Source organism: Polypterus senegalus, chromosome 9, assembly GCF_016835505.1.
Source record: "Polypterus senegalus isolate Bchr_013 chromosome 9, ASM1683550v1, whole genome shotgun sequence".
Classification (NCBI taxonomy): domain Eukaryota; kingdom Metazoa; phylum Chordata; class Cladistia; order Polypteriformes; family Polypteridae; genus Polypterus; species Polypterus senegalus.
In genome coordinates, this window is record NC_053162.1 from 75,561,248 (window position 1) to 75,849,605 (window position 288,358).

Here is a 288,358-nt window from a genome sequence, read left to right on the forward strand (position 1 = left end):
CCTCTAATTTAGGGAAAACTCAGTGATTGGTAGCAGGATTGGCACCCCAGCCACGGTAAAAAAAATTCACATTGGTCCATTCCATTCGAACTAGTGTAGTGCTGAGATCATCACCTGTTGCACTGCTGCGCTTGGGACTTAATTTGAGATGCTGAGGTGGTTCATTGTGTGGTGGGCATGGCAACGTGCTGTACCAGTGCATGCTCTCAACCTCTCTCTGAGTGTTTTGACTTGAAGCCAACTCTTTGCACTTTAATAAAAAATTATCACAACAGGTGACTGACAATGATGTGAATTTGACAATTCATGAAACACCAATAACACCAACAGAGTCAATCTGGGGACTTCCAAAGAGAGGTTTTCACTTTGCATTACACATCAGTGATGTTACTCAGTCACACTATGGTTAAGATTACAGTTGTGGGAGGAGCTATCTGACTCAAACCAAGTAAACCAAGCAACAAAATTGTGCAATCCACTTATCTGTTCAGTGGAGGTTTGTGAACCCTCAATGGGGTCCCCCACACGGTTCCTTTCATACATGATGCATGATCTGTGTATAGGAATGGAGGCTCTGCCCATTACCCATGATAATGTAAGTGTGATATGTCGACAAAACCTTACCTTCAAGAGCATACAGTCATATGAAAAAGTTTGGGAACCCCTTTTAGGAATTCGCCAGGCAAATACAGTAGAGCACTTTAAAACACTGCTGAAAACACATTACTTTAACATGGCCTTTTTATAACTTCACTTTAACTTAATACTGATACTCTGTATGTTCAATTCTTCATAATAACTATTCACAGTGGCTCCAAAATCCATACTGACCCCTACTCTCTCTTCTGTTTCTTTTTCCGGTTTCTTTGTGGTGGCGGCCTGCGCCACCACCACCTACTCAAAGCATCATGATGCACCAACATTGATGGACTGAAAGCCAGAAGTCTACGTGACCATCATCATCAGGTCCTTCCATGAAAACCCTAAATACAAAGAGGACTGTTTGACTAATGTTAGGTAGATTGCCCAGAGGGGACTGGGCGGTCTCTTGGTCTGGAACCCCTACAGATTTTATTTTTTTCTCCAGCCTTTGGAGTTTTTTGTTTTTCTGTCCACCCTGGCCATCGGACCTTACTCTTATTCTATGTTAATTAATGTTGACTTATGTTTATTTTTGTGTCTTCTATTTTTCTATTCATTTTGTAAAGCACTTTGAGCTACATTTTTTTGTATGAATATGTGCTATATAAATAAATGTTGATTGATTGATTTTAATTCTTTGGATTTTTCATTATCATTGGCTGAGCTTTCAAAGTAGCAACTTTCTTTTAATATATGACATGCCTTATGGAAACAGTAGTATTTCAGCAGTGACATTAAGTTTATTGGATTAACAGAAAATATGCAACATGCATCATAACAAAATTAGACAGGTGCATAAATTTGGGCACCGCAACAGAGATATGACATCAGTACTTAGTTGAGCCTCCTTTTGTAAATGTAACAGCCTCTAGATGCCTCCTATAGCCTTTGATGAGTATCTGGATTCTGGATGGAGGTATTTTTGACCATTCTTCTATACAAAATCTCTCCATTTCAGTTAAATTTGATGGCTGCTGAGCATGGACAGCCTGCTTCAAATCATCCCATAGATTTTCGATAATATTCAAGTCAGGGGACTGTAACGGCCATTCCAGAACATTGTACTTTCCCTTTGTGTGAATGCCTTGGTAGATTTCGAACGGTGTTTTGGGTCATTGTCTTATTAGAATATCCTACCCCTGCGTAACTTCAACTTTGTGACTGATGCTTGGAATTTGTTGATATTGGGTTGAATTCATCTGACCCTCGACTTTAATAAGGGCCCCAGTTCCTGAACTAGCCACACAGCCCCACAGTATGATGGAACCTCCACCATTTGACAGTAGGTAGCAGGTGTTTTTCTTGGAATGCGGTGTTCTTTTTCCGCCAGGCAAAGCGCTTTTTGTTATGACCAAATAACTCATTTATTGTCTCATCAGTCTGAAGCACTTTGTTCCAAAATGAATCTGGCTTGTCTAAATGAGCATTTGCATACAACAAGCGACTCTGTTTGTGGCATGAGTGCAGAAAGGGCTTCTTTCTCATCACACTGCCATTCAGATGTTCTTTGTGCAAATTGCGCTGAACTGTAGAACAGATGTACAGATACACCATCTGCAGCAAGATGTTCTTGAAGGTCTTTGGAGGTGATCTGTGGGTTGTCTGTAACCATTCTCACAATCCTGCGCATATGCCACTCCTGTATTTTTCCAGACCTGGGTTTAACAGCAACTGTGCCTGTGGCCTTCCATTTCCTGATTTCATTCCTTACAGTTGAAATTGACAGTTTAAACCTCTGAGATAGCTTTTTGTAGCCTTCACCTAAACCATGATACTGAACAATCTTTGTTTTCAGAGTTGCTTTGAGGATCCCATGCTGTCATTCTTTAGAGGAGAGTCAAAGGGAAGTACAACTTGCAGTTGACCAACTTAAATACCTTTTCTCATGATTGGACACACCTGTCTATGAAGTTCAAGGCTTAACGAGCTAATCCAACCAATTTGGCGTTGCAAGTAATCAGTATTAAGCAGTTACATGCATTCAAATCAGCAAAATTACAAGGGTACCCACATTTTTGCACAGCCAGTTTTTCACATTTGATTTAATTTCATACAACTAAATACTGTTTCACTTAAAATCTGTGTTCGGAAAACACCCCAGTAATCAGAATCAGATGATCCTAGGAAAGGAAAGACATACCACTGATATCTTTTTTTGTTGAAAGTAGAGGAAATTATTATGTAGGCTGAGAGGGTTTCCCAAACTTTTTCTTATATATGTATACCCAAGGAAACATTTGATTTATATACAGTATATATATATATATATGTATAAAAAAAAAATCCTGGGAGGGAAAGACGGGAGACGAGATGTTATCTTCACGTTAAGATCACGGAAGACAGTTAAAAGACCCACGAGACAAAAGAGAATGGACACGGAGCGTCTCGCTGGGACCTTAAACATGAGACTTTGTGCCAAGAGATTGACCCAGGACCATCTTGCGGTGACGTACAACATGAGATTCTTGCAAGACATGCCCTACTTACAACCAATATCAAATAAGACCACTGGCAGCAAAACACTCAGTTGTGTGAGTGTAAGGTTTTGAGCACACACAGATCCAAGGCTCTCAGAGCATATAAAGGACAATATGTTATAGATGAAACGTCGCTGAGTAAGAGAAGAAGAAAGAGCAGCTTGAAGAAAAGAGACTCAAAAGCGTTGGAGAGAAAAAATGCAAAAAAGAAAAAGAATAATCAAGGTGCAAATTCAGAAAATAAGGAAAGTAATTATCTGCCCGGAACAAGTGGAATTGAAAAAGAGCACGTCCAATTGGGCTCAGAATTAAAAGACAGAGTAAAAGACAAAGAAGAACTTCATAAGACGTTCACAAACGTTGGTGCTATACACATGCAGAGCTGGTTAGAGATTATGAAAACGGTGGAATTCGAAAGGCTCAAAAAAAAACGGCGCGATACACATGTGGAGAAAGTTAAAGAATATGAAAGTAGGAAAATTAAAAAGTATAAAAAAGAAAGTAAAGATCGCAGTGGTGCAAACAAACGGAAATTACTCGAAAAAGGGAAAATAATCACCACGAACCAGGTGTCATTGAAAAAAAGCAGAACAAAGCGAGGTCAGGAATAAAAGACAGAGTAGAAAACAGTAAACAAGTAAAACGTCATAAAGAGGTTAAAAAACAAGGGGGCCAAACACATGCAGAGTAGGTTAGAGATAATGAAAACTGGAATTAAAAAGACTCAAAAAAAAAAAAAACGTAGGCGCGAAACACATGCAGAGCAAGATACAGAATATGAAAGCAGAAAAAAACGACAGTGACAAAACCAAAAAAGTAAACATCCCATTAGCTCAAAAAACAGAAATTATTACTCGAAGAAATAACAAAAAGGTGACTAGAGATCGAATATATGGACATAGGTGATATGTCAGAAACATGTAAATATTGTAAGGCTTTGAAGTTTAAGTCAGAGAATTTCAAAAACATGGTTTACCTCACATGCATTTACTGGTTACTTTGCAAAAAAAATGATTAACTGCTGATGATGTAGATCGTTTTGTCTGTGCTAAAATTCCAAACAGAGAAACCTATACTGAATTATGGTACAAAATCATTAAACACATGTCTCACTGACCTCATTTAAAAGATTCAGCATATTGGGCTTCCAAAGATTCCAAATATTGTATTTACAGAAGTTCTGAAATAAAAGTGAAGCCAATGAAATAGCAACAATTTAAAGAAAAACAAAATCTTAAAATTGTGTATCCGGAAAACCAAACATGGGGGTTGGCAAGCAAAGTGAGCAGGGGGCAAAGCCCCCTAGTATATATATTTGCAGCTGGATAACCACAAAGGGAGAAAATGAATCACGTATCATAAAGTAGTTTTTATTCCTGAGCTTTCAGCCCCTGCCAGGAGCCTTCATCAGAGGATAATGCTTAGACATACAAGAAGCAAAGGCAATATATAGTAAAATTAGGTGTGGGGGGCAGGCCCGTCGCGACAAGGCAGGCAAACCAAGCAATTGCTTGGGGCCCGAGCTGGCCTGGGGCCCCAAGACGACTGGTTAAGAATAAAATGCAGCGACAAACTGTGTGAGCGCCCCATTGATAGTTAATGCAGTAAAGTGCAATGACACTGTCATCGGGATCCCTCTCAGGGGGGCCCCCCTCGCTGACAGCAGCCAGCCAACCACGCGATCTCTGCTGCCGGCAAAATACAAAACTTCCTCGGCAGTTATGAAGCAGAATTATGCTTCAGGAAGCCAAAAAAGAAAGAAGAGAAAGGAAGAGGAGGATAAGAAAAAACAAGACAGTGGTAAGTAATAAATTACACACATAAAATCTACTTGTCTTGTACAAATGGTGCAATTTTGCAGCAGGTAGGCTAGCAGAAATATGTACAGTATGGCTATGCTGTGGTTTCTTTGCGTGCGTGCGGGGGGCCTCCATGTCCATTTTGCTTGGGGCCCCCAAATTCCTTCAAACTGCCCTGGTGGGGGGTAATGAGGTGGGGGTCTGGAGGAGTATTGGTCGCAAAGTTTTATTTATTATATCATGTTCTTCTTAAGTTTGCATATGCTGAGTTTATATCTAAATGTCTGTTGATGGCGTTTTCGTTTGATAGCCAAGATTCAGCCGGCTCTCTTGCAGTTTTAGTACTGGCCTTAAATCTTACTTGTACATTGTCCCAGTTGAACGTATGTCCGGTTGATTTTGTATGCGTATAGACCAGTGATCGTGAGTCCTTCCTTCTGACAGCGTTGCGATGTTCTTGTATAAGTGTTGTCCTTTCTGGACCTCCAGCTGCAAATATGCAAACCGTATCTCACAGACCTTCGCTTCCATATATATATATATATATATATATATATATATATATATATATATATATATATATATGTGTGTATAATTTGTAATTAATTCATAGCAGAAAATTTCATAACAAAAAATCTTGCTCATTATTGTCATGGGTGAAGTTCACCCATATCTGAGAGTTATCTTTATAGTACCATTTATCGCACGAACCATCACGAGGTATTTTTACAGCAAATATGATTACAATACTCTATGGCATGAAGTCAAAGGTACAAAGTAGTCTGCCAGTTATGTAGCTAAGGAGTTTTTACCCAAAAGTAACTCCTTTTTTAAAAAAAAAAACAATCCATCGTTTGCCCCAGAACCAGTTAGCTGAACTGTCCATAACATCAACTACTGTAAGGTTCTCCCGGAAATGACAGGCAGTTTTTAATCATATTTACTGTAGACTTACCAAAAACTAAAAGACAAATAAATAAAAGACCGTTCGCCTGAACAGCAAGACCTTTTTGTACTATTATCGGTAGCTCAATACGTGCAGCAGTGAGAGTGACCAGTCAGCGCTGCGCCGAAGACATTTCCGGGATCGCTAAAGCCCTCTGTGAATAATACAGGTGAACGAGCCAATGAGACGAGCCCGGAACTCATGATTAATTAATTTACATCCGCGCATCTCATGTATATTAATTAGGAGAATCTGACAGCCTGTGGCGTTCAGTCTGGTGATGGCGTCTAAACAAACCTGAGCGGATTTGTGTTTCTCCTTTTGCTGCCGCTCTTTCACTGGAATTCCTTCACTTGAAATCGACCTCCTTTTAATTTTTGAAGCCTTTTTTCTTTTTTATCTTTGTTGGGGAAAAAAGGACATCGATGTAAATGGAGGAAGGAGAGCGTGCGGCGGGGGCGGCACCGGCCAGTCAGGGAGGCGGAGGAGGCGAAGATAGCGGTTCTCATGCGGGTATTCTGCACGGTCCGGAGCCTAATGAAGTGGGGCTGAAGAAGGGGATCGCCTCTTGGGAACACGGACCACAAGGGTCGCGGTTGACCGGAATCCGTGTGTTGAAGGTAAAAAAAAAAAGACTGAAGTCTTCGCACACAGAAGGTGTAAGGAGGGGTAGAGTTTAGGGTTGAACTAAGCGGAGTGTTTCTCAGGCATGCTTGTTTGAAGGCCGTATGAACTGAAGCCGCCGAAGCAGTACTGCCGTCTCCCTGGCAAGCACCAAAGCATGACAGGCTAGGCACGATTTTTATTGGTCCCAGAAAACACAGTATTCTAGGTTCTGAGTCCACAGGAGACAAATCAGTCGGGTTTTCCAGAGTGCCGCATTATTTGTGATGGCACCCGTTGAACGTTTTCTTCTAAGAGCTGGTCAATCCTTACATAAACTGTACACGTAAATACCGTGTGTTAATTGCGCGCTATGTAATGTATGTGAAATAGCGGTGTATGTGTGTGTGTGACAATTTCCAGACTGTAATATGTAATTTGTGTATACATGCTGCTAAAATAGCGTTTCGCTTTAAGCTGAATGTCTTGGCATCACGTTATAACTGTGTTGTACTCGGAGACTAAGAATCTGAAGGGAACAAACGCAGTATTGATTTAATTCCTTGCTAAATGTTTCGTTACCGTGTTTTCTATTGTATGACTGATTGTAAATGAACGATTTTATAAGACAATAAGGCCTTTGGTCAGCTTATAAGGTGTTTCAACAATTGGTTATTACTTCAAGTCAACCTTACCTAGAGGAGCAGGCGGTCAGAAACACCTTCAGCATGTTTTTCCTTGCTTTCGGCTTTTTTTTGGTGGGGGAGGGACATGCATTTCTGTTCTGTTTCGTCAAACAAAATTGTGTGATCGTATTTATACTTCACCCTTAAGTCAATATTTAATAGACTTCTTTTGGGGGGAAGGGGACAGAAGGAAGAGTTCTGAAGTCATAAAATGACACTGTACTTTGCTGTGCTGTAATGTGCTTTCTGCCTGTGATTTGCTTTGTCAGCAGTTTGACGTTTATTGCCGCCTGCAGATGTTAGTGGTGGGTCATTGTAGAATGTAGTTTTCAAAGTCTCTTATCAGAATTACCTTTCTTGTAAGGGCATATTTCTAAGATCTGTTTACTCAGTAATATCCAGTTTTTGCTTTATACCACTGAGGTGTCGGGTAGATATTTTTCCTCTAAATTACCAAACATGTAATTAATTTCATTCTCATTTTGGACCTGAATTCTTTTAAAGATGGTTAAAAAAACTGTCAAATGATTAATGTCCATTCAATATTCTGTGGATATACATGCCAAATAGAGCTAGGCTTCTCATTTAAATCTCTTTTTTTGTACTTCTTTCTTAGTAGTAGCCAAAGAGGATTACTTCGTAAATAAATACGCTGATTTAAATTTGTGTTTAATTTACAGAGTGTCTTGTTTAGGAACTTTGGGATCTTTTCATCCAAGCCTTCTTCTGCAAATCTGTTAACAGAGGTCTTTTGAGCAGCATGCAGTTAATGTCATTGTCTCGGGTCCATTCACCTACTGCAATTCCCAGTAGCAGTGGTACGGAATTTGAAAACATCCATTCTTTACTCATTTTTGTTTCATTTGACTTCATTTGCATCTTCTTTGCATTCACTATGACCTGTTTCATAATATTTTTGAAGAAAACCATTTAATAAAGAAAAAAAACAAGAAAACAATCTTACACAATACAAAGATTTATTTTGGCAGTATCTTAAATATCTAAATCAACAGTTTCCAGTGCCAGACCTAGCAGCATCAAGCTCAAGGCAGAAGTTGAAGCCGAATGGGACGTCAGGTTATCATCTACACTCACTCATACAGGGTCAGCTTCAAGTTAGCGATTATCTTAAGACATCCTACTTTAGCAAGTGGGAGGAAACTAAGTATCCTGCCAAACACCCTTAAACACAGGTACAATGTGCAGTGGCTTTAAGGCAGGGACCTTGCTGGGTCACTCATGTAAAATCAACCCCAATTTTATTTTTCTAGGCTTTTTTTTGCATTTTAGCAGCAGAAAAAGCAGTTAATGAGGCAGTAAAGTATGAAGTCATTCACGCAGTAGGGAGAATAACTGGATTAAATTTGTCACAAAAAATATATTCTTCATTGATAATGGACGAAATAATTAGTAAATCATTTCCTGATTGATATATAATACACTGTGTGTATATGTATGTATGATATAATATATACCCTGTGTATGACTCTTACAATTAAAATGTCAATTAAAGGATGTTGAAAAACTGACGTTTTCCTGATTATGCAACATAATACAAAATGTAATGTTCACTATTTACAAACTACAGTTATATAAGGCTTGAAACATTAACACAATGTAATGAAATGTATTAATTTATCAAGATGTTTATAAAAATGTGGTGCTGCACAAAATAATCAAGAGTATAATCTTTTACTGTCTAAAGTCTTGCAAACACAAAGAATGCTTATCTCAATGTGGCTGGCAAAAAACAAATGACATTTATGTAATAGTATGTGGAGTTAAATTTATTGGCAAGTAGTCAGAAAGCAGAGAGTACAACTTGGGCAGTCATATAATGAAATGATGGATCTTTAGTCTGCCAGCTGTTATTTTATGTATGACTATTTATTAAACTGCATGTACTTGACAGGGATTCAGTGTCTGATGTGAAGAAGGGGGCTGAATTGGTGTACAGACATTAAACAGTTGGTTAAGATGCAAGAATCTTTTTTAGTTTTAAGTTTTGAAGAAGTGAAAGCCTCTGAATCCCACAGAGATCAGTGATGGAGCTGGTGCTTTTGTGAAATTCTTCTTTGAAAAAATACAAAATACTTACACAAGCTAAATTTAACATAAAGGTGATGCCAGCTGTTAATTTAAAAATCTCTTATCTAATGGTGGTTAGGGTTGCATTTCTGAGAGTTTAAAGAGTACATTGTACTCTATGCTGGTAACACAGTTTCATTATTACTAGCAGTATAGAAGAGAGGCAGAAATACTTTGGGAGTATTAATATCTTGTTTTGGCATTGTTTGGGTATTCATATCCTGTGATAATACTCTTTTATTTTGAATAAAAGAAATTTCTCTCTTTAGTATGAACTTTTAAATACCTAATATTCTGCTTTATTATACATCACAGCAGTTGTACAACATTGTTAAATTTAGTCTGTACACAACATACTTGGATGTTTCATGCTATTCTGCTCATATATTTCAATGGAACGTGACATTTTGTGCATTAGGTTTATTATTTATACAATCCATCCATCCATTCTCCAACCTGCTATATCCTAACTACAGGGTCATGGGGGTCTGCTGGAGCCAATCCCAGCCAACACAGGGCACACACATACACACACACACGCGCACACACCAAGGACAATTTAGGATCGCCAATGCACCTAACCTGCATGTCTTTGGACTGTGGGAGGAAACCCACGCAGACACGGGGACAACATGCAAACTTAATGCAGGGAGGACCCGGGAAGCGAACCCAGGTCTCCTAACTGCGAGGCAGCAGCGCCATGTAGCGTGCCACGTATTTATTCAATCATACGCCCAATTAATTCAATTCAGTGTCATAGCGTGTAGACAACATTAGAGAGGAAGACGAGCTATTGGCATACAGCCCACACTGGCAGTTACTGAGGGCTAACTTGTAACTGACAATTAACAGGCAAGTGTTTAGATGAAGATGGAAATAAAATGCATGCACACTAGAGGAGAGCTAAACTGAAAACAGTTAGTGATCAGGTGTGGGATTCAAACTCAGGACAATGAACCTAACAGTTCCACCCAGATTTTATGAAGGAACTCCTTAGTTCTAAAGTGGACATGGGTGAGTACCTCCAACTCTGACTCTGCCCATCCAGTCTTCTACTGTATAGTTTTAGCACATTGTTTAACACAAGATATTTTTGTTTCTGCGTTATTGCGATAGCAAAATATTGTCGTAGGTGTGCACAAACATTACCTAAAATAAGTGAACAATTTAAGTATTTTGTGTGTCAAGGTGTTGTCGTTTTGGAAGTGATATTTATCTATACTAATAAAAGGCAAAGCCCTCACTCACTCACTCACTCACTCACTCACTCACTCACTCACTCACTCACTCACTCACTCACTCACTCACTCACTCACTCATTCACTCACTCACTCACTGACTCATCACTAATTCTCCAACTTCCCGTGTAGGTAGAAGGCTGAAATTTGGCAGACTCATTCCTTACAGCTTACTTACAAAAGTTGGGCAGGTTTCATTTCAAAATTCTACGCGTAATGGTCATAACTGGAATCTATTTTTCTCCATATACTGTAATGGAGTTGAGCTCGATGGCCGTGGGGGGGCGGAGTTTCGTGTGACATCATCAAGCCTCCCACGTAATCATGTGAACTGACTGTCAACGCAGTGCGTAGAAAACCAGGAAGACCTCCAAAAAGCGCTGAAGAAAACATGCATTATACAATTGAGAAGGCAGCGAAACAATAAGAAGCGAGCGAGTGACACATACAAGCATATTCATGAGTGCTGCTACTTCGGAAACAAAGCACGGTGTAAACCTAAACTTTAAATTAAGTTCATAGAGAGGCTGCCGCTGGCGTTTGTCATGCCCACGACTAATGCGGGATACAAGCTTAATGAGAGGACGCAGGATATAAACGAGAGTTTTGATCACTTTGTAACTAAGTTAAAATTGCTGGTGAAGGGCTGTGCTTATGCAAATTCGAGACTGTGTTTGTGGGGATTGACAGTTAAGGCGGGTGGGGGAGTCACGTCATCATCTCCCCTCCCATTCACCTCATTTCACTCTGAGCTGAGCTCCACAGCTAACGCGGTCTTACGGAAGCAACTTCGTCACGCTGCCACCAAATACTCACAGAAAAATCCACAAGTTAATACACACGCTGTCTCTAGAGTTTCTCCTCACTCAAATGTATTTCTCGCGTCCCCTTTATACCCTCTGATCTCCCATTTCAATTCAGATGCCTTCAATTTCCAGTAAGGCTCTGCTGCGCGATGACAAGTAATAAGTCTCAGGCACAGACCCTACAAAACGATGCCATTGATTTCAGGCAAGATTGCTTTTCTCCTGGACAACTATACATTGCATTCTCAAGAGTGAGCTCACGCAGCTTCGTCATATTACAACCGGAGTGCAGCCAGAAACTTTTAAGTGCTGGGTCTCCGCTAACATTAAATAAAGCCGTGGACATCGCAACATCACACAAGAGAGCAGCTCACGTGAACTGACTGAACGCAGTACGAGTGATCACTTCCAAGCATCAAACCTGTTCAAAAAATGCATTAGACAGTTGACAAGGGGATGGCTTTATATGTCATTCGTTTATGAAAGAGCGGAGAAGCTGTGTAAAGGCTATTTCACAAAAACCAGCGGAGCGTCTTACATGAGCAGGCAGTCAGCTAAAGAAGGGAATCAATAAATATCTATATAATCGTAATAAACGAGCAAAAAATAACATACAAGCCGTGGATTAAATAAAGGAAATGGGTACCTGAACAGTAAAGTAAGTCTCGAATAGCTACACAATAACTATAAGAATCGTAATAAACGAACAATAAAACAGTACAGAACCGCAAAGCAATGGAAAAACGACAGCCTTATATGGCATTCGTTTATAAAGCAGCGGAGAAGCTGTGTGAAGGCAGCTACACAAAAAAACAGCAGAGCGCCTAACTCTGAATGTATTCCTTGCATCACCGTTATACCATCTGATCTCCCATTTCAATTGAAATGCCTCAAATTTCCAGTAAGGCTCTGCTTCGCGATGACAATTAATAAATCTCAGGGACACACCCTACAAAAGGTTGCCATTGATTTGAGGCAACATTGCTTTCCTCCTGGACAAAACTAGACCATTTTGCATTCTCAAAAGTAATATATATATATATATATATATATATATATATATATATATATATATATATATATATATATATATATATATATATATATATATATATATATATATATATATATATATATATATATACATATATATACACACCCCAATCTACATACTGTCAAATAAACGAACCACACACCCTGGCGCTGACGTCCGAGGTTCGATTCCCGAGAGTGGGTGCAGTGCGTGTGTACTGCCTGATGAGCCCAGAATTAGGGTGAAACACGTGCCGCGTACTGTTTGCATTATTTGACAGTAAAACTATTTCAATATATTCAATATATATATATCAGCTTCCCCGATTCATTTTACCCTCGCACCCCCTTGGTTTGAGAAGAAGTATGAAAAAATATGAGGTTAACGCAGAAAAACAGATCACCAATTGAAGCTTTGTGAATAATGGATACTTTATTCGCCATCAATAATTGTTTTGGTAAAGCCATACTCAGTGTAATCCTCCTTCCATGTTGTAATCTTTCCGCGACTAGCCATGATTAAATGAACGGTAAAAAAGTAAGAGCGAAGCGAGGGTGACTTATTCAGGCAGGCAGGCGACAGCTCAATAGCTCGAATTTGGATATACTACAGTAGGTTCTATTTAGTTGCCAGAAATATCTTTGGTAGGAATGGAAGTTGGATTTAGTCTTTAAATTTCTATGGTAAAGAAAAAGTTATGCAATGATGACTAAATTTAACTTACATTCCTACTAAACATATTTCTGTTGACCAAATAAAAATTACTTATATTTAAAATTTAAATAGAACTTGAACAGATACGATAGTTCATAATACCCACGCAGCACTAAGTGCACGTAAGAGCAGGAGTCATCCGTTTTAACAAGCAGCGTATTGCACTGATACGAAATAGCCTGCTAATTTAATTATTTAGGAATGGATAGATAAATTAAGATTTTGTACAAATAATGTTTTTAATTTTTCTTCCTCGATGGATTCTGGCACCCCCCCAGCGACAGCTGCTCGCACCCCAAAGGAGATATATATATATATATAGATAGATAGATATAGATATATAGATTATATAGATAGATATATAGAAATAGATAGATATAGATAGATAGATAGATATAACAACAACAACATTTATGTATATAGCACATTTTCATACAAACAGTAGCTCAAAGTGCTTTACATAATAAAGAATAGAAAAATAAAAGGCACAATAAGAAAACAAAATAAATCAACATTAAATAACATTGAATAAGAGTAAGGTCCAATGGCCAGGGTGGACAGAAAAAACAAAAAAACTCCAGACAGCTGGAGAAAAAAATAAAATCTGTAGGGATTCCAGACCATGAGACTGCCCAGTCCCCTCTGATAGATAGATAGATATATGTGTATGTATATGTGTGTGTAGATATGTAGATATGTATGTATATATATATATATATATATATATATATATATATATATATATATATATATATATATATATATATATATATATATGCCAACAACACTCATGACAATGACAAAACAATTACATTGTCAATCATGTTACGTTATTATTAAAATGTTTTCTTTTCTTTTCATTACTTTTTAACACACTACTTCTCCGTTGCAAGCTGGGTATTTTGCTATATATGTATATGTGTATATGTATATATGTATATGTATATATATATATATATATATGTATATATATATATATATCTATATGTATATATATGCATATATATTATATATATATGTGTGTGTGTGTGTATATGTATATATATGTTTATATGCGTGTGTGTGTGTGTGTATATATATATGTTTATATGCGTGTGTGTGTGTGTATATATATATATATATATACATATATGCCAGCAACACTCATGACAATGACAAAATAATTACATTGTCAATCATGTTACGTTATTATTAAAATGTTTCCTTTTCTTTTTCATTACAGTACTTCTTAAACACACTACTTCTCCGCTGCGAAGTGCGGGTATTTTGGCCTATTTGGCAGATTACATGTTTATGTCTGCGCTGATTCTTTGTGGTGTTTTGCATCTTTATAGCCCATGCACTGCTTTGAGCTAACCTGTTTTGAAATATATTGTATAAAAAAGAAACTGAAATTATATGCCGAAAAAGATAGCTGATATGGGGTTGTGGTGCGGGTGCCTTTTACATTCAGTGCCCTCGATTTGAATCTCAAACTTGGATCTACTCCCTGTTTCTGCATGGGTCTCCCTTTGGATACTCCAGTTTTCCCACCACATGACCAATGACTTGTGTGCAAGGTGAAGAGATAATTCTAAGCTGGCCCAGTTGTTAGTGTTGGTATGCAAATGAGGCAGTTTAGCCCAACCCCCTAAGCGACAGGGGATTGGATTCCATGAGTTGGTAATGCTAATGTGGTGTTAATGCTGCTAATCTAATGAATTATGGCATACTGTAATTAGGTTTGGTTAGATGCTAGTGAAGGTGCAGCACAGAAACACCTTCAAAATACATCTTCAAAATTTTGTAACCATTCTATATACATTTAAATTTGATAATTTTATAGCATCCTAGCCAGCATTAGTTGACTTTGTTTCTGGGGTCTATACTTATGCAAACAAGAAACTTTAGAACATAATAGTGAAAAGAATACATCTATTGGCAGATACTGTAATTTTAGATATATACAAATACTGAAAAGGGTCTCAGCTGATGACATAATATAGCCTGCAGCAGTTGTCTAATAATTAAAGCTGTAGAGTACAGCTTAGTTAATTCTGGAGAGTGTCATCCATCCATTATCCAACCCGCTATATCCTAACTACAGGGTCACGGGGTCTGCTGGAGCCAATCCCAGCCAACACAGGGCGCAAGGCAGGAAACAAACCTCGGGCAGGGCGCCAGCCCAGTGCAGAGTCTGGAGAGTGTTGCAGTTTAATGTGCAGGAAGAACTGCATTTACTACAATTAAATGAGAAACTGTTATCTTGGACTTTTTGTAGTGTGCTGTTTGTTTAAAGAATGACGACTTTAATGGCATGATTAGTTTTTCTGCATTGAACACTGTCAGAACTGTGGTCATTCACCCCTGCATTATTTCAGCATTTATTATTCAGTTGAACCACATCTTGCTCATCCAGTAGCGCTGCTTTGCTTCCAAATTTGATTGTTTGATTGCAATTACCTATGCATTTTAAAAATGTCTTATTCCATTTCAGGTATCTTAATCAATTTCAGGTTTGTGAGGAACCACAGACAGACGCAACACTAAGAGGGAATTTTTAGATTCTGTATTTGTTTTCATTCAGTGCTTTATTCTTTTAGTTTATCTCTGTCCAGTGGAGTGCTGCTGAAAGTGTGTCGAAGTTGTAGCATTAAATATCCAGTTCAGTGAGTGAGGAAACAACAGAATTGAAACATTTATGATTTTAATTCATAATAATTTACAGTTGTGGTTTGGTCAGGCTGAAGGAAATGCAAAAGGATAAAAGCTTTGTAGGTTATGCAAGGCCAGTCTTTTCTGAAAATGCATCTAAATTTCCATTAACTAGGCGAACTTTGAAGCTCTCATACATGAGAATGCTCTCAGTAGAATATGTAAAAACTCTTTACACCATCAGTAATGTTACTTTCCATACATCTCTTTTAATAACCACTTAATCCATTTGTATGTCAAGTGTACACATGGTGTGCAAGGCAGGAAACAGCCTTCCAGGCCAGGGCATTATGCAATAGACTTTCACACAGTCTCGCAAGTGGCCTTTTCAGACTTCTTGATCAACTTAATATGTCCTTAGATTGTGGGAGAGTGAAAAAAAACAGACTATTTGGGAAAAGCCCATAGAGCCATGAGGGGAAGATGCATTCCACACAGACTGTAACAGTGACGGAACTCAGAGACATTTTCCTGGATCTGTGAAGTTACACTTAAGAAGTCTCAGAATAAAACATAAAAAGAGATATTTTTGTGATTCTTCATTGACTTTGCATCAGTTAGCTGCAGGCTTGTACAGTAGCTTTTAGGTTTTATATATTATATTTCCTGAACAGGAGTATCAGCTGATTTTCTTTAAACTTGTGACTCAGAGGAGTATCTTGTTGCTGTGGTGATCTGTGGCTTGTGCCAGAAGAATGTAGAGGTGCGAGTTTTACATTTCTTTTATTAGTTAATTTATCTTGCATTTTCTTTAAAATTTTCATGTCACACTGTGAGATTAAGCCACATTTTTAAATAATGTAAAATCTTAAACAATTGGATTATGTTTTTTTTACATTGAATCTTTCACACATTTCATTCTCAAATTGTCTTTGAAGCTGTAAATGATGTGAACGTGCAGTAACTTCTTCACCCTATATAAACCCAATCCAGGCATCATTAGTAGGATCCTATGAAATCTGGTTTATTTTTAATACAATTCTATATTATTTTTTGTTTTGCCATTTTCTATTTTTTTTTTTTTTTACTTTGCATGTTGTGATTTTCTCCACGTTTACTCTAAAGAAAGTATATCTAGTCAACAGCAATAACTCAAACAACAGTGATATAGAAATTCACATCCTTTTTATTGAATCCTCACAAATTGAATGCACACATAGTAGCAGCCAGAAGTTCAGGGCATAAATTGGAGTTAAATGAATGAACAAATGAATCAAAGCTCTTTTCTAAAGTGAAAAAAATGAATAAGAACTATAAATGAAACAGAAATTTGCATCTTAGAGTATTTACCAGACATAAACCTTCCTTTTAATGCTGCTAAGCAGAGCAGTTTAGTTTAACTTGCTGCTATACACATTTGAATTGTTTCAGTCCCTGACACACAACCCCACTGAAGTCCGTGATTGCTTGCACACCAAGTGACTCTTTTTACTGTGCAGAATGTCTTGTATTATTTGTTAAAGCTCCTGTCATAGTCAGCTGAGATGACTGGGAAGTATATTTAGGCCAATGCTTTCTCTGTAACCCTTGGAAATCCGTCTTGCACCCCAATAATCAGTAAACTCCATGAAGGAAACCCCCTATTTAAGGTACATTGTAGAAATGCTTGAGAAAAGATTTTGCGCTGCTTCATGCAAAGTGCCAGAATGTTCTTGTTCCTTGAATATTACCTTGAATATTACATTCTTAGGTTTTTGGACATTACAGTTCATCACTTCTATATTTTCAACAGTTATGTCCTTGTCACCTACATAACTTTACTGACACACCAATGGTGGATGGCCATCGTGGTATGGTTTCTGGGAAGAATAGTGTTCACTAAATGAAAAAACATGAGCATATTTTCAGATGATTTAAGGACAGATTACTCATAAAGTTTAATATTTTCAGATATGTAGTAATACTTTCCCCCCCAAAGGTCCAAATTCCATGCATTTTTGTGTTATTTCTGAAATCTATGCATTATATAATTATGTCTGTGTTCTCTGTATAGCATAAATCTCTGGACAGTCCATTTAGCACAAGCAAGGCGCCATCCCTGGGCAGGGTGCCAGTCCATCACATTTAAAAGAATTCCATTACAGTGAACATTTTGGTACAGCATTCTGTGTTGCATTGTGTTCAGTTAATTTCAGTGTAACAGCACTTCTGATAATGTTGTATTATATAATATATATTGTTGCACATGCCATTATTTTCCGTGGTTAAATTTGGAAACCATTTTTCTTTTGTTTGTAACTCCGCAATTTCTCATCTTAGCAGTCCATATTTTCAGCCATTGTATAAATAATAGTGAAAAACAGGAAGACTTGTCTGGGATTACAATAACTGCAGATTTCAGCATTTTGCTATTTAAGCTCAGAATAAAATGTACATTTGTTTGCAAATGTATAATAACTAGATGAAATATGTTACCATTCTTATTTTCAAATTTCAAGAGCTCACAAATTTTTAGGAGAAATTATGAGATTAAAAAAAATGATTCTTTTTCATTTATTTTGAGAATTGAACTGAGTACATTCAATGTAAAATACGTTTTAGAACATTGTAGAAACATTGTCCTAGACTTAATAAATCTGTTTATGCACTGGACAAATAATATTGTTAATAGCATTCAATGTGAGAACTTGTTAATATTTAGTGATGTCACAGATACAGATAAACTGTGCAGTTACAGAATTTCTTCTTTGGCACAGCACAGTCAGCTGCCTGGATGTTCAGTTCCGTGTCGGCTATGGTGGTGATGACAGATGCATCTGTGTGTAGATGACAAACCTGGATTTGATCATAGTATTTTAATATCATGTGTCATATATTTCCAAATTCAGAAAGAAACTATATTGCCATCTCTAAACGCTTACTGCTGTCTAAGCAGTTATACATTATATTTAATGGATTGTTGCTTTTTAGACATTTGCATGTTATTTTTGTCTGCTCAGTTCTTGATCAGTGATCAAGATCAAAATGTGAGGCTATTTTAGGATTCTTTTTTTGAAGAAATTTACCTGTAAATGGAAGTTCTAGTAAGTAGCCCCAAATTTGTCAGTTGGTCATGATGAAACCAAAATAAGGGTGAATGGTTGTAACTTATGTTGTGAAAACATCAGAGAAGTAAAAGACGAAAGTAATGTTTCTTTTTTGTGATCAATTTTTTTATTGCTTCAAAAGAAATATAAGAATCAAAAAGCCATAAAAGTAAAAAAAAAAAATCTTCCCCAACCTGAGCCAAGTGTTACATATTATGGGTTAACCCAGTTAGCAAAAAAATAATGTTTAGTTGCAATGATCATAGGACTGCACTAGTAAAAAAAAATCAAAAAAAAAAAGCAATTTACAGAAAGTCTTAAATCACAGCAGTCAGTGAAAGAAGGTTTTGAAGTGATGGTAGAATATTTAAAGAAGCAAAAAAAGATAACAGGTGACATATCTGCATAACAGGCTCGGCAACAGCTGCAAGGTTCTTCCACATTGTTGTGCAGGATGGAGAGTGAGTGGCATGTTAAAGCTGTGCGGCAGTTCAAAAGAAAACATAGCCGATTACCAGTTGAAAAGAATACACTTTCTTGTAAAATTGTATTTTGTAATGGCCATCAACAAAAGCCAAGTCTCTTATAAAAGCAGGAAGTGATCTATGGCAGGAATGTTTTACTCATGGACAATCATGTATAGCATATTCAAGAGTAAGCAGTACTAATGATCTAATAATATCATAATTACTGGTTAGTTGACTAATGCCTTTATCCAAGCTGACTTACAATCTTTGTTACATTTATTTTGTTTATTCCAGTTGGAATCAAAGGCAGGTGAAGTAACTTGCTCATGGTCACACAGTGTCAGCAGCAGGATGTGAACCCACAATCTCAGGGTTTGAAGTCCTAAGTCCAAAGCCTTAACAACAAAAACATACCTTTTATTTATATAGCCACTATGCCACACACCACCCTGCCTGCCAGTAATATTAGCCCTTGGTAAAAAAGAAAAAAGAAAGTTGCACTTAACCATGCACTGTAGGTAGCTAGCCTAAGCCATTCTGAAAGTCCTTTGGTCTTCCAGGTGCAACACTAATTTTATAGTGTGTTGTGAAGTGTGTGCGTAATATGAAGACTGCAGTATCAAAAGTACCTCATATTATATCTGTTTACTTAGCTAATATATTTACAGTAAGTGCTTTGTTTATTAACTGTATTAATGTGTAGTGTCAGATTATACTGTAAAATTCTATATAATTCAATTTAAATGAAGCTCCCTGGCCTTCTTCAAGACAGAATTATTAATTATAATATCTTAGAATAGATAATATTTGGCTAGTACATGTTGAAATGAGAAATTATATATTAGTGCTACACATTTTTTATGTAGAGTATACATTTAAGAAACTGCTAAGATTGTTTCAGACAAAAGCCGGCACATATTTATTGATGGTGTTGGTGTAGTGTGGGAAATAAGTTAAATATTTCTTTTATTCAGGCAATTAAGAACTAGTGCAGATAAACTAGTTCTGTTAAATTTAGAACCTTTTTCCTCTTGTCCTCTGGAGAAACTATATCTTAAGATTGGGACATACAGTCATATGAAAAAGTTTGGGAACCCCTCCTAATTCTTTGGATTTTTGTTATTCATTGGCTGAGCTTTCAAAGTAGCAACTTCCTTTTAATATATGACATAAAATATGCCTTATGGAAAAATTTGGCACCCCAACAGAGATATGACATTATTGGATTAACAGAAAATATTTCAATATGCATCATAACAAAATTAGACAGGTGCATAAATTTGGGCACTGCAACAGAGATATGACATCAATACTTAGTTGAGCCTGTACAACGCCTCCTATAGCCTTTGATGAGTATCTGGATTCTGGATGGAGGTATTTTTGACTATTCTTCCATACAAAATCTCTCCAGTTCAGTTAAATTTGATGGCTGCCGAGCTTTGACAGCCTGCTTCAAATCATCCCATAGATTTTCGATGATATTCAAGTCAGGGGACTGTGACGGCCATTCCAGAACATTGTACTTCTCCCTCTGCATGAATGCCTTTGTAGATTTCGAACTGTGCTTTGGGTCATTGCCTTGTTGGAATATCCAACCCCTGTGTAACGCCAACTTTGTGACTGATGCTTGAACATTATCCTGAAGAATTTGTTGATATTGGGTTGAATTAATCCAACCTTCGACTTTAACAAGGGCCCCAGTCCCTGAACTAGCCCCACAGCATGATGGAACCTCCACCAATTTTGACAGTAGGTAGCAGGTGTTTTTCTTGGAATGCAGTGTACTTCTTCCACCATGCAAAGTGTTTTTTGTTATGACCAAATAACTCAATTTTTGTCTCATCAGTCCAAAGCACTTTGTTCCAAAATGAATCTGGCTTGTCTAAATGAGCATTTGCATACAATAAGCGACTCTGTTTGTGGCATGAGTGCAGAAAGGGCTTCTTTCTCATCACCCTGCCATACAGATGTTCTTTGTGCAAATTGCGCTGAATTGTAGAACGATATACAGATATACCATCTGCAGCAAGATGTTCTTGCAGGTCTTTGGAGGAGATCTGTGGGTTGTCTGTAACCAATTCTCACAATTCTGCGCATATACCGCTCCTGTATTTTTCTTGGCCTGCCTGACCTGGATTTAACAGCAACTGTGCCTGTGGCCTTCCATTTCCTGATTACATTCCTTATAGTTGAAATTGACAGTTTAAACATCTGAGATAGCTTTTTGTAGCCTTCACCTAAACCATGATACTGAATAATCTTTGTTTTCAGATCTTTTGAGAGTTGCTTTGAGGATCCCATGCTGTCATTCTTCAGAGGACAGTCAAAGGGAAGTACAACTTGCAATTGACCACCTTAAATACCTTTTCTCATGATTGGACACACCTGTCTATGAAGTTCAAGGCTTAACGAGCTAATCCAACCAGTTTGGTGTTGCAAGTAATCAGTATTGAGCTGTTACATGCATTCAAATCAGCAAAATTACAAGGGTACTCAAATTTGTGCACAACTAGTATTTCACATTTGACTTAATTTCATACTAAACTAAATACTGCTTCACTAAAAATCTGTGTTCGGAAAACAACCCAGTACTCAGATGTTCCTAGGAAATGAAAGACACTGTTATCTTTTTTGTTGAAAGTAGAGTAAATTATTATGCAAGCTGAGAGGGGTTCCCAAACTTTTTCATATGACTGTAAGTGCTGTGGCCTGCAGAGGGCGCTCCTGCCACCCAAACCCAAAACAGATAAGAAGCTGGACACAAGTTCCACAAACGCGCTTTTATTTTTACTTTGTGGGAATAGCTTTCCTTTGTTTCCCAGCTGCACAGCACACTAAACACTAGAACACGGCACAAAACACACTTTTCTTCTTCCTTTTTCTTTCTCTACCGCTGTGTCTCTCTCTCTCTCTCTTTGCCCCCACTTCTTCTCCAGCAAGCTTTGTCCACCTCCTCCCGACTATGGCTCTTGGAGTAGTGGCGTACGGATCCTTTTATAGAGCACCCGTAAGTACTCCAGGTGCTCGACATCCTTCTTCCGGCAGCACTTCCCCCACACAGGGTCCAGTCATTCCTGCAACACCCCTTTATGGCATCCACGGAACCCAGCTGCACTGCTCCAAACTCCAACTCCCCAGGAAGCTCTGTGGGAGTCCTCTGTGGGGTTGTCCTCTAGCCATTCTGGGGGAGGTAATGTCCTGAATATGCTGTCTCCCCCAGTCCTTCCACTGTATAGCCGGCCGTATGCCACAGTGCAAACATGCAGATATACTTGTCTACTATGTCTCTGTTGTACATCAACCATACCAAAAGCCTTTCCTATCAAAAAAGAGGGGGCAAAAGTACTTATTGCTTAAATAAATGAAAACTGAGTTGATAAACACAAAATGATCTTTAATATCAAAATCATCAGCCAGTTTTGTAAACTAAGGTTACATTCACATTTTAAGCCTCATTGCTTAATTCCGATTTTTTTTTGCTCAGTTCAGATTTGTCTATCTTGATGGTCCACATTCATAAGCACCTGTCTCTAACTATAATTAGGGGGCTTTGCCCCCCGCTCGCTTTGCTCGCCAACCCCTCTCCCAACTGCCAGCGCAAGCATCGTTATGAAGAGGGCCCCGGGCATGAGCTGAGAGCACAGGAAGTGTATCTGCCAAAAGCTTTCCAACAACTGAGAGGTTAGATGACCGTGGTGTTTGAAAATGGTTGTAAGTAGGGCGTGACTTGACCATCTCGCGGGACGTGAAAGTGTCTCTTCAAAAGATCATGTCTCGTCACCTGAAAAAAAGTCTCGTCTCACCTCAAGATTTTTTTTTATAATAGAGAGATATGAACACATCCGTTCTCCCAAACGGCACACATGCGCACATTCATACGTTTGGGTACGAGTCATCAGAGTCACCAACAGAAAAATAACTATTTGTGAGACGACTAGTGGTATTAAAATTGACAAAATGAATGTACTAGTAGCTAGTGTATGCATCAGATTTTTCTCTAGAGGATGGCAAACAGTTGTTGACTGTGCATGATTAGGTCAAGAAGACCAAAAAAACCAAATGGATAGGTTTTGCTGTTGTCGCAACTATTGCTGGCAGTGCTGCACCAAAAGATACAATACAATACAATACAATACAGTTTATTTTTGTATAGCCCAAAATCACACAGGAAGTGCGGCAATGGGCTTTAACAGGCCCTGTCTCTTGACAGCCCCCCAGCCTTGACTCTCTGAAAAGACAAGGAAAAACTCCCAAAAAACCTTGTAGGAAAAATGGAAGAAACCTGGAAAGGCAGTTCAAAGAGAGACCCCTTTCCAGGTAGGTTGGGCGTGCAGTGGGTGTCAAAAAGAAGGGGGTCAATACAATACACAGAACAGAACAAATCCTTAATACAGCATAATAATAAAAATTTTAGAAGTACGGAGCAGAATTTAACAGTAGATGATATCACATAATAAGATTTGGATATTTTTAGAGTCCTGGAGACCTCATCCATCAAGCTGCCTCCCCATTTGGCCATTCCACGGCTGAAACGTTGCTCGAGCCAATCCAATGAAAGGACCCCTTTTTCCCATGATTCCTGTGATCCTCCATCAGGGATGACTTTACCATAGGCAGGCAAACAACTTGGCAGGTGGGCCGTGGCACCAATTGCCACATTTGAGTACCGAGAAAGAAACAGAATAGGTGAGGGTTAGTATTCAAATTATAATTATCATGTTACTTATGTTTTAGTGCTAATGACTAACAACAGAGATGCAGTCTGTACAGTTAATCAGCAGCTCTAGTCAGGATATGCTAAACTGAAGTAGTGAGTCTTCAGCCGGGATTTAAAGGCTGAGACTGAAGGGGCATCTCTTATAGAAGCAGGAAGACCATTCCACAGTTTAGGGGCCCTGTAACTAAAAGCTCGACCTCCCACTGTTATTTTATTAATCCTTGGAATCCTAAGCAGACCGGCATCTTGAGATCTTAATGTGCTCAGGTTTGTAAGTCATGATAAGTTCAGACAAGTAAGCGGACCTTGGCCATTTAATGCTTTATATGTTAAAAGGAGGATTTTGAAATCTGCCCTAAACTTAACTGGGAGCCAGTGTAAGATTTAAGAACTGGAGTTATGTGTTCATATTTTCTTGTTCTTGTAATAATTCTTGCAGCGCATTTTGGATTAACTGGAGGCTGTATAGAGAACAGTTTGAACAGCCAGTGAACACCGCATTGCAGTAGTCAATCCTACTAGAGATAAATGCATGAATTAATTTCTCACAATCCTGTTTATTTAGAAAGCGCCTTAATTTCCTAACATTTTTAAGATGGAAAAACATGTTTTGGACACTTTGTAATATGTGCTTTAAATGACATGCTAGAGTCAAAGATAACTCCTAGATTGCGGGCTGATTCAGTAAAATTAATTGGGATTCCAACTGAGTTAAATGATGACAAAATATTGCTGTGATCAGCGTCATTCCCTCCAACAATTAACATCTCTGTTTTATCTGTATTTAAAGACAAGTAGTTCTCATTCATCCATTCCTTTAATTCACTAACACAACTAATTAAAGACAACATCGGAGAAACTTCATTTGATTTAAATGAAAGGTATAACTGGGTGTCATCTGCATACGAGTGAAAATTAACATTATGTTTCCTAATGAGAGATCCCAGTGGAAGCATGTAAAGTGAAAACAGTAAAGGTCCCAGTACTGAGCCCTGCGGACACCATATTGAACTTCTGTGTATAATGATGGAGTACTGTCAGCACATTTCTGTACATACTGGAATCGATTTGATAAATAAGAACTAAACCAAGCGAGCACGGGGCCTGTAAGCCCAACATCGTTTTCTAGCCTGTGCAGTAAAATAGAATGGTCAATGGTGTCAAATGCTGCACTTAAGTCCAACAACATAATTACAGTGGAGTTTCCTTCATCAGAGGATATCAGAATGTCATTTACAACCCGTGTTAGTGCGTTTCTGTACTATGACCAGTCGAAAGCCAGACTGGAATTTCTCAAATAAATTGTAATGCGTAAGGTGTGACTGAAGCTGACTGGCGACTACTTTTTCTAGTATTTTAGAGAGAAATGGTAAATTTGAAATAGGCCTATAATTATTTAGTATGTGTGGGTCTAGGTCTGACTTTTTAAGTAAAGGTTTAATGACTGACACTTTTAGTGCATCAGGTACGGTGCCATGCAGTAATGAACTATTGATAATGGTTAGAATAGGCGCTGCAAGAACATCCATAGCACTTTTTACTAGTTTTGTAGCTAGTAATTAAAGTTAAGACTTCCTGCTCACTTAGAGGATTAAAATTACTAAAGTGCTGAATGCAATGTGCGGCAGGGTCTGCTAAGCTAGTATTTGGTTTGTACTGTGATGCTGAGATCTGGGATCTTATATTTTTAATTTTCTCATTGAAGAAGTTCATAAAGTCTGTACTGCTAATATCTGTTGGTATTTTGCACTGTTGATCTGAATTCCCATTTGTTAATTTAGCCACTGTTCTAAACAGTACCCGAGGATTTTTATTATTGCTATCTATTAATGTAGAATAGTATTCTGAGCGAGCTTTAAAGAGGGCTTTTTTATATTTATTAACACTCTCTGTCCATGCAATTTGAAAGACATGTAGCTTTGTTGTTCTCCATCTGCTCCAGTTTTCGACACTCTAATTTAAGAGCTTGAGTATTTTCATTAAACCAGGGAGAGTTTCTATGTGCTTTGATCACTTTTGTTTTAAGGGGAGCCACTGTGTCCAGAGCATCTCTCAAGGTCACATTATAATGTGATGTTAGCTGATCTAAATTGTTTTCCACGTTTACATTTGATGTTAACTGATCTAAATGGTTTTCCACAATTACACTCGACTTACTCAAGGTATCTATAAATTTTGAAGCAGAATTACAATCTAGATGTCGCACTGTCTTTGTTTTAATCTGTGAGTGCGTTGGCATGGGCAGAACTAAATCAAATGTAATTAAGAAGTGATCGGAAATAACTACATTTAATGGAGTAATATTTAAATTTTGAATTTCAACTTTGTAAGTTATAATTAAATCTAATGTGTGGTTATGATTATGAGTTGGACCTTTGACAATCTGACAAAATCCTACTGAATTTAACAAATAAGTAAAACATTTGCTAAAAGTGTCAGTTTCCACATCAATGTGTACATTAAAATCCCCCATCAGAACTACGTGATCATAATTTATAGCCAAATCAGATAGAAGGTTGCTAAATTCAGTCATGAACAATGAATATGGCCCTGGTGGTCTGTAGACTAGCACTATAATTGTGTTGGAATCTGTTTTAATATTTAAAATGAATGCCTCAAAGGATGTAAAGTTGCCTAAATTTTTAGAGTGATTTGCATTTTGTTACAATGAATTATTCCAAGGCCTCCTCCTCGACCAGAATCTCTAGACTTATGAAGGAACGAGTATCCATCTGGTGACGCCTCTGCTAGGGGAACAGTGTCACATTTACTAAGCCAGGTTTCAGTAAGAAGACACAGATCAGATTTTGTACTTAATATAACATAATTTACCAAAACAGATTTAGTGCCAAGAGAGCGAATGTTCAATAAACAGCATTTAAAAATGCATGGTTCTTTCTGAACTGGTGATATATTTTTTGTTTTAATTTGAAGTAAATTTCTATTACAGATGCCCCTGGTGTTGGTAAGAGAAAGGAGCCAGCAATGATGGGACTATGACTGATGTCATAGCTGTAGCTGTTCTCTATTGCTATTTTGTTGTGCTGTCAGTGCTAGTTGATGCCTACGTATAGGCAAAAACCACATGACTTCCGAACTGACTGCTGCATTTACTATGTTCCTCAGATCTGTCCCCATCTGATTAATACCTGTTCACCTGATCTGTAGGGCTTACTCCATGGTCCTTTCTATGCCAATGCTGATGTTAGCTCTGCTACAGAAGAGTGAGTGCACAAGCATGACAAACCATTATATTTTTATATTGGTTTTCACTGGGGGTTTTATTGAAAAATAACTCCAGTAAATTCTGACAAGTTTTTTTTTCTCTTAAATGGTTAGGTTCAAGATGTTTTGAGAAAGGCCTTACAACTGTATACAGTGGTAATCTTTGAAAATACTGTACAACTTATAGTGCTAGGCTGTCATGCCTTGCACTTTGTGTCTTAAATATGTAACATGTGTGATAGATGGCCGGCCATTCATCCTGGCCAATACCCCCACACCGCCAGGTGGAGCCCTCCCTGCAGCATGGAGGGGCTCCGAATGCCAGCAGGGAATTATGGACGTTTGAGTTTTCCTTTACAGCCCTGCTGGATACCATGGGGGCTGATAGAAGGCACTGCAGGGAGGAACAGTGACTATTTTCCTTACGCCCCGGAAGTACGTTCGAGTCACATGGACAAGGGGAATGACATGCTTCCGGGGTTAAGAAAAAGAAGAGTTTTGATCTGACCCGGAAGTGCTTCTGACCCGTCACGGATTATAAAAGGACTGTGGCAGCTCCCAGACAGCGAGCTGAGCTGGGTGGAAGGGTGGCAACATGCCTGCGAGCGGTGGATTGTGATTATTGATTTATTATTGATGAGTATAGTGGAGAGGAGGATGCTTTGTGCACTGTTGCATAAGAATAAAGTCATCTTTTGGACTTTTATCTGGTGTCTGGCATCTTGGACAAGGGTTCAAGGGAGCGATAGCACCCCCTATCTGTCACACATGTAACATATTTATTTAACATATGTAACATGAATGATGCATTTAGTGTTTAAAAATCACAAATAGATCCTACATCCAAATTTAATAATTGGCATCTTTGAATTTTAAGAGCAACAAGCCTTTTTTAATTTGAGAAAAGATGTGGAACAACTTAAAATGTGTAATGCTGTGTCATTTTACATATAGTAAAGCTAAGTTTGAGAGATGGGCCTGGGTTTGATTTAATGTATTTCATTATTGCCAGCTGCATTTTGTTAAGCAACAGGTATGTACATTGTATGTACATCATCATCATCAAGCCCTTCCGTGAGAACCCTAAATCCAAAGTGGACTGTTTCATTTATGTTAGGTAGAATGCCCAGAGGGGACTGGGCGGTCTCATGGTCTGGAATCCCTACAGATTTTATTTTTTCTCCAGCCATCTGGAGTTTTTTTTGTTTTTTCTGTCCCCCCTGGCCATTGAACCTTACTCTTATTCTATGTTAATTAATGTTGATTTATTTTGTTTTCTTATTGTGTCTTTTATTTTTCTATTCTTTATTATGAAAAGCACTTTGAGCTACTGTTTGTATGAAAATGTGCTATATAAATAAATGTTGTTGTTGTTGTTGTCTTGAAACAATCTGGAAACTCGGAAGCTTTACTCAAATAAGCCATGATCACCTTTTGTGATTACTGAGTAGGGAGCTATACGGATTAAATGTTGTTCATTGTATCACATAAAAAAAAAAAACTCAGCCACTGTACTTAGTATAAAACTGTCCTTTCTGACCAAGTGTGTTGGTGTTAACACAGTCTTCATGTTTGCCATGGTCTTATTATTATTATTATTATTATTATTTATTATTATATATTGGTTTACTGTATCAAGACAGACGGCACAGTGGTGCAGTGGGTAGCGCTGCTACCTTGCAGTTTGGAGATCCGGGTTCGCTTCCTGGGTCCTCCCTGCGTGGAGTTTGCATGTTCTCCACATGTCGGTGTGGGTTTCCTCTGGGTGCTCTGGTTTCCTCCCACAGTCCAAAGACATGCAGGTTAGGTGCATTGGTGATTCTAAATTGTCCCTAGTGTGTGTGTGTGTGTGTGTGTGTGTTCTGTGGTGAGCTGGCACCCTGCCTTGTGCGCTGTGTTTGCTGGGATTGGCTCCAGCAGACCCCCGTGACCCTGTAGTTAGGATATAGCAGGATGGATGTATCAAGACACTTCAGTTTTAACTAAAAGGCTTGCAATATACTGATTTAAGCTACATTTCACATTAGTTTATTTGCTGTGTCACATCTGAGAAATTTGTGTTGTAAAGTATAGACCATTCACACTGACTATAAATAGTTTTATAGATCCACAAATTTAGTCTTAGGCAATTTGTTATTGATCAGTTGAGAGTGTCATGATGTTTCAGTTTTTACATGAAAATGGTGAATCTTTGATGCCTGATACTTGCAACATTTACCTGTGTGCCATGTCATAAATGGGGAGGAGGGTCTTTGTTGATGTCACTGTCACTACTTTATAACATTTATAGTCAGCTTTACATTAGCTTGGCATTTACAGACAATCCATATTTTAGGTAAAAGCAAACATACTCCACTTTTCAGTTATATTAGATACTTACGTGTGCATTGGGCAGAAGCTTAGAGACAACTGAGGAAGCCTTTGTATGTTCACTGATGCTGTTATCGGCCACTCAATGTACTTGGTTTTTTTTGTTTACTAACTTATTTTGTCAGTTAAGAGACAACAAACTGTATTTTACAGCCTTCCAGATGCAAGGAATACATTTAAGAAGCGACCTGAAATGGCTCCATGGTGTTCCAAGCTAGCATTCGTGTGTCAGTACCATGTCTTGCCTGTATGTTTTTTAAAAGCTACCTTGCGATTTCTTTGTATTCCAATACAAAGTCACTGCAACTAAACTTTCACAATAGTAGGAGAACTGGAATTGCTGTTGTACCCCAGGCAATGAAGTTCACAAAGCATTGTTTCCTTGACAACAACTTTAATCTTAGACACAGGTCGTTTGCAGGTTGTTTGTGTGTATGTTCTCCTGTTTTTTGCTGTTTTCATGTATTTCTCATTTAATTTTGTTGTATAAAAAAACATATACAGCTATGCTTTGTGGCTATGTTAGTTATGAGGTAGTGATGGGTATTCTGTTCTGGTAGTTTGATGTGCCCATAAGGAAATGGAATAGGTATCTCCTGCAATGCAGAATAACGTTAGACATGCATATGACATGCTCTTTAAACAGTGCTACAATCAAATAATGTACAAGGATATGCCCCGCAGGCAAGAAAATAAAACATTAGATGTGGGGTGGAAAAATGTTTTTGTTTCCTTTTTTCATTCATGTTTTTCATTTTGTGTGTTTTCATTCTTTTTACAATGAAAACATAAAACATTCATTTCCATTGCTGTGTTTTTAATCTGTCCGTACACAGTTTTCAATATTTTATATTATATACTACTATTCAAAATTGACATGACTAGAAAACCGAGTTTATCCTATATGAGAGGACATAAAAACTTGACATCACTTCCAGTGTGGTGCTGAAGTGTCACCAGCTACACTCGGGTCCCAATCTAGGAGGTAACACGCTATCAGCACATGCTCCCAACTACTTTACAATCACAAATGCCAATGCAGCAGATTTTTGGAACTTAGGTCAGAAATAATTAAAAGTCAGAGGCAATGTGCAGACAGTTCATTTTATTAGTTCACGGCAATGTTTTTCTCACAAGGCAGACGACTGTATGGCACATAGTACAAATTGTTTTTTAGACTGAAATGCAGACAAATCTAATCAACATTTTTGTATTTGATAAAAAACAGAAATAGTGTATTCAAAATGTAACTGATAATAGTCAATATTTAAATGAAAAAATAAATTAGAGTATTTACTTTGGGGTAGAGGTCTTTGCTGGTGTATATTTTGCTGGCATTGTTTGTTTATATGAAGTGACTTGTCTGTTGAGCAGTGTAGGTGTTTCATTAGCTGATTCTCAGTTTCGGTTTGAAATCAAGTTTAAATTACAGCCTAAAGCACCACCCAACACCTCCCTTGAACACTTCTCCATGAGCAATGTGTAAATTACACCTATAATAGTTTATTATTATATTCAAGAGTAGTAGTTTGGAGTAAAATTAGACGTGATTTTATTATTCTGCACAATGAATACCCAATGGAACATCAGTCGCTATTTTAATAAATAACAATGGTATCATCGTTGTTAATATTGCACATTTTTTAAAATTATGCACAAATCACCTCTTTCTCTTGGCAGGTTTATAGTCTGAAGCTAGAGTTGCTGTGCTAGTGTGTTGATTGTTTTGTGATCACTCTGTTACATCTGTCTTGAGGATGCCATTTATTTAAAAAAGAACCTGATTGCATTTACAAATACTCACTTGATGTAAGTCTCTTGGCATTTCTGTCTTTAAACCAAACATGAGAAATTGTTCATGTCTGAATTAGATGTATGGAGGAAAAGAATGATCAGGTTCTAACAAAATTCACTTATGATGTGAGGTTTTTAAAATCCCCTTTAGGTTTGAAACTGAAGCCACCAATTTTTTGTCTCAGTCTATAATTGAATAAAAATGTGTTTACTTCTGAAAGTTAATTGGTAAAAATGATTAACTATATTCTTCAACATTTCAAGTAAAAAATTTGTAGAACTATAAATTGCACATCTTGTATACAGTATTGTATTTTCTTCAAACAAAATATGCATTGTGTAAACTCGACTAGACAAAACAATAATTCCTATTCTAAATACAGTACATTATATCACATACCTGTTTCAACAAAGAAGGAACATACAGTCATAAGAAAAGTTTGGGAACCCCTTTTAATTCTTTGGATTTTTGTCTATCATTGGCTGAGCTTTCAAAGTAGCAACTTCCTTTTAATATATGACATGCCTTATGGAAACAGTAGTATTTCAGCAGTGACATTAAGTTTACTGGATTAACAGAAAATATGCAATATGCATCATAACAAAATTAGACATGCGCATAAATTTGGGCACCCCAACAGAGATATGACATCAATACTTAGTTGAGCATCCTTTTGCAAATAAAACAGCCTCTAGACGCCTCCTATAGCCTTTGATGAGTATCTGGATTCTGGATGGAGGTATTTTTGACTATTCTTCCATACAAAATCTCTCCAGTTCAGTTAAATATGATGGCTGCCGAGCTTTGACAGCCTACTTCAAATCATCCCATAGATTTCCAATGATATTCAAGTCAGCGGACTGTGACGGCACAGACGGTACTTCTCCCTCTGCATGAATGCCTTTGTAGATTTCGAACTGTGTTTTGGGTCATTGTCTTGTTGGAATATCCAACCCCTGTGTAACTTCAACTTTGTGACTGATACTTGAAAATTATCCTGAAGAATCTGTTGATATTGGGTTGAATTCATCAGACCCTCGACTTTAACAAGGGCCCCAGTCCCTGAACTGGCCACACAGCCCCACAGCATGAAGGAACCTCCACCAAATTTGACAGTAGGTAGCAGGTGTTTTTCTTGGAATGTAGTGTTCTTCTTCCGCCATGCAAAGCGCTTTCTGTTATGACCAAATAACTAAATTTTTGTCTCATCAGTCCAAAGTACTTTGTTCCAAAATGAATCTGGCTTGTCTAAATGAGCATTTGCATACAATAAGCAACTCTGTTTGTGGCGCGAGTGCAGAAAGGGCTTCTTTCTTATCACCCTGCCATACAGATGTTTTTGTGCAAATTGTACTGAATTGTAGAATGATGTACAGATATACCATCTGCAGCAAGATGTTCTTGCAGGTCTTTGGAGATGATCTGTGGGTTGTCTGTAACCATTCTCACAATCCTGTGCATATGCCGCTCCTGTATTTTTCTTGGCCTGCCAGACCTGGGTTTAACAGCAACTGTGACTGTGGCCTTCCATTTCCTGATTACATTCCTTACAGTTGAAACTGACAGATTAAACCTGTGAGATAGCTTTTTGTAGCCTTCCCCTAAACCATGATACTGAACAATCTTTGTTTTCAGATGTTTTGAGAGCTGCTTTAAGGATCCCATGTTGTCACTCTTCAGAGGAGAGTCAAAGGGAAGCACAACTTGCAATTGACCACCTTAAATACCTTTTCTCATGATTGGACACCCCTGTCTATGAAGTTCAAGGCTTAACGAGCTAATCCAACCAATTTGGTGTTGCAAGTAATCAGTATTAAGCAGTTACATTAATTCAAATCAGCAAAATTACAAGGGGATCCAAATATTTGCACAGCCAGTTTTTCACATTTGATTTAATTTCATGCAACTAAATACTGCTTCACTAAAAATCTTTGTTCAGAAAACACCGCAGTACTCAGATGTTCCTAGGAAATGAAAGACATACCACTGTTATCTTTTTTGATGAAAATTTTTTTGATGAGTAAATTATTATGCAGGCTTCCCAAACTTTTTCATATGACTGTGTTTTACCAATTCAGTCACCTTCAAAACCTTAACTTTTGCTCATTTAGCTTCAGATTTACTGAAAGTACTGTTTAAACATTTAGCCAGCTTTCAGCCTATTTTTATTGTCTTCAGAAAACACTTTAAAAGTAGGGTCTCTTAGTATAGTTGCTGAAGGTGGACCTATAGCACTTTTTATGCTTATGAAGAGAATTCTGGTTTAAATAAGGTTGCTATGCATCCAGTTCTTGTTTTATCAACATTTATTTTAGCTTTCAGTGGTAGGATGAACTCTTGTGTGCCAGCAGGGAATCTAAGCATAGCAGCACTAATTGAAAGCTACATATATACATATAGAGGTCTCTTAAACAGCCTTTGAATGTACAGAAAATATCTGTCCAAAGGTTAAGTCTAATGTAATAAAACACCAAAGTCTACCGCATTCAGTAAAGCTACTTATCAGAGATCCTTTAAGATTGCTTACACCTTTTCAATTAAGAGAGTGTTTGTGATGTGTAGAGTTAAATGACATCAATAAAGAAAAAGTAAACTGAACAATTTACAGTTTAATAAATTAGGATTATCCTAGACTTAGGACTTAGAACATACCTTGACAACTGCATTTTGGACTTTCTGTACAGCAAACCCCAACTTGTGCAGACTGGCAAAATTATTTCCTCTACACTAATTGTCAACATAGGCTAGTGTGATAAGCTCTCAGCTGTATTCCTTATTCATAAATCAATCTATCTGTGCTTGTGTGGCCATGTTTCCTGAAAATTTGCTTAAGCAAAGTTTTTTTCACAGTGCCCCATGATGCTTTGTGAGGCCAGCATGACATCACAAAGCTGTAGCAGCCATGTTGGATGGGGATGTTATCACAAATAATCTGAACTTTCACGCGTACATACTGTAAGTGTATTCCACATCAGACTTTATGGCACTGCCTAATCTGCTTAATGCGTGCATGAAAAATAAATGATGTAAGCATGTATGTGTAATGTCACTACCTGATTAGTACTTTAGGTGGATTGTATCCTGCATGTGTTTACAAAAAATATAAAAGGAGTTACATTAGCTGAGCATAATAAGAATATTATGAAAATACTTTGTTGTTTTGTACTACTTAATTACGAAATGTTATGATTCTTGTTATATAGCACTGATTGGGTAGTGGCAGGGACAACCTGTTGAGTATATGATGCTAATCCCTTGCATCATAGGCTCTGTAGGTGTTAGATATTCATAGTGATGGGATAGGAGCTTGGGTGATGCAGAGAGAGATATATAGGACTTGGAGTTCTATGGACTCGGGAGTATTCTTTTATCTTAGGGAAGCACGATGGCTCACAGTTCAGGTCAAATTTTTGGCCACAATAATCAATCAAGCATAGTTGACAGATGCTTCTGTAGCCCACAGAGACACTTTAAGGCCCATTATACCATTATAAAATCCATTCATAACTATTTCAATTTCTCTTTCATCATTGACTTCAGGGAAGTTTGTTAAGTTCGATGAAATTCCAAAACATTTTTGCATTTTTGCCAAACTTAAACCGAGGCAAACTCAGTAGAGTTTGCTCATAACTAATCATAGGCAAAGGAAGCAGAAGCAGACCATGCTTCCATAAGCATCTTGGGGGGCACTGTAGAATCACAATTACTGGCAACTAAAGTAGTGACCACATACCTTGGCTGTAGATCAAAATGACATTTACTTCTTCAGATGTCTGAGGAAATCCAAGATGACTTCGCCAATTCATGCTCATTTGTAGTAAAACATCCTGGCATGACATCTGGGTGCTGGAGAGATACAGAATATCTCCATTCCATCAACATACATAACACATGCTACCACAGAAAGTTAAATAGTAATAATAAAGACTTCCACTATCTTGCATGGTCCATCCATTATCCAACCCACTATATCCTAACCACAGGGTCATGGGGGTCCCAACACAGGGTGCAAGGCAGGAAACAAACCCTGGGCGGGGCGCCAGCCCACCACAGGGCACACACAAACACACACACTGCATAGTCTATTTGCACTATTCTCCATTCTGGAAAATGGTAAAGAATTATTAGTACGCGCACCAGAAGATTCCAAGACAGTTATTATCTGCAAATCATGAGATTATTCAATGACTCATACTGACAGCTGCATGATTCATTCTTGTATGTATGTATCTAGAATCCAGTGTATGATATTCATTGTCTTTTCTTTTTTAGTCTGCTCGGGTCTGTTCTATTGTTGGTATAGTATTACTTTTATTAGTTTTTGGAAGACACGCCTCTCATACTGAACTCAGAGAACTATGTGATCAGAGAATCCAACCTGAAAGGTTCCCATCATAGATACTGTGACACTGACAAGAACAGAAGATAACCTTACTTAGAACAGTATTTGTGAATTCCTGACAAATTCTGAAACAGCTTTAGATCATTCCTAATTAGAACATTTTAGTATTTTTTCATTTTAAGTAAAGTAAGACTTCCTTTTAACATAGAGTTACAGAATTTCAGGTGAATAAGAAGCAAGCAGCCTAGTTATCACATTAGATTTTCTGTGACAGAATGTTATATCCTAAGTTTGTACTGTACATTTAACAGTTCTGTTATGAAATCTGAAATAAATGTGAATCTAAAGAGGTTGGGAGCATGCGCTGAGAGTGCTTTGCCACATCCACCGCACAACAAACCACCTAGATTGGGACCCGAGTGTAGCACAACACTAGAACTGTGTGAGATTTTTTGATGGTGGCTAGAGTGTCAATCCTGCTACAAAGCCCCAAGTTTTCCAGAACAAAGCAATTGCAGGTTAAGGGCTTTGCTCAAAGGTCCAAAGGAGCAGTCACTTATGGCATTTATGTGATTTGAACCAGTAATCGCAGATCCTTAGCCTCAGAACCACCAAAGGGATCAGAAATGACAGGATATCTTTTTCAGTTGATGGGGAGAAGATCCCACTTTTGGTGGACCGACCTATTCAAAGCTAGGTTGAAGCCTGTTCAAAGGTTGATCTGTCTGATTAGCATATGGCTGTCTCTGTTACATCTCGGCTCTCAGATGGCCTGAGTAAAATCAACCAGAATCTTCTAATACATACATTCAAGGTCTGGTGTTGTTAGTTCACCTTATACCCATGACTGATGTAGCCCCTGAACTTGGGCTACATCAGTTCCTCAACAGTTGAGATGATGGACTCAAAGCCAACAGTCACATCTGGAAGTGGTTTGGCATTCCTTGACGTCTTTCCAACACCACACTTTGAGAGAAATAGCTTGAAGCTTCCACTGAAATCCATTGGCTTAGGGTAGAAACAGGAGAAGGTGAGGCTTGTGTTCAAGCTGAGAGAATTGCCTGACCTGCTCACCCAAAGTAATAAAATAGAAGTTCACACAGGACACAAGTGGAAAATGACACAGGTAGTACACTAGAATATTAACTGACTGAAACACCAGGAGATAGTCGGAGTACTGCAACCAGGCAGGGCAGGTCATAGATGGGGAACAGCATTTAAATTGTGGTCAAAAGCCTCAATGAAAGAGACGAAACACCTGGTTATATCTGAGGTCGTGAAGATGGAGATGGTGGGTTACAAAATAAGAGCTGTAAGTCAGCAACAACAAGGGAAATGGACAACTTTTGAAGCTGTGGTCAACAGGACAGTCACGTGGACGGATACTAGATGTGGAGGATGCCCCCCCCACAAGGCTGAGCTTCCTCATCAGGACCACTTATGACACCCTTCCAAATCCTCACAACCTGTACCTCCAGTATGGCTCAGAGGAGATCTGCCAACTCTGCAACTTGTGGAACCTGAGTTTGGAATGTATCCTCTCTAGCTGTATGGCAGCATTACCGTGGTATAGATGGTTTCACAACCAAGTTCTACGTAAGCTAGCTTAAATCCTGTAGGCATAGAGGTCAGAAGCAAACTGGGCCATCACAGTAACATCACAGTGGCTAATTTAGTTTGTCAGGCAAGGGTGCAAGGCCCAGAACTGCAGTACAAGGATGTGGTCCCTCCTGTCAACTGGAGAAGAGTGGACCATGAGGGCTGACCCCAACACTCAGTTGAAGTTCCCGCACGAGATTACCCAACCTCTTTACAGACAGACATGGTGCTTTGATCCACCACTACTAGGATGATCATTATGGCTGAACTGACTGTTCCATAGGAAGATGGGATGGAGGCCGCCTTTGAGAGAAAGAGGGAAAATTATGCAGAACTGTTAGGCCGGAGTTATACTTCACGTGACGCGACGCATGCTGCAGCGGATGCTCCTGCTACGCAAGTGTTGTAGTGTTTATACTTGCGCACGTACTTTACGTAAATCTGGAGGAATCCACCAGGTGGCAGTGCGAGATATTATTGCGGTGAGAACATGTTCGGCTTCTCTGTGTTGTGAATTGTCTAAAACACCTATTAAATTCCGATAACACCTTACCGCAATATCTCTGAAAAGGATTTTTATTGATTAAATCCATAAATCCAGGGATGTATGTGTTCATTCCAGGAGGCATTGGGCACGAGTGAGAAACAGTCCTTTGACGAGGCCTCAGCTCATCGCAAGGTGAATACAAGCACACACATACACTAGCGTCATTTTAGCGGCACCAAATCCCCAAATCTGCATATCTTTGGAAGGAAACCGGAGCACAGTGTGGAATACAAGCAGGAAATACCAGCAACATAACTCCCTGCGAGACAGCAGTGCTATCGCGCCGCCACCGTGACACCCCCATGCGTGTAATTATTCCCCCATGTGTGTATTTATTAACAGTATTCATTATTTAAACAAAATTATATGTAAAATATAACATACACATTTTAATGCATTTCATCATGAAAGTGATATCAAGTATAAATCTAAAGATTCTAAATGTGCAGAGAGTTGGAATATCATACATTTAATTTGTTCTGTTTGGCGATCTATTGCTGCTTTCCGCTGCTGAAGCAAAATGCCGACATACAGATGCATTCGTGGTGCTTTTATATTCAAGCATCGCATATTCCCGATCGTAATGACACGATACATTTTAAAAGTCTCACATACCATCTTTTGTGCCATCTATTTTTTATTGTTTTACTTTACCTGCTGTCAGGTCCAAGAAGCTCGTAGCGATTAAAAACTGGGATGTCGTTTACGACCGTCTGCTTTAGTGATAAAGTAAACTACGAGGTTAAAGTGGACATTTCGAGATTAAAGACGAAACTTCCACTTTAATCACAAAATACATGTTTTCACCGTGTCCTTTATTTTTTTCTCAGTGACTCAAATATAACGCTATACATTATGTTGCTGCTGTTAAGTTGCAAAAATTAAAAAATAAAAAAGACATATATAAATGACACGATACATTTTAAAAGTCTCACATACCATCTTTTGTGCCGTCTATTTTTTTATTTTTTTTTCCAACTTCACATCGGCAACATAATGTATAGCGCTGTATTTGAGCCATACATCAAACAGCAAAGTGCGCACATCGAACCCCGAAGGATCTCCATAGAGGCTTGCTGTCACATGTAGATAGTAAACAGAGACTCTGACGTCACGTTTCCGACTTTTAGCACACCCCCCCGACTTTTGCTGGTACTGCAACTCGCGCACGTGTCGCGTTAATTTCTGAGGACCTGCTCAGAGGACGCGTGAAATGAACGCTGGGAACGTGTGGCAGCCATGATGCCTTTAGCTGTGTGTTCACAAGCAGGTTAGAGGGGTTTCATTTTCCCAGTAGAAGTAGGTTGCAGAGGCTTCACTGGAGCATCATCCCAGAGGTTTGAGAAGTCTCTTTGGCTAACAAGGCACAAACCTGAGGAAGGCCCTCAAAGATCTGGCAAAGGAGGCAGAAAAAGGTAGCTCTGGCTCTGGCTCAGAAGAAAGGATAAATTGCGCATTTTCTCTTGACTTTATGCTGTCTTGTATCCATTGAGGTCAAAAAAACATCACAAATACCAAAATAAAGGTTTGGGGACCGTCCTCATATATTGTCGTACAGACAATAATGAAAAAAATGCGATTATTCAAAGTCTTGAAAGCACAATGAACAACTTTACTGTAACAAAATGGTGGTTATATAGAACAGAAATCAGGTGACAGGAAATGGTTGGCAAAATGGTGACGTGGCGACAGGAACAGGAAACGACCGGAGGTTTGTAGGTGCCGGAAGTGATGTCATCAATGTTGGCCGGAAGTGACATCATCACAGCCATTTTGAAACCCGGAAGTTGTGGGATTATTTCTCTTCTTGTTTTCTGTTGGCAAAAGAGAGTTTAGGTAAGTACCACCCCTTATCTCTCGATGTTTTACACACCTTTAGGCTCTTCGACTGCCTCCTAATCGTACATGTGTGACACCATACACTTTGGATCTTAGAAATCATGTTCTGTATACTGGTAAAGGTGCATTCATGTATTACTTCCAGATGAATACAAGAGTCCTACCCTAGAAAATGGCAGCCCCTGCCTCGGATGAGTAACTGTCTTAAGTTACATAATACAATATACGCGTATTAATTAAACTGCACTGTTTAGTTTCCTGCCATCCTACAGCACGTGTCAATATCAAAGAATACTAATTCACCTTTCTGATTCCTACTTGGACACTCCATCACCTGCACCTGTGATGCTCCAATAGGCAAAATATTCAAAACCATCTGAAAAGTTTTACTTTTTACTTCCGTTTTTTGCATTTTATATCGTATTCTTTTGTTCTATTCAAATGACACGTATTTATTATGTAGTACTACTAAAACCAGTATAATAAATTTTGTTGGTTGGCATGATGGTTTGTATTGCTGCTACAGACTTTTTTGGAGCATAGATTCAGTTCCCAATGTAGTCACTTTTTTGTGGAACATGTGCATTCTCTCCATGTTTGTGGGCATTTTCCCTGGGAACTTCAGTTTTATTTGTTCATATTTCATCTCTGTGTCAACTGTCAGCTGACATTTTTGGAGAACACAGAAAAGATGAATAACCACTAGGCAACTTTTACTTTATATTAATTTGTTATCTATGGTTAATTATATAATTGTAATTCTTATATTACCTTGCTGTGTGTGGTTAATTATTTAATTGTAATTCCTTCCTTTCCTGACACTTGTTTAACTATACACAGTAAATCTAATTAATTCTCTATTTATTTGTCTCCAGACATTAATGGGGTATAACTTTTCCCTTTTCTGCAGTCAAAGGGAACTTGTATCTGGATGCTAATAGCTGTTTTTAAGCTATTCAGTAGTACTTAAAATGTGGGTTTTGCAAAGTTAGTGAAGGGTGAAGCTTCAATACATGGCTGGGTTAGACAGTGCTGTAACAAGACTGGAAGGAGAGGGTGTCTTTTTGTTGCATTACAGCGATGCTTTGTTTGGATTACCATATTTTTACATAAAAGCATATTTTCATTTTACATATTTCAGTATTTTATATACTTACTATATCTGTTTTTAAGATGCATATGTTTCAGGCATCTTATATTTGTCACTGTTCGCCAAAGAATATCTAAATGTAAAAGTGAACCTACAAGCTGAAGGCACATTTGATGAAATGTTTAAGGTGCTGTATGTACTAATGACACATCCAATAGAGAGCTATTTTAAAATTTTGATTTCTGTCCCTCCCCACTCACAGACTATTTTAATGTACTCAAATGAGCAATATTAAGAACGTTAAGAACACCATTTCACAGTATATTTTTTCACAATGATAAAGGTAAATGATATGACTGACCTTTGTGTAATATGTATTTTTCACCACTAATATACAATCGAGTTACAAGACATTTTATAGTTAGCTTAGTCAATGCTGCACTTCTTGAAACTAAATGAAGTTTCCACAGATGAACATGCAGTTAAATTCAGAAATAATCGTTTGGCAGAAATGAACTTCGCTGCAAAACATTCTTGTGGTACAATAAATTAACTTTTCCTAGCCCATATAAATTGCCACTTAGTAACACAATACTCTGAAAAATACAATTTAATATTTTAACACAACTTTGCCCAACGGTTACTTTGCTTCATTACTGATGCTTGTTTTTATGACTTTCCGTGGTTAACTGTTTTTCTTGTTAAGAGGACGAAACAAGTAATGTCGCAGTCTGTTTTATCCTCAGTAATTTTTTTAGCTTACACAGAATGATCTGTTGATATCTGATTCCTGCCATTCCTCTCTTTATTGCTGTAGCCTTGTTGAACGTTGTTTATATCTGATTCTCAACTGACATTACTTTCTCCTAGCAGACTTTAATTTCTGATGAAGAAACAGCAGAACAGGCCAGAAACAATATCCATTACTACTTTAACTAATAAGTAGTATCTAGAAATACAAAGATCTTATACTATGACTTTAAACAAACTGTACATGGAAGTGAATATATGTTGTAATAAAACACAGACACACGTTCACAAAATTTTGAGCCCCGTATACTGCAACAAATAATGCTTAGTCCAATAATATTCTTCAAATCATAAGACAAAAATGGAAGGGGTGGACCAGAAATTAAACATGATGGATGCTGGGAAGTCGTGGTGGCGTATGGGAGTTAGACGTCATCAGTGGGGGACCAGACAGAAGAAAGGAACCCGGAAGTGCTGTTCTTTGTTTTGTCCGGGCCGGCTTATGGCGGCGGCGTTTCATCTTGTCTATGGGAAAAGAGAGAGAGAGAGGTTAGTACACTGCCTTTGTTTCCTGGCAGGGCTTGTCGCAGTGTGCGCCGGGTCCTTAAGCTGCTCCCAAAGCGGTCGTGCGTGACAATATATATAGATATAGATATAGATAGTGTGGAACTGGACCCGGACACAGACAGACAGACAACGGTTTTGCACCAAACACACTCATTTTAATTACAAAGTCACTAGTGCTCAACCCAGTGCCTCCAGCACCAATCCCCCAAAGTCCAGGCCTCACAGTCTTCCGTGCCTTCCTTTCTGGCCGCCTTCACTCCTCTCTCGAGTTCCGTCCTCTTCCAGCCGACTCTTGCTAATAAACGGAAGGAGGCGGCCCCTTTTATCCCAACCTGGATGGGCTTCAGCTGCTTCCCGGCAATCTCTCGCGGACACACCCCCGTGTGGCGGAAGTGCTGGCTGCGCACCTGGAAGCCCTCCGGGTGTCCCCACTCTTCTTCCCCCCAGCCCTTCCTGGTGTGGCGGAAGTGCTGAGGTCCAGGGTTCTTCAGGCTCCGGGGCGCTGCCTGGCGGTGGCCACAGGCCCCTACAGGGTTGGGCTTCCATGCCCTCTACCCATGGCCCCCAACACAACCAGACCGGTCGCCCCCTCGTGGTCTGGAGGAGGCACAAGCCCTCCTCCGGTCCTCCTGGGCATCCCGGCTGGGCTCCACCCCCAGCTGCATGCAACAATAGATAGATAGATTTATATACTAGCTGTATAAACCCATGCTGTAAAAAGCCTAGGGTCCTAGAAACTATTGAAATCGTCAGAAAAAAAATTGAAATGTAAAGCTGTTGGGTAATTGTAAGGAACTACTCTGGGCATCTCTCTCCTAGGAGGTTTCGTTTTGCCAACGTGCTCGCCTCGCCTCTGTATTAGTGGCTAAGCAAGTGACTTTCTTCAGGCCGGACAGACACACACACTTCCACGTGTAAACTTTTATATACAAGGTATATACAGTATACACATGGATTGGTGATTCTAAATTGGCCCTAGTGTGTGCTTGGTTTGTGGGTGTGTTTGTGTGTGTCCTGCGCTGGGTTGGCACCCTGCCCGGGATTGGATTCCTGCCTTGTGCCCCGTTTTGGCTGGGATCGGCTCCAGCAGACCCCCGTGACCCTGTGTTCGGATTCAGCGGGTTGGAAAATGGATGGATGTATAGCATTCAAAAGTTTTTTAAGGATTTAAATACAGCTAAGGCATTTTTAGTGTTGCTAACCATGCTTGCCACAGTATGCTTTTACAGTCATCTTCTGTTCAATTTCTTGCCCATTTTTACCTTTTCTTTTTATTTGACAGATACAGTTTTTTCTTTGAAACTCAACCTCTAAGGCTGGTATATTTGAATCATTTTTTCATTGTTGCAGATAACACTGCCATTTGGCTTGTATTTTGAAGACCTCTTAGGTATTTGTTTCTCAAACTACAGACACTGATGTACTTATCCTCTTATGCAATTGTGCATCTGGGCCTTTCCCTTCCTTTTCTATCCTTTTTAGTTCCAGTTTGCCCTTTCTCCCAATACAGTCATAGACATCTTTGTATGAAATCTTCAGTTTATTGGTAATTTCTCACATTGAATAACCTTCATTCTGCAAAAAAAAGAAGCAGACTGACTTGTTTCTTGAGAGTGCTGTTTCATTTTGGGCCAGGAATGCTAGTACCCTACAACCCAAGAAAAGACAATTTAATGTACATGTTTTGTTGAACAGAATAACAGGTTTCAGCAGTGCTAATGGAATTAAAAACATTTCTCTAATAAGTTATTAACACTGAAACATGAGTAATTAAGTATAAGCTAAAGGAGTTTATCCTTAGAACACTAAAAGAATTGTTGCTGAGGGACTTTGCAGTCATATTTGACAGTAGTAACACTAGTAGTGCCTTGGCTGTATTTTTAAATCAATGTAATGGTTTCTTGATATACAAAGGTGTCCATTTCTGTCAGAAACATCAACATTTTCATGTCTGAGGTTAGCAAAGCAAAAACATAGTTGTAGCAGTATGATTGAATGCAATGTAGTGCTGTGCAGTGCTATTAGTGTTGACCCAAAAGATTATAGCACATTTTTGTCACTATTTTGGTTTCCTTCACTATTCCTGAAAAGAAATATTCACTTTAACCATACTAGAATGGTGACTGTGGTAAGCTTATCCTTTTTATAGACTCCCTTGTGGCCGAGAAGGCCCTTCAACTTGCAGGGAAAACTTGGGGGTTGGTGGCAGGATTGGCACTTTCCTCACTGTAAAAAAAACCTGACACTATTCCACACTATTTCAACTAGTATGGTGCTGAAGTGTCACCCCATTTCACCACTGCCCTCGGGTACTAGTTTGGGATCCTGAGGTGGTTCGTTGTGTGCGGCAACGTGCTGTATCAGTGCCTGCTCCCAACTCCCCTCTCTCTTTTGTGGCTGATCATTTGAATATAGGATGCCAACAAATACTTCTACTGTCTTGATACTGATGCAATCACAGTACCTATTTCTGCTGTTTCTGTCTGTCCTTTTCTTATATGTAGCTTTTTGTTCATCAACTTGGTCTCTTCCCCTATGATTTGCTATGTAGAACATTTAGCTCCATTTAGATTGTATAAGATAGAATAGATGTATAATTATAGATGTATAATTATTGTTGTGACTTTAAGTCAGCACATTAAATTATGCATGTTGTGGAGAATGGCCAGCCGTTTATCCCGGCCAATACCCCCAAGCCGCTAGGTGGAGCCCTCCTTGCAGCATGGAGGCCCCTAGAAGACCAGCAGGGCATCATGGACAATGGAGTTTTTATGCACAGCCCTGCTGGATGCCATGGGGGCCACTAGGGGACGCTGCAGGGAGGAGTAATGGATATTTTCCCTCGCCCGGAAGCACACGTGGACAAGAGGAATGGCGTGCTTCGGGTGAAGAAAAGAACTTGTACCTGACCCGGAAGTGATTGAGAGCCAAATGGACTGGGGATTAGGAACACTTCCGGGTCAGGAGATATAAAAAGACTGTGGGAGCTCCCAGACGGAGAGCTGAGTTGGGAGGCAGGGTGGCTAAACGTCTGGGAGTGGAGGATTGGTTTATTGATTATTGTGTATTTGTGTGTTTGAGTATTGTGGAGAGGAGCGTGCTTTGTGCACATTATTATTATAATAAATAATAATTGGACTTTTTATCTGGTGTCTGACGTGTGGTCTGAGGGTACAGGGAACCCTAAATCTGTCACAATGTGTAAATGCAGTTAGAGCAGGTTTAAGAAATACTTCTGATTGTTTCGATTTCTGATATTTCTGATTGTTCCATGTTGGTAGACTGGGATTTTTTAATTGCATGCACTGTGCAAACTAAAAGAAGTACTGTATAAAGAAATAGTTAAACATAAATTAAAAATGCTTATAGAAAGGATAACGTATTGCATCATTTGAACAAGTTCACCCAGCATTTGGAATTAATGTTTGATTAAAGAAAAAGTTTAGAACTGTAGCTACCATCATCTGGAGATAACAGAAAGAGGTGGAGATATTTATATTTATAACATGGATTTAGAAAACTAGTTGAGACAATCTTAATATACTGTACAGTATGTTAGTCCCTTCATGTACATGTTTCTTATGATTGACAATTTCATTTACTCCACAACAGTTGTTGAATTACAGCATGTACTGAATTCACAAAGTATGATCCAACAGGCTTGTCCAGAGGTCATCCACCATGAGAAAGGATGAACCAGAGGCAGCTTCTCAAAAAGATTTACTATGACAGGGCAACTAAACCATTTTTATGGCCACTTGAATTTTCTTCCTTTAAGAGAAAATTACATCAGGAGTTCCAGAGATTCTAAATAACCATTTTTTGTCTGTTCATTCATTGCTATTCAGCCTTCCTCATGAACATCAGTAACATATATAATCAGAGTATGTTCAGGAAATATAACAAGCATACACAATAAATGAGACATGTGCCTATTCGGTCTAAAATGTTCAATATTTTTGTACCAAGGGATTACCATGCCTAAACTGTTTCTTTTTTTTACCATTCTATCTGCCAGTGCCTTTTGTAATGCTAAGCTTTATATTGCTGTCTTATTGGAGCTATCAGTTAATTTAATTTAACTCCATATGTTTTTTGAAAACAAAACAAATTAAACATCTTCAAATGGTTGACCTTCTCCCTATTTACTGTGAGGTGTAACTCATTTTCAAGTAATCCTTTGTTTGTTTCTTTGAATGCTGTCATTTACTTCATGTCATCTTTTTAACATGCAGTGCCTACTACATTCATAATTCCTGCCTTGCTCACAGGAAGACTTTTAACACCTTAGATGTTAAATTTATACTTTTCTTAAACCTTTGCTTTTCTCATCAGTTTTGAACATATCACAAGTAACAAAAATGGTAAAATCAAACATTCCTATTTTCTTATTAGATATGAGCAGAACATACTGCTTAACAGTTTGATGTTACATTCATAGTTGCACTCAACAAAAATCTAGATATTGGCAAGTTTATAAAAATATACATTTAAACCCAGGTTGTTGAATATGTGAAGTAGTAATGCTAACCACTGCACAACTGTCAGATAAAAGGTGACTAAATTAGTTAGATAACTACTTTCAGCTACTTACTAGCTAGCAGCCTGGCCAAAGTTGAATAACCCAATCCAATGGCAAACCTGGCACACTGGGTCATCCATTCTACTTACTATGCGGAATAAACTAATATTTAGAAGACACGGCAGAGAGTTAAATCGTATTGTGATGGCTTTTAATATCATGATTTTGACAAAATGGAGTAAATTGCCAGGTGATATTTGATACTCCGCCAGGGCTGCCCTTTGTCACCGATTCTGTTCATAACTTTTATGGACATAATTTCTAGGCACAGCCAGGGTGTTGACGGGGTCCGGTTTGGTGCTCAGGATTGGGTCACTGCTTTTTGCAGACGATGTTGTCTCAATCGGTTAGCAGCTTAGTGTGAAGCGGCTGGGATGGGAATCAGCACCTCCAAATCCGAAACCATGGTCCTCAGCCGGAAAACGGTGGAGTGCCCTCTCAGGGTTGGGAGTAGTGGTGGGCGGATCGATCCAAGTATCGATAATATCGATAATAATGTTGGTATTGATATTGATCAATACCATTGAATGGCATCGATAGTTTAGTTTCAATTTTTCTCCTGAATGCACTGCGGCTGTCTAGGTAAGCGCTGCTGCTCTCACGTCTATCACAGCGTGGAGCAGGCTTGGCTCCTCCTCTGTCTTGTGTTTTGATGATGTACCGTCACGTGACTCGGCGGCGCCAGGCAAGCAAACAGGCTCACGTGCACGCACACACACACACAATACGGAGCGTAAGAAATTATAGCAGAGAGAAAGAGAAGTGGTGTGTATTTTCAAGCCGAAGACTAATCAACGGCAAGTTGTATTATTTGTAAAAAGACTGTCAAATACAGTGGTAATACAACTAATTTATACAAGCATATGAGAAATCATTCAAAAGAAAATGCAGAGCTACAGAAACGGAGAGAGGAGGTGATAAATCCAACACAACCTGGCCCCGACAGAAGCAAATCCCCAACCCCGAGGCAGCGGACATTGGCAGAGGCCTTTTAATTTGGCAGAGAATATCCAGGTAGATTATAGTGGTGAAAGTAATATTTTAGTCATCGTCAGCATTAGTTAATTTTAAATTTTCAAAGTGCAAGTGGTTAAAACTCAAAGTATAAATTATGCTAAGACCTTTATATTATGGATGCTAGTGCTAGCATCAGGGTCAAATAAGTAAATAGTTTGGGTTTAAATGACCATTTTTTAAAGTCACCGTGAACAGAACCACGGTTTTAATTCATTATTTTTTCTGTGATTACTGAATCAAAATTAATGTGTTATTTGTATTATCCCATAGATAGAGAGATACTTTATTAATCCCAAGGGGAAATTCACAAAAGTAGTAAAAAGTGTCCAGAGAATGAGTCCACATAAAAGAAAGTGGTAGGAGTTAACAGTGAAATAGAGAAAAATAGAGAAAAAAGGTAGAAAGATAAAGTCATACACGGAGCTGCTGGAAAGGCTGCCACTCGAGTCATATGTCAATTGCCACATGTTATAAAAGTGAATACATTTACTGGAATTGAAACAAATATACTGAATATAATATAGCTCAGATTTGATTGAATATAATTACCCTTTTGTGCTATCTGTGATGAGTACTACTGTATACTTAAACTACAAGGTGTGCTGCACACTTAATTATTTTATTATTTCACTTAGCTGATTCCCCAAGAGCAATGGATATTACGAGGGGCCTTGTAGAAATGATAGTGAAGGACCTGCAACCTCTTTCCATAGTGGAAGATGACGGCTTTAGAAATTTTGTGAGGACACTTGACCCGCAATACAATATTCCAAGTAGAAAATCTTTAATGGAGGGGAAACTAAAAGCTCTTTATGAAGAATGCTGCTCTAAGGTCAGAAAGGAATTGAGTGGTGTGGACAACGTTGTGCTTACAACTGACATGTGGACATCAAGAGCCACAGAGTCATATTTAACAGTCTCATGCTACATCATAGATGAAAACTCGCAAATGCTGGCATATGTGTTAGAAACGTGTTGTGTTCCTGGACAACACACTGTTGACAATATTTGTTCACAGTTAACCAGAATCGTGGAAGAATGGGGCATAACAGAGAAGATTCTGGCTGTTGTAACCGATAATTGCGCCAACATGGTTGGTGCTGTGCGCAAAGCAGGTTGGGCACACTACCCATGTTTTTCACACACTTTGAATTTGGTGGTGAAAGACTCTTTCAAGGCTCACCCTGGCTTGTTTGAGATTCAGCAAAAAGCCAGTGCTATTGTTGCTTTCTTTCACCACAGCACTAAAGCTTCAGACAAGCTCAAAGAAATTCAGAAGCTGCAGAAGTTCCCTGAACACAAACTAATTCAAGCAGTTGAGACAAGGTGGAACTCTGTATTCTACATGTGGGAGAGATTGTCTGAGCAAAAGGAGGCAGTTACCACAGTTCTCAGTCTCCTTGGAAAGAGCTCACTTTGCTTAAGTGAGCAAGAATGGTCTGTCATCAGTCTCTCCATCAATGCACTGAGACCATTTAAGGAAGCAACCAGGGAGATATCAACTGAAAAACATGTTTCACTTTCAAAGGTGATTCCATTGGTGTCACTGCTTTACAGAACCACTGCAACTTCAGAGTGCAAAGGTAGCAAGCTAGCTGCTGAGCTGAGTGCAGTGTCACCATCACGTCAAGGCTATTGAAACATTTTATGGTCTTGCTGTCAGCACCTACCTGGACATTAGATTTAAAAACCTGGGATTCCGTGATTCTGCAAATGTTGAACCTGTAAAAGCTCGACTTGTCACCAAAATGCAGTCAATGAGTCAGACCTCAGCAGCTTCAGCTTTGCCAGCAGCTCTGCCCCAGCCCCTGCAACTACTTCAAGCTCATCTGCAGGGGCTGCTGGATCCCCACCTGCAGCAAAAGGTGGGATATGGACAGAATTCGACGCTGAAGTCCTTGCATCTCAGCAGCATCGGACAACTGGCACTGAAGTCCTAATTGAAATGCACAGGTACTCAGAAGAGAGGCCAATTCCTCGGAATCAGGATCCACTATGTTGGTGGGAAAAAAAATTATCAACATTCCCCTCTTTGAGCAAACATGCCAAGAAGCACCTGTGAGTGGTTGCAACCTCAGTGCCAGCAGAGAGGATTTTTTCAAAGGCAGGACAGTTAATAAGTACCAGGCGAAGTGCAATAAAATCAAAAAATGTGAATATGATACTGTTCCTGAACTAAAATCTTTAATCTGTTCTGCACAGCGGGGTGGAGGGACATTCCTTTGAGCATGTTTACACTTTATTGTATTTTTTATTGTACTTTATTTATTGTTCTCTAATTTTGTGCACTTTATTTAAGAAAATACATTTTGTGCTACTTGTGTTTTATAATAAAATATTTATTTACTTTGCCTAAATTCTGTCCTGGGTTTTAACTAATTAATAAAAAAATCACAAAATACTTAAAGTTAATGAAAATTAATTCAGCTTTAGCAATTTGATGATGCGTCCACCTTAATTATTAAAAAATATCAATATCGGTATCGGAGATACTGCCCCTGTATTTACTTGGTATCAGATCGATACCAAATCTTGTAGTATCGCACACCACTAGTTGGGAGAGAGATCCTGCCCCAAGTGGAGGAGTTCAAGTATCTCGGGGTCTTGTTCACGAGTGAGGGAAGAATGGAGCGTGAGATCGACTGGTGGATCGGTGCGGCGTCCACAGTGATGCGGGCTCTGCATCGGTCTGTCGTTATGAAAAAGGAGCTGAGCCGTAAGGCAAAGCTCTCAATTTGCCAGTCGATCTACGTTCCTAACCTCACCTATGGTCATGAGCTATGGGTAGTGACTGAAAGAACGAGATCGCGAATACAAGCAGCTGAAATGAGTTTCCTTTTCAGGGTGTCTGGGCTTTCCCTTCTATCTATCTATCTATCTATCTATCTATCTATCTATCTATCTATCTATCTATCTATCTATCTATCTATCTATCTATCTATCTATCTATCTATCTATCTATCTATCTATCTATCTATAGGGTGAGAAGCTCAGTCATCCGGGAGGGGCTCAGAGTAGAGACGCTGCTCTTCCGCATCAAGAGGAGTCAGATGAGGTGGCTTGGGCATCTGATCAGGATGCCTCCTGGACGCCTCCCTGGTGAGATGTTCTGGGCACATCCAACCGGGAGGAGGCCCCGGGGAAGACCCAGGACACGCTGGAGGGACTATGTTTCCCGGCTGGCCTGGGAACGCTTTGGGATTCTCCTGGAAGAGCTAGAAGAAGTGGCTGGGGAGAGGGAAGTCTGGGCCTCTCTGCTCAAGCTGCTGCCCCCGTGACCAGACCTCGGATAAGCGGAAGAGGATGGATGGATGGATATTTGTTTAGCCCAAAAATAGTCACACTAGACACATTCATTAGCTAACCTACAAAGTTATGTTTGTGGTAATGTGCAAAAGAAATAGCATGTTCTTTCAGTTTTATCATATCACCAGCAAGGACCATCATATAAACTTTATTTGAAAAATGACATATAGCACATTTACATTGTTGTTATTTTAAACAACACTTTAAACCTTTACAATAGCTTTTAAATATTATAGTCCTGTGCCATGTTAACCGTTACTTGTGATATGTAGAGCTGTATTCACATGCAGTGTAACTCAGGTGTCTCTTTTCAAGTGACCCCACACGATTCAAACATCGTCGAGTCCAACCTGTGCTTCGGTTATGGGAGTGTGCAAATTTGGCCAGTAACTGATTCATTTAACTATAACAAATTATATGCTTCCAGCCATCTACTGATGTACTCAATTAAAAGAAAACAAATGAAAATATATACTATACTTTATATATGTAAGAAAAGCAAAATACAAATTGTTTAAAGATTTTTTGGTCACCTTTACAATGCTGCACTTGGCTGTTATCTTTCCCTGGAGCATTGCAGCCTCTTTGGGTAGAATGCTGGTGTCTTGAAATTTGTTTTTTTTTTTTTTTTTTACTATAATGCATTGAATGTCCTGATAGGCCTCATACTTAGAACTTTTTTCTGTGAGTAATCCACTTTGTTGTGATGGAAACAGGCACAGGGAGCTTAAATGTTGGAATTATTTTGAAGCCTTAGATGAAAACAATGTCTTAGTTGGAGCCAACATATCACTTTCTGCTGTATTAACTCTTTATTACCTTGATTTTAGTACTAGGGTGTTGTACCGTGTTAGCCATTATGAATGTAGAGAAAAGCCAAGCAAAACGACACCTTTTATTGGCTAACTAAAAAGATTACAATATGCAAGGTTTCGGGGCAACTCAGGCCCCTTCTTCAGGCAAGATGTAATCATTAAACATTATGTAATGTTTACATCTTGCCTGAATACATAATGTTTAATGATTCTTTTCTGTAATCTTTTTAGTTAGACCACGTTTTCTCTGCAAATTACTGAACTGTTATCAACACAATATACTAAGGATGGTAACGTCAGTATGTAAAAAATAACTTGTGTAAATGAAAAAGACAAATTCTACAAATTCTGCATCCACAGTACTTCTCCGTATACATTATTAAAGTCAGAAATGTACTTTAAATACACCCGTTCTTGTGTGGCTTATTTAGTCACTAAATTGAACATGAACATTCTATAGTTCTCACATCTTTTATTACTGGACAAATAACTGAGTTGTCACTTCAAATAATTTTAACCTGTTTACTTTCACTCCAGATTGTATTGCCTGTACTCCCTGGAAATGGCTGACTAATCATTACAGTATTCTCAAGTCAGCTTAATCCAGTCCAGGGTCATTGAGGGTTTGAGCAAATTGTAACATCGTTGAGCACAAAGCAGGAGCCATTCTTGGACAGGCCCCACTCCACTGCATGGCCCACTTACTCATAACCACTTTTACATTCAAAGGGAGGGTCAATTAAGAATATTCAGTTAAATTAACAAGAAAGTAAAAGAATAGTCAGGTACCTTGAGTGAGAAAACCTAAAACATTTGGAGAATTTTACACAGACATTGTGCTTTTTGACATTTTAGAAATAATCACATTCTGCAGAACACATTATAGCACTTATTATTCCCAATTCCCCAACTGCACATGACAATTTATTAGATGACTTAGGGATGTTTTAAAGAGTTTAGCAATCTACCATCACTGTCATATAACCATATCAGAAATCATGTGATGAGAATACAGCATACTCTTAAGTTACTTTGTTAAGATCTTTGCATTCGTTCTTTCTTTTGTTTTTCTTCCTTTTAAAATAAACCAGATTAAAAGTATGAAAGGCTAATATAAAGAGGAGAGGAAGAAAAATTAAAAGCAGTGTAAGAAAGAGGAGATGCCTTTTATATAGGTGAACATGAAGCCCACCTATTTTTATATGTAAAATACAGCATATTTGATTTATATTCTCTTATTAAACATTTATATATTTCCAGTGCGAATTTTCTTTTTATCTACTCTACCAGGTTGCCTAAATCTCTGCAAGAAATAGGGTGATGTTCATACTTTTTATCTTTGTTATATGATGTCGAAGATGGCTCCAGACCATGTGGGTTCACGCCTTTTCCAGACCATGTGGGGGCGACCGCCCTGGTGCCTATGGTCACCGCCAGGGGGCGCCCCAATGCCTGTGGAGCCCTGGACCTCAGCACTTCTGCCACACCCGGAAGTGCTGGGGGGAAGAGGAGTAGGGACACCTGGGGTGCTTCCGGGGATGTAGCCGGCACTTCCGCCACACTGGGGAGTGCCAGTGGAAGATTGCCGGGAAGCACCTGGAGCACATCCAGGTGATTATAAAAGGGGCCGCCTCCCTTTATAGGAGGACTTGAGTCGGGTGGAATAGGACAACAACAACAACAACATTTATTTATATAGGTCCGATGGCCAGGGAGGACAGAAAAAACAAAAAAAAAACTCCAGACGACTGGAGAGAAAAAATAAAATCTGCAGGAGTTCCAGGCCACGGGACCGCCCAGTCCCCTCTAGGCATTCTACCTAACATAAATGAAACAGTCCTCTTTTGTATTTAGGGTTCTCTTGGAAGGGCTTGATGATGATGGTCATGCAGATGTCTGGCTTTTAATCCATCAATGTAGGACATCACGGTGCTTTGATTAGGTGGTGATGGTGCAGATCACCACCACAGAAAACCGGAAAAAGAACAGAAGAGAGAGTAAGGGTCTGTACGGATTTTAAAGCCACCATGAATAGTTATTATAATGAATTGAATATGCAGAGTATCAGGATTAAATGAAGGTGAAGTTATCAGAAAGCCATGTTAAAGTAATGTGTTTTTAGCAGTTTTTTAAAGTGCTCCACCGTATCAGCCTGGCAAATTTCTATTGGCAGGCTATTCCAGATTTTAGGTGCATAACAGCAGAAGGCCGCCTCACCACTTCTTTTAAGTTTTGCTCTTGGAATTCTAAGCAGACACTCATTTGAGGATCTAAGGTTACGATTTTGAATATAAGGTGTCTGACACTCCGATATATAGGATGGAGCGAGATTATTTAAGGCTTTATAAACCTTAAGTAATATTTTAAAGTCAATTCTGAATGTCACAGGTAACCAGTGTAGTGACATCAAAACTGGAGAAAATTGCTTGGATTTTCTATTCCTTGTTAGGATTTTAGCAGCTGCATTTTTGCACTCGTTGCAAACGATTTATGTCTTTTTTGGGTAGTCCTGAGAGGAGTGCGTTACAGTAATCTAGTCGACTGAAAACAAAATCGTGAACTAATTTCTCAGCATCTTTTTAAATGATATAAGGTTCTAACTTTTGCTATGTTTCTTAAGTGAAAAAATGTTGTCCTAGTGGTCTGATTAATATGTGATTTAAAATTTAGGTTACAGTCAACAGTTACCCCTAAGTTCTTTACCTCCATCTTGACTTTTCATCCTAATACATCAAGTTTATTTCTAATAATCTCATTGTCTCCATTATCGCCAATCACTAAGATTTCTGTTTTCTCTTTATTTAGCTTGAGAAAATCACCATTCATCCAATTAGAAACACAAGTAAGACATTGTATTAGTGAAACAACGGGGTCATCAGGTGCAATTGATAAATACAGCTGTGTGTCATCAGCATAGCTGTGGTAACTCACGTTGTGCCTCGAGATAATCTGACCTAATGGAAGCATGTAGATTGAAAAGAGCAGTGGACCCAGGATAGAGCCTTGTGGTACACCATATAGAAGACGAGGTCTCTGGAGGAGGCAAGGAAGCGGCCTGAAGAGAAAGTGAGGCACTTTGTGTTGGCCTGGACTTTGGGACTTTTGGGGTTGTGTGGCACTTGTAAATATGTTTAATAAACGTGTGTTGGGTGACATTGACGTGTCCGCCTGTCTGTGTCCGGGCCGGTCTCCACAATGGATTAATTAAAAATGCTTGATAATGCATTCTGTGCTGTCTACAGTTATGTTTTGTTATTTGCTCCTCCCACATGACGACAGTTGCAAAGCATGGATTTTAGTGTTCTTTAGGCTGAAGACACACTCAGAATAACGTTTCCAATGCTGTTTATTTTCTAACCCTGTTCATCCAACTCTCCATACAGCATTTTAGAAAAAAAACACACCCTTTCCCTCAAGATGTCATACATCCAAAAAGACGCAGACCATATTAATCAATACTTGAACATAAAATAATCAACAAAAGCATTATTGGACAATCATATACAACATGGATTTCTTTAGTGAATGTAATTTTTAAGTAAATATGCATACTTTAGGTCTTTGTCACATTTGTTGAAATTACAGAGAAGGCAAAAATGTGCAATTGGTTATAATTTAATTTAAAAATGTAATATTTATACAGCTTTGCATTTAGTGCAGAACTTTTACATTTTTTTACATAGAACATTCTATAATACAACCTTGTAGTTTATAAGAGTGTGGCACAAATTATCCTTATTTCATGGGGTAGCTCTTACAAGCATCTAAACAATATAAACATCTTTCTTATTTATTTCAGTGTGCATCTTGTGTGATAAATAACGCTAATTGATCATTGCTTTGTTAAGATATATGACTTCAGGTCAAGGTTTCTTACATTGTTCTCATTGGTAAGGACCTTTCACTCTCCAGTAGAGTAATTAATTAACTGTGTTAGCTTTAAAATATGTTGTGATGGTGGGTATCAGCTTTCTCTGCATTATGTTTTTGCAGAAACGATCTTCTAAAGCATTGAAAATCCTGATGATGCAGATCTAAAGTATTATTTGATGTTTTCCCCACATTACTTTGCATAAACTGGAAACAAAGAGTTAATTTGTAAATAGGAACCAATTGAATGAAAACCAGTTAAAGTGTTAGCATTATCAGTGCTAAGCATCTTTTGTGGACATTCTAAAAATGACTTATAACCTCTTATTTCTGAGAAAGCTTCTGTATGCAGCATCATCTTTCCTCACACAAGTTTAACATGTTTTCTTTAGTTACAAATTAGCAACACATATAAGCAGGCATTTTCAAAATAATGAAACTACAATCAGGTTGTAGATAAGTCTTTCCTAGCAATGAAAATAATTCAAATGACAAAGTTACTGATTTGTAATGCCAGTCAAAGATCAACTAAACTAAAAATTAATTAACCTTTAGAATTGGACAACTCTGTTAAGGATAACTAGATCTCTAAACTAGTATAACGACTTAAAAATAAAACGTATGTATTGTATTTAGAGTTGATTAGTAAGTATGAAGGTGTTTTACTCCGGGGTAAGTCCTTCAATGTATAGTGTGAAGAACTGTTCAGTGATATATAAATGACTAATCTGTGGTGTCACAATACCATCCTTTCCTTTTATTACATAACACATCAATAGATGTGGAGATAAAGCAAACAAGTGCCAGTCTAACTCATGTTTACATTGGTAAGATTACTTTCATGTACACTGCTGTATTCTGTTGCTTTTTCACATTTCCTGCTGAAACCAAATAGATGTTCCTCCTAAACAGTTGCTTCTATCCTACCCTCTCTGGTACTGTCCCTTTATACTCTTTCAAAGGGCCACTTTAGAGTCAAAGCTGGTGTTGGTCTACAGTTGTACTACAAAAGCAGACAGATGCATATCATTTAGCAATTACCCTCTAAGCACTCCAGATGCAGGCTTGATGCAAAAAGAGAATCATTTTATGAGCTTTACTTCCCACATTCCAACAGCACAACATTCCTGTCTCCAAGAAGGACCAGTATCATTATGATAGTTGCTATTTATTGAAAATGATGATCAGCTATCCCTAGTCTTAAGGGATTTTTTCAGCCAGGTTCTTAATTACTGGAGGCTTAATTAATACAAATAATTATATTCATAATTTCTTACTTCCTAAAATTTCAGTTTTCATCTTTGAGAATGTAGTTTCTAAATTTAAAATTAACTGATGGTATTCAAGATAATCTGTATTTTTTGCTTTCTAAAAGGATTTTTGCAGTCTCAGATTTATGATGATGATGAAACCAAAGTGAGGTTACAATAAAGCAGTTTTTTTTTTCTTAAAAAGAACACCATTTTATTGATTTTAGTGGAGTTCATTTGTTGAATAAATTGGCAACCTATGGAATTGTTTAGTAGAACACCCCTCTACTTTCATCATCAACAACATTGATTTAAATAAAAAAATTTCATTCAGAAGTTTAGCTCAAAGTGTTTGAAAAATAGAAATAGACAAATTACAGAAGAAAGAAAAAAAAACTCTTGATTGTAAATACAAAATTAAAACTCAGTGTGTGATTAGAAAACATACTATGGTCAAATGTCAAAGGAGGAGAGGAAAACAAAAACTCCAGGTGGAGTTTTCAGTTCAGCTCTCTGGGCATTCTAGAGTGCTTACATTTGACAAAGTTATCAATTAATACCTACTATATCATATTGAGGTAACATCTTAATTGTGACATCTTTCCTCATTTTTAACATCGAAGGTGGCTATGGAGTACCCTGGCCAGGTGGCAATGGTGAATGGTGCCACCATAAGATACTGGAAAAATAAAGAGACAGTAATGATTAGTAACTGGAAAAATTAAACAAATAGAACTGTGTAATAGTTGTACTTTATGAAAACAGCCACACTTGCCACTCTGAATAAATACACAATTCTAATGTCAGTGTTGCTGGATTAAATTTAGTCTTGTAGATTTAATGTCATATAAATAAATTATGAAAAGACTAAATAAATAATGTGATCTCAGCAGTTTTTGGAAATGCTTAACAGTACTAGCCTAATGTATGTATTGTAGTAAAATGTTCCAGATATTTGGAGCATTTTTGGAGCCAGTGTTCAAACATACAAGGTTCTAGTTGTAACAATGTGATTATTTGACTCATGTTGTAGCACGGACTTTTTAGTATGTGGCACTGTTAAGGAAGTAAACATAGGCTGTTCAGTAAACAGAGAGTTACAAACATAATGGTAGTGGTCTGAGTTATTTATATACTCACTCTAGAGAATGAACGAGAGTGAAACATGGTGGCAGCGGAGAGATTTTTTTTCTTTTCTCCCTGACCGCGTACGTGTCTTGTTTTAGTGCTTAGCCATGCAGCGCGAAGTTCGCCGGGGGAAAATAAAATAACGTGCTAGTGAAAATACGAATCCTGACCCGCTGATATGAGCCTCGTCACACAAGATAGATGGCACACTTGGACTAAAACCACTGCCGACATTGACGCTGGATTCAAGCAATCTGGGAAAGACATGGGAGGTGTGGAAAGAGGAATTTCAGCTGTATCTGGATCTGACCTTGGCAGAGGCGTCGGAAGGCATGAAAGTAAAACTTTTCTACTACCTGGTAGGAGAAACTGGTAGAGAGTTATGTGAAACCTTACTGGGATCATCAACGGAGGGCAGGACAGTGAAGTTATTAATAGAAGCTTTTGATCAACACTGCAACCCAAAATTGAATGAAACCGTTGAGCGATATCGTTTCTTTATAAGAAATCAAGGAACTGATGAAGGATTCGACAAGTATGTAATGGAACTGAAAATGCTTGCTAGCACATGTAATTTTGGTGACATAAAAGATTCTCTAATACGTGACAGGATTGTGTGCGGCACGAATAGTCCAAATCTGAGAGAGAGATTGTTGAGAGAGGAAAATTTAACTCTGCAAAAATGTGTACAGGTTTGCAGGGCTTCTGAGTTGTCCAGGGAGAACAGCAAAACCATCGAGGGAAAAGTGGTGGAGGAAATTCATGCTTTAAAGCAGGTACAGGCACACAGACCAGGAAAGGATGACCAACGGAAAGCTGTCATTAGCTGTAAATTTTGTGGAAAGACGCACGAAAGAGACAAACGGAAATGTCCAGCTTATGGGAAAACATGTAGGAAATGTGGAAAAGACAATCATTTCGCAACATTGTGCAAAGAAAAGTTGTACACAATTTAATGGAAACTGAGAGTGAGCAATATGAGGATATATGGAGCATCACAACTGAAACTGTGAACAAAGTCACAAAGAGCCAAGATGGGCAGCCGTGTCAACTGTTCGCCGCTATGCTGCTCGAAAACAGCTTAGTCAAATTCCAGTTGGATTGTCGTGCAACGTGTAACATTGTCCCCATAAACTTAGTAAATCCAGATGTTCAAATACAGAAGACAGACCAACTTGTGATGTACAATAAAAGTACACTAAAACCAGTAGGAAAATGCCATCTGAAATTGAGAAATCCATGTAACAAAAAGCTGTACAGACTGGAATTTATGGTCATTGATGCACACTCTGCAGTACCGTTACTAGGAAGCAGAGCAGTCCAGGGCATGAAGCTGGTTGAAGGACAATCTGAGAATATCCTGGTGGTGGATAATGTTATGACAAGGACGGACAGAGAGGACACAGTCGGACTGGACAATGAAACAAATAACAGGAGAGTTCATAGACGTTTTCACAAGAGATGGCTGTCTGCCAGGTCACTATAAGATAGAGATAGATCAGGGGGTGGAGCCAGTGAAACTGACAAAGCGGAGAGTACCAGTTGCAATGATGGGACCACTAAAGGAGGAGCTGAACAATCTCCATGAACGAGGTATAATCACACCAGTAGACCATAGCACTGACTGGATAAGCAGTCTGATTGTTGTGAAGAAACCCAGTGGCAAGTTAAGAATCTGCATAGATCCTAGACCGTTGAACAAGGCTTTAAAAAGGAGCCATTTCCCTCTGCCCACAATTGAGGACATTTTACCTGAGCTGTCAAAAGCAAAAGTATTTATGGTCTGCGATGTAAAGAACGGTTTCTGGCATGTACAATTGGACGATCCATTGAGTTATCTCACCACGTTTGCAACACTCTATGGGAGATACAGGTGGTTGAGAATGCCTATGGAAATAAAACCAGCACCTGAGGTCTTCCAGAGAATGCTGAACCAGGCATTAGAAGGACTTCAAGGTGTACACATAATCGCAGATGATGTGTTGATAACAGGGGAAGTTGAAACACTGGAGATGGCGAGGAAGGACCATAATGAAAAACTGAGATTGTTCTTAGACAGATGCCGAGAGAGAAGCATTAAGCTGAATGTCGACAAATTCAGACTCAGACAAAGTGAAGTGACATACATTGGACATTTGCTCACATCGGAAGGCCTAAAAGTAGATCCAGAGAAAGTACGGGCCATAAAAGAAATGCCAAGACCAACTGATGTGAATGGTGTACAGAGAATTCTGGGCATGGTAAATTATCTGTCCAAGTTTTGCAGACACCTTTCTGATCACTATGAAGTGCTCAGACAGCTGACACACAAGGACAGTTTGTGGGACTGGTCTGAGGTTCATGAACAAGCCTTCAAGAACATAAAAGACCTCATAACCAAGGCACTAGTACTGCGCTACTACAGCCTCAAGGAACAGCTAGTTCTACAATGTGACGCCTCGGAAACAGGCCTTGGTGCAGCATTATTGCAGAGTGGAGAACCTGTTGCTTTTGGAAGCCGTGCACTGTCACTGACTGAACGCGGTTACCCCCAAATAGAAAAAGAGTGCCTAGCCATAGTGTACAGCATGGAGAAATTTCATCAGTGCACATATGGACGAAAAGTGATCATACAGTCTGATCATAAACCTCTTGAGAGTATTGTCAAGAAGCCACTGCTGCATGCATGCACCCAAGAGACTTCAAAGGATGTTAATGAGATTACAGAAATATGATTTCATCATTACATATGTTCCTGGAAAGGAGATGCTGTTGGCAGATGCACTAAGCCGAGCTATCTGGAGGACACCGTACAGGAAGGATCGGTGGAAAAAGAGATCGAAAGTGTGAACATTCAGTACCTCCCAATATCTGAAGAAAGAATAAATGTAATCAGAAGTGAAACGGCAAAAGACGACACACTTCAGACACTAATAAAGACATTTACAGAAGGGTGGCCAACAAACAAAAGAGATATACCAAGTAAAATAGATCACTACTACTCAATCCAGGATGAACTGTCAATACAGGATGGTATTGTGTTCAAAGGGGAAAGAGTTGTGATACCAGACGCTCTCAGGAGTGACAAGATACAACGAGTTCACTCAGCACACCTTGGTATTGAAGGATGTTTGAGGAGAGCAAGGGAATGCCTCTATTGGCCCGGAATGAATGCACAGATAAAGGATACATTGAGAAGTGTGATTTGTGTAGAACACTGGGAGTAAAACAACAGAAAGAATCATTCTGCCCACATGAATTGCCTGAAGACCATGGTCTAAAGTGGGCACAGATCTGTTTGTTTTCAATAACCGTGACTATCTGATCACTGTGGATTATTTTTCAAATTTCTGGGAGGTGGATTACCTGCAAGACACAAAGTCTTCCACTGTGATTAACAAGTTGAAAGCCCATTTTTCCAGGCAAGGTATACCTGACATTGTGTTTTCAGAAAATGGGGCACAATATATGTTAACCAAATTCCAACAGTTCAGTAGACGTTGGGAGTTCCAGCATAAAACATCGTCACCCACTCACCCGCAAAGTAATGGGAAGGCAGAGTCCGCTGTCAAAACAGCAAAACTTCTGATGCAGAGAGCCAAGATGGCAGGACAAGATCCATACCTTGCGATATTAGATCACCGAAACACTCCGTCACAGGGTCTAAATGCAAGCCCCGCTCAGAGACTGCTAAGCAGGATGACACGAACACTACTCCCAACACACAACAATCTGTTGAAGCCAAAAGTAATAGACACAAAACACGGACTGAGACTTAATCAAAGGCGACAAGAAATGTACTACAACAGACACGCGAAAGACATGACCGCACTGACACCAGGTGATCAAGTAAGAGTACAGCCAACACAGTCACAAAAGGTCTGGCAGAAAGCAACAGTTATAGAACCGGTCAACAAACGGTCATACAAGGTTGAACTGGACAGTGGTGGTGTTCTGAGGAGGAACAGAAGGTACCTAAAGCACACTGGCCATCAAAATCTGGTCATAAAACAAGAACAGTGTGCTGAGAACAGCAGATCAAAGGATCACAGTACTCAGCCAATTGGTGACACAAAACATACTGTTACTACCAGATCAGGTCGGATTAGTGCCAGAACACAGTATTTGAAAGACTATGTTACTTAAGTTACATATGGACTGTTAATGTTTTAGTGTGTTCAGACAGTAAATGCGTTCATGTGTGGAGATATGGCGTGAAGTTGCACTAGTAGAGGGAAAAAAAAAAAGGAAGGATGTAACAATGTGATTATTTGACTCATGTTGTAGCACAGACTTTTTAGTATGTGGCACTGTTAAGGAAGAAAACAAGGCTGTTCAGTAAACAGAGAGTTACAAACATAATGGTAGTGGTCTGAGTTATTTATATACTCACTCTAGAGAATGAACAAGAGTGAAACACTAGTTTGGGATGTGTATATGGAAAGGCATTCCAAGGAATTCAAAAAATGATACGTGTTGTGATCCTTATTGACAATTACAAGTATTTTGAAACCAGACACAGGCAGCCAATGTAATGATGCTAATAAAAGTAAAATGCCTTAAGATGTTATCATTTTGGTTTCTTTTCTTAGGGCTTAATTTTTTAGAAGCTGCAGCTGACTTCTAGGTTATCTTTTTGGGTATTCTTGATAGGAATATGTTTCAGTAATTTAATTGGCTTAAAAATAAAAGCATGTGTTAATTTGCCAGCCTCTTGCAATGATATAAAAACTTGTCTATGTTTACTGAATAAAGAACAGTTTTTGTAAAATAACATATGATTTAAAACGTAGCTCTAAATATAAATTAGTGCCTACATTCTTTAATTCAGGCTTGATTTTTCAAAGCTTAAAGACCAACTTTTTTCTCTTACGTCTCTTTACTTTTTTGTACCATTGCCAATAAATACACTTATTGTTTTTTCTTATTTAATTTAAGAAAAATACTGCTCATCCATTTTGTAATGCTAGCAAGAGAATAAGTCAGGGGGTTGAGAGCCTAAAAAATCATCTGATGTTAGAGATGTGCATGGCTGTGTGTCATCAGTGTAGTTATGAGAGTTTACCTCATGTTTAACAATATTCTGACCTAATGGGAGCATGTAAATAAGAGAATAATAAAGGACCTAGAATTAATCCCTGCAGTTCACCACATACAGTATCGTTGCATTTCTGAAATCTAGTCATCAAAACGTACAAAAGGCTTCCTACCTGATATTTGATTGAATCCAGTTTAAATCACAACGAGAAAGGCCAACCCAGTTTCTAAGGAAGGTGATGGTACGATTTCTAGTATGAAATGCAAAACTCTTAGACGGCTAGGTATGATATTTTATTCACATCAATATTTAGCCATAAGTTATTAACTACTTTCATCAGTGCAGTTTCAGTGATATGATTAGATCTAAAACCCAAATGGCAATTACTAAGAATAGATTTTTTATTCAGTAAATCATTTTTGTACTATTATGATTAAAAAAGATAGGTTAAGGATGGCCTGGGCTGTAGAGTCGGTACACACAACCTACGACTCCTCAATTTATGGTACCTTTCACTCTGACTCCAACTCCTCTATTTGTAACTTAACCCAGTATACAGTACCAGTCAAAAGTGTGAGGTCACCCAGAAATGTTCATATTTTTGATAGAAATTGATAGCCTTTTTTCAATTGATTAAAAATATTGCCAATGCATTACTAATATATATGATGGTTGCTTCAAATGACTGATTTTTCTTTGCTCTCCCCACCCCAACCCCCATAACCTATTGTCTATGGGGGAGGAGCAAAAGCTTTAGATTCTTCAAAAATTTTTATCTCCGGTTTTCGAACGAATATTGACATTTTAGGGTCCCCTGATACCAAAAACATTGATATCTCAATGATGGGTGTATGTCTGTCTGTGTGTCACAGTTTCCTGAAGACGGTCTAGCGCTAAAAGGGCTGAACAGAAAAATACCAAATTCGAAACTTGTGTTGATTAGTTTTTGAGCCAAATCATGCAAGAGAAAAAGGCTATCTAGAGGAACACTCAAATACCATATTTCCGCAATTCATTATGAATTCTTCTCATCAATTGCTATCATAATGACCTATTTTTTGATCAGAAAGATCAGCATTGGAGAGGTAAATAATTACAGAAATGTTATAGAATAGATCAGTTAACTTGGTTTTAAGGGTGCAACTACTACTGATGCTCACATCCAAATTTTTTTATTTATTTATTATTCACATATGGCTGCATAGTCTAGTTTTCAGTAGCAATTCCTTTAGTGTTCTAATTGTCAACTCTGTTAGCTTATCTTTAATTAGTCATGTGTTAATGCTAATTGGTTATTAGAGAAGACTTTATATAATAACTGCATTAGTACCACTGAAACCTGGTATCTTGTTCATGTGTGTTACAAAGTACTGGCATTCCTAAAGTTCAGTTCTGGGTTTAAAAATGGCCAAAATAAAACACCTTTCTCAAGAAACATGTCAATCTATTATTTTTTATAGAATGTAGGTTATTACATGTGACAGATTGCCAAGAAACTGGAGATTTCATACAATGATGTCTATTATGGTCTGGACAAAAGAGTGTGAACTGCAACTAACCAGCATAGAAAAAAAGGGGAAGAAACAGATGGACAGCTGCATGCAAGGTTAAGGACATCAGAGTTTGTAGTTTGAGAAATAAATGTCTTACAGTTCTTCAGTTGTCTTCAATAAATACACACCAAATACCAGTGTCATCTGCGACTGAGAAAAAAAAGACTCCAGGATGCTGAGCATAATATACTTTTCCACTCATCTTCTGTCCAATATCTGTATTAACCTTTTCTTTTTATTTACCAGTTTCATATATTGGCTTTTTCTTTGAAACTTTCCAGTCTGTGGTCAGCATCTCTGAATTATGTTTTCCCTGATGCAGATGACACTGGTATATGGCATGTATTTAAGTAAGATGTCAACTGAAGAGCAGTAAGACATTTATTTCTCAAATTACGAATTTTGATGTCCTTGTCCATCTTCACATTTCCCATCTTTTTCTATACTGGTTAGATCCAATTCACCTCCTTCTCTAAAGACTATATAATATACACTTTTGTATGAAATCTTCAGTTTCTTGGCAGTCTGTCATATTGAATAAGCTTCATTCTGCAAAAAAAAACAAACAAATAAATACAATAGAATGAAATGCTTCTTGAAAAAAATGCTTTATTTGGTTTTTGAAACCTAGAGCTGAATTTTAGGAATGCCGATACCCTACAACAAAAGTGATCCGAATAACAGGTTTCAGCAGTGCTAATGCATTTAGAAAGGTCCCTCTAATAACAAATTAGCATTAACACATGACTAATTAAGGATTAGCTTCAGGGAGTTGACTATGAGGATGATAAAGCAATGGTTGCTGCAAATGGAGCTTTGCATCCATATGTGAATAATAAATTACTGCTCCAAATGTCTGATTTTTTTATGTCCATTATGCACACTAGTAATGCCTTTATTTAATGGTATCTAGATAAAAAAGTGTGAATTTTTATCAAAAAAATGGCAATGTATTTATTTTATCATGTTGACAGAAAGCACACAACATACAGATACAAGATGCATTTTATCACTGCCAATGTGAATCACCAGGCTACTTTTTAGCACCCTAACCTGTTCAAAGGCTGTGTAGCAGTGCCCTTGAGGCTTTTTATATTATGAATGAAGCTACAAACATTGAGTAACATTAAATCAAAGACAGGACGGCACGGTGGCGCAGTGGTAGTGCTGCTGCCTCGCAGTTAGGAGACCCGGGTTCGCTTCCCGGGTCCTCCCTGCGTGGAGTTTGCATGTTCTCTCCGTGTCTGCGTGGGTTTCCTCTGGGCACTCCGGTTTCCTCCCACAATCCAAAGACATGCTAGTTAGGTGGATTGGAGATTCTAAATTGGGCTTGGTGTTTGTGTGTGTCCTGCGGTGGGTTGGCACCCTGCCCAGGATTGGTTCCTGCCTTGTGCCCTGTGTTGGCTGGGATTGGCTCCAGCAGACCCCCGTGACCCTGTATTCGGATTCAGCGGGTTGGAAAATGGATGGATGGATAAATCAAAGACAAAACCCAAATTATTGAAAAACCAGTAACAGCGTACTGCACGATAACGTTCAGTGAATACACTTCACTTGAGCATTCATAGTTTTCATCCTCTTTCTCTGTAAGTTTAGCATTCGGTTGGTCAGAGGTTGATGCATTTGCTGCTTCCTGAGCAGCTCTTCTTTTCTCCACCCTAGCGGCCCACTTCCTCTCTTCTTCCAGCGGCATCTTTTCACATTACAACTGATTAAGTCAGTGTTTGTGTTGCAATTACATAGTACATATTCCTTAATTTTTCACCCTGCCCAACACCCAGTCTATGCAGGCATTAAACTATGTTGCCTACAGTCATTACTGACCAAAATTAGGGTCCTGAGACAAAAAAGTGGAGAACCACTGTGTTACTCCAAACTGGCCATTGGCACTTTGAGCTTTGGAGTACCAACAGATAATATATGTGTACTGACACATCCAGAGAGCCTGTGATGTGAGAGATCAGCTATATATACTTGGGGCATGTGTTAGTCATTCATTTCTTGGTCTGCGCTACATAGTGTAGAACATAACGTGCCTAATCCAGTAGTGATGATACAATGTCCAATAAATCTATGCAGAAAAACAAAAAATATTCTCATTATGGTAAAGACATCACACATGGGAAGCACATTGGGCAGCAATATAAAATATGCTTAGAAGATGTGCATTTTAATAGACATGAAAGTTGTGCAGCTCTTTCATCTTAACATTAACATCGCAAAGCATCATGGAACATTGGGAAAAAAAATGTTCATCCAAGCCAGCTGCACAGCAAAAAATCCAGAAATGCAGAAAATGCTTCGTCAAATTTTGCCAATCAACATTATAGATGATGCTTTTTGCTAGTCTTGTAATAAGTTGTCACACTGACCTCATCATGCACTCCTTATTTGAAATTGTGGTGTGTATCCATTAATTCAGCAAGCAAAACGAACATCTGTTGTAGTTCTGTTAGGGGAAAACAAATGAAGATAGTGCAAGAACCTTTTCTACTTGCTGTTTTTTTATATACTCCTCTGTATTGGAACTTTGATGATCACTACCGTGGACTTTGCCTTTTTTGCCTATCCCCAACCTTGTTTCTACTCTGTTGCGCATTTTTGCACCTCCTTAAGAAGCTAAACTGCACTTCAATTAAGACTTTATTCCTAGGATGTTTGTATTCCATACACTGCAACTTCAGCATTAGTTTCTTAATACTTAATACTTAGTTTTATCCTGAAAAGACCCGTGCCTGTTTTAGTCACACTTCATGTTGTCTCCCACTTGCACTGCCTGCTCCCATCACCCAGCACTTATTTGAACCGGAATGAAACGATTTGGAGCTCCAACAAATTGAAGATGAGATTAATAAAAGAGAGGGAGTATGAGACAAAAGAAGGTAAGCCGATAGTGTTCAAACATCTGGCGAGAGTAACTTCAGATTTTTACAATTACAATAAGAAGGTTGATAGAAGTCTTAACCAATGTCTCTGTTTTTGTGCTGTTTTACTTCTTTATTTACATGAAAAGTCAACCAACAACAATCGCCTTTTGAACTGAAAAGAGATTAGGGCACCTGCTTATCTCAGGAAAAATAGTGTCAAGAATATAGGATAAAATATATTATTTCCACTATCCTTTTGTTGTGAGAAATATAGCTTATATTTTCTTAAGGTATGTTTTCTAAAATCTAATTTTTTTTCTTTTCCTCTCACAGTGCATGTATTTGTAAGGTTTTAAGACTTTTGTTTTGTGTTTTTACTCATACCATTTGGAATCCATTTTAACTATATATGTAGGCACTATACTTTTAATGCTTATATAAAAATGCTTCATTTTTGTGCACAATTTCCCACGACAAATTAATGTGCACCATGATTGTGAAAAAGATAACTTCAACTTGAAAAAATCCAAACTTAACCTTTAGTTGTTCATTAATACTGAGTGCACTGTTGATTCCAAGTTTTCATTGAAAAAGCAGATAGGAACAGCATAAAGGATGCAAGTGGACTATTTTAGTTGAGTAATTATTCTATACATTTCAAGCACATTTATTTAGCTAACTCTGGTCTTGAAGTCTAAGTTATATTACAGCTTATATAATACATTATTCCTGAAAAAATGATGCATAAGTTTCATACTTAGTTAACCATTGACACTTAGCAGTAGAGAATAACAGTCTTGCATTTCCTTCACTGTAATTTATAAGTTTGGAAATATCAAACTTAATTGAATTGCTGCATAGTAAATAATTAAATGAATTTCACATTATCCATTTACACTCAGATTTCTGGTACTCCTTTTTTTAATATGTTTTTCTGGGACTGGTATGTCAGCCTGCAGCCTTCAACATATTATTGAACTTGCCCACCAAGTTATTTACATTGCTGCCTGAGTTGAAGTCGTGAATTATTAATAATACTAGAAAAATAAGAGGAAGCTGTTGCATGTTAATAATGCATCCCTCTGTAGTTTTAGTTAAAGGTAGTGGAGTAGCAAATGCATGGAGTGGACAGGATATTCCATCGGACTCCATGCTTAGGGATGCCTCCCAAGTGTCTTTCTTTTTTTCTCATAAATTCCAAAGGTTTCACATTTACCAATCAATGCAGCAAGTGCGTTAATTAGAATTGTTACCAGCAATTTGAAAGCATACAGTTTCAAATTATTAGACCAATGACAGCTCCTATTTCAAGTTATGACAGCAGCTGTCATTGGCCATTTGATTTGAAACAAAACTTCCAGTCACAATCCTTTCCTTGAAACGATGGAGGGAAGCTGGGTAGCCACAGAAGCAACTGGGCAACAAGCCGAGCAGGAAATTCATGTTTATGTATTGCTTCTAATAACTGAAATCGTATATACAAGATACAATAAATTCTGTTTGTATATTTGTACCAGAAATCTCTGTTTTAAGTATGTACAGTTGTTTTTTTTTGTTTTAAGAGAAGTGACTTATTCTCTGAATTTGTAATTACATAGGATTGTCAACAGTGCAATAATACATGCAGTAAATAATGCAAAATAGGCTCAGCCTGCAGAGAAACATTCACAGTTAGGCAGTTGCTGCTAAACATGAAAGTATGATTAAGGATTTCCAATTTCAACACCATCCACATACAGTGTACCCCAAGGGACTACATTTCCCAATGTCCTTTATAGCAGTGTTTCTTAAACTATAGATCGTGACCCAAAATTAGGTCACACATGTTTGTGATGGGTTGCCATATGATCGTGTAATAAAATTAACCAAGTTCATGCAAGCAGAAATTCAGTGTTGAGTGATACACCACCTGCTATATAGTTTACTTCTTATTGCAGCAGGATGTGAAGCAATCCCGTTAACACATCATGTAGAGCAGGGGCTCTGTGGGGCTGAATCGTCCATTGAACCCAACCCCCCCCATTTCAAGACACCATAATGTTTGGGACATAACAATGGTAGGTATATTAAAGCAGTCATATTTTGTTGCATATACCTTGCATGTAATGGCTGCTTGAAGTCTGTGGAACAGACGGATCAATCAAGGAAAAATGTGTTTTTGTACTAAACATTATGGAGGGCACTGTATAAGAACAGGGGAGTGAGGAGGTAATGGCACAGACAAGCTTGTGAGATGAAAGGATTGGGGCACTACATTCAGATATCAAAATAAAAATAACAAGGACCGGGACAAGAATGTGACAATTTTCAGAGTGTTATGAAGGGCGAGTGAATACGTTGGGACTATATAGTGCCATGGCAGTGTTGTACTCCAAGTGGAGTTCAGTGACCATGAACAGCTGGTCAATTTCTCATCGCATGCTCTCTGTTACAGCATACATGGAATCTCATTCTGTATTAGAAGATTTTGTATTATGTTTAATGTGACTGAATGATGAAGAAGTCTTTCTCATCCCACTATTTTTAAAGTGGTTTGATTAATTTCCACCTAATGTTATGTGTTTGTTAGACTATTAAGTACTATAAGAACACCTGAAAATATCAAAAGGTTGAGACAAGTTGTAGACATTCAGCACAATCTCAGTCATCATAGTTAAACATTTCTTACCACTGCAGAAAATACAAATAATGCATGCATTTTAAAGAATAATTTAGGTTTTATTTTCTCACAGTTTATTGGATTTTTAAACAGAAACTGGGAACTAGGGTATATTAAACTATTTACAAAATTGTTTTGAACAAAGCATTGTTAATGGTGGAGATCATTTGAAAAACTTAAAAAACAAATGTTACTTAAGACAAGGTAAATAGACTGCATCAAATAATTAATTAATTTTGGAGCTAATTCAATTCCTTATCTGGCACCATGTTCACATATTTAAGTTAAGTGACCTTTCATGCTATCCTTCAAAAATTCCTTATATCCTTACACTGGACCCCAAGAATTTCTTTCTCTCAACTTTACTAAAGCTTAAACTAAGCATTTCCACTGGCAGTAATATACCTCAGAAATCGATTTCTGTTTTGAATGGTGATAATTGTTTTAGGGTAAAGCTCCTGGTACCCTGTGTGGAGTTTGCATGCTCTCCCCATGTGTATTTGCGTTCCTGCAGACCTCTGGTTTCTTCCCACACTCCAAAGACATGCAAGTTAGGCAAATTGGGGTTGCTAATCCCCTTAGCATTATATTTACCCCCGAAAAAACAATCCAATGTTGTTTAATTTTTTTCAACAGGAAAGATGTTATTATGTGTAACCAAAACTTTAACATTATCTCCATAGGAGATATAGCATACGTGCTTCATATGATATTTTTTTAAACACTCATAGGAATTTTAAGCAGATGTTAAAGGATTTTTTTGTAATATATTTTTTGTTGCTTGTACATGACTTGCACGGTTGGGACTGTCCATTGTGTCATTGTAACCTACTGCACCGTAAGGCTTAGTGACTTCCACATTTTCCCAGACATGGGCATTGACAGTTACTGTACTTTGAACATTGCTTAGTAGGTAGACATCTTTCAACTTGATAGAGATTATTTTGCCTTTTTGCCAGCAGCTACTGCACCATGCTTGCATCTTGGCGTGTTCACGCAACTGGAGTCACCAGGCATACCTTGACGGTTTGGTTGTACAGTGCATCAGGTTTAATTGAAAGTCTCAGACAGTTCAGGTGAGGTATAGAAATTTTCATTCGTTATACAGTAACCTTGGTTAAGCAAAAGGTCTGATAGTGATAGCACTGATGATGTCACCATATTGGCTATACTTGCCAACCTACTTGGTCTCCTACCAGTGTAAAGTATTGAGTTCTAGATGTATCCAGACCTTGCTTCGCACAATAAGTAGAACTTGATCCTGAATCATGCCTGTCTGAATGCAATGTCCTGTATCCATGGGAACTTTTCCATGTAAAGCATGAAACTTTCATCGATATTATGTCACGATCAGAAACATACACATTCTGCGTATTTTTGATGTTCAACTGATGCACATCCAACAGTTTGTACAGATTCAGTGCTGCGTGATTGGCTTTATCATAGGCATTGTTATTATTGTAATGCAGGTATTTCATAATGAGTGAAAAATGACATAACTTGTTGAAAATATGCATCTCAACACCTTGTTTGTGGACCAGTACCATCTCTGTATTGGTTGACACACTATATCTTGCACTATCAGTAGACTGAAAAACACCCACCATTTTCTCATTTTGCTCAGCATAGTGGTTCATTTCAACAACTGTTTTCTCCACCACAATAATCCAGATAATCATGATCAACAGGCATCTTTTGACTGGGGTTACCCTTAAATCAGTATTGTGGAAATAAAGCATTTTCAGTATCAAACATGAACATCACTGAAACGTGCAGGTAGAAATGTGCTAAATAGGTTTCAGTTTCACTGTCCATGTCGTCTGATGATCATTTCACATTATCGTCACTATAGCTTGATTTGCTCAATGTTTCAATTTCATTTTGATTCAAAGACTGTATTTCCTGCTTGCCATTGTGTTTTTGGTGGAAGGCTCCATGACTCTCATAAATATTGATGAGTTACCATAAACTGGCAGAAAGCATAAATATTTTTGATGTTTTGCAGCATATTTCATTCACTAGGTGGCAGCAGTATACTGTCCCAAGATTTTTTTGTGCTTAACAATATAAAGCATACCTTTACACATCGCCCCGAGTATGACTCTGGAATAACTGTGTTTCTGCATAGAATTCTGAGCCAGAGTCACATTCGAGATTAATGCCAAGAAGGCTAAAGTGGCCTGTGTGTGTGTTCTCCATGTGAAAGATTGGCGCCCCATTTAAGTGTTGTCACTGCCCTGTGCATGTTGCTTGCTACGATAGGTTCCAGCTGCCCCCAACCCTGCTCTGAATAAGTGGGTTTGGAAAATAGATGAGCTGATTAATTTTTTTAATAACAGAAAAAAAAAATATTTGTTTTCCATGTTATTTTTGGTAATTTTCAGTAGTATTCCCATAAACAAAGGTCAGCTGTCCAATGAAAGGTTCTCCATCAATGATGAACCAATACCAGCTGTACTGGAGAAGTCAGTCAGAGGCCTCAAACGATGGTACAACATGGAACTTAAAGACACCAAGCAGGTGCAATAACTCAAGCTGGATATAGTCAGTTGCCTCAAAGAAATCAACAACACCTTTCTTCCAGGGAAGCTGAAACTTTGATGCTTTCAATTTGGCCTACTGCCCCAGTTCACCTAGGAATTTAGTATCTATGAAGTCAGTTCATCTTATGCTAACCAGCTGAAGAAACTTGTGAAATCTCAGGTGAGGACGTGGCTTAGGTTTCCGAGATGTCCCAGCAGCGTAGGGCTGTATATGAATGGACCCTCTCATTGCCAATCACTAGCTTAGTGGAGGAATGTAAAAGTGCAAAAGCAAGATTGGAAATGACACTCACAGATTCTCAGGACTTACTTGTAAGAGGCATTTCTCCAGCCCTAGCAACAGGGAAGATATGGTCTCCAGCAGCAGTAGAGGATGCAAAATCTGTCCTCCATCATAGAGAAGTTGTGAGCCATGCCCAGCAAGGCAGTGGAAGCTTTCATCTGAGAGCAAAGAGACCGACCTGGATAAAGGCAACTCCAATGGAACACTGGCACCTGGTGCTGGAGAAGGGAGCCACCAAGAAGCACCAGCTAGGTGTGTCAAAGCTACTGCTCATGCAAAGCAATGCAACTAAATGAGGTGGGATGGTCAGTAGAGGATAAAAATTATGAGCTGTAGTGCGTGGAAGAAAATATGTTGCTCTTCACTATCAGAGCCACATACAGTATGATGTCCAAAAATTCTTTGGGACGATACTGTGGAAGAGGCATATAAATTGAAGAGTTTGTGCTATGCCAGCTTACCATCTGAAGCAGAGGAGGGAGACTGGAATGTAAATGTGTGCCCAGTTGAAGTGGGTTGCAGGGGCTTTGTAGCCGTTTTTACCATAAGGCTCCTGAAGGAAGCAGGTGTCGGAGGGCATGCCCAGAGGAAAGTGATTAAAGCACTTGCCAATTCCAGTGAAAAGAGCAGTCACTGTCTGTGGGTGAAGAGAAAAGCCTCTTTTTGTGCAATTGAGTGACCAGTTAGAATGTTACCATAATAGATACTTGAAGGTGTCCTGTGCTAAAAGGCCGAAACACCTAAAGACATCAGTCACATGGCTGAAATGGTAACAACATCTTATAGTGGTCAGCTCCAAAAACCAACTACCATTTCACTCAATTACAGTGGAGATACTGTACATCAGGGTTTGCAACATCCAGTAAGTACTAAGTAATCATTTATGAAATATGCCTGAAAGGAAACGTTTGCTTTTTTGTTATATACCATTCTGTTTGTATCTTTATGACACTGCTACCATTATAATAATAATCCTTTTCTTGGGACCCAGTATGGCACCAATTTTGTAATTTGGGTCTGCAGATTAAAATGTTTAAGAACTAATGCATTATAGGACAGGGAGCAGTTCCTCGATGGTGATAGACAGAATGCCACATCTCTTGGGGAACCACTGACAAAACGTAAGGAATGATGCAGAACACCTTCCCATACATAGAAACTGAATAACAATCAAAACCGACAAGAATTACATAATTATACAAATAATAAACATAAATAACAATATAAACAAGAACAATGTTCAAAGGGAAGAACATGAACAAAAATGACATAAAAGAGATATTTAAACATAAGCCAGATTAGGACACCTTGCTGAAACATAACAGCTCTTCAAGATGGGGCTTCTACATGACCAAAAATTTGATTAAACATAAACGGCATCAGTAAAATTTACCCGGGAAGTTGGAATGGGACTTGATTAGAATAATTACCTAACAAAGAAATATATAAAACTGATTAAAAATATCTAGATTTGTTTAAATAAATATGGGAATTCTCCAATAGTTCTTGCAAATGCTGGAACAGTGGGATTGTTTTCACCATGGTAGTGGAGTATGAAACTAGATATCTCCATGTTATTTGTAGAATTTGAGACTTACAGTTGTACTCTGAAGCGCACATTACAGTATATGTGTATACAAAAATTCATTTGGAATTTCAAACTTGTCTTTTTATTTTTTTATCTCCTTTTATTAACTATACCCCAAATTTCGTTCAACTGCTTTACATTTTTTTATTGCTGCTTAAATGTGAAATGCAGCACTCGCTTGGAAATAGAATTGTGAATTAGTTTCATCTTCTGCTTTGGCTTCTGCTTCATCTTAAAGAATTGTTATAACTGTTATTTACTTTTTCTTGTGTGCTGTTGAGTATTTTTAAGTTAACCAATACCGGTCCTAAACTAACTTGCTATTAATTTGGACATTTGTATTAAAATGAGTACATAGGCCTTTTCTTTAAACTGTACTTTTTTGAAGTTAAATCCCAAAACATGATTAGTTTAGCCCATTTCAGTATTGTGAGGCAGTGTTTTTAGTTTCACCTATTATATTAATGAATACGATGAATGTTGGATGTAAATAATGACTGTCCTTTTGAAACTTGTACCATGTTTACATTGTAGTAATAAAGTTTTTATATTTAACTCTTAATAAACTTTATTTTTTATAGCTATAGCTACTTTAGAAGTAGTTGAAAAAAATCTGTAATCAATTTTGAGAAAAAGATTTTTGAGCATTAAATTGAAATGTTTTTCTTGGAATTTTGATAAAGTGATTGTTTGATACTCTGTCATTGGTTCGAGCCCGGACGTGACATCACAGGAGCCAGTGCCGGCAAGGTCTCATTTCATAGGCTCAGTCCCGGAAGTGACGTCAAGAGGGCCAGGTGGGCTCTATTCAATAAGGGCATGCACAAAAAAGCGAGCTTCAAAAGGGCTACCTCAATTGAGCGTGGCGAATAAAGGCGTTCGTAGATAATTTAGTTCAAGTGGCTCTGGAATATGTGAAAAGCAACAAAGGTGCAGATCTACTCGTAGTCGAAGGCTACACATTCAGAAAGGAGAAAACTATCAATGGGAAACACATCTGGAAATGCACTGAATATAGGATTGGAAAAAGTTCGTCTCGCTGTCATACCAAAATTGGATGTTTTAATATTCTTGCTTTCGCCTTTTTATACGTTCAATCATTGACATTATCAAATAAATTTTCTGTAATAATTTTGTTGCGTTTGCCTTTATTCACTGCGCCCAATTGAGGTCGCCCTTTTGAAGCTCGCCTTTATTTACGCGCGCCTTTATTCGCTGCGCCCAATTGAGGTCGCCCTTTTGAAGCTCGCCTTTATTTACGCGCCCTTATTGAAGGATATGGGCCAGGCTGAATCTCCCATGAATGGTCTACAGGAAAGGGAGAAAAAGAGTCAGTGCACTCTGCCACATCCCGGTATGATTCGGAACTGCCCTTACTCAAACCCTTTAGCTGCCTCCCATGTGCACACGTGTGACAACTCTTTCTCTCATAGTCTAATGATATATTATCAGATTAATGTAATTAATTTGAGTGTGGAGGTGTATTTATTTAACTCCCTTCAATCTTCATAAGGACTGCAAGTCTAGAAAATGGACACATTGACATTCTTATATATATATGCAAATACTGCATAGTAAATTGTATCTCTTTAGTTTAATTGCTTAAATTTGGCTCATTGGGAAATAATCATAGCATTTTTGCCAGCCAAGGTATCCATTCTTCGTATACAGTAGATTGCATGACAGCTCATTCTCAAATCTGCATAAATCTAATTAAGGGACATGTGGGCTAACACCTATCTTGGTGTGTTGGGCGCAAGGCAGGAAACTGCCCAGGTCAGGGCACCAGTCCATTAAAGGACCTGTTTATACACACCCACATAGACCAGTTTGGAATATCACCAGTTAACCCTAACCAACATGCTTCTGGAGATGTGGGTGGAAAACAGAAGCACCTAGCGGAAAACCCTCATAGACGGAGAGAAACTTAAATATATAAAAAAGTTAATTTTGGATGTAACTGAAGTAAAAAAAAAAAATAAAATCTCCAAAACCACCATATACTGTACAACCAAGTCATGCTTTCAGACTGTCCAGTGACCATGACTATGTATCATGAGTACATGTAGGATATTATGTGATGTAGCTAATAATATAATATGAAGCTGAATCAAAAGAATATAATGGGAATGCAGGACTGCTGTTGCTTGAATGTGGGTTTACTTAAGAGCTGAAATTTTATGGCTCAGCACAAAAATAGTCATTAAGGAAAACATTCTGGCCAGAGCAGCAAAGTAAGTAATTTCCTTACAGCTAGCTACATGCTGGGTGCGCAATGCACTGTATCAGTGTGTGCTCCTAACCTAACCTAGCTACACAGTGTCACCTTCTATGTGGTATTGTGATATAGTGGTTCCTCTGTGTCTGTGTTTTTTTTTTATTTTTCTCCAACCTCTGAAATATGTATATTAGTTTAATTAGTAATTTTATGTTGGTCTGGCATAACTCTGTCGTGTAATACAGTATTTCTCAACCTTTACTGTCTTGTGATCCAGTTTTACCATATTAAGTTTACTGACAACACACAAGCAGTGGATGTGGGTGGTTGATCCCCCTTGGTGTATCAAGTGTGAATGAGCAGGCAGCAATAGTGCCATGTACTATTTTTACTTCATGAAATTATTTAAGTAATTGGTGTAGCAAACCTACTGTACACTGTCTAAGTGTTATTAGGTGATAATATTTTCATTGTTTACCTTTTCTTTGTAGCGCAATATGAAACGGAATGGAAGCCGGTCCTGTGTGACGCGGAAGAGCCGGTTTGGCTCACGGGAACGTGATTGGCTAAAGGAGGACCGACATCGAGGATGCTTATATGTATATCGAAGTGGAGAACCACAACAAACAGTCACCGTTCCATCTTCTTCCACTTCCTCCTCCTCCTCAAACACTTCACAGTCTGACTTGCGACTTGTGCTGTGTACTACTGATAGCACTGTAGCAGAACTTTGTGCACAAAGTGATATTGAAGGATTGTACCTGCAAATGCACGGGGATTTTGTGAGGTAAGATATAAGCTTCAGTCACTTTAATCAGTTTGATCAACTGTAATGCACTTCTGGAATAAATGAGTATATACTACTTCTTCCTTTACATGCTTTCTAAAAGGTACAGATTTTATGCTGTAGGCCTGTTTCACCAAGTAGAAACTGAATTTGATTTTTTATTAAGATTTTTATTAAATCTGTGACTCATCTAGTTTACTTTTCTCTGTGTTCGTCATATGTGTACATTAGATCTGGCTGCCCACAGTTACTATTAAACCAACTGACATCATCTGAATGTTTTTTTTTTTCTTTTCAAGTAATGCAGCTGAATACACAGAAGGCTACCAGGTCTCTAGCACCTGGCTGGGTGCTAAACTGAAGTTAAGATTCTGCAATGTTAAGAGGTTTTTTGTACTTGGGTGTAAGCAATTATTGTGGTGGTTATGAAATTAAAAAAGATTTAGACTTTTTTTAGGTAGCTGTTTAACTTGTGCAGCTTTTTAAAAGTTTTTATTTTTACATTTCTTATAGTAACATGTCAGTTATTCAATGTAGCCAACATCATATTGAATTAAAAACAAAATAAAATTATACTTCACATGCTCATAATAGAGTGGCAGATGTAGGCAGTACTGTCCAATTGCAGCTCTTGAACAGTGGTTAATTTGCTATGTGCAGTGCTTTTAGCGTACAGTGTGCTTGTTATCCTGATGTTTTCATTATTTGTTTTTAGACACTCTGATTTCCTCACGTATTTTAATAATCACTTGCAATTCCAAAATGGACAAGTTTTAACAGGTATCAGTGCACCCTTATCTTTGATAACATCCCTAAGAATATTTAAGATTATTTATATAAAAAATTGAAAAAGGTATGTGTTTAGTAAGGCCTGAATTAACCAGGAGACCGTCTTTACAAGACATAAATATGTGTCATCTTAGCCTGCTCTGTATCTAACACTAATCGCAAAACATACAAAAGTGTTCTTAGAAATAGTTGTTGGTTGCATATAATCAAGATTAAACTCAAATAAATGTTCTTGAAAATATTGTTACAACTAAAAGTTGAAGTTTATTGTTTTTGCTTGAAACTTTCCAACATCAATGACAGAAGACTCTTTGCTACAAGTCCCAGCTTGGAGACCTGAGAGTAATCATTCCTTTTTAGTAATCTTTTATGTTTTATTCAGAGGATGGGAGCTTTTCTTAACTTTACCTTATTTTTCTAGTGAAGCTGATGGTACAGAACCCCAACACTTAAATTTTGTAGTTAGCTTTTCTACATGAAACTGGACAAAATGATTCAAGTTTATGACAGCTTGTTGATACGACTCTCATTCTATCTAAATAATAATTACCATAAAATATCTGCTGAGCAGATTAAGAAGCTGTTACAACAGTGCTTGATCATTTCAATTTACCTACTGTATAAATTGCATTTTATTAAAAATTGTAGATCAGTATTAAACAACCAGGCTAAACAACAATCATTATTCTTTTGACCAAAAGAAAAAGCTATAAAATGGCACACTTTAATTTAGAAAATAATTCAATTAAAAATAGAAACTATCAAATTAAGGCTGATCCTTGTCACTGCCTTTGCTTGCTTGCCACTTCTGTATGTGTTTTCTCTGGTTAACTCCTAGATATCATATATGTGTGTAAGTTATTTTATTTAGTGTTTATGGACTGGCCTGTTGAGTGTGGAGGTCTGTCTGCATGGGATTTCTCTGCGATGTATTAATGTACCTTCCAGGTTTGGTTGCAATGAAAGTCTTAAATCACTTTTGGTCTCCAAGGTTAAGTTTAAGTACTCCTGGCCAAGAAAGCGCTGAACTTAGTACGTTAAAACTTAATTAAACCAGATGTCTATCAACAGACAAAAATGTATGCTTAAAAGATTATTTAAAATGAGAATTTGAAGATTCTGCATGTAAAGGGCTTTCTGGAAGGTACCATGACATTAAAGACCTCTTTTGGGAATCTGTGTATTAACATTTGAGATCCTTATAGAATTTCCCTATAAATTGTGTCTGTGGAATTATGGTATAGTTTGTTCTTTTGTCTTGAGGAAGGATTATGCTGCGTGCAAGTGCTTGCTGGTAATTTTATTTTTGTATTGAATCTGTATTGTTTTTTTACAACAACAAAATTTATATACAGTATCAATACATGTGAAACAATTGACTGAAAAAAGTAACAATTGTGTATTCATTGGAGACTGCATGCAGTACTCTGAGGACTTCCTAAGCTACCACGGCACAAACCTTTAGGAAAAAATCATAACATGCAAGTATTATGTGTAAACTTGCACTGGCACACAGAATACTGGTTCACTGGTGCCATCATGTTTCCATCATGATGCAATTTTTATAGCAAACCCTTTAAATGAATGAGGAGCTTCATGCCTTCATGCCAAATGACCATGCTGTGCAAAAAAAGCATGTCCTCATACCATTGTATTCTGGGTAAGAATTAGATTTTTTTTCTGCCGATCATTGCGCATGTTGGTGTCAAGTGTGCCTTCCATCATATCATCTCTTGCAGGTCTGAACACAGTGATTATTGTTCACCTTGGGAAACCCTTCAAGAAGCAGTAATGCTGGAACTGAATTACATTAAATTGTCATTTTATGATACAATGAGATTCAGTGTGCAACTCCTCCATGAACTAATTTTAATATGAAGTAATACGATAAAAACAATGAAAAAATATACAATATGAAAGCATAAGTACAATATACATGTACATAGAGTGCAGATAGTGCAAATGGTTCATACAGTGGCTCAGGTTGTGCAATATTACAGTTGTAATGCAAGTTTATTATAAGATAATTCTAATTTTACATACAAACTGTTCTACCAGGAGCACTTGATGGACTGATTGAGTATGTATGTCGTTTTTGGGATGAAACTGTTTCTGAGCCTTGAGTTCCATACAGGAAAGGCTCATAAGTGTTTGCCAGATGGGAGAAGTGGAATCCATGCAGATGCTGGTGGCTTTCCTGAGGCAGCATGTGTTATGAGTGTCCTCTAGGGCCGGAAGCCGTATCCTAATATTCCTCTGTGCTCTTAACACAACCCGCTGTAGAGCCTACTGATCGGTTACTGTGCAGCTATGGTACCACACACAGATACAATGAGTTAAAATACTCTCAGTGGTGCAGCGATAGTAGGTCAGCAGCACCTGTCGAGGGAGGCCGGCTTTTTTCAGCATTCCTAAGAAAAATAGCCATTGCTGTGCCTTCTTCAGCTGTGCCATGGTGTTAGCTGTCCAAGAAAGGTCCCTAGATATCTATACCCCAGGAACCTAAAGCTTGACACACACTCCACCCTATCCACATTGATGAAGATTAGGGCATAATTCTCATCATGTAACCTTCTAAAATCAGTGATGAGTCTTCTGTGTGTTGAGGGACAGCCTTGCGGTGTACCCGTCCTCAGGGATATGGTGGAGGAGAGATGAAGGCCCAGCCATACCACCTAATGTCTCTGTGGCAGGAAGCTGAGGATTCATTTACATAGTATAGTATGCAAAGACCCAACTAGTGCAGTTTATGGATGAGCTGGCAGAGGACAAAAGTATTGAAAGCAGAGCTATAGTCTATAAATAGCACCCTTGTGTATGTGCCGTCTTTGTCAAGATGAATCTGGGCTATGTGCAGAGCAAGAGAGATGGCATCCTCTGTAGTTCTTTTTGCTCTGTAAGCAAATTGATATGAGTCTTCCAAACAACTGGTTCAAAAAACTTTGAGGGGAAAGAGAATGTTTTAGTATCAAGTTAGCCAAGAATGTTTCCAAATTGATCATTTTAAAATGCTACTGCTCTCCAGTTTCTCATTCTAAATTATTGTTGCATTTTAATCATGGAAAACCCCACAGCAGGTAAGATGGCCTGCTAATTCCATTGAGTAAAACGCTGTTATACAATGTGTTTACTGCTAGAAGTAAGATTTATTTTCAGTTGAGACATGGGACATACATGCAGATGTACATGGGATGATACAAAAAAGTAGGACTGCTGAACTTGATTGATCAGCCAAATCTTCTGGAACTTTAGTAAGACATTCTTTTATGACAGATTAAAAGGCAGGAACAAAAGATGCTCTAATTAGCTGCAGGAGACTTTCCAGAACAAGCAATCACTGAACAATCTTACTTTTGTCATAGATTCCTAGAACATACATTTGCTACATACATACAGAACAGGAGAAAAATCTAAGGGCACATGATGTTTAGTACGCATCCTGTTAGTTGTTTGTGAACTAAAGCACAATTAATGTACAATTCAGTCCAGCATGGAAGCCTATTATTTAGAGGCAACCTAATCTGCCTTTTTTATCTTTTGCCCATTATGAATATAATGAATACACACATAGCACAAAGTGTTCTCTGATGGACTAAAAATGCTTCCAAGATTGGTTTCTTCTTTATGCTCAGTGCTGTAAAGATATGTTCAGGCATTATACAAGCCTTGAGATGCAAAAAATACAGTTTGAAAAAGTGAATGATTGATAAAGGTACACTGGATTATTTTTATGCATTATACTACAGTAAGCTCATGTATTTTCAAAGTACTTGTGACTGCAATACATTAGTTTTGCATTCTAAATCTCTTACTCTGATCTCAGCACTCGGTCTGCTAACAAGATTTACAAGCAGAATGAAGTGAAGGCTCAATCAAGTGTGAAAAGAACTGGCTAGAAACTCATCTAATGAAAAGAGCCTTGAATCTCAAGAAATACAAAGGCTTGCTCATGTGTAAGCCAACTTAAAAAGAAAAGGAGGACAAGGTTTACTTATTTAAAAATAGCTGACAGTAGTATTGCTTGGTTTATGACAGAATAAATTATTTTCTGACTGTAATTTAAAAAAAACATATCTTTTGAATCTGTTAAAAATGTGACATAAATTATGTCACGGAATTTAAAATTTCCTATAATTGGCATATCAATTGGCAAATCAGAAATATAAATGTTTTTCATTTTGATTTAGAGTAGAAGAGACATTCAAATTATATATTTCTTTATCTTTCGATAAAGAGTTACATCAGTTTTGTGTGATATGGTATTTTTAACAGATGGTGGTACAGTGTCTAGAGCCAAATCTGGCAGGACTCTCTGGTTAAATGTCTTCTTTTTCCATGCACAAGGATTAGAGATATGGAGGCAGTGGTGACATTGGATCTCTTAAAGATTGCCTGTACAATTCCAGACCACTTGACCTGGCACCTGATATTACAACAACAACAACAACAACATTTATTTATATAGCACATTTTCATACAAACAGTAGCTCAAGGTGCTTTACATAATAAAGAATAGAAAAATAAAAGACACAATAAGAAAACAAAATATATCAACATTAATTAACATCGAATAAAAGTAAGGTTCAATGGCCAGGGGGGACAGAAAAAAAAAAAAAATCTGTAGGGATTCCAGACCATGATACCGCCCAGTCCCCTCTGGGCATTCAACCTAACATAAATGAAACAGTCCTCTTTGGATTTAGGGTTCTCACGGAAGGGCTTGATGAAGATGGTCACGTAGACTTCTGCCTTTTAATCCATCCATCATTGTTGGAGCATCATGAAGCTTTGAGTAGGTGGAGGTGGCGCAGGCCACCACCACAAAGAGACCGGAAAAAGAAATAGAAAAGAGAGTAGCGGTCAGTACGGATTTTAGAGCCACCATGAATAGTTATTATGAGGAAATTGAACATATAGAGTATCAGAATTAAGTTAAATTGAAGTTATAGAAAGGCCATGTTAAATAATGTGTTTTCAGCAGTGTTTTAAAGTGCTCTACTGTATCAGCCTGGCGAATTCCTATTGGCAGGCTATTCCAGATTTTAGGTGCATAGCAGCAGAAGGCCGCCTCACCACTTCTTTTAAGTTTAGCTTTTGGAATTCTAAGCAGACACTCATTTGAGGATCTAAGGTTACGATTTGGAATATAAGGTGTCAGACATTCCGATATATAAGATGGGGCGAGATTATTTAAGGCTTTATAAACCATAAGCAGAATTTTAAAGTCAATCCTGAATGACACAGGTAACCAGTGTAGTGACATTAAAACTGGAGAGATGTGCTCGGATTTTCTTTTTCTAGTTAGGATTCTAGCAGCTTCATTCTGCACTCGTTGCAAACGATTTATGTCTTTTTTGGGTAGTCCTGAGAGGAGTGCGTTACAGTAATCTAGTCGACTGAAAACAAACGCGTGAACTAATTTCTCAGCATCTTTCAATGATATAAGAGGTCTAACTTTACTTATGTTTCTTAAGTGAAAAAATTCTGTCCTAATGATCTGATTAATATGCGATTTAAAATTCAGATTACAGTCAACAATTACCCTAAGCTTTTACCTCCGTCTTGACTTTTAATCCTAATGTATCCAGTTTATTTCTAATAGCCTCATTGTATCCATTATTGCCAATCACTAAGATTTCAGTTTTCTCTTTATTTAACTTGAGAAAGTTACTATTCATCCATTCTGAGATACAAGTCAGACATTGTGTTAGTGAATCAATAGAGTCGGAGTCCCACTGTTGGTAGCAGCGCTGGAAGTCTTCAACCGGTATGGTCTTCAGCATGTCCGTTACACTCTTTTGGATGTTTTCTAAAGTCCAGAAATGACGTCCTTTGAGGACACGGACTGAGGTCAGGTGAATAAGGGAGCTGTGGAACCACAGGAATGCCTTTTGAGGTTAAAAATTCTGTTATGGAGAGGGCAGTGTGACATGGGGCGTTGTCATGATGGAGCATCCATTTGTCTGCAATGTCTGGTCTCACGCGAATGACCCTTTTTCTGAGCCTTTCAAGGACGTCTTTATAAAAATTCTCCAAGCTTAACACAAAATTTAATGGCACAACGTTGCTCCAAATTCCGCTGTTCCATTTTGCGTGACGCACAACCAAAACACAACTTCACTAATAGCAGTCACAAAAATCACGTAGTTAACGGAAGGAGTTGAAACTCGCACTGAGCTATGGGAGGGTACTGATACATGTGCTCTATCAAGGACAACAGCGCAGCGTTGCCAGATCGCTTGCAGTGTTGCCAGTCTCATTACTTTTCTGCCACATCTCGTATACAGGTATGAACTAACAGAGGATAAACACAGAGCACAAAACATAAGTCTGTTAGCTTGGTTTTCTTTTCCTCCCTCCCATTAAGGGGACACAAACTGAATTATATTTCCCTTTACTAATTGTGACCTAAAGAATTGGCCAACAAAACTTTCTTCATTCAGAGCTGTGTTTTAAATGCTTTGGTAAGATTAGTGGTGCTTTAGCTTGTTGAATCGATTAAACGTTTCTTAACTTCTAAATGTCTATTGCTTGCTTATTTTAGAATGGCATTGATTCTCTCCACACCTCGTTTGTGCTCACACCTCCTCCTCTCCTTTGAAAGGGTGGTGTTTTTGTTACACACTGGCTGAAGTTGCTATATGACTGTGTGTCAGTAGCAGTGGTAGAATTAATGGAAGGAGCTCTTGTGAATTTTTTTTTTTAATTAGTTCTAGAAGGAGAAAGTTGTTAAAGTTAAAGATTTACCTGTCACGAGTTACTGGTTTCTATTCAAGCAACTCAGACTATCAGAAATATATATTCGCTAAAGGCACATGGGTATTCTTTAGAAATGGCAGCCATTATTGGCTAGGTTTGCCATATGAAACTGGTATTAGGTGTTTTACAATGTGTGTGTAACCTCAAGATGAGGATTAATACTCAATGACTTACTTGTTTTGAAAAAAATGGATGTATTTAGTACATTTTTAGGCTTTGGTTATCTGACCGGGTCCCATGCTTCATTATAAAATGCCAGGAGAGGCTATGTATTTCACTCTACACTAGGGATGTCACAAGAATGGATATTTCAGTACCAGCCTTTTTACAGTATCGGTTGTACTGAGAAAATTCGGTACTGCACTCATACATGACTTCAAGTTGACAAACTACTCTGGAAGGCACAATAATGCATTATAAAAACAGAGTAAGAACTATGTATGAAAATGGCTCACTGTGGTGATGATACAGCACTTCATCAACACATGTTAAAAAGAAAAAGAGTAGATGTCATGTCTGGAAATGCTAAAGAATTTCAGTGCGTGAATGCCAGAATCATATTGGTTATTTAAAAAAAAAAAAGCAGAACACAGAAACAGGCTAGTGTTATTTCCATTTTTTATCTTATTTTGGAATTAGTTCAGAAGCTGATTTGTGTGTGCTTTGGGAGCAAAGTAATATTACTGATCAAATGAGGTGTAATTGTTTAGCTTGTATTGTTGTGCATTTATATCAAGATGAATTATTTTTAAAAAGTGTCTTACACAGCCTTAATAAATGAACAGAGGCTACTCATTCATTTTCTAATTGTAACGAGCACTTCTACAGATCCATCAGTATAAGCATCTGTCCATTTTCTAACCGGCGTATACATTTCAGGGTCATGCTAGGGTGCGACTCACTTCCATTAACAGTTATGCATTTAAGAGTATGGGATGTGGGAGGACTGGCAACACAAACAACAGTTGTAGCAAGGAAATATTGACATCAGATTAAAAAAAGTGACTAGTTGACTTGTGTGCACCAGCAATGACATGAGTTGCTCCATTTGTTAACACCAAAAAAAATATAATTTAGTGCTTCAATGCTTTAAAGGACAAGGCACATCTCCCTATTAGAATAACATGTACTGTGCTGACAGAGATGCCTGATCGCTGAAACACACAGTTAGTAGTATAACAATCAAAACTGAATACTTCATTGATAAACACGAATCTGTAAACACTGAATTTCCGTCATTCATTTGTCCTTTGAAGGCAAATCATACACAAGTATAACTGTCAGTTATGACATTGCAATGACGATCAGTGGTGATTCTATGTCAGTCGCTAAGGATTCTCCAAGGACAAACTCACTCTCCCACTTGGTCGATAGGTGGAGATTCTCCAAAGGTGAAAGATCTGATGATCGTCATGGAATGAGTTTCAGAATCACTAAGAAGGGCAATACTTGGTTGCAAGAAAAAAGTTTAATAAGTTCTGGTGTAACCTGTAAGCGAAAGCATATGTAATATATTTGAATAGTACATTGTAGAATGTAATGCTGTCTCATAACTATACATTTATTGAGTACAGGTAATGACAGCCCAAATAATTTTCATATTCTGGATTTGTACACAGGCATAGGCAACAGCAAACTGTAATCACTCATTCAAGAAACCTTAAAAACATCAAAACAAAGACTTTCAACAGGAGGTCTGAAATAAAAAATTAATGAAATACTGACAAGTTTGATTTCACACAGGAAGCTTTAAAGTTGGGACAAATGTAAAAAAGGAGGGGCAGATTTGGAAAATTAAAGCACCTTGAGTTTCTGACATTTGAAATTTGGATTAATTTGAGTAATGTGTTAATATTACTCTTTAGATGTATTTTTTAACCAGCTTAATGATGCAAATGTTACAAACCTAACAAATTGTTTCACTGATGAACAACACTTTAAAAGCATGTTGTTACAAAAAAAAGCTTTAAAGACTTGGTTTAATTGGAATTCTGGAGTTATCTTGAAATTTGCTAATTTAACAATTCCTTGTTTCAAATTTTATATTTAGTATGGATTTTTAAGCAGGAGTTTTCGGTTACAGGACAGAAGATATCAGATAATAAATATAAAATCTGCACTTCCTAGGATAAATCAGGTAGTACATATTATATCATTCTTTAAAAACCCTCTTCTGAAATCCCCCTAAGACTATAAGCCCCATTTGTTGTTACACTTGGGCTGGGGAGCTCCATTTCTGCCACACATTAAAATTCAATCCTTGCCAGTACTTAAATGATGGTTGGGTAACCACTTAATGGATTCACCAGTAATTTAAAGCTGTTGTTACTGTTAATATTTATATATTTTATATTTTATTACAGAAAAAGGCACAATACTATTCACTTTACTAAATGGATGTACTTTAATTAAAACTCATTGAATGGGATTTCTGTTTTTGCTGTGGTACCGGAAGGTATCAAGTATTGTGCAATTTCACTGATGCTGGTATAGAATACAAAAATTCTGGTATTGTGACATCCCTACTCCACACTATCACTATTCTTCTTCTAGCGATGGGTAATTTAACAATGAAATTGAAGTCTGACCTTTACTTTTGCCTGAAGTACCTCTATGTGAAATCAGCCTTTATGGAGAAACAAGAATTTTTGCTGTAGTTTGGTTTACTTTCGTTCAGGGCACTTTAGGGTTTTCTAGCCAAATGTTTTTACGACTGGAGTTGTTCATTGTGAACCACTGGTTGCAAATGTGATAGGCAATGTTGGTGCAGTCTTGCATTTGTTAGTATTCTGTTTATGGTCCAATTTCTGGAGAGTAATTTAAGTATTTTGATGTTCTGTTACTCAATTTGCCACTTCTGCCGCAATTTTTTCTTGGGCTCCCAATGATAAACTTCCTATAATGTACAACCATTTTACCAAAGACAAACTGTTCAGCTTCTGTCAAACTCAAAGATGCCAAATTTGTTGAAATGAATCTTTGAATCATTCTTGGTATGAAGTAGTTGTAGCACTAGCATCCTGAACATCTGTCATTGCTAGGTTATCTCCTTTATATGACAACCCAAATGTGTGGCCTTGCATGGCATCAATGTCAGGCACAAAAAATAATTTTATTCCCTGATCATGCTTATTTTTTTTTTCTAAACCAATGTTTCCTTAATGGAATTAGAATTTTTTTTCACTTACTACCTTTATACAGGGTGGTCCAGATCTGATTATGCAGATCCAGATCGTCTGGATGACTTTGATTTATGCGGGGACGATTCCAGTTCGGTGCAAAGACGATTCTTCATGTTGTCAGTTCGCACACTTCTCGATGGTCCGGGATTTTTCGGGTGATTTTCTATGTAATAAACTTAATAAGTTATAGCGTATTGAAAATTGCATAATTAGATCTGGACCACCCTATATAATTGGAATACGTTTGATGAATATATGCCTTTTACTACAGTTATTTTTACTGTGACACATTAGTACAAGAATGAAAATGTGAAATGAGAGAAGTATTCATTTAAAAGGAAACTGAAAGCAGGATATTATATAGCTTGACAAGAGCCATCATTTCTCTTTGTTTTTTCCCTTATTTAACAACGGTGTGCTTTTGATTTTGTGTAGAATAATTCAGTATGCAAAACCATGTACTATTGTCCTGAATTATTATAAGATGGTCACTTGTGTTGAGATAAAGATGACATAAACTTGCCAGAGGCAAATCTTTGCCATAAATTTAGTTTATAGCTAAATTGTACATATCCTGTGAGCTACAAATACACCTTGAACTGCTTTCAATGTTTTTGCAATGACATGCTGTTTAATAGCATTTTCACAACATACAGGGCTATTCAAAATGAAAGAGCAGATTTCAGAAATGTATTTCAAACTAACTGTATAAAACAGAAACACATTCTGCACCTCACTGGATAGAGGAAAGTTCAAAGTTTGATCCTACAGTCCTTGAGGTTGCATGCACTAAACATGATCACCATGTGTAGCGCAACAAACATTAAAACAGTAGACCATTTCTTGCCACACATTAGTTAACTGGTCCCTAGTTACTGAATTCAAAGCTTCCTCAATTCGATGTCACAAATTTTGAAGACTAGCGGGCATAGGTGGAACAAACACTCTTTCTTTAATATACCCTCATAGATACAAATCGCAGGGGGTAAGGTCTGGAGACCTGGGAGGCCATAGATGATGAGCAAGATCTTATTGTCCACTTCTTCCAATCCATTGTCCTGGAATGGTGTCGTTCAGGTAACGCCGGACCTCCAAGTGGAAATGCTACTATAATATAAACAAGAAACAGCGCTCGGTGGCATTCACTGGTACTTTTAGGCAGGCTTTTAAACTTTGAACTTTCTTCAATGCAGTGATGTGCAGAATGTGTTTCAGTCTTAGAAAGTTTGTTTGAAAAAAATTTTTGAAATCTGCTCTTTCATTTTAAATAGCCCTGTATTTGTTTAGATTTATGTTACCAGTTTAGAAACTAATGAAAGAGATTCTATAAAATTTTAATTGTCTAAATGTCTGAAAATAATTAAGGCATTTAGATATTTAAACCATAATAACAAATACTTAAAACAGTACTTGTCATTATTACAGATGTAAAAAAAAACAAATCAGTTCAGGGCATTTATGTTGTACAAGGGTACAAAGATGTTGTATGTGAACAAGTAAATAAAATAACAGCATTTTCAAATACTATTAATTCAGCATAGGGTTACTGAGGATGAAGCATGTACTGAGAATATTGGGTTCAAGACAGGAAAAGGTATTAGACATGCTATTAGTTTCCCACATAGCACGTTTTGAGTAGCCTGGTCTGAAAAGACAGTCTATGGATTGAGAATGAAAATCCATGCATTATGACCCTGTAACTTGGAAAGAATATGGAGTCTCAAAACACACAATGACTAGATGTGGGATAAGAAAGCAAGGTGCAGAATTTGTTAGAAAGCTACATTAACTACTCTGCCACAGTGCCACCTAGTAAATAAAATAAAATGTGTAGGAAAGCAGTATATTATTGGCTTCGTGAAAAGAATACCAAGGATAAAATGCTTCTGGAACAGAATTGTAAACTACTAGTGCATTATCAGTTTTATTTATAGTATGTTTGCATTTCTAGCAGTTTTTATGCTTGAATAGAAGTATTAACATTTACCTATTTTGTGTTCATTTTAGGAAGTTAGATAATTCTGAGCGCCCACTACAAATATTTTATGATTACCTGTCTGCCATAGGCTATGAGGAACCAGCGTGCATACAAAAAGAAGCTGCCAATTCTGATTTTAGCTGCATGATCCGCTTCTACAGTGGTAAGTTGTATTTCTATCAGTCAGTTTATATTTTCAGACAATGTTCATTTTGGTGAAGGGAAAATGATACAAATTAATTATTATTAAAACAGAATATCTCTAGGTTGTGGAAAAACAATGAGATTCATCATGAATGTGCAGATGACAAATTTGTAGAAATTGCATGAGGCAATCATATCAACATGGACCAGACTCTCCAAATCTTGTGGAATCCATGCAACAAAGAATTGAGGCTGTTTTGAGATCACAAGGAGGCCTTACCCACTATTAATACAGTGTTCCTAATAATTTGCTCAGTAAATGTGTCTGTGTGTGTATAAATATATATATGTTGTAACGGAATGGCCGGACGCACTAAATTTGCTTCTTTAAGGCACTGCCTCCCCCAAGATGGCAGGTTTCCCTGCAGTGTAGTGGTGCCCCAAAATCCCCGCAGGGCTCCATGGGAAATGGAGTTCGGTATTGCAGCCGATGCTGTGGAAGGAATGATGGGAGACAAGGTTCTCACCTGACCTGGAAGTGGTGGCAGGTCATGTGGATGGAAAATCAGAAGCACTTCCAGGTTGAACAACATATAAAGGACCGCTGTGGACCCAGCCAGGGAGCCTGAGTCGGGAGGAGGTGGACAACGTTTTCTGTGTGGTGTGGAGGAGGAAAAAGAAAAGAAAGAGAATTATTGTGGCTGATTATTTGTTTGCCTGTTTATTTTTGGATGTTGTGGCTAGAAAGCACTGCAGAAGGAAGAAAAAGAAATAAATTAATTCCTAGTGCTTTTATCCTGTGTTCTGCATGTCTGTCGGTTGGGTTGGAGGAGCAACAGTACCCTCTAGTGTCCACAAGATATATATATATATATATATATATATATATATATATATATAGTAATCCCTCGCTATATCGCGCTTTGACTTTCGCGGCTTCACTCTATCGCAGATTTTAAATGTAAGCACATCTAAATATATATCACGGATTTTTCGCTGGTTCGCTGCTTTCTGCGGACAATGGGTCTTTTAATTTATGGTACATGCTTCCTCAGTTTGTTTGCCCAGTTGATTTCATACAAGGGATGCTATTGGCAGATGGCTTAGAAGCTACCCAATCAGAGCATGTATTACATATTAACTAAAACTCAATGATATAAGATATGCTTCCTGCGCGGTGCTTGATTGTTTGCTTCTCTCTACCTCTCTCATTCTCTCTGCCTGACGTAGGGGGTGTGAGAAGAGGGGCTGTTTGCACAGAGGTTGTTTGCTTAGAAGATACGGACGCTCCTCTACAAAATGCCGCATTATTGCGGTGCTTCTGTATACTTAAAAGCACGTATTGATTTTTTGATTGTTTGCTTTTCTTAGCGAGCGCTCTCTCTGACATTCTCTGCTCCTGACGGCGCTCCTTTATGACGGCGCTCATTTGAAGATAAGATATGTTTGCATTCTTTTAATTGTGAGAAAGAACTGTCATCTCTGTCTTGTAATGAAGCACAGTTTAAACGTTTGACTAAAGGTTGTTATTTCATGTCTAGGGAGCTCTAATAATGTTAACAGGTTGGGAGAGTTTATAAGGGCTTAAAATATATAAAAATAACCATACAAACATATGGTTTCTACTTGGCGGATTTTCACCTATCGCGGGGGGGTCTGGAACACAACCCCCGCGATCGAGGAGGGATTACTGTATATATACAGTATATAGGGTGGTCCAGATCTAATTATGCAATTTTCATTACGCTATAACTTAAGTTTATTACATAGAAAATCACCCGAAAAATCCTGGACCATCGAGAAGTGTGCGAACTGATGACATTCATCTTCACGCTGAACTGGAATTGTTCCCGCATAAATCAAAGTCATCCAGATGATCTGGATCGGCATAATTAGATCAGGACCACCTTGTATAACCCTACCCCTAACTTCTAGGGCAACTCTCCTGCAACCACTATTGAAAGGAAAGTTAGTAAAAAAAACAGACAAACCTATGTAATGGATAAATGTACATACCAACTTAACTATTACTGTTACAATGTGATTCAGATGATGCGGCAGTCCTTGTCCTCCTTGACCTGTCCGCTGCCTTTGACACCATTGACCATGAACTATTGCTGATGCGGCTCGAACATCTTGTTGGGATTAAAGGGGCTGCTCTTAACTGGTTCAGGTCATATTTAACTGGTAGACACTTTTCAGTGACCTTAAATTCTTCTTTTTCATCTACTGTTCCTCTTAACTATGGTCTTCCTCAGGGATCCATTTTGGGTCCTATTTTATTCTCTATATACCTTCACCCTATTGGAGCTATTTTTAGGAAATTTAACATTTCTTTTCACTGCTATGCTGATGATATTCAGGTTTATATACCCGTCTGCAACTCTGCAACAAATCAACTCCACAACTGTCCGTCTGAACTAAGATCCTGGATGGCCAATAATTTTCTTGATCTAAATCAAAATAAAACAGAGGTGCTTATAGTGGGTCCACCAGCTAAAGCCCAAATTGGTCTTGGACTTCTCGGCTCTTTCTCTGCCTTTTCCAAACCTCAAATCTGCAATCTTGGTGTTACGTTTGATAGTAACCTCTCTTTTGAGAAACAAGTAAATTCTGTAGTCAAGAGTTGCTTTTTCCAACTTCGTCTATTAGGTAAGATAAAGCCTTTTTTATCTTCTAAAGATCTTGAGAAAGCTACTCATGCTTTTATTTTTTCTCGCCTCGATTATTGCATTTCGCTGTATTCTGGGATTAGCAAATCTCTGATACACAGGTTACAGTTGGTCCAAAATGCTGCTGCTCGCTTTCTGGTTGGGGCAAGGAAGTATAACTCTGTTTCTCCTATTTTAGCTTCTTTACACTGGCTGCCTGTCAGTTTTCGAACTGAATTAAAATCTTGCTGCTAGTTTTTAAATCTTTACATGGGCTTGCTCCTGCCATCCAGAGTGCTTAGATCTTCAGGTCAGTTGTCTCTTGTTGTCCCTCGTACCAAATGTAAAACCAAGGGGGGCAGGGCCTTTCCAGCTGCTGCCCCTCGCCTGTGGAACTCTTTACCTCATCATATTAAGGAGTCGTCTACAATTGAACTGTTCAAAACAAGATTAAAAACTCACTTCTTTTCACTTGCATTCAGTGACCTTCAGTAACACTGATGGTTTTCCTCTTTGTGATCATATAACATTATTTCTGTTTATCATCTATCTTATTTTATGTTCATGTAATTTATGACTATTTATGTTTTATTGTTTATTGTTTTTGTTTTTTTATTTTTCTTTTATTCTATTATTGTAAAGCACTTTGGCCGCAGCATTACTATGTTGTTTTAAATGTGCTATATAAATAAATTGACATTGACATTGACAATGTATTGCCTACCAAGAGATTGATGAGAGCAAAGGCACCATCATACACCATCAAAATGGAATACCGCATTTGAACACCAGTATGCACCTAACCAATTTCGATAAACATTGAGATATACATGCTGAGGTGTGACTGTTAAATGCCTAAATCCAGCATCTCGGGAACAGCTGTTGGTTTGAGGTTTTCACACGTTACAGTCTCTATGGTACATAGTGGATAATGCAATAAACAAAAGCAGATCCACAGTTCTTTCGGCCAAAAACACCTTGTCAATGAAAGATGTCAAAGGAAAATGGCCATATTCAATTTATTGCAAAAGCTGGAAATACTCTAACAGCAGTTCTTTACAACAGTGGTATGTAAAAAGTTCTCTCTGAACACAGATTGCTACCTTAAAGTATGTGGACTCTGCCAGCAGAAGGCCACTTTGAGTTTCATTTTTCTCATCTAACAATAGGAAGGCTACAGTGGGCACATCCCTCCATCTATCCATCCATTTTCTAAACCTCCTTATCCAGAGCAGGGTTGGAGGGAATCTGCAGCCTATCCGAGTAAGCATCAGGTGCAAAGCAGGAATAGTCCCTGGACATGGCGCTAGTCCATCATGATCACCAAATCTAGGTCATTAAAGATTAAAAAAAATGTTGTCTGATCTGGCAAATCTCATTTTTTGCTGCACAGATGCAGATAGTAGTGTTAGAATTTGATATAAATAGCATGAATGTATTAATCCATCCAGCTTTTTGCCTTTATAGCAGCAGTAGAGTAACAGTGAGAGGAGTGCTATGCTTAACACATATTAGGCCTCTTAAACTACAGTATCATTTGAATGCTATATTATCGCCAAGCATTGCTGATAAATGTATTATTTAATGGGTACAGTCTTAAGTTTTTTTTCCAATGGATACTTCCAGCAGGGTAATGCACCTTGTCACAATACACTTGTCATCTTAAGCAGGTTCTATAGACATGACTGTGACCTCAGTTTACCCAAATGCCTAAATAGTCTCCAGATCCCAATATGACAGACAATAGTAGTCTTGTAGCATTATGTGGGAACAAACAAACATCTACATGGACTGCATAATATTATAGGACACACTCTGGACCCCCAGAAGAAGTAGCATCTATCTATCTATCTATCTATCTATCTATCTATCTATCTATCTATCTATCTATCTATCTATCTATCTATCTATCTATCTATCGAGCTTCTGTAAAAAGCCAAATATCCCCCTGGGGACAAATAAAGTTCTATCTATCTATAGACATATGCTACCTGCTAACCATTTTCGATTCTCCTAAAATGAGTAATTGTAAAAATTAATCTTTGATTGTAGAAGAATAGTTTAAGTTAAAAATGTAATGTTGCCTATAGAGAGAATATAAAATTATTGTGAGCTTTAAAATAAAGTATGGAAAGCACAGTGAGATGGAATCATTGTGCTAGAAAGCACTGCCAAGCAAACCTCAATGTGAAACACTGTTTATGTTGTCTTCTTGTTAGAACAGAAAACAGTATCACCTATACAGAGTGTATTCTTTTATTCTCAAAAAACATATTCAATTTAACTTAAATTTTAAGGTAGGCAAAAAATAATAATATGAAATAAAGAATTAAAACATATTATAACAATAATCAAAATATGTAAGTGAAAGTAGTAGTAAGAGGTAAGCAGCAGAGGAACAAAACACTTCACAGGTCTCTGTGCCTCCCTGGGAACAAACATAAATTTGGACAATGTTAATTAAAGTTTGCTGTTTATTTCTCTTTTGAATGTATTATGTCTCCATTTTAAAATAGAGCTAATTTTACCTTCGGGAATTCTGAATAGTGTTTACTCAATATACCTATTTCCAATAAATAATAGAATGAAAAACTGTGATTTTTACATGGTTTGTTCAAGCATTCTGAAATATTTTGGCAGGAAAAAAACATGTATGTTATTTTGCAAAAATGACACATCAACCTTTAGCAAATGTGATTAGAGAAGAGGGCATGCATCTTTGTTGTATATATTTTGCTGGCATTTCATTTTATGTAATCTGCTTCAGTGAGTCATCACTAACTGATACAAACTGTGACCTGATTTTTACCATGTCACTTGGCTAGTCACATGGCTGTTAAAAATGCTCATATAGCTATGAACATTAATTTAAGAATTTATTAGAAACATCCATCCATCCATTATCCAACCTGCTATATCCTAACTACAGGATCATGGCGGTCTGCTGGAGCTAATCCCAGCCAACACAGGGCGCAAGGCAGAAAACAAACCCCGGGCAGGGCACCAGCCCACACACACCAAGCACAATTTAGAATTGCCAATACACCTACCAGGGAGAACATGCAAACTCCACACAGGGAGGACCCGGGAAGCGAACCCGGGTCTCCTAACTGCGAGGCAGCAGTGCTACCCACTGTGCCATTGTGCCACCCTTATTAGAAACAACCATTTACAAATTAAGCGAAAATTTAGTTGCTTCCTTAAAATTAGGACGGTCATATGATTTTTTGCTGAATATTTTCAGTGTAATGAACCAAATTATTAATATTTTTCTTAGAAATGTGCATGTATCTGTATTTATATATATATGCATCATCTGGGAAGAGGCTGACACTTCTGAATATTATAGGGACTGCTTAGTTTCATTAGGTGGTAATAGAGTGTGAAGTATATATTCTGTTTAACAGACTAGGGGGCGATTCTCACTTCACACACCAACACCCATTTTTGGTTTTCCGCATTCACACTTTTTAAGACTTTTTTTTTCTTTGAATTGTTGCTATTTCATTAGTTTCACCTTTATTTCAGAACTTCTGTAAAAACAATATTTGGAATCTTTGGAATCCCAATATGCTGAATCTTTTAAATGAGGTCAGTGAGACATGTGTTTAATGACTTTGTACCATAATTCATGATAAGTTTCTCTGTTTGGATTTTTGGCACAGACAAAATGATCGACATCATCAGCAGTTAATTTTGCAAAGTAACCAATAAATGCATGTGAGGTAAACCACGTTTTTGAAAGTCTCTGACTTAAAACTTCAAAGCCTTACAATATTTACATACTTCTGACATATCACCTATGGCCATATATTCGATCTCTATTTGCCTTTTCGTTATTTCTCAGAGTAATAATTTCTTTGCACTAATGCAGTGTTTGCTTTCTTTGTTTTGACACTCGTTTTTTTCTGCTTTCATATTCCGTATCTTGCTCTGCATGTGTTTCGCACCTACGTTTTTTTTGACTCTTTTGAATTCCAGTTTTCATTATCTCTAACCTGCTCTACATGTGTTTCGCCCCCATGTTTTTTAACCTCCTTATGACGTTTTACTTTGTTTTCTACTCTGTCTTTTATTTCTGACCTCACTTTGTCCTGCTTTTTTTCAATGACGCCTGGTCCATGGTGATTATTTTCCCTTTTTCGAGTAATAATTTCTGTTTGTTTGCGCTACTGCAATCTTTACTTTTTTTTATACTTTCTAATTTTCCTACTTTCATATTCTTTAACTTTCTCCACATGTGTATTGTGCCAACTTTTTTTTTTTGAGCCTTTCGAATTCCACTGCTTTCATAATCTCTAACCTGCTCTGCATGTGTATAGCACCAACGTTTGTAAACGTCTTTATGAAGTTTTACTTTGTCTTTTACTCTGTCTTTTAATTCTGAGCCCGATTGGACGTGCTTTTTTTCAATTCAACTTGTTCTGGGCTGATAATTACTTTCCTTATTCTCTGAATTTGCACCTAGATTATTCTTTTTTTTTTTTTATCTCTCAAACGTTTTTGCGTCTCTTTTGTCCACGCTACTTTCTTCTTCGCTTAGTCGTCTACGTTTCATTTATAACATATTGTCCTTATACGCTTTATATGCACTGAGAGCCCAGGATCTGCATTTGCTGAAACCCTTTATACGACTGAGTGTTTTACAGCCCATGGTCTTATTTGATATTGGTTTTAAGTAGGGCGTATCTTGCAAGAATCTCATTTTCTACGTCCCCGCGAGATGGTCCTGGGTCAATCTCTTGGCACAAAGTCTCATGTTTAAGGTCCCCGCGAGACGCTCCGTGGCCAATCTCTTTTGTCTCACAGGTCTTTTAAGTGTCTTCCATGATCTTCAGGATTTTTTTTTTATAATAGATGATTATCCTTATTAAATATTATGCATTTCAATGTGCTTTTGAAGGAAAAGGCTCAAGAACAGCATCAGGTTGTATTTGGCAGTATAAATATAATTGCAGAGTGGTGTGAAATGCATTTTAATTTGCTTATTTCAGTTTTTATTTGTAATTCAGCAGCATAAAATCATGACTGTATACTACTTTTGTTGAATTATCTTATTGTCACCTTTTACTCTTTCCTTATAGCTTACCTGATATTCAGCCAATATTGAATACATTCTGGTTTTTGGAATTTTTTTTTTTTTATTTTTTAATTTGCTCTAGTCACTTTACATTTTTGCTACAGCAGTCTGATTTTCCAACAAAGGATATTATTTTTGTAGAAATAGTAGTGTATATTTATAGTATTTATCTTTTGTGTAATTCAGGAAAAAGTGAAAGAAATCCAAGGCATTTTTCTCATAATGACTGCTATTTTGAGCCATGCAGTTACATGACAGGTGTGGAAATCAGTCATTGTTAGTTTCCTTATGTGGGGTGCAGCAGAGTTACTTACTTTTATTGATAATGTGCTTTATTAGGTAAACGTTAAAAAGTAAGACTTGCAACTCAGCCCACTTAAAGGAATAATTAAGGATTAGCTGTTTGAATACCGATTTAGCAATTATTTTTGCTAGCTTTGCTCACCATTAAACTAGTAAACTTCTACCTTTACAATATATATGCTCACTGCTGAAAGCATTCTAGTGGCACATCAGGCTGTAAGTGTTGCATTTGTAAGCTTAATCCAACATAAAATTGCAAAACACAAATCTATATATATACTGTTGTAGAGGTTTATGGCATGTTTTTAAATAGGAAGGGGCCAGAATATGAAACATAGTCAATATAAGCAGGCAAAAGTCAAAACCAGAAAGTCCAGCATATTTTCTTCAAACAAGCTGCATCATGTTTGACTTGTTACGGACTGCAAGCCTCTTGTTTTTAGTCCAGTTTGGTCCAGGACTTGCCTTCAAAAACAGTCTGACCAATGTTCAATGATAACGGACTTAGAAATTATTTAATTTAACTGGGATACTTACTTCCTGCTCCATTTAGTCACACAACCAGGCCCATTGAGTAGAAAAACCTTTGCATGAGAATTTTTTGAGATACATATTTTTTAAAATATACATTGTGGAACGGGACCCAGACACAGACAGATGGACATTGTAGTTCACCCAACACACGTTTATTATTTACAATATTTACAGTACGGTTTAGTGCACAAACCCAGTGCCTCCAGCACCGATCCCCCAAAGTCCAGGCCCCCCAGTCCTTTGTGCCTTCCTTTTTGGGCCGCCTCCAGTCCTCTTTCCAGCTTCGTCCTTCTTCCACCTGACTTCCGCCCCCGACTGTTGGGAGGCGGCCCCTGTTATCACGCCCCGGATGGGCTCCAGCTGCTTCCCGGCATTCGTTCACGGACACGCCCCAGTGTGGCGGAAGTGACGGCTGCGCACCCGGAAGCCCTCCGGGTGTCCCCTGTCTTCTTCCCCAGCAAGTGCTGGGCTCCAGGGTTCTTCAGGCACCGGGGCGCATCCTGGCGGTGGCCGCTGCCCCTACAGGGTTGGGCTTCCAAGCCCCCTACCCGAGGCCACCAACAAAACCAGAGCAGTCGCCCCCTCGTGGTCGGGAGGAGGCACCAGCCCTCCTCCGGTCCTCTCGGGCGTCCCGGCTGGGCTCTACCCCCAGTCGCCTGTGACAACATGTACACATACATGCGCAAAGAAATTTGTAAATAAAGATAGATGATAGCTTATTTGTCCTATCAGTGCATATTGTTGATGACAAAGGGAAATATATTAATACACACACCTAGTTCTATAAAAATCGTCATGAACAGTAACATCCAGCCACTGCATGTCTTTGCAGCTTTTTCACTTTGACCCAACATGTTTAGTCAGTCAGTCAGTCATTTTCCAACCCGCTATATCCTAACATGTTTAGTTTAAAATAAAATATTATTGAAGTTGTTAATTTGATTTCCCATTTATAATATTTTAACATTTATTTATGTACATCAAGTTAAATTACTTGTTTCTGTATTATTTTACAGTACAATCGGTTGTAGTATACTGTAAAATCTTCTGCCAATGATTACCTGCGCTATAACTAACGTGTATTTACATGTAAATACTGTACAGACCATTCCATACTGATATTTTAATGTGATACTGCTGTATTGTTTAAAATGTTAGCAGTGGTTGCAAGTTGGGATAAGTCAAATTTAGTTTTGGTCTTTCGCCATTAACATTACTGTAGATTAAAAATTAAAAGTGTAGAGCTTAGTATGGTCCAATCTTTTGAAATGATTTTCTTACATATCATCAGTATATTCATGAGATTCTACCAAGAATCTAGATGAATCAATTATGCATAAAATCTGAGAAAATTGAATTTGACAGGTCATCAGTGGAATTATTGTCCAACAGGCCTTAGTATGGTCTCAACTAAGGTCCAAGTTATTGAAAATTGAAAAGTCACGTCTTTAACAGGTTTGAAGGTTTATGGGTATTGACAATTAGTATAGAATGTTTATTAAGGGTTTTAATTCAGTCATAGCCCCCATTTCTGCCTTAACTAAGAAATCATCTCAAAAATGATGCTAGATACCTGACACCTAAGAAGTCTTTAAAAACTTGAAGTAATTATTTACATGTGTACCAAGCCATTTGATTTGGAAGTGAATGCAGGAAAACTACACTTTTGTTCACTTTTTTAAAATTCATAGTGGCTGAACAGAATTATAATGTATGCTAGGAATAAAACTATTTTTTGAGGAATGGTGTAACCAGTTGGTGGGTGCAAAATATTCCTTTTGTGATCTTAACAGACCATAAAAATTAAATGTATTTGAAAACGCTAAAATAGTTCAGTGCCAGACAGGCAAGACTAACATTGTTCCTCAACAATTTTAATTTTGTACTTTCTTAATTGGTTGGAAATAAGAGTTTAGAAGCAAATGCTCTTTCCTGTCAATTTGCTGACACAGAATCTCCCATTTTTAATAAGAAGTTGTTTCTGTCATGCAAGGACAGTTTGTGAAATGTGTAGCTGGGTGGGACATACTGGATATCCTTATATAGGTTCATGACAGAGTGATTGGATATATGAGAGAAAATTGTTAGAGAGAGTAGAATGAAAAGCATTGTATGCTGTTGTTCTATTTATTGAGCCGATCAATAAAGTAACACTTGGGAGCCTGTAAACGATCATTACATGGTGTCAGAAGTACTTCATGAAGAAGAGAAAGTAAGAACAGGTTGTCAAAGTTTAACCCTGCAGAAAACATCAGCTTCAAACTTCTGGCTGACTGGCCAGCAGGGCACCAAAAATTTATGATGTATAGAATGGCCACAAAATTAAACGAAGAAAATAGAGATGTTCAGGTCATCACACTAATTTATTCAATGCGTAGTGAAGTGAAAGTAACTTTTCATTCATTTACTTTTAAAACAGAGGCTAATAAAAAATTTTATGATGTGCTGTCAAAGTCTAATCAGTTCTTCATCCCAAAAGCAAACATAATTCACAAAAGAGCATATTTTTACCAGTGCAAACACAAGCTCGGTGAGAACACAGACATTTATTAGAGCTTTATACAAACTCACAGAAAATTATCAACTCACACAGAAGAGAAACAAACACAATAAAGAGAGACTTTTTTGTAGGAATTTGCAATGAAAACTTTTGAGAAGGCTACAACTAACAAAACATCTCACCCTTGAGACAGCCGGGTTAGGGTGGTACAGATGATGTGTTGCGTAGAAGACATTACTCAACAAATCTTCCAGCAAGAGAAACAATGGGGCAAATGCACTGCACAGCACAGAAAAAAGACCATGTCACAAAGAGAAAGAGTGCATTAGAAGCCTCGCTGAATTATTTAATTAATTACTGGCATTGCCGATGGCAAGACAAATTATTAATTAACCAAGTTAAATCTCTCCCCATTCCTGCTGTGGTATAGTCAGAAGTGTGTATCATGATATAATTGAAATGATAACAGCTACAGTATATATCACCATAGAATCCATGTTCATATACTTTTCAGATTGAATCCAGTTAAGGTGCTTCTGTTGGCCCAATTTAATAGGTTAATCGGTAGTTTTACTGGGATGTTTCTTTTTATAAGATCATTTTAATCAACTGAAGTACTTTGCAAAATAGTAAAATAAGAAGAACTGAACAAGAAATAAATATATATTGCATATGCCTTTTAATACACTGGGTCCTTAAAAATGTATACAGCATAGACTAAAATAAAAACATGGACAATAAAAAATAAGAATTCAAAGATCTGTTCTTCCCAGTTGTTCTGGTTTCCCATTAAACAAATTAAGTACGCGCAACTGGACTCTAATATTGCCTTCCAAAACATCTTTGTGAAAATAAACAAAAATTAATATAAAAACAAACCAAAGAAAATGTACATCTATATTGACTAATAATATACGTAAGTCTCCACAGTTGTACTGGCGTATTCTACACTGTGTTTGAAGGTCTAATAACAATGATATCCTTAATGGTAGCGTTTTGTCTTGGTAGAGTAATATATTTAGTAATATATTGGTAGAGTAATATATTAAGTAATATATTAGTAATATATTACTCTACTTTCCCCTTTTGTATTATTAATATGTTGCCTTTGTCAGAATGCCTCAAATCACACAGACTTATCACTGTTTATAAGGAATTGTACCATATAAGTTCTCCCCACCTTCTCTTCTACATGTATAACCTCAGGCAATTAGGTATAGTAAAAGAAAAGCAGGAGTTAAAAGCAGGAGTTAAGTTACACTTTAAATAATGTATTAGTGATAATATTCATAAATAATAACAATATTCAAAGTACATTTGAATATTGGCAACTATACAACCTGATAAATGCTGATGTGTAGTTTCTGGCAGCACATAGCTGTAGTTGTAGTTACTTTAAATGTCTCCAGTTAAGTCATCATTTTTGGTCAGCTTTCTTCATAACAGGCCACAAGCCTGTCTCAATATGGCTGCGGAGCTGTGCTCTTTATTGTGTCGTCCTTTTCAGTTTATGGTATGTGAGATGCTCCTTCATTAGATGGTAGAAGTGAGAGAGGTAAAGCAAGCAAAGTTATAGATTTTTTGTCCAACCCCTACAGCCAATAGGGCATCATGGTACTCGAAGGCTTCCTATACAAGCCAATTTCAAACAGCCATACCTCAGACCAATGGGGTATAGAATACCGTCACTCCTGTCCCCAAAACCATTTGTTGAGCTGATATTTGCCAGCTAGGCAGTCTGGCATTTCTTTAGGGGTTGATTAAGAGAGTCCTGCAGAGAAACACTTGCCAAACTTGTTTTAGGCACTTCCCCCACCCCTGCGGTAAAATTACAAAGTAGTGGTTCTTAACCATCAAACCACTGATGTTCTTATCAATGGCAGACATTAGTGTTATAAGTTACAAATAAAGACATACAAAATTTTTATCAACTTACATGCCAAATTTCACACCACAACAGGTAGAAATGTGTAAGAAATGATACACAAAAATTTGCATCTGTTGACAAATTACTATCAGTGTCTTACCGGGGAAGTGTCCACTACTACTGTAGAGCTGTGAAGTTCTAATTCTGCATATTCTAACAACATCTGGAGAAGATAACCATAGGGGCCCAAGGAGTACCTCAGCTGACTGTTCTATTCACTTATGCTGATTTTTAATTTGGATTTCCCAGTAGAGCACATTGGTGGAATTATGTGATGAAAGATTCTTTAATACAAGTTAAGTATAAACATATTTGTGTTGTGATTGATTTGATTTGTCATTGTGGCTTTGATGTTGCACTGTGAATGTAACAAGCTTTCTACAACACAACTCCTAGCATTGAAGCTGGTTCATCTGAGGAGCTAGCACTCCCGGCTGGACAGAGAAGGGTTAGCACAACTACTAATCAATTGATTTATGCAACCGATAAACTGGGTAAGTAACCAAGTACTATGTCAGACACCTCCTATGTCAGTTGTAGTCTCTAGAGGGTGCTATTGAACCTCACTGGAATGTTGCTTTTGATGCAAAACTAAGCAAAACAGGTAGATAAGTATATATGTTTGTTACCTCCATATAATTAAAATACTACATTTGTTCTTCATGCTAACTTTCTACTGCTTGATGTGCATTATTCATGTTGCATCTTGCAACATAATGTATGTATTCATGTAGAACAAGCTCTGGACAAGCAAATGCATTACTGCATTCACTGAAGTGAATGTCAGCACAGAAAAAAACATTTTCATTAAGTCCTCTTGGGTGCTGAGAGCACTAAGCTCGCAACAGTCAATCGCTTCACTACTTGGGGTCTACCTTCCCTTACCTAGGTAATTTTTTGGAATTATGTGTGCTAGAGGCTTGACTTGTAGAAGACTAAGCAAAGTAGGTGATACTTGCCCAGTAGTGTAAGTATAGAATTTACAAGCTTTCTCCAATAAAAATGTTCCAAGTATGTAATCATCAAACACCCTCAGAAATCGTGTGTTACATACATACATAGGTATTTTTCACATAATATTTTTAGACTGGAAAAGACAGTTTTTGAGACATAAAAATTTCCAGCCACACAAATAATGGGCAACTTTTATAGCAAATGACAGAAAAATTATAATCCACAATGTTTTAAAAGGTGTAAAATTACATTATGTAAAAAGGAACCATCTGTTACATAAATCATGCCATTAATATGATGGGTATGGGAAAAAGCCAAATAACATGCTAGCCCTTGAAATACTGAATTTTAAAAATGATCAATGGAATAAAAAATATTTTGCAAATATTCATCTCCCACACAGTTTTATTCATTGTGAAAGCATAACACTTCGCACACAGGCAGACTTCAGTCAAGTAATTAGCTCTCCTATAAGATGTTGGCCCTGGGACTGCAACCATTACACAAAATATGTGTTTTTAAAAAAAGATTGATATGGTAAAAAGTGAAGTGCATTTGAGAGTTCACAGGGGACCCCCCACACCTTAATACTCAAAGCAATTGTGACTTCATGTGACTTCATGATTTTTTTCAATGCGATGCATGGTGTCGCACACCAGGGTGGTGGTTGTGAAGAGTGATGTAGCGCAAAGTGTGTTGCTCCATCTTCACTAACAACTTTCCAAACTCCAAAATGCCAGCAAATTTGTTTGATGGTGTCAGAGATTGTGGCACCCAGGTCCCGCCCACTATATAGTTTGTTGTTGAACAAAAAGTATATACTCTGGAGTAGGAGCTAAAAACAGTACCAGGAACTACAAATGGCCAGTGTTGTAGGAATTCTACAAAAGTTCCTGAGTTTCGAAATTAGTCCCTGGTTCCTGAAAAATAGTCCTGCTGTGAGAAAGCATTTTATGTGGCCTGTAGAAAATAGTTGGTTACTTCCAGAGGTAATTTAGATGTGTCTAAGCAGGGAAATGACTCCTTAAGGTCAGTTATTTTCTGCTTTTTCATTTTCAGTAATTAAATATTTGACATAATAGATTATATTTTGTTGATGATTGATGAACAGTTCTCAGCTATATACATCTAGGACAGGGGTGTCCACACTTTTTCGGCTTGCGAGCTACTTTTAAAATGACTATGTCGAAATGATCTACCTATATTAAAAATGCTATATATATATATATACACTGAGTATACTTTATACATAAAATATATGTTGTTGTACCTCGCATAACAGAATAACCTTAATGGCACAATAACAATTCAATGCATTTATGGTCACTACAGTATTTGGATTTAATCATCTTCATGTGGGAAAAGGCTGACTCGCATAAATAATTAGAGCTGAATAATGCAGTCAATGACCTTTTGAATTCAGCTGAGTGAAAAATGACAGCTGTCCGATTAACTGCGATTTTAGTTCCCTCTCCTTTTTCTGTCTCAGATCGCTTTTCGGAAGGAAGTCAGTTTCGTAGTTTTTATGAGCAGTTCGAAAGTGCCTTTCCACATTTCCCTTCATTGGAATAGCGATGATAGATTGACAGATCAGACAAACGCACTTCAATTGTGACATTGTGCGAAAAAAAATCCTCTTCCAATTCCACAACCAGCCCATACCCTCCCCAAACAAATTTTTTAAATCCCTTCTTTAGTCGATATAAATTGGAAGGCTAACTAGATCACAGCCGGAGTTTTGCAGTAACTCGCACGTTTGATCGTACGTGCGGGAAGACCAGTGTGTTAGGAGAAAAAGGATCTCAGACTGTCCGCCATGTATGTCAATCAAGTGGAAAATGCCATAGGGAGGATATATGATAGACTAAAGTTTAAAAAATATTTTTTTGGAATGCAGCGCGATCTACCTGCACTACCTTTGCGATCTACCGGTCGATCGCGATCGACGCATTGGGCACCCCTGATCTAGGTTCTATGGAGTAACACAATAGAATGTGAAAAGTTCAAGGTGGAGGGGGGGTTGCTTTTTATGTTTTAATTATGCTTTTGGACTTATATATGTGCATTAATTAAACTATTATATTCAAAACCAGCAGCCCCATTTTTTATAAATAATGTACATTCTAAATATCTAACTTTATAATGAAAAACTAGACATCAACTGAACACAACTGAATTCCACCCTATTGACAAATACTTTCTGCATCAGAGTCTTAAATCCGGAGACTTACAGTAAGGTGGGTAATAGTTTTAATGTGCTTGATCTCATATTACATACAATATTATAATTCTATACTTTGTAAAATGTTACTGTAATAATGCTCTAACTCTTTTAATACATATTGTACAGTAGGAAGAATACCACTTGTATAACTGTAAAAAATACACTGATACAATACTACTTGATAGATATATTATTATGAAATAATGTATCAATGCCTTACCTTTCATTTGCTTTGTACTGTTAGTATTGAACCTTTTGCTAGACTTGAATGTTTTTAAAAAAGAATAAAAGGGTTAAAAAAAGCCCTCATTCAAACCATTATTGATACAGTTTGTAATTGTTAAGAGAGTCAATGGAGTACACCTAATTAGAAGCGACATTTTTTACTCATGGTGTTAGACATCCATGGTCAGAGCGCAAGTTCAAATACAGTGAAATAGGAGGCTCTTGTGCAGGATTGTGGGGTGTGAAGTTTAAAATGACGACTGCAGAGCTACGACAGTCTGAGAGGGGTTGCAAATTGCAGTCACCTTTGTGAGTGTTGGGTTTAATTTAAGTTAGTCTGAGTTACTAAACATATGTCAGCTGTAACTCCATAAATATAGTTTTTTTTTTTTAAAGTTTGATAGAGGCTAGAATTGTCTTGTATACTTGCTAATAATAATTGTTCAATGTAATATTTTTATTTTATATCCAATATGTATGTTATGCTGTATGAAGATGTTTCTGAATTATTTAATGCACTATGCCAATTGCCGTACTGTTAAGTTACTGAATATTCAGTAAGCAGAAGTGATGCCTGATGTCTGCAAAGTGTTAGGACTACCCACCCCCATAAAGTGTTTTAGAACGTATATTCAGCCTCTTCTTTCCTTGAGTTCCTTAATGCACAGGAACACACACAAACATTCAGAACTGGACAACCCCAAAACACTTTATACAAATAAGGAGTTGGGGGAATTCAAAGAAGTTAAATAATCGACAACTTATGAAAATAAGGTATGGAAAGTTATAAAAACAGTTGTTAAAAGTAAAGCACAGGATTCACAAAATAAACAATAGCTGTCAAAGCAAGAACTTACACTAAAATCACAGCATAAAGTCTGAAACAATATTTTAATCCTGGACATTTGTTCTGTTTCAAAGTCTTAGTTGCAATATGGCTGACTTGTATTCAATAATTACTATTACTTGCAATTTAAAGGTGATACCTGCCAGTTTACAGAAGTCATGTGACTTCTGAATATATGGTACAGATAATTTTATGGGTTTAAAATTGTGTATAAGTCAAAATGTACGTAAACTGTTAAATGAATTATAAGCCTTATTCTTAAAACACAAATCATTTTAGTTTGCAGTTTTTTTATTTGCAATACTACAGATATCCCGCTTGTATTCAAGATTTTATTTTAAAAAAGATATAAAATTAAATTCCTTCACAAAAAATATGAATAAATTCACAGTTTACAAAATATTCTATACAAAAAATAAGAAATACTTTTAAAAAAGTAAAGCTAAATGAATTCGCACATGAATTTGAAGCAGCAGGCCAAGTTTGCCTCTCAGTTTCCTTTGAGCAGTTTCGTAAATTGTAACTTTTGAAATTTACTGGGGTGAAGCACATCCAAAACTTTCAATAGTTCCTGAGGGAAACAGCAATCTCAGGGAAAACATTTTAGTTTGGTAAAATTTAGAAACTCTCAAAACTTATATTGCATGACTGGAAATTATCGAATAAGAAAACTGCTTCTAGAAAAGAAACATTTAACAATCTGTTAAAAAAAAAGGAATTATTTTAATAATATAGTGATTTTTTTTTTTAATGGATGTTAAAAAGTATATATATGTTTGTTTAAGTGTCCTCATCAGAACTGCATTGCATGATCAGCATGAAGCAACTGAGGGTTAATTCTGTTTTAATTTGCTCTTATTATCGAACCACTCAACTCCATGTGAAATACCACCTTATTAAGGTACAGAGCAACTCTGTATGAACTAAATGTACTGAATCTGAGGTTTTTTATGAAATATTGGCTTTTATAATTAAGTTGAATAAAATTACAGAATTGTCTGTGAACAGCCTTGCAGGTCAGCTTAAATGTTGTCGGTTTTCTTTAATTCCTTTACCAGATTTCACATATGTAGTAGTTGTGATTACTCAAAGATTTAAAAACTTATTCATTTTTAACTTTAGTGATCTGCTGGAAAGAGAGATGTTATTCATCAATCATGTCATCATTTTACATTTATTTGGAGAATTGACATTGTTAAAATGAATATCCTACTAAAATGTCTATCTTTTTCAGTGCATTGCATATGTATTACAAAATCAGTCTTTAAAAAACTTGGCCATAATTATAACTTTGTTAATTTGGAAGACAAGACCATGGATAAAACAATTCTTTAGAAATCAAAAGCAGAGGAGACAGCAGGGTTCAGTATTAGCACTGGTTTACAATATACATATTAGGAAATTATGAAAGGTAAAAAGAGATATGTACTTGTACCAGCCTTTTGAGCCTAAGAGAGAAAATTAGGTTCTAATTCCTTCCTGTATGCTTTGCGAACTTTACTGATAAATACATCCAACTTCATAGAAACTCAGTGGTTTAGTACTCACTTAATATACAATATTAAAACTTGTGAATCACACCTTTAATAGACAATGCTTAATATATGGAATGTGGTTGGTATTAGAACCTTTACAGATCTGTATATTGTTAATAGATTATTATAACTGTGAATCAAATGTAATTTTTCATCAACAAATTTCTTTTGCTTTAAATCCATTACAGACATTGCCTTCTTTCCATACTTTCTGAAAAAATTATATTTTACAGCTGCAATAAAGTTATAGCTAGTGTCTGGAGGCTAGTGCAGTGCTTTCAAAAGTATGTAATGTTAAATAATAAAAATAAATAATAAAAGGATTTGAAATAAAATTTTTAAATGAGATTTTCAGGCCACGAATGGAAGGCAATTCTTAATAAAATATACTCTTCATGTATCTGGGAGAAATATAGTCTAATCCAACTCAAACTTTTACAATCATTTTTTGTATTTTGATAGTCTTGGAACCACAATGATCCCTAATCCACTTAAGTACCAGTATGGGGTATTACACACAGGACTTTAATACTTAATGAGCAATCTGTTGTGGTACCTACACTACACTGCTAGCAGGCAACATTTTCTTGCTGAGATGGAAAAATCCTAAACCACCTACTATAAAACAATGAGTAAATTATTTATTTTTTGTTTAAAATTAGAAGAAAGTAAAATTTACTCTAAAAACAGTTGTTTAAACTAAAGGTTCCTTAGTCCCTAGTGGGCATTAAGGGTGTGTTCAGTTATCTGAGTGACACTTCTACTTCTTTGAGTATTAATGTCTTATGAATTCTCCTTTCTTTCCTTGTTCTCTGAAAGTGTAAGGAATGGTTATGTGATTAATCAAGACACCATGGGGCCTTTTAAGTACAACTCAAGGCTCATGTGTATATAGTTACCAGGGGCTACTAGGGTAGATGAACCCTGGTGTTCTTGTTTAAAATATATGTTCTATCTGTAACCCAAGGACTGGATTTACAGTCACCTTGAACACAAAGGAACATTAGGAGAGATAAAGAGATAGAAAGAGCAACAGTGTATGTCTGGTGTTACTTAAGCAGGGCAAGGTTTTGTTTTTTTTGTATTTATTTACTACTTTAAATTATGCCTTTGTCCCACTCTTGTATTTGATTTTTTTAATAAGTATGTTTTAAACATTTTATACACTGTATATATTATCGGCACCCCTGGAATTTTCCCAGAAAATGCACCATTTCTCCCAGAAAATTGTTCCAATTCCATCATTTCACACAGAACTCCAAAAATTGGCTGGACAAAATTATTGGCACCTTTTCAAATCGTTTTATTTCAAGCATATGATGCTTGTTTGAACTCACCTGTGGCAAGAAACAGGTGCTGGCAATATTGCAATCACACCTGAAGCCAGTTAAAATGGAGAAAAGTTGACTCAACCTTTCTGTTGTATGTCTGAGTGTGCCATGCTAAGCATGGAGAACAGAAAGAAGAGCAGAGAATTGTCTGAGGACTTGAGAACAAAATTGTGGAAAAATATCAACAATCTCAAGGCTACAAGTCCATCTCCAGAGATCTTCATGTTCCTTTGTGCACTGTGCGCAACACAATCAAGAAGTTCACAACACTTGGCACTATAGCTAATCTCCCTGGATGTGGACGAAAGAGAAAAATTGATAAAAGACTGCAAGAAAGGATAGTTCCGAATGGTGGATAAACAGCCCCAATCAACTTCAAAACATATTCAAGCTGTTCTGCAGACTCAGGGTGCAACAGTGTCAGCTCGACATCTGAACAAAATGAAACACTATGGCAGGAGAGCCAGGAGGACCCCACTGCTGACACAGAAACATAAAAAAGCCAGACTGGAGTTTGCCAAAATCCTTCTGGGCGAACGTCTTGTGGACAGATGAGACCAAGGTAGAGGTTTTTGGTAAAGCTCATCATGCTACTGTTTACAGAAAGCGGAATGAGGCCTACGAAGAAAAGAATACAAACATGGTGGAGGTTCTAAGATATTTTGCTGCCTCTGGCACTGGATGCCTTGACTGTGTGCAAGGCATCATGAAATCTGAAGACTACCAAAAGATATTGGGGCGCAATGTAGGGCCCAGTGTCAGAAAGCTTGGTCTGCGTCAGAGGTCATGGGTGTTCCAGCAGGATAATGACCCCAAACATACCTCTAAAAGCACCCAGAAATGGTTGAAGACAAAGCGCTGGAGAGTTCTGAAGTGGCCAGCAATGAGTCTGGATCTAAATCTGATTGAAAACTTATGGAGAGATCTCAAAATTGCTGTTGGGAGAAGGTGCCCTTCAAATCTGAGAGACCTTGAGCAGTTTGCAAAAGAAGAGTGGTCAGAAATTCCAGTTGAGGGGTGAAACAAGCTTGTTGATGGTTATAGGAAGTGCTTGATTTCAGTTATTTTTCTAAAGGGTGTGCAACCAAATATTAAGTTGAGAGTACCAATAATTTTGTCCATCCCAGTTTTTGAGTTTTGTGTGAAATGATATCAAATTTGGCTTTTTGTCTCTGTTTTTTTGTGTTGTTCCAATGAACATAAAGGAAATAAACATGTGTATACCAACACATTTGTAATTGCAACAATTTTCTGGGAGAAATGGTGCATTTTCTGGGAAATTTCCGGGGGTGCTGATCATTTCGGCCATGACTGTATATATATATATATATATATATATATATATATATATATATATATATATATATATATATATTTATAAGAGGATTATACAATATTAACTGTTCTTACAAGTCCAAAGAGGTTATGCTACAGGTCCAAAGAGGTTAAGGTTATGATCAAGCTTTGTAACGCACTTTTGAGGCCTCATTTGGAGTACTGTGCTCAGTTTTAGTATGCTGGCTACAAAAAAAAACACAAAGTGCAGGGAAGAGTGACCAGGTTGATTACAGGGCTACAGTGGATGAATTATAAGGAAAGATTAAAAGAGCTGAGCCTTTTCACTTTGAGCTAAAGAAAATTAAGAGGTGACATGATGGAAGTGTTAGTAAGGGAATTAGTATTAATAAATTAGCATTTTAAGAACACAGGGACACATTTGGAAAGTTGTTAAGGGTAAATTTTGCACAAATATTAGGATGTTTTTCTTTACACAGAGAATCATAGACACTTAGAATAACTTACTAAGTAAGATCCCAGTGTACAGTGGGGAAAAAAATCTTTTACTCAACATTTCAGGATAGGTGTGGAAGGCAACCATGCATAGAATTCATTCTAGCTCAGTATGTGCAAAGCATACAGTTATTCAGCTTAAAATCATTTATCAAGCTATCTCATTTAAAATTGTCCAAAATGTTTCCTGGGCAAGATCCAACCTGCGAACATTGCAGTTGAGCTTTAGCCTCACTGGGCCACATGTTCTGGGCATGCACCAAATTAACATCATTCTGGACCAAAATTTTTAAACGCCAGCAGACAGCCTTGGTGTCACAATCCCTCCTAATTCATTACAGTCTGTGTTTGGTGTACTCCCTGATGGAGTAGTGGAGAAGAACAAACAAACTGTAATTGCTTTTACTTTTACTATTGACATGTCGACTTATCTTGAAATTGGAAAAAATCAAATTCTCACTTAGTGGATCTGTTCAAAACTTTTTTAAAACCTGTCAGGATCTAATCAATAACACCTAGAATAAGCTTGTATATTGGGGAATAGGATTCTCCTCCCTATTTTTTGCTTTTAGGTTGAACTGAATTTAGTTTTATTAAGTTTTACTTGTTTGTATGGAATGTTACTTGCTTTTAATAAATTCAATAAAATCAAGAAGAATTAAGTTGGTAGGACTAATGAGCTTTGTTGACCTGAATGGCCTGTTCTCATCTAGGTTGTTCAAATGCTCTTATGTTCTTTGACCAAAGGTAGTTATCTTCCTTTAACTATTAACTATTAATTTTTTACATCCCTTCATTCTTTGTGGCTTACAGCTTTTTGCAGTTTGTTAATAGGTCTTTTTTTGATTGATTTATGATTTCTGCTGCTATTTAAGTTAATTTTTTGTTAGTTGTTATGTTAATAATTTCATTATATACTCTTGTATTATATGTTGTAATTTTAATACACAGAAATATGTAGTTTGTGCTATTAACATTTTTATTCAAAATAAATTTACAAGGGTAAAGTGGCATACAAAAACCAAAAAATAACATCAGATTGACGCAACTGAAACACTCAGAATTTTCACTACTTCTATTCTTTTACAACCTTGAGATATACAGCATAATGGCATAAAGAATTAGGCAGAATTAGTCCCAAAGATATTTGGGATGCCAACCAGGCCAACCCTGTTTAATTCATAAAGGAAAACTAAACCAACAGGCACTTGGCGATACCTATCTGTCTGTCTGTCCGCTCATCATCTGCCAAAGTATCAGTGAATTCATATGTTGTCTAACTCTTGGGTATTCTTCTCACTTTTTATTGATTTTAATAAGTTAATATGTAATAATATGAAATGTAAGCAATGTGACATTAAACATTATTCTCATTTTGTACTAGGTTGTTTTGCTTGTGATAAGAAAAAAATATTCTCATATGAATATTGACCATTTGACCCTAGGTAAATATTTCAAGGCAAAAACAACTAGAAACTGCAAGGTTTTATACAATATGTTAATTATTTTCATTTATTAATTATTGCAGACATAAGCAGAGTTGTTGCCCTGGGACATGTAAAAGATTAATATTTCCTGTTAGTTATAGTTCAAATCTTCAGATATGGATCTGGATTTGTCATGTCCTAACACAACTATGGTGAAGGTTGAAATAATCTGTCTATGTCGAGTCAGATTTGGCAATGCTCATTTGGCTTCACTTATTTTCAGATATGCCCATTTCTAAACTCACTAGCTACAGTCTTACTGAATATTCTCATCCATTCTTAAAGTTGGTTACAAACATACAGAAGTCTATTATATTTATTATTATGTACAGTAGTGATTTCTAATAAATGAAATAATAAACTAAACTCATTCAATTTTTATTTTGCTTAGAGTTGTTACAGTTGGGAACTACCCATAAAAGCCCAGGTGGACCATTTTAAGTAAATGAGTGGCAGATAGCAAAGGTCCTAAATGTCAGTAGAATATTTGTCAGAGTTGATGGAAGATTCCTAAATTCAAAACAGTTAACACAATAAAAGTTGTAATCTAGAGGTTCTTTATCAGAAGAGTGTTCATAAGCATAATGTTTTCTTACCCTTGCTTTATTTTTCAACAAACTTCATTCAAATGTCACACCATGCAGGTATTTTTTACAGTTTAAACTCCATGACATCTAGCAGCAGCCATGAAAAATCATTGGTCTGTTCATGACAGTTATGACATAACTAAAATAATGGGTAAAAATAGAAAACATAACAAATAAAAACACAAAAACTGAGAACTGTTTTGTGTAATCATGAAAGCAAGAAACAGTAAACAAGAATGCAGTGAAAGCAGTACAGATAATAACTTCAGTTCAGAAATAATTCTAGCTCAAGATAAATTCAAATTAAACTAGTGAGACATTGGTGAAAGTCTACAAATATCTTGTATCATTTAAAGTAAATTATAAGAAGTGGAACAGGTTGTTGATTTAATAGAGTGAATTTGGCCATCAAGTGCTCTGTATAGGGTGCGCACAAAGTCCATATACCCCTATCTTTAGGAGCATTTACAGGAATAACCATGACAATTTGGTTCCTGTGGACATCAGCCCAAGTCTTCCCGGTATTTCGAGGTGTGTTTCCGACATCCTGTCTGGTGCTGCCACCTTCTGCCGCTCAGGAAATCGCAACAACATGGCAGTTGTTCCAAGACAAAGCAATGGGTGACACAAGTGTATTCACGATCGCTGAGCGTTTGGATGCTGACTTAGACAGACGCCAGGAAGCTTGTGATCTGATGCTGCACCAGTTTCCAACAAATGCTGAGAAGGAAAAGGTTTTGTTCTCTGACGAGTGCGCAATTTATTGCAGCTCCCGCAATCGAAACGTGTTTTTCTGGGAAAAAGAAAATCCACATTTCTTTGAAGAAATTGAGCATAACCCACCACACGTGATGATCTGGGCCGGAATGACCGCACAGCATTTGTTTGGCCCTTATTTTTTGATGGTTCTGTTAACCAAATCAGTTATCTGGAAATGCTGAATGGCTAGCTCATCCCCCAACTGAAAAACCAGGGCGTCCTTGACAGTGTTTGGTTTCAACAAGAGGGGGCACCTGCCCATTTCGCAATCACCGTGTGTGATCGCCTCAACAAAGTTTTTGGGAATCGTTGGATCGGATGAGGATCAAACAACAATCCCGCACCTCTTCCATGGCCTCCGAAAAGCCCTGATCTCACAACTACAGATAATGCACTCTGGGGGTTTATCAAAGAAGACGTACGGAAGCGCAGTTATTCACGATGAACTGAAACATGCGGTTTGTGCAGCGTTCCAGAAAGTCACCCTGCAAATGTTGCAGAACATGAGCAGGAGAACCTGGCAGCGCATTCGGCAGTGCAGAGATCATGGAGGGACCCATACAGATGTTTTGGATTCCTAAGAGGTAACCTTTAGCTTTCAAAATCCTCCAAAAGATAGGGGTATATGGACTTTGTGCGCACCCTGTACATAAAAAAATCAGAAATACTTTCAATTCCATATTTGAAAGACTTCGTCATGCATTTTTATTTTTGGTCCACATTATTAAGTGATGATATTTAAATTTGTATACAGTAATTTACATAAATCCATAGTTGTTTTTGTACATTATTCAATATTTTATGCTCTAAAATACAGTATGTAGATATACTGGAGAAACTGGTTTAGGGTTAAAATTTATTGACAAATTATTTTCATATACTAACAAAAAGGTATTCTTTCTACAGAGAGACCCAACAATGCTGACCAGCTTGAATGGATCCTTCTCAAAGGCATTTTTAGTGTGCGTAAGGGAAAGACTCAACTTCACAAATGGGCAGAGCGACAAGTTATACTTTGTGGGACTTGCCTCATTGTAGCCTCTGTTAAGGAAAGTTTCTCAGGAAAGATGCACATTTTGCCTCTGGTTGGTGGTAAGGTAAGATTCAATTCAATTCAGTTTATTTTTGTGTAGCAGTCTTCTTTAAGTGCAGGCGCAGTGTGCTGTGACAAGTTAACACTTAGATTTAAATACAGACTTTGCTAATTACATAATGAATACACATAAAACAAAGTTGAATAACACAATAGCACAGCATTACCTGTCTATTAGTTTATTGTTATGACCAATGACAATGTAGAAGGAAAAACAAAATCTCAACTCAGGATAAAGTCAAAATCAGATGAAGTTACAGTCTTGGAGACTTAGCCAACTGTCTGGCCACCCCATCCTGGGCATTCTACAGTAGTCTCTGCTGGGCCGTCTAATCTGGCAACAAAATGTTTTCATTCATTGATTACAATGCTTTCAGTATCTCAGATGTCTTTCCATGGGCAGGAAAACAGCTTGACAGTTCATAATTATCAACCTTAAGAAGTAGATAAGTGTCTTTGTGTCTCTCTGTATGTCCGTCCTGTTACTATGTCTTCGATCATTCCAAAAGATGGAGCATCACAAACATTTTTAGTAACAATGCATTTCATTTGACATTCCAGTAGATGACAAATCCCAAACATTAAAACTGCTTTTACGAATCCCATACCACATGGCACAGAATAGAGATATACACATTGCATGGTACATTGCAAATGTTAATGCTGTGGTCTGCATTGATTACTTAGATTTCAGTTCTTGAACAGGTGTCTTAACAAACGAGTTGCAATATGCACAGGTAAACAGCAGTTTGAATCAGGGTATTCTAGACTAAAGTAGTGAGTCTTCCTGTTGACTTTAAAAAACTGAGATTGAAGAGTACATCTCTTATATATGCATGCAGATCATTTCACAGCCTTGGGGCTCTCTAACTAAAAGCCCAATCCCTACTATTTTATTAATCCTCAGAATCCTTTGTAGGCTGGCATCTTGAGATGTACTTCCATGAGTACTCTAATTTGACCAGGATGAGTTACTATGTGGTTTAATCACTTTTTGCTTTAGGGGAGCTACTATATCCAAATCCCTTTACAAAGCCACATTATACAGTAAGTAGATGTCAGCTTATCTAGATTGTTTTTGTGAGTAAGAGGAATTCAATAAAATTGCATTGTTAATGATGTTAAGTGAGTGTTGTACTTGGCTGTCAATATTCCAAAAATACTATAAACAATTTTTCAGTCATGCTTCGGAACTGGTTCTCAGGTACAGAGGCCAGGGGTCAAAGTGTAATCGGGTAACTGTTAGTGTGGAGTTTGCATGTTTTGCCTGTGAGTGCTCAAATTTTTCTCAGAGTCCTCCAGGTTTCCTCCCATATCGCAAGAATATGTGTGCAAAGTTCATGGGCAGCCCTAAACTGATCCAGGTAAATACTGTATGTGTGAGTTTAACCTGTCTGGTATTGATACCAGAATTGTGCTCAGTGCTGCCATGATGGGCTCTGACCACATTGTGGGTTAGAAAATAGGTAAAAGGTTTTTTCAATGTAATTGTTCCTTACTGAGAAAATTTAATTTTCAGAAAGAGCTAATGGTTAGGATTCTGTGGAAAAATGTCATTGTTCACAGCAAAACAGCTAAGGAAGCTTCCCTGGAAACAGAATTTTGTTTCTATAGCTTAGCAATTTTAGGTTTGCTTGTTTGTACTACAGTGGAAGGTGCTGTCTTCTGGTGAACAATTTTCTAATGGGAGAATTAGAATCCACTATATTACCAGGTGATTAAAAAATAATTCTGGGATTTCAGTTTAATATATCTGTACATAATCTGTCAGTGACTTAGATATTTTCTGGTATCCATCCCATGACTTGTGTTTTCCCAACATCCTTGGGGTGGGAAAGGTACACATTGAATAAAATCCAGGAACTGAGCTAATAGCTTTGTGGTTTACAATATCTTCACCATTAGGTAATTAATGAGTAAATTACAACTGACGAAAAAAGCTTGTGCTTGAGGCCAGCAGAACTAAACATAAAGCAATGCATTCTTCTTTTTACTTCTTCCATCAATTAAGCAATACTGGATGACAACTTTAAAGATTCTTTAGACCTTTCTAATACAGTTATGTGGAAACACATCCTTCATAAAATGGCAATTCAATGGCATAAACTTAACTCTTTGTGGACTGAGGTGTGGCATATACTGAGAACATCATCACACCAGTATATACATTATCTATCACAGATACTGATAGAAAATGTATAAAAACAAAGTTTTCAAATGTTTAGATACAAGCGGGTCTCAGTTAATTATAGTATAAATATCTGGAAGATCCAGTTTGTAGCAAGACAGTGTCGTGGCCTAACCTACACAATGAATACTGTGTACAGGTGGTTGAAAAGCACAAGTCAGTGGATGGATACAAGAAAATGTCTCAACTCAGTGAATATCCCTTGAAGATCAGTTAAATCAGTCATTAAGAAATGGAAAGAGTATGGGATATCTGTAAATCTGAGTGAAAAAACTGAGTGGTTGTGTTAGAAGAAGACTAGTGAGGGAGATTATCCAAGAACTATGAATGAGTGACAAGCTACAATGGCTCAGATGAGAAAGACTGTGCATGGAACAACTGTTGTCCGGTTACTTGTCCAGTTGCAAATTTACAGGAGAATAGAAAAGAGAGAGTGCGGTAAAAAAAAAAAGGCACATGACTTCTCAGTTACAGTTTGCCATAAGGCACATGGGAGATTTTGAAAATCAGCTGGAAGAAGATACTGTGATCATTGAAACCAATGGTGTTACTCAAATATGGCACATTATCAAAAAAACATCATTCCCCCTGTGAAGCTTGGTGGTGGCAGCATCATCCTATGGGGACGTTTATTTGCAGTAGGTCCTGAAAGGTTTCTGAATATAGCGGGTAAAATTAATGTAGCAAAATATAGGGAAATCCAGAAGGGAATCTGCACCTTGGGAAAAGATTTGTTTTCCAGCAAGACGATGACCCTAAGCATGAAACTAAAGCCACACAGTAATGGCTTGAAAACCCCAATGTTAATGTCTCAGAGTGGCTGAATAAAATCCAAATCTCAATTCAATTGACAATTTGTGGTCGGACTTGAAAATGGGTTTCAATTCTTGGTCCCCATGCAACATGAATTTTCCTATAAAAACACCAATTTGTGTCCATATTAACAACTTATAACTCTGAGAATTTTTTGAATGCCCTCTATTCATTATTTAAGCAAACGTTTTTTCTCATTTCACATTATGGAGAAAATAATAAGTGGTTTAAAGCCTTCTAGATTAGACTTATATTAAAAACGTCAAAGCATTAAATATTATGAGTAGTAATTTGATGGTTTTGTACACTGGATGTCTTAAATATTTAATCTTCATAAAGGTTGTTTTAACTGCAGAAAGCATTGGTGACTAATGCAGTTGCTGTTGATATTGATCATTAAATTGTTTCTTTTATAACCATGTTCCTGCAAAATGGCTATAAATCAAAATAAAACCATTCTAGAAAGACTGTTGCTCTGTGTGGGGGTAACTTCTTATTATATTAGCATATCTGAAATAGCTAAAATCAACTAAAGTTATCAATTGACAATATTACAGATTTTTTTTAACAGGTGGAAAAAGTTAAAAGGAGACTACATTGCCTTATGTTTAGTTCTGCTGGGCCTCAAGCACAAGCTTATTTTGTCAATTTTGATTCACTTGTTGATTACCAGAGGTGGTATCGGCAGGCTTCTAAGGTAAGAAATTCTGTTATTGTTTTCTTACACTACAGAATTACCCTCAATTTATCAGACAAATTAGGAGGAGATGTATTGCAGAATGTGACAGTGAGTATATGAGACCAAATGTTTATTGAATAGCAAACGATAGATTTTGAAACATAACGCCATATTTATTTAAATGAAAATAACTAGTTTCACTATATATTAAGCATTATGCATTTGAATATAAGAGGAATTTATCCAAACTCTTTTAACATAAAAAAACATTTACAGAAGATGAATACCTATGCTCCTCGTATGTGTTTAATATCAGTCACTTTTCTCATGATTTGCTAGAGATTTTGCTTCAGATTTCAACTCTGGTCCAAACCTATTTACACCAGAATAACACTGTTACAAATGACATTTAAATATGGTATCTTTCAGTAATGATTTCTTTGCTATTTCATATATTTTATATTTAGAGTATCTGCATCACTCGTTCAAATAATATTTTTAACTGATCTTTTGCTTTGTGAATATCTGGCACAGTTTATTTCTTCACACAATATTCCATTCCACCTACCATATGTGACAGATACCCCCTTTTTTGTTTTTTCAATTATTGCTAACTTTCTTTCTACACTCAATTGAGTCCATTTTATAGAAAAATCAATCAACAGAACTATCCTCTGATGTAGCTACGAAGTATGAAGATGGTTACCTAAACAAGTGATAACTGCATGAGATGGCATCAAAATGTTTGGGAACTGTACCTTTAGATTTTAACACTTTTCCCTAGCAATTCACTGATTACCGTTTAAAGTTTAGTTGATGTAGTGCCAAGTTCCTCAATTTCACAAATTCCCATGTATTTTAAAGTATTTCCATAAAATTAATAAGTAACATTTGCATTAGGAAATCCTGCAGTGGAATATCCTACTGGCTAATACTGATTTCAAGAATTAGTAATTTGTTGCGCTGAGGATCTATATGCTAGACTCTGAAACATCAAACTCTGTTTGATTATTGACAGACCAGAAAACAAATTGGAATGCTGACATGTAACATTATTTTCAGTATAGTGAAAGAATGTGAGCAGTCTTGTCACTTTTTTGAGTTATTATTGTCTAGTTGTCTGCAGAACAGAGACAACACTTCACAACAGGTATCAACATTCAGTGTCAATAAAGGCGCTTGGCGATGACTTTCCACGGCCATTCATGGCATGAAGGATGCCATGGAGGAAGGTCAATAGTGAAGTGAAGAGCATAACCTGTCACTTTTTAAAATGGCTGACTCTCATTACAGTGGTTTGCTTTTTGCTTTTTTCCTTCTTTAAACAACATTGATACACTATTTTTCAATAAGTGTAATCTCAACACATGGATCTATATCCAGTAACATTAAGTAAGTTTTAAGACTTTTTTAACAATACATCCAATGCTTCATTTTAAACTGTAATTTCCTGTAGCATATTAATAATACACCATGATTGTGAAGAAAAAACTTTTTCCTGAAAAATACTTTGCTAATCCTTTAATGTAAATTGTGACTTGTCGAATGGTAGCATTTTGTTCCAAATTTCTAAATGAAAAGAAGTTTGCATAAAGTAACATATTTCTGTATATTTTAATGAACGATTACTCTTTATTTGCTGAATTTTACAGATTGAAAAACTATAGTGAATGGGTCATGTGGAAATGATAATATGGATGATATTTAATTATTGAAAGCACCAGGGTCTTATTTATAAAACATTGCATGGATTCAGGGTTGAAAGTATGCATACGCCAAAAAAATCTGTTTTATAAAACCATAGCCCATACACATTTCTATGCAGTTTACTCCTTATAAAACACAATCGTCTTCATGTTATGTCAAACAACTAGGCTATGAATAGGCTATAGGGCATGATATTTATAGCTTTCTGCATGCAGGAGATCACACCAGTGTTTTCACTTTGCTTTGGTTTCTAAACCTGAGACAAAAAAACAGGTGGCTGATATATATTGACAAAAATCAAAAATGTTTTTCAGTGCAAATACACAGTATTGGCCCTCTTAAAGGGAACTAAACCAGGTGTCTTTACATCATATTTTCACTTTTGAGGTTTAATGTTTGTCACATATTGGGTTAGTGAAGTGAATTATCATGCATGTGAGTCATCATTTGGCTTGTTTGTTTGCACTTCTCTACTTTATCAATGATGTTATTATTTCACACATTCTGCAAAATGTTGTGTATGGATGGGTCAGGGTTGATATATATACATACGTTCTTCTGTAGACGTTTCTTTTATAAACCTTGACTTTTTCTTGGAAAGTTGCACGTGCACCTTTCAGGGCCTTTTTTTGTGTATGTAAGTTTTATAACCTATGGATTGCCGGTATTCAGTCATGAAACAAGTCCTTATTCTGTGAAGTATTTTTTTTAGTTTATATGTAGTGAAATATATTAAAAGTAAAGTTTTGTTGTGATGCTGACTCAGATTAGCACTAGAAATAGCCTGTACTATGTTTAGCTGCATTTCATTAACAAGCTGCAAAATCATTGCTTTGCTAAATTTGAGACACATTGCATCATCACTCACTTTATGAAAGTGATATATCAGAATTGTAACATTTATTTATTTGGCTTTACATATTAATTATAACATCTTCTTTTAAAATCAGTTTGTGTTTTTTTTCACCTGATTCTTACTCCCTATTTTGCTTTAAGTGAAGGTCAGTGATATGGTTTGCATATATTGTAGCTAGAAATCCACAAAGGATGAGTCACGTATCCTAAAATAGGTTTTTATACATAAGCTTTCAACCTCTACCAGGAATCATCATCAGTGGAAAATGTTAAAACATACAGGAATCAAAGGGATTTCATATATATATAGCAGTGGAGGAAGGGGATAGGTGGGTTTAAGGGATTGGTGGGGTGGGGTTTAGAGGGTGTTCGTCATAAAGTCTTATTTAATATGTTAATGTAGGGCTGTTCGATATAACGATATATATCGGATGACAATATGAAAACGTCTATCGCTGCACATTACGCTATCGTTTGTTTCGTGGTGTCGCAAAATAAACTGTTTACGGCAATATTTTTTTCATTGTTTTGATGGCCACCACGTGGATGCAGATACACTAGCATGGCTGATGAAGACGAGGCAACACCAGGTAGCTCCACACAGAAGGACCTTGTTCCTAAACGAGGGGCTACCTCTGTAGTATGGAGATGGTTTGGATTTGAAGAGTCTGACACGGACCAGAAAACGGTACTGTGCAAATTATGCTGCAAACCGATCGCTACCACAGACTCCAACACGACAAACCTCTTCTACCACCTCCGCAAAAAGCACGTGAGCGAGCATGCAGAGAGTTTACAACTGAGAGGCAGGCCACGTAGGATATTACAGTTGTAAAGGTACTATTTAAACGAGCATGTTAAAAGCTTGGAAGATTAATTGCTACCAAAACAATTTGCTTAAGGCATAATTTTCCCTGCAGCGTTTGCTGTCAGTATTAATCTTGTTAAAATTACGTTTACGCCACAACTGCATTAACGGGCAAATCTCCGTTAACGAGTTACCGCGGATCGCCCGTGCTTGGGGCTGGACGGCATCAACACGCTAGCGCCGTCCAGTCCCACGCACGGGCGATCAGCTGTAACTCATTAACGGAGATTTGCCACACTACGATGTGCAAATTAACATTTTACTAGAATGTAGCCTAAAAATATTATATTTAATATTATATATTTAATATATTTTTGTCATAAGCCTTATTGCTGCTACAGTTTGAAGTACAATGTTTACATTTGGTTTTGACAGTTAATGTTAGACTTGTATTTATTTTGTTTAAAGGGTTTATTGGCCTTATATAGTTTAGTTGTTAGTGCTTTGATCCTTTTATATTTAATATATGTTGTGAGAGTTATTGCTGCTACAGTTCACATTTTGTTTATGTCAGGCATTTTATATAGCAGTATTTTATATTGGGCCTTTAGTAATTTGTTTTTGAAAAGTGTTTTATATTTGATACATTAACATTTTATGTTTACATTCTAAGTCAAACATTTGCTCAAATGTTCTAAATAAAAGAACAGAAATAATTACAAGTTGAGTACTTCTCATTTTTGATTTTTTTAATTTAAATGAAAAAAAGGAGTGGTGATTATATAAACTATTCACTGAATACAAAGAAAATGTACTATATCGTGATATCGGGATATGAAATGAAATATCGGGATATAAGATTTTGGTCATATCGCACAGCCCTATGTAAATGTTCTCATTTTTAATTCCTTGTAAAATTATCAAGAGAGGCACAAAAAAAATGGTTTTATGCCACCCCATATATTAAAAAAATCTCTGGGAAAAAAAACACACAGTACAGTCAATACATGCTTATTGAAACTGTGTAGTCGCTGCAGACTGAGTTCAAAATGGGACTGGTGAATGGGAGAGGGTGACTGCCTTTATAGCTGCTGAGGAGGTGGGGTGTGTCCAAGGGGCTGGAACAGGAAGTGAGGTCACTGTTAGGGAAGGTTCTGGAAGTGAAGGTGGAGTTAGGCAGGCTTCTGTTTGGAGGGTCTAGAAGAGAATGAGAGAAGGCATTGGCGCATCCCTCTAACCCAACTAACCCCTTTTCCGGCATATCACATTCAGCCAAACCCATTGACTGCTTCCCATGCTCTCGTGTGTGACAGCCTGCATATGTTGGATTCATGTCCAAGTGTCTGTAAATGGTGTTTTCTTTTGATAGCCATGAATCAGCCAGTCCTCTGAGATATGCACATACAAGTTCAACTGGACACACGTTTAACTGGGACATGTGCAAATAAATTTCAAGGCTAATACTAAAAGTGCCAGAGAGCTGGCTGAATCGTGGCTGTCAAACCCAGACAGGACACCTCAATAGTGGAAGGACCAGGGGAGAAAACAGGCACAGGGCACTACCTCCCCTGGAGTGCTAGTTACCAGCACCCCATAGTTGCTACAGTACTCCGGATTCCAACAGGGCATGCTGGGACTTTGAGTTTGTGGGCTCAGTCCTGTTGGGATCCAGAGGTGTCGCCAGGGGGTACTTAAGGAACTGGCAAGCCCTATTTTATTGGGCTCCTGCCACACCTGGGAGTACTTCCAGATCATGCTTATGGGCCGACTAGAGTGCTCCTGAGGTGCAACATAAAAGGGACTGCTTCACTTTATTCAAGGAGGCAGAGTCGGGAGGTGGAGGTTAAAGGTTCAGGAGGAGTGGAGGCAGACTAAGAAAGAGGTAAGAAGGAAGAGAGATAAGAGAAGGCAAAGACACAGTGGACCTTATTATTATATTATGTGTGCTGCTTTATTGCTGTAGTGTGTTGCTGTTGTGGGAAATGCTTGTGAAGAAAGCATTTCACATGAATAAAAAAGCCTGTGTGGGCTGAAGAACTTATGTCCTTGTCTGCTTGTGTTGGGTTTGGGGAGCTAGAGCACCCCCTGGTGGCCACAATATATATAAAATATATCTAAATTCTTGTATTTCAAGTACAAGAATAAATTGTAAATAGGTCTCTCCTTCACCTTTGAATTTGCTTAAAAGTACTGTTACAATTTTTCACACATTTTCATTTTTGGCATTCATGCATATTTTATTTTTTGTTTATTGTTTTCATATTTTGGCCATACTGAAAAGAAACTGTTTTGTTCTAATTTTGGTACAATGAGGCAAAAGCCTTATGCTGATTTGTCCTTAAAAACAGTACTTCAGAATCACATTCATAAAACTATTTTTCTTTGTTTTAACATTCAGTATCTTCCATGTATGCACCACATGGGGACAATGGCTGGGAGTAAGATACCAACCAAGGAAACTGGATTTGTAGGGCAGCACCATTCCAGAGATACTTTAGTGCACATCCAATGATAGTACACTACACAACCCTTTTTTCATATGGCAGTTAATTGCTTAGTGATTTTTAAACACAAAATGTATGAGTAAAGTAAGAGCTGATACAATTTTCAGCTTCAGCTGAAACTGATGTTAAATGCTTTTGTTCTATTTATGTTATTTCACCCTTAAAGGTCAAAGATTTTTTTCAGCACATCAAATTGTAGAAGTTGTAGCCCATAGTGAAAAAAGTTCTATATGGTGGCAATCTTTCTAATTTTAATGTACCACCGTAATACATGTATTACAGTTCAGTAAAGGAGCTACAGATGTGTTAAATACTCCATCTAACAATCTGTGATAATCTCTCTTACCCATGATACTGGAGAAAGCAAGACCAGAGAAAAACATAGTATAGTAAAGACAGTATGGTCAAAAATAATATGGTTAAAAGATTTAATCACCTGAGCTTGTTCAAAAATTGCCATGAAGAGTGCTAGTAAATAATATGATTAGAAAGGGGCTGAATTTTTTTTTTTACTTTTTGTAGTATAAATTTTGTGTTGCATTTGCAAGGCGATAGCAATTTGGAGAGAAAATGGAATCAGGAGATACTACAGAGAGCTCATAACCTGAAAGACAACAAATAACATCCATCCATCTATTATCCAACCCGCTATATCCTAACTAAAGGGTCACAGGGGTCTGCTGGAGCCAATCCCAGCCAACACAGGGCGCAAGGCAGGAAACAAACCCCAGGCAGGGCGCCAGCACAGCACAGGGCGTGCACACACACACACACACACACACCAAGCACACACTAGGGATAATTTAGGATCGCCAATGCACCTAACCTGCATGTCTTTGGACTGTGGGAGGAAGCCCACGCAAACACGGGGAGAACATGCAAACTCCACGCAGGGAGGACCAACAAATAACAAAGCTTAGTATATGTAACCAGCATTGTATTCAGAAAACAGAATGATAAATCATAAACCAAAAAGGGTACATGAAGCCAGAGCCAAGAAACACAAGACATAAACTGTAATCAGAGTACAAAAAAGAATGTCATAACCAGCTGAGTCAAGAAATTACAATTTGAAATAGAGCAAAGTTTTTCCTTTCAGGACTCCGATCTTGGATGAACTAGACACGCGTGGATCCGGCTTTGTAAAACATTGCAGAAATTACATCATGAAATGTCTTCTTCGAGAACTGCAGAAGAATTTGTGGCCTCAGAAACAAAATATTTAATTTTCTCTACTTGCCAGTATTTATAATTTCTCCGGCTGACAAATAACACTTGTAAACTGTCCCCCATGCGCACATGTGTGAGAGTATATTAAACACAAAAATCAAATAATGAGCCTTAAAATATACACCTGGTTCTTGACGCCTTATTACAAAATCTACAAACTTGTCAATTACAGAAGCATATCTTGAGCCTGATTTTACATTTTGTTTTTTAATTCATTGTGATAACTTTATGCGTTTGTGACCAGGTTATATATTACTTTGTAGATGTAATGTTGTGCTATTTTCTTTTGTTTCAAATTGTGTTTACACATAAAATTGTTTTTTTTAATGGGAGTAAAGAAATAGAAATAAACAATAAATCAGGTAAGCTAAGTATTTTATATTAACTAAAATTAAGTGGTATACTTTACTACATTTTTGTTTATCGTGGCAACATGTTGGACATTAGTCAGACATGCAAATAAGAATTTCACTGTATTGTATACATATGACAATGCTACTACTACAACTACTACAATGTTTTCTATTACTACCACTATTTCTTCTACTAGTACTGCTGCTGCTGCTACTACTAGTACTACTAGTCAGTGAATTTTCATTTGTGGGTTTTAAACATTTTGGCTTTTTTCTGATGTATTAACTCTACGTTTCTGGCAGTATGCACAGTTGAAGATAACTAAGTTATGACAGTAATGTATCCTGTCTCTATGTTAAAGGGTTTCTTGCGTGTATTTTTCCATTTATCACTTGTGAAATAGCCTTTCTAAGCTTAAGTAAACTCATTCATTTCATAAGCTTGCAGTCAAAAGCACATGCAAAAATTTTTAACACATAGAAATGTGTTTTAGTATAATTCATTTTACTTAAAGCCTTTAGAAGTGGCATAGTTTTTAAGACTAGATTTCTGTTTGAGTTTGAATGTTTTGTTTGTGAATTGTTTTCGGTGTACTAACTCCATAAGTACAAGACAAATTTATTAGTTTTCGTTGTGTTTCTTCTTGATGTTTTTCCTTGATGCATAGCCATAGATTGTTTGCATTACCATAACCTCTCTGTTCAGTTTATGTTTGAGATCTCGGAGTTCAAAATATTAGAAATTAGTACAAATTTTTATGTAGTTTTCTACATTGACATGCCCAACAGCAGAGGTCAAGCTAGACTATCTATAATAATAAAAGGCAACGCCCTCACTGACTCACTCACTCACTGACTCACTCATCACTAATTCTCCAACTTCCCGTGTAGGTAGAAGGCTGAAATTTGGTAGACTCATTCCTTACAGCTTACTTAAAAAAGTTGGGCAGGTTTCATTTCAAAATTCTATGTGTAATGGTCATAATTGGAACCTATTTTTCTCCATATACTGTAATGGACGTTAGCTCGATGGCCATGGGGGGGGGCGAAGCAGTGTGTGACATCATCACGCCTCTCACGTAATCACGTGAACTGACTGTGACCGCAGTACGTAGAAAAGAAGGAAGAGCTCCCAAAGAGCGCTGAAGAAAAACGGCGAATACTTTATTTGCGAGATACAAGTTTAATGAGAAGACACGAGGTATAAACGAGACTTTGGATCACTTTGTAACGGAGTTAAAATTGCTGTAGCGAGAAACTTTTAAGTGCCTGGTCTTAGCTAACATTAAATAAAGCCCTGGACATCGCAACATCACACAAGAGAGCATCTCACGTGAACTGACTGAACGCAGTACGAGTGATCACTTCCATGTATCAAACCTGTTTAAAAAACGCATTACACAATTGACAAGGTAGGAAAAGAATATGCTCCGAGTTGAGCTCTACAGCTAACGCCGTCTTCCGAAGCAACTTCGTCACGCTGCCACCAAATACTCACAGAAAAATCCACAAGTTAATACACACACTGTCTCTAGAGTTTCTCCACACTCAATTTATTCCTTGCATCCCCTTTATACCCTCTGATCTCCCATTTCAATTCAGATGCCTCCAATTTCCAGTAAGGCTCTGCTGCGCGATGACAAGTAATAAGTCTCAGGGACAGACCCTACAAATGGATGGCATTGATTTCAGGCAAGATTGCTTTTCTCCTGGACAACTACAGTATACATTGCATTCTCAAGAGTGAGCTCGCACAGCTTTGTCATGTTACAATCGGAGTGCTGAACTGACAACGTGCTATATAAAGAGAACTATAATAATCGCAATAAACGAACAATAAAACAGAGGAGAACCCGTGGATTAAATAAAAAGGCTGCTTCCTTGGCAAAGCAAAGAAAAAGAATGGCTTTATATGTCATTCGTTTATAAAACAGCGGAGAAGCTGTGTAAAGGCTGCTTCACAAAAAACCAGCGGAGCGCCTTATTTGAGCAGGCAGTTAGCTAAAGAAGGGAATCAATAAATATCTATATAATCGTAATAAACGAACAAAAAATAGCGTACAAGCCGCGGATTAAATAAAGGAAATGGGTACCTGAACAGTAAAGTAAGTCTCGAATAGGTACACAATAACTATAAGAATCGTAATAAATGAACAATAAAACAGTACAGAACCGTGAAGCAAGGAGAAATGACGGCCTTATATGGCGCTCGTTTATAAAGCAGCGGAGAAGCTGTGTGAAGGCAGCTACACAAAAAAACAGCAGAGCGTCACACTCTGAATGTATTCCTCACATCACCGTTATACCCTCTGATCTCCCATTTCAATTCAAATGCCTCAAATTTCCAGTAAGGCTCTGCTTTGCGATGACAATTAATAAGTCTCAGGGACACACCTTACAAAAGGAGGCAACATTGCTTTCCTCCTGGACAACTATGCGTTGCATTCTCAAAAGTAATTTCAGTGCACAGCTGAACTGACAACGTGGTATACAAAGAGATCCTTAACAGATAGTTATTGGTATATTTTCCCTCAGTTTAAAAAGGTTTTCTTTTCTTCTTCATAAAAATTTAAAAGCAGTTCTTCGTTGCTGCGAAGCACGGGGATTTTGCTATATACAGTATATGTATTTGTAGATATATATGTATGAATGTATGTATGTATGTGTATATATATATATATATATGTAGATATGTATATACAGTATATGTGTATATATATATGTGGATATGTATATATATATATGTGAGTGTATATGTATATATATATATATATATATATATAGATATGTGTATGTGTAGATATGTGTATATGTAGATATGTTTATATGTATATATGTATATGTATATATGTTTATATGTGTGTGTGTGTGTGTGTGTATATATATATATGACAGCAACACTCATAACAGTGACAAAACAATTTACATTGACAATCATGTTATGTTATTTTTAAAATGTTTCCTTTTCTTTTTCATAACTTCTTTAACACACTACTTCTCCGCTGCGAAGCGCGGGTATTTTGCTAGTACTGTATAAGAATAAGGGAAAGACAAAGTAAACATAAAAGAAAGTTTGGTCTAGATAAAATTGCTTGCTGCTACTTTATTTTCTGGTCTACACTAATCCCAGTGGATGATGTGTAAATGTTTCTTTGTAACAGGGAAACCTTTAGGGAATCAAAGACTAATGAGCCAATCCCCAAGATAGAAAATTAAGCCCAGTCTGCCTGAGTAAATCTTCAGAAACATGGGCTTAAAGTATGATTCAACAATTTCAGATTGGAAACTGTATCTTTACTGCTTCTTGCTCAGTCTCAACCCTCAATAAAAAAAACAATAGTTTTTAACAGATGTGCAACCATGTGTGAAGACGCTATGCAGTTGGTGGCCATAAAGTTATTTTTTGATTAAAAGGAACGTGGAAAATGATTACTTAATTCATACAAGCACAAATAATAAAGGAAGAAACAAAAAGAGTGATTGTTGTTTCCTTTGCCAGACAACAGACAATAAAGCCTTTGTGTGCTGTGAAGTTCAGATTTACTGTGGTTTGCTGCTGGCAGAGGATTTGGAGACATTCCAGAAAGGAACAGAGCTTGCATGCCTGGCAAGCATTGGTAATGGCAAATGAAAGGAGACTCGCGCTTGCTTGCTTTTGTGTAAACCTAGGGCTCCATCTTGCTTGATGGGCTTTTAATAATGACTGTCATTTAAAGCACAGTATCAGGAAGCTGTGTGAGACATTTAAACTTTGTTAGATTTTTATTTAGTTGATTTTTTTTCTCTGCTGTCTGTTTGTGAAGTTCAATATAGAATATGAAAACAAGTAAGCTGTTTAGCATTTGCTGTTTTGTTTCATGGGGTGCAGGCACCTTGTCATGCCAAGGTGTTTTTTTTCTTTCTATGTTTAAAAATGTAAATTATACCATTTGAATGGTGCTGCAGCAGTACAGCACTTTTTCTCAGAATAGAATGAACTTTTACCAGTGACTCATAAATTGAACACAACTACTTATTCTTCTGACTTTAGTTTCATGGTTCAAGGGCTTTTTAAATTTCCCCTTAAAACTGATTGTTTATTGGTTATTGCTGCCTCATTTTTCAGACCAATGCCAACCTCACCCTCCTAATAAATATAATTTGTATCATCTTCCCTCTAAATAGTTTATATTGAAATGTAATGCCATTTGCAGGTACATAGTAAAGAATGTGACCTACTAATCCAAGTTAGTTTTTTTACATTATCCATTATTGTGAATCTGTTCAAATTTGCAGGGTCTGGTGTTTATCGTAGGGGTAGTGAGCACAAGCCAAGGATCAGCCCTGAACAGGGTGCCAGTCCATTTCAGGGTCCACACGCACAATAATTTAAAAAGGAAATAAAATAACATGTTTTACTTTAAAAATTCACTGAGTACAGTCATTGAAAAAGTAAGTACACCCTGTCTCAGGTTTGCACATCAGGATATAACTTTTCATAATCTGGTTCTTACAAAGTTATTCAATTAAATGATCTAATCTTGGGTGAAAACTCATAACAGATTTTACTTATCATTATTTACTTGTCATTATTTACTCAACAAACAACTTAACTAATCTTTCTTGCCTCTATATAAGTTATTTAGGTAAACAGAGCCAGTTGCTGTGAATCAAGTGTATGTGATTATGGAGGGATTATTGATGTTGTACTTCCTCTTTATTAAAGCTGAATCGTTGGCACTTGGTTCACAAATAGTGCTGGTATGAATAAGTGTTACTTATTATGAACAAAGTTAATTACAATAGGCAATTTTTAATTTCTTATTTTGTACCCCCATACATGGAACATGCATTTTGAATTTTTTAAAGTTGCTGCAGCAACATCTGCTTTTAAAAATAACAATCAGTCCCTACATACCCCCTGTTCCCACAATACCTTCACTTTTCACTTTTATCCTGGTTGAAGGTTGAATAAAATGCAAGCGTGTTCACTAAATAAATTCCCTGGAAGAAAAAATCTTCCCAAATCAAACTTTCACTCACAAACTCATTGCCTGTACCAAAGTCCCAAAAATGCCTCCCAGGGGCACTTTCCTAATAAAATGTTGGTGTGGTCAAATTTTGGAATAAGACAAATATAGTCTTCCCCTGTACAAGTAGGGAATCTGTGCAAAGTTACGTTCAATAGTGTGGATTTGTACACCGAACAAATGCACTTTCAGCTTTAAGATTTATACATTTTTCTACCCTTTATAAAAATAGCTTATCCTCTTCTGGGTTTTAGGAGGACATAGTCTGTCTCCCTCACTAGTATGCAGTTTAGAGTCACCAATGAACCTAACACAAAAGACAGGAATTATGGGGAAAAAAATTAGTGTATCCAGAAAGAAATCTACATGTGAACAACTTGTAAACTCTACACAGACAGCACGTCAGTGGGGATTGGAACTCAACATGCTGGAGTTGTTTCAGGGCACAGACCCACTATATTTCCTTATCCATTTATTATTTTTCATTATTGTGCTACTTGCTTTATATTTTGATGTTATTATTACTATTACAATGCACCCTTGGATGATACCATTGTAGCTGAAATTATTTCTGTGGCATTAATAGTCATAATTATTTTTACTTTATTTAGAGATCTGGCTTTAGTAAGCATTAACAAGCATTATTGCAACTTTGTTCTTGTGTAATTAAAATGGATCCTTTTTTACTTTCACTTTTTTCTTGCTTAGATAATTTACTACTTTGTGCTATCATACTGGCCGATTGTAAATTGTGCAGGCAGGAAAGGATTACTGGTAAAAAAAATGAAAGTTATCCATGTGTGTTCAGTTTTAATAAAGCAGTAACAAAACTGTAACAAAGCAAAAAGCTGAAAATAGCTTAATTCTTTAAAGCAGTAAAGCAAATTTTTGTATCAAAAAGTTTGTAGTAAATGTGAAATCACTAAGTAATAAGAGTTTCTATTGACAGATGTTTTTAAGGATTGACTTGTATTATTCTTGAAGTACTGATAATGCTTTTCTGCTGAATCACGTAATTTTAACATTCTTATAAATAAAAGGTTTAATTATCAACTGTTTTTAACTTTGATCCATGTTGTATTGTAGTATAGATGTATGGGCTTCAAAAACCATCACTAGGAAAAACTGCAAACTGCTGCATTTTGCAATAAAGACAGAGATGTAAAAGATAGCTCATACTCCAAATAGTGTTGGATGTACAGTGATATTCTTGTAGAGAATAACTGAAAAACATCATACTATTGAAAACTTGGAATTTTGTTTCTAGCTTCAGGCAAAAGAGGCTTTTTTATTAAGGGTCTTTTCAACTTTCTTTGGGACCCTCAATATTTCATTTAGTAGAACAGGTAGCCCTCATGTTTATCCCCTTATACCGACACCTGCGCCAAGTCTCAACCATATAGCACAAATAGTTGCATTATCCTTACAACACATTTTAAGACCATACTTGGGCTGTATCAGAGTGCATTTTAGTATTTCTGTCTACTTCCATTGAACAATGAACTTAGGATATAGTGGGAAATGCACATTTAAGGGAAGCCTGTGTCATTGTTTAGGATTTACAGCCATCCATTCTTCAGACTTGCATTGTGAATTACAGTCACAGAGTAATGAAGCATATGCCTGCAGTGTTAGGTGCAAAAACCAACCCTGAGCAGGACACTTGGTATATTCAATAATTTGTAAAATAAAATAAAATAAAGTAAAATTGATATCCAAATGTGCTATTGCTGCCTTTTACCTAATGATTGCTGGGATTGGCTCCATTTGCCTCTCAAATCTGCCCTGAATATGTGTGTTAGAAAGATGGATGGATTGATTGATATTTTATTGCTTATTTTTGGGTTAAGGGTTGAAGAATGGGGTTAAGAATGACTAAGGGGGCCCATCTATAAGCATTTACCTAGCATTTTAGCATTAGAGCTGCTTATAAAGTTATTTGCCAATATTTTTAATCACAATATTCACACCTAAGCATTTTAGCAGCAAACAGTTTAGAAAACTCCTTCAAGTGTTTTTAGCCTAAGACTTGTTCCTTTGAAATCAATGGTAAGACTCATAAAGTACTGGTAAATAAAAGAGCTTTTTTCCAGTGTTTTCAGAGGACGGAAGGGGCTCTTCCTGTATGAGCCAGGAGTGCAGCAACATATCGTAACTAGTAAGAAAAATGATGGTGTTGTTGTGTACACACGTGCTCCAGTAACAGCCATTTTGAGAGAGGTCAAGTATGCATGTGTTAGTTGCAATCAACTGACAAGAACTGAGCAAAAGTTTTAAGTATACATTTAGTTTTAATCAAGTTGAAATTTAGTAAGTTTAGTACAGACGTTTTAACATATAAGCAGAGTGTTAGAGCATATTATGCCCATGCACTTCTGGATTGATCAGTATTAGTGAGTGAGCCTAACTGCAGATGATTACCTGTTATAACAATGAATACTAGAAATGTGCCAGTAATATTTCTCAATTAGATAGATAGATAGATAGATAGATAGATAGATAGATAGATTTTTCCATCCCCAGTCTGAAAACCCGTAGGAACATTGACTTTATAGATTTTTGTTACTAGTTTAAACGTAGCATGATTTTTTATGCTTGGCTTGTTTGTTTTTGACCAAACTGTATGCTGCTGCAATAGCCACTAGCTCTCTCTGACCCTAAACTGGATGTTATAAACAGAGCCGGCACCTAGACAATTTCGAGCCCGAGGCAAACGGGGCCCGGCCCCTGCAGCTAGTGGGTCCGGGGCAGAGCTCCGGCCGTCAAGCGATTTCCTGCATTCTGAGCTGACGATTTCCGTTTGACACTGACAACCGTAACCGTAACACACTGACAGAAGCCATATTTGCAGGCTGTTAGCGCAGACTGTCGTACAAGGCCCTGAGTGAAGGGTATGAGTGATAGAGGTCGGAGTGGGCCCGCATAAATGTCTTTAGTGACGATACATTAACAGATAAAGCTACCTTTTAGCCAGCCTTTGCTGTTTCCACCAGGCAGCACGTGGAGGTTTTATATTTTTTATATATTTTTTTTATTTTATGAAGATGAGATCCACATTATTTTGTTTTTACATTTTTATTCGGTTTTAAAGCTTGTTTTCATACTTTCAAGATATTCAGATTTCCGTATAAAATAACTTACCAGCAGATATTGAAATCTATTTCACACAAAAGACACTTTTCAAACCTTGGCACTGGCAAACTCATGAATAAGTTCAGAATAATCAAGAGATTCGACTATCTCTTGCTCGATTGAAATCAATGCCAGACTGAAGCGTAAGTGGCCGCCTACTGAGGACAGAGGCACAGATGAGCCGTGGAGGCGGCAACATGCGCGCGGGCCTGAGTAAAGCGTAATGAAGATTGGAGTGCCGAGTGGAGATGTCCACATGGAGTAATTAGGTGATGGAATATATTGCCCGTGAATTATATATATAAAAAAATTAGTAATAGAGGTTGGAGTGAAGGAGTCTGTTGCTCCATTGGGCCCTCCGCAGCAGCGTCGCATCACAGGAAAAAAAAAAACCTTGGGTGCAGTGGGCCCCCTTCAGCTGTGGGCCTGAAGCGGTCGCTTCGTTCGCTTCGCCCTAAGGCCGGCTCTGTTATAAATTTACCCTTTAGCACATTATATGTATATGAACATTTAGATAGATAGATAGATAGATAGATAGATACTTTATTAATCCCAAGGGGAAATTCACATAATCCAGCAGCAGTATACTGATACAAACAAACAATATTAAATTAAATAGTAATAAAAATGAAAAGAATTAAAATAAAATTAATGTTCGCATTTACTCCCCCGGGTGGAATTGAAGATCCGCATTCTGTTGTTGTCACTTGATTACATTCTATGCACGTGCTTTGTCTTCTTCACTATCTTTCACTAGAAGACCTGATCACGAATTTGCATGATGTTGCATGATATTGCACTGTTTTTTTTTTTTTGGGTGAAATACGTAATGGGGGAGCATGGTGGCGCAGTGGTAGCGCTGCTGCCTCGCAGTTTGGAGACCTGAGTTCGCTTCCCGGGTCCTCCCTGCGTGGAGTTTGCATGTTCTCCCCGTGTCTGCATGGGTTTCCTCCAGGTACTCCGGTTTCCTCCCACAGTCCAAGGACATGCAGGTTAGATGGATTGGCGATTCTAAATTGTCTCTAGTGTGTGCTTGGTGTGTGTGTATGTGTGTGTGTGTGCCCTGCGGTGGGCTGGCGCCCTGCCCGAGGTTTGTTTCCTGCCTTGTGCCCTGTGTTGGCTGGGATTGGCTCCAGCAGACCCCCATGACCTTGTAGTTAGGATATAGTGGGTTGGATAATGGATGAATGGAATAATGTAATGATTTTTTTTTTGTGGAAGAAGCTTATGTAAATATCATAATAACATCACTACATATCAATATACTTACCAATATACATATCTAATCCTGCAGTTTTTTCAGGATGCTGCCTGAGTTAGTCATAGAGAGTCCAGAATTGCCCTCTTGACTCCCTTTACTGTAGAACAGATTCATCCTAATATCTGCGCTCATGATGCTGGTGCTATCTCCTCTTTGGTACTGTGATCACCAGGTTTCAAAGCAGTAAAGTCATAGAAGGCATTCAGAAGACAAAGTCACTTCTCAACCCACTAAATGGTAAAGGAAAATGATGTCAAACATATTTTCCCCACAGAGCAATTCTTTGTAAATGCTTGAAAACTCTTAAAAAAACCCTGAAAAATGCTATGAAAAACCTTGAAAAATGTACAATGTTGAAGTATGAATGGGCCCCTAAAGTAGCTACTTATTGCATTTTTGTTTTCTTTAAATTGTCTATTAAACCAACAGGCTCCTGAGAACTGAAGGGAACATAAAAATGAAGCAAAATCATGGTGTAGGGACAAGCAAGGATCAGTTATAATAGAATTAAACAACAGATCATCAAATAAAAAAATCACAAAACTAAAGTTGATGTCAGAAGTTAATACTGCAAAAAAAGATCCCACAGTAACTGCAACAAGAAATTTTTAACCGTAATTGATGATGTGTTTTTATCCAGAAATTGGATGCTAAAAGCTCCTTGCCGTCATCTTAAATATGGAGGACATGATGACATAATATGCCATGTAGGTTCTTTTCGTGTGACTAACATTTGACATAGCAAAAGCAAACAACATGTCCACAAACATGCAGAGCATAGATATATACAGTGATCCCTCGCTATGTCACGCTTCGACTTTCGCGGCTTCACTCTATCGTGATTTTTTTTCTCATAAACGCTTACGTCACTACGCATGTGCTTTCTGAGAACTTTTATCTAAGCCCTACGATGGCTCCTAAACGTGCTGCTTTTTCTAAGCCTTCTGACAATAAAACTAAGCGCCGGAGGAAGATGCTTACTATCCAGGAGAAGGTGAAACTCTTGGATATGATTAAAGATGGCAATACCCTACAAAAGCCTCCTCAAGCATATGAAAAGACAACGCCAGCAACTGCCTATCAAGATGTTCTTCAGCCGCACACCCAGACACCCACTGCCTACTCCTAGTACTTCTTCACTGAAGACAACAACGCACCTGCTGAAGATACTGCACCACTTCTGAAGACTCTCCTACTGAGGTCGTACCTTCATAGGTTAGTGGTTGTGTGCAATTAAATGTACAGTACGATAATCTACTATATAAAAGCGTTCGGGATTGTCCTTTCGTCCCGTGAGTGCAAAGCGTAGTGGTATTCCGCTTATTACAGTCTTACTACTTGCGGCTTTGAGGTACGAAGCGACGCGATGTGAGCAGAGTTCTGGTGCTGTCATCGTTCCCTTGCTTTTGTGCGATGCGCTGGAAAAACAGACAGAATTATGTCTCTGGAAATAATTAATGTTGATGGAGTACAAAGGCCTCACCGCATAGTAAATATCAGGGGAGATGGTGCTTGCTTATTCTCATCTATAGCTTATTTAGTGCATGAAACTCCGTCTTTAGTGGTACAGATTCGGGCTGACATTGTACGACTTTGGACAGGCACTTGAGGGGATAAAAAAAAACTTAGGTTTTCAGGAGATGTTATGAATGGGCACTTTGATGTTCTCATTCCCTACACTTACATGCCTGATGTACACATGGAGCACACAAAAATTGAGGATAAAAGTCGTCGCCTTAAAAGGCGAGTGCCTAGTAATATGATATTTGTAACGTCTAATATGTCTTATTTTCTCTTATTTTGTCTAATATATTGGGTAATACGAGTGTAATGGTGACTAAAGGGTGTTATTTCATGTCTAGAGGGCTCTAATAATGTTAAAAAACATATTTAGAAGGTCGTAAACAGGTTTTCTATTCTCTAACTGCAAAAATATTCGATTTATAAATAAAGAATCCTACTTTGCGAAAATTCATTTATCACGGTACAGTCTGGAACGGATTAACCGTGATAAATGAGAGTTCACTGTATACCCATCAATGCCACATTGCAATTTTTTTCTTTTCGGGAAATACGCAATTTATTTTCTTTTTTACTGCTGTTTTACTACTGTTACTATTGGCAGCGATACTCATGCATTTCACGTATCGGAGAATTCAAGAGTTGCTTGTAATCTCATGTACTGGCAAGTTCAGTTCTTATTTTAAAATAAGATTATTACAAAATGTATTTTGGTATAATCTGTCCAGGATTTTAAATCACCTGTTGCTCACAAACTGTTTGACCTATTGACCTGAAATTTGGTACACATATACTATGTGACCCCCAAGGTTATTCCTCTTTTTATTTTTATTTTATTTTATTGTAGAATAAACTCTCGGCAATGGACAGCACATGCACCGTTCTCATTCCTACCACCTTCACCATTACTTCCTCTACCTCTTCAGATCTTAATTCATTCTTGAGGCAGATTGAAGACTTAAGTGCCAGATTAAGTGAAAATGAAAAATTAAGGAAAACGTACTATGTAATTGCAACACAAACACTGACTTAATCAGTTTTAACGTGAAAAGATGGCAACGAAAGAAGAAAAGAAGTGGGCCGCTAGGGTAGAGAAAAGAAGAGCTGCTCAGGAAGCATCAAGCACATCAACCTCTGAGCAAACGAATGGTAAACATACAGAGAAAGAGGATGAAAACTATGAATGCTCAAGTCAAGTGTATTCACTGCACATTATCGTGCAGTGCACCGTTACTGGTTGTTAGATATTTCACCATATGGATTGCTAATTTTCTAAAATATGGAGTTCAACAGGAGGCAGTGACAATAATAGCCAGAACGGATAAGTAATAAGTAAATATGTAATATGCTAAGGTATCTCCAAATAAATGTGCAGGTGATAATGTGACACCTCTTCAATATATAGAACAGGGAAAATCTAATGCATAGTTCATAGAATAATAATACTGTAATAACTATGCATAGTACATAGAGTAATAATACATTAACAATAATAATAAGAAGAAGAATGTAAAGTTACCTGGAAGAATCTAATTATTTAATTACTCTCGCTCACAAAGTTTTCACAGACATGGCAAACCCAAGAATGAATGCAAATGTGAGAATAAATAGTATGCTTTCTTTGTGAAAATGGAAGGACAGATACAAGATGGTACTTGATAGTGAATGAGGTGCCTTTTAGGGGACAAAAATAAGCTCTGAATACAGCTGCATTGAAATATATTGAATTATATATAATTGCATGCATTAAATCACATACATGGTTTAATAGCAGATGCGTACACATACAAAGAAAACAACTTTTTCTTGTATTTGCATGCATTGCTGTGGCTATAAAAACATTACAAGTGGGCTCACTTGCTCCATCCACAGTGTGCCATCTTGCATGTGTTGTTTTCCCCCACGTAAAACTGACAGCTTTGCTGTTTTATCAGACACTTGGTACAATTTGAGGTGCATTGTAAGTAAGGGTCATCATACCCATCAATGAGCAGTAGATGTCCATTTGCAAAGTGAAAAACAAACAAAACTGACAACTTTGGAAATTTTGTATAGTCGTGGCAATATACTGTATACTAGATACTACTCCTTATTTGGAGAAAGATCATACTTGATTCCCAGGGAAAAACAGTATATGACAGATGTGACTCTTGAATTATGAACCTTTAACAGACTGTGAGAAAAGTCACCGCTGACAATATTTTCACATCATATTGTATGACAAATAAACTTCTTTACCAAAAGACAAGCCTGCTGCATACCGACCTGTAAATAAATTGAAACAGGAGCTGCCAGCCCTCTGTGGAAGGACACAAAAGATGGTCAAGGAGATAGACACTGATAAAATGTACAGGTTGTGAGAGAAGGCAAATGCAGCAAAACAAAGGTGCTTATGGTGCACTTATTTTTGGTATGTGAGCTACTCATACTGCAAAAATGATAGCAGACAGGTGATGTGCCTACAATTTATCTACTATATTCATTAAATATATAAGTAATGATGTAATTTTATAAACTATATACTGTATATAGAATAATATTATTTTGACTTAAAGTAATATTTTATGGCTTCTAGCTGATTTGAACATTTTGTTTTCCTTTTTACGTTTAAATAGTGAAGTGGTTTCATGCAGGGTTGGAGAGAAACTGTGGAAAGTCTCTTGTGCTATAGCATCCCATCAGGTCATTCTCATTCCCAGTAGAATGCAGTGCAAAATTGGAGAATGCACACACAATAAAGCAAACATAAAGTTACGTAAAGTGTCACCATAAAAAAATGGTTTCTACTTCATTGGTTATTTTATGTACTTATCTGATAGAAATGTGTTTTTTTCCTTTTCACAAATAAATACTGAAACAGTTTTTAACCCGTGTCACAAACTCCACAAAGAGCCATAGCAAGGTTTGTGGCAGCCACCCGTATATTATTTTTCTGGCTGCAAATTGTAAATAAATGGCAGCACTGATGTGTACAAACTGGAGTCCAAAACAGAACTGAGGGAATAGGGAAAAGGTGGGGGCTTTTAAAGGTCAGGGCAGGAAGTGACGTCAAAGGGGCCAGGATCGGAAAGGTCTTCAGCCATAGACTCGAGCCCGGACGTGACATCAAGGGGGCCAGAGCCAGCAAGGCCTTCCTCTATAGATCCAGACCCAGAAGTGACGTCAACAGGGCCAGGTGGAACTTCCCATGAATGGTCTTTAGGATAGTGAGAAAAAGAGTCAGTGCATTCTGCCACATCCTGGTTAGCTTCGGAATTGCCCTCACTCAAGTCCTTTAGCTGTCTCCCATGCGCATGTGTGTGACACCTGACAGAAATCATATGCTAAAATTTAAAGTGAAAACACAGTATATGCAAGCAATATATGCTGCGTGCCAAGAAAGTATTTGTTATTTATTTTTACGTTCACTCAATCTATATTAGGCTATCTGTAACCATGGGGTTAGGGCAGTAGTGATGCATTAAGATGATCCTAAAATGATTGGCCTTTAGGATTCAGATGCCACTTGGCTTCACCTTGGCAGTTAAAGTGGTGAAAAAATGTGTGGCGGTTCTAGTATTAATGTATTTTCTCTTTTATCATTTACTGAAGACATGTCTGTGTTGTGGTGATGCAATTCCACTTCAAGCTCAATATTTTTCAAAAGAAAACTCAGCATTCTAAAAAGCACACAAAGCAGTGGTTTCATAACTACAGTAAATCAACATAAAATATTTCTTTATAACAAATTTCACTGTGTTTTATGTTCCATGAGCCTCTATTACGTAATTATTACATACGTGTCTTGTCACTCATTAAGTTGAAAGGCACTTTCTGGCAAAAAAAAAAAAAAACAGCTACCTGTCTTCTATTTTCAATTTCCAGATTTCTTCCATCAAAATCGGAGTTTGATAAGTCAGAGTCCGATTTAGCACAATTACCCAAAAACCAAAAAAATAAATAATGTGCAGCATAGTTTGCGTCCCTCTCTCTTGCCCAGTGTCGATACCATTCCAGACGTTGTTCACTCTACGCTACTCATGCACATGCAGGGATTCAACGTCAAGTCAACAAGTCTAAAAGTCCTCCTAGCAAGGAGGGTCTACATACAATGCAACGGTGAGTTTTGTCAGCGTTTACAGCTGATTATCTCACTCTGCCCCTGACATCTGCCCTCAACCCCTGCTGTTGACAAAAGTTGACATCTGCCCTAAAAGAGTTTAATAATACTATTTGCCTTTCTAAGGTAGAATGCGAGATATATGTTCTGGACAGAAGGGAACTCTGGGTCAGTAATCTTTGATGTCATCTGCAGTCCCTTTACTGCTGTGAATATTGCATTAAGCAGGTGTCATACCAAGTGGTAATGCAGCCAACAAACTTCACTGTGCACTTATAGAGGTTGGTGAGCACAGATGGAGAGATCTGGGCTTTTACCAGACATCTCCTCACCCCAAAGATACATTATAAAACTAGATGCTTTTGGCAACAGAGGTAACCTACAAAAGTGGATCTCAAATTGGTTAACTGGTGTGGTGGACGGCTGGGGATTCAGCCCAGCCCAGACGCCTGGAAGGACCAGGAGAGAAAAAATACCTCCCCCGGGCCATGAGAGGGCAACTGCCCAGGTCTACGTGGGGGCCACGGGAATGCAGCTTGGAAGCTCATCCCTGTTGGTGCCCGTGGTCACTGTCAGGGGGTGTCCAGATAATTATGGAGCCCTTGAAGGCAGCACTTTCACCATACCAGGAAGTGCTGCGGGAAGATCATCAAGAAGCACCTGGAGCACATCTGGGTGAACTATAAAAGAGGCTGCCTCACTCCACTCAAGGAGCCAGAGTCAGATGGAAGACGGAGCTTGCAGGAGAGGAATGGAGGCGGTGATGAAAAGACAAAGATAAGAATAGAGCCATTATTGTGCTGGTTTGTGCACTGTTGAGTGCTGTGTTGCAGAAAAGAGAAATAAACGTGTGTGTTGTGGACATCTGGCTGTCTCGGTGTCTGTCTGTGTCCGGGGCATCTTTCACACTGGCAGGAGAAAAAAGAGAATAAGGGGTATCGTGCTCTATGTGGGTAAAGTCATTAGTGGAGTCCCTTGGGGGTTTGCTCTTGGACTGCAACTTTTTCTGATTGATATTAATGACATAGATAGTAGTTAGTAAACTTATGAAATTTACAGATGATACTAAAGATGGAGGATTTGCAGGTAACGAGGAGGCACCAAAAGCAATTACAAAAAGATTTGAACAATCTTCAAAAGTGGGTAATTGCTGGAAAATGTAGTTTAATGTAGAAAGGTCCAAGGTGCTATTTGTGAGCAAAAGATCTTTTAGTTATAAATCCATGATAGGAGACACTATCCAAAAGGAAGCAACCTCTGAAAAGGATTTATAGGTTTATGGTAACGCAACATTTTTAACATCTTAGCAAGGCGCAGAAGCGTTTAAAAGTTATATTGTAAAAATTAGAATATAAAACTAGGGACATTATAATCAGATAACATAATGCACTAGTTGGACCACATCTGAAGTATTGTGTGCAATTCTGATCACCATAGCACAAAAAAGACACAGCATGTCTCCTCTCATTTGTTATATTTCTTGTCTTATTTGAGAAATGAAAGACAATGGTAAGCCATCTTCACAAACCCCCGAATTTGAGGCTCCAAAAAAATGTAAAGCTGCTGGTTGTCTTCACATTATCCCCTCTGCTGTAGATGGAAGGGTGGAATGCCTCCTACTACTTGATGTCAATGACTAGCACTTTGCTTTTGCAGATGTTAAGCTACACAACAACATTTATTTATATAGCACATTTTCATATAAATGGTGTAGCTCAATGTGCTTTACAAGATGAAGAAAGAAAAATGTATCTTCTTCTTTCGGCTGCTCCTGTTAGGGATTGCCAATTCTTCCATATCTTTCTGTCCTCTATATCTTGTTCTGTTACACCCATCACCTGCATGTCATCTCTTGCCACATCCATAAACCTTTGCTTAGGCGTTCCCTGGCAGCTCTATCCTTAGCATCCCAAAGCATGTCCAAATCAACGCAATCTCGCCTCTCCGACTTTGTCTCCCAACCGTCCAACTTGAGCTGACCCTCTAATGTACTCATTTCTAATCCTATCCATCCTCATCACACCCAGTGCAAATCTTAGCATCTTTAACTCTGCTACCTCCAGCTCTGTCTCCTGCTTTCTGGTCAGTGCCACTGTCTCCAACCCATATAACATAGCTGGTCTCACTACCGCCCTGTAGACCTTCCCTTTTACTCTTGCTGATACCCGTCTGTCACAAATTAATCCTGACACTTTTCTCCACCCATTCCACCCTGCCAGCACTCTCTTCTTCACCTCTCTTCCACAATCCCCATTACTGTGTACTGTTGATCCCAAGTATTTAAACTCATCTACCTTCACCAACTCTACTCCCTGCATCCTCACCATTCTACTGACCTCCTTCTTATTTTCACACATTTATTCTATCTTGTTCCTACTGACCTTCATTCCTCTCCTCTCTAGAGCATATCTCCACCTCTCCAGGGTCTCCTCAACCTGCTCCCTACTGTCGCCACAGATCACAATGTCTTCAGCAGACATCATAGTCCACGGGGACTCCTGTCTAATCTCGTCTGTCAGCCTGTCCATCACCATTGCAAATAAGAAAGAGCTCAGAGCTGATCCCTGATGTAATACCACCTCCACGTTGAATTCATCCATCACTCCTACCGCAGACCTCGCCACTGTCACACTTCCCTCGTACATATCCTGTACAACTCTTACGTACTTCTCTGCCACTCCCAACTTCCTCATACAATACCACAGCTTTTCTCGAGGCACCCTGTCATATGCTTTCTCCAGGTCCACAAAGACGCAATGCAACTCCTTCTGGCCTTCTCTAAACTTCTCCATCAACATCCTCAGAGCAAACATTGCATCCGTGGTACTCTTTCTTGGCATGAAACCATACTGCTGCTCAGTAATCATCACCTCACTTCTTAACCTAGCTTCCACTACTCTTTCCTAGAAAAATGTATACAAAACAAAAATAAGATTAGGTAATACTAAGTAACAAAAAATAAAGTAAGGTCCGATGGCTGGGAGGACAGAAAAAAAAACTAAATCTGCAGTTGTTTTAAGGCCACGAGACCACCCAGCCCCCACTGGGCATTCTACCAAACATAAATGATCTAAATCAATCGTCCTGGTTTTCAGACTTCACATGAAATAATTTGATGATGAAAGATGAAAGATTGTTCTGTTGGCACCAAAGACAAAGACAATTCACTTCTCTGTTAGCCATGTCACCATTGTTGGCTTATGGTGGCATTGTTTTAAGCAACTTTATAGATGGATTTGGAGTTGTGTTTGGCCACACAGTCTTATGTGAACAAGAAGTACACCATAGGCTTAAGCACACTACCAAAATTAAAAGTGATAGCAAATTACAAAGAGACAGCACCAACATTTTTAAAAGGCAGGGGGAATATTTAAAACTGAGTCAAGATCTGGAAGATACTGAATGTAAGTCATTGAAATGTGTTACATGCAGGTAATATGAACATAAATTATGAATGACTCATGCAATGCATCAATGTAGCATTCTCATCCTCCAGGCAATATGCGTAAACAATTAAAAAGAAAATATTTTATTTTCTAAAAACTAAAATACAAATGAAAGTGTGTTTGAATTCCAGTTGTTTCTGGAGTACTGTGTGCAATTATTGTTAGTATTCTTCAAAAAGACATACTGTATCAGTTATGCAAAAATCATCATCCAGGTTTACTTGCACTAAAGGACATCTCCTCTGAAAAGGTATAGGAACCACTTCAGTCTTGGATAGAAAAACACCCAGTAATATGTTTTTAATTTACAGTAATAGTGAATTATATACTTCGGGACACTGGTGTATGTTATAGGGAAGTTTAAATCAAGCCATGAAACCAGAAATAATTTCTTCATTTAAGATGCAGAGGAAAACTGGAGCAATCTATTCATTCATGTTGCTGAAATGGAGGTAGATGGAGTAAATGATAATATATGTCATGTTCTTTTGTGACTTGCAGGTTGTGTCTCAAACAGCTAGTGTTGTGGATCTGTCCTGTTATAGCCTAGAAGAAGTTCCTGAGTACCTCTTCTACAGCCAAGACATCACACACCTAAACTTACGCCATAATTTTATCCAAATTGCAGGGTTGCACAACTTCAGCAGGTAAACAACTTCTAGTGCAAACTACAACTCCCTGAATACAGTGCCAAAAAAAGCACAACTTATCAGATGCACAGACTCATTTACTTCAAGCTGTGAACAAATACACTACCTAATAATCTGCTAACTTTAACCTTCTGAGACTTAATAGTGTTTTTATTACTGGCAACATTGTAAATTTAAAAATATCAGCTACTATAAATTATTTTAATAGTTGAGTTCCCAAAAGGCATCAATGAGTAAGTTATGTAAGCAACTATATTTTGCTCATTCTCATTGTACTTATTGTTTGCATTTCTTTAGATTTTCACAGCTGAAGAGTTTGAATCTATCTCACAATCATCTGGGCCAATTTCCACAATCCTTGTGTGAGATCCTTTCATTAACTGAGCTTAACCTTTCATGCAATGGGATTAACCAGATTCCTGTTCAAATTGGAAATCTACAAAGGTAATGTGTATACAATATGCCTGTTTAATAAGTAAAGCTCAATCTTATGTTTATTAATTTAAGGACCTGGTCATTTAGTATAGTGATATTTTTGGTTTACTAGAAGTTTCATTTGAAAAATGACTAATACAGCCTAAGGCACCATTGTACAAAGGCAGCTGCAAGTGGAAAACTGAAGTATAGTGGATTAGGAGATTGTTACAGGTATCTTTTTTTACCATAAAACTGACTGCTTGAGATTGAAAGGCCAGAGGTTATGCACTTCCTAATCATCACTCAGTGATCAAATGACCAAATTAGTCAATTGCACAAACTAATTACCTTGTTAACTGATATTAAACTATTAAGACTGCACTGCACATTCACCCAATATTATTCTTCCATTATAACAGTGGTAAGAGAGAAACATTATGGAAAAGTAATAAAAAGACATGCCACCACAAAAAGTAAAAGGGCTCAAATACTTTCAGTGTAGACCCCTTCATTTTTTATGGAACAATTTCAAATACAGAACAGTTTTGGTTAAAAATGTAAAAAAAAATTATCAATGTTTTTGCAGTGTAATCTGGTAAAAATGTAAAATATTAAGGTTAATAACATGCTACAGGATTAAAAATGATGGGCCTTTAATAATCACAGAGAATTATCAGATTACTAAACTCTTATTTATTCACTTCACTCAAAAGTTGGAGACTGTCCACTTATCCTGTGTGGCCACTAGGGGGTGCTCCGGCTCCCTAAACACCCAACACAGACAACACTCAACTCTACTTTGTAAGCGTTTCTCACTACCAACACAAATACAGATAAACACAGCAAACAACACTCTGTGTTCTTCCCTCTGTCTCTAACACTCTGCCTCCTCCACTCTTACCAGCAAGCTTTGTCTTCCTCCTTCCAACTCTGACTCCCGGAGTTGTTGCAGGCAACTACTTTTAAGTAATCCCCGGAAGTACTTCCAGTGTCTGAAAGACCGGGCCCTGGGAGCACTTTAGGGTAAGGTGGGAGCACCATAAAGTAAGGTTCGCTAGTCCCTACAGAACCCCCACGTCCCCCCGACGGAATCCACAGAACCCAACAGGGCTGAGTCAAAGAACTCCAGTTTCTATGGTGCCCTGTGGGAAACCGTGGTGCTGCCGCAACCCAGGGGAACTGCCTTCTAGCAGTCTGGGGGTGAAAATGCCCTGTGCATGCTGTCTCCCCCTTTCCTTCCATTTTGAGGGCATCTATTTCCTCTAGGGGTAGCTAGCTCCCTAGTTGGAATCCCAAGTTCTTTTGTCATTGTGACATTTTAAGTAACCCAATACTATATAGATACAATGTAAAAAGGCGATATTCCTCCCATAGTAATATGTCGGTAAGAAATCACATAAGAGAAAATAACTTAGCTTTCTTTAATGATGATTTACACGGCATAACAAACAAAGGAAGCAAAATGGCAAGACAATTACCAATGTGGGATCTCGATGTATACTGTCTGCCATTTCTCGTTGCTGTGATGGAAGCATTTTTGGGACGGATGATGTTATCACCCATCCGTCCGTTGGCTTTGAGGTGTTTGGCTGCTGTCCAAGTCTTTTATACTGTTTTCTCCACATGCAGGCCCTTACTTTGGTTCCAAACAAGTCAAGGAGAGGATTCATTTTCATCTCTAACATACATAAATAGCACAATGCCTGTTTTCGTATTTGTACCTTCTCTTTTCAAATGCTTGCCTAGCAGTTCTAAATTCTGAGAGCCCCTGTGTGCTTACTTTGGCCTGGCCTGTACATGTGAGTGGATTTATAAAATAATTTTTGTACAGAGCACAGTGACATTAAACTTACATTCTGATTACAGTCCACCCATTGTCACTGTATCTGTGACAAAAATAATACTTGAAGGTCTAATCCACAAAGCAAAAGGTACTCAATCCCCCTTCACAATGTAGAGAGTTTCTCAAGAACGTTTGTGGAATTGTATGGTGTAGTGCCACTATAGCTCCTGTTTTTACTCATCTAATATACCAGCGTCCTGGCTGGGAAAGGATCCATGCCTCACATAGCTCCTCCTCCAGTTGAGCCTGTGAGAGCTGTCCTTCTCCAAGGGGGGCTGTCGGCATCTATCTGTCCACCACTTCACCCTGAAATATAAAAACAACAAGGTGATGGGGAAACACTGCGCTGACTTCAAATCGTGATGACTACCTCTGCCATTTATGGGCAGTGTTTCCAGCTGTGTGCTGGCCATCTGCACTCATAGCACCATCATCCCCCTTTTTGAAACATGCAGCTTGTGAAACAAAGAGTGGCCCCATATGATCTGCACCCTTTTTGCCTTGCGCATGACCACAGCTAATTTGGTAGGAGGCTGGACAGCCCGGACACATGCACTAACAAGCCGGTCTTTCTCCACCACTGCAAGCTTCTCCCTTGGGTCATTCTGGATGGGAGGCCCTACCACCAGGCAATCAATCATCATGCCCTTGTTCATTGTCGGAACCCTGGCTATTCACCATCAATCAACCCAATCAAGTCAATTCACTCAGGTTTCCTCTTTACTGGTAACACCTGTATTGCTGCGTTTAGTGGTGTGGAGAGTTCGATGGCATGCCTCTTCAGGTATTCTTACACCTTTATCTTCTTCTCCAACACTCTAATCATCTTCCTCAGAAGCCTGATCACCTGCAACAACTCTTGTATGGGCTGGAGCCCCCTTTCCAGCTCTTGCATGTAAAAAAACGGCAGTCCCTTACACTTGTTAACAAAGTTAAAATAACATCACAAAGATCTTTTCATATGAAGATTGTCCAACCAAAACTTATTTTCCATAATACTGTAAAACATCACAACAGGAATTCATAGAAGTAAAGCATTATGTGTAACATCCACTAATGAACTGTTTGAAACCATTTACCATAATGCACATTTCCCTATTGTGAAAATAAATTTGGATAAACTATGAGATTTAAGAATGGCAAACAAAGTGTAAATTAAATAATTAGTTATACAATTCAGGGCTATTTTATACATGAAATTACAGCACATATAGTAGCATGTAGATGTAGTAAGTATAGTAGGAATGTGTACAAAGGTAAAAACAATTACTAAGGAATGCATAGGTCTATAACGATTGAAATGAACAACTGTAGTACTCATCACTACGGTTAATTCTGAATTACATTAGAGCAAAGGCTAAATTAGAAAATGTGAAACGCAGCTGAAGAAAACTATTACTATTAATGGAATATTAATTTATATATGTATATTTTAATGGATTAGTAATAAAACAGTAGTTAGTAAAGGGGGTTTAAAGTGTTAAGAGCATCATTTGAGAAATTACATTTTAATAAATATAGAAAATATACACATAATTCTTATTTGTCTGAAGTATAGTGTTTACCACTCAAGTGGTCAGTAACCTCTCACTAGCTACAACAATTGTGCAGATCATAATAAAGAACTAAAGATTAAACAAGCTGGTGCATTGCAAATTTTAAAAAGCTTATACACAAATCACCAGAACCATTATTTATCATAGAGCTCTTGAATGAGTTAATTTAGTTATGTATATGTTAAAAGTTTTAGAACACCTCGGTTTTTCCAGTTTTTCTTCAAATTTAATCAGTTGAATTGCAATGAATGACCTAAAATGATGAAAAGGTAAGCAGTAAACTTCCAGAGGTTTAAATTTAAAGATTAGGTTAGCAAAAACTGAAAACAGAAAATTTCAGAATATTACAATTGGGCCTTCTTCAGGGAACAACTAATAGGTTACAACCTACAGATGTTCTGCAGCAAGTAAATTAAGCCTTGCAAACTGAAGCAAACAATTTGCATAGGTGTCCCAACTTCACTCACTGGCAACTTTATTAGGCACACCTTGCTAGTACTGGGTTGCCTTCAGAACTGCCATAATTCTTCATAGCATAGACTCAACAAGGTGCTGGAAACATTTCTCATGTTTTTTGATCCATATTGACGTGATAGCATCATGCAGTTTTTGCAGATTTGTTGGCTGCACATCCATGATGGAAATCTCCCATTCCACCACATCCCCAAAGGTGCTCTCTTGGATTGAGATCTGGTGGCTGTGGAGATCATTTGGGTGAAATGAACTCATTGTCATGTTCAGGAAACCTGTTTGAAATGATTTGTGCTTTTTAGCCATCAGAAGTACACTGTGGTCATAAAGGGATGGACATGGTTAGCAACAGTAATCCGGTAGACTGTGGCATTTAAATGGTGCTCAATTGGTACCAAGGGGCCCAACGTATGCATAGAAAATATCCCCCACACCATTAAACCACCACCACCAATCTGAACCATTCCTATCAGGCAGTATGGATCCATGCTTTCATGGCATTGGTGCCAAATTCTGATCCTACCATCCAAATGTCTCAGCAGAAATCAAGACTCGTCAGACCAGGCAATGTTTTTCCATTTTTGTTGTTGAATTTTGGTGAGCCAGTGTGAATTATAGCCTCATTAGCCTGTTCTTAGCTGACAGGAGTGGCACCCAGTGTGGTCTCCTGCTGCTGTAGCCCATCTGCTTCAAGGTTCATCGTGTTATGCTTTCAGAGATACTCTAATGCATGCCTCAGTTGTAATAAGTGGTTATTTGAATTACTATTGTCATTCTATCAGCTTTAACCAGTCTGGCCATTCTCCTCTGAACTGTGGCATCTGCCCAGAGAACTGCTGATCACTGGATATTTTCCCTTTTTCAGAACATTCTCTGCAAACTCTAGAGGTGGTGTGCGTGAAAATCACAGAAAATCAGAAGTTTCCGAAATACTCAGACCAGCCCTTCTGGCACCAACAACCATGTCATTGGTCAAAGTCACTTAAATCACCTTTCTTCCCCATTCTGATGCTCAGTTTGAATTTCAGCAGGTCATTCTGACAATGTCTACATGCCTAAATGCATCAATTGTCATTAACAAGCAGCTGAACACATGTACTTAAGTATATATTGTGGCGGACATCCAGGGTCCATGACTGGTCGGGGTGCCCCTTCATTATATGCTCAGGGGGAGCAGCCATGGACGGTGGAATACCTCCCCTGGATGCTAGATGGCCACTTCCCTGGGTTGGAGCGGTGCCTCGGTTTCCCACAGGGCTCCATGGGAATTGGAGTTGGGGGCAGCCCTGTTGGGTCTTATAGACGCCGCCAGGGGGGGCTGCAGCTGGAACTCCTAAGCCCTTGTGGGCAGTGTTTTCACCACACCCGGAAGTGCAGCCGGAACTTGGCAATCAAGCATCTAGAGCACTTCCAGGTGTACTATAAAAGGGGCCAGTAGCCACCACTCGAGGAGCCAGAATCGGGAGGAGGAGGACAAGGTTGCCTGGGAAGAGTGGTGGAGGAAGAAAAAAGTGCTTTGTTGTGTATTTTATTTGGTATATTTGTGCTTGGGACTGTGTTGTGCCTGTGGGGATTATGGTGAAGACGTGCCCCACAGGTGAAGAAAAATAAATAGTTTATTTTACGTGTGCCTCCGTGTCCAGTCTGTGTCAGGTTGAGTGCCTAAATAGCACCTTTTCACTATATATATATATATATATATATATATATATATATATATATATATATATATATATATATACTGTCAGGGATGCCAGGGGCCATGACCCGGCCGGGACACCAGGAGGGACGGAAGAGGGTCAGAGCCCTGCCTGGATCACGTGGGGTTTGCCTTCGGGTTGCTTTGGGGCCACGGGTCGAGGGCATGGAAGCCCTTCCCTGTAGGGGCCCGGGTCACCGCCAGGAGGCCCAATGCCTTGGGACTTGTTTCCCCAGCACTCCCGCCACACCAGGAAGTGCTGGGGAAGATTATGGCGGCCGGAGAGCAGCGGGAGGACAGCCGGCACTTCCGCCACACTTGGGCGTGGCCAGAAGATTGCCGGGAACACCTGGGGCTCATCCGGGTCCTCCATAAAGGGCCGTCTCCATTCATTGGGAGTCGGGTGGAAGTAGGGCGAAGCAAGAGGAGTGTGGAGGCGGCCCAAGAAAGGCATTGTGGCCAGGACTTTGAGTGTTTGGGGTATTGTGCACTGAACTGGGTCTTTGTGACCATTATTTGGGGGTCTTTGTGACCAAACTGTAAATAGTGTAAATAAACGTGTGGTGGTTTTGTGCAAAACAGATGTCTGCCTGTCTGTGCCCGGGTGGCGTTCACATCTGGCGTAGTCGGCAGGATGCTCCGCCTGTTCCAAGGCGGGGACCTGTTATCAAGAAATTTGTTGTGGACGACCGGCGCAGCAGGGGACCCCACCCACGCACAGCGGGGCTGCGTGCACACAGCCCAGCTGGGTAAAGAACCCCACGGACCGCCAGGGGTCCGCAGGAGGGCCGTTATTCCCTGATGCGGGCGGGCGGCGCATTGGAGGAGTGCAGCGGGCTCCCACGATCGCGCCATTGCTGGAGGCGCCGGGGCGGCATGGCGTCCAGAGAGGCCACACCGAGGGCGTTTCCTCGGTTAGACGGGACCTGGGAGGTGAGTACCCTGCCTATCGGCAGCCGGCCCTTGGGGCGGGCGTGTGTTTGTTTTCCAGGCAGGGACCTCCGGATCCGCGTCAGTGGCGGCGCATGCTGGTTTGCGGGGCTCCGGTAGGGCGGCAGCAGCGAGGGCTGCGGAGGAAGAGACGCTGCAGCTCGAAGGTGCTGGCAACAACAAGGCTGCCGGCAAGCGTCGCCGCCGCAGAAGGGGAGCCAAGATGGCGCGGACCAGAAGTCCCTCCCCTGACAGGCACGCGATTGGGCGGTGTGTCTTGTGTGCCCGCCGATGACTGCAGAGAGGCGGGACCAAGGAATGTCCATCACGGGCAGGGGAGACCCGATTGGGCGGAGGAAAGGCCCACAGGAAGTGGCGGCGTCGGAGGCTGACAGACAGGTAGGCTCGCGTCGGTTAACTTCCTGTCTTTGCCGGCTGCTCTGGCGGAGCTGGGGGTGTCTCTTCAGCCCACCGAGCAGCGTGTGTTACAGATGCTATGTGCCCTCCGGGCTGAGGTGCTGGAACTGGAGAGGAAGGCGCTGGCGCTGAAACGTTCAATCAACAGCGGGGCGGGCGCGACGCTGGAATCTCCAGCGGAGAGGTACGGCGGAGGCGGTGAGTACAGCCGACTCCATAAAGCATACGGGAGGGTCTGCTGAAAAGGCTGTGATGATAACGATCAGTTCGAGTAAGCAGCCCTCCGACAGGAGGTCGCGGCGCCGGGCTGTATCTTGGCGAGGGGAGTCGAGGGCGCTGAATGGACACGGGCTGCTAAGTGCCCGGGTCCTAGCGCCCTCCGCCCTGAGTCGGCTGCGGTCTTGCGCCGCACTATAGGGACGCAGACGGGACAGAGGCGTCTTCTTTTCCATAAGGAGTCTCAAACCGTCATGGCGTCCCAGAGTGAACGGAGGAATAAAGGGCTGGGTGCCGATTCCTCCGATATGAAGGGGCGCAGGCGGACAGGGGCTCCTGTTGGTTATCTGAGTCGCACACCGTCAAAGCGTCCAAGAGTGAAGGGAGGATTAAGCGGCTGGGTGCGCTTCCTCCAATATGGTGAGGCAGCGTTGCTGGGTGCACGCGTGCGGCTGGCTGCCCTCTGGGGAGCAGAGGGAATCCCTGAGGCGGCGGAGAGAGAGCAGGCGGTGCCGGCGCTCCATCATCGAGAGGACACGGAAGCGCGGAGAGGGTGCCGATCAGGCAAGTGCGGGCGATTGGAGGCGCTGCCCGTGCGTGCACGAGCTGGATGCTTTGGCAGCGGTTCTGCCCTGTATTCTCTTTGTAGGGGCGGACCCGGCGAGCTGAAGGAACCCCTTCGTGGCGGAACAGCCCTCTGGTGTCGGGCCGTCTGCAGAATGATCTCTCTGCCGGTGCGCAGGTGCGCTCACAGCTGGAGGAGCCAACGGGGAACCAGTGGCTCGGAACAAAGGCGTGGAGGTCCCGGAGGGTGCCTACCGAGGAGGCCCGGGGTGCGGTAAAGGGGAGCACAACCTGTGAGGCGCAGGGATGCACCATGGGTTGGTGCAGGATTGTGTCTCCGCCCCTGTCCCTGCTTGGAGTGCGGGGCCGGACCCCGGCTATCCTCGAGTGGGACCCGTTTCGGGGCTCTGCTGCCCTCGCGGGACGGGTCGCTCTTACCCACGAGTGGTCTTCGCTGGCTGTGGGGCACTGTCAGGGATGCCAGGGGCCATGACCCGGCGGGGCGCCAGGAGGGACGGAAGAGGGTCAGAGCCCTGCCTGGATCACGTGGGGTTTGCCTTCCGGGTTGCTTTGGGGGCCACGGGTCGAGGGCATGGAAGCCCTTCCCTGTAGGGGCCCGGGTCACCGCCAGGAGGCGCCCCAATGCCTTGGGGACTTGTTTCCCCAGCACTCCCGCCACACCAGGAAGTGCTGGGGGGAAGATTTATGACGGCGCCCGGAGAGCAGCCGGGAGGACAGCCGGCACTTCCGCCACACTTGGGCGTGGCCAGAAGATTGCCGGGAACACCTGGGGCTCATCCGGGTCCTCCATAAAAGGGCCGTCTCCATTCATTCGGGAGTCGGGTGGAAGTAGGGACGAAGCAAGAGGAGTGTGGAGGCGGCCCGAAGAAAGGCATTGTGGCCAGGACTTTGAGTGTTTGGGGTATTGTGCACTGAACTGGGTCTTTGTGACCATTATTTGGGGGTCTTTGTGACCGACGAACTGTAAATAGTGTAAATAAACGTGTGGTGGTTTTGTGCAAAACAGATGTCTGCCTGTCTGTGCCCGGGTGGCGTTCACAATACATATATATATACAGGTGGCGGTCATAAAATTAGAATATCATGACAAAGTTGATTTATTTCAGTAATTCCATTCAAAAAGTGAAACTTCTATATTAGATTCATTCATTACACATAGACTGATTTATTTCAAATGTTTATTTCTTTTAATTTTGATGATTATAACTGACAACTAATGAAAGTCCCAAATTCATTATCTCGGAAAATTAGAATATCAATTAAGACCAATGCAAAAAAAGGATTTTTATAAATGTTGGCCAACTGAAAGGTATGAACATGAAAAGTATGAGCAAGTACAGCACTCAGTACAAGTCCAGCTCCTTTGGCCTGGATTACTGCAGCAATGCAGTGTGGCATGGAGTCGATCAGTCTGTGGCACTGCTCAGGTGTTATGAGAGCCCATGTTGCTCTGATAGTAGCCTTCAGCTCTTCTGAATTATTGGGTCTGGCGTATTGCATCTTTCTCTTCACAATACCCAATAGATTTTCGAGTTTGCTGGCCAATCAAGAACAGGGATACTATGGTCCTTAAATCAGGTACTGGTAGTTTTGGCACTTTGTGCAGCTGCCAGGTCCTGTTGGAAAATGAAATCTGCATCTCCATAAAGTTCGTCAGCAGCAGGAAGCATGAAGTGCTCTAAAACTTCCTGGTAGACGGCTGTGTTGACCTTGGACCTCAGAAAACACAATGGACCAACACCAGCAGATGACATGGCACCCCAAACCATCACTGACTGTGGAAACTTTACACTGGACCTCAAGCAACGTGGATTCTGTGCCTCTCCTCTCTTCCTCCAGACTCTGGGACCTTGATTTCCAAAGGAAATACAAAATTTACTTTCATCAGAGAACATAACTTTGGACCACTCAGCAGCAGTTTTGTCTTTACCCCAGGCGAGACGCTTCTGACGGGTCTCTTGTTCAAGAGTGGCTTGACACAACGAATGTGACAGCTGAAATCCATGTCTTGCATACGTCTGTGCGTGGTGGTTCTTGAAGCACTGACTCCAGCTGCAGTCCACTCTTTGTGAATCTCCCCCACAGTTTTGAATGGGTTTTGTTTTACAATCCTCTCCAGGGTGGGGTTATCCCTATTGCTTGTACACTTTTTTCGACCACATCTTGTCCTTCTCTTCACCTCTCTATTAATGTGTTTGGACACAAGGTGTCAATGGTTGTCTTTTGGACAACTGTCAAGTCAGCAGTCTTCCCCATGATTGTGTAGCCTACAGAACTAGACTGAGAGACCATTTAAAGGCTTTTGCAGGTGTTTTGAGTTAATTAGCTGATTAGAGTGTGGCACCAGGTGTCTTCATTATTGAACCTTTTCACAATATTCTAATTTTCCGAGATACTGAATTTGGGACTTTCATTAGTTGTCAGTTATAATCATCAAAATTAAAAGAAATAAACATTTGAAATACATCAGTCTGTGTGTAATGAATTAATCTAATATACAAGTTTCACTTTTTGAATGGAATTACTGAAAAAAATCAACTTTGTCATGATATTCTAATTTTATGACCGGCATCTGTATACTGTATATATGTAGCTAGGTCCATAACTATTTGGACAGAGACAACGTTTTTCAAATTTTGGTTCTGTACATTACCATAATGAATTTTAAATGAATCAACTCAGATGCAGTTGAAGTGCAGACTTTCAGCTTTAATTCAGTGGGTTGAACAAAAAGATTGCATAAAAATGTGAGGGAACTAAAGTATTTTTTTTAACACAATCCCTTTATTTCAGGGGCTCAAAAGTAATTGGACAAATCAAATAACTGGAAATAAAATGTTCATTTCGAATACTTGGTTGAAAACCCTTTGCTGGCAATGACAGCCTGAAGTCTTGAACTCATGGACATCACCAGATGCTGGGTTTCCTCCTTTTTAATGCTCTGCCAGGCCTTTACTGCAGCGGCTTTCAATTGCTGTTTGTTTGTGAGCCTTTCTGTCTGAAGTTTAGTCTTCAACAAGTGAAATGCATGCTCAATTGGGTTAAGATCAGGTGACTGACTTGGCCATTCAAGAATTTTCCACTTCTTTGCTTTAATAAACTTCTGGGTTGCTTTGGCTGTATCTTTTGGGTCATTGGCCATCTGTATCATGAAATGCCACCCAATCAATTTGACTGCATTTAGCTGGATTTGAGCAGACAGTATGTCTCTGAACACCTCAGAATTCATTCAGCTGCTTCTGTCCTGTGTCACATCATCAATAAACACTAGTGTCCCAGTGCCACTGGCAGCCATGCACGCCCAAACCATCACACTGTCTCCACCGTGTTTTACAGATGATGTGGTATGCTTTGGATAATGAGCTGTTCAATGCCTTCTCCATACTTTTTTCTTCCCATCATTCTGGTAGAGGTTGATCTTGGTTTCATCTGTCCAAAGAATGTTTTTCCAGAACTGTGCTGGCTTTTTTAGATGTTCTTTAGCAAAGTCCAATCTAGCCTTTCTATTCTTGAGGCTTATGAGTGGCTTGCACCTTGCAGTGCACCCTCTGTATTTACTTTCATGCAGTCTTCTCTTTATGGTAGACTTGGATATCAATACGCCTACCCCTGGAGAGTGTTGTTCACTTGGTTGGATGTTGTGAAGGGGTTTCTCTTCACCATGGAAATGATTCTGCGATCATCCACCACTGTTGTCTTCCGTGGACATCCAGGTCTAATTGCGCTGCTGAGTTCAGCAGTGCTTGCTTTCTTTCTCAGGATGTACCAAATTGTTGTGACAGATAGAGGGCTCTATCGTCCTCTTGAACCCTCGGACAATACGTCAGACACCAAGTAAAAGTCCAATAGTTGGCTTTATTAATAAACAACAGTTCACAAAGCACCCTCCACTCCACAATACTCAAATAATAATCCACAATACAGTAATCCCTCCTCGATCGTGGGGGTTGCGTTCCAGACCCCCCCGCGATAGGTGAAAATCCGCGAAGTAGAAACCATATGTTTGTATGGTTATTTTTATATATTTTAAGCCCTTATAAACTCTCCCACACTGTTAACATTATTAGAGCCCTCTAGACATGAAATAACACCCTTTAGTCAAACGTTTAAACTGTGCTTCATTACAAGACAGAGATGGCAGTTCTTTCTCACAATTAAAAGAATTAAAACATATCTTATCTTCAAAGGAGCACCGTGAAGAGCAGATAATGTCAGAGAGAGCCCTCGCTAAGAAAAGCAAACAATCAAAAAATCAATACGTGCTTTAAGTATACAGAAGCACAGCGATAAAGCGGCATTTTGTAGAGGAGCGTCCTATCTTCTAGGCAAACAGCCACTGTGTAAACAGCCCCCTCTGCTCACACCCCCTCCGTCAGGCAGAGAGAGTGAGAGAGACAGAGAGAAGCAAACAAAACAAGCGCCACGCGGGAAGCATATCTTATAGCATTGAGGAGTTTTAGTTAATATGTAATACAACGTTTCAGCCGTGGCATGGCCAAATGGGGAGGCAGCTAGATGGATGAGGTCTCCAGGACTCTAAAAATATCCAAACCTAATTATGTCATATCATCTACTGTTAAATCGTACTTCTAAAATTTTTGTTATTATGCTGTCTTAAGGAATTGTTCTGTTCTGTATATTGTATTGTATTGACCCCCTACTTTTGACACCCACTGCACGCCCAACCTACCTGGAAAGGGGTCTCTCTTTGAACTGCCTTTCCCGAGGTTTCTTCCATTTTCCCTACAAGGTTTTATTGGGAGTTTTTCCTTGTCTTCTCAGAGAGTCAAGGCTGGGGGCTGTCAAAAGGCAGGGCCTGTTAAAGCCCATTGCGGCACTTCCTGTGTGATTTTGGGCTATACAAAAATAAACTATATTGTATTGTATTGTATAATACATGCTCTGATTGGGTAGCTTCTAAGCCATCCGCCAATAGCGTCCCTTGTATGAAATCAACTGGGCAATCAAACTGAGGAAGCATGTAACCTAAATTAAAAGACCCATTGTCCACAGAAAGCGGCGAACCAGCGAAAAATCTGTGATATATATTTAGATGTGCTTATATTTAAAATCCGCGATAGAGTGAAGCCACGAAAGTCGAAGCGCGATATAGCGAGGGATTACTGTATACATAAATAATAAATCTTCCCTGTGTTTCCCATCCTTCAGTCTATGTGACTCCTTATCACTTCCGGGTCAGATAAAAAGTCCTCTTCTTCATCCCGGAAGTACGTCACCTCCCCTGTCGCTGTGACTAAGATGAACTTCTGGGTTATAGGGCACAAATGACTCTCTGGGCCTCCCTGCAGCATCCTCTGTTGGCCCCTGTGGTATCCAGCAGGGCTGTAAAGGAAAACTCCATCATCCATGATTCCCTGTTGGTATCCTGGGTACCTCCATGCTGCAGGGAGAGCTCCATCTGGCAGCCTGGGGGTATTGGCCGGGATGACAAGCCGGCCATAGACCACACTGTAGATTTTGCCACTCGTAATATTGCAGCAATTTCTCGGGTGGGTTTTTTCTGTTTACACAGCTTAAGGATGGCTTCTTTCACCTGCATGGAGAGCTCCATTGACCGCATGTTGACTGTTCACAGTAAAATCTTCCACATGCAAGCACCACACCTCAAATCAACTCCAGGCCTTTTATCTGCTTAATTGATAATGACATAACAACGGACTTGCCCACACCTGCCCATGAAATATCCTTTGAGTCAATTGTCCAGTTACTTTTGAGCCCCTGAAATGAAGGGATTGTGTTAAAAAATGCTTTAGTTGCCTCACATTTTTATGCAATCTTTTTGTTCAACCCACTGAATTAAAGCTGAAAGTCTGCATTTCAACTGCATCTGAGTTGTTTCATTTAAAATTCATTGTGGTAATGTACAGAACCAAAATTTGAAAAAAGTTGTCTCTGTCCAAATATTTATGGACCTAACTGTATATATATTGTAAAAGAGAAATCAAGAGACAGCATAAAGGTTTGGGGTTTCCGGCCCCGTATACTGAATTATGATTCACAATAACAAAAAAACATGTCAATGTACATGAAAATAATTTCCAGAGTGCATGACAACAACAGATGGCGTCGGCGGACATTTTATGGAGGAGGGGCCGGAAGTGGAGGAATGCTGGGAAGGAGCCGTGGTGAAAGATGGGATTGATGACGTCATGAGTAGTGGACGGAGGAAGGGCGGAAGTAGCGTACTGCGGGAAGCTGTAGGAGGGAGGCTTATGGCGGCGGTGCGTCTTTTCTTCTGTAAGAAATAAAAGGAGAAAGGTTAGTACCCGCCACTCCCTGCTGGCAAACGTCTTCCCGAACGTATTAAGGTCCGTCCGCGGTCCCCTACTCGCGTGCGTGACAAAATATATATATATATATATATATATATACTAGCAAAATACCTGCGCTTCGCAGCGGCGAAGTACTGCCTTAAAATTTTTATTAAGAAGAAAATTAAACCTTTTTAAACTGAAGGAGAATATACCAATAATTATTTGTTAAGGATCTCTTTGTATACCACATTGTGAGTTCGGCCCTCCAGTTGTAATATGACCAAGCAGTAGGTGTGCGCTGAGCTTACTCTTGAGCATGCAATGTACAGTTGGCCATGTGAACAGTAATCTTGTTTCAAATCTCACAGCTTGGATTGCTGTTGTCATAATCGGTTTGAGTTTCATGGTTTGTTTCAATTACGACAGTATTTGTAGGACTTGTGTTGAAGAGATATTCGGCATCTGTCAAATAAGTACGTACATTGGTTTCCTACCAAATTTCGTGAAGATGGTGCCATGAATAAGAAAGTTCAACATGGTGGACATTGTTGACCGTTATGACCATTATGCGTAGAATTTCGAAATGAAACCTGCTTAACTTTTGTAAGTAAGCTGTAAGGAATGAGTCTGCCAAATTTCAGCCTTCTACCTACACGGGAAGTTGGAGAATTAGTGACATTGGAAACTTCAATATGGCGGCCGACAGTGGCATCATACCACTGAAATAAGTATGTACATTGGTTTTGGTTAGCGCAGGGAAGCCACCTACCAAATTTCGTGAAGATGGGGCCATAAATAAGAGAGTTCAACATGGCAAACGTTGTCAACCGTTATGACCGTTACGCATAGAATTTCGAAATGAAACCTGCTTAACTTTTGTAAGTAAGCTGTAAGGAATGAGCCTGCCAAATTTCAGCCTTCTACCGACATGGGAAGTTGGAGAATTAGTGATGTTTGGAAAGTTCAATATGGCGGCCAACAGTGGTGTCATACCATCGAAATAAGTACATACGTCAGTTTCGGTTAGCGCAGGGAAGCCACCTACCAAATTTCGTGAAGATGGGGCCATTAATAAGAAAGTTCAACATGGCGGACATTGTTGACCGTTATGACCGTTACGCGTAGAAATTCGAAATGAAACCTGCTTAACTTTTGCAAGTAAGCTGTAAGGAATGAGCCTGCCAAATTTCAGCCTCCTACCTACATGGGAAGTTGGAAAATTAGTAACGTTGGAAAGTCCAATATGGCGGCCGACAGTGGCGTCATACCATCGAAATAAGTACGTACATCGGTTTCGGTTAGCGCAGGGAAGCCGCCTACCAAATTTCGTGAAGATGGGGCCATAAATAAGAAAGTTCAACATGGCGGACTTTGTCGACCGTTATCGACCGTTATGACCGTTACGTGTAGAATTTCGAAATGAAACCTGCTTAACTTTTGTAAGTAAGCTGTAAGGAATGAGCCTGCCAAATTTCAGCCTTCTACCTACACGGGAAGTTGGAGAATTAGTGATAAGTGAGTCAGTGAGTGAGTGAGTGAGTGAGTGAGTGAGTCAGTCAGTCAGTCAGTCAGTCAGTCAGTCAGTCAGTCAGTGAGGGCTTGGCCTTTTATTAGTATATATATATATACTGTATAAAATTGCAAAGTTGACTGACTCATTCATTTATGCATTTATGCATAACAAAAGCACTGTCTCCCAACTAGTGTAATAAGGATGAATGAAGTCACTAAAAGGTTTGGGGATGGCCACCCTATATACTTGAAAAAATATGTCTTTACAGACTGGAAACCAAAACAAAACTGACTAACAGGTTCAAAAGCTGTTCAATAAATATCACTGAACGGAGGATGAGGTGGAGTCAGGAAAGCCGGAACAGGAACCGACATGGCTGGAAGAGTGGTTCTGGATACTGGATATTATGTCATCAAAGAAAGCTGGAAGTGATGTCAACAGTGGCTGGACTGTTGTTGAAGTCATTGGGAGGCAGGTTTTTTGGCTGGTCACTCTTTGAGCCTGTAAATCTTCTCCTATGTGCACGTGTGTGACACTAGTTAAATAGCTGAAATTTGACAGAATTCCATATCTAGGCTAGTAGGAAACAGCTAAGATAGGACATTTAGAGGTATCAGTATATAGGGGTATACTCCCCAAAAGACATTGATAAACTAAATAGAAAGCAAAAATGCCTTGACTGATTTGATTGGAGTTTGGTGACATTAAAGAAAAAAAAATAGTCACTGCATGTTTTTTTTTTTAATACGAGTTAATACATTTTTATTTGTCAATATTTATTAATATTATGTTCACTTACTTTCTCTGCACAGCACAGAATGCGGGCTTTATGTAAATGAAGGATGTAGCAGAAGCAGTTGACAGCAGCAGTGTCAAAGTGACAATGAATGACAGAGTGTTACAGTGACTGTCAGAGTGACAGAGGCAGTGTCCTGGACCGGAAAACCAAACATAATCACATTTACCATGTACAGTGACAAGTGAAAAATGAGAAAGTTCTGCAAATCTCAATTGTTAGCAAGTGCTATAAAGCTTGAGTGCTTTTGCCTGATGCTGTGGTTGCGAGCAAAAGTGTGGCTTCATCAGAAGCAAAAAAGCAGGGTGAGAGAAGTAGTAGAGGAAGTTGTTCGATCCAAATGGAACAGATGGCATGAGTTTAAATTTCACAGATTCACTACAAGCTGCTCAAATGTAATATATATTTCTAACTACAGAGTTTGAAAGGTCTGCTGTATGAAATCATTTACACATTTACATGTGTGTCTGCTTACTTTGAACAGGGATGACCTACTCTCCAAAGTTCTTTACATATACATTCACATTTGTAATTCTTATACCCTGAGGGAATTTTTCATCAATTTTTGCCAAGGGAGGGAACATCAAAATAAAGTCTTATTCAAAAAGTAAAGGAAGGACGGTCAATTTTTCACTAAAACATGACAGATAACTTCTGAAATGTGATAGAATTTGTGTGTGTGTTCCTTTACTTAGCAACTGCTGCTAAACTAGCAAAAAACACAGGTGCGCACAGAGATTTTTTGTTTTCTGATACAGTATATCTCATGTGCAAGTAATGCCAGGTCAGTTTTTTCATCTCTGACGTGTTACCAGACATGTCAACTGTACCTGTTTAAAGTTTCATGTCGATAACACAAATAAATAAGTAGTTATAACATTTGGCACCATGTGCACCCCTACCACATCCAGAACCTTTCCAAGTAGGGATACCCAAAATATAAATAATATAAAAGTAATTTAAAATAATATAAAATATTTCTATAAAATCTAAAAAAATTCTCACACACACATATTTATCATATATGTACGCACACACACACACAGAAATCACACATTTTCATTTATTATGCTCACCTTTGGTTCTCTCCTTTTTTCAAACATGGGCTTTGACACACTTTGTTAAAGCACCTGTTATTTTCTTGTCAGGGATTTCCTCTTGTTTGTCTTACTGGTAATAATAATTAGGTTTGAATGTAGCTCATCTTGAGGAAGCTGTTGTGGTTTACTCTGTTTAAAGCACCTCTGGGGATTTATGCTTTTGTAGTGGCATTCCAACTCTTACCCTACCAAGTACTGCTTGTATTCTGGTCCTGGCTCTCATTTTGTGGTTTATGGTTAATTTGAGTTTGTTTTGGTAAAACAAAACCACAGATTTGTTAAAATACTGTGTTTAGTTAAAGTGAATATGTTCTTTTGGGGCTTTTGTATTTTTGAGTTTGATATAATATTCCAAATTTAGTTAATCGTGTTTGATAAATATTTTGTTGATATAATGTTTCAGATTACTTTTAGAAATTGCATTCTGAATTATTTTTAATACCTTTTCTAAATAGGTTGTGGTTAAGAAGGTTTTGTAATCAGTTCTTTTGATCTTTTTTGGTTCCTTTAAAGACTGGTCATGATAGCAACAATGACAGGTAAAGCCTTTCTAGAATTAGCATTTTTTAATAATCAGAATAGTATCCGGATGTTTATGTGATCGATCCATTGGATGGCATTTGCTTTAATACAATGAATTTGACATTGTTTTGGCAGAGTGCATCCCCCTACACTAAAATTATTATGTTTAGTAGAGCAGATTCTAAGCAGATGCTGAAAATTGTTAAAAAGATATACTAGGCTAAGCTTTTAAGTGAGGAATCAGTGGAGGGGCAATGGAGAATGTTAAAAAGAGTTTTACATGTGATGCAAGTTCATCCTGAAATGTAGAAATGTATGAGAGATTAAAAGGAACTCTACAGTGGAAAAGTAAAAAGCTAAATAAGGTGCAAAGGAAAAAAATAACTGTATAAATCATTCAAGAAAAATATCTACAGCACTACATAAGGCTAATGAAAATATGAGAACAACATTTAAAAAATAAAATTACAAAAGCTAATATTTTGCAAAGAAATATAAAGAATAATAAAGAAATAATTTGGAAAAGAGAAAAGATGACTCAAACAGGTTCTTTCATCCTTTTAGTAATAAAAGAACAGACAAGGAGGGGGTATATGGTAAGGGTGAAGTGAAATATCCATCCATTTTCCGACCCGCTGAATCCAAACACAGGGTCACGGGGGTCTGCTGGAGCCAATCCCAGCCAACACAGGGCACAAGGCAGAAACCAGTTCCGAACTAGAATCGGCAATCCACCTAACCTGCATATCTTTGGACTGTGGGAGGAAACCGGAGCGCCCGGAGGAAACCCACACAGACACGGAGAGAATATGCAAACTCCACGCAGGGAGGACCCGGGAAGTGAAATATACAGACAATAAGATAGCGAATGCTCTAAACTTGCATTTTTCTGAAGTTTACATGTGTAGATTTCCAGCAGTGACAGGAACTGTCAAGATGGCACTTAGTGAAAAGGCAGAAGATAAGCAGAAATCTAACAAGTCACCAGGACCAGATAACATTTATCCTAGAGTGATTAAGAAATTTAGTGAATTAATAAACACTTGATATATATTTTTTGAAGTTCACTACACGTAGATAAAATTCCTGAGGACTAGAGGCTAACAAATATTTCCCCATTTTATAAAGAGGATAATTGGGTTGATCAGATTAAAGTCAAGTGGGCTTAAAGAGCATCATGGGTAAAATAATGGAAGTATTTTTTAAAGAAACTAGGGGGCTCTGTTCTCATTTGTTCCTGAATTTCTTTGGATCTTGGCATGATGTCTAGCTTTTGAGGTGCTTTTGGTCTACTTCTCTGTGTCAGGCAGCTCCTATTTAAGTGATTTCTTGATTGAAACAGGTGTGGCAGTAATCAGGCCTGGGGTGGCTACGGAAATTGAACTCAGGTGTGATACACAACAGCTAGGTTATTTTTTAACAAGGGGGCAATTACTTTTTCACACAGGGCCATGTAGGTTTGGATTTTTTTTCTCCCTAAATAATAAAAAAATTGTGTTTACTTGTGTTATATTTGACTAATGGTTAAATGTGTTTGATGATAAGAAACATTTTGTGTGACAAACATGCAAAAGAATAAGAAATCAGGAAGGGGGCAAATAGTTTTTCACACCACTGTATGCATTATTTTCACTTTTACTTGTAAAAACAATATTTGTCCTTTATTTCCGGCCCCGGGCATGGTTACATCTCTTTCTTGCAGGACGTATAACGCTGCTCGCGTTGTGAAGGGGGGGCGGCTGAATGCACACTAAGGAGATACTGTCGGATCATCTGCTGTCTTTCTGCTGCTGGCGAGCTGCCTGTTTTGCTTGTCTCTTGTCGTTGTTTTAAGAGCTGGGAGCACATGAAGCATGTCTGCCAAAAGCAATCCAACAACTGCTAGGTTAGATGTCCGTGGACTTGTTTTAAATGATTGCTCACTGCCTTGTCTTGCGTGACGTTGTAAAAACAATAATTGTCCTTTATTTCCGGCACCAGATGTGGTTAAATCTCTTTCTCGCAGGACGTATAACGCTGCTCGCATTGTGATGGAGGTCGATCATTTTAAAGCCTGTACAGCCACTGTCCTTTTTGCCACTTTGTGTCTCTGCTGCTCGCGTTGTGAAGAGGTGGGGTTAGGGTGGCTGAGCACACACAAGGAGAAGTGGTCAGATCATCTGCTGCGAGCTGCGTGTTTTGCTTGTCGCTTGTCATTGTTTTAAGAGCTGGGAGCAAGTGTGTCTCACGGGACTTCAAATTGTCTTCTGATTAGATCACGTCTCGTCCCCTAGTCTGACTCCCCGCGATTTTTTTTTATAATAGAGAAATAAAAAAGAAAGCTTCAGGAACAGTTAGCATAGCTTTAGATGAGGAAGTCATATTTCACTAATATTCTGGATTTCTATGAGAGAGGTACATTTTGTTTATTTGGATTTTCAGAAAGTTTTTTAGGATTCCACATGAGAGGCTACTGATGCAACTAAAATAACTGTGAATTCAATGTGCAGTGTTTAGATGGGTGAAAAATTGGCTTAATCACTGAGGACAAATGGTTATTGTGAGAGGAATTTTTTAGAATTAGGTGGTGTGCCTCAGGGGTCAATGGTGGGGTGTTTGGTGTTTTTAATGCTTTAACTACTTGATGCATTAGTGAGGCCTACAGAAAGCCCAAAGAAAAGTGACTAGGCTGATTTAAGGACTGAAAGGAATGGAAAGAATGGAAATTAAGGAGTGATTGAAGTGTGTATAATTGTAAAGGTCATTAGTACAGTAGACCCCAGGTGTTACTTTAAAGTTAATTCTTCAACAAAAACATGGGACAAAGGTGAAAACTTGCTAAAGGAGAATGTTACACACATGTTAGGAGGTTTTTCTTTACACAGTGAACCATGAACTCATGGAATAAGTTCCCAAGTGTGACAGAGAGTGGTACCTCAGGGACCTTCAAAACTCGACTTGATGTTATTTTAGAAAAATTAAATTAATGAGTTTGACAAGTTTGTTGGGTTAAATGGCCTGTTCTCATCAAAATTGTTCTAATGTCAAGATGAAAAATGTACTGGTGTGGTCACATCTGGAATACTACAGTGGGTACGGAAAGTATTCAGACCCCCTTCAATTTTTTACTCTTTGTTATATTGCAGCCATTAATTCTTAATTCTAAGCAGTATGTGTGGAGACAACCAGGCACTGCTCATCACTTGTCCAATACAGTCCCCACAGTGAAGCATGGCGGTGGCAGTATCATGCTGTGGGGGTGTTTTTCAGCCTCAGGGGCAGGACGACTGGTTGCAATCGAGGGAAAGATGAATGCGGCCAAGTACAGGGATATCCTGGAGAAAAACCTTCTCCAGAGTGCTAAGGACCGCAGACTGGGCCGAAGGTTTACCTTCCAACAAGACAATGACCCTAAGCACACAGCTAAAATAACGAAGGAGTGGCTTCACAACAACTTTGTGACTGTTCTTGAATGGCCCAGCCAGAGCCCTGACTTAAACCCAATTGAGCATCTCTGGAGAGACCTAAAAATGGCTGTCCACCAACGTTTACCATCCAACCTGACAGAACTGGAGAGGATCTGCAAGGAGGAACGGCAGAGGATCTCCAAATCCAGGTGTGAAAAACTTGTTGCATCTTTCCCAAGAAGACTCATGGCTGTATTAGCTCAAAAGGGTGCTTTACTAAATACTGAGCAAAGGGTCTGAATACTTAGGACTGTGTGATATTTCAGTTTTTCTTTTTTAATAAATCTGCAACAATTTCCAAAATTCTTTTTTTTTGTCTGTCAATATGGGGTGCTGTGTGTACATTAATGAGGGAAAAAATTTATTTAAATGATTTTAGCAAATGGCTGCAATATAACAAAGAGTGAAAAATTGAAGGGGGTCTGAATACTTTCCGTACCCACTGTATGTACATTTTCTTTCTTCATTTTACAGGAAAAACACATTAGAGAAAGCTATTATATTACTGCAGGTCTGCAAATAATGCAATAATGGGGAAGACTAAAGACATTTAATCTTTTCAGATTAGGTTTAAGAAAAATATAAAAGTATTAAATATTATGAATAGTATATATTGCTCATGCAGGGAGTTATTTTTAAAATAAGTAAATATATTCCTCTCCTGCTTTTTATGTCCAAATTTGTACAGTACTATTAAAAACTATGTTGGTGAGTGCATTAGTGTGTGTGTGTTTTTTTTTTTGCAGCTTGCAAACACTATACTTGGAGGGGAATCATTTGAACTCATTACCAGAAGAGCTGAGTCAATTATCTCAGCTCATTTGTTTGAGTCTCTCCTTTAACGATTTCACTGAGATTCCTGCTATTTTGGAAAGACTCACAAACATGGAACGACTTTTCATGGCTGGAAACCATCTTGAAACTCTGCATTTGGGAACTTTATATCCAATGAACCATCTCAAATACATTGACTTTAGGTGAGTTATTTTCTTGAATATTCCTGTTTACTGCTAGTTTTGAAAGTTGCAGTATACTTTAAAGCAGATTTTCTAACCAACTAACGTAATTCAGTCTTGCTAACATGAAATTGCAGATATTGGTGTTAAACAAATATATTACATATTTGAAATGTATGGATAGATTGTTTAATTCTGTTCAGATTATTAGATAACCCAGCTATGGTTTTACCATGTAGAGATTTAAGTATGACATCTTAATTGTGTATAGACTATAAATAAAATAAAATTCAGTATATAGGAAAAGTTAATTTTCCTTGTCAATTTTAAAATAATTAATAGAAAAGTAAAAGTTGTACAATATACTCCCCTTCAAAGTCTGTTTTCAAAAATGCTATAATGTACCAAATATCAATTCATTCAGTGTTTGTTTCATATGGTACCCTTCACTAAGTACACCATTGCGACTACATTTCAGCTTGGGTTCCTCCCATGGCTGAGGTACAGATCTTTGGTTTATGTCTCATTTGTTCATTTTCAATTCATTTGTTTGTATTCATTTTATTTATGTTTATTTGCATTTTTCTTTGTATTTGATTTTGTCTATGTATCAATGCTTTGTGTTTTGTGTGGGGTTCCCCAAAAGTTGGGACCACCTGCCTATCACCTGTAAAGGTGAGGGTGTCTCATGGTTCCTGGCAATTCATCTTGAATGTGCTAGGAAGCGGTGAGTGGTTTTTTTGTGATTTTGCTGTGCCTTATGCTTACTGTGTTTTTTGGATTTCTGACCTTCTGCTCTGTTTTTTGACCTTGCCTCAAATTATTGTATTGAGACTTTGTTCACCTTGAATTTCCTTTTTACTTTTTGTACTCTATGGAACTTCATGTTGTTTCAGAGCATTTTCGATAAGAATAAATATTTTCTAAAGATTTTACGTGGCCCTCTGTGTTACTGTGTTTTTGATTGGATTTTCCCCTCTAGGGGGCCATTTTGGAACAGTTCAGGACTTACATGTCCCTGGTATGCACTGAGTTTGAGGGTAGTCCTTGCAATCAAACGGCAGGCAGTTCTGCTCATTAGGGAACCACCCACAAAACACTTGGAACATAACAAAAGATAGATAAATACAAAGAAACTAATTAAGCAGCAATATTTACATAAATAAAAGAATCAAAATTGAACATAACAGAGATTAAACAAGAGTTTGAACCCCAACCAAGGCAGGATTCCTGGCTGAAACATAGCAATTATAATGTGGTATCTAAACCAACATGAACATTTAATAAATAATCAATTCCTGTAAAAGTCAAGGATTACATCTTCAGGGCATAAACAACCTTTGCAAGCTTGACAGCAGCAGGAACAGAATAGTACTGAAAGGATAGATTTTTATTTATTATAAGAGATATATTTCATATTGTTGGTTTTGCACCAGCCAAAATATGGCCTTCAGTTTGACTGTGTTTTGGTATTCAGGATTTTATAACATTCATAAGAACGCCACAAAATAAGTTTTACTTTGTGTTTCTATGATGGTAGACATGAATTGATCATATTGTATTGTCCTTTTATTGACAGATTGAATGGCTTGAGAGAAGTAGTGAGTGAAGGTCTTGAAGCTGTAAAAAATATCACATCAATCGACATGCGGGACAATTGCCTTACAGAACTGGATTTAAGTTCTGTCTGTTGTCTTGAACAGCTATACTGCCAGCGTAATGGCCTGAAGGCTCTCAGTCTAAGTGGGTTTGCTTTGCGAGCCTTATATGCCAGCTGCAACTGTGAGTTTTTATTTTAAATTAAAAAACATTTTTTTTGGTTTTTCTATACCTAATGATGTTTTCGCCTCATATACCACATATGCGGTGTGTATGTATATATAAATATATCTTAACCCCAGAAAGAAGTATCTATTCAAAGTCAATGTTTACTTACAAACACTGTCCTTTCCATAAATAATTTGTTAGCTCCAGGAAGACAATAGATCTGGCTCAAATTTTAATTTAGAGTTTCTACTCTTATGTTGGGTGAAGCATTTGTCAAGTCTTCATATGTCAGTAACAGGGTAATGGCCATTTTTAGAACTTATACTTACAGTAAGATTATTTTATCAAAATAAAATACCATAAAATTAGTGTAGTTGACAATTTTATACTAAGGTCTCCTTTTGTTACTGGCAGTCAAATCAATTTGCCGTTTCAAAATCATGAAGTTGCATATAATTTCTTCTTTGCCAATTCATTGATAGAATCAATTTATCTAATGCAGATAGTAAATAAGAAACTTTATTCTGTAATTTCTTTTTTGACAGGCCTGGAAACAGTTAATGTCTATCCTGTTCCCAATCTATTAACTCACATAGATCTTTCAAGGTATGTAGAAAATTGATCTTAGGTGAAAACTAATGTTTGCAATTGTTATAGTTTCATTGTTTAAATTGAAATAGTGCAGCAATTAACATACATCATAAAACACTACAACTGTTTACTTATCAGTTTATAGGAGTAGTTTATTCCTGCCTTCCATATTTCAAACACCAATAAATATCTTAAGTTTTAACTGCACTGTAAAAGCATCTAACCAGACCAATTTCCTTTGATTGTATACCTGGATAAAAATAACGTATTTCATTTAAAAAAAATCATATGATATAATATAAAACTGCTGGCAATTAAAAAAAGCCAAAAATGTAACTTTCATTACAGCGCAACATTTCTTACTTTTGTTGCTATATCCAACAATTAAATGTGTTTACTGTCAAGCTTGTCCCTCATTCAAGCTAGGTACAGTAAACTGTATTAAATTTCATTTTCATGCAGTTTTCATTTAGCAACATTGAAAGTAGCTCATTTGTGTGGTAATTCAGCATTGAGGTTGAGGAAATATGTATATTTTATTCCTTTTGTACATCTGCAACCTCTAAGAATATTACAGACAGATGATAAATAAGAGATAGTAAACTATTTGGATCTTTAATGTAATGTACTGGAGAAATGGAGAAATACTACAGCTGCGAACTTCTTGAAGAGAATAAATTTGTTGAGTGTCATCTTGAAATGTACCATTCTTTCTTTTTTAGTGCCCCAACTATTCTATGAATTTCATCTTAAATAATTTCAATAAGCTTATATAAAATAGATATTTCTAGTTATGTCTGGGCTTTCATCTAGGAGCTCTGAAAAAAGTATGAGACTTTCTTAAGTGTGTTCTGGTTTCCTGTCGGCTCTAGAGATGTTAAGTTCTTTGTGTTGAAATTCAGATTACTTTTGTTTAATATTCTAATGCAAAAGTTTGAATGAATGAAGAAATGTGATAATTGATAATTGAATTGACATTGTGCAGGTAGAGCCTTGTGAAAACTCCATTCTAACCCCAGACAAAGTATGCCAGAGCTTGTTGTTTTATAGTTACAGTATATGGTTTATTGTTGTTTACACTGCTGTCAGTGTGTGAGCACATCATAAATTAATTCCTGCAAGAATCACATTGGTTCAGAGTAATATAATGTGTAATGAAACATTACCAGTGTGAAAATAGCCAAGTAACAATTAAGGCTAGGCAATATATCAAATATTTGATTTGATTCAAAATGTAATAAAAATCAGTATGCAAAAGCCAATATTGTAATGTTTAGCACTTTTAACTTCTGAACGTTAATTAAAATCCACAGAGGGTTTGCATCGATTCCGCACATGTAGTATGGTGGTGTTAAACCTGAAAAAAACAAAGCAAGAATCAGAAGATGAAAAAAAGCTTGATACTGCATATGAAAAATGCCATTCTGGTACGTGCAATGCCAGCAATGTGCTCATCTACCTCCTTGACAAAAGGGGTCACTGCAAAGCTACATAAAATATACCTGCATTATTATCTATAATACTTGCAGATCTGATGCATAATGTATGAGTGGACAAGCAACAGGGGTCAGGGGTTTAAGAACCGCTGTGACTACCATATTGCAAGGCACTCTTTTGCCTACTTACCCAGAAAATACTCATAGTTTGCCAGTGAACAAGTAACGACACTAGCCAGTAATTCAAAACGCACAACGAATCATGCAGTCTCTGCTACTGCAACGTTATAAGCAGGAATAAAAACAACTTTTTTCCTAGTGTTTTGTCTTTTCTATTTCTTTCTTCAAAGTTTGTGTATCAGTTATGGGATAAACTGCATTACTACCATTTTTCATATTGAGTTTACATTTCTGTTTAGCAGGGGAATTGAGCTTCCTAATGACGGTGAGAAAGTCTGTCCTGAATGATTGGGTTATGGTGTTGTGTTATCTCCTCTCATTTAGTGTTCTGATGTGTCCTTATGTACTCACTGTACTTTGTGTCTTGCCACTTTAAGAAACAGCAATTTACAGTGTTTAACTTAGTAATGTTTCACAAGTTGTATGCGTCAACGATCAAATGGTAAGTATATATAGAGTTAAAAACCCAACATTTCTAAAAGCTATTGTCTTTATAGTGTTTACCTTTCTAGCAAGTGTTCATTCACATCTTTAAGCATGGTATGTGCCATTTTTTGGGGTAAAGCATTTCTTCACATGCCTTTGTAGATAAATACAAATTATTTTACTACAAGTTTTAGTTGTTAGATTTATTTTATGTGTTTCAAGAATTGGTTGATAACTTTTTAAAAACTTTTTTTAACTTGAGCAATTAAAAGCACCATAGACATGTATTTTTTTTTTTCATTGTTTGGTTTGTTTAACTGCTCAGTTTTTATGATTTATTTTAGACTACCCATACAAATAAATGTCATTAAACTGAAAAACTGGATTTCTGTATGCTGTATTTAGAAAATAAGAAATAAAAACAATTAGATATACTGTTGTCCTCCGTGCTTTATCTTGTGACTCTTTGACTAGAGGCAGAAAAAGCACATATATGTAAATAGGTAATTTGGAGCCATTACAAATTATCTAAATCAAAAATATGTTCAATTTATACATGTACATGTATAATGATGTGTAATTTGCAAGGTAATGATTTAAGAGTTTTTTTCCAATATAAACTGAGAGAGAGAGCAGTGTTTACTGATTGACAGACACTATACCCTCAACTATACCGCAGGCTTGTTTTAAATACAATACAGTCAGTCAGTCATTATCCAACGCGCTATATCCTAACACAGGGTCATGGGGGTCTGCTGGAGCCAATCCCAGTCAACACATGGCGAAATGCAGGAAACAAACCCCGGGCAGGGCGCCAGCCCACCGCAGGGCACACATACGGGACAATTTAGGATTGCCAATGCACCTAACCTGCATGTCTTTGGACTGTAGGAGGAAACTGGAGCAAACCCACACAAACACGGGGAGAACATGCAACCTCCATGCCAGGAGGACCTGGGAAGCGAACCCAGGTCGTCTTACAGCGAGGCAGCAGCATTACCACTGCGCCACCATGCCGTTTGAATACAATACATATAATGTAAATTCAATATTAAGTAAAGGAGATATAAAACAAAATTGTTGAAAAAACATGCAATTTGAGAATTTTCTTTGAGGTACAGCTATTCATGAAATTGTAACATTTTGGTGGAAAAAACTGTTTTCTTTGGTAGTGTTTTGAATTATTAATGTCAGAAAATATACCAGGTTTATGGTATATAGGGTACTGATCTTCAACCTTTAAGGTATTTCGAGGACTTATTGAGATGTTTTGAATATTGCATTTTTGTTCAAAATATTCACAATATCCATTTGAAGTCCTAGTTATAGTTCAGTGTCATGTGGATGTATATTTGAGGACTACCAAGTCATTACAATTATTTTAAATGTGTTTTTCGGTGAAAAAAATGCAATTATGTTTTACATACAAGTATTACATCCTTAAGTAAATTGTCTGACATACCACTTTCTTTCTTCTCTGACAGAAATCTGCTTGAATGTCTACCACACTGGATAAGTGATACCAGAAAACTAGAAGTGTTAGATGCCAGTCACAATCTTCTTGTAGAATTAACTGCGAGGTAAAGCTTTTTGAGTGACATACACATACATACTGTAGATATTAAATTCTATTACTTTATTACATCTTTACTTTTAGGAAAGCAGCAACATAGTAGTTAAAAAGTAACATATAACTGTACTCTTTTGGTTTTTAAAATTACTTTAGCACACAGTTTGACTGAAATTTTAATGGTAACATTTATGAAAAAAGGAGTGCCTTGGAACCAGTGTTGTCAGTGGCTGTGCTTTGGTGATTGAGACATCCCTGTGTTGTCTTACAAATTGAAGGAATGTTCCTTAAGATTTAGACTGGCAGACCAGAGACTAAGACCAGACATTAGTTAAGACTCAAAGAATATTGCCTTTTAAATGTATTTCTAGATCTACAGCAACAAACATCCATCCATCCATTTTTTAAACAGGGTTACAAGGGAGCTGGAGCCTAACCAAGCATGAGTCGAGTGCATGTGTTTGCTGTTGTACCACATTATCCTTATTGTACCACAGTATAAAAACAGTGTACATAAATGGGCTTCCATTACAGCTTTTTGTGTGAAATTTTTCTGCCAGCTTTCATACAGTATTTGGTGAAATGTATTCACAGTTAGTAATTACTCAGTTTTCAGATAACCTTTTTTTTCCTGATTTTTATCTGTAAGACTTTTGAGCAGTCTGAGCTTAAGGAAACTTCATGTAGGATACAATCAGCTCAGTACGTTACCTTATTTGGTGGATCACATTCCTTTGGAAGTACTTGATCTTCAACACAACAAACTAGTGGAACTCCCAGAAAACCTGTTTTACAAGGCCTTAAAGTAAGTTATTTTCTATTTATTATGAGACAAATTACTTATATTTTTTTTACTATGCTAGAGGAATTATTAGTATCTTGTCTAGTTAATTTAATCTAATGACTGCTGTTCTTTACATTTCACTCCTCCCTAGAAATAGCCTTGGCTGAACTTTGCTCCTGCTATTACCAGTTTAAAAGAAAACTGTAATCCAGTACATTTTCTGTAATAATTTTGCCTTGGATATTTATTTGACTTATGAGTCTTAATAATTACTATCATTGGGCATCTGTTACTGCTGTAGTTTTTATTTTGTTTTTTATTTTGTTCTTATTGCCACATCCTCCTGACTATCTCTCTCACTATTGCAGCTTAAGGTATCTGAATGTGTCAGCTAACTTGCTTGAGACGATCCCCCCCTGCAGTCAGTCGGATGAGAGTCTAAGTACTCTTCAAGAGCTCTACCTCACTAACAATAATCTAACAGCACAGTGTGCCACCCTGCTTGCTGGTCATCAGAACCTTCGTGTGTTGCATATTGCATATAATCAGCTGCTTTCTTTTCCTGCCAGGTATGTATAGCTCACACTTTACTCAGATTATCCTTATGCAAAATACTTAGTAATAGTTCAGTGAATTTCTTACAAAATTGTATTACACAATCAATGAAAAAGGCACACAGGAAGGTCAGAATCCTATATTTTAAAAGTTTTGCTTTAAAAATTGCATGGAATCTAATGTATGTGTCGTGCTGTTTTCAGAAACATACTGTTCTTTTCAGTGGAGCGCAACTGAGATCTTAGTTTTGCTTTTGAACAGATTATTTGTAAAAGAATGAACTGTGTTTTTTCTTTTGAGATGCTAATGGTTGATTAAATTATCAACTTGATTATGAAAAGTTCATTGGAGGGTATTATTACACTGGTTAGTTCTTTAGCCTAACAGCATAAGATCTTAGCTTTGTCACTATGTCTGTTAGGTTTTTCACATTCTCTCTGTGTCCAGAAAATATTTACTTGTAGCTTTAAGGGGAATAATATTGTTTTTAAAAAAATTTACTGAAGAATGGTTAACATATAGCTTGGCTGTTTCTACTTGTAATATTAATGTGATCACTGAATATGATTTTAAAACAGCTTTAACTAATATTCTTTTTCACATACGCCCATCAGGATTGAAGATTCTGTTTTACAGTGCACCAGAATAAAGGTCATTGAATTGATCTTGTTAGTGTTTTCTGAAGCAGTCACTGAGTGACTGAACAATATAAGATATGGGTAATTACAGTCTTATTTAGTGCCTCTAACAGAGAAGGGTGGTTGCCGTTTTATAGCACCATTGTAGAACATGCAGCTGAGGCGGAAACTGAATTTCCAAGATGAAGCTTTTGGACCACTGGTCAGTCTACATCTTTCATATACAGTAACAGTACAGGAGCAACAGACCATGATTGAAATGACAGTAACATTAGCAATAAAGGCAGAAATGACTAAATTACTCATCAGTTTGATTTCAAACATATGACAGGAGATAACGAAGTACAGGTATCCTTTATGTATCACATTAGGATATTAGAATCCATAGTTATTTGAAATGTATATTTCAAATACTTAGAACTTTTATTGTTGTGGTATAAATTGCACCCATCAGTTTCATGTCTATGGGTTCTTCTCTATACATTTTTCAAGTTTTATCAAGCATAGTTGAAAATTTTTTTTTTGTACATTGGGAGAAAAAGGCAGTTTCTGAAAATCTTCAGAATAAAGGGTTAATTTGTATTTTGTCATTAATACACAGAAGCTATTTATATTAAAAAAACAGTTCCATATAGATTCTTACTCTATCTCTAATGGTGGAAGGACTTGTAAAGATTCAATCTAGGTCTGTACGTTTCTCGAAAGAATCAGTAACTTTAATTTAACCAAAATTGGGAGTGAAATACTCAAGTAAAGTTATAGGGAAGTGTTTTCAAGATCTATGTCAAGGAGCACTTCTTCAAACAAAAAGATTTTGAGAATCCGGAACAAACTAGAGTTACTGTATATACCTGAAGCATAAACATTGAAAGATTTAAAAAAATACCTAAATGAGGTATTTGGACAACTTAACTAATCAAAATATATTCATAAACTAAATGTTCATTAAAATTCTAGGTGTTTTGTATTTACCATCATTAAATGAAGCATCTGTAACCTTGGTCTTTGTCTGTTACTCTTTGTCCATTCCCTTAGATTTAATAATGTATCAACAGATGAAAAAATGTCCTTCAGTTTACATATTCCTTTTGTTCTTATTTAAGCAAGAACGAAATTCTTTAAAAATAAATGCCAGGTAATTTTACTTCAAGGACTTCATTAATTCTATTTATATTTCTTCAAATAACTTTTATCAAAGTGAACAGAATATCATTCTCAGTGTTAAGGTGGGAACCTTTTTAAAGGTCCTAGCTCTTCACTTTCTTTTGTTTAATTTTTTATCATACATACTGTATATCCATCCATCCTACCATTTTCTAACCTGCTGAATCCGAATACAGGGTCACGGGGGTCTGCTGGAGCCAATCCCAGCCAACACAGGGCACAAGGCAGGAACCAATCCTGGGCAGGGTGCCAACCCACCACAGGACACACACAAACACACCCACACACCAAGCACACACTAGGGCCAATTTAGAATCGCCAATCCACCTAACCTGCATGTCTTTGGATTGTGGGAGGAAACCGAGCGCCGGAGGAAACCCATGCAGACACGGGAGAACATGCAAACTCCACGCAGGGAGGACCCGGGAAGCGAACCCGAGTCTCCTAACTGCGAGGCAGCAGCGCTACCACTGCACCACCGTGCTGCCCCATACTGTATATGCAAACCTTAATTCCAAAGTAACTACAAATTAGGGCTGCTAATTAGTTTACTGACACAGTAAGTAAAATGATTAAAGTAGATAGAATACTTCAGTTTTATGCGCACTTTGACCTTTATTGAATTCAAAACACTAAAATAATATTAAATGCTTTCTCTTGGCAACTTTAACTTTTTTTAACTAGAAATATCCTCAGTTGCCAAATGATTGTTACATGTTTTTAAAAGAAAAGGTGATGTAATAATCCCAAATTTTTTGGAATGTATTAAAGGAACCAAATTCAGAATGAGCATGCATTCACAAAAGCATGGTGACATCACTGTGGAAAAACATTACATTTGTTAATTTTTTTAGATTTAATACATGTAAAGGAGGATTTAACAATCACCACTTTCTGTTTTTATTTGTTATGTTTGTTATGTTATGTTATGTATAGGTTCAGTTTTTTAAGAATAAAGGTTATTAGCCTTAGAGAGAGAATAAAATAAATGCTTTATTCATCCCCTCAGGGAAGGGAAATTCAGGTGTTCAGTAGCTCAAACACATCAGTAAAACTTTTACATATTATTAAAAAAAAGCAAGGAGAACAAAATGTAAATAAATAGTAAAAAGTACAAATAATTGATTGTTACAGTGTTGGAATGTAGAGTGGTGACCAGGGGCCTCATGTATAGAGCACTGTGCATATTATTCACACTAAAATATGGTGTATGGATAAAACTGGAAATATGCGTACGCAGAAAAAAATCTAGATTTATAAAACTGTGCCTACACCAAGTTCCATACACTTCCCCTTTATAAATCCCAGTGAACATGAAATTTAATGCCCGTGCCTTCAGCCCCACCCCAACTCCTCCCAGAATTCTGCATATTTGAATATGCAAACCAATATGAATAGCCCCTTCTATTCAGTGTTTTGTTAAAAGACAATAGCAAAAGTATGAATTTCAGTGAATGAGAAGTGGAGGCAAGGAAAAACGTACTGTTTTTTGGCTTAAGCAGTGATATGAACAACAAAAGGAAATTGGTGGAGTAATACAGCATGGCGAAGACACTCGAAAGTTCAAATTCAGAAAGTCACACAGTGCCCGAAATAAAAAACAAGTGGTCAGAACATCTTTGGCCGCTGGCAGCACACACACCTCTGCCTTGGAAACTGCTGGGCAACCATCTGGCTGTGTGCTGATGTACACTGTTCTGGAGTCACAAAATGAGATAGTGGATGCTGTAAAAGATGTGGCCAATGAACTAAGGAATATAAGGTCTGTACCACGTGATATTGACCTCAGATTAAATGAACTGGTTAAAAATAAAAGCTGCATCTTATCACCTGTTTTTACATTATGCTAATTACATTCAAATGAAGTTGAAGTTATAACGCTTTCCAATTTGGCTGATCATGGTGGATTAGGGCCAGCTTCATCATACTGCATCTGTTCAGGCATGGGCAAGCCACGGTTGTGTGCCACATTATGCAGCACACTACATGCTGCACAATACAATGCACTTTCTATGGATTATAGAGTAGCACATTAAAGAGTGAAAATGCATTCTATTTACATAAGCAGATTAATTCTATGATGGTGCCTTTATAGTGTTGTGTCAGCGCCAAGCACCAAAACAGATAGATTCTCTGCTCTTTACATAGCTCTTCGAGGTGTCTTGCTATACTTTAAAGGACTACTTGCTTTTTGACGTATTAGTTTGAAAAAGCACCTGCGACTGTGCAGAATTGACGTTTTTACAGGCCCTCATGCTATAGATGATGTGATGGCAGCTCATTCTTTTGGTGATTAATCCCAGGCTGATGTAACTTGTCTAAGACCATTACAATAGCAATATGCATGCAGTTGACCACTCCTGGATGTTGCTGCAAATTGTGCTTGATGTTTTCCAGTTTAGCCAAAGTGTAAGGGAATCTTATATATCTGGGTGACAAACAAATAATACCATCCTATACAGCTGGCATGGTGCGACTCAGTGATGTTTGCAAAATACCCAGTGTCAGCAAGTTCACATTGAAAAGCTCCCATGGCTAAAAACCAAAGGATGGATAGAACTTGCAATGGAATAAGCAGAGCACAATTCTTCAAAGTCTGCCTTTGTAAACTGACACCAGTTCAGTACACAGGTCCAAGAGGATAGCTTTTAGAAATAGAAGTCAACTTACAAGCCAGTCGTCATCATCATCTATAAATTTGCACTCTCTTTTAATTCTTCCATTTGCAATGTCTTCTAACAATGCTAATGCAGTTATGGTAATTAGAATAGTCTGACCATTCCATGCACCATTATATTGTTACAGAATGATTACAGTCAAGTGAATTAAATTTGTAAACAACATGCAATTAATTTTGGTGTACAGTGATCCCTTCGCTATATCACGCTTCGACTTTCGCGGCTTCACTCTATCGCAATTTTTTTCTCATACACGCTTACGTCATTACGCATGCGCTTTCTGAGAACTCTTATCTAAGCTCTACGATGGCTCCTAAACGTGCTGCTTTTTCTAAGCCTTCTGACAATAAAACTAAGTGCCGGAGGAAGATGCTTACTATCCAGGAGAAGGTGAAACTCTTGGGTATGATTAAAGATGGCAATACCCTACAAAAGCCTCCTCACGCATATGAAAAGACAGCGCCAGCAATTGCTTATCAAGATGTTCTTCAGCCGCGCACCCAGACACCCACTGCCTACTCCTAGTACTCCTTCAGCAGAAGAAGACAACAACGCACCTGCTGAAGATACTGCACCACCTCTGAAGACTCCTACTGAGGTCGTGCCTTCATAGGTTAGTGGTTGTGTGTAAGGACTGTGTGTGTTTGTGTGCAATTAAATGTACAGTACAATAATCTACTTTATAAAAGCGGTTGGGATTGTCCTTCCGTCCCGTGAGTGCAAAGCGTAGCGGTATTCCGCTTATTACAGACTTACTACTTGCGGCTTGAGGTATGAAGCAAGGCGATGTGAGCAGAGTTCTGGTGCTCTCATCGTTCCCTTGCTTTTGTGCGCGATGCGCTGGAAAAATAGACAAAATTATGTCTCTGGAAATAATTAATGTTGATGGAGTACAAATGCCTCACTGCGTAGTAAATATCAGGGGAGATGGTGCTTGCTTATTCTCATCTATAGCTTATTTAGTGCATGAAACTCCGTCTTTAGCGGTACAGATTCGGGCTGACATTGTACGACTTTGGACAGGCACGTGAGGGGATAAAAAAAACTTAGGTTTTCGGGAGATGTTATGAATGGGCACTTTGTTGTTCTCATTCCCTACACTTACATGCCTGATGTACACATGGAGCGCACAAAAATTGAGGATAAAAGTCGGTCGAGTGTGCCTAGTAATATGATATTTGTAACGTCTTATATGTCTTAATTTTCTCTTATTTTGTCTAATATATTGGGTAATACGAGTGTAATGGTGACTAAAGAGTGTTATTTCATGTCTAGAGGGCTCTAATAATGTTAAAAAACATTTTTAGAAGGTCGTAAACAGGTTTTCTATACTCTAACTGTGAAAATATTCGATTTATAAATAAAGAATCCTACTTCGCGAAAATTCATTTATCACGGCAGAGTCTGGAACGGATTAATCGTGATAAACGAGGGTTCACTGTATTTGATAAATCCCGCATCATTGGTGCCACTCTAAAAAATAAAGGGAGACCACACAGAAACAGTAGACGTGCTTTAACACTGGGTGCTGCCAGTTTTCAAAACTGAGCAGAAAAGTGCATACACATGGTATGAGGCTGCCATGAAAATTTGCATGCCTTTATGCTAAGTTTAGTTTTTATACATCACAAGGTGAGAGTGGAAATGGACGTACGCAACATTTTTGTGCCTAAGCTCCATTTATACATGAGGCCACAGGTCATGAATCACTTGTGTTGACAGCAGAGTTATAAAATCTCACAGCAGCAGGAACAAGTAATCTTCTAAAGCATTTTGTTCTACAGAACAGTGAGAGAAGATGACTGCTATGTTTGCTTCTCTGACCTGACAAAATGTTGTGAAAAGGATGACTGCTATTGTCAAAGATGGCATGTACATTTCTCCCTATACACCTTTACACCACCATTGCCACTGAGTCCACAGTCCTACCCAGCACTAAGCTGGCCTCCTTCACCAGCTTGTCCATCCTCTTCATGTTCTTATCTGTCATACTGCCTTCCCAACACACGGCAGCAAAGAAGAGGACACTGGTAACAACTGTCTGATAGAACAAAGACAACATTTCACTACATACTGTATGCTACATATGCTGTATGTTCTGAGGAAAAGGAGCCTGCTCTGCACCTTCTAGTAGAGTACATCTGTGTTCCCAGACCAGTCCAGTCTGTCATCAAGGTGGACACCTATATATTTCTAAGATGAAAGAAGGGTAAAAGTATATGAGCCCATGCTGTTACAGAGTCTTGGCACATGCTTTGTTATATGTACTTTGTTCATATGTTCTTTTAATGATTTTCTTATATTTTTTGTTTTAGTAAATTGACAAAATTAGAGCTTCTCGAAGAGCTGAATCTAAGTGGGAATAAATTGAAGACAATCCCAAGCACTGTGGCAAACTGCAAAAAACTACGCACATTTCTTGCTCACTCCAACCATGTTAGTGTTTTTCCAGATGTACTGAGCCTACCTGAGATTAAGGTTTGTGCCTCTTGTCTTAAGGAGTTTACCTTTTATTAAAAGCTTCTTCTTGCTTTTGGTAAAAGCTTCTTCCAAATTCTAGGAGTCTAAAGGAATTGATTATCAAAGGTAAAATGGGTAGTTTTCAATTCCTTACCGAAAAACTTCTAAATATTTCTAAAATTTTAATTTGTAATGTGCAAATAGTGTTTACTTGTACTTGCATGTATTAAGATATACTTTCATGCTAATGCAGATTATTATTTAATTTTAGTAAATGTTTTTCATCTCTTTTATCTTTACTTATTGTTTAATGCATTAAGGTGAAATTTAAGTGTGTACGTGCAGGATTGGCCTAGGTAGTAATGGCAAATCTACAAGAATGTTGGTTCCAAATTAAGCATATTTACTGGGTAGTCACAGGCTTTTAGAATGAGACACTTAAGAGTGGCAATTTGTCGATGAGAGAAACAACAGAGAAGGGTTAGTAATTGTGTATAAATATTGTATTACTTATATTTCTATACAAATGACTAGCAAACAGAATTGCAGTATTTACAACTAATCAGTAGCTCTAGTCAGGTATGATAGTCTAAAATAGAAAGTCTTCAGCCAGGATTTAAAAGCTGAGACTGAAGGAACATCTTTTACATTAGAGGATAGATCATTCCACAGTTTCAGGTCCCTGTAACTAAAAGCTCAACTTCCCACTGTTACTTTATTAATTCTTGGAATATTAAATAGGCGGGCATCTTGAGATAATCATATGATTAATCATAACGCTATGATTCCATGTCTGTCAAAATGTTTTAGCATAACCTCTTTTTAAGCCACTCCAGTTTTTGAGGTTACAATCTAAATCTCCCTTTTGTTTGTTAAATTGAACCACTAGCCACACCGCCTTGGCTAATCACTACCTTGTTAATTTAAATTAGGTTTGTTGTTGGTGAAATTTATTAAATATATGGAACACTGGGGTTCCTTGAGGAGAGATCTGGAAACCAAACCTATTTTGTTGTGCCATCTCACAGGATATCTGTATTTTTTGATTAACACAAGAAATTCTTAAGTTTTTATTGGATGAATGCTTATTTTGTATTTATTGTAATATTGTAATGTTTTCATAAGAAAAGAATCACTTGTTTCACTTGCAGGAAGCTTTTAAAATGTTTGTTAGCTGGCCAAAGACTTTTGTGCAGTACTGTTCAATCACAACACAAAAAGCAATATTTCCACATGTTCCTACATGTCTTTTGAAATGTAATGTAATGTAAGGAACATGCCAGTTTCTAACAGTTCTCTAATGAGTGCAATATGAGGTCAACAACTGATACCCAAAGTAGAAAGAATAGACTTCATAAATTCCATCAGTACCCCTAGATTTGCCTCTTCCTGTTGACAGGTCTGCAAGGTTGTTCAGCTATGATAATCTTGTCTATTGAAATATTGACTAAGCGCCAGTGTTAATCCAAGCAAAAGCACCTTATTGGATATGTATTCCAATAAATTCTGTAGAAGCTCCTGTTCATCTGGATCTGACCACAAAGTAGTTTAGAGCTCCACTTATAGAGCTCCTCCCTGCTTCCTGCCTTCTTCTCCTTCTAACCTCCATCCGTCTTTTTCTTTTTTCAGCCCTAGCCGCCTCGCGCTTCTATTATTCATCACAGGGACGTGGATCAGGTATGGTAATTAGCAGCTCCCGGCATCAGTTACAGATGCCATAGACTCCTCATCTGTGCACTTATTCGAGGACTGCCCGCATCACGAATTCACCTGGGAACCACTCCCGCCCCACTGCCATATTACAAAAGTCCACATTAAATTTTTTACAACAGATATATGTACTACTGTTTCCAATCTACTCCAGTAGTGAAGTTGCATTTGGAGCTTAACAAAGAGGCCCTAAGAGGTTTAACTTTCTCAGCCCTGATGGTGACATTAATGTACACATTAGACACCCAGCTGGCAGACTACCTATGGCTCATCCATTGGACACCTGGTGTGATCACAAGGGGGCACCAGGAAGACCCAAACCACAGACACAACAATTCACCACATGTTAATAGAATAAAATAAAAAATATTTATTCCTCAATGCACCTTCACAGATCTCCTTCCAGCAATATGCCACAAATATGTAACAAACAAATACAATAAATCACTAATTCTTCCTCCTTCTCTCCTCTGCTGAGTGTCACTCGCTGCTTACTGACTCTGACTCATCCATGTGTGGCAGCGGACTTCTTTTTATGCTGGACCCGGGAATGCTTCCAGTGCCATTCTGTCTCCTCTAGGAATAATGTCCGGGCCATAGACAAAGTAGGGTGGTCCTCCCCTGACAGTGCCCTCTACCGATCCCAAAGAACCCCTATAGGGCTGCACTTCTGGACTCCATTTCCATAGCTCCACTGCAGGTGTCTCAACTGGGTTCTTTGCTACCTAGCATATGGTGGATGGAACCACTCTCAGGTTTGGGTTTCTGTTGGTCCATCCCTTATTTCGCACTGGCCAAGCACAAAGCTGTCCCTTTGTCCAGCTGACCAATCTCTCAGTCGTTCCTCTTGGGCCTCCTGTCCAGGTAATAACCCTGGCCGAGATGCCCATTCTCCTCCTACACTGGTAATGCTACACTTAAACATCTATTCAAAAACAAAAATGACTTAGTAATAGTACGGTGAGAGTAAATGAAAGTGGAAAAACATTGAAGGAGGTCTGAAGACCTATCCCCTTAAATTGGATTAGATGACATTAAATCAGATTAGATTAGATTAGATTGATAGACAGATAGATAGATTGACGCAGTATACTTCCGCCCTTCCTCCGCCATCTTGCCCTGGCGATTCCTCCACTTCGGCTCCTCCCCAATAAAATGGCGCGCCAGGAGTCGGCGTCGCGATATGAACTGTTTGTTTATAATTTTGACCTGTTTTTGTTTGTTGTACAATATACGGGGCGGAAACCCCAACCCTTGCTGTCTCCTCGGTCCTTTACAAGTGGCGTAGTCGGCAGGATAGAGATCCCGGAATGACGGAGGGACAGGACCTCAACACGTGCTGCAGCCATGAATGACCAGCTCCAGGCTGCAGCTGCGCAAGCCGCCACCACCGGGAGCTGGAGGCCACGAGCCAGGTTAGTGGAAGCCCAACGGCGAGACCAGACCCGCCCAGGCAGCCGCCTCATCCTATGTCCGATGGGCCCTTCGAGCCTACCTGGGCATGTTTGAGGGGACGGCCACCGGAGCGAAAGTGGCAGCGGTCAGTGGGCGTCCATCTTGCTCGCGGGAACCGCAGGGACGGGCGGCCACCCCGAGCCCCTCGGCGCTGCAGAAGCGCCAGCCAGAGCCAGAGAGGCGGGTCCGCCGCTGTTTCAAGTGTGGCGAGACCGGTCACCTGCTGCCAAACTGCCCCATCACATGCGCCCGGAGCCTATGATCCCTTGGCGAGTCGAATCACGGGAGTGGTGTTGCTAAATGGGCACGCCGTGGTGGCTTTGTTTGATTCCGGCAGCAACATTACCATTGTTGCTCGCCGTTTTGTCTTACCGCAACAGTGGTTAAAACAGCATTTGTTGGTCACCTGTGTGCATGGGGGGACTAGGTCATATCGTTCCGCTCACTGCTATGTCACCTGGAAGGGAACCAATCAAATGGCGGTCGCTGTGTTACCTGACCCCCTTCCCAGTGATTTGGGACAAGACTGGTCTAAAAGAATCAGCGGTAAGCCATTCGCGCCTCCCGGGCCTCGTTGGATCTTGTTATGAGGGGAAAAGGCACCCCTCCAGCGGCCTCCACGCCGTGCACAAGGGCAGGCCCTATGGGCTGGTGTCTCGGGGACCTTTCGTGGCTACGGACCTTGACCGGAAGATTCCGCGGAGAAGGGACTAGCCAGGGAACTCTTCCCGGCCCAGGCCCCAAGACCCTCTCGGCGCCTGGACCATCAATTTCGTCCACGCCGGCCTCCTTTAAGAGGGAGCAGTGGAATGATGACTCCCTGCGCTTTGCCGGAATGCGTCGTTCTGCCTAACAGCTCAACAGCGGGCGGATCCACACCAGGGAACCCTTCTTTGTCCTTGAGATCTGTTGTACCGGTGGCTACCCATGAGGGCGCAGGTCGCGGAAGTTGTTGCTAATTCAGCGTACCTTCCGGGCGGAGATATGCGAGTTGGCACATGCTCACCTCCTAGGCCCACCTGGGGCGAAAAACACTGGAAGGATTAAGCTCGCTTTTACTGGCCTGGGATCAATGAGGAGGTCCGCGGTTCTGTCAATCCTGTCCGAGTGCCAGACCCGCCAGATTCCTAGGAGGGACCGTGCTCCTCTAGTCTGATTTGTTCCCAATGTGATATATAATAGGCAAAGAAAGCTATTTGTGTAGGACTCAAAAGAGAACTGATGATACCAGGATTGTCCTGTCTGCTACTGGAGTGGCAAAGGAAGACTGAATGCATGTAGCCCAAAAAAAACCTCATTAACTAGTATTAACCACCACATACACTATTTATTTTTGTGACAATATCCTTTACTGTTTTTTTCCTTTCACTTGCACAGCTTGTATTTTACAAAAGAACAAAACATGGATCCATGATACATAGTATCATTATTGCAGATTGATGGTTCAGGTTAAATGTGAGGTGTATTTTCAAGACACACATTTTATGTAAACATCATAGTGTTTGAATGCCAGAGGGTATCTCAAGATCTCCCCTGATCAGTTGTATCAGTTTTTGACAGCAATATAGCCGTCTGTAACCTGATTATGCTGTGGGTAGCTTAAAGCATGAAGTTTAACCTGGATTTTGTTTTACTTTACTATTTCCGGTACAGTGACACAGATGGCAATAGTTGTAGTAGTAATAGTAGTATTGTCACCTGTAGAGATTACAGTAAACTTCTTCCTTTATCTGTGACAAACATACAACACGTCCCCAACTCTGTGTATTGTATAGGTATCCTGGCAGCAACAGCTGCAAGGTAATAATCCTCTCTGAGGATGTTGATCCATTATGGAATATATTCATATCATAATGAACAGATTTAGTCTACACTGAGCTTGATTGCATTTCTTTGGCTTGATTAAATAAAAGCATTCTCTGGAAGAACATGTAAACATATTTAGAACTTCCAAACAAATAATTCTGTTATAAATACTGAAAGATGGAAATCATACTGTTTACCGTCTATGCCAACTAGTTTCCTCAAATTTAACTTTTATTACTGAATTATGGAAGCTCTTTGGAAGCTCTGAACCATGCAATTAAAAAAATTATAGGATAACCCTTATCTCATATGTATGTGAAAATACCTCGTAAGTGTAGGACACTTTCACATATGTATGGGATACTTTTACATACACACAAGATGTTTTAGGGTGGCACAGTGGCGCAGTGGTAGTGCTGCTGCCTAGCAGTTAGGAGATCTGGGTTCGCTTCCCGGGTCCTCCCTGTGTGGAGTTTGCATGTTCTCCCCGTGTCTGCGTGGGTTTCCTCCCACAGACATGCAGGTTAGGTGGATTGGCAATTCTAAATTGGCCCTAGTGTGTTTGTGTGTGTCCTGCGGTGGGTTGACACCCTGCCCAGGATTGGTTCCTGCCTTGTGCCCTGTGTTGGCTGGGATTGGCTCCAACAGACCCCTGTGACCCTGTGATCGGATTCAGCGGGTTGGATAATGGATGGATGGATGGACAAGATGTTTCTACGTACGTATGGAATACTTTTATGGGCTCAAGATAGTATGTGGTGGGCACCAGATAGAAAGTGATGGGCCTGAGACAGTAAGTTGTACGCACTAAATTGCCCCCAAAAAAAATACAAAGTGTTCCCTCAGAGTACAAGTGTGCAAACTAATAACTGTAAATGTAAAGTACATACCTAAACCATACCACAATCCTTTAATAAATAAATGCCCACCTGTCTGCTTTTTTTATTACCACACTACAAGGGACACAAGTGGTGTCGAACTGAAGTGCCATGGCATTGGTAAAGTCGTAATTAGGTAGCCCCAAAGTGCACTTCTGTAATCTTTTTAATCTAACTTCATCTTGTACATATTTGAAAGTATCCCATTTGTACGCAAAACCATCTTGTACGTACGTGAACTTATCACCTGCATAAGAGAAAACATCTGAATTATACATACATAATAGTATTCCCTTCTTACGTGAAAACATCTTGCACGTATGTGATAGTATGCCGTAGTTTTGAAAATCGAATAGATTGGCAGTCTGTTTTATTTAATGCCTCTTGTAACTCTCCCTGTTGTGATCTGTTAGTTTGTGAAGTAACACTAGAATATTGTTTAATTATTAACACTTTCATATTTGTGTGTGTTTCAGGCATCATTGTTTGACATCATTTTCAAGTTAAAAGAAAAATGACAATGTTTTAATAAACCTGTCACTCTTTTTCTATAGTTGGTGGATTTGAGCTGCAATGAACTGACAGAGATTGCCTTGCCTGAATCACTTCCACCATCACTCCAAGAACTGGATTTGAGTGGTAACACGAATCTTATTTTAGAGCACAAAACCTTGAATCTTTTCAGGTAAATCTGTTACGGTAGAAATATCCTATAACATAATGTTCTCTGACAAAATTGCTAGAGATACTATATAGAATTTATAAAAGTGTGCTTTGTGCTCATTTTAAGTACTTTTTTTCCACATAAAGCAATTTATTTTGCCTTTTGTGCATGTTATTGTACTTCTTTCAGGAACGTGGCCACATTTACTGTTTGTATGTTTTTTAAAATATCAAAAAGGGGTATTTTAATCATAAAGTGGTACACTTGAATTTTGAATGAATTACTTGTGCTATTAAAATTGCGCTTAAAGGATTTTTTTAGCTACTAGGTAAGATTTTTATTTTAAAACTTTAGATAATTATCTTTTTACACCTTGTCCCCATTGTGTTTGATTTTAATCATTTTAGCCACATTCCCACATTAAAGCTGGACCAGAAGCCAACAAGTCTGACAGGTGACTCTATGGGATCCTCAACTCTTTGGAACCATGGATATTCAGAAATGTCTGGACAGAGGAATAAGTAAGACACGTTTTTTGACACATTTTTTTTTCTGTGTATGCTGAATGACTCTGAAACTCATGGTACCTTTAATTCAAACAAAGACTATACAGTATTTCAGTATTAGCTACTATTTCATTAAAGCTAATATTTCATGTTCCTATATATATTTCATATATATGTGATTAAAACTTGAACTTTACTGTATTTCAAGGTTGTGTTTATCAGTGTTAGCGATGGACAATTTTGGAGATAATGTGGAAGCAACATACGCTATCTTTGATGGTGATCGAAATGAGGAGGTACCTCGTCTCCTGCAGTGCACCATGGGGGATGTGTTGCTGGATGAAACACAACACTCAGCTGTTGATAGCATCTACATGACCAATACTTTTCTTAGTTCACACAGGTAACTTAACACAGCACAGTCATTTTGTCAATGAATGTGAGCAATAACTTTAGAGTAACATAGACAGAAAGTCAGGAGTAACTTTTTTTCAGTAGCCATGCTTTCGTACAATTTAATTTGGAAATAAGCCAAGTAAAACAAAATAAAAAGGTTAATTACATAATATGTTTGGATTACTTGGCATGTTTTACTGATGGAAGAGAGCAATATGTAGTTTTACTGTATATATTTCTGTTTGTAATTGGACATCTCTTTTAGGAACTGCTCATTTTTTTAATGACATTTCTATTTTGTAGGAAACTTGGTATGGCTGGGCAAAAGTTGGGAGCATCTGCTGTGCTCTGCTATATACATCATGACCCTGCAGATCCTGGGACCTACTTCAGCCTGTCAGTAGCAAATGTTGGCACATGTCAAGCATTGTTGTGCCGTGGTGGGCAGCCTCTGCCGCTCTCTGTTGTATTTAGCCTGGAACAAAGCCCAGAAGAAACCAGACGCATGAAAGCCAATAAGGCCATCATTACAGAGGTATTAAGGTCTACATGTATTGGGTTATTTTGTCTTTTAATCTGTATGCACTTAACTGTAATGATGTCAGCTTGTATTTGTTTTCACACTTTTTTAACAGTTCATAAACCTATATGAAACAAAGTTACCACCTTTCACATTTTAACAGCCTTACTATGTCAAGTTTATTTTTATATTTGTTAAAAATGTATTCATTGTAGATGAAATCATCATAATTCAGATTTGTGTTATTATAAATGTAGCCTCCCTGAGGGCTACAAGTTAAAAGGACTGTGCCACCCTTAGTTTATTGGACAAACCAGCATACTAATTCTATTAGACCTCAGAGCAGCATTTGACACTGTCAGACATGACATTCTACTCTCCAGAATGGAGAACATGCTGGGTATCTCTGGCACTGCCCTCCAGTGGTTCAAGACCTATCTGACTGATAGGCAAGCGTTTGTTAGTCTTGGCAACAGCAGATCCAGCTCAGCGCCAGTCACACAAGGAGTTCCTCAGAGCTCTGTCCTCAGCCCTCTTCTCTTCTGTCTTTATATGCTTCCCCTTGGCCACATTATTCATAGATTTGGACTGGGTTATCATTTTTATGCAGATGATACTCAATTCTATTTCAATGTTAAAAGTGGAACTTCGTCAGAGCTTTCTCAGCTCACAACCTGCCTCAGTGAAATTCATACCTGGATGGAGTAGAACTATTTAAAATTAAACTGCAACAAAACTGAACTCCTGCAAATTGGGACTAAAGTGCAACTTAATAAAATGAGCTCCTTCCCAGTCCATCTTGGCGGTGATCTCACCAGACCTGCCTCTACTGCAAAGAATTTTGGTGTCATTTTGATTCCTCCCTTTCTTATTCCACTCACATAAATCACATTAAGAAACTTTCTTACTTTCACCACTGTAACATATCCCGTGTTCGCTCCTTCCTCTCCTTCTCTAATGCTGAGAAACTTGTCCATGCTTTCATCACATCTCACATCGATTATTGTAACTCACTGCTGGCAGGTGCCCCTTCTAATCTTATATCACAGCTCCAGCTTATTCTAAACTCGGCTGCAAGAGTCCTTACTTGAACCAGCAGCAGCGAGCACATCACACCCATCCTGCTCTGCCTTCACTGGCTCCCTGTGTTTTACAGAATCGAATATAAAATCCTACTAATAACCTACAAAGCCTTAAACGACCTTGCGCCAAACTACATCAATCAGTGACCTTATCCATCACTATGTGCCTGCCCGCCCACTAAGGTCCTCTGATTCTGGCAATCTTGTTGTGCCCCACACTAATGTACACTCCATGGGTGACCGGGCCTTCAGCTGTATAGCTCCCAGACTCTGGAATGACCTACCGAAATTAATCAGGTCAGCTGACTCCGTGAATTCTTTTAAAAAACAACTCAAAACTCATCTGTTCAGGAAGGCTTTTAGCTCTACTTGACTTTACTACACTTCTCTCAGTTTACCTCTCTGTCAAGGTGCTCATGTAACCTGTATGTGTGTGTGTGTGTGTGCTAGACCGTCAATTATGTTGTCTGTTAGGCTTTCTCTGAATTTACTGTCTTAATCTTTATTTATTTATCTGGTTTAGTACAATGCTATATACTGTGAAGTGCCTTAGAGCATGGGAAAGGCGCTATATGAATAAAATGTATTATTATTATTAAGATAGTTTTAATATAGGTTCTTTAATTACTGGGCTCAATAAAATACAATTACAATCTCTAAAAAAACAATAGTTTAGCTACTAATAAAAGTATAGTCAATTATGACACTTTTGACCATTTCCCTATGGGTCTGATCAGAAAGAGTTATTAAGATAATGAAATACTTCAATGCAGACAACACCTGGCAAGAACAGGCTAGTTGAGAGAAAAAAAGTGCTTAGTGAAATAGCAAAAAACAAAAATATACGAGGTCTGACAATTAAGTTTGCGAACTTGCCACTGTGAGCTTACATTGGCAGCACTGTTCCAACAGCTGGATAAGGTTTCATATCCTCGGTATATCAGTGTCTCACAGCTGTGTTCGTGTCGACGTGTGGCGGTGTCTTGCTGAGTGGTGTTCATTATTGTTGTTGCGTGTTCTTGTGTGCCATCACGAGAATGTCTGAGCTTGCATTAGAGCAACAAACAAACATTCAATTTCTTGTTAAACTTGGAAAGAGTGGAAGTGAAATCAGGGACATCTTAGTCCAATTTTATGCAGATAATGCCCTGAAGAAAATGGCAGTGTACAAATGGATTAAGTGTTTCTATGAGGGGATAAAAACGTCACCGATGAAGAGAGGTCAGGGTGGCCAGTAATGAGCAGAACTGATGAAAACATTGTAAAAATGTGTCGAATTGTGCATCAAAATTGTTGGCTGACTGTGAGAAGCATAGCAGACCAAGCAAACATTGATAATTAAACAGTTAGGGACATCTTAACTGAAAATCTTGGCAAGAGAAAGGTGTGTGCAAAAATGGTCCAGAAGGAGCTCACCAATGATCAAAAGTAAAACAGAGTTAAAGATTGCCAAGACTTTTTGGAGAGGCAATAGGATGTTTTTGGGCTGTGTTATCACTGGTGATGAAACATGGATGTACCAATACGACCCTGAAACAAAGTGTCAAAATGCACAATGGAAGTCAGCCAATTTTCTAAGGGCAAAAAAGTTCTGTCAGTCCAAATCAAGAGTTAGAACGATGTTACTAACTTTTTTTGATATTATTCATTACGAGTTTGTACCAACTGGACAGTTAACCAAGTTTACTATTTGGAAGTGCTGGAAAGGCTGCATGAAAATGTTAGGTGAAAAAAAACTGAACTTTTTGCAACAACTCATGGCTGTAGCATCATAACAGTGTACCAGCTCACACAGCAGTGAGGGAGTTTTTAGCCAGTAAATAAATAACTATTGGAACACCCTCCCTACTCACCTGGGGCTTCATGTATAAACGGTGCGTATGCTCAGAAATGTTGTGTAAGAACGTTTCTACGTTCAAATCGCAATGTATAAAACCTAAACTTGCCGTAAAGCCAAGCACATTTCCACGGTACCTCATACCTTGCCGTACGCAAGTTCTCCGCTTGGTTTTGCAGACTGGCGGCACCCAGCGTCAAAGCAGTGCTACTGTTACTGTGTGTTTTATCTTTCCTTTTCAGCTTTATAAATACACTGAAATTAACCGCATATTGTTTATTAGTGTAATGCATCTGATTGTAATTAACCAGTAACAATATAATGGTCCATGGAATAGTCATAGTATTCCAAATATCATAACTGCTTTAGCGTTGTTACTCTCACTACACCTTCTTCTTCTTCTTTTAGCTGCTCCTGTTAGGAGTTGCCACAGCGGATCATCTTTTTCCATATTACTCTCACTGCACCACTCGGAGTATTTATATCACTGTATCTGAGTGAGGAATTACATCAGCAGCTGATCAGAAGGAGAATTATCAGTATACAGCATCAAGCACACACCGCCTCAGCCGCGGCAAAACGTTTCAAAGCCTTTCCTGTACGAACCTCGCGATTCAGAAACAGTTTCATCCCAAGAACTATAAACGCACTCAATCAATTGCTCCTTGTAGAACTGTTTGTACTTATAAGTCAATTACCCCACTGTAAACTTGCACTACAGTTATAATATTGCACAACCTGCGCCACTTTATAAAGCACTTATTTACATATGATGACAATATCATTTTTAAGATAAAATGCAGCAAAATATGTTGATTATATTTTACAGATAAAACTTTAAGTTCATTTAAATAATCTGTATTGTTAATAATTAAAAATGTGAGGACACGGTGCTGCAGCGCTACCAAGTTCACGTATTGTCCCTGCCTTGCGCTGCATATTTACTGAGGCTGGCACGATACTGGAAGGATAGACGGATTGAATAATTAAACACGTACTATGAAGATATTTCAATGTTCCTTAAAAGTTTTGAAGAATCGTCGCTGTAAGCTTACAGATGGCTTAACGTCTATTACAGAGCTGATCGTGTGGCGATTGGGTATTTGGGGAAAGAAAAGTAAGGACAGGAATTGGAGGTTAGTATGTTTGAAAGAGACAGTACTGCTACAATAAATTATTTTATCGAAGGTCGTGCATTTAGAATGCAGAATCTTGTGTGAGACATGAAAAATCACTGCTCCATCGTGTTCCCATGTTTAATAACATGCTTTCATTCCAATCATCATGAAAATGATACCACGTATACATCTCAGTATTTTAATTATTCAGAGAACTGAATCAATCACGAATGTAATTGATTCTGTGTCCTGTCAGAGAAAGAGAAAGAACGGAAGCACGCAGTGATTCACACACATAGAGCACATAGAAGATCAAATACAAAACAAAGGATTTAAGGTGCTACTTTAGTTATGATGGGATTTGAGAAACTAGCTACTTTAATGACAAAATAAACTACGTGATTAAAGTGGAAATTTCGACATTTCGTGCTTTTTTCCCCAATGTGTGGCTTTTTTTTTTGTATGTACCCTAATAAGCTTTTATACTCAGATGGTGGTCTACAACTCACCTTTTCATGGCGACTTTGATATGTGACTTCTTTTTTATTTTGGCACTGTGCGACTTTGTGAACTTGACCTTTCGAGTTTCTCCGACATGCTATGTCACTCGATCAACTTCCTTTTGTTGATTATACCACTGTTTAAATCAACAAATAGTATGTTTTTCCTTTGCCTCCACTTGGTATTCGCTGAAATTCTTATATTTTCCCCCGTGCTTTTCCCATTGTCTTTTCACAGAACGCTGAGCTTAAGGGCTATTTATATTGATTTGCATATTCAAAGAGGCGTAATTCTGGGAGAAGTTGGGGCGGGACATAAGGCACGTGCACGATCATTACTTTTCACGCTGACCGGGATTTATGTAGTGGAAGAACGTGGAAGCACACCACTGTTTTTCTTGTGAAATTTCCAATAAGTTTGATGTGTCACATGACCCTCTTCCTATTGAAAAAACAAAAGTTGGATCCAAAATGGCAGACTTCCAAATGGCCACCATGGTCACCACCCATCTTGAAAAGTTTCCCCCCTCACATATACTAATGTGCCACAAACAGGAAGTTAATATCACCAACCATTCCCATTTTATTAAGGTGTATCCATATAAATGGCCCACCCTGTAGAATCATAGCTTATAAAAATAATTAACTCACACATTAACATAGCTGCCATTAAATAATACTGTTCTACAGTTCCAGACCTCTAGTACAGATTGACAAAATCCCTGTCTATAGGGAAATAACATCAGCTGGTACTTCCTTGTGAGTATACATCATTGTAATTCAGTATATAATGACTTCCTAATACACACAAGAGCAGCCACAAAGAAGAAGAAATCATTATAGTTGCTCATTCAAATGATAATCTGGGAAAAATGGTATCTTCTTACCTTACAAGTTGTCTGCCACTCAAAAAACAGCACTGAGAAGTGGCAAAGTACTGCTGATATCAGTAATGGCAAACAATACAACTAGAATATCTTACATCTACCCAAGGCAACTTAGAAAATTTCAGATACAATTATTTACATTTTTGTTTTTCTAAATGAGGCACAGGTAGATGAAGGGACTTGCTCATGATCACATAGTGACAGTAGCGGGTCTTCAACCATAAACCTCAGGGTTTGAGGTCCAAAGCCTTCACCACTGTGCCACACCACCTGCTTCTACATCCTACAGAAGGAAAAGCACATATTCAAATGACCAATGTTGGTGCACACACAATCCTCACAAGGCCCTTGCTGGGCCTTGGAACCAGCTTTGAAAATAGCACACATAAATTACCTCGAAATACTTTCAGCAAACAGAAGGACTATAGGTCTAGGAACAAACAGACAAAGCCACTGCAGCGATAGTGAAACTACCAGGTACAAATGAAATCCAGATCTGTGTATGTTACTGCTCTATGCATACAGTATTCGTGTACTGTATAACCCAAAATTGGCCCAGGCTCATAGTTCAAAGGTGTGTGTCTTTAATCATTACCATGTTCTTATGCCAGTTTCAGCAGGAGTGCATCTTGGTAAATTAAAACCATTGAAAGCTTATGCTGTATTCAGTGTATTCTGCTGTTGCTGTATTCAGAGATATTGTCGCCCCTGTGCTTTTTTCAGAAAATGCACCACTTCTCACAGAAACCGTTGCAGTTGCAAATCCTTTGGTATTCACATATTTATTTACTTTGTTTACATTGGAACAGCTCAAAAAATAAAATCTAGTACACAGAACTCCAGAAAATGGACTGTACAAAATATTGTATTGACACCCTTAATGTATGGTAGCACACCCTTTGGAAATAGTAACTGAATTCATTTGTTTCCTGTAACCAACTCTCAATTGGAATTCTGGGTCACTTTTCTTTTGTCAACTTCTCCAAGTCTTCAGATTCAAAGTGTGCCTTCTCCCAGCTGCTCTTTTGGGGTCTCTACACATGTGTTCTATGGGATTTAGATCTGGACTCATTGCTGGGCACTTCAGAACTCTCCAGTGCTTTGTCTTAAACAATTCTGGGTGCTTTTTGAAGTATGCTTTGGGTCATTGTCCTGGAAGACCCATGATTTCTAATGGAGACCCAGCTTTCTGACTCTAGGCCCTACATTGCTCATAAAAATCCTTTGGTAGTCTTTAGATATAATGCTGCCATGCACACATTGAAGGCATTCAGTGCCAGAAGCAGCAAAGCAATCCCAAAATTTCTCTGAACCTCCACCATGTTTGACCGTAGGGGTCTTGATCTTTTCTTTGAGGGCCTCATGTAGTATAATGTATTTTACCAAAAAGCACTATTTTGGTCTTGTCTGTCCACGGGATATTCTCAAGGAAGTATGTTGTCTTCTTCAGGTAAGTTTCGGCAAATTCTAGTTTGGATTTATTTATGTCTCTTTATCAGTTTTGGGGCCCTCCTGGGTCCTACCATAGCATCCCATTTCATTCAAATGGTGATGGATATTGCAAACTGACACTGTTGTACCCTGTGTCTGCAAGTCAACTTGAATTTGTTTGGAAGTTGATGGAGGTTCTTTATCCATCATTTGAACAATACTTTGTTGTAATCTTCCATTAGTTCTTCCCATGGGCTGTAAACCCCTCATGTGTGAATATTTATCTCTCTCTATATATATATATATATATATATATATATATATATATATATATATATATATATATATATATATACTAGCCAACCCGCGGCATATTATTTATTGATGACTGAACACTTCCTGAAAGACACAGTTGTCCAAATGGGGAGGGTTTGCGGATACAACTGTCAGTGAATGAACGCTGGAGAGAGCAACATACCAATTGTCCGTAAGTGAAAACAGGTTTTGGCAGATACAGGCATATTTTTTTGAAAGTTTGTCCTTGTGCCTTATTAATAGTCATTGCAAACACCAATCTAACAGGAAATTGCGTGTAAAAGTAAATGGCAAATTAGAATCTGATGGGGTCAGGGAAATCTGGGGAATAAGGACAGTTTGTGAGGTAGCAGATGTGATAGTCTTACATTCCAGTACATCACAGTGAATGCTGGTAACAGAAAGTCTAGTGCCATTACAGAGACCTTTTGCTGGCATGAGGTTCCTGAGAAGCATGATGACTGAACCAATTTTAATTTTGAGTTTATGCGGAGGCATACCAGTGGGAGTAAGACTATTAAGAAATTCTTAGGGGAATGCAAGTTGATATGCAGGATCATCTGTGACGATGGAGTCAACGCTGGTGAAAGTTACTTCGTCGTTAGGGATAAGTTTCAGCACCTGTTCATTAAGGTGTAGTGAGTCCTCGTTGGTGATGCTTAATACAGCTCGCGTACTGAGTTGTTCCAGAGTGACAGTTGAGAAGTCGATGTCGCCATATAATAGCCTCGAGAGCAATGTTGGAAGCCTGCGGAGAGTGAGAGTTGGCGGGCGGGGCCTTGTCGTGCATTCCCCATGAGTGGGCTAGAGTGGGCGTTCATGGCTCTTTCGTGTGTAACCCATGGGCGGGACTCTGTTAGAGTTGGCGGGCGGGGCTCTGTGAGTTGACGGTCGTGGCTGTCTGTCTTGCGTGCGGTGAAAAGTCAACGTGGCTCAGAGGTGCATGTGGACTTTTGCACAGACGAAAGTGACTGAGGCTGTGTTTGGTGAGTTGTTGCATGCGGGCACATGAGCAGGCAATGCACAATCCTCAAGAGCGATGCTGGATGTGGGAGGACGGTTACAGTTGGCGTGCGTGGCTCTGTCATGCGTATCCCATGACGCGGTAGAAGGGTTAGAGTTGGCGGGCGGGGCTCTGTGAGTTGGCAGGCGTGGCTCTCTGTCTTGCTTGGACTCACTGTCTTGCGAGCCCTTAGTGAATTTTATGTATAGCTAGGGAAAAATGATAGGGAGATGATAATTTGTGTTTAATATGAAACTAAGAGAAGAAAGTACTGGTAAACTCCAAACAATAATGCAAATGACACATATCTTCTGTGCATTTCCCTTAGATTGAATTAACTATTGTTCTGCACTGTGGAGAACTGTCTTTGTTAAATTTGAATTTATATTTGAATGTCGACTTTCATTGCCTCTATAATTGTTTAATTCTCTATATAGACTTTATGGTGGAAGGGGTGAGACTTTTGCAAAACTGGAAGCGACATCAGAGTTTATTGTGGGAGTCATCGTCTGGTCTGTGGGTGAAACCTAAGATGGTGTTACCAACCACACATGCTCAGGCACTGATGTTGGTGGGTTTGCCTTTTAGTGCCTTACTGTATGTTCACATTTCTCTAAATATGCAAGCTCAGCATTCAGTGGTTATTTATTGTGTAACAAAAAGTATAAGAAATCATGTTGGTAGGAGTACTGTACAGTATATTGCAATTAATGTTCTAACCTGAAGATAAAAGGTGATAAAAGATAGGCACATAATTCTTCCAAGTATGCAAATTTCCAAATGCAATGAACCAGAACATACAGCAGTAGGCAAAAACGTGAAGCAGTTGTTAACCCTTTATTTGGTGTCATTTCTTCTCTCATTTACATAATATGGGAGGGATGCTTGAAGTAATCAGGGAAAATATATACAAACAGGATACTGCTGAATAAGAGCAGACATACAGTCAGAAAAAAGGCAGAGAAAAGTTACTAATGAGTTGAGCAGTAAACAGAGCATAGTGGACTTTCACATCATTGATCAGGTCACTTAATTGCTGGGCAACAGGCTATACTGAGAAAGCTTTGAAATCATTGATTTTAGCAATCCGATCTTACATAGCTTGTTGTAGTGAAGTGTTACTGGAGGAGAACCTAATATTGTATCACAGATTTCAATGTGAAAGTCAATTTAAATACATCTTTGAGATCTCTTAAAAAAACACTTGGAAGGCTAGAAAGTAATCTAAAGAAATAAATACTAATCAAAACATTTTTTTTGATAATACAGTCCACCTTATATCAGATGTGAGGGTAAAGATATAGTTTGCAGCAAGGATGCCCAGTGTAATGAAAGGTCACATGGCATAAGAGTTTGCAAACTACCTTGCCTTTTAAATACCTAGGTGCCTGAATTTTTTTTTTCTATGATCCTGGACAGACAACCTTCATGTGTTACATCTCAGTAGTTACTTGTTTTATGAAGTAAGCCCTAAGCTTGAAAGTTGTGGCTCCACTTTAACTGTAAAGACTGCTAGGAACAATCTCTATTTGAATTGTGGCAGCAACAAAGAAAAACAAAAAAGGTGTTGAGTAAAGGGAAGGGTATGAAGTAAAGTAATAAAGCTGATATATCAGGTAGTTGAAAATCTCAGCACTAAATATAAAGTAGGAAGAGCTGCAGAGATATGTGATGTAGTGCTTTTTGTAGCATTTAATAGTGACTATGTACCTTTTCAAATAACAAAAACCCTCTACTTTATATATCATTATCTAGAAATAATGTCCTATTAACAATGTATAAAATATTTTGAACATTATAGAACACATTTAGGTCCCTGCAATGTGTAACCTTTGTGGAAATATTTAGAGGCAGCTGTGCACGTTACTTGTGTTGCTTATTACATATCTCTTCAAATGAAAACAAACTGTGAAGCTCAATGAAGCAGCCCTCTATATCAGTAACTTAGGATTTCTGAAGCGTAATGCAGCAGTTTCACAACAGGAAAAAACACAAATCAATATTTTTTGTGCACAAATCTGCACTTAATAAATGGCCCAGAAATAGACATATGGTTGAATTTTCAAATAAAAGTTATTAAATGTGCTGGCATGGAAAGTGCAAAAGTGTATGGAGATGTTACTTGAAGACGTGCTACACTCCGTGCTACACTCTGCCCTCCCACGATCGGACCTAAAACAAAAAAGGCTTCAGCTTGGCTGGGACGCTACAATACTTTCGTCTGTTACTGTTTTCACATTCTGTACCTTTCTCTGCATATGTATCGCGCCTTGGGTGTGTGTTCTCCCCACTGCTCTTTCTTCTTTACTAAAGGCACAGGATCTGTGTGTGCCACGTGACTTCACATGACTGAATGTTTTGCAACTTGTGTGTCTTGCAAGAATCTTATGTTCCACGGCCCAGCGAGACAGTCCGTTGTCAGTCTTTTTTGTCTTGCGGGTCTTTAAAATGTCTTTCGAGAACTTCCGAGAAGGTCACGTCTCGTCACCTGGCTTTTACATTCCAGGATTTTCTTTTATATATTTATATATATAGAGAGATGGTCAGCTGGAGCCAGAAGCCCCTGGATTTTATACCAGCCCATCATAGAGTTGGTTTATAGAGATAGAACTTTATTTGTCCCCAGGAGGATATTTGGCTAAAATCAGGGGAGAGAGCCAATACAGTCCCCCACTACCACAAATTATGCACAGTAGTCAAGTTTCCTGCATATAGGGAAATCACAGGGGTCAGCACACCCACACACTTGAGAGAGGACCATCTTAGTGGTCATGGTATCTTCCCTGTCAGGTATGTAAGTAAGTAAGTAGAGTTGTCAAACAAATTAAAATGGAAAATTTTGGGATGCGTGTGTTAAGTCAATCAGTCAGTCATTTTCCAACCTGCTATATCCTAACACAGGGTCACGGGGGCCTGCTGGAGCCAATCCCAACCAACACAGGGCGCAAGGCAGGAAACAAACCCCGGGCAGGGTGCCAGCCCACCGCAGGACACACACACACACCAAGCACAATGTATAATTGCCAATGCGGGAGGATACTGAAAGAACCCGGAGGAAACCCTCAGAGACACGGGGAGAACATGCAAACTCCACACAGGGAGGACCCGGGAAGCGAACCCAGGTCTCCTTACTGCTAGGCAGCAGCGTTAACACTGCGCCACTGTGCCACCCATGATAATAAGTATTAGAGGTATATTGATTGCATTAACAGAGAAAAATATTGTGTTAATCTTATAGAAAATTATAATCATTCTGTACTGCATTGAAAAATTGTAACTATTAAATTGCCTGTTTTTCATTCAGTTTAAGTTTAAAGTTGATTATGTCAACTACATGAGAAACAATATACAGTATAGTTAGGTAGTTTAAAAGAATTGTTACTTAAAGGATGTTCGAAATAAAATAATTATTTAAGATTGAATCTGACTTTTTTGTTGCACAAAAATGATTATCAATGATAAACTGACCTACATTCTAGTTAAAAATTATTTGTACCTTTATGAGGTCTTGCAGATAATTTTATTAGATCTTAACTTGAGCTGTAGTAGTATAAAGAGGAGTGTCCTGAGGGAAACAATACACCAATTTGTTAGTTTTTTTCATTTAGAGGGCAGTCAAACATGCAGCCTGTAAATGTAAAAGAGATGTTCACCCTGTGAACTCTGCCACATTTAAAAGATAATTAAGGTTACATGCAAGAAAGAGTCCGCATGAAGCCATAAAGAGCCAAAGAACCTTGCCTAAATACAGCATAGTGGCCAAACATCTTGAAATATTGTACAGAATGTCCCTGTTCACTATTTTTCTTGTGCTTATTTTCAGGACAACAAGGTGAGTGGAGTTACATGCTGTACACGTCAACTGGGCTGCTCTTACCTTTTTCCATGGGTCATTCCTAAACCCTGGATGAAGACAGTGCCTCTCTGTGCCCAAGATGAATTTCTAATTCTTGGAAACCGTGCGTTATTTGAATGGATTTCTTACCAAGAGGCTGTATCAACGGTGCAGGCAATGCAGGACCCAAGAGCTGCTGCCAAGAAGCTCTGTACTCTTGCTCAGAGTTATGGTTGCCAAGACAATGTGGGGACAGTGGTTGTGTCCCTTCATATCGGGGAAGACAGCTGCACATGTGAACTGCCATTGCCCACAGTGCCTGGATGCACTGGAACAGTACCAGCTATCTATCCAAACTCTGTGCTGCTGGCAGACCCTGCTACCCCATCTTCAAGTAGTGGTATAGCTTCAGAATTTAACAGTGAAATGTCAGCCTCAGAAGTAGGCAGTGAGGCAGGCTCAACTGCTTCTGATGAGCACTTGGCCTTAGGACTCACCTCAAGACCAGAGCGGAGATGCAGCCTCCACCCGGCAGCTTTCATTTGTGGTATTGGAAGTATGGGCAACAATCTGGAGCTTTTTCAGAGACAACCTTCATGTGCTACCTTTTCCAGCAACCAGTCTGACAATGGACTAGATAGTGATGATGAGACTCCCTTAGATGGAGTCATTTCTAATGGCAGTAAGCTAGAAGTTGAAGTGGACATTCATTGCTGTGCTTTTCGGCTACGAGGGAGCAAAGAAGAAACTAGTGTAGAGGAGAGCACCTCCGAGGAACAAAAACAGGCAGCACATAAGAAGCTAGAGGAATCTGTGACTGTTAGTTCTACGAGGATTGGATGTAGGCTGCGACGACAAAGCAGTATTGGAGTACCAACCAATACCTGCCATCTGTCAGTGTGCAAAGAAATATCTGATCTTAAAAAATCTCCATCCACTTCCAGCCTTTTTGGAAAAAAACTCTCTAATGGCTCAGTGGTTCCTCTTGAGGAGAGTCACAATGCAATCGAAGTAGCCTTGGAGGCCCCAAAGAAGAAATCAGGCTACTTTGCTGCACCTGCTCAGCAGGATCCAGAAGATAACTTAGTGGTGCCTTCCAATTTAGAGCAGGAAGTACAAGATCAACTTAGGCTTTCCAATCCAAATTCCATGCCAACACTTTCACAGCCGCCATCTTCATTAGAACATTCAGAATGGAATGAAACCAATTCTGGTAATCATCAACAACTTCAACTGGACCACAACTTCACGACTACACACCAGGAAGTGTATGATACTGCGTTGTAGCAAACAAATGAGATGTCAGCCCCCTGACGTTGACATGACAGGAAATAGCACTTGTGTCTAAAGGTAAAATATCAAAAGTGTAACATGTCATTTCTTTTTTATTTATAACTACACAAATATCAATAGAAAAACTAAAAAATGAGCATATATCACGTAAATGCCCTTTTTCTGTTTTTCTTTTAAGTTTTTGGTGCTGGCTATGTATTGTTTTAGTTAAAATAGACTGTGGAAGGCAATTCCTGATTGTAGGCCTTAATTTTTACAAAGGAAATCTCAGAAAATCAAACAACAGGAGATAAAACTGAAAGTTTTCACAGACATAACTGACATTTCATTTGTAAATGGGTATGTTTAAAATTGTGTCATAATGATACAAGCTCATGGGACTTCAGAAGAGGACAGAGATGACCTTGAAGACATGCTGTTTACAGCCATGCTGCAACAACTTCTTTCACAGGAGTATTTTTTCTGGTGATTGAGCCAGCTGACTACTTTTTGTCACTTTACCTACTGTATCAGGGAGGAAGAAGGAACCTATTTCTGGGAAAAAGTAATGTAGATTTAAAAGTAGGACGATGGGAGATGTAAATGGAGCAAAATGGAAAGTTAAACTGCTACTTGAATCAAATCGCTTCAATCCCTTTACATTTTCAGTTGGAGTAGTAAAGAGAATACAGTGATTGAAATTATTTTCATTAAAATGAACAGAACAATAACTTAAAGTAACATTTGTAAGTAATAATTTCTTGAAAGTCTTTGCATTACCCTGGTACATTTTGGAAAATGTATTTATTGATTAGTGTTCTACAATGAAAATACCAATTGTTAATCCAGGCAGTGCTAACTAGTACACCAAGGAAGGTTATGCATATTTCTCGATGACATTAAAATTTTACTGTTGGTAAGAAATGCATAAAAACAGTTTTGCATTAAATAATTATATGAGTAAATAGATATGTTATGCTAAACTGGTGAAGAAGTACAGCTGATTCTCAAAAGTATTTTAAGTATTAAGTATTTTAGAATTATACTTTTGGGATCTAAAGACACCAGGATGGGATGCAAGGTTATATCTTAAATGACTATGGTCACCCTAGGGTGGCCATCTTTCACACTACAATGCATTCTGAAATCATATTTAAACCCTTATAAAATCCCAATATGAGGATTTCTTTTTGTACATGACAGAATCCCTGGGAAGAAATTGACTTGGAAGGCACTCAGTGACAGTATACACACTGTGAAACTGGCACAAAAAAATCCAAAGTCAGTAATGATTTGCACTATGTACTGTATGTACAGTATGTCTATTTCTTTACTGTATTCATATAGTACTGTACTTTGGGATGGTGGAAATTGGCATTTAATACAGTGCATTTGTTTGTTTACCTTAAATAATAATGACACCTTGTACAAAGATACAGGTAAATTCATGTTGCTTTTCTATACATGTGTAATCAATTATTTTTGCAAAAGTAATGTATTTCTTTAACACAGCATCAAAAGATATAACAGTATATTATTGCATAAGCTTATTGTATACAAAATTGCGTAATGAATTGTCATATTTCAGCAGAATTCAGTAATTTTATCACTGTCAGTTATATACTGTGTTCATGTGTATGTGTGTGTGTGTATGTGTTCATGTTTTGTGGTATCGTTGCGCACACACTCTTGCGTTAATTCTTAAAAGAATAATGTGAGGCCCATTCAGGAAGTAAGTACTGGAAGTGTGTTTTTTTTTTTTTTTTAAAATGTGTTTCATGTGAAGATTTTATGTAAGACCCCACATTGACTCTAGTAGATCTTGTCAGAATTGAAAGCAACATGCACTGCAAATGCCTCAACTGCATTCAGTTAAAGTCTTAGTTTGAAATAATAGGCAGTTTGGGATAGTTTTAAGGGCTGTTTAAAAAAACATGTGGCCTGCTTGTTTACCTGTCAGACTCTACACATTTTGAATTTAAACACCACAAAGTTGATAGCTGTGCACTCTTCATCAAATTTGAAATTCGAGTTAAAAAGTCTGCTTGTAAACCTAGATTTGATCCAAAGATAAAATGCATCTTTTTAATTTGCTTACTAAAGAAAATTGCTCTCTTAAATTCACAACCATTAATTATTTCCAGAACACACCCCATAAACATCTATTCATAAATGAATGCCAGAATTAAAATGTATGTATGCATATAAAACATTTCTGTAATTCCATGGATGAATTATATATATTACCACTTGCACTGATTTGCACTGTATATGATCAGTGACAGAGTAATAACCAGAGATTCATGGAATTCATTTTTTTCTGCAAATGTTAACTGAGTAATCTGAGTGAGAAAAAATGATCTAGCAATCAGCTACATAATTCTACAAGCAGGTAGAGCTTTGGTGAGATCTATGCAAGTTATCACCTGTCCACTCTTTTGACACTACACAAAATACAAAGGCTATGAAATATAAGAAACATATAAACAGCTATAAATTAGGGCTCAGATTAAAAGGAGCAGTTGCTAAGCCTTTCCTATCCAAAACTAGCTTTGGCAACGAAAGAGTTTCAGCGTAATGTAACTTTATATGAATTCTTGGAAGTTGATTCATAAATAAACCCCATTTCAAAAATGTCAATCTTGCAGGTTTGTTTCAATAGGGAGAAACACTAAACAATTTTTAGAAATGTTCATCTTCAGCACATGTCTGACTGTGTTGTTATGGGAATATCTCATTAGTATAGTGACAGATTTGTTTCATTAGTAGAACATGGATATTCTGTTGGTTTTAAAAGGTGGTTTTAGGTATAGTATCTTAATTCCACTCTGCCAAACTGTATTTTTTTAATAACTTTTATGGAGAACATCTATTTTACATAGGTGTACATAAATCCTGGAATTTCCGCTAATTTGTTGTCATGTTTATTTAACTGTGGAAAGAACATATACTTTGACTTACTTACTTTGAATTACCACTAATACTGTGACACCATGTTTTGTGGAGGCATTTCCTTATTATTAATATTTTTCTTCTGTCTGCTAATTGCATGTTTTTAGGTGGTAGAGCGTGAGTTTTCTCTTTCATAAGAAGTCTATTCAGACAGACCCGCACAAAGAGAATAACCTAGGTGTAAAATCAAATGCCTTTTACAAAAGCTAGAGCACACACTGTGAGAAGCGATACTCGTTTGTTTCCCTATGTCTTCTTTCAAGTCACTGGCATGTAATGTAGTAAGTGTTGTTGAGCATTTTAATAAGGCAGGTGTTGTCAGAGACAGGTACAGTAGCTTGTGAAAGGAGGTAAGGTCCAGACAATACTTAATTTGTAATAACTTGTTAATACTCGTGCGGTGGGCTGGCCCCCTGCCAAGCGTTTGTTTCCTGCCTTGCGCCCTGTGTTGGCTGGGATTGGCTCCAGCAGACCCCTGTGAACCTGTGTTAGGATATAGCAGGTTGGATAATGGATGGATGGATGTTAATACTTGTCAAATCAAATTAAACAAGGGATGTTTCTGAGCAGTTTTCACATTTCCAAGAACAAAATGAGCTGTACAATTAAAAAATACAAATATCCATCCATTCATTTTCTAAATCCATTTATCAAGTTTAAGGTTCTGTGGCCACAATCAATCCTCTATAAGTGGGCACAAGGCAGGAACCATCTAGTTCATCCCATGGTGCACTCACACATAGCCTTCACCACAACTAATACCTAACAGGTGACATTTGGAAGGTGATAGGAAACCGGAGTATCTACAGAAAACCCACACAGACATGGTGAAAACAAAAAGCAAATTCCACACAGACTGCACCCAGGAGGGAATTTGAACCTGGGACTCTAGAGCTGTGAAGCTGCAGCACTAAGCACTGTCCCACATGGCTGCCACAGGTAGGTGATATTCACTGTAATGCATAGTTATTTACTATTCTTTCTTTTAAAGCCATTTACAGTATTTGTTACTGTTTGAGCAGCAATTATGTTCTTCCCCCTGTCTGTGTGGCGTTTCTTCCCTCATCCCAAACACCACCTGCATGTTAGGTTAATTGTTGACCCTAAAATGGCCCATATGAGTGAGTGTTGCCTGTGTCTCAAATTGACATTTGGAGGCAGAGCACCAGAAAGCACTCAAAAAGTTAGGCTGCAGATAAATGTTGCGAGTTGTATAAATGTAGACATTTTCGTTACCTACAGTGGTGTGCAAAAGTATTCAGTCCACTAGAAAGTCATCAGAATTTTCTGCATGACAAAAGATTTGTACACATATTTATCCATTCAGTATTTTTAATGTGAACTCTTATGCTGTAACAATACATATCCAAAGCGAAAAGTCAGTGTTTGCATAAGTATTCAAGCCCTACACATTAATACTTTGTTGAGAACCCTTTTGCTGCAATAACAGCCTTAATTCTTTTGGAGTAAGTATGTACCAGTTTTACACATTGTTCAGGTGTGACTCTTCCGCATTCTTCTTTGCAGAATTTATAGAGATCCTCTAAGTTGGTGGGATGGTGCCCCACAGACAGCACTTTTCAAATAGTGCCACAGATTCTCAATAGGGTTAAGATCAGAGCTTTGACTTGGCCATTCAGAAATGTTCACTTCTCTGTTTTTGAGCCATTCCAGTGTCACTTTTGGATTTGTGCATAGGGTTACTGTCATTTTGAAAGATGAGCCTAAAATTTTGTATCCATCCATTGTCCCTTCAACTGTAACATGTTTCTCAGTCCCAGCACATGAAAAGCACCCCCATAGCATGATGCTGCCACCACTATATTTCACCGTAGGTATGGTGATACCTCTTTGAAATCTGGCCAAAAGGTTCTATTTTGGGCTCATCTGACCATAAAACCTTCTCCAAAACCTTAAATGGGTCTTTCTCATGCTTTGTAGCAAATGCCTACATGCTTTTATGTGGACCTTCTTAACGGATGGCTTCTTTATTGCTACCCTCCTGTAGAGGCCTGTTTTATGGAGAGCTCTTGAAACTGTGGACCATCCACCTTCACTCCAGTGTTGGCCAAAGAGCATTGCAGATGTCTGAGAGTGATGGCTGGATTTTCAGTAGCCTCTCTTACCAGTCAACATCTTACTCTGATGTTTAGTTTTGAGCGATGGCCAGTTCTAGTAAAAGTCTGGGTTCTGTGATGGACCTTCCACTTTCTGATGATGGATCCGTTAGTACTTAACAGAACATATTTTGTTGCCATTTCCTTCCATGTACATTTCAATGAATTTGTTTCTCACATCAGCAGAATGCTCCTTTGACTTCATTTTTACAATGATTGGCCAACAATGACTGTGACCCTTACAAAGGGTGCTTTTTATATCCAGATAAATCTAAAGAACTAGCAAGTAGTACCTAATTATGATTAGTTATGGTCCAATGATTGTCACCTTTGTGTTGTTTGTGATTAATTTGTTGTTTTTGTAAACCTGGAGCTTCCAAAGCACAGAGGTATTAAATACTTACGCAAACGTTATGTTTTTCTTCGTCAGTTAAATATCTACAGAAAATGGTTTATTATGACTTTGGAAATACTGTTACAGCATAAGAGTTAACATTAAAAATACTGAATGAATAAATATGTGTACAAATCTTTAATCATGCAGAAAATTATGATGATTTTTAAGGGAATTGAAAGGCTTTGTATGTCACTGTATTTAATCCTGTATGAGGCATTCTGTTCTAGTGTGAAAGCATTAAAGACATGACAACTTGTATGTTCAAGTTACGTGAGGTCCAACATAGTGAAGATGGGAAAGAAACTGATTTCAGTCTAATTATGTGGCTGTAATATACAGTATGTATATTATGTGATACATTATACAGTTGTTTATAATGTCTGGTAATAGAGCAAGATATTATTAAGTAAGTAACTGTATTCATCATTCCATGCAGTCTCTGAATGCTCTTCAGAGAATTTGTTTAAATTACAAATGATACCCTGACTTTTTCGCAATTTCAGTCAGACATTAGCAGTGCCTTTTTTAAATCTGCCTATATTTTACCCACTATAGTTCAAATTTATTTTTTGTATGATAATATAATACAAAATAAATCCTAGACTGACATCTTTATGTTTGTTTAACTGTCACCTCAAGAAGTTGACAAGCACTTGTGATCCTTGCTACGAAAGACCATTTATAGTTTTCAGTTTGTTGAAGTTTTACTCCAGCCAGATAAGAGAATCTGGTAAGATTCCACCCGCATTTTATCAATTCTGAAATGTACGTAACTTCTATGCAGAAAATTGTCAATAAGGAAAACAACTGTATAAAATAAACCAAGCTTTAATTACCAGGTTCTGCTTTTGGAAAAATGTTAACATTTGTAATTATGGGTGATAATAATCCAACAACGTGTTTTATGATGGTTCAGTGCCCATACAGTACAACTTTAAAATCTGTATATGCTGGCTGGCAAGTATGCTGGCATGTGGTCCGTATTTTTGTAAACACTGGACACACATATTATTATAGTTGCCCTCTTAATATATTTCAGTATTTATATTCTTTGTGCTGCAGAGTTAAAGTTTCATGTTTTTCTTAAAAGATCAACATTTTTTACATTGAAATGTGATAGATGCATTGCAAAATGTGTGACTTAATATTTTCTTTTTTTGCAGTTTGTCAGTTTACAAGTTGATTTTTAAACAAGTTGGATACTATACATACAACCTAGAGCAAACATGTGCACCGTTCAGATGTATTTTTTCTTAATATCCAAGACTTACAAAGATCTAAATTTTTGTTGTGAACAAAAAGGTTACTTACCTTCCAAACCCCAATGTATTTTTATAAAGTAAACTAAAGCAGAGTATATTTAGCTACTCTCTAGTTAGTATTGATATAGAGATCAGATTACACTTTACCATAATTTAATGTAATTATTGCAACTCTTGTTTGAAGTTCATTTTAGACCTTTTGCTCACCACACAACATTACAATAATAAAGCATACGAGAAGGGTAAAATCTGCCCGGCCAAGGAACAAGCCCTCTTTAAACAAGTATTTGTTAGTTGTAATGTCCTGTATGCTCAGTTTAGTTCAATGGAATGATCAACTCTGAAATATTTTGAATAATTGTATAGAAAGTATACTTTTGATGCGTATTTTTCCTTGATTAAGATGCACCTTCTAATGCATTATTCCGGAGCTGAAAAGAAGTGAGTGGTCCACTATAAGCTGGTAAACTATAAAACTGTATAGTACTAGAGAAGTAGGGTAAAAAAGAAGAATGTCAAAAATATTTTTTTCAACTTTGAAATCATCTTTCTAAAAAAATCAAATGGTTTGCTAGTAATTTATATGCTAAAATTGCAAAAACAATAGGAAAATTTGTATACATACAAACATGTTAGTGCTTCGTAGTAATAAACAAATCAAATCTTGTTACTTACATAAAACTATGGTAAACATTACAAATAATGTACCGTGTTCTTAAAATTGTGTTTAACTTAATGACCAAAGTTAGTACTGCTCACATTCATCCTCCTGTATAGCTGCTTTTTTTTCTAGAGATGCCTAAATACTTTCTCTGTATGCCAACAAAGCAGAGGTTTATTTTTGTACTTCATTGTCTCATCCAGATATGTAGGTCTGCTAACTGCATTGAATTTAATTTTTTGATTAAGGTGAGTGATTGTTCAAGATAAGATCTGTACTTTTGCTGGAATATATTAAGTCTTGAAGTGATGTTAAAAAGTGACCCATATTAGTCAAAGATTTTGTTTTATTTTTTTATTCCATTTATTTAATCTTATAATTAATATATTAAATGTTTCAAGCATGTCATGAAATAATTTATACACTATTAATGTTTTTGTTTATATTGATACATTATTTTAAATAATAAGTGGATAATATATTTTAGCATGCAGGTATATGGTACTGCTTAATATATTAATACAGATTATGTTCTTACTGGATTTAGTTAGTTTACATTTTTCAGTTTTGGTTATGCACTTGTGAGCACTACCGCTGCTCTGCAGCCTCGTTGGTTTTCCATTTGTTTCAGGGAGCGGGTGGGCTTCATGATTTCACTTAAAATGCTGCTATGTAGATACATGTTTGAGGCAGAAAAGGCATATTTTTTTCATTAACTTTTCAGCCAAAGTAGCAATAAACATTTATACTGTGAAATTGACACCTTGTGTATTAATGTGTTTTATTAGAATAAAAATAAGAGGTATCACAGTACACACAATGCAAAATAAAACAAACAAAAAAATAATAATAAGTACGGGTACTGCATTGTTGCAAAGGGATCAAGTGTGGTCAAATCACATTACAATAAGTTACCATAAGTTTAGTACCTCTGGATAGTACTGGGAATCATGCTAATTGTAGCATTACTTTAAAACATGAGTGACATGGTGGTGCAGCATTTACTGCTGCCACTTTATCATTTTTTAAAACTTGCCAGTCACTGTCTTTGTGAGGTTGGCATCTTTTGTGTCTTTGCAGGTTTTCTTGAGCACTTCAATCTAAATATGTGCATGTTAAATGTTAACTTAAAAATGGCACAGTGTGGGAGCACCGTGGAAGGACTGACATCTCAACCAAAGCTGTTTCTTGGTATATGCTTAGTTTTCCAGTGACCCTATAATGGAATAAGCAGCATTAAAATACTGATAGATAGATAGATAGATAGATAGATAGATAGATAGATAGATAGATAGATAGATAGATAAGGCACTATATAATAGATAGATAGATAAGGCACTATATAATAGATAGATAGATAGATAGATAGATAGATGGATAAGGCACTATATAATAGATAGAACAAACTTATTTGTCCCAGGGGGGGGGATATTTGGCTTTTTACAGAAGGTCCTTCAACAAGCCCCTTTAATACACCCAAGAAATTGCACAAAAAGAAGAAAGCTTCTGACTTGCGTAATGATAAAAGAGCTGTCACAGTGAGGCGTTATAAAGGTGTGTTGCCAAATGAAGATATGAATGAGCCCCACTAGCGTTTCTTGACACACATCTGCTGAAAAATGTCTTGGCTGAATGTGCTTAATGGCAGTGTGCCAGAGAGAAGATGTGCAGCATTGTTCATAATGCCATCAGTTTGTCTTCATTCTCTCATCTGCTGATGGATAACAATAATACATTTTATTTATGGAGCGCCTTTCCCATGCTTAAGGCTTTCAAGCAAAAAATAAGCACTTTACATACTTCTATTTTAGTTCCCATCTAGTTCCTATCCTATTCATGTAAGTTACATGCTTTTATATGTAATATTTAAGTTTAAATTGAAAATAATGTAAAAGAAAAATGAAACATTAGAAATATTGTGATGAGAACAGGTCATTCCGCCCAACAAGCTTGTCCTTCCTATTTACATTCTCTAAAATAACATCAAGTAGAGATATGAAAGTCTCTAAAGATCTACTCTTCACCACACTATCTGGAAATTTGTTTCATGTGTCTATGGTTCTTTGCATGAAGAAAAACATTCTAACATTTATGCAAAATTTGCCTTGTTCCCAAGTTCTTCTTGATGAGTTTAAAGTAACAGCTAGGCTCCACTGTAATAATTTCTTTAGTCATTTTAAACACTCCGATCGTGTCACCTTTTAAACTCAATTTGCTTAAACCGAAAACTTCCTTTAGTGTCTCCTGATTATGGCAAATCTAATCCCACAACACACTGCAATTACCAACGTGGTCCTTATAAAATATCTCCTGATGAAAGTAAAACAAGTTTACTCATTATTTATCTCTCCTGTATTTCCTTTAAATGTAATAACACTTTTCAATTGCAGAAGAGAATCTAAAAATGTTTAACTGCTTTGCTTCCACTTTAGTCCTGTAGATGTTAGTTTTTCTTGTTTATAGTCTTTATAAGAAATGTAGAGGAATGCTTGAGAACAAAACAGCCCTCGAATTCAAGATTCTTTGAGATACTTCATTTCTGTTTAAACCAATAAGCCCAAGGAAATGTGTAAAAATTTCTAATGGCTGCACCTGCAGCAGCCCAACTCTGAGATCAACTGCTAAGACCCCCATCCTTGGCCTTAAGGTGACCTGTCAAAGTCGTGGTCTTTCATAGCACACACTGTTTGCTGGCAGCTACTTTAACTTCTGTTTTTCCTAAGATACACTTGCAGCTGTTGATCTTATCTTCTTAAGAGTGAAGAACTATTAACTCCAAAGGGATTTTTAAAAAGAGTTCTTTGATAGTGAACAGGTTTAGTTCCTCGTGCCTACAGGAGTCCACTAGTGTGTCTTGAATGATTCCTGTAATAATTCTAAATATGTTTTTGTCTGCCATAGACAGGCGTCTTATCTAGGACTAGCACCTGCATTGCACGATGCTGGACTCCAGATTCATTCCCTCAGCTCTGAAATGCATTAAGTATATTAGATTTTTTTTTCTTATGCAGGAACAGTATTTTATTCTAGTTAACTATAAAAGGGGCAGCCATAGATTCCTGGATTCGAGCAATAGCACAGGAGTAGGATGTAGTTATCAAATATGCCACTAAGTATCATATGCCTACAGTTTGGTATACTTGAGTGGTATTTCTGGTGTTTATTCCACAATTGTGCAGGCGACTTTGCCGATTTTTTTTTTCTCCAAGCCATCATGGCGGACTTTCAAGCAAAATTGATGACTGAGTTTTTCGACTTTGACAAACTTGTTAGTAAATACAAACAGACTGTTAATCATTGACATTGAATTGAAGTCCTGGCGTATCTATGGGAAGGTATCAGGAAGAAAATATCCCGAGCAGTGGCACACACAAAACTGCATTTTGCAATATGAAAGCACATCTATACCTACCCCATTGTCACTCAAAAATAGTTTGTTCATCAAAAACAATGTAGCTATTGCTTTGCACCCCCTTTATTCACCAGATTTTGCTCCCTGTGACTTCTTTATGTTCCTGAAATTGAAACTGAAACTTAAGGGAAGAGGATTTTCTACTTTGAATGGTAGCAAAACATGAGTGCATCTGTTTCAAGTACAGTATATTGCACCTCATGGAGAGTATTTGAAGTTGACTGAAAGCAAACTGCTGAAATGCGTCACTCCTTGGACTGAAACTTTTTTGGACTGCAACAAGGTAACACAAATTGGATTATTGTCAAACAGATCATACTGTCAGGTGTAAAACTAATAAGAATTATTTTAAAAAATGCTAAAATGTGTGTGCAAGTAACATGTAGAGTATTCCATTAATGCTTTAGTAAACTTTACAATCAAAATTGATCAGTTCACATCTTATTAAAATTCTCAAATCCATGTAAATCCAGTTCAGGGTCATGTGGTAGTATACAGGCCAAGGCATACAGAACGCTTGCACCGCTACGGGGCCTGTTTAAAACTGTAAGGGACTCTGACACTCACGTCTGGGATAACCTAGACTCGCAGGGCCGGGCCTTAAACAGAAGCTTGCTTTCTGTCAGACCAAGTTAGCGAGAGCACTGCTGCTCTTTGCAGTTTGAAATCACTGCTGCTACTTTGAGCGGCTCCTTCATGAGGCATTGGGTTGGTTTAGAAATTTGACACTCGGAGAGCCATCTAATAGTTCGCACCCAGTTTTAAGTACAGTTCACTCATGATTGTCTCCAGATGTATACATTATATCAACTACTCTATAAAGACACTCCGTATTTTGCAATAAACTCATAGTAGACTGCACACAGATTGTGACCAGGTATGGACGTTGACTCCAGGATGCTGGATTAATGGAGCAGCAATGCTAACCAGATTGCCAGCCAAGTCAAACTGTATCGTGATCTTTTTACGATCTTTTCAACATAGTCTGCTCAGCATAAACTGAACTGTACAGGTAGAAGCATCAGAGTACTGTATGGGAGAAGTGTCAAATGTGCGGCTAGAGTCAGAGACAGGTAAGGTAGAAGAGGAATTGTGTAAATGTGAGAGGGCTGGCCGCCCTTTCTCATACAAACGTAGAAAGGCCTGAGCTTAATTAAATTAATTTTGTTTCATGCATAACTATTACACATTCAATTTGTTTAAGATAAATGATACAGTCTATCATGGTCTCCTTACATATACAGAACAGGTGACATAACTTGCTCCTTTAGATTTTTATGAAACCACTGCCACTACTACACAAATCTTTTAATTAATTCCTTTGTCCTAAATATGACACGAAAATCTGCCAAAAGGGGATCACACTCCCACAGAAGTGCTTTCTGTTGGACAGCCTCATAGACCCCCCTGGCATCTCTTTATACAAGTCCTGACCTTCAGGAAGATGAGCAGTTTTAATAATAAAATTTGACAGGTCCTCTGAAATGTTCACAGGTACAGAGCGGTCAAGAGGTAAAACTGTTAGTTTGTCATCATGAAACGGACACAAAAGGCGCCAGCTTTGATTTTCTTTTAACCTGGTCTATAAAGTACAACAAAATTAAAACTGAAATACACAGACCATCCAGTTTGTCCAGCATATAATAAAGGATTTCAAATAAGTTAATTTTTTGTTGTGAGAAATTTAAGCAAACTGATGTTCAGCCCCCTCTTGCCAATGCCTCCACTTTAACCAAAATTGCTAATAATTTTCTGTCCTCCATCACAATTCTGTTTATTAAAAGTGAGTTTTTATTTTCCCCATTGCGGCTAATTTTGCCTGCATTCAAAAATTTCTGAAAAAGAATTGCCCCCACCCCAATATCTGAAGCTTCTATCTCTGTGTCGTAAGATTCATGTAGAAGTAAAAAAGAAGCTTCCTGAACCCTCACAGTCCATTCAAACTTTCAAGAACATTTTTCAGTCAAAGTGGTAGTGGGAGCAATTGATGTACTAAAACCTTTAATGAACTGCTGGCGAGATAGATAGATAGATAGATAGATAGATATAAAAGGAATATCCCAGAATTGATGAACTTGTTTTATTTGTTTGGACATTTTTTACTCAATAACAACGCCTGGACCTTAGTGTGGTCCAATTCTAACCCAGTTTTATGTTATGAGAAACGTAACAGATGGTTATGATGTTCACATTTCTCAATATAAGAGGACATAAACTATGAGAACATCAGGAAAAAAGTTAATGAATCCTTGAGAGAGACATAATCCATATGGCATTATTAAATTTTCATAAGCTGAAGTATTCAGTAAAAAGCCCACCATCATCCTCACTGATACTCAGCAAATTGTAAGCACTATGTAAATCTAATTTTGTAAGGATTGTAAAAGTATTTGATTGAGCATTCAGTACATGGTATTAGTAGAGGAGGTTAGTTTTTTATTTTTTTAGTCAGTCAGTCAGTTATTTTCCAACCTGCTATATCCTAACACAGGGTCACGGGGGTCTGCTGGAGCCAATCCCAGCCAATGCAGGGCGCAAGGCAGGAACAAATCCCAGGCAGGGTGCAAGCCCACTGTAGGGCACACACACCCAGCACACACTAGGGACAATTTAGGATCGCCAATGCACCTAACCAGCATGTCTTTGGACTGTGGGAGGAAACCCACGCAGACACGGGGAGAACATGCAAACTCCACGCATGGAGAACCCAGGAAGCAAACCCAAGTCTCCTTACTGCAGGGGTTCTCAACGTCGGTCCTGGGGACCCCCTGTCGCTGCAGGTTTTTGTTCCAACCAGCTTCTGTTTTTAATTGAACTCCTGGGCTAATTAAGCAAACTGATATTTCCCAAGTCCTTTGTTTAGGGAACAATATATTAATTAGAAAACTAAGTTTGCTAAAAAAAAAATATTAAAATGTACCAAGCAGTTATATAGGAATAATGTTTTTTTTTTTTTTTAACATTCATTCTTCTTTTCAAAATTAATCCATGATTTACTAATTAGTGGGTCTGATGCTAAAGTAATTGCAGCCTTTGATTATTCAGTGTTTGCCAGGGTGTCTGCTCTGCTCATTTTAAATTGTCATTATTAAGATACAATGAAAGGGGAAAAACTGCACAGAGAAAGGGCAAAGTATAATGAAATCAACAAAAGAAAGTTAAGCATTTAAATCTATAGCAAAAGCAGAAATATTTATAAATGTCTTATAAATGTAAAAATCATGCTGCTATGCTTATCTGAATGTCGAATAAAAAAAAAATACCAGCTAATTAAATGAGCTCAGTGTTATCTGGTGTTGTCACTGATTGGGAATCTGGTTGGAACAAAAACCTGCAGCCACAGGGGGTCCCCAGGACCGAGTTTGAGAAACACTGCCTTACTGCAAGGCTTTATTTTTTTTAATTCCAGATAATAAATACACAGTCTCAGACAATGAAAAACACTGTGCCGATTAGACCTTTAGAGGGGGCTATTAAATGTGTTAGCAAGGCCTTCATTTAATTATCCATAGCTTTGCTTTCTGGATGCAACAGTGCATAAATCTTTCATTTAGGTGATTGAACACCAAGACGTAATTCAATAGTGGAATCATACTTGTGATGTGGAGGTAAATTAAGAGAATTCTACTTGCTTAACACATCAGGAAAAATATCTGCATTAATGGGGAGTTGTTATGGAAGAAGATGATCCGGTGTGGCAACCCCTAATGGGAGCAGCCAAAAGAAGAAGATTAATGGGGAGGTGTGTCACTCATATCAGAAGTAATAATAGTTAAGACTGATCTTTTCCATACAGTGATTGAAACACTGCAGCCCTAGACTCAGTTAGTCTAGTTCTCCAATTAATAGAAGGGGAATGTTTGGCTAACAATGAGAAACTTGATTAATTTTTATTTGGAAGTCACCAGACCATACAGAGCACCATTTTCTAGGATTAAAAAGCTTGTTTATGATGATGATGATGATGATGATGAGAGGAACTGGACTCATCCACAGCCAGTCAGACATCCATCCACACTGGTTATGGTTCAATTCTTATTGGTATTTTAGGGAACCTAAATCAGTTAAATTTCAGATGTCATACGAGTTGGTAATTTGAACAGCACTTTTACACAGAGTTCTGCAAGTGAAACCAGTACCACAGACCTTAGCACTAAATCTTCAATAGCTCCGCTTTGATCTCTTTCCGCCTATAGCAACTGTTTTTCTGATGCCAGGGCCAGCCATGAAAAGTGCAGTGTCTCTGTATAACCCTTTTCTAATGTTTGTTTTCAGTAAAAATCAGCAGTGGTCTCCTCTAGACTTTCTTGTATACTCAGATATGGGGATGGATATTTGAGGAGTAAACTGCAAGACAATGATTATATTTTTATATTATGTACATTAAAGAACCATCAATAAATCTAATCAAATTACTAATATATTGAATTATTATAATAAAAGTAATGTTGAATAAATCGGACTCTACCTTTTATTCATGAGGCTGCAATGTACCACTTCCAGTTAGCAACAATAGCCCAAATGTTTATAGAAATCTATGTTTTGTACATTTTACGTGTATGCAAAATTTGGTTGACGTAAGTGAAAGCGTACTAAAGTTATGTTTATATACACACAATTCCAAAAATGGCTTTTTCGGACTCAGCGAAGTCTAAAACATCAAGATTCAACAAGATCTCGAAATGGAATTTTTTGGAGGATTCTAATACTTCCCTTATACTTTGTATACAAGAAAGTTGGGGAGATCTAAAACACTGAGTTTCATTAAAATCTAGACATCAAATTTTTGGACGATTACAATACTTTTCCTATACTTCGTATCCATGAAAGTAAAAATGGGTACTTTGGTAGGTGTTCCAATAGAGATTATTTCAAAAGCTAAGCTCAATACTTCTTCTATAAGATGCCTGCTAACCAAGGTGTCTGCGTACTGACTTAGAGCAAGTGATCAGCAACGACGCAGAGCAACAGTAAACAATGACAATGGCAGTGTGAGAAGATCATTAAAATCATCATCATCTTCTTTCGGCTGCTCCCGTCTTGTTCCCCATCTTCCTGTCCTCTACATCTTGCTCTGTGACACCCAGGACCTGCATGTCCTTAACAAAATAAGAAAACATTCCACCTACAGTATAATCCTTAGACATTCCAAATTTTGAAGAGTAAAATCCCGGTGATAAAACACAACATATCACACCACCATTCATTGCAGGAACGCAGAGAAATGCCAAAGCATTTGTTGCTTCTTTTTGCCACCGAATGTGCTTTAAAATGTTCTGCTTCAGGGACTAGGTGATTGCATTATGACAACACTTTTTTAGCTTTCCATTCACAGTTTTCATATTGCGTTTTTTTCCCCTTCCACTACAGAGTAAGGTGACCAAAAGCAATAGATTGCTCTACAATAAATTCATATTGAAAGCAGCTTGGAAAAACCTTCTATTTACTAACATAACAAGACAGTCAGTCATCATGGAAGCCAGTATTTAGAAGGAGAACAGTGAACAACAAACAAAAATACAAAAACATAAGGAACACCTCTGGGTGCTAAAAAGTTGCTTTCTTTCTTATTCACCCATCACCCTAGTACAGCTTAATTCACATACAGTATAAGGCAAAAACAGTCATCCACATGTCCACCATCTTCCATGTGTATTGCAATGCCTTCCATTGTAAGGTTCTCCCAGCTTAACAGTAAACATGGTAAATAAACAATAGTGTATTGGTTTATGTAATTGTCCCAACACTGTAATTCAGCAGGGTCAATGGGAAAATAAAAATCTTCAGCGCTAGATACCACGTGATTTTTCTGGGAAACGTTTTTAACATATTATGAATGCAGTATGCCACTAGTTACTTGTACTTTCTATCAAGAATTAAGTAGAGGGCTTTGACCATTTTGACAGATACTCTTAAAAGAAAGAGGAAAAAAAAAAGCAATACAATAAAAAAAAATACTTTCTACATTGAAATGAGCAGAGCTCTGGCTTAGTAAAACATTAAAATGAATGTATGCTCTTGCAGATACAGTGAATACTGCACAACTTGTTCTCAGAATTACCAAGTTGACATGGAATCATTTTAAAGCTTAATGTTGAAAAGGATAGTCGACTACAGTGGACACTGCAAAACTTAAAAAGTCTTACTCATCCAATCTTTCGATTCGTTTCCACTGAAGAGCTGCCAATACAGTACTTGCTGTGTAAAATACGACAAGAACTAGCCCAAAAAAAGCAGCTGCCCCATCTGTTCCCGAAACCTCACAATTCATCCAAGTGAATCCATTCCTGGCATACAACTGCGCCCGTTGTTTGCAGAGATCAGTACGGTTTATCTGTAAGACAAAATGCAGATAAACAGCAGTGCCAGCAAGATAAGCTGCCGCTGCAATGATACTGAATATAATTTCCAACAAGATCCAGAAGCGCGAGTGTAGTCTGGCATTGCCTATCATGATCCCCAAGGTGAGCGCCCCCAGTCCCAATGATACAGCTAGGCTGCCATAAAGAAGTGGTGCTCTCTCAATGGAAAACTTCTGGTCCAGATCCCGCACCAGTTGTAACTCTGTACCTTGGAACGGGTACGACATGGTGTCGAGGCTTAGGGAGCCACCAGCAAAGCCTGCACTGGCAGAGCTGAACCCAGACAAGGAAACGAAGGAGGAGACCACACACACGAGTACCAAGATATTCAGCAGGACCTCCAGCAACTGCAGTGCCCCTGTCAGGACAGACAAAAACAACAAATATAAAGCACGTCTCATTAATAAAAAGTACAATGGAGGTAAAAGGGGAAAAAAAAACAAACTTTAAATTGTGACACTGATAGAAAGTAACTGTGGTCTGTAAAGTACTGAACTTAAATGTTAGATTGTTCACTTGTAGCGTTAATAAAATCCATCCACACAAGGTTTAGTCCAATAGGAGTGTCTTGGAGAACTGAGGTCAACTGGCTATGAGGCATGGACAAACCCACCCATCCATTAAGGCAATTAACAGGAACATTTCTATTTTCTGATTTTAAAAAAAGGCCACAGAAGGCACCACCACCCCAGTGGGGTATATAGACAAACAAGCAGTCACAGCTTTCTGCAGGCTTACTCAAACAAATGCACTTTAAAATCATATCATCATCATAAAAATTAAGCAGTCTTTATTTTTGCTTTTTAAATATAAAATATTGTAACATTAAAAAGAAACAAAGTTTATAAAAAAATCATGTTGATTTTGGCTCTTTTATACATAATGTACACACGAGGTTTACTGTCCACCGCCCTCCCATTTACGTGGCTCCAAACTGCTTCAGTAATTCATGTAAAGAGGACGATGCCAAGGTAGGAAACTTTTGATGAACTTATGAATTGACGGGTTAACAGCAGACATGAATGTTACCAGTCAGTATATGCAATGAAGAGAACTGTTACAAGAACCTTCCTTTTCATACTTAACACATGTACTCTCGCTCCAGCTTTCACTGTAAATATTCTTGGGAAAAGAAAAAAATAGTGATTTTGTTTTATTTTTCTTTAAACAAATAAACATGTAAGGTGGGAGACTGTACACTTAAGCACACATTTCAGTCCTTCATTAGACTTGGAGTTAGCCTTTGTAGGGGTACAAGTAGTCAAAGCAAGGCAGGAATCGGACCATCCTTGGGCACTCAATTGTGCAAGCTTTATGCTAAATAGAATGAATTTCTAAATTAATATTGAAGTCACTATTTATGTTTAGATGACCATATACTACAGACAGAAAAAAAGTATATCAAAGGAAATTTCGATTTTTTCATCACAAGGAGGTTTACATTCAACACATTGATATATTTACCATAAACCCTTGCTTGAAACAGTCCATGCATTAGAGTTAAATGAGATGGACTCATGTGGCCCACAGTACAATTGTAAAACATTTTAGAAGTACTGTACATCACGTCTTCATTCAAAAACTGGACCAAAAAAAAAAAATCTGACAGATGATTTTAGAAAGTCACTTTGAAATTTGGCATAGTGTGTCTGCCAGTTTTAGGATGTTGGTCCGCCATTCATTCTGTCTTTTATGCCCCCGTTTCTAAAAGCAGCCTTCACCCTGCGGTCCTTGCTTTAACTGCTGCACCCTCCTGAAAGCTCGTATGGCTAGAATAGCGCCAAAAGGAAATATAATAATGCCAATCACTCCAAAGAGTCCTCCTGCAATGTCAGTCCCGCTCATGCCACAGCTGTATCCTTGAATTCCTTTGGAGCTGTACATCTGCTGTCTGTCCTGGCACGTTTGAGAGTTGTACACCTCCTGCAACTTCAGGAAATAAAAGGCCAGGCATGGGATGTAGCCTAACCCAATTAAAATGTTCAAGGCACTTTCCAAAAGCAGGCATGGGGGGCACCGGAAAGGAATGCGCAGAATACCCAGAACCACCATCAGGCAGCAGTAGCCCAGGAGAGCGCCTGCAAAGGCCATGGTGGCTGTAACAATAGGCAGCTTCAGCTGATAGAACTGGGAGTCCAGCTGCTTCACTTTTTCCGCCTCGGTGCCTGTGAAAGTGTTGGCCCCTCCGTAGTAGTAGGCGTATACTCCACCAAAGCTGGCTACGTCAAGGTAAGTCTCAGAGTTGCTATAGAACACACCAGCGCAGATCAAGAGCAGCAGGTTTATAAGGATCTCCACAGCCTGGCACAAGGCTATATGCAGCACAAGAGAGAAAGAAAGAGGTAGTTAGCACGCAGTCAACGTAGGGGAGCCGTCGGGAAGAGGCATGGAAACTTTGCACTGACCAAAAAGCCATTTAAAATTTTTTTTTTTTAAATCCTCTCAATTTTTGTTTTAGACGCAAAAATTAAAATTAATACATTTTTGTGCTGAACATAATGGGTTTTACAGTTCTCAGCTGCGTAAATGTAAAGCTGCTTGTGTCCCCTGCAATTACCAATTAATTTTCTATAAGACTAAGAATAGTAAAATTTACTAAGGAATGAGTCTTGTACAGAAACCAAAATCACATTAACATCTTGTATACACATTTATCTGCAGTTTGTGATCAAGATCCTGCCTTCTAGCACCAAAGTCAGGACAGACACAGATTTTCACTTTATTTGGTAGGCAGCAGAGTGGTGCAGTGGTAGTAAGGAGACCTGTGTTTCCCCGTTCTCCCCGTGTCTGTGTGGGTTTCCTCAGGGTGCACCTGCTTCCTTCCAAAGACATGGGGGGGGGTTAGGTGAATTGGCGATTGTAAATTGGCCCTAGTGTGTGTGTTTGCCCTGTGAAAGACTGCAGCCCTGTCCAGGGTTTGCTCCTGCCTTGTGCCTTATACTACCTGGGATGAGCTTCAGCACCTCCATGTAACCCTGTCCAGGACTAAGTGGGTTAGAAAATGACTGACTGACTTCATTTTGAAAGTTTATTAAAAGAAAGAAAAAAAAAAAAAAAACCAACAACAACAATTTGGCACCATACTAATTTCATTTTTGGGGATTCCCAATGTGCATGGTGGCACAGTGTTTAGCATCACTGCCTCCCTACTCCCAGTACTAATTCTGCAATGGAACTTGCTTGCCCCATACTTGATGAATGCCTTGCAGTCAGTGCTGCTGGAATTGGCTCCATGCCCCTTTGGCCCAGTGTTGGATAATGCGGGTACAGAAAATAGACAGATGGAACTCTTATTACATTTATATGTATTCATTAGATAGTTTCTGGAAAAGTAATTGGGCTCAGAAATACCTTTAGGCAGCAGCAGATATCTCCAATTTCACACCTTCTCTAATGCACCCATCTACTGCCCTCAGCTAATACGTGTTAATTTTTTCATCATCTGTCTTTATTATACAGCAATACCTTGGAATCCCAACTTAATCCATTCCAGAACCCCATTTGAGTTCCAAGACAATTTTTCCCCTTTAAAATAATAGAAACTGGATGAATCAGTTCCTGGGTCCCACGAACTTGAATTTTCAAAATGATTTTAACAGTAAATACACTGGATTTTAAGGTAAAATATTAACAAATAATAATATTTGAATAAAAATATAAATTCAAAAAATCAAAAATTGTAGCTCTAACAGCTTTCCTTTTACTCTAATTTTTGTCACTACACTTTTTAGGACCCATGGTGAATACACTAAATAACACAAAACAGGCACAAAAGCATAAAATTAGCAGTGAAAAAAAAAAAAAAAATCACATGAGACGCTTTCACTACAGCTTCTGACAACAAACCTATTGACAAAGCGCATGGGTGGCCCGAGCGCTGGGGAAATGTACGGACTAACACACACGAACAACGTGCTGGGAGTTCAGATTCTGGGGCAAAATTTGCTTGAATTTTTCAATCGGATTCCAAGTTGTTCTGAGGCATTCGGATTCCAGGGCAATACTGTATTTTTGACATCTCACTTTAATAAAAATAAAAAAAAAAAAAAAAGTACTCAAAACTGGGCATTGCCATTCCCTAAACTGCATTATTTACATTTTTTGTCCATTCATTCATTCCTTCATTCATTCATTTTGAACTTGGAGGGTACCAGAATCTATGTTGGCAAAGTCTGGCAAAACATGGGGCATTACATCATCACAGGGCACCATCTGTCCTTTCTGGCCATTTCAGAGTCGTTGGTTATGACAATAATCAAACACCAAATTACATACAGTAGATGGAAAAGATTTGGATACACACAGAAAAATGCAAACTCCATAAACTCATCAGATGAGAACTTGAGCTGCTGTAACGCTGCATTGCTAAAAGTTGTGCCACACCTACTCGGGCTGCTTGGATTGGTGAATTTGCTGCCACTTTGTTCCTACACTTTGGATCCTTGCCATGCTGTACTTGACATGGGCTCTAACTTTAGTAAAAAAAAAAAAAAAAAAAAAAAAAAAATAAAGAAAAGTTTAAGCTGCAAGGTGTTATGCTTTGTTTCTAGATTGGTTACTGCACCTCTAAGAACTAAAAAGATGGTTTGTGATCAGGGGGATGAACTGGAACTGAACTGCGGAAACACCGTGAGAGGCAGGTAAGCAATTACAGATAATTAACAGTCATAATGAGAAAAAGAGAAAGAAAAAAAAAAAAAAAATGTAAAGCAGCCAAAGAAGATGGCACTTCAATCAGCACGGTCTTCATGAAGATTGTCACCCGAAAAAAAAGCTCTTGTTTTCAAGTTCTTCTGCTACTGTTCCAATGAACAGCAACAGTAACTTCTCCTACTGATCCTTCAAGTTTCGTTTCAGTAGTAGATAAACTACTGGAAATAGAAAATATTTAAGAAAACATTGAAGCAGATAGTGTTTTTATAATAAAATACAATTGTTAATGTATATTAGCATTTCCCAGCACCTGCTAGTTCTTTTTCTGTGCTTTACTATAGCAGGACTCAAGGACGAAGTACTAAGCACTTGTTCAGACAACAGCTCACAAAACAAGAAGTTCCACATTCCGTTCATTGTAGCCTCAAGTGAGCTGGCACCCGAGCCACACCCGTCACGACAGGTTGTTTTTTGAGTGTTAAATCCTTCAGTGAGAGAGTCAGTGTTAAATAGTTTACTTTTTGCGAAGATGTGCTGCAGTGCTGGCAAGTTTAGATAACTGTATTAGCCCAGCACACCATCCAATCAACAACAGTGAGGGGCCAATCGATAATACCACTGCCCACAAACAAAAAAACAATTACATAGGTTAGATTTTAGAGGAAGTATAGAAAAGTTCTTAAAACCAATCACTCCATGTACAGAGGAGCCACTCTGATAGAAAACTGCCCGATTAATTGAAGGCCCTCTACTGCCTGCAAGGGTGACAGACATCAGTTAAAAACACTAAAACATACCTCTACATGGAAAGACTAAAACACTGAAAGCTTAGCACAATTTTCAATACATCCCTTCAGTCTTTTCCTAGCTCCTAGCTTAGTCTACTTCATGGCTGCAATATCTGGTGCAGGATTGCTAATTTCATTTCATTGTTATTTTACCCCACTTGGTTTGATGCAAGTTTAGATGCTCACTCTTTGAATTCACCTCTGATTCAGGTCTAGTTGTACTAGTTTTTATTTTGCTGTATTTGTGATTTCTAGGTTTATTTTTTTTGCTTGTATGGTGCTAATTTTTGACACAAATCTTGTTATGCTCCACTCTGGCATAACTGACAGTAAGAGCAAATCCATTTAAACCAAGAAAGTACATATTCCACATTCTGCAAATGATTGATCTATTTGATTAAATCTAGCTGCTGTCAATTTAATGTAATTTTGTTAAAGTTTTTTTTTCCCCCCAAAGACAAAGGGCAACCAAAAACAAACACCCAAATAATAGAGTGTGCTGCAAGCTGCTCTTCGTCACCGTCCCCTTTCCCAAATTCTGTGCTGTTCAATAAAAAAAAACAGTAATTCTTTATTAGCACATTTTTAGAAAATAATAAAAATCCATTTTAAAACGAGAAGACAAATGAAGCATTAGTAATGGATTGTAGCTCATCAGAAAACAATCGGCAGCTTGCCGCAAACTGCTCCCACTCCAGTCATAGACTGAAAGGTGTGAGAGGTGAAGGTGCTTCAGAAAGTGGCACCAAACGGGGAAACTCTGTGCAGTGCATCTGAAATCCCACTCCACGCGTGTTCACTCTACTCTTGTGCCAGTTTATTAGTGGGTTAATGATTGCAGTGCGTTTTAAAAGAGAAAAGCTTCACAGCAGAATACGCCATCTTTGAAAACATGCAGAGGCCTTTTGCATTAGCAGGGGAGAGTAATGTGCAGATAGCAAGGTGTAGATTTGTACATCTATCAGGCTTTCTCAATCCAAACAGTTGATTTGTTTTTCTTTTTTTAATTATTAAGATTGTTACTTCTGAGGAACAAGGCAAAACCTCTTTGAGCGGATGACCTTGTAGTCATGTACAGTACCTCACATGCCATCACTGATAAAGTACATAAAATCTATTTGTTCATATACCAATGACCCTGTAAAATATAAAAATGAAATACACAAGGTCTATCATGAAAGTACTTATGACTGATTGAAAACAGCCAAACTGATGTACTGACAGACCTCACAGAGAACAATTTCTAAGAATACTTCTGGGGTGGACAGACTTGCATTTTATAATGTAATTTTTTTTGCAATAGAATTTCTTTTAAATCTGTAACATTACACTCAGATGGCAATGCGTAAGAACTTCCACTTGGATGAAGCAGCAGGAAAACATACACAAACTAAACTAAATAAAAACACACAAATCAAATACAAAAGAATGACAGCGCCCAAGAACGTCATCCTTATGACAGTTTAGCCTAATGTAGTGCAACTTAAGGGACAGGCTGAAAATGACAGAAATACTAACACAAGTGCAGTACCAAAGAATGCCTGAGCTCGTTCTAAAATTTAAAGTTGTCACATTAGGAAATGTCCTGCAACACCATTAATACATTTTATTTATATAGCACCTGTCCCATTTTCAGTGTGCGTAGCAGATGGGAAAGTTAGCAGAAGTAACGTGCACCTGCATTCCCGACTTCATTCTTCCCACTGCTCATTTCACATCCTCTTCTCTCACTGGAGAGTTTCATTCAAATCTGGTAAACCTGATGTCTGCTGGCTCACCCACTTTCCACCTTCCTGGTGAATCTCCTCTGGGGTAACATTCAGTCTCACTCACACTTTGGCTCTGGGGTTAACTACCTCCTAGACACTTTTACTGTGATTCTTTCTCATCTTGCTTAGATACATAATACAGTGTGAACCAAAAAGTACCACATTTCAAACGTTTATTCTACAAAAACGATACAAGATAAAATAAATTTCATTACGACATAAGGGTATACAAAATAGATTTTTTTTACTGTGTTTTCAAAATGATGTCCTGAAGGTGGTGGCCATCATTAGCAATACACTCTTCGAGACGATTTCTGAAGACTCTCATGACATTCGGGCATTTTGTAACAAATAGTGCCCTTCGAGGTCGATGCGTGTTTACCTATTGGGAGTTCAGCTTCACCGGAAACATCTCTCCAAAGCTTTCAAGGATCTCTGCACTGTTTGAGCTGTTGCTTCATCCTGTTGAAACCAGGCATCCAACATATCTATTTCTCCCAGTTGGGGCCGCAAAAAGTTCTCTAGCATTTCAGTGTAACGTTCTGAAGTGATGGTGACCATTGCTCCCCGCTCCTTACAAAAGGGCCTACAATGCCAAATTCTGCAACAGTGCACCAAACTAAGACGCTAACTGTGCAGGGGTCTCTGATGACGTTTACGAGGATTATTATCAGCCCAGTATCAAAAGTTTTGCTTATTTACGCGACCATTCAAATGGGAATGTGCCTTGTCGCTGCACATGACGATGGCATCTCGATGAACAGTTTGCAGAATGTTCACGCACAACTCTCTACAGTTCTCCCAGTCTCTCTCAGTGAGTTCAACGAGTACTACCATCTTTTGTATGGATGGAAAGTAAGGTCCTCATGCAAAATCCTCCTCAAAGACGTATTGGAAATGCCTAAGGCAGAGGCATGTTTGTGCACTGAACGTCTAGGAGACTGCAAAATTGGTGCCTGTATGGATGTTTTCAGTTGTTTGTACAGCCCGAGGACGGCCTGGGGATTTTCTGTTCAATGTTGTACCTGTCTGTCTAAATTTAGCCACCCACTGAAAAACTATTTTCCGATTTGGGACGTCTCTGTTAGGAAGAATGCTGAAGTACAATCGGAAGGCACGTTGCATAGTGATGATGGATTTGTTGTTTTTGAAGAACGCTTTGACAGCGAAAACACTGTGTACACCAGACCAAAGCATGATGCCGACTGAAAACTACAAGAGATCACCTATCAAAGGACCCCCACCCCAAACCACTCAGCTGCCCTTATCTTGTGCAACTACCTTGAGAAATGTGGTACTTCATTTTGGCTCATCTGTATATATTTTAATGAAGCGACAAAAACAAAGTGTGATTACTGTTTTTATTAGCCAAAACTGTGTTAGTATGAATTCTCCCGAGGTTCTAATGTCACTGGCCTCAGGGATTACCCACTGTACTTTGAGCACAGGTACATGCTTAAATCATATAAAAAAAATGTTTCTTTAAATGTGCACATCAATTTCCTGAACTTGCTTAGTCCATTTCTTTTACACTACAACTAGAGAATCTTGGCAGAACTGGAAGGAAGGCAGAAATACTTGCACATTTCCACAAATGGGTATGTTCTGTTAGTTGTGGATCAGGTTTACTTCACCTCTCTCCTTTTACTTCCAGTAATCAATATTAGAAATACAAGAAGAATTTTTGAAACGCACAAAACAACAAAAGCATCAAAACTGAACCAAGGTAAATTAGCTGTAATCTTATAAATTGACCTATTTAATTTTTGTTTAGTTATTGACCATTTATCTTTGTATTGTTTCAAACATTTTTTTCATTTTTGTTGTGTAGAAGTTACCAAGTTCATGCCATGAAAGATATGGACATATAGCTTAAGATGTGGTTTTACATTTGTGATTCATATTGATAGAAAAAAATGAATCGCATCGTAGTTATGTAAAATTGTATATATACCAAAATGGAGAAGGTGGGGCTGCTGCATAGTGGTGTCCTATTGAGCCGAGACTTGGTATGCCATTTTTCATCAGCACAGACTCACCCACATTAATTTCAAGACAAGCATTTGCTCTTTAAAAAAGTGGATTCCTGTGTTGGTAGGACACCAAAGTCTCTTCAGCTAAAACTGCTTGGCACAGCATCAGTCAAGGCAGAGTGTAAACCTCATACACTCATCAGCTTTGAAGTGCCAGCACCAAACGTGCTGCCACAATGTAAAACAAACTTTAATCCTTCATCTCTTTTGATTTCTTGTCTTCCGAGTGTTGGATCAGAAGGAAAGCTATTGAAACTCTGACAAGGAGGTTTTGTTTAGAATTTGAATGTAGAGGAACATTACGGAAGCTTGTGTTGTGTGAGTCTACTATTGTTTTGGATAACCGGAAGAGAGGCTACCCTTTCAGGTGGGGAAAAAAATAAATAAAAAGATAGACAGTGTGAAACGGCCAATTGTTACGCAGCATGATATTCCACTACACACACACACACACACACACACACTAAGCCAATTAAATATTACAGTATCCATTTCTTTTCAAGGGCCGCACCATAGGTAGTGCTGTTGCCTTACACATCCAGGATACTAGTTTTGAATCCTTCATCTATTCGTTGTCTGTTTAGAGTCTGCACTAGGTCTTAGTGACCCACACTAAATAAAATAGAAGTATTTTGGCTACCAGCTGCTCAGACATGTTGAGTGAGTTTTCACTGGAAGAGTCTATATGCCAGCACACTTCTTACAGCAAGTAAATGAAAGTAAGAAGCTTTTTTTTTTCATTCAGCTATCATACACACCATCCCATAGTCTACATTTATCTTCTCTTGTTCATAAGAAGGTAGGCCTTACTGAAGCACCAGCATACAAGTACAAGGACATGACATAGAATCAAACCTGGGCATGACTACAAAACAATACTTTTTGTATTGTATTGTATTTTTTTGAGGGGACCTCTCTAGATTGGTCTTCAATTCACCATAAAATTGTCTACTTGTGTATTCTTGTAGATAAAATGTTCAAAGTGTAATGATCTTTGCTTGTTGTACATCTTCTTCATGCCATTTGTCTTGTTTTCCTCTACAAAAATCATTTTTACCTAAAGGTATTTTATTGTTGTTGTTTGGCAGGCAGTTTACCATTTGATTCCATTGTGCTGTAAAATAAATTACTATATTGTTGTTTATTAATATGGTAGTGGTGGCAAGGGTGTGTGTAAACCAAAATCTTTTGTTAAATGCTTTCAGTAATGAAGGAAGTGTGCTCATACAAGATATGCTAGTTACAACCTGAAAATAAACCCATTTACGTTAACAGCAAATTCATACTCATGGTGTCTCAAATGTCAAAGCAGAACCTGTCATCTTCCCCTGCTGGTTGGCATAGCTGAGGTCAGAACTCTAGCTGACCATAATACAAAGCATTTAATGCAATGTTCAGTGCCGATCATCGGACAATCTACAAAATCTTAAAGAGCAGCAAAAAGGGTGTGAAATTAACAAAAGGTGAAAAAGTGAATAAATGTCCGATGTGGTAAAAAATAAACTAAAACATCTCCTCAACTAGAAGTATTACTACATAGATAAAAATTTACTTCAGTAAAAATACTATTCAAGTTTAAAAAAAAAAAAAAAAGTGGGCTGGGAAAAAAAAATGACTCAAGTAAAATTACAATTTAAATGGTCAGCCCTTCTAATCCTAGGGTTTGATGTCAATAATTAAATGGAAACTATTTTGCGAGTTTTGTGACCTGTTGTGGAGAAGGACAGACAACACTGTGAAGGGGAGACTTTGTGCTGCAGGTTTCACAGGGCGAGTGGCAATAAGATAGCCATTCCTTAAAGGAAAAAATAGGGCTTTGAAGTACCAGCTGTGGACTACTGCATACTGAAAAAAGTCTCCTCCTCGCAGCAGAAACTGAGACTTGCTTTTCTCGACCACTGTTAAGCCGTGCTTCAAGCTATTATGCTATGACACCTATCATGCAAGCTGGTGACTCTCAGAAACTTGTCTTCTGGTTGGGTTGCGACTTTGGGTCTCCCAGATCTTCCAGTTTCCAATTGCCTTTGCATTGTGCAGGATACCGTACTCGCTCAAACTTTGATTTTTTTCTGCAATCTCTCTAAATGAAAGACACTTAACAGTAATCTGTCTCTTTTCATGTGTTCATTGCGGTTTTCTTCCAATTATCTGTTTTAAGACAGTTTTAAGTAATCAAGTGAAGTTGGGACACCTGTGCAAATTGTTTATTTCAACTTGCAAGGCTCAATGTACTTTAATTGCTGTAGAACATCTGTAGGTTGTAACCAAGTAGTTGTTCCTTGACGGCCAATTTGTAATATTCTGGTATTTCCTTTTTTTAGTTTTTTGCTACCCTAAACTTTAAATTTAAACCTCTGGCAGTATACTCCTTACCTTTTCACCATTTTAAGTCATTCATTGCATTTCAACAGATTAAATTTGGAGAAAATCTGGAGGAAATTGAGGTGTTCTGAAACTTTTGATCAGTAGTGTAAAAATACTTGTAAAAAGTACAATCCACCTTAATAAAAAGGATAAATGACTGTGTATCTGTCTGTGTGTCCATCCAGTTGTTAGGTCACATCACAAACCTTTTTAGTAATGAAATGCATGGTATTTGTCATTCCAATAGTTGTCACATCACAATCATCAACACTGCTTTTACTAATTTCATACCAAATTGCATATAAACAGAGACATACGCATTGCACGGCGCACTGTAAATGTTACCATGGAGGTCTTTGTTGATTATTTAGATTTCAACCCATCTTAGATGGGTAGCACAACTAGTTCCTTACATAATCTAATCAAGTACAGTATCTAAAAGTAAATGTAATTTATTACTTTCCACCACCACCAAGTGTACTTTTACACCCCTGTCTATGAGCCACCTTTGCACAGACGCTGCAAATGTCTACAGATAGACTGAATGTATACAACAGCAATCCTCCATTAGAAAATGAATTATTCTTTGTCTTGTAAATTCTAGGAGAAGATACTTGGAGCACTTCTGCGAGATTCTTGAGTGGCTCTGTTTAGCAGAACTGGGACAGCTGTGGTAATTTGTGTCCTATGAATAGAAGCATTGCCATTGTGGATTACATCATCAGCAGGAAAAGAAAAAAAAAAAAAAACAAACAAAAAAAAAACTGTTCACCATTAGCTGAAAATGATGACTCAAAATTATTTTATATTCATACATATTTATCTTTGCCCTTGAGCAAAGTTGGGGGGGCCTAAACCATGCACCTGGTGCCACTGCAGAAGAGACACCAAAACTCCAAGGCTACTTTTGGTGTTCACCACACAACAGATGAGTACAAGGTAAGGGAGGACTCATTTGACCAGATGCCTGTGATCTGGTCACAGAGTGCATTTTTAGGTGCAGGATTGATAGACTAAAGATTGATAGATTCTAATCAAACTTACTCTAGTTGCCTTACTTTAACATTTGCACTCATTTAATCTGGTTGCCCACTGCTCTGTGCCTTAGTCCACAGGTGTCCTTTATCCACGACTTCCCTACCAGCAAAATGTTAGCATTCATTCTTCCTCTGCATATTCTCGCCATAATAAGAAACTAAATCTACCCAGCATTGTTGTTTATGCCTTCTGTATCATGAGATGTCCACTGTACAGTTCTCTCAACGACCACACATCTGTAAAAGCAATTGGTTTTAATATAGTATGTACCCTTCATTTACCAAGGTGTGTCCTTTTTTATGTCAGGTACCAATTCTATATGGCCTTCAAATGCTGAAACCATTTTATCCATTCTGTTTAAGGAGAGCTCCATGAAACAGAGATAAAAGGTAATGGTGTAGATACTATTAATTACTTATGTCATAGGAAAAGAAAACTTTACATAAAGCTGGAGAAGCTGTTGAATATATTTGTTATTTGGCTAGTATTTTAACAGTTAAGAAACCAAGATAAGATTACACACACACACACACATACACAATACATCAGATAAAACAGCTTTGAAAAAGAAATAAACAAAATTATAATTCAAGAAAATAAATCATTGGGGGTTGGGTGGATATGTTGATTCTATAACTACTTCACAATTTGAGAACATGTAAACTGCTTTAAATACAAGGAAACATAATAATTAAAATAACTTGGTTTAAAAGAGTGTATTAAATCTCCACCATATAACAGTTTCATTTGTGCCGCCAAAGTGGTGGACAGGAGCAATGAATTTGGGAGAAGCCACTTGCCACTTCTGCAACCCCACTTAAAAAGAGAAACAGTGACTAGATGGAGCACACATCTTACCTCTTCCTGTGCAAAAGTATCCACATTTATAACAGTTGAATAGATTCATAGAAGACTGTGGCTCATAATATTCCATTTCTTCTTGTGGGTACTCATGGCTGGCTGAAGTAGAGAACACAGGTGCATCACTGTATCTGTCAAAGTTTAAAACAAAACAAATGCATAGTCATCTTCAATCAATGTACAATATAATGGTACAGAGTCAAGAAAAAGACATACTGCATGCATGATGAGACATCTGACCAGTATTTATCCAGTAGCCCTCAAAAACAATGGCACACCAAGACTTTCAACACAGGATCTTATTCCATTAGCACAAAATTAATGTTTTTTGAAGGCCCATTTTCACAGCTCAGCTAAGCCATACTATACCCTCTATAATAATCTGACTTGTAACATTTCCATGGCCATCCCTGGTGCAAACAGGCCAAGAGCACAGATTTCTGCTTCTTAATGAAGCAATGTATTTCTGTCAGTTTCTTCTGTGAAATGCAAAGAAGCTTCTAGCGTCTCACAAAACAATAATCTGCACTTTAAATTTGTCTTCACCAACACTGCTGTCAGTATTTTCCATAAACATTTATATTATGCAGTGAAATGCATAATTATAGCAAAAAATATAGTTGGAAATTTAATGGAACCTGCATGGTGTGCACATCTCACTGCGACACTGGGGCCAGGCTACAGCACTAGTGTGGAATATACTTCATGTGAAGTACTTTTGTGTATGATCATAAAACACATAGGTAAAAAGAAACGTTTTGGCCTTCTTGCTTCACAATTTCAAGTCAAATTGAAGTCTTTATCCTCCAAGTTGGTTAGCCCAAATCCCAATCCTAATAGGATTCCAATTCCTCGAGTACATTAATCGTATTCGCTCTTCCCTCACTCCCCACACCACTGCTATCCTTGTTCATAGCCTTGTCACTTCTCATCTCGATTATTGCAATTCCCTTTTCTTTGGTTTTTCTCACAAATCTCTTTATAAGCCTCAACTGATCCGGGATTCAGGTGCCCGCATCATCACTAGAACTCCTGCTATTCACCATATCACTCCCATCTTGCAGACGCATCATTGGCTTCCAGTTAAGTTCGACATTCAATTAAAAATTCTTCTGTTAACTTTAAAGGCCATCCACAACCTTGCCCCTTCCATATCTGTCTGACCTCCTCCATGTTGCCATACCCTCCCATACCCTTAGATTATATTCCACCATCCACTTGACTGTCCCCTTCGTCCGTCTTACCACCATGGGGAGCAGAGCATTCAGTTGCTGTGCTCCCCAACTCTGTAACTCACTACCGTCTGAGCTTAGAAATATTGAATCATTTTCACTTTTCAAATCTAAAACTTAAAACTCATTTGTTTAAGACTGCTTTTTCTCATTAATTTAAAAAAAAAAAAAAATCAATTCTGAAGTTTTGGTTATAATGTGGGTTTTATCTATCGTTCGGTGTCCTTGAGTGTTCAGAAAGGCGCCAATGAGACTTCAAAGGGAAATTAAATTAACATCACTGTAGTCCTGACAGAACACAGTGCTATTCTGTCAATCCAGTTTTGGAGCCTGTCCCAACAGCATGTGGTGCAAGGCAGATAATAAATCCTGGACAAGTTGCTAGCCCATCATAGGAGGCACTTATATACAGACAAACCCATTCACATCCTAGACCGCTTTAATCCACATCTTACTGTGAATCAGAAGGTCTGACCTGAGTGAGAAATCAAATGTGTCATCAGAACTTCTCCATCCTATTTCTGTATGGTGCAGTGAACCTGTCATAAACGCCAAAGAACATGCCATGCTCCTCATTCACTGTGATACTGTTGACCATGTTTGGTAGCCATATACACATCTGTACAATTGTGAATATACAGCTTTTTTTAAGAAATACACTTTATTTTATACTACAAAGTTGTCCAAATGAGCAGCTTTACACATCTACAACAGATAGTCAAAAGGATGAGACACGGTGTTCAAAAAAAAAAATAAAAAAATAAATAAATCATCCATTACCTTCACCTGCAACAAAGAACCAGTTCAGAAGAATTATCCACCCATTTCCTTACCTGATCTCCCTTGGCCAGGAGTCTTAGAATCAGTGCTTATCCTGGCACGTTGAGACACCTGCTAGGAATGTTAACCGATAAGTATTTTTCTCTTTATTTAAAATGTGTCAACAACATTTTAAAATAAAATGTCTACAAGTGGAATAAAGTAAAATACCTTCACACAACAGCTAAAAGGATACAGGCACAGGTAAAATACACATAAAATTAAGTTAAATAAAATAATTTAGATTAAGTATCAAGCTGAAAAATGGATATTTTCAGCACTGTGGGCCTGCATTTACCACTATTGAATTATGTTTAATATGGCTGTGAGTTTACTGGTCTTCAGAAAGTAAAATGAGCTTCCTCTTTCTCTCAGGATTTAGGGGAGATGGCAGCCTGGGAAGAGGCTCCATTATTTCTTTAACTCTCACTCTACCTCACTAAGGCTGCCATTTCTTTCTGTGTTAGGTGCTTTGTTTTCCAGGATTATTATTAAAGCATAATATATTGCTCAAGCAGTTGTATTTATATTAAGTTAGTGGAAAATGCCATTGGAATAATTAGATATTTATTAGCATCTACTGCAGCTCTACTCAAAGCCAGGAAGCAAGAAATAGAAAGCAAATACTCAACCATAGCATTCTTGTCTAATGAAAGATTTACTGACATAAAAATCTAGTCAGAACTCTTAAATCAAACATTTTTATTAGATGGAGATCACTATTTTTAATCACCTAATGGCAACACCAGTGAAAAAGTGGTATGATACAAGAAATAGAAGCTCCCAAATAATACACTTAGATAGATCATGAACATGCACAAACTGTTGTAGATTACAGATTAGATAAAAGAAAGCAAAGGCAGACCTCTGCTGGATTTAGATCAAAGCAAACAGAATTTAACTTGGAGACTGTGGGGGGGAAAAAAAAAAACCTCATTGGATTTAAATCGAGGCAAGGACACTGACTGCATGATATTGTAATATTTATCAAAGAAGAAGCAGTAGAGTAAAGAAATAGATGAATGATCATGTAGAAAATGAAAATGTGGCAGACAACTTAACCCTGGCATTATACAAAGGTGTTAATATGTCTTAACTGGGAAACCAACTGAAACAAAAACCTGAAGATTGGGGGGGTGAAGGACTGAACCCGAGAACCTGAGTGCACTACACTACTTTACTTGGAAATCAATAGGGAATAGTACTGTATGTGCGTCTGCATTGAAAGGTGCAAGAACAGCTGGTGCCTGGCCAATTGTGGCATTCCAGTTTGGACAATAGTCCAGAGCCGATTTCTAATTCCAGTCCATTTCTGATTCCACGTCACGGGTTCTCTTCCATGCTCCCTTCGTTTGTCTGGGAGCCCTGAACCCAACACCATCGATAATGTCACCGAGATGAGCTGACAATTGGGGACAAACCTCTCAAAGCCAGGGAATATATTCCAAAAAGTGATAAAGTGCTTTTATTTAAAAACAATCAAAAACAAAAAGTGCAGTGTCCCAAAGTTCAATAAATAAATCCATAAAAACAGTGTCCAGTGGGGTTAAAACCATAAATAAATCCTTTAAAATCTGAGGTTAAAAATGCAGAAGTTAAAAAATATGCAGTCTCTCACTCCCTTGTTGTTCTCCAGCCCACCTCCATCACTCTCTCAGCCGGCGGAGACCCAACAGCCACAAGCTCCTCAGATCCCATGGGAAGACACCTCTCTGCTCACCCCACTCACTGGTTTTCAGTGGGATGAACCAGCCCCCAGAGTGCATCGACCATACGCTCCTTAGCGGGGCCCCAGCTCGTTCTGTCTCTTCAATACAGGTGGCCAGTTCGTACCCACTAAGATTGCTCTTTACAATCCTTTAACTTCCTCCGTCCCTACTGATTTCTTCAGTCATCTCTCTATCCTTCCATGGATACCTTCTCAATCTCTACCACGATTTATCCCCACCTTGGTGTACCTCCGTCTATCTATATATACATACACGGGTGGCCTCCGTGGGCGCAGCGTCTTAATTACACACCGCAGGAAGCCAAATGAGGCAAACAAGAAAGACCGCACCCACACGTGCAGGACCGACTTGCTCCAATCACCTCATTAACTTCCCACAGTTGTGCAATCGCGCCCACGGAGAACGACACAGCTATACAGATTTAAAAACCCCAACTTTTTTTTTTTTTCTTGGAAGAAAATGGACCCGCTATACCAGACCAATGAGGAGCACTTCTTATCACAGCGGGCTATGGCAAGAAATAAACTGAAGTCAATAATGCAACAGGAAAGACTCAACAGTCTAACACTGCTGCCACCTGAAACCGAGACCCTTCAAATACAGGATTTTACTGGGATCATAAAAAAGTTTTCTACTAAGAAAACCAGAATAAAAAACCTATTGAAAGCAGGAAAATCTGCTGTACTTTACTACTGAGTTATGTTATGTTGTGCAATCGCCAAAGGGTTTGTTAATGTTGTGGGTGGACTGGCCAGACAGCAGTAGGCCACTTTGTAGACTGGCAGAAGTGACCTTGTTGCTCAAACTACGATGTTTACAACTATTCTCACTGCTTCCTTGTTCAGTCAATGTTGCCGTTATGATATTGTTCATCTAAAACTCAGATTGGTGAAGGTGCACAGGTCAGGTCTATGGCCCATAACAGATTGTTACATTGGTATGTTAAAAGCAATGTTGTGTGCATCAAGTACCACACAGTGATTTGTACTTCATGCTTGTGGGTCAGCACCAAAAGGTAAGGTATAAAGAGGTGGGGAGTTTGCATTAACAGAAAGGTCAAAGGGGGCACAAAGCTGGCATCAGCCTATGTGCCTCCAAGTTTGTTAATCCTGCCCTGGAAATTGGTCATACACTTTGAAGCCATATGTTTTCAAAATCACCAGACACAATCCTACCTTTGAAATAATGGAGGGAGGGCGAGTAGCAGTGAAAGTGACTGGGCAGCGAGCTGAAAAGCAACACACTGCAGTATACTGTGAAAATTCAGTTAACAAGTCAGGCACATGCGCAATGCAGAATATAAAAAATAGTAAATATTTACTTGCACTGGGGCCAATCTTCTCTGAAATTGTATCAATATTATTTGATTTGTTACGCAGCATATGAAGAAGTATTATTGAGAGTGCACTACTTTTATGGAACATAATAGTAGTTTTGGAAGGCAGCAATTAAAGTTCTGAAGGAGATGGAACCATGTGTATTGTTGATGGAAGGCAGCAAGGTGAAGAATGAAGTGGATCTACAGTATGGGTAAGTTCACGTGCATACTGTATATTGCTTCTAGTTACTGAAATTGAAGGCATGATAAATTCTATTTGTGTTTTTGCACCTGCCAGCTCTACGAAAACTTTGCACTATTTTTTGTTTTAATTGAAATTAATTATTGCCTGATTTCGTAATTACATTAGTGCAATAAACATATCATGTACATTACCATGAGAATACGATTAACACTTTTCTAGCTTGTGTGATATTACTGTAACATATTTAACACAATTTTATAAATTGTAAATCAGAACAAGTGAAATATAAAAAATAAAATTCAATATGCGTCTTCTGTCATTAATATTACCATACATGTTAATGATGTACTGCAAAATAACATATAAAACAACAACAACAATAAAGTATTCACTTCTCCCAAGGTGCCCAGTCAATAAAAAAAATAAATAAAATCATGCAGTAGTAGTTTTAAATTACTTTGCATTAAACATCCATTCAATTAATAAATAACCTACAAATATTTTACCCAGTATTTTAATTTTACATGGCATATTCATGTTTCTCAAATAACTTTAATTTATAGGGTCATCCTCTTGCACGAAAATGAAATATTTGATATATAAATTTAAAAAGAAACTATATTCAGTTAAACATACCAACATTTTATTAAACATTAATTCTTGAAGTCTTTATATTTCTTTTCCTTAATATTATATGGAGAGGGGGGCTTGCTGCGCCACTGGTGACAGCCACTCTGCAGGAATGCTGTGTCACAAGAAAGGTGGCCAAATCTGTCCCTGGCTAAATGATAATTTTGTTTTAGTCATGCAGTTGAACTGGTGGCTATGATTCAATCATTCTGGGTTCAGTCTCACCTCTGACAACCAGAGAGGGAGGCAGCGTCAACCGGAGCGATTTCTCACCGATGACAGTAATGAATGGCTTTATTACACCTACTTTAGGTATGGTCCCTTTTTCCTTTTAAAACAAATATCCCTCTCTCTTTAAAATAAGAAAAGACATCCTTTCCCCAGTTAGTATAACCTTCAATGACTTGTCGCATCTGCCAAAACCTGTGTTTTGGTTTAGCAAGCTGCTTTACGAGTGGGTCAGCATCCACTATCAAAAATGGGTTTTTGATCAATTTACACCGATACACCTGCTCTGGTGCCATTTGGCAGGTTTTTTTGTACCTAACCTCTCTAAACAACTTCCTTATAATATCAAGTAGAGTTCCCTGCACACACTGCATGCCAGCAAACGCTTTTTTGTACTGCATATACTTGTTTTCCAAACTGTTTGTACCAGAGGCATGGTTTGTACTTAAGGAGTTGCTTCTATTTATCTACATGCTGCATCGATCTGTCATATATATATTATACCTGTATATAGCAGAGTGGCGGCTCTCACGCTAGGGATCTGTGCTGAAAATCTGAAGATTGCCAGTTTGAAACCCACAAATGCCAGAGGAGACACTCTAGCAAGGCCCTTAACCTGCAATTGTTCCATCCTCGGTACGACGTTAATCTGCATCCAGCCCTGCAAGCAGGTCTTCCAACTTGCAGGGAAAACCCAGGATTGTCAATCCAGCCACTGTAAAAAAACTCACACTGTTCAGTGGGGTGCTGAGGTGTCACCCCTTGCACAGCTGCACTTGAACCCCAATCCAGGTGGTTCACCATGTGGCAGGTGCGGTATCGGGCTGTAGTCAGCGCATGCTCCCAACCTCCTCCTGCATCTATCCAGAGACTTACAAATCACAACTACAGAATCTGTAGTTTATTCTTGAGCCATTGCCCTATCCTAAAGCATCTGGTGTAAAATGCCAACCTCTGCCTGATAGGGCACCGGCAAGACCTACTCACACGCCATCATACTGGGTCAATTTAGAGTCACCAGTCAGACATTCCTTTGGGATGTAGGAAGAAAACGGGTGGACCCAAAGAAAAGCCCATCAGACAAAGGGAACTCCACAGGTATATTTGAACCCATGTCCCTGGAGCTGTGAGGCAGTAGTCTAACCACAGCACTGGCCATTTAGAAAATTTGCATTTCTACAGCAGGTACAATTATTGGTGAAGCGAGTGACTTGGAGTGCTTACAGGACAATTCCGTCCTGGTATTGAAGTGTTAGCTTGAAGAGCTGGAAGTGATTTAGTCACCATATTTTCACACCATGGGACTTTTCAGGTATTCAAAATTATTTTTAAAATACCATCATTACATTTAAAGATAATTCAAACTCAACATGTAAGGGCACAAAATAGTTAAAGGCGAGCATGGTGATGTGATCTGATCATACGGAGTTAGGTGAAAAAAAAAAGAAAGAAACAAAGAGGAAAGGTTCTTACTTCTCCGCGTAGTGGCGGGGCTCCGCTCTGTTTAAGTGAAGGTCTTTATACCGCGGAGGCTCTTCAGGGTACGGCGCTTTATCTTCTTCTCGGGACTTGTAACGACTGCCCGACGTATCGCGCTCGTGTCTGTAGCGCCGCTCACGCTCTCGCTCTGCCGAGTGGCCACTCCGCGGGTCCTCTCTGTTGTGCCTTTCGTCTGGCCGGTGTCTGTCTCGGTTTCTCCTACCTCCCGAAGAGTCCCTGCTGTGTTGGCTCTGCGTGTTCCTGCCACGCTCGGGGTCTCTCTCACGGCTCCGAGGCCGGTAAGAGTCGTGCTCTGAACTTCTCACTCTTTCTGACATCTCTAGGCTAAGAAAAAGAGTGAGACAGAAAAATAAAAATCAAACTGGCATTTTTTGGTACAACCTGCCTGACCTTTAAATTCTACCATTTAATCGCAAGTTAACTGTAAAACAACCGAATAATGCCCACGATTGGTTTGGTAGGATTTCACCAAGCTTTATGTCGATTATTGACTCAAACTCACAAACGTTTATGTTGAGACAATCAACAAAAAGCGGAACAGTATTCTTTTTTTCCTTCTTCAGTTATTTAAAAGCAGGAGACCTGCCGTACGCAACAGACACCGAAACTCTGACGTCGATCGAAACTCCCAAAGGGAAACAATCTCAGTAACAAAAGGTAACAAGGCAGAAAACGTTTACTTCTTCTTTTAAACTGTTTCAGTATAGACATATATTGAGTAAGTCGAAAGAGTTTTAAAAAAGTAGCGCTACAGCATTTGTAAAGCGTTTTCTAATTAACTCTTTACAATTAATTGCGCCTATTATCCATCCATTTTATACTGAACGTAAATAATAAACGTTGCATAGAGTGCAAAAACAATACTCGTAATCAAAACTCAAGTGCACTCTTTCAGTTAGCTACTTAAAACACCTGCTATACTTACTGAGTGACTAACAAATATGCACACGGGCTTCTTTTGGTGACGGTCAGCAGTTACAGCCACCTCTCTCCTGCACGCACGTGCATCGAAGGTTCTTTGCTGTTCACACCTGTGGCGGAGGGGTGGGGTCAGGCCTTGTTACACCCATCCGCTTAACGGCACGGTTGTCATTTTACTCTAGTCTTCCAGGTTCTCTTCGTTTCGTGTAGGATGGTGCACTTAAGTACCGAGGAGTTTCCACATATTTTTCCGTGCATCTAAAATTAATACCTCAACCGAGTGTAATATACTGTGGGTTGCAGTTAATCAGACCAGTCTCCAGCATATAGTAGCCAGTGAGGCGAGATAGGTGCTGGAGCTCTAGGTGGCAGTAATGTGCACTGCTGCCATTCCTCAAATCAGGAGTGTTGCGTCTTTGTACAGTATTTTCTTGTTCGCAGACGTTTTAGAGAGAGGATAGCGGTGGTGGCGGCGGCGGCATCCCGAAAGTTCGAAAAAAAGTGTTAGTACAAACGATCAATCGATTTAGTCTTTTTGATTTCAGATGGTATAGTAAGTGTTTGAGTTTGACTCGCATGTTTATCTTCCCCGCTTTATTCCTGTCACGAATAGAAGCATGCAGGGACATGAAATGAATGGGGTGGGACGTTAAGAATGTGAAGGACACCACATAGTTCTTGGCAGAACATTATTACTTCAGCAGGCAGTGTACTCTGTACGTCAACTAGCGAGCGCTTAAACAGTGAAAGGTGCTCATTTGAATGTCCTAGTTTTCGGTTTTGGTCCTGGTGGTGCTTGATGCATCATTTTCGTGCAGTTTCTCCCTTTCGTTTGGTGTAATCTATTTTTTTTCTGCTTTGACTTTGTCTGTTTAGGAAATACCTAATATGGCTTGCTTGCAATATCCAGAAGCTGAGCAAGTGTCTGTGTGTGTGCTGTATGCGAAAGACCTTGTGAAGATTTAGATTATAATTTTAAACCAGGGAACACTTTTTTTATTTCATAAGCAAATATTGACCGCAGCAAATGTTTGACTGTTGGGAGGCAGCTGAAACATACCAGCTTATGAAATTTAATCAGAGGCAGGAATGACCTCCTAATAAAAAAAGAAAAAGCAATTAAAAATTGGCTCACAATACTGTTTATACCTTTTAGCTACTTGTTGTCATGTGACTAAATTTACTAATTTCAGATGTTATTGAATTACTCAGTTTTTACAATATGTATTTACAAGACAATATGTGCTTTACCTGTCTTCAACAGATAGAGACAAAGGTATCTTAAGGTAAAAAGGTACTCATCCATTATTTCCTTTCATTTTAGGTTTCCATTATTTGTAGTTCATTTTAATCCTTAATTTTTTAATCTCAAAACAGAAGTGAATAAACACTGAACAGACACAGGTAGAACAAACAGTGTGACTTAATGTGGAATCACCACCTTACATTTGCAGTAGTAAGTTTATGTGTACAGAGTACAGTGACATTTTTACTTACATGTCCACCTGAAATGCAGCATGTCATCATGCATGTGTTGTTTCAGTCCCTTCCAAAAGGTCATCATTATCACCCCTTTAACAGCTGTTCACCCAGGTTATATCCAGTTGCCCCCAAATCTTTTGCTCTTCCCTCCATTCTTTTCACCTGACACCACTTCCAACTAAATCTTTTTCAGCCTCCTTCTTAGCTTCATTACCTTGCATGCAGTGGCGTAGCGTAGTGGGGGCGGCAAAGAATTACTGTATACTGTATTAGTCTTTTAAATTGAAATACCTAAATAAGGGGGCGGCGAAATTTTCCTCCGCCCCGGGTGGCTGACACCCACGCTACGCCACTGCCTGCATGTTCATTGTGGTGCACCTTTTCACCCAATCATTCTGTGTTTTTTTGTGCCACATGCCCAGACCACCTTAATCTGTTTCTTCACAGCACTCCCACACAGATTTTTTTCTCTTAAGTCAACCTTTATTTTTACCTTACATGACACTCCAAGCATCCACCGATCATTCTTACCTTTGTTTTTTCCAGTTTTTCTTCATGTTTCACCCATATCGGCAGTGTCTCACTCCTATAGAAATTGCTAGTCCTCACATAGCTTTGAGAAATCTTTAAGTGTCAGAATGGAAGATGGCTCCCAAACATCCTCCCATGCACCTCTCGCTTTCACTTTCAGTGCTGTCCCCACGCCTCAGTTTGCGCTCATCCTGCTAGGAAAGTAGCAGAACTTCCCTACTTTCTTAGGAAAGTCACCAGCAGTTATATACATTTACATGTGCTACATCAGCATTTGGCACTCAACTCACACACTTTCTACAGACAAAAGTCCCGCTGCTACCTGTAGATTACCCCTTGCACCACCACTTTTATTTACTCACTTGCCTTACAAAAGATATAATGGGAAAAACGTAGTGGAGCAATTTCAGTAGAGACAACATAACATTCGCAAACCTACTTAATCCAAATGAGGGTTCATGGAAGAGACTACCCTGCCAGTTTTGGGTTCAAGGTAGGACACAGTCCAGTAAGACAGATGGTTTTTCTTCTTTCTTTAAGACACCCACACTTTTGGTACATTGATAAAACATGATGAGTATGCGCCTCTAGGTAATTCTGTCAAAAGATGGAGAATATGAATGAGCCACACTAGGAGAATAAATGAAAAATGCAACAGGCTCAATGGTCAGTTAAGAATTACTTCCATTACACCTGAAGAGGGTGAAGGTCAAACCGAACTTTGTTTTGCAGTATATTCTCAAGGGAGTTTCAATTGACCCTCGGAGGTTTGGAAACGAGATGTTTCTGTCCATCACTCATGGGCTTTCCAGGAAAAACACTGATACAGGTTTCAAGGTTTCTTTATTTAGTCATGTTTACACAAGAAAACATGAAGTTTGTCTTCTCAGTTGCATGTAATAATAGACAAAAAGAAATAAAACACATAAATAAGACAAGACAGATTACGGTACGGCAGTCCTGATAGGGAGTATTTACATAAAAATGGTTACAGGACACATGTCAAACCTTAATCATTTTCTCCCATATTCCTTGTTATAAAGTCATATCGCACTAGGAAGAAAGGAATTTCTGGAGCAATTTGTGTGAGTTTTTAAAGCGACTATCCTTTCCGATTTACTGAAATTATGTTCAACATGTAATGGATGTCTGTCATCAGTTGAGATGATTTACAGTTTCTTGAACATTCTCCTCTGACATCCCAATAACTTCAGCTGCATGCTTAATAATTTGCTGGAGCTTTTTAAAATTTTAATTTGTTAGGCTACTAAACCAGGCAATGAAACAGAAAGTGGTAACAGACTGGATCATACTGTGACATAAGGAAAACATTTAACTACTTTAAATAGTTTGAGTTTATATAAGAGAAATAAGAGAGAGATCAGAGATAATAAGAGAAATAAGCGCTAATTGCATTTAGAGATTTTTTTAGAGTATTTGTATTCCAATTAAGACTGTTGTCTAGGTTAGTTCCTCAGTATTTTTATTAATTCACTATTTATACCTCCTCTCCCAGAACAAAAAGGGGTGAACATGCATATTTCTGTCTCTAAAAGTCAAATATAATTTCTTTGGTCTTTTTGACATTCAGAACAAAACAGTTCTTATTGCACCAGTTTACCATAAAGTACACTTGATTTAGATAGTGGTGTTCCTCCTCTCCAGATATGCGTCCTATAAGCCTGGTATACTATAATGGAGCAGTGGTCATTGTTCTGTCTCAGGTCACTTGTGTACAGAGTCTATAGCAATGGTGATAAGACACATCCCTGCAGGCATCCGGTGTTTGAATGAATGGCTGTACTTTGACTGTCTGTGATTGATTTTAAAGAAAGTCCTGAATCCATAATGTGATAAGTAGGTTGTTAACATTCATACCGTTCAGTTTCCCAATCAGTATGTGAGGCTGGATGGTATTGGTATTGAACACTGAAGAAAAATCCAAAAATAGTACTCTGATGTAGGAACCAGACTTATCAAGAAAGGTGTAGATTTGATTTAAGATAACAAGAAGAGTATCTTCCACAATTCTGTTTTCACAGTAAGCAAATTGGTGGTTATCTGGAAATGTGTTAGTCTCTGTCATTTAATGTTTTTCACCAAATGTTCAAAGTATTTTATTGGAATAGAGGTGAGTACTGCGGGTCTGTAGTCATTCAGACAGCTTGGCCTGGAAACATTAGAAACTGGGATAATGATTGATTGTTTCCACAGCTTAGGTACAATGCCACAGGTCAGAGACCAGTTAAAAAGCAAATGAAAAACTGGAGAGAGCTGCTTAAAGCAGGACTTTAAGGGCCCCACTGTCCTGTTTGTTTTAAACTGCTGCAAGCCTTTCTCCACTTTGCTTTTTCTGTAATATTAGTTTTCATATTTTCTTGACGAGCATGTTGTTTTTCCAATAGTAATGCTTTAATGTCTTTAGTGATCCATGGCTTATTGTTTGGATACACCTTGAAAGTTATTTCCTTAATTATAATTGACTCACAAAATGTCATATGTTCACTTACAGTGAAAGTGGCCTCATTCAGTGACTGTGAGGATGTCAGCATATTCCAGTCAGACCAGGAAAAGCATTTCTGCGGTTCTTCTACACTGTCCTTGCACCAGGGACATTTCCATAACACCTGTCTACTGTTTTGTCTCCTCTGGCATTAATATTCATGTACTGATGATAATGTGGTAATATTGATTCTGTTTATCCATCCATTATCCAACCTGCTATATCCTAACTACAGGGTCACGGGGGTCTGCTGCAGCCAATCCCAGCCAACACAGGGCACAAGGCAAGAAACAAACCCTGGGCAGGGCGCCAGCCCATCGCAGCATTTCTCATTTGTGTGAATGCTATTGTCAGACACATTTCTTGTATAGAGAAAAAAACGATATTCACTCTTGGGCAGTTATACATTGCATTGTCACGATGTAATTCCAAACACAGAATCAAAATTCAATACGATACTGATGAAAAGGTAAAAGCAAAAAGAGATCAAATATATGGACATAGGTAATATGACAGAAGTATGTAGATATTGTTTGGCTTAGATCATCTAATTCTTGTTCCCGTCAGGGAAAAGTAGTGTTTCTTCCCAATGAAGAGGCCTATCTGCTAGAATTAAAAGTTTTGTTGTTTGGTGAAAGTAAAATCCACATATGCAAGTGACAGAGACACGAAGTTGCTGGTGTGTAGCACAGGCAGGGGTGGGGGGGTTGTCAAGTGAAGTGAGCAGGGAGAGAAGCCCCCCAGTATATATGTACAGTAATCCCTCGCTATATCGCGCTTCGACTTTCGCGGCTTCACTCTATCGCGGATTTTAAATGTAAGCACATCTAAATATATATCACAGATTTTTCGCTGGTTCGCCGCTTTCTGCGGACAATTGGTCTTTTAACTTATGCTACATGCTTCCTCAGTTTGATTGCCCAGTTGATTTCATACAAGTGATGCTATTGGTGGTTGGCTTAGAAGCTACCTAATCAGAGCATGTATTACATATTAACTAAAACTCCTCAATGCCATAAGATATGCTTCCCGCGCGGTGCTTGTTTGCTTCTCTCTATCTTTCTCACTTTCTCTCCCTGACGGAGGGGGTGTGAGCAGAGGGGCTGTTTGCACAGAGGACACGGAGGCTCCTCTACAAAATGCTGCTTTATCGCGGTGCTTCTGTATACTTAAAAGTACGTATTGATTTTTTGATTGTTTGCTTTTCTTAGCAAGTGCTCTCTCTGACATTCTCTGCTCCTGACGGCGCTACTTTATGACGGCGCTCCTTTGAAGATAAGATATGTTTGCTTTCCTTTAATTGTGAGAAAGAACTGTCATCTCTGTCTTGTAATGGAGCACAGTTTAAACGTTTGACTAAAGGGTGTTATTTCATGTCTAGAGGGCTCTAATAATGTTAACAGGGTGGAAGAGTTTATAAGGGCTTAAAATATATAAAAATAACCAAACAAACATATGGTTTCTACTTCGCGGATTTTCACCTATCGCGGGGGGTCTGGAACGCAACCCCCGCGATCAAGGAGGGATTACTGTATATATATGGAAGAGAAGATCTGTGATATGGCTTGCATATTAGGGAGAAAATAACTCACATATCTTAAAATTTTTTTTATTCCTAAGCTTTCGACAACCTAACAGGTGTCATCATTGGAGGAAAATTATTAGACATACTGTAATCAAAGGCAATATATAGCAAAAGGGGAGGTTGCAAGGCAGAGGGTACACTAATAAGGTAGGGTTCAGAGGGTGTTGGTCATAAAGTCTTATTCAGTACGTGGATGCTCTTCTTTTTAAGCCTTTATATGACTTATTTTCCCCCTTTGTGGATTTCTAGCTACTATAATATATATATATATATATATATATATATATATATATATATATATAAGAGAGAGAGAGATTTTTGAGCCCTTTTGATACCCTTCCCAATGGTGCTGCACGCTGAAATGCAAATGACACGTCTACCAAGGGATGCTTGTCTGTTGCCAAGGCAACCACAGGTTCACAGCGCCACCAAAGCAACTGCAAGTTCACAGCCTCCCCACATAACATGTCTCTGGCCCAATGGGTGATGCAGGGAACATTGTCACCCGGCCACTGACCTGGCCCCATCCCTTCTTGTGTGCTGTGTCTGTGTGTATTAAAGTGGTAGCTCCTGTTTTTATTGGAATAAAGTTGGTTTACTTGAAGTGTTTGGACTCAGCGTTTTCTCTTGGGTGCAGGAAAGTGACTTACGTGTCGCAGTATATTATGGCTGACGTCCAATGCCCATATCCAGCTGTTACACCTTTGTTGTGAAAGGACTGGGGTAGAGTGTGTGCAGAGGGCATTATCACCCCAGATCATTAGGTGGCAGCCCCCCTAGAATTGGAGTTTGGTGGGTCAGCCCTGTTGGGTTCATGGGATACTACCAGGGTGTGCTGCAGGGGCTCCTAAGCTGCACTTCATTGGTCTCCCATCTCATCTAGAAGTGCTTTCAGACCATGCTAACTGGCCACCAGAAGTACTCCCAGTTGCCCTATAAAAGAAGCCTACTGCCATCTCCAGGAGCCAGAGTAGTTGGGTGAGAGAAGATGAAGCTTGCTGGAGGAAGGAGGAGGTGGAGAGAGAGAGAGAGGAAAGAAAAGAGGAATTGCTGTGTGCTTTTGTTTTATTGGTGTTTCTCTAGTTAATGATCTTTCTCTCTCTCTCTCTCTCTCTCTATATATATATATATATATATATATATTGTCACGCGCACAGTAGGAGCCATGGACGGATTCAAACGCACCTGGGGACACATTCGCCGGCAGGGAATGGCGGGGTACTAACTTTCTCCCTCTGCTTCCTCATAGGAGAAAGGACCTTCCTCCACCATAAGCCGGGTTTTGACCACAGTACGGTACTTCCGCCCTTCCTCCGCCATCTTGTCCTGACGTCATCAATCCCATCCTCCCTCATGGTTCTTCCCAGCATTCCTCCACTTCCGGCTCCTCCCTAATAAAATGGCCGCCGACGCCATATGAACTGTTTTTGTTTGTATTTTGACCTGTTTTTTTCTTTATTGTGGATCGTCTGCAATATACGGGGCCGGAAAACCCCAAACCTTTTTGCTGTCTCCTTCTGAATCTGTTACAAAATATATATATATATATATACATATATATGTGTGAGTGTGTGTGTGCGTGGTACAGTTGGAGTATAGGTTATAGGTCTAAATCGCAATCTTAAATATTTGGAAGGTTTCCTAGCAGGTTTCACTTGTGTTTGGTCAACCAGTCAGCAAACATCCATTGTGTCCTATATAGTTATAGATACACATATGTTGTGGACACCAACAGACGGTCCAGCTCCTTAAACCCAACATACAAGTTAAAAGCACAAAGAGCCTTTATTCTGGAAAACTCTTCTTATAAACAGCATTTCCCACCACTGCCACAATTACCAAAATAAGCACAAGTACAAATCTGATCTCTGCGTCCTCCACTTCCCCAGCAAGCTTTGTTCACCTTTCACCTGACTCTGACTCGTGTGAAGCAGACAATCCCTTTTACTTTAGCCACCCTGGAAATGCTTCTGAACATCCACCCATGTGGTCTGTCAGCACTTCCGGGTGAGTCGGAAATCTCATGCCACAGGGCTCCTCAGTTCTTGCGGCACCCACAGCTCCCAATAGGACTGAGTTAAAAAAAACTCCAAGTCCCATTGTGCCCTGTGGGAATCCAAGACACTACATCAACCCAAGGATGTTGCCATCTAGCATTCTGGGGGAGGCAGTGCCCTAAAGAAGCTACCTTTCCTCATCCTTCCATTTCTTGGGCGTTCCAGCTGGGTTGGCCTACTGGCTGTCCCTTACTATATATATATATATATATATATATATATATATATATATATATATATATATATATATATATATATAGTTATAGATATATATATATATATATATAGTTATAGATATATATATATATATATATAGTTATAGATATATATATATAGATAGATAGATAGATATACAGTACCAGTACTGCATGTTCATTGCCTGCATTAAATTTAACCAAGGCTTTTGTAGACTTTTTTTTTTTGAGTCACCGTGTTGTCACTAGTGAGACCTTGCTGAGGGAGATGAGACCAAGAATAGTACCTTTCATGTCTAAATTTATTTACCATGGCTCATTTTCAAATATGTGGTATAGTCCTAGGCACATTGTTAGGCCTTTCTGGATTGCTGCTTATAAATGATGCAGCACATGGAGCTTGCAGCAAATGTGAAATATACAATGGCAAGTCAAGGGGGAGGGGGTGCGCTATGGATATGTTTTACTTCAATTTGATACAAATCATAAATATATTTGAACTTGAGTTGATTAAGTTCTTGTTTCTTCTGTTTCTCCTTCCAGTGTTTCCCTTATTAAATTTTGATTAGTGGGTGAAATCGATTGATGACCTCTTAATAGTTCCCTCATAAGGCCCCATTTATACTTTGTGTGCCCACATAGCCGTGAGGATCTGCATTACCTAAATTTTATCAACAGTCATGTGGCATGGATATGAGCATCTGCAACCGGGGGCCTCTAGCCTTTTGTGTCTGAGCATCAACTCTGCATTCTCTAGACATCAAAACATGGGCACTTTCTTAGGAAAGACTAGTATGCATGTGTGGGACAATTCTTCATCATCGCAGTGCTGCACACATGACTGAACTGTACACAGAACAGAGCGTGCCTCCTTTGCCCACGATAGTGTTTGTCCATTTTTGTAGTATAAGCCTTCCTTTGAGTGGTGGCTTGATAATAAATAATACTGGTAATAATTAACTAAATAATTCATCTTCGACAACAAAAAAGAAATACATGTCAGTGTTTAATTGAGATACAGTAACAGCATAACAAGAAAAATGGCATGCATATACATTTAACACACCATGTTTGCCTGGTTCAGATACATATATAATTTATACAAATAGAATATACAGTAGATCATACTGCATATAGATTTATGCATATGTAGAATATAGATCATTCAAAATTTAAGTTGGCATCATACCAATATTACAGTTTTACATGTATTTCAAAAGAAAAGATGTCCTTTGACTTTATTATGTATTTTTCATATGATTTGTTATTCTTAAATTGATTTTGGTCAATTATACATACATTTTCATTCTATCACATTTTCTTCTTGTTTTGTTGATTACTTCTCCACTTATGGTGTTTCTCTGCTTATCCTGCTAGTTTATAATTTATCTATACTAATAAAAAGCAAAGCCCTCACTCACTCACTCACTCACTGACTCATCACTAATTCTCCAACTTCCCGTGTAGGTAGAAGGCTGAAATTTGGCAGGCTCATTCCTTACAGCTTACTTACAAAAGTTGGGCAGGTTTCATTTCGAAATTCTATGCCTAATGGTCATAACTGGAAGGTATTTTTCTCCATTAACTGTAATGGAGTTGAGCTGGAATGACGTGGGGGGGCGGAGTTTCATGTGACATCATCACGCCTCCCATGTAATCACGTGAACTGATTGTCAACGCAGTGCGTAGAAAACCAGGAAGACCTCCAAAAAGCGCTTAAGAAAACATGCATTATATAATTGAGAAGGCAGCGAAAAACAATAAGAAGCGAGCGACATATAATACCATATTCATGAGTGCTGCTACCTCGGAAAGAAAGCATGGTGTAAACCTAAACTTTAAATTAAGTACATAGACAGGCTACCGCTGATGTTTCTCATGCCCACGGGTAATGCGGGATACAAGTTTAATGAGAGGACGCAGGATATAAACGAGAGTTTTGATCACTTTGTAACTAAGTTAAAATTGTAGGTGAAGGGGTGTGCTTATGCAAATTCGAGACTGTGTTTGTGGGGGATTGACAGTTAAAGGCGGGTGGGGGAGTCACGTCATCATCTCCCCTCCCATTCATCTAATTTCGGTCTGAGCTGAGCTCAGCTAATGCTGTCTTCGAAGCAACCGTCAGACTGCCACCAAATACTCACAGAAAAATCCACAAGTTAATACACACGCTATCTCTCGAGTTTCTCCACACTGAATCCTCCAGGCACTACTTACAAAAGGTCACATTGACAATCGTGTTACGTTATTTTTAAAATCTTTCCTTTTCTTAGCACAAGCACAGCTGAGAAGCTTCGATGCATGTGCTCCATAACGTTAAAAATAATGCATTTAATCACACTTTGCATTACAAGCAAAGGGGAGCTTTTGTCAATGCATGATTTCCTGGTACTGTACACCGATTACATTGATCAGCGCATCCCGATTCATTTTACCCTCGCACCACCTTAGTTTGAGAAGAAGTCTGAAAAAATATGAGGTTAACACAGAAAAACATCACCAATTCAAGCTTTATGAATAATCGATTCGCCATCAATAATTGTTTTGGTAAAGCCATCCTCCTTCCATTTTATAATTTTTCCGCCAATAGCCATGATTAAATGAGCGGTAAATAAAGTAAGAGCAAAGCGAGGGTGACTTATTTAGGCAGGCATATATATGACAGCAACACTCATGACAATGTCAATCATGTTACGTTATTATTAAAATGTTTCCTTTTCTTTTCATTACTTCTTTAACACACTACTTCTCGCTCGGTGGCGGATTTTGCTATATATATAATATATGAATGACCTCCAAAGAGCGCTGAGACTTTTGATATCATGAACGTGTCTGCAAAAACTGTGGTCTCCTGCCCAGCAAAAGTCGAGCAGCCAGCGCGTGCATAGCTGTGCCGGCCTTTGAGACGCTGACTGCGCTTCTGCCTTAAGTCAAAGTGAGCACTTTTAATTTTTTTCATCCTCCCCCTGCGCTATAGCCCAGACAAGTGCAAACACGGGACCCCTTTTCTACACCATGGAAAAATAATATTAAGGCGATTCACACTTTCTTTTGCACGTATACGATTATGAGGTCCTCACCTCGGATTATGAAGACACGCACACGAGTGGAGGACTGACAGTGCCATCACAGCCATTAATGGCAGGGACGTCTCACCAGTCTACACAAGACCCACCGCGACTGTCCCCAAAAGGCGATCATAACGTCAGCGAACACATCTCTCTATACTATATAAAAGAAAAAGGCAACTTTCCTTTCTTTACACCTTTTTTCCTTTTATCCCAAACCAAAGCCTTTCTCTCTTAACACTGCAGAGGACACAAAACTAATTTTCTTTAAATGCGGTAAGGCACATTACCAGAGGCACAAATTTGAGCGTTCACATAGAAAATGTAATTTCTATACCACAGCCGTCGTGTAGCGCCTTTCAAAAGGGATCTACTACCGAGAGATGATCCATATACATTTTAGCTGCTGTTAGTTACTTACCTGTTGTGTTACACAGTCTTTAAAATGTAGTTTACCTGAAACCACTCCAGTAGTGCTCAATGTACCTGTACTTCTTAAAACGTTAATGTTTTACTGTTTAATAACTTATAGACTATATTTTATTATTTTTCCCTTGCACTCAGTGACCAAAGCTATACACACACATATAGACACATACAAACATACACACAAGTATATGTATGTGTATATATGTATGTATGTGTATATATATATATATATATATATATAAACACACACACACCCCTATCTACATTATATATATATAATGTAGTGCCTGGAGGATTCAGTGTGGAGAAACTCGAGAGATAGCGTGTATATTAACTTGTGGATTTTTCTGTGAGTATTTGGTGGCAGTGTGACGAAGTTGCTTCGAAAGACGGCATTAGCCGCGGAGCTCAGCTCAGACCGAAATTAGATGAATGGGAGGGGAGATGATGACGTGACTCCCCCACCCGCCTTAACTGTCAATCCCCCACAAACACAGTCTCTCGGAATTTGCATAAGCACACCCCTTCACCTACAATTTTAACTTAGTTACAAAGTGATCAAAACTCTCGTTTATATCCTGCATCCTCTCATTAAACTTGTATCCCGCATTACCTGTGGGCATGTGAAACACCAGCGGTAGCCTGTCTATGAACTTAATTTAAAGTTTAGGTTTACACCTTTCTTTCTTTCCGAGGCAGCAACACTCATGAATATGGTAGTATATGTCACTCGCTCGCTTCTTATTGTTTTTCGCTGCCTTCTCAATTATATAATGCATGTTTTCTTAAGCGCTTTTTGGAGGTCTTCCTGGTTTTCTACGCACTGCATTGACAATCAGTTCACGTGATTATGTGGGAGGCGTGATGATGTCACACGAAACTCCGCCCCCCACGTCATTCCAGCTCAACTCCATTACAGTTAATGGAGAAAAATACCTTCCAGTTATGACCATTAGGCATAGAATTTCGAAATGAAACCTGCCCAGCTTTTGTAAGTAAGCTGTAAGGAATGAGCCTGCCAAATTTCAGCCTTCTACCTACACGGGAAGTTGGAGAATTAGTGATGAGTGAGTCAGTGAGTCAGTGAGTGAGTGAGTGAGGGCTTTGCCTTTTATTAGTATAGATATATATATATATATATATATATATATATATAGATATGAGAACAACACTCATATCAATGACAAAACAATTACATTAACAATCAAGTTACGTTATTTTTCAAATTTTTCCTTTTCTTTTTCGTACCTTCTTTAACACACTACTTCTCCGCTGCGAAGCGCGGGTATTCTGCTAGTTAATTATAAGCTGGCTCTGAATTTTGTATTTGGTGGGTGTTGAATTCACATACTCTGCTAATACATGCAACTGCATTGTTTTATTGTTTTTATTTTTGAATATAACTAATTGTTCCAAAAATATGTAATACACCAAAAAATAATCTCTTTAATTGAGTAAATAAAAAAGTAAAAATACTTCAGTGCTTAAAACGGTTAACCAGCTCCTTATGTGCACCTGAATGTACAATAAACAGGAGGTCTATACACTGTTGATTACTTTGCATTATATGTTAAATTTTTATAAAGGGATGAAATCTATATGGATTTGTTTGTTTAGGGGATCCTGCTGTTGTCTAAAGGCAGCGTTACATTTACGTCTTGAAACAACTCGCAATGAGTTTCTCAAGGGAAACACGTCACGTGTAAGAACCATTACCGCCGCCAGGATTTAATTCAGGGGGGTGCATAAAGAGATTTTTTTCTTTCTACGCTCCCCCCGCAACAAAAACTTTTTTTGTATATGTATGTGCCCATTAAATCCCTGCCAATACAGTCGCTATCTCTGAACAGTACAGAGCAGTCAGTTTTTGCATAGATAGATTAACCACTTAAGGCATGACCTCATTTTTAATTTTCTGACAAAAAATCATCGACTTTTTTTTGTTATCATATGATCACTGGAATATAGTTAAAAATGTTATTGATGTATTCAGTGGCATAGGTAGTGCTTTTTTCCTTAAGTTTTTAATGTAATTTTGTAAGCACTTACATACAGCTAGACCTCTCAGATATGTTGCATTTCCGAATTCAATCAGGTGATCAAGTTTTAAAAAATCATTTGGAATCTGGACCAAAAAATGCGTTATACATATCCCATCAGATTCAAAATGAGCTGATCCAAACCTGTGCAGATATTCTCAAAGAACAGATAATCTGCGAGGTTAAAAAAGCATCCGTTTTTTCTGTGTTGGCTGATGAGACTGCAGATATTAGTGGAACAAAACAACTATCCATTGGTGTGCGATTTTTGCGTTGCGATGAAGGCACGGGGCAGTTGACAGTGTGCGAAGAATTTCTGGGTTATACTCTGTTGACCAAATTGGATGCAGTATCAATCTCAGAAGCAATCCTTCAGTTTCTGAATGATTGTAATTTAGATTTGTCGCGACTTGTCGGTCAAGGTTATGACGGTTGTTCTACGATGGCAGGTAAAGAAGGTGGTGTTCAGAAGCTTATCAGAGACAAGCACCCTAAGGCTTTGTATTTTCATTGTGCCAGTCATATATTGAATCTCGTCATTAATGACTTGAACAATGTCAAAGAAGTTCAAAATGCCAGTGGCACAACTAAAGAAGTAATCAACTTTTTAGAGAGAGCACTTTACGACGATCTTTGATTCCTAATATTCCTCTGTTTTGTGAAACACGTTGGTCGGCAAAGTATAAAAGTATCAGAATATTTTCTGAGAACTTTTTGGTAATTGTCCAAGCGCTAGAAAAGCTTACAGAGGACAGTGCGAACAAAAACATAAAGGTTAAGGCTCATTTGCTGTTCACTGCTATTACAACTCCAACTTACATTTTGACGCTTTTAGTAATTGCTACTTATTCGGCTAAACTCGAACCTGTGTGCAATCATTTGCAGCAAGTAAATATGAACATTAAAGATGTAACTGCTCATATAATTCAATTAATAGATGTGCTGCAATCCCATCGAGACAATGTTTCTGAAGAGTTTTCATTGATTTTCAAAAAAGCACAATCGATTTGTGAAGAATTAGACATTGAATTAAAACAGCCACGGTTAAATAAAAGGCAAGTTCACAGATCGAATTTACTTTCTGAAAACGCAGAAGAATATTTTAGGAGGTCCATTTTCATCCCTTATTTGGATTCTATAATATCTTCTCTACAAATTCGGTATTCTTTTACACAAGAGAAAGCATTTTCACTTTTACAACTTCACCCAAAAGAAATGAGTAAATTGGATAAATCATCGTTTTAATAGTTCTGGAAGACATTAACAGTCTGTATGGTGATATTCTTCCAAACTTTATATCTGATGCTACCACATGGTATGAGATGTGGAAAAATAAAAACATTGCAAACGAAATTACCGATTGCATGAGTTTAATTGAAGAGGCTACGAAGTTTTATCCGGCTGTTTCCGAGGCACTCAAGATTGGCATGACACTTCCTGCAACAACCTGCAGTATTGAAAGATCTTTTAGCACATTACGGCGCGTCAAAACTTGGAACCGATCTACAATGAGTGACGATAGATTAAGTGGATTATGTATGCTTAGTGTACACAAAAAAAGAATAAATAATTGTCCAAAATTTATCGACAAAGTTGTAGACAAGTTTGGACAACAAAAAAGAAGGCTTGAGATGCTCTTTTAGAAACAAAGTGAATGATTGTTTATGTATAGTTGTAAAATGTAAACGTCTAATTGTAATTTAAAAATTTAAAATAAAAACTATTTTTTCGCGTTTTTTCTTATTATTGAAAGATTTATTTTTTTTCTCCATTTCCTTTTTTTTCAAAAGCTAGGGGGGTGCACGTGCACCTACTTGCACCCCCCTGCCGGCGCCCATGGTAAGAACTGCTGCTGCCCACTCACCACTCTTCACATCTTAAGTGAATCGCTATGTGTCACTAATCACAAGATTGCATCTAACGTGTCAAGTTGTTTCATAGCCATGTATTTTAAAGCACGAGTAATGCAAGGTTAGGGTCATTTTGGCAGCAAAACAGCACAAAGAAATTCGAAATGTGAACAGGAGCACAACAAGAAAGTAATCAAACAAACCTCATAGACAGCTTAGTTGTAGTTTGTCCCTTCAGAACTTCACAGTAGCTTAATAATTTAATTCACTTCCATATTAATACCGCAATGCCTTTATTCCCACTACCAGAGTTTGTGCCTGTGGATTACTGGGTGGGTGACAGAGGTTAATGGATGGCTCACCCACTGATTTCAATGTGAGAAGAAACACTGCATTCATTGTAATGAAATTCATAAAATGAATGCAGTTAAAAACATAAATTAGGACCAGAGAAAACGTCTTAACAGCTGATCTTTAAATAACCATTGTCACACACATGCGATTGGGAGGCAGCTAAAGGGCCTGAATAATAGCAGTACCACGCCAGACTGTGGGGCAAGTTGCACTGACTCTCTCTCTAAATCCTCTGCAGACCATCCATGGGAAATCCTGCTAGGTCCTGGCACCATTGATGACATCACTTCTGGTACTGACGCCACTGATATCATCACTTTCCGGTACCAGTGCTATTGACAACGTCACTTACGTCCCTAAAGACGTCACTCCCGGTTCTAGTCTAAACGACATCACTTCCTGTCCTGGCCTTTAAAGCTACCATATTTTCACTCCTAAATCAGTTCTGTTTTAGACTCCAACCTGTGAACAACTCAACCAGAATTACCCATTTGCAGCCAATGCATAATATACGGGTGGCTGCCTCAAACCTTTTTGATGGCTGTGGAGTGTCATTGTAATACAGTACACTACAAGATGAAGGAAACATGTACAGTTACGCATTTCACCTCTTTCAGCCATTAATTAGAGACATTGCAAAGTCGTCACCTGCTAAACACAGGTCAGTAATAACATACTGGATGTGCCAGTATGAAGCTGTACCTTGTTAAATACATCACATCTTTGGCTGTCACTTTAGCAGAGCATTTAACTGCAGTTAACTGTTTCAACCCATCATCCATTTAGTGAACTCTATTAATTTGCCTGCAGGGTGGGCAACACACAGAGCCTATTGCCATTGGACATAAAGTAAGGGGCACCAGACTATTTCAGAGCACACTCATGTCAAATTGCCTAACTGAATGCATTTTTCATGAAAGGAAGCCACATAGAGAAGAGGAAAAATTACCATACTGCACCATCAGTGACCAGGCTGGTGTTCAAATGTAGGCTGCTGAGCTGTAAAGCATGACCTGCTGTGCCACCATGATGCCTCTCTTATCTGTGAGAGGAGAATTGGGGTATGCTGGAGACACTTTAGTCTATAAACATATCAGAGCAATTGGAGAAAAATCAGAAGTTAACGTGTTGCACCATTTTAGTAAGTTAATGGACGCTTGGTGGCGCTATTGCCCCGTGAAACCCAATAGACAGATACAAACACTGGTTTAAAAGCAACCAGAATTATTTTAATATTCTTCAATAAAGTGCTTAAAGTGCCCAAAAGCACCTCCACTACCATAAACAATAATACAAGAAACACAAATGCAATCCTCCACTCCCAGCAGCTCCTCACACTCCCTCCCAACTCTGGCTCAGCTTGCTGAGTTTCAACCAGTCCTTTAAATAGTCCTTAACCCAGAAGTGCTCCTGTTCTTCTGTCCATGTGACTCCATAGCACTTCCGGGTCAGACGAAGACTTGTGTTTTTCTTCAGTCCGGAAGTACTTCTGTTTCTCCGTCCTCGTGACTGAGGAGCACTTCCGGGCTACCGGGAAAATAAAAATCCCTGCCTCTCCCTGCAGCGTCCTATGATGGCACCCACGGCACCCAGCAGGACAGTGAAGCCGAACTCCATCTTCCATGGTGCCCTGTGGGAATCCGGAGCACCTCCATGCTGCAGGGAGGACGCCATCTAGCATCTTGAATGAGTCAGCCGGGATAAGCTGCTGGCCGTCCATCACAATATTTATCTGTTTTCTAAAATTATGTTACAATAGTACCATAGAGAATAGTTGAACATGTAATAAGTAACACCAATATCAAACATATATAGACAATTTTTTAACAAATTATTTAAAATCAATTTTTTATGAGGTGTCAAGAGTTGGATGGAATAAGTATATTGTACTGTACTTCATAAATACATCTGCTAATCATATTTTCTTATTTGATTTTGTAGATTTACAAACAATCCATTCTTCAACATTGCATTAACATTAACTGTTAATTTTAGGTACAGACCAAGCATGTGGAGTGGGGAATAAAACAACACTCTTTGTTGGATTGAAATTTCAACCTTCATTGCCAAAATAAGAATAAACAAATGAGCAGAACAGGAAAACAAAATAATACAACAAAAATAACAGGAATGCAGTCCCAGCTGTGACCATTAACATCCCTCGTCTTGTATTTGTTTAATGTCTTGTGTGGCTGCGTCTTGCAGCCACCACTGCTTAACACCTATTGCACACAGAGTTAAAGAGTCTTTGACTCTGACTGTATTTTCCCATTATAGCTGGAAAACCTGATGAAGCTTCTAGCCATTGTCATGCAGAAGGTCACATCTTCGGATGTTGTGATCCAGGGTCTCCCAAAGCTGCTACATAGGACAAGAACACTGGTCAAGGCAGCACTTGTACACCACCATTGATTCTTCAGGACATTTGTGAACAAAGCAGCAAAGGTCCACTTGTCCACTATAGGGTTAAACTTTGTAGAAAGTTTAAGACTAGTAACATGGAGCCCCTATCTGACTGTCCTGTCACAGTTGTAGCTGCAGTACTCCCTCAGATAGACCTGCCTGATGTGACTGTCCTGCTCTTGTGAGGTCGCTCATGAGTAGCCACATCTTGGACGGTCCTTGCCAGCAGTCAGGTCATAGAGGAGCGGCTTAATCCATAGTGTTTGGCAGTGCTTATAAGTCATCATGTCTCAACAAGCAATAACTGGACCTGCAAACCTTGCAGCATCCTGGCAATGAACCACAAAATGCCAGTGCACACAGGTAAACAAGAGGGTAGCTCAGTAAATAGAAAATATAATAATAATTAATATCAACTTTTGTGGTGAAAGATGAGAACCTGTTAACACGTGTGTTCTGTAAAATCAAAAAACATCAATAAACCTCAATATTTCCATTTCCTAATGACTAATTTAATTGGAGATTCAATGACTTAGCTATTTTCCTGTTTCCATCCCCTGATTTGTGCTTTTCAGTCTGCTTTACGTAGATCTGCTTGAAGAGTTCCTTTGTCTTCATTGTGAAGGCAAGGCCATGGTACTGATTTACCACTAAATGGATGTGAAAGTCAATTGAAAACCCCAGACAGATGATCTCCATTGAAGTAATTCTGTGACTTTGAAAACCAACCGGCTGCACCACTTATAATATAGCTGTACCACACTGAAAAGGTGAACACTTATGCAATCAACTATTTTTTGTTTTATTTTTTAACTAATTTAGACCACTTTGCGGAGATCTGTTTTCACATTGGCATTAAAGAGTCTTTATCTGTTGATGGGGCGGAGTGGTGGATCTGAAATGAAGGATCTGCACTGGCAATTGAATTCCATGAATGTCAGAAGTGAGGCACTCCTTTGAGTAAGGCCCTTAACCTGCAATTGCTCTGTCCTGGGTATGATATTAACCTGCATTCAGCCCTGCAAGCAGGTCCTCCAACTTACAGGGAAAACCTGGGGCTTGGAGGCAGGACTGCCACTCCAGCCATCATAAAAAACCTCACACTGTTCCAGTGTGGTGCTGAGGTGTCACCCGCTGCACAAAGGTCCCAGGTGGTTCGACGTGTGGTGGCTGCGGCAACACACTATCAGTGTGTGCTCTCAACCTCCTCCTCCTTTCTGTTGATCAATGTGAAACAAGACAAATTATATCCATTGTGATTCATGATGATGTTCTTTAACGATAAAATGTGAAAACTGCCAAGGGCTGAATACTTTTTTAAGCAATGTAAAATAAGTATGACACTAGAGGGCGCTGTCGCTTCTCAAACCCCACAGACAAAACATCCAGACACCACATAAAAGCACTAGAAATATTTTTAATTTCTTCTTTTTGAATATAATGTGCTTTTCAAGCACCTCCACCACCACAATACACAAATCACAAATCAATAATAATAACAATAATCCTCCTCTCTTCCCAGCAGCTCTGTCACTCTACCTCCCAACTCTGGCTCAGCTTGCTGGGTTTCCCATATTCCTTTAAATAGTCCTCGACCCGGAAGTGCTCCTGTCCTTCTGTCCATGTGATTCAGTAGCACTTCCGGGTCAGATGAAGACTGGTATTTTTCTTCAGCCCGGAAGTACTTCTGTTCTTCCATCCCCATGACTTGGGAGTACTTCCAGGCTACAGGGAAAATAAAAATCCCAGCGTCTCCCTGCAGCGTCACACGATGGCACCCGCGGCACCCAGCAGGGCTGTGAAGCTGAACTCCATCTCCCATGTTGCCCTGCGGGAATCCGGGGCGCCTCCATGCTGCAGGGAAGGCGCCATCTAGCAGCCTGGATGTGTCGGCTGAGATGAGCTGCCAGTCGTCCATCACATAAACAAATAAAAAAAAAAGAAAGGTAACAGTCTAATATCCAAAAAAAACATCCTTAATACTGAAGCGGGAATCAAAACCAGAGAATGTGAATCTTAAGATAAGGCAACAGGTGGAATATAAATATGAAGAGCCCAAAGAAAATAATTATGGGGGAAAATACTGGGGCAAAATTACAACAAATTTAAAGAGACTGGGTGAAAAACTATAAAAAAAGACTGAAAAACGTCAAATATTAAAAATAAAATAAAATAAATAAAAATAAAATTAAAATATCAAAAATACATGGTGTTGGTTAATGTCGACATGTTGCATGTTGCTGGGACATGCAAGTAAGAATTTCACTGTACGCAGTGCACATCAAAATACTGCTACTACATATACTGTGAATGGTTTGGATGAAATGATTTCTTTGTCTGTCTCATCAGCTGAAATGGTGTAACCCCATGTGCTCAGGTCACTGAATTAAACATAAAACACAAGTGTAATGATGTTGATACCCGTCACTGGCAGGAAATCACTTGGGGGTCTTGTCCCTTCTCGTTTCATGTTCTCAGACGGAGAGACTGACTGTGAGGCAATAGCTTCTGAATTAGTAAGGGGCAGCGTATCCAGTTGGGCTAAAGGGCAGTTCCCTAAGCTCGACCATCTGCAAGGGTACAAATTACACAGTAGGCTCCCCCTCAGCTTTGTCCACTCACGTCATCTGTTACAGTAACCTGCTCTTGGCTATTAAGAATGGGTGAGTTAGGTTCAAGGATAAAGTGCACAAGCGTCTTCTAGGAAATGATGTATAAAAATAGCAAATGAAGCTGCATTCTGATGACACTACTGTAGAATAAATACATACATCAGAAAATATTTCTTGTGTTATACACTTTTATGGGTATTTTAAACTGAGCTGTGGAGGATGGCAATGTGATACAATGGCTCCTAATGTTGCCTGAAAGCTGTAGAGCCCTGGGTTCAAACTCTAGCCTGTGTTGAATTTGCTTCAGTGTGGGTTTTCTAAAACTCTTCAAGGTTGTCTGCCTTATCTCAAAGTCTTGCAAGTCTTAAGAAGTGCACTTTTAATTTCTAACTTAAACACATGTTTATATTACACCAGAGGACTGTCATCCCATTCAAAGGGATTTTATATCTTGTGCCTGTTACTGCAGAGAAAAGCACCAGCTCTCCCATGATGTCAGCTTGATTAAGAAGCAATAGAGGACAGAAAATGAAATTAAACACTGTTTTCTGCCATAAAGTCACATAGCCTGCTTTATTTAACCAAAGAAAATGGTTAAGGACTAGTTGTTCCTTACAATGTTTTCCTAGCCAGGAGGATCACAGTCTGATTTAGTAAGCATCTGTCAGATTCATAGAAGGAATAGCCCACAATCAATAACAAATGACGCATAAAAAGACCAGAGAGTGACCATCCATCAATCACATCCACAGATCACTTGCTGCTGAGCTTCATTTTCATGTTCATTTAATTAAAGATATCCAGACAGCAATTTGAAACACATTTGTTTAATATTTCCCCCTGACTCCTTTTTAGTCAGCTTGTAACATTAAATGATGTTAGCGAGCATTGTTGTCATCATTTCTGGTGCACAATGGCTAGACAGATTGCTCCTGAGAGGATGATTAAGTCATTGTAGAATTAACGGTTTATAGTGAACACCATTACAGAGCTCTTTCCAAGAAAAATATAAAGAAAATTAAATGGCTGCAAACCTTGTAATTTCCCAAAGTAATTTTTATTATTTGTTTTTAATTTGGCAGATACTTTTATTGAAGACAACATACAAGAAAATCTTTTACGGAAGTTTGTTGATATTTAGGTGCTTCTTGACCCCTTTTTTAATTTAAAGAACAAAAATGCAATAACAAAACAAAAAAAAAGCAAAAAATAAAAGAAAAAAGCATGGCAAGTATAACAATATGCTGCAAAGGGAACTAGAGCAGCACTAAAGCCTCACCCGTGCCCCTTTACAAAAGGACTTGGGACAGCTCTCCTCCTGGACCATGGCACTGACCCAGTCTACCATAACACCATGTTGGGTTTGTTTTCAATTCTGGTTTCTTCTCATCTTGGGATTGACTGCAGCACATCACACCTTGTTCTGTACTTAAAAATGTTTTGTTTCTAATCACCTAATGTACGGAAACTTTTTTTGAGTGGCGAGAATAAGCTTCCATAAGAAACTCCTTTCACAGCTTGGAACAACAACTAAAAGAGCATCCCTTAATTACATGTCTGCTGAGGGAAGGGACAGTTAGCTCCTTCAGGATACATACTTCTTGTAAGTTGTAGCCTGTAAGGGGCTTCTTAGATCTCCAAACCCCAGACACAACTTCACCACAATGGCCCGGGTTCAGATAAACTCTTTATCAAACAAAAATAACTTCTTACTGGCTAATTCACAAGTCTTCCACATTATCTGAGTTTCCTCCTCCACCTCCAGTCCAGGTGAGTTCTGTCACTCTGATCTTCACTTTTCAAGCTGGACCCACACTCTTAAAAATAAGGGTGCCAGAGCGGTTCTTCAGAGCAATGCTGTGATGCCATAGGGGAACCATTTTTGGTTTCTAAAAGATCCATCCACATGAACATTTTAGAAAGAACCATTTACTTGTTTAGATCTGTAGCAGGCTCCATGCAGTGAATAACCACAAACAGATAATAACATATGTGTGGAATAGCAGGACTCCTGCTGAGTATGTTCAGTAGCACAGGTTAAATTCAGGTTAAAATAATTTGTTTACGACCTGCAGCCCATCATACATGAAAGATTTTTTTTTCTACATATTAGGTAGTTTTTCAAAGCACAAAGAGCCAACTTCATATGCAAAGAACCCTTCAGAAAATTAACTGGTGCTTGTTCTAACAATGGTTCTATGATTAATCATGTAACCCAGTAAAGAATCATATAGTGCCATTAAAGAACCATTATTTTTAAGAGCGTGGCAGCACTTCTGGCATGTCAACATCATTGCCAGGAAGAAACTGCATCAACTCCAACTGGTGGCACTCATGGACCCGAACAGGGCTGGCCTCCACAACTACAAAACTCATGCATCCCTGTTGCTGTCCAAATGGGAGCTATGCCAGAGGGATGCTTCCACCGAGTGACCAGGAAAGAGAACACTGATCCTTCCATCTGGGATTCCCATCCTTCCAATGAGCTTGATAGTTCATTGTGGTGGCGCCCAACCAGGTAAGGTTGGGATGCCAACCCCTCCATACCTTCCATTACATTGGGGAGACCATAGACTAGTGGTATTGAAGATAAGAGCAATGCAGAAACCTGTAGGTCGAGACAACACATTTGAAATTGAATCCAGTGGAGAGAATGAAGCAGCAGAAAAAAATTGAGCAAGTGGTTTACTTCGAGTGGTGGGCATTTGGATACATAGGGAGGGCAACAACATGTCCAAATAAGGTATTTTTCAATTGGGTGGGCACTTTAGTTTACCCATAGCCACACCACTGGTGTGTGCAAAGACAAGAACAGAATATACCAATCTGGATGGGTTGGAGAAATTGGACAGTGGCCTACTTGAAGAAAGAAATTCCGGCAGAATTCTTTCAATATGCTCGAAAACACCAGTAGAAATTTAGGAAATGCGCATGTAGGACTGAAGTCTGGTGGCACTTCTTTACTTAAGGAGATGTGGGAATCTGGAGCAAAACTAAATGAGCCCTCCCCATATTTTAAATGCATTTTTTCATGCATCAAATACAGAACAGTTACATATCATTAGTGTAGCCACATTTCCGATATAAGATCGGCTACAATTCAAATTCGTGGGTGCATTTTTGAAATTTTTAATGTTAAATTCCCTTTTTAGAATGAAACTTGAATCGTGATAAGTAGTACACACCGATGTGGAAACGTGCAAAAGATCTATAAGCAGCTTCGTTCGCTTAATTTGTCAATTGTAAATGTGTAAAACCATTTGTAACACTGATAAAATGGCTAAGCAGACATCGATTGAGAAAGAAATTAGTTTTGTTTTTCGAATGTGTTTTTAAAGCATTCGAAGAACAAGAAAGGACAGGCCGCGTAACCGCAGGCTCGTGCACGTTGAAAAAAAGTGGGCGGGCAATGAGAGAGAGAGCACGCTCGCGCACATTCACGCGGGCATAGGAGCGCGCACAAACCAGAAGCAAGGCGAGACGAAGATGGCGACGACGGGGGAAGCGGCGTGATGTGCGGGAGGTGGAGAATCCGTTCTGCATTTGATAGGTTTAAACTTGGACTAACGGACAAACGAGTTTGTTCGGGACCCTCTTTTTTATTTAAATACAAGAGGGTGGTTCCTTTAACACTTCTCGAGTAATACTTGTTTTTTGTTTTTCTCAAACATTCAAACATACAGTATATATGAGAGGAAACTCGCCGGCAGCATGGCTTCGCACAGTAATCAGGTAAAAGTCTCTTGATAACAAGTCACTTCTTAACAAACGCTCTGAAATACTTTGCAATACCTAGGCTGGTCATTTTGGGCCTCTCGTATTGACGGGATTGTTCGTAGTGTCATTGGAAAGTAGCACAAAGAGTTGTTATTGGCTGATCTTGTGCGGCTGTTGAAGTCTCATTGAAACGCAAGCGTGGATAAGGCCTCAGTCATTCATAGGCGAGAAGGCATGAGAGTTAATGGATAAACCCTGAATTACACATTGGCTCGCACACTCTGAGACAGTTTAGGGCAACGTGCTAGTTGCACATTGAACTCTTTACTCTTGCAGAAGCTCTTTTTAAATTTGAATAGATTGTTGCACGACTGGTCGGCCCACTTGAACATGTGAAGGCCCAGCATACTGATCTTCAGTCTTACCCCATTAAAATAACTTGAATATAAGTTGCAAGGCGCAGGTCTTACGAGTGTGGCAGTGGAGATCGTCCCCTTTAGAATAGACAGAAGTTTCGGTCACGGCTGCAGTGTTTGTGACAACATGACTTGCTTCTATCATCGTTAATTAAGGGGCAGAAATATATTATTCATCGGGCCTTGTTGTTGCCAAGGAATTGAGCACTAATTCAGTCGCGACCACCTGCAAACAGTCGGGGAAAAAAGTAGCCGTGTTGAAGTCCTTGCGTCTTATGCTTTCCCAAATGTCTAGCGCAAAAGCGCTCCATGGAATTTGGGCCTGAAAGTGTAACTTAAATTGTCATTTCGGAGTAAATCCCGTTTGTTATAGGGCATTGTTATTTCTATACAGATCTGAAACGAAATTGATACTAGAGGTGTAACTGTCGAGAAATACCCCCAAGGACTGAATAGTGCGGCGTTGGTGCGTTTTTCCAGTTGGTTTTGGAAGCATGGGTAGTTTAACCATTCGCGGGTCCACCGACGTTTGCTTGAGTAAGTTTATTGTGTAGACTTGAGTTCAAATAAACGCCACAATTTGTAGTTTGGCACTTCCATTTATTTTCCGATCTAGTCTTGTCATTCTAGTAGTATTCGCGCACGGGATTCATGAACGTGTCTTAAAAAAATCGTCGAGGGTCCTGCATTTTGTTTAACGCCAACATTAGATGGCAAAGGCGTTTCGAGAGTGGTATTTTGAAATAATATGTTTGATTCTTCTGCATTTCTGTCTTAAGCGCTTGTTGAACATGCATCGTTCATTCGGATTGGGTATGTCTGCACTTCAAATTTAGCTGATTCATTGGAAGTTCGTTTTCTGCTCGTCGTATCATCTCCTCGTTAGAATATACGCGGGGAAAGAAGAAACGCCTGCGATGACGCTTTTGTGATCGTTTTGATGCCATTTTAGTTGCTGTTTCGTGAATAATTATGAATTGGCCATTGAGGGATTGCATACATGCATTGCGGAACAGATGAATTACATTGTTAAATCAAAAACGGCATGTAGCACTTTCACCGCGACCCTCACTAGGAAAAGTGGTTTAAGAAGATGAGATGTATGAGAAAAAATGTTTTTCAAGAATTATCTGAATGACACAAAATGTTTGTTTTACAGTTTATTTGATATGGACCGTTTTAAAAACTTAAAAGGACAAGTGAAGCGAGACAGAATGTCCAAAGCTGGAGTACCGACGCTTTAGGGGACGTGCCCAGAGGCTGTTCCACGAAAGGGGGTTCATACTTGAAAGCCCTGGCACACCAATCTTGGCTTTTTAGCATTAACATTTGTTTTTGTAACGTGTTTATTTGCTTTCATATTTGCATAATTTTCTCATAAAGGTATGCGTTTGGGCATTTTGGTAACAATTAACTGTTATTTGATTATTGTAATGAAGCATTGTGGTCTGTCTTTAATGCAGTTTAATTGTATTGAATGTTGTTTTTGCACAAAGCATAGTTGAATTACATTAATGCCATACATAATATACTAGAAATGTTGCCTGTTGCAGAGAGCCTCAAGTCAATCCCAGCACTAGGGGCATGTATCCATTTTTGACTTGTTTTGCATGGTACTTTGTGGGAACCTGTTACAAGGCAGGTGCATCATAATTGGCATCTTGTTGTTGCTAATGTATATATAAGACCACATATACACACCAGGCAAAGAAAAAATGTGTTCTGTGATCTTTAAGCAATATGTAACTAATCTCAACCCTATCTAAATGCAGTACACTGCCTCTTGGAGCAGGAGCCTGTTTTAGCAGCAGCCGGACCTGAAATGCACATTGGTATACTGTAGGGCACATACACCCGTGGCAACTTATACAGGGCCTTTTAAGAAATACGTTAAAAAAAAGATAACTTATTCCCAGGTTATATTATGTGGTGGGCGGCACGGTGGCGCAGTGGTAGCGCTGCTGCCTTGCAGTTAGGAGACCCGGGTTCTCCCCGTGTCTGCGTGGGTTTCCTCCGGGCGCTCCGGTTTCCTCCCACAATCCAAAGACATGCAGGTTAGGTGGATTGGCGATTCTAAATTGGCCCTAGTGTGTGCTTGGTGTGTGGGTGTGTTTGTGTGTGTCCTGCGGTGGGTTGGCACCCTGCCCAGGGTTGGTTCCTGCCTTGTGTCCTGTGTTGGCTGGGATTGGCTCCAGCAGACCCCCGTGACCCTGTATTTGGATTCAGCGGGTTAGAAAATGGATGGATGGATATTATGTGGTGTACAGATAAGTATGGTGTGCAATGCTTATATTTACTTAATGACATTTTTTTAATTATTAGAGACATTTCATGTTCCATAAACAAAACAGTTTAATGCAGTCAATGGCACTATTGAGAAAGCAAAGGATTGGAGTTTTTATGCACATGGTCACAATATGTACAGGATAAAAGTTTTGAAATGTTTGTTGTAACTCTATACTTTTCTACAATGTAATAAATGTTTGTAATCAAAGTATTTTCAAGTGCTCTGGGATGTGTGAGGTAAACCCAGAGAAATATGGTGAGAATGTGTTTACTCCATAATGAAAGAAAAGGCACCTAGTTTTGGGCCATATCCATGAGACAACAGCACAAATTGTTGTCCCTTGCTGAGGGAATTGGGGTTTAGGTGTTCTGCTTTTTCAGCATTAGAGCAATTGTATATTTTGAATGTTGATGGCTAGAAATCTTCAGTAAATCTAAATTCCAGTGCCCTTAATGATCAGGACAATGTGTATCATGTGTATATAAAAACAGGTAGGTGTGTGGTAGTAATATGTTCAACACAAGGATCGAGATGTAGTGCATTATGCTCTAGGACAATGAGTTAGCCATCAACTACATTTCAGTTGTGTTGTCAAAGTAAAAATAACTGGCACTGGTAGCCCTTTCAAGTTTAAAGCTACAAAACAAAACTTGCCTATGGAAGCAAAAAATAAAAGCATAGTTAAAAAAAAATAAATAAAATAAATAAATAAATATATATATATATATATGTATATATATATATGTATATATAATTTAACTTTAGCAGGTTCAAAGTAGAATTTTTAGACCATTTGAAGAATTAACCTATAAGAGCAAAGATGTCTAAACTTTTGTCAGATTTAATTTAAATTAATCAGCAGAAAGCCAAATATTAGGCAGTATTGTCTTTTAGATGTTTACATTTTTAAAGTGGTCAAATGGTAATAGCTCTCTGATTATTTCTAGTACCATGTGGATGTGGCTTTTGAAGTGGTACTTTAGAAATCAAAAGTTTTTAAAATTTGGGGGAAAATTTAAAGTATTAATTGTTGCAAGCTGATGTTACATCATTAACCCATTTATGCCTAAGGAATTTGTGCATGAAATTCACATATGTTGCGTAGAAAAATATATAAGGAACAAAAATTTGAAGAGAAAAAAAAATATTACATTCCATTGTTGAGTTATGTGGCGTTCCAAAATTGGAACACTAGGAAAATCCACTTGTCGTACCAATAATGGAACACCAGGCATAAATGGGTTAAAATGGGGGGGCAAAATTGTCAAATACAGAGTATGATCTTAAGGGGATGATAAAGTAACTTGTTTTGAAGATGTTTTTGTAAATGCAATAAATAATTTTGCATGAATGTAAGCATGTTGTGAAGTATTTATCAAAATACAAGTCAACACTTCTATCTTGGTCAGCCAAAACAAATACCGGTATAAAGGAATAATGAGAATTGAGCATACACATTAAAAAAAGGCATGGCATATTAGCTTCATATAAAGTTATTTTTTTTATTTAATTTTTTGGTAAGAAACGCTAATCTGTAGATTGTCCCTGGCTTTGGGATATCCTTGCAATGGGTACAATGTTGACACCTGTCCTGAAAACATGTCTATTTGGGAAGATGATGAAACGGATGCATAGACACTCTTTGGCCAGAAGAGTCACTATGGTAAAGGGTTATTTGTGGATATTCCACAGGAGTAGATGAAAGTAGCCAAAAATTAACATGAGAAAAAAAAAGTAATAGTAAAAATTGCAGTTGCAGTATACAGTAAATAATGGTTAATGTACTCTACCTTAAAGATTGCTTTTCAGTGATACCATGCAGAAGGATGCACAGAGAATTAGAATGCTTTATCTTGACTTGTTTATTTTATTTAAATAAATGAGAATTTAAGATGTGAACAAAGAAAATTAAAAGTGATGTGATATTCGTATGCTTACATATTTATCATTGGCAGTATTTAACATAACTATGTAAATAGGTTAAATATAGTGTGATGAAACATTTATAAAATACCCTTACTAAAATGTATCCTATTTTTTTTAATTCCCAATTGATCATATTCTTAAGTGAATCAGTTTTGTAAGCATTACTTAGTTATCCCAGGAGGGCGATTTGTTTGTTCCAAGAGTGCTTGAAAAAATAGTCATAGTGGAAAACGGTAAAAACAAAGTGCAAACTACTAGTTAAGTGCAAGACTCTGGAATCTTAAGATGTGAGTCAGTTAAAATCAAGGCAGTAAGGTATGCCCCATGTGCAGTAATTGGCTTCTAATAAAGAAACTGGCTAGAATGACAATCTACAGTCAGTGCAGCCCTTCAGGATCTGAGTTTGAGGCCCTTCTTAATTAGATGAAACCCATATTATAAGTTTGCATCACCTCCACCATTATGTTGGTGATCTCAAGGGCATCCTTGTACATTGGAAGTCCACTGCTGACTCCCTGGTAGTGTTTGGATGCGGGTGGTTGTCGCCGCACCACGTCACAATCTTCCACTTCCTTTCTGTGCTCTCATTTCCACTGTACATGCAGCATTCAATAGACCGCATAATTTTTAGGTTGTGTGGAGGGTGAAGCATGCTTACATATATAAGATGACACTGATGTCTCCTGGTAAACCTTCCATTGAGAATCTATATGCTGCAACTAATCATTGAAGTATCCCACAAGAATTTAAGAAAATATTTAATTTTTTATTACCTGAATGGGCATCAGAATACAATTGATCAAATGCTTATCTCTAATTTTTTCTACTTCAATAAACCCTTAAGTACAGATTTTGCTATTGTGTTTGCAGTAATTTCTATTTGGTTACACCCTTTTTTACTTGCTTACTGGATAGAAGAGTTACATATATTTTAATATATTAGCTTTGTAGCCACATACTGTAATATGTATGTATTACAAACCTTGAGATTGTTTCAGGAGTATTTGCAGAAGTTTGTCTACTGCTGATGCAGTGTTACTAATGGCTTTCCTTGTAATCACATATTTCATTTATGACTAACTTTTGTGATGCTCTCCTCATTTGAACTCTTTTCAGTCAGATTTTCAGTCAGTTGGTACTGTAGTAGTTGATACTCACATTAACTGTGCCATACAAAAAAATATAAATAATATGTTAATAGTTCACATAAAAGCCTCTGGTGGTACACTAACAAGAACTGCAGTCGATCATAGGTGACTGTAATTATGTTGAACTGCTTATGGTTTGATTTGCTTACTCCATTATCATCAATTTCAATTGTCAAGGAAAACAAAAATAGTATTTACGTACCGAGTCCAATGCATATTTTTATTGATGCATTTTAAAAGGATATTATCTAGGTTTAACTGCATTGTTTCTTTTTTTAAGCTAGCTTTGTAATTTTTACAGTAGTGCTGTGCCGTATACGGGTTCATACCAAAAATCATTTTTTATTTTTATGATATGGATTTTTCTTATACCGCAACACTAGTTTAAATAGCCTAAACAATGTTCGGAATGTGGCGCAGTGGGGAAACTGCTTTACGGGGGACCTTTTTCACTGCTGCACCGATAAACACGCAACGGAGTACATGCGTTAGTGGAGGTATTAAGCAGTGAAAATTGACAGAGAACATTCTGAAACTGAAGCAGTAGCAGACGATAACATTGAACATGATGACACAGTAGAACTTTTGCTGAAAAAAGGAACTGTGTCTGTTGTCTGGAGATACTTTGGTTTTAAAAGATCGGTTGTGGACCATTATGTTCAAATGTGTGAATACTGTTCTATACTACTGGATAATACTGCAAGCCAAGTTGTACTTGTTTTATTTTTTTTTTTCAGTACTGTGTAATAGTGTGACGACATGTTGACTTTATTCTCAACATTTCCACTTTAATCTTGACTCTTATAACAAGGATGAAGTCGACATGCTGACTTTATTCTTGTAATTTGTCATCAAATTAGAACATCGTAAACTAAACTTGATCTTAAAATGAATATTTACTAGATTTTTATTAGAAGTTGTGTAGCACATTAAATGCTTTGTGTTAAGTGTTCCCTGAGCCATGTTAATCGCTACGTGCTTCTTAAACTGACTTCCTCTTGCACGGAGGAGGCGCAGGCAGGGATCACCACACAGAGTACATTATTTTTATGACTAGACATTAAGCCCGTTACAGTAACGGGCGCTAGAACAGTAGTGCATAAACATTAGTAGGAACAGTCTATATTAAATGGCAAGGGACCTTGACCTCATTGTGTGTTGTCTTAATTTTTTTTTTTTTTTGTCAAAAATATTTTTGCAAGAAGCCTAAAATAAAATAATAAAAATAGAAACTTATATGACAATACAGTAAGTATAATTAATATTGCCTTAGTGTTAAACTTTGTAACAATCTGTAATACACAAAATACATCTGGAAAAACGTCTAACTCTTGATAATGCAACATATAACCGACCATGGCTGAATACTGGTTCTGGCATGTAAATGCCAACTTTTTCTAAGGTTTGCTGTTCTGAGTCTTTCTCTTAGCGTTTTTCTGACGCTCTTTTTCTTCAACCGATCTATTTGCTCGTATTTTTCTTTCTCTTTTAGCCTTTCTTTTGTTGATATTTACTTGTTGAGCTGACCGTTCTTCCAGGAGATGTTGCTTATATAGGATTTGATTGTCTTTGTCTTTTGTCCTACTTGACATGTCGTTTTTTTTTTTTGGGTGGCATGTTAGTAGATTTGTCCGTAATACTTTCTCTTACAGTAATACTGACTTGTATGTGGCTATAATATGCGTCACTGTATTGTGTGCCTTTAATTTTTTCTCGCAATAATACTGGTTTGTATTTCCATAAAATGCCTCTAATTTTCTCTGACAGTAATACTGGCTTTGATGTCCGTAATATGACTTTAATTTTCTGTCACAACAGTGGGCAATCAGCAGAGTGTCCCCAGCAACTGATGTAATGTGTGGCGTGCAACTTATTATTGTATGTTTGGCTTCTCCCCAGCAATGGATTTTACGTGACTACCCAATCGGCACTCTTCCCAGCAGTGATGTCCTTTATTTGCTTATCATGTGCGGCCTCGGCTAGGCCATTCACTATGTGCCCAGCTTCCAGTGTGTGTGTCCACGGCGTCCGCACAGGGGTTTTATTAAAGAGGATATTCCTGCTCCCTGAACATTTAGAATGCTAAGATAAATACTTTACATAATTTTCATGATGAAATGCATTAAAGCATGTATTAATCATGTGGGGGCACGGTGGCGTGGAGGTTGCACTGCTGCCTTGCAGCAAGGGGGTCCCGGGTGTTCCCTGCCTTGTAGTTGCATGTTTTTCTTGTGGGTTTACTCTGCGTGCTTCAGTTTCCTTTCAAAGTCATGTAGGATGTGAGGTTTTGTTATGCTATATTGACCCTGTTAGTGTGTACTGTATGTGTTGCTCGTATTCACCCTGCGATGTACTGGCGCCTCGTTCAGGATTTGCTCCTGCCTCGCACACAAACGATGCTTGCTGGGATGGGCGCAGTCCTGAATGGATGGCATATTTAAACATGTATAGCAAAGATTTTTTTAAAGTTCTGAACACTCCATGGTCTTAAGTTTATAATTATAATTTCATAAAGACGTTTATCGTGTGATGATTGGTTATGTGGAGAAAGAAAAAGGATAGGAACTGAGGGTTTGATACGTCAGAGACTGCATGCATGCAATGAAGAAAGCATGCTCAGAAGAACATCCATTGATTTTCCATGTTCGTGTCTCCGACCACCTGATCACAAATCCAACATTTACACAATATTTAAGTTAAACCTGTGTGATACTCATTCATATCCAATTTTTTGAAGCATAATCACACCTGCCATAAAGTTCTCTACACTGAACATACACCTGGGGACCCCTTACTGCAAGGGAGCAGCACTACCACCTCACTACTGTGCATGTTTAATACCTGCTTTAATGCATTTCATCATGAAAATGATATCAAGTACAGTGGACCCTTGACTTACGGACTCAATTCGTTCGTGAGGGCTGGTTGTAACTCAAGTTGGTTGTAAATCAAGACTATTTTTCCCATAAGAAATAATGAAAATCCCCCTAATGCGTTCCGAACCTCCCACAGCAACACTTACTTAACCTTTTCGTAGTACAAAAGGGTTGTGTAATGTGCATAATTTACCAAAAATACCAATAATTTTTCTAATGTGCTAACCAAAAAGTTATAAAAAGTGCCTAGCCTACCAGAAACAATTTCATACTGTACTCACCATTTAAGTTAACATCTTTGGCTTGCAGGAAGGGAGGAGTATAAGAATGAAATGGAAGGTGGTTATTGTTTGGAAGGAGCTTCCTTATACAAATCTTTTCTTTGTAAAATTGTCGAGATGGTGGATTTCGACATGCTGTACATATTAGCGAGATCGGTAACACGAACGCCACTCTCATATTTCTGCACAATTTCCTTGTTTGTTTCGATTGTGACTGCTTTCTTTACCTTCTGTTCCTTCCTTAGCAATTACAAAAAAAATTTAATAAATCACTGCACTGACCGAAATTATGTTCACAAACAATTGTATCTGGGCTCCGACACGCTTACGAACGCTCTCGACTGTTTGTTTACAATCGCACAAGCAGATACATGTGACCACATTTGGATCGTAACGCAAGATGTTGGTCGTAATTCAAAGCAAAAATTTTGGTCTTAAACCAAGTTGTTCACATGTCAGGCCGGTCGTATATCGAGGGTCGACTGTATTTATCTAAGCATTCTAAACTTTCTGAGAGCAGGAATATCATGAAGTGAATGTATTCTGTGCGGCGATCTCTGCTCGTGCCTCCTCTTAGTGCGGAGGAAGTCAGTTTAAGAAGCATGTAGTGATTAACAACTGGGTCGGGGAACACAACACAAAGCATTTAATATGCTACATTAACTTATGGGGTTTGAGAAAATCTAGTAAACTTTGATTTTAGGGTGAAGTTTAGTTTACAACATTCTACTTTTAATGAGAAAATAAACTATGAGAATAAAGTGGAAATGTCGACTTTAATCTCGACATAAGTGTCAAAATTAAAGTGGAAATGTTGAGAATAATGTCAACATGTTGACTTTATTCTTGACATAGGGCCACAGTAAAGGGAAAAAAAAAAAAAAAACTAATGCGCTTCCGTAGGGCTATACCACAAATAGCATTATAAATGCAATTTGCAGATTTATTATTTATGTATACAGTAATCCCTCGCTATATCGCGCTTCGACTTTCGCGGCTTCACTCTATCGTGGATTTTAAATGTAAGCACATCTAAATATATATCACAGATTTTTCGCTCATTCGCGGCTTTCTGTGGACAATGGGTCTTTTAATATATGGTACATGCTTCCTCAGTTTGTTTGCCCAGTTGATTTCATGCAAGGGACGCTATTGGCGGATGGCTTAGAAGCTACCCAATCGGAGCATGTATTACATATTAACTACAACTCCTCAATGATATAAGATATGCTTCCCGCGCGGTGCTTGATTGTTTGCTTCTCTCTATCTCTCTCACTCTCTCTGCCTGACGGAGGGGGTGTGAGCAGAGGGGCTGCTTGTACAGAATCTGTTTGTCTAGAAGATACGGACGCTTCTCTACAAAATGCTGGTTTATCGCGGTGCTTCTGCATACTATACTTAAGCACGTATTAATTTTTTGATTATTTGCTTTTCTTAGCGAGCGCTCTCTGACATTCTCTGCTCCTGAAGAGAAGATATTTTGCATTCTTTTAATTGTGAGAAAGAACTGCCATCTCTGTCTTGTCATGGAGCACAGTTTAAACTTTTAAAATACTGTGAAACCGGTATAATTTTGAAAAATATCGTGATATAGAATTTAGGTCATACCGCCCAGTAGGGCTGTTCGATATAACGATATATATCGGATGACAATATGAAAACGTCTATCGCTACACATTACGCTATCGTTTGTTTCGTGGTGTCGCAAAATAAACTGTTTACGGCAATATTTTTTTCATTGTTTTGATGGCCACCACGTGGATGCAGACACACTAGCATGGCTGATGAAGACGAGGCAACACCAGGTAGCTCCACACAGAAGGACCTTGTTCCTAAACGAGGGGCTACCTCTGTAGTATGGAGATGGTTTGGATTTGAAGAGTCTGACACGGACCAGAAAACGGTACTGTGCAAATTATGCTGCAAATCGATCGCTACCACAGACTCCAACACGACAAACCTCTTCTACCACCTCCGCAAAAAGCACGTGAGCGAGCATGCAGAGAGTTTACAACTGAGAGGCAGGCCACGTAGGATATTACAGTTGTAAAGGTACTATTTAAACGAGCATGTTAAAAGCTTGGAAGATTAATTGCTACCAAAACAATTTGCTTAAGGCATAATTTTCCCTGCAGCGCTTGCTGTCAGCGTTAATCTTGTTAAAATTACCTTTACGCCACAACTGCATTAACGGTAAATCTCCGTTAACGAGTTACGCGAATCGCCCGTGCTTGGGGCTGGACGGCATCAACACGCTAGCCGCCCAGTCCCACGCACGGGCGATCAGCTGTAACTCATTAACGGAGATTTGCCACACTACGATGTGCAAATTAACATTTTACTAGAATGTAGCCTAAAAATATTATATTTAATATTCTATATTTAATATATTTTTGTCGTAAGCCTTATTGCTGCTACAGTTTGAAGTACAATGTTTACATTTGGTTTTGACAGTTAATGTTAGACTTGTATTTATTTTGTTTAAACGGTTTATTGGCCTTATATAGTTTAGTTGTGCTTTGATCCTTTTATATTTAATATATATTGTGAGAGTTATTGCTGCTACAGTTCACATTTTGTTTATGTCAGGCATTTTATATAGCAGTATTTTATATTGGGCCTTTAGTAATTTGTTTTTGAAAAGTGTTTTATATTTGATACATTAACATTTTATGTTTACATTCTAAGTCAAACATTTGCTCAAATGTTCTAAATAAAAGAACAAATAATTACAAGTTGAGTACTTCTCATTTTTGATATTTTTAATTTAAATGAAAAAAAGGAGTGGTGATTATATAAACTATTCACTGAATACAAAGAAAATGTACTATATCGTGATATCGGGATATGAAATGAAATATCGGGATATAAGATTTTGGTCATATCGCACAGCCCTACCGCCCAGCACTATTTGACAGCTTTTAATTAGGCTGAATTGTTTTAGGTATGTAATTACTCTTTAACAGTTTAGTGTTACTTTTATTATACATTTTAATAAATCTAAACAACAAAAAAAAAAAAATCTTGATTTATTGTTCTCTGTTCATTAAATTTTGACCGGTGTTGGTAAAACTTGTTTTAACACTAGAATTACCAGAGCCTACAAAAAAAAACTTAATCCGGCTCACGTTAAATCTCTTCGCACCTTTCCGTCAGTGTCTTTTGTCCTGTAAATGTGTCTAAGTCCAAGCAGCAAGCAGCCTGCTATACCACCCCCCACCTCCGAAATGTTTTCTGAAATGTACTATACAGGTCATAAAATGTGTTATTCCAAATATCATATATACCTATGTCTCTGTTTTTTTGGGTAGTGCGGCTATGACATCATGGACCGTAAGGTGCATACTAATTCAGCGTTAGCAGGAACACTCAATAAAACTGAATTAAACTGAAATTTAAACTGAGGCACAAATCTATGGAAGGTTACAGAAAAATTTCTGCTGCTTTGAAGGTCCCAATGAGCACAGTGGCCTCCATCATCCGTAAGTGGAAGAAGTTTGAAACCACCAGGACTCTTCCTAGAGCTGGCCGGCCATCTAAACTGAGCGATCGGGGGAGAAGGGCCTTAGTCAGGGAGGTGACCAAGAACCCAATGGTCACTCTGTCAGAGCTCCAGAGGTCCTCTGGAGAGAGCAGAACTTTCCAGAAGGACAACCATCTCTGCAGAAATCCACCAATCTGGCCTGTATATTAGAGTAGCCAGACGGAAGCCACTCCTTAGTAAAAGGCACATGGCAGCCTGCCTGGAGTTTACCAAAAGGCACCTGAGGGACACTCAGACCATGAGAAACAGAATTCTCTGGTCTCATGAGACAAAGATTGAACTCTTTGGTGTGAATGCCAGGCATCACGTTTGGAGGAAACCAGGCACCGCTCATCACCAGGCCAATACCATCCCCACAGTGAAGCATGGTGGTGGCAGCATCATGCTGTGGGGATGTTTTTCAGCGGCAGGAACTGGGAGACTAGTCGGGATAAAGGGAAAGGTGACTGCAGCAATGTACAGAGACATCCTGGATGAAAACCTGCTCCAGAGCGGTCTTGACCTCAGACTGGGACGTCGATTCATCTTTCAGCAGGACAGCGACCCTAAGCACACAGCCAAGATATCGAAGGAGTGGCTTCAGGACACCTCTGTGAATGTCCTTGGGTGGCCCAGCCAGAGCCCAGACTTGAATCTGATTGAACATCTCTGGAGAGATCTTAAAATAGCTGTGCACCAACACCTCCCATCCAACCTGATGGAGCTCGAGAGGTGCTGTAAAGAGGAATGGGCGAAACTGGCCAAGGATAGGTGTGCTAAGCTTGTTTCATCATATTCAACAAGACTTGAGGCTGTAATTGCTGCCAAAGGTGCATCGACAAAGTATTGAGCAAAGGCTGTGAATACTTATGTACATGTGATTTTCTCAGTTTTTTTTTATTTTTTATAAATTTCCAAAAACCTCAAACTTTTTCACGTTGTCATTATGGGGTGTTGTGTGTAGAATTCTGAGGAAAATAATGAATTTAATCCATTTTGGAATAAGGCTGTAACATGTGGGAAAAAATGATGCGATGTGAATACTTTCTGGATGCACTGTAACTTAACAGATAACAGGTCTTTGTTAAATTTCTTGAAATATTTCTAAGACAAAGAATTGTGTCAGGCAGGTAGACAGAGCGACATGGTGATCACAGTATGTGCTTTTTTGCATTATATGTGAATTAACTTAGACAGAGGTTAAATACTGTGTTCAGTTGAAATGTAAACATCAAATATTCATTTACAATTTAAGCAATTATTGCCAAAAACAATTCTGCATTTATGTTGCTTTTAAGTTATAAAGTTGCACAGATGTAATGAAATAGAATATTTGCTGCTCAACAGCAAACACAACTGAAAGAGTTCATTGTAATAGTCTACATCTGGGTTCTTTTTGGAAACTGATAATGCTAGGTATAAAGGGGCTGAACTTTTTTTTTTTTTAATCTGAATATACTGCAGATTGTCTGAATTCATTTATGCTTGTCATTAAAGTTTGCCTTCTGGGTCCAGATCATGTCCCCATTTATATACATTATCCTCAAGCCCACACAAAATCCAAATCATCTGCTTATTTTGTTGTATGTGGATATAAAGTTTATTTGCATTTTACACTTGAATTAAATGTGGTGGTTGTTCATTTCTAATAACGTGAATGTGATATGAGTGATCTGATCTCAGTCTAAGTACAGTTAAATCTCTTAGACCTGCTTTTTTATTTAAAGGTGCTGAAGTGCCCTTCACTTGTGATGGCATCACCAAAAATACATGTTAATGCCAGATGAGTGAGAGGCCTTAGAACTGCTGAAAAATTATTTTAGATGCCATTAGCTTAACCTTTTACAAATGTTCTGAAAATTTTTCCCGTTAAAGTTCCAGTGATTAAAGCATTGTAGTGAACCCCCCCCATTAATATTTTCAATACCATAATAGAGGAATGTGTTAAACTGTTTATTGTAGTCATATAAATGACAAAACAATGCTGGCAGTTAATGGTAATTCTACTGTTTTTGGGTGTTGGGTAAGATACTTGTATAATGTCTTGTGTAATATGCAGACATATTAGAATTATTTCTAACCAGTAATGGCGTACTGTACAATAACTTGCAGTGAATGCACTTGAGCATTCATAGTTTTCATACTCTTTCTCTGTACATTTAGCATTTCTTTGCTCAAAGGTTGATGCAGTAGCTGCTTACTGAGTAGCTTTTCTTTTCTCCATGCTAGCTGCCTGCTTCTTCTCTTCTCTTCTTTGGCATCTTTTCACGTTGAAACTTATTGTCAGTGTTGGTGTTGCAATTAGTACGTTTTCTTTAAATTTGTACTTAAGCTGACACTTTCTGTAAGTCTTCAATCTGCCTCAAGAATGATTTAAGATATGAAGAGGTAGGGGAAGTGACGGCAAAGGTGGTAGGGATGAGAACGGCACCCATACGCTTGCGCTGCGTGGCCGCCTTGCTGGCTGCTGCCGAGAATTGAATCTACAGTAACATAAAAAGAGAAATAACCTTAAAGGTCAATCATCACCCCGAAAGCGGATAGTAGACGTCGTATAGTATATGTGTACCAAATTTCAGGTGAAAAGGTCAAACGGTTTGCGAGCTACAGGTGATATAAAATTGTGAACAGACAGACAGCCACGGTAGCGTACTATATATAAATTTGTTTACAAATGGTGCAAATTTTATATTTTAACACATTCTCTGGTAACCGCAGTCTATAAATAATAAAAGGTTACAAGTTGAAAGTGCTTATAATAGCAGTGATAGGGAAATAGCATATTTTTAGTTTTGTGTCCATTTCTCATTTGGTTTGAAACTGAAACAATAGTTCAAACTATAGAAGTTACCTTTGGCTTTAAAAGAATTATTGACCTTCAGTGTTATTTCTTAATTTTTTCCTAAGGTCAAAAATGTGAGAGTTTTTCTTCAAAACATGCTGTCTCCCCCAAAAAAAAAACCCAAAAAAACTCTTGATTTTTTGTTCTGAAAAAGATCTCTAATGAAGTAGACTTTCAAAGGTTGTGAATCTTGAAGTGTATGGGAAACAACTTAATTGGTCCATCCAGGTAGCATCCTGAATGCATACGTTGTTTACTAAAAGTCATATTTATGCGAGTAACGGTTTGTCACCTGAGCCAGCAGCCCTATCAAGTCTAAAATATTATAGTTAGTACAGCAAAACTAAAATGATGATCAAGACAGCAAGCTTCCTCCAAGCCTAAGCAAATCATTCATGAAAAGACATTTCATAATATGTTAAGTTTGTTGGAGTGCATAGAATTGTATTGCTAAGTCTGCAGGAAAATGGCAAAAGTGAAGACATGTAGGAAGTGTGGATGTAAGGCAGAGAAGTTGACTTTACCCCGTGTTTATTTTTATAGTTTTGTTGAGGACAAAAAATGCGTAGATGCATATAAGGTTCTGGTATAAAAAGTGCTTAATAGAGATAAAACTGATGGAGTTATTGCATAATTGCTCTGTCGTGATTATTTTATCTGACTGATTATTTACATAATTGTTTGAGTTAACAATTTTACATTGAAATGCACACAAGCTACTTTACAATTACCTTTCAATCTACTATGCTATGGCATCTTCCAGAATGAGGGGACAGAGCTGTCATCAGGCAGTACATTATTTGCTGCTGGGGGGGATAAAAGGGGACAAAATGAGGTTCTTTGGAAGTGTGAAATTGTCCTGGAAGGTAATCATGCAATTTTTATTCATATAAATTGACATGACCCACTGATGAGAACAGCAACAACAGTCATCAAGTTTGACATTCTGGCTAGAAGTCATGTAATGAGACTTTGGGGTTAGAAGGAAAAGTGCTACTGGTTTAAAACTATACATTGGAGAGACTGTGTGGATCACACACAATTTACTAGAGTAAATAGTGTGAAACAGCTGTGGTATCATTGTGTCCATTTTGCACTGCCCTGCTTATGTTTTTGCTTTTTCTTAATCCAGAAACACCAGTAATGGCTGGTGAAACGAGCCTTTAGCACTTATGCTGACGACATTGGGTTAAACTGTGTACTATACTGCATAGGTTATGTATAAATGGCTATGTGAGTTCATAGTTTCTTAATTTCTTTCACTGCAAATTGTTTCCTGCTTTGTCTACAAATAATTTTGGTTAATTTATTTCGCTCACCTTGTACGTTTTCTTTGAAGCAAAAGTGTTGCCATATAAACAAGATTAATTTCTTCTTAACCATCCATTTGCTCACTTGTGTTTTCCTCTATTAAATGATGTATTTTATTACCTTATTACAGTGCATGGCTATTAACAATGACAGCCTGTGGCTAAATTGAAATTTTCTGGAAATGTAAAAGTAATATTGCCTTGCTTAAATAAAATGACACCCCAGCAATGTCTGTGGACGGTATTTTTAGGGACATTTGACCAGAAACTTTTATATTTTGCTCAAACCTAAAATACAGTTGGCTTGTCAGTTAATTACATGTCTCCACGTTTTCTAAACATGATAGGTAGACCAGTCTGTTAAATGTACTTGCTAGCCTTAATGTAGGCAGATTGGTATTTTCAACCTTTTGCTATGAGTTGGCAGCTTACTTATGTCATGGGATGAAAACTTGTACTTTAACTCGCATTGTTTGTCCAAAGAAATATAAATTAGCTCTCTGTCAAAGCTGAGCAGTAGTTATTAAAACACATTTATGTTTATATACAAACTAAGTTATTTAAGCATTTTTTACAAATCAACAAAAGATCAGTTTGACCCCAACAGATGAACATTTTTTAAATTTGATGTATTCAGCAAAGCTGATGCAAGCAGAACTGTAGTAGAAGTAAAATTTGGAGAGCAAAACCACTGCCCAACTGCAGTTGTGACCTTTTTTGAAAGAAACTTTCTACAGTTCAGATTGGATCAACTTGCAGACTGCATAGCTGCTTGAAACCCCAACTCTTCATTTTATTTAAATCTATAGAAATCCACGGTCCTGTGATAGTTTTCTCACAGCTATTCCCATTCCCTTAAAGTAGTATTGCATGCTTCTGTCTAAAATAAAGATTTTTCTAGCAGAAAAACTTTTTTGTAAATGAAGTAATTTCTATTGTATGGCAGAGTACCCATTGGTGACGGTAGCAAAATATACATATTTTGCCAGTTCAATAATGCATATGTTATACTTGTGTTGTAACCTATTTAAGAAAGCCCCTTAGCTTTCCAAAAAGAGAACAATTTCCAATAAACATCAAGAATTTAAAAAATGAACGGTGTGATTTATTAACATTTATTGTAAACCCTGCTTGCAGCTTAGGCAATTGTTTACAATCATGGGACAAATTTTGCCCCCCTGCTTACTCAAATCTAGGAGCTTTTTATAAATGGACATTTACCTAAAATCAATCAATCAATCAACATTTATTTATATAGCACATATTCATACAAAAAAAATGTAGCTCAAAGTGCTTTACAAAATGAATAGAGAAATAGAAGACACAATAAAAGATAAACATAAGTCAACATTAATTAACATAGAATAAGAGTAAGGTCCGATGGCCAGGGTGGACAGAAAAACAAAAACTCCAAAAGCTGGAGAAAAAATAAAATCTGTAGGGGTTCCAGACCAAGAGACCGCCCAGTCCCCTCTGGGCATAATAATAAAACTGATTTTAGTGTAATCAATAACAGTAAAAAAGCCAAATTAAACAATGTATAGGTTCAATTTTCTTGTATTTAAAAACACAATGAAAAGCAATATAATTACAGATAGAAAATGTTTACCATAGATCATTTTCCTTCAATTTAAGAAAAACTGAAAACATGATCAATAAATTCTCTTTAGATAATTAAGAAAAAAAGATGCATATGGTTCACTGGTACTTAGTGTTTCCAACTGAAGAACAGTCAAATTCAAAGACAAAGCACCACCCACAGCCTACTAGAGTTGTGTGGTATTGGAAGTAATTGTGGGCTTCAATGCGATCAAGGATTGCACTGATAAAAACACTCAAAGTACACAAAAGAAAATTCCCTCGACATCCCAAACCCCTGCAGGCTTAGTTAATTGAATACATTAACATATATGAAACTAAACATACTAAAAGTATGCATAATTGTGACACCTTTACTCCCTGTGCACTGCAATATTTCCTCTACTTTGTTAAACCAACATAACGATCATACACATCTTAAGCTTCTAGGATGAATATAAGCATCCAGTATTGGGCCAATATAACTGTCTTTGCCCAGAGGGCACTAGGTGGTTTCATGGTCTGGAACCCCTGCAGATTTTATTTTTTCTCCAGCCGTCTGGAGTTTTTTTGTTTTTTCTGTCCTCCCTGGCCATCAGACCTTACTTTTATTCTATGTTAATGAGTTTTGTCTTATTTTAATTCTTACTTTCTTTTTTCTCTTTCTTCTTCATGTAAAGCACTTTGAGCTACATTATTTGCATGAAAATGTGCTATATAAATATATGTTGTTCTTTATCTTTGCTTATATTCTGAGTTACTGTTAGAATCTGTTAACACATCTGAAAAATTCCGTTTTGTTTTCTTTATGTAGAATGCTAATTCAGTTATGGCCTAATGCAAGTTCAAGGGGGAAGAACTGCTGTCATATGACAGCTATATCCAGCCTTACTTAAGGACTACCTCTGTTTCAACGTGACTCTGTTTCTCCAGTCTACACTGGAATTTTAACACTATTTTACCATCTTTAAACTTAAATGCTGTGTCAGTTGTTGTGGGTGGCATTTTGGTCATTTCGCTTTGATTCAATTCACTAACATAATGGTCCATCCATTTTTTTCATTACATTGTATATGTGCATGGTATATCAATAACTGGCAAGAGATGTGATATTACATAGCTGTGTGCTGTTTTCTTTAAGTATTCACTGCATCTTTTCTATTTGGCCATTTTTTTTCCCTGATGAAGTGCACTTTGGCAATCACACATCTTATTTGTCTGCCATACTAGTCTAGAGGTTAGTGTTATTGATCAGCAAACTTGGCTAGTTATTTTGGTATTGTGTCCTACTGATTTGTTTTGATTTATTTTTTTTTTATAAAGTGAAATTCTAATCCACTGTTGCTGGACTTGTACTTAAATGTCCTGTATTTTAGTCACTGAACAATAATAACTTATCTGCCATGAAGAG

At 38.3% G+C, this 288,358-nt stretch overlaps 3 protein-coding genes and 1 pseudogene across 7 annotated transcripts in view; 2 read left to right on the forward strand and 2 right to left on the reverse strand.

Moving 5' to 3' along the window:
- Positions 1-6,142: 6,142 nt before the first annotated feature.
- Positions 6,143-207,992, forward strand: phlpp2 (PH domain and leucine rich repeat protein phosphatase 2). 2 transcript variants are annotated; one of them, XM_039763316.1, is made up of 19 exons: positions 6,143-6,484; positions 77,248-77,543; positions 90,281-90,414; positions 116,037-116,227; positions 119,796-119,921; positions 146,330-146,475; positions 146,776-146,922; positions 169,011-169,241; positions 170,800-171,002; positions 171,533-171,593; positions 175,105-175,200; positions 175,840-175,995; positions 176,343-176,543; positions 183,325-183,487; positions 189,873-190,003; positions 190,390-190,503; positions 190,697-190,891; positions 191,188-191,419; positions 203,401-207,992. In XM_039763316.1, exons 1-19 carry the CDS (start codon positions 6,296-6,298, stop codon positions 204,697-204,699), a joined length of 4,311 nt encoding a protein of 1,436 aa, XP_039619250.1. In that variant the 5' UTR covers positions 6,143-6,295; the 3' UTR covers positions 204,700-207,992. The 2 variants fall into 2 exon arrangements, with proteins under 2 accessions (XP_039619250.1, XP_039619251.1); XM_039763317.1 differs by lacking the exon at positions 119,796-119,921.
- LOC120536109 lies at positions 202,223-202,375 on the reverse strand (annotated as a pseudogene).
- A 12,919-nt stretch (positions 207,993-220,911) lies between the features above and the next one.
- marveld3 (MARVEL domain containing 3) lies at positions 220,912-245,644 on the reverse strand. Of its 4 annotated transcripts, none has more exons than XM_039763321.1 (4): positions 243,941-244,224; positions 242,989-243,339; positions 235,351-235,484; positions 220,912-222,205 (listed from the first exon to the last, which is right to left on the reverse strand). In XM_039763321.1, exons 2-4 carry the CDS (start codon positions 243,330-243,332, stop codon positions 221,628-221,630), a joined length of 1,056 nt encoding a protein of 351 aa, XP_039619255.1. In that variant the 5' UTR covers positions 243,333-243,339; positions 243,941-244,224; the 3' UTR covers positions 220,912-221,627. The 4 variants fall into 4 exon arrangements, with proteins under 4 accessions (XP_039619255.1, XP_039619254.1, XP_039619252.1 ...); XM_039763320.1 differs by lacking the exons at positions 220,912-222,205; positions 243,941-244,224 and adding exons at positions 222,919-224,159; positions 245,434-245,644; XM_039763318.1 differs by lacking the exon at positions 220,912-222,205 and adding an exon at positions 222,919-224,159 and having other exon boundaries at positions 243,941-244,110.
- Positions 245,645-268,504: 22,860 nt separating this feature from the next.
- usp10 (ubiquitin specific peptidase 10) overlaps positions 268,505-288,358 on the forward strand; it is a 176,833-nt gene continuing 156,979 nt past the window's right edge. The window contains exon 1 of the mRNA XM_039763322.1: positions 268,505-268,775. Within this exon, the coding sequence (XP_039619256.1) occupies positions 268,755-268,775 (21 nt within the window). The 5' untranslated portion in view covers positions 268,505-268,754. The remainder of the gene's footprint in view (positions 268,776-288,358) is intronic.

Excerpts from the sequence above, each read along its gene's own strand:
- phlpp2 (XM_039763316.1), top strand. The coding sequence starts at position 6,296 with ATGGAGGAAGGAGAGCGTGCGGCGGGGGCGGCACCGGCCAGTCAGGGA. Across the intron at positions 176,544-183,324 it reads CTGCTTTCTTTTCCTGCCAG|TAAATTGACAAAATTAGAGC; the intron begins GTATGTATAGCT and ends TTTTTGTTTTAG. Across the intron at positions 191,420-203,400 it reads ATAAGGCCATCATTACAGAG|GACAACAAGGTGAGTGGAGT; the intron begins GTATTAAGGTCT and ends GCTTATTTTCAG.
- marveld3 (XM_039763320.1), bottom strand. The coding sequence starts at position 243,332 with ATGTCAGAAAGAGTGAGAAGTTCAGAGCACGACTCTTACCGGCCTCGG. Across the intron at positions 235,485-242,988 it reads CCCCGCCACTACGCGGAGAA|ATACAGTGATGCACCTGTGT; the intron begins GTAAGAACCTTT and ends AAACTTTGACAG. Across the intron at positions 224,160-235,350 it reads ATACTTTTGCACAGGAAGAG|CCTTGTGCCAGGCTGTGGAG; the intron begins GTAAGATGTGTG and ends TGCTGCATATAG.